The sequence below is a fragment of the Asterias amurensis genome, chromosome 8, assembly GCF_032118995.1.
Source record: "Asterias amurensis chromosome 8, ASM3211899v1".
Lineage (NCBI taxonomy): Eukaryota > Metazoa > Echinodermata > Asteroidea > Forcipulatida > Asteriidae > Asterias > Asterias amurensis.
In genome coordinates this window covers 2,655,778-2,944,135 of record NC_092655.1, presented here as the reverse complement: position 1 = coordinate 2,944,135, position 288,358 = coordinate 2,655,778, and the positions used below count along the sequence as shown (strand labels likewise).

The following is a 288,358-nucleotide window of genomic DNA, read 5'->3' as shown; positions in this document are numbered from 1 at the left end:
AGTCTGGAAGCCGCTCTAAAACTTTGAAATTTGAATTAAGGGACATGGCAGGATGACGCAGTTACAAACTGCGTCTCTCTAGCGTTTTTAGTTCCAGAATGATTCAAAAGCATAGCTGAAAGTTTTTTCAAGTCCGGGCTTTTTTTTAACGCATAAATTTGTTTTCTCCTATAATCACCACATGCCAGGATGACGCAGGTACAAACTGCTACTTTCTATCCTTTTTAGTTCCAGAATGATTCAAGAGCATAGCTGAAAGTACTAATTTTTGTACGAGAGGAAGAAACATGGACAACAACTAAGAAATTGGAAAAGAAACTGAAAGTCACAGAAAGAGCAATGGAAAGGATCATGGTAGGAGTTACAAGAAAGGACAGGATCAGAATGAGGACATACGAAAAAAAATAATGCCAGGGACATCATACAGGAAATGAAAACAAAGAAATGGAGGTGGGCAGACCACCTTGCAAGACGCCATGACAAAAGATGGACACATTGCATTACGGAATGGACCCCGAGAACACATACGAGACGGTGAAGGGCCTGGTGTGGCTGACATCACAGAGTTTGGAACCGTCACATGGATTCGACGCGCACTGGAAAGATCGAGATGGAACAATGATGGAGAGGCCTTCCTCCAGCCTGCAGTGGATGGAGAGACATAGGATGAATAGAATAGCGGCCAAGAGGCAAACGAAACAAAACAATATTGTGTTGCAGTGCTCCACAGTTCCACAGTTCACAACACGATGTTCATGATAAAGGTGGTCAAACGAGACCGGGATTATTGATAATGTGTCCCCCACCCTTCGAAAATGGGGTGGGGTGGGGTGGGATACACGTCCCTTCCATCTTTCAAAGGGGAAGGTGCAAATCTGTCAACGATGGAACATGCGTGTGAGAAGCCTTTACGGCGTGCGGGTGCGGGCCCGATTAAGGGCCCGGGAAAATTTTGCATTCTAGATGCTCTGTGATGCAACCTAGGGCCATTTTTGAGGGGGAATATTGTGTCTTTCTTTGCCCACAGGATTAATGCCCATAATAGGTACACAGGGTTTCGTCTTACACAGTGCAAAACTTGGGCTTCATGATAAAGGTTGTCAAAAAGTGGGGGGGGGGGCACAGTCATTTGATTTTGTGTCCCCCACCCTCCAAAAGGTGGGGGACATGTCCCCCTGTCCCCCCCCCCTCCCGATTGACGCCCATGAAGCGAGCGTGCATGCACTGAACCTACATAGTATGCAGCATGAATATTCACGTATTTATGATTGCAGCGAATACCCAACGGCCAAACATTTCCCATGTCCTTCATGACATGCACCTATACTAAGCTTGTAATAAATGGCGAACGTGTTCCGTCAACCAAGGGCTTTAAATTTACTGCAAGGACGGTTTTGCACGGGGCGGACACGACTGTATATGCAAATGTGTCCGGGCGGACACAATTGCATTATGCAGCAGCGTCCAGGCGGACACGATTGCATATGCCAAACCAACTTTCCGTATGGCGCCACCACTTTTTCACTAATTTTTACAAAAAGGGATATCTCATTGAGGTGAATTAAATACTATCATTTCATATCGAAAAAGTGGTGGCGCCATACGGAAACTTTTTCGCAAAACCGTCCGGCGGACATTATTGCACAGACATTATTGCATAATATGTCCATGTCCTCACGTTTTTTATGGTTTATAAACCATGATTTGTGAGTGCACACTTTAATGGTTTGTTAACCATGATTTCTGAGTGCACATTTGTTATGGTTTGTAAACCATGATTTGTGAGTGCACACTTTTATGGTTTGTAAACCATGATTTCTGAGTGCACATTTTTTATGATTTGTAAACCCTGATTTCTGAGTGCACGTTTTTATGGTTTATAAACCATGATTTGTGAGTGCACACTTTTATGGTTTGTAAACCATGATTTGTGAGTGCACACTTTTTATGGTTTGTAAACCATGATTTGTGAGTGCACATTTTTTATGGTTTATAAACCATTATTTGTGAGTGCACATTTTTTTATGGTTTACAAACAACGTATTTGAGATGTGTAAATTTTTCATGGTTTATAAACCATGGTTTTGAAGAAGTCTCGATTTTCATGGTTTATATACCATGTTTTTTAAGAAGTCTCTATTTTCATGGTTTATAAACCATGATCACAAACCATGATTTTATGGTCCATTTGTTATGGTTTATTATGATTTGTAAACCACGATTTTTATTCTTCAATTTTCATGGTTAATAAACCATGTTTTTTAGATGTCTCAATTTTCATGGTTTATAAACCATGATTTGTAAACCATGAATTTGATGCTTCAGTTTTTATGGTTTATTAACCATACACAAGTCAATGGGAAACTACACAACCATACACAAGTCAATGGGAAACTACACAACCATACACAAGTCAATGGGAAACTACACAACCATACACAAGTCAATGGCAAACTACACAACCATACACAAGTCAATGGCAAACTACACAACCATACACAAGTCAATGGGAAACTACACAGCCATACACAATGCAATGGGAAACTACACAACCATACACAAGTCAATGGGACACTTCACAACCATACACATGTCAATGGGAAACTACACAACCATACACAAGTCAATAGGAAACTACACAACCATACACAATGCAATGGGAAACTACACAACCATACACAAGTCAATGGGAAACTACACAAGCATACACAAGTCAATGGGAAACTACACAACCATACACAAGTCAACGGGAAACTACACAACCATACACAAGTCAATGGGAAACTACACAACCATACACAAGTCAATGGGACACTTCACAACCATACACAAGTTAATGGGAAACTACACAACCATCCACAAGTCAACGGGAAACTACACAACCATACACAAGTCAATGGGAAACTACACAACCATACACAAGTCAATGGGAAACTACACAACCATACACAATGCAATGGGAACTACACAATTCAATTAAAAACCTGAATACATACATTCATAAAAAAGTAGGTTTGTATCATAAAATAGCTTTAAAAGAGAATTACAACTATAAACTAAAACAAAACAAATATTTGCCACAGCCACTCATCTCATAATTTCTACATGATTTTATTAATTTCAACTAAGTATGTATTTCCTTTTTGTATTCTTTCATTGGCCTTCTCCATTGGATACAAACAGATGGGTGTTCAAGATAGAAGGCCAAGTTGCAGAGCAGATGATTTCATCCTTCCAACGCATCAAAGTTCAGCTTTCATTAATGGCTCAAGACAATTTTGTGTGGTATTATCGTTTCTATTTGTGGAAAAAGGGAACAGTTAAAGAAGCTTGGTTGTTTTTAAAGCAGTTTCTGTAGTATTATTTACATGAACCTTTATATATTAAAATAATGTGCAATTTCTTCTAGATTATACAAGTTGGACATGGACAATGTTGTACTGCTATGTATTGTTGTAAAAACGAATTGTACAAATGCATACATTTTCTTCTCATGTTTAGATTAAAGTTCCATACTTTTATGATGTATGTATGTACTTTGAATTGTTGAAATAACCTTTGGTGGAAAAAAATGCGTCTAGGGAGATTGGTACCACTTCCACTTTTTTTAAACTTCTTTTAAAACAACTCTTCATCAAAGATATGTCAGCAATATAGTATGGTTTTATAATCCTCGTTATAATCAAATTTCAACATTACAGAAATAATAGTTAAAATGTCTGCAACCACAACTTTGAAGAGGGATTGTTTCTTTGCATCATTTTAACCTTTTGTACAACGTATTTCCAACTGCAAATTAACAATGTTTTTTATAAACAACAATGGAATAATACGGTATTTGCCTATCATTGAAGAAATAAAGATTGTGCGAATAGACGCACCAAATGCAATAATAGCTTCCTCTGATTTATTTTCAACTTTGTGTGTGAATCTTCATTTCATTCACATTCTAGAGTTAAGTTTTTGAGGCAAAAGTTATTGTCAACGGTGGAGGAAGGGAGACAGTTTGTTACATCAAAGTTTTTAATGAAATTTTTCGATGCAAATTGTCAACCAATGGATCTCCATGTTCAGTGTACTTTTGTTTTTTGTATACAGCACTCATTAAGTTGACTGATATTTGGAAGGGCAAAGGAACTCCGCATAAATGTAACATGGAGGCAGGAAATATTGTATTTTCAATTGCTTCACTGACAACTTTTCAAAAGTTTCCACTAGTCACAAACTTTCAAACCAATATTGATATAAACTCAATTTAATTATGGATTTGAGGTAGCCAGTAAAGTAAAGTTTAATTCATGCCGTGTAATTTTTAATTTGTATAAATTTACCTAAGACGACTCTTCTAACTGAAAAGCGCATCGAGTTGAAAATGCTTTTAAAACATTATCCAGTGTGGTGATTTAAAAGTTGAGTTGATTTATATTATTAAAAACAGGTAAGCCCTATCTATTTCCTTTCATCTATTACACCGAAGCCCTGCTTAAAATCGCAATTGAGTTATTGCTTGACATGACAACACTTTGCTAGAGGTTAAACACTGTACAAACGGTTTTTAATTATCAGGAAAGAAAGAAACTGTAATTCAACGTAACAATAATTACTACCAAAGCCTACATCTTATAAATATTCAAGTAAAAGTCACAATAATGACTTACATTTCATTTGAACTACAGCCCCCCTAATACAACTATCATGACATATCTATCATAGCAGTTATTCGTAAATGAGATATACCGGTTCGTAATAATTATTACGATTAATGCTTACTCGGTAGTGATATTCCTGGTAATCATTATAACTTTGTGTTCCCGTATTCTCCTGTCTTTTCAAAGCCCCTACGTAACTAATTGTCAGTGCTAAAAAAGATTGGTATATTTTTTAAATTGCTCGCGCCCGAACACTAAAACAAATTATTTAGATCTAAAAAGAACACAATTAGAAGGGCGTGGCCGGAACGGACCAAATATTAATAAATGACTTTGTGTCTCGGTTTCTGTTCACAGTATTTGGGCTTATTATTGTTGCTTTCTTCTGAAAAGAAAAAGGATTTTAAAAAGGGGGAATTTATATTATTGTTTATGCTTGTTCGTGTTCTGTTTAAGCTCAATTATCTTTGATGGAATATATTTTTACAATAGCCAAGAGGCGACGAGAGACGAATAATCCCCATTAGTTGCCAGGGTGCCACTATAGGCCAAAAGTCATGCGCAAAACAGGGTTATCATTCCATGCCCTCAAATTCTGTTTAATAATATTGTTTTGGGGTCATGCAATTAATTGTGTCGCTAGGGGCCTTTAACAATTTATCACAACCTGGGTGCTATGTGCTTCAGCTTTTCCGGGGTATGGCCTTATTAGCAAAAATTCCGAAAAGCTGACCTGCCAAAAATTGAAAAGAAATCAGATTGTATTAGTTGTACGAAAATATATTTGATTGGTTTTCAAGAGGTTCAGATACTTAAAATAGTTTTTAAAATAACTTTTGAATATTAATTAGCACAAGCATTGGTTGCGGCTATGAATCTATAGACCTTATCGCAAATACCAATGCGCAAGCGCAAATACCAATGCGCAAGCGCAGACTGTTGAATGAGGTGCATTGTGGGATAGATATGCATCAAACTTTGCTACCAGCTAGACCACAATGCACCTAATTCCAAGCTTTACGCGCGCGCCCCGGTATTTGCGATAAGGTCTATAGACCTTTTCGCAAATACCGGGGCGCGCGCGTAAAGCTTGGAATTAGGTGCATTGTGGTCTAGCTGGTAGCAAAATTTGATGCATATCTATCCCACAATGCACCTCATTCAACAGTCTGCGCTTGCGCATTGGTATTTGCGATAAGGTCTATGAGCACCTTTTAGAGCTTTTTGGCGCCCTCCCGTGTTAACAAACTGAGATGCAAAACACTGGGTTGAACTTCTGCCTAAATGCATATTCATGAATATGCAAATCACACTGTTTATTTGGGAAATAGTGCGAACACAGGGTAAGAAACCTCCATTCATGATCCAACCATTAAAAGGTGTCAGTAGACAGTTTACCCAAAGCAGTTACGTTACAAAATATGACGGGGTTGAACTTTAGCTGGTTTAATACAGAAAATAGTATTGGCTCAAAAATAAACACAACATTACGACTGCAAGAGACTAATCACAACTTGCGCATGCGTATTTGAATCACAACCATCCGTGGTTTATCTTCATACGTCGTGTTGGTTAATTTGCCTCTGTGTACAGTCTCTCACATTCCTCTCCAGCAAATTCAAGGTTTTACCATTTACTGAGTTTCAAGGACACATCTACACCACAACAAGTTCATGGTGAGTTACTAGTTTGTTTTTCACAACGTTCACAACGATGTTTTCGTTGTAAAGGAATTTGAACCTGGAATTTAGGGACTTTTTGGGCTCTACACTCACATGTTTTCGACCCCAACTCAACTGAACTTTGCTTCCCGTTTACCGAGAGACAGACTGTGCAAGCTCCAGCGGTGACAGCAGAAGCTCTGCTGTTTACTCGCGGTCTGTATTTTCGTCAGGCTTAATCATGCTGAGAATAAAGTTTCCTGTCGGAGGTTATGCCCAAAAATTAAACATTTATAAAAATGATGAATTTTTGGTATAATAATAATATTAATTATAGTATAATATCCTCATCCTCGATCCTGGTGTCATATGTTTTCAGTAGGAAAACAGGAAAATTGCTCACAATCAAAAACTAAATTTTGTTTTTTCCAAATCATCTATCCAATTTTTTAACAATAACACTTTCACTTCATGGTGTGTTGAAATTTTTGGTTTTACGTTGCGAGAGACAGTCCGCCATTAACAGTGCTTAAAATGCATGCACGACATGGGAGCAACGTTGTATTGTTTTCACACCTTTCATTGGTTGGTATTTTATTGAATATTCAGAAGCTAGTATGGCGTGCTAAATAAATAAAAAATATTATTCAATTGGTAACAAATTTAATTACATTTTTGTCCTAAGGCATTATGGCTACTATATTAGAATGAGAATCCAGAGATATCATAATAAGGCATGAAAGTAAAACACCCCACCCCCCTTGATGCACTCACAGGAAAAGTTTCCGTATGGCGCCACCACTTTTTCATTCGAAATAAAATAATATAGTATCTAATTTACTTGATTGATATATCCCTTTTTGTAAAAATGAGTGAAAAAGTGGTGGCGCCATACGGAAAGTTATCCCACTCACACTTCATAGCAATCCGTTTTCCCCCATTTCAGACCAGTAATGTTTGGTTTCAGGAGATAAGAAACCAATCTATGATATTTTCTCTTTAATGTAGACTTACAATGTAATAGGGGCCTATTTATTACGCTTATCGGAATTGATAATAGTTATGCAGTAAAACAAAAATTAAAAAAATTGTCATTTTCACTTAAAATATTTTAATATTTTTCCCACATTTGCACACCATAGAATCCCAAATAGTAACCACCTCACGTGATCCATCTAGTGACTAAAGCAGAATGAAACTCAATCTAGCAGATAGTAATTTTGTTTTGAACTTTCGAGGTTGGATGATGTTTCTTTGACTCATTTGAATTTTGGCATTTTAATAATGCACTTCTGATTTGTCCGAAAATCAATCATTTTATAAATGTTCGAGCATCCAACGACAGGAAACTTTATTCTCAGCATGATTAAGCCTGATGAAAATACAGACCGTGAGTAAATTGCATAGCTTCTGTCACCAGTGCAGCTTGCACAATTTTGCGGTAAACGGGAATCAAAGTTGGCATGGTTGGGGACCGAAAACATGAGGGTCGATAACGTATGACGCTACGATAATAATAACTCACTAATAGTAATACGCATTATCGTAGCTAGTTGCGATAATGTAACCCTCCTCCCCACGGCCGTCAGGCTGGAGGGTTACAAGATTCCTTTGAGCAGAACAGTTGATCTGGTCCAACACGTACAATTTCGACAGCTACTTGTACATGTAGTCACCAGATTTGCCCCATTTTTACCACTTTAAAATATCATGACACAAGTTCTGAGGGTACGAACTTTATTAATCCGCAATGTCTGTTACAATGTTGCAGTGCGTCTGTGCGCTTTCCGTTTGCATTGCACGCCGTTTACTCATAATGGCGCGCACACACTGTAGCACTGCAACATTTTAACACCCCTTTTACAGAATGGTTTAGCCCAACAACAAAATAATGCGTTTGCAAAGCGATGCGACAGGTTCAATTGAATTCAGATGCTTGGTTTCGAGACCTTAAATTCTAAACTTGAGGTCTCGAAATCAAATTCGTGGAAAATTACTTCTTTCTCGAATGTCGAAAACTATGTCACTTCAGAGGGAGCTGTTTCTCACAATGTTTTATACTATCAACCTCTACCCATTACTCGTTACCAAGTGAGGTTTGAGTAATTACCAATACTGTCCACTGCCTTTAATTAAGTGAAAATTAAAACAATTTTGTTTTGGGATTAACTGGAGACAGTAATTAATTCTGATAACGTAACAAATAATATGTCTACATTTAGAGGGAAAAAAACGGACTGGTTTCTTACTCCTGAAACCAAACATTGCTGGTCTGAAATGGGGAAAACAGTATTGTTTGAAGTGATTTGCTTCAAGGGGGTTGGGTGTTTTACTGTCATGCCTTGCGAAATCTGCGGATTTTACATAGAATCCTATTGTCTTGTGCCAAAAATGTAATTGGATTTGTTTAATAGGGCCTAGTAATTGAATGAGCTTTTTTATTTATTTTGCATGTTTTTTTATTGTGAACAATTTTTTGTAAATCCTACTGAAAACACATGACACCAGGATACTGCCTGCTGACGTCATTCATGTCAAGTGTAGTCAGACTGTAGTCTAAGGCCTACTCGGCTACTGTCCTGTTTTCAACGTATTATTTTTTTTGGCTTTGAATTGGAAAAAAAATAATGATGCCATGTCAACTGATGCCTAGTTACCTTCATTTATGTGTAGTATGCAAACATTATGTTAAAACTTGCTGGACATTGAATAGGCCACACACACACCGATCTACGATGACTTCAACTTGTCCCATTTGTTTTGAAATTTTCCTGTTTTCGAGGCAAAAGTGAAATTACGGTTTCCTGGTGAAGCCATACTGCATTAACTACAAGTGTTCTGTTAAACTTTGTGTATGACTCTATAGCCAGCAGGTCTTCATTTTATTCAAATTATTTTTTGTGACATTTTAAAAATTACCATAATAATTTACCCCCCCCCCCTAAAAAAATAAATAATAAAAAGTGTGAATAGGCCTAATGATTGGCTTTCAAATCTGATTTTTATTTATAGTTTTTTTTCCTTTTTTTTCTCTTAACATTTATAATAAAGCGATGTTTTCTTTAACTGTCATCATCATTAGACCATGTAAGTTTGATGAAAATCGATGACCTTTTTTATTTTGTTACTAACCAATTCTGTTAAGCTGCTTTAATAAAATGTTATGTGTCTGTCTGTCTGTCTGTCTGTCTGTCTTTATGAGCTTCCCATCAAGGGAACTCAGCAAACTCCCACAAGAGAATATAAACACCAAGCTAGCAAAGTTGAAATCTCAAACAAACATTGATTTATTGTCTATGTTTATGAGTTGCATAAATCAAGATGTTGTGATTCATTAACCAATCAATACAACCAGACAACATTTATTTCCATCAGACGACAGTACTTATACTAGACATTGTGAAATCAGCTTTTGAGTTTGGTAGGATTTGAACCCACAACCTTTTGATAGCAAGTCCTGCAGTAACCACAGGACCATGGTGACAGAATTTTCACCCAGTTCCAAATTGAACTTTCTGGTAATTTTAGAGAGTGTCAGACATTATGCTGGTACACAAATCTATGTCAGAATAGACATGAGCTGTAGTATGTTTCATCATCATTCGGCAAAGACTTGCGTCTGTGGCCACCTTATCCCCAATATTGTAATATTCCCGAGTTTGTATAACTGCTTTTTTTTTGTTGATCATGGAGTTTAAATCCGAGGGCAGAGGTTCATATTGTGTTTGAAAAATCCTTCTAGCATTAGTGAGTTGACAGTCCTGTCAAGCTTTTAAAAGTCACTTTATGCTATCTTATGAAAACATCAGCATCTAGTCATCAGGACACCCTAGATGTTTATTGTAGGACAATCCAATAAATTTTCTTAAATTTTGAAAACTATTCTAGATGTGTTCATGGTGTTAGTAACATGTTTTGGTCTTTTTCCCGTTTTAAACAAACATTTAACATTTTTGTAAATAAGTGCACTATTGTAAGCAGGCACAATTATGCGTTTTTATGCGCTACTTGGCGATCTTAGGGCCTTTGTGGTGCGGCGCTTAAATTGTTTGGAATCCGGAAGTACAAAGCATGGGAAATTCCAAACTTAATTGCGAAAAGGGACTTGGACACATGCACGTGGTATGTGGGGTCTCAGCCCGGCCGGTTGTTTCACAGCTGGTGGTTGATCTTAAAGGTGCATCATCTTCCTCAGCGGGTAGGATGCTCTGGTGTTATCACAATTACATGTATGGTTGACCAAACGGGTTAGTTCCTAGTCTAGGCCATGGGACTAGGGACCGCGTCTCGGGAGTAGGGGGCTGACCCCCTCAGACGGGGGCATGGACCTGGGCGCTCTGTAAAAAGAGTGCGAGGGACCTGATGATCTCCTTGGCCTGTTTTAGGGACGTCTTGTAGTGTCGGGGCTGGTATCCTGGGACCTGCACGTGGTGGCCCTGCTTTTAACTAGCCTTACCAGGATGATATGAGCAAAATTAACAAATTAAATAAATTAAACTGCTTGCAATGGTGCACTTATACAAAACCTTACACTTTACTTTCATGAATTTAATATCCAATGTAATACAGGCACAACTTTTAAGGTCATCATCTTATTTCCACATTGTGTTTTCTCAGCTGTACTGACTAAAAATAAATTAAAGTACATTGTTGTGCCAGGCATTTACTCTTTTGCTTAATAAATTTTGGTTGCAGTGCGATTGCTATGAATAAGATTAGCATATACACCTGTAGTCTTGTTTTGTGTAAACAAATTGCTCAATAAGTTTATATTCATGTGGAGTCTGTGTTTTTTTGTAGCTCTTGGTAAATGGTGTTTATTGACATAAGGGGTTAAAGGCAGTGGACACTATTAGTAATTACTCAAAATAATTATTAGCATAAAATCTCATTTGGTAACGAGTAATGGGGAGAGGTTGAAAGTATAAAAATTGTAAGAAACGGCTCCCTCTGAAGTGACGTAGCTTTCGAGAATTTTCCACAAATTTGATTTCTATGCCTCAGATTTAGAATTTGAGGTCACAAAATCAACCATCTGAAAGCACACAACTTTGTGTGACCAGGGTCACAGGGTGTTTTTTTTTCTTTTTTTATTATGCCAAGTGACTGAAGACTGGTCTTTGACAATAAACCAATAGTGTCCACTGTCTTTAAACTTGTTCTTTTGACTGAATTCGGGCCATTTTATCTTTCGGCCAATTTTTAAAAATGGGCCTTTTCGAGCCAGGATTTTTGGTAAAAAAAACTGCAAGAGGTAAACTTGTTCTTTTGACTGATTTTGGGCCATTTCATTTTTTGGGCAAATTTTTAAAAATGAGTCCTTTTGAGCCAAGATTTTTTGTTAAAAAAAACTGCAAGGGGTTAAAGTTGTTCTTTTGACCGATTTGGGACCAGTTTATTTTTCGGCCAATTTTTTAAAATGGGTCTTTTTGAGCAAGGATTTTTTGTTAAAAAAACTGCAAGGGGTTAAACTTGTTCTTTTGACTGATTTGGGGCCATTTCATTTTTCGGCAAATTTTTAAAAATGGGTCCCTTTGAGCAAAGATTTTTTGCTAAAAAAACTGCAAGGGGTTAAACTTGTTCTTTTGACTGATTTGGGGCCATTTTGTTTTTCGGCCAATTTAAAAAATAGGCCTTTTCGAGCCAGGATTTTTTGTTAAAAAAACTGCAAGGGGTTAAACTTGTTCTTTTGACTGATTTGGGGCCATTTCATTTTTTGGCAAATTTTTAAAAATGGGTCCCTTTGAGCCAAGATTTTTTGTAAAAAAAACTGCAAGGGGTTAAACTTGTTCTTTTGACTGACTTGGGGCCATTTCATTTTTCGGCCAATTTTTAAAAAAAATGGGCCTTTTTGAGCAAGGATTTTTTGTTAAAAAAACTGCAAGGGGTTAAACTTGTTCTTTTGACTGATTTGGGGCCCGTTTCATTTTTCGGCCAATGTTAAAAAAGATGCCTTTTTGAGCCAGGATTTTTTTGTTAAAAAGCTGCAAGGGGTTACCCTTGTTGTTTTGACTGATTTCGGGCCATTTTATCTTTCGGCCATTTTTTAAAAATGGGCCGTTTCGAGCCAGGATTTTTGGTAAATAAAACTGCAAGGGGTAAACTTGTTCTTTTGACTGATTTTGGGCCATTTCATTTTTCGGCCAATTTTAAAAATGGGTCCTTTTGAGCCAAGATTTTTTGTTAAAAAAACTGCAAGGGGTTAGAGTTGTTCTTTTGACTGATTTGGGGCCATTTCATTTTTCGGCCAATTTTTTAAAATGGGCCTTTTTGAGCCAGGATTTTTTGTAAAAAAAACATCAAGGGGTTAAACTTGTTCTTCTGACTGATTTGGGACCATTTTATTTTTCGGCCATGTTTTTTTAATGGGCCTTTTTTAGCCAGAGTTTTTTGTTAAAAAACTGCAAGGGGTTGTTAAACTTGTTCTTTTGACTGATTTGGGGACATTTTTTTTTTCCGCCAATTTTTAAAAAAGGTCCATTTTGAGCCATGATTTTTTGTTATAAAAACCGCAAGGGGTTAAAATTGTTCTTTTGACGGATTTGGGGCCATTTAAATTGTTGGCAAATTTTTAAAAATGGGCCCTTTTGAGCCAGGATCTTTGGTTTAAAAAACTGCAAGGGGTTAAACTTGTTCTTTTGAATGATTTGGGACCATTTTATTTTTTGGTCAATTTTTAAAAATGGGCCTTTTTGAGCCAGGATTTTGGGTTTAAAAAACTGCAAGGGGTTAAACTTGTTCTTTTGAATGATTGGCCAATTTTTAAAAATGGGCCTTTTTGAGCCAGGATTTTTGGTTAAAAAACTGCAAGGGGTTAAACTTGTTCTTTTGACTGATTTGGGGCCAATTTATTTTTCGCCCAATTATTAAAAATGGGCCTTTTTGAGCCATGATTTTTGATTAAAAAACTGCAAGGGGTTAAACTTGTTCTGTTGAATGATTTGGGACCATTTTATTTTTTGGCCAATTTTAAAAAATGGGCCTTTTTGAGCCAGGATTTTTGGTTTAAAAAACTGCAAGGGGTTAAACTTGTTCTTTTTAAAAAAAGGGGCTTTTTTAGCCAGGATTTGTGGTTTAAAAAACTGCAAGGGTTTAAACTTGTTCTTTTGAATGAATTGGGACCATTTTATTTGTTGGTCAATTTTTAAAAATGGGCCTTTTTGAGCCAGGATTTAGGGTTTAAAAAACTGCAAGGGGTTAAACTTGTTCATTTGAATGATTTGGGACCATTAAATTTGTCGGCCAATTTTAAAAAATGGGCCTTTTTGAGCAAGGATTTTTGGTTAAAAAACTGCAAGGGGTTAAACGTGTTCTTTTGACTGATTTGGGGCCAGTTTATTTTTCGCCCAATTATTAAAAATGGGCCTTTTTGAGCCATGATTTTTTGTTAAAAACTGCAAGGGGTTAAACTTGTTCTTTTGACTGTTTTGGGGCCAATTTATTTTTCGCCCAATTTTTAAAAATGGACCCTTTTGAGCCAGGATCTTTGGTTTAAAAAACTGCAAGGGGTTAAACTTGTTTTTTTGAATGATTTTGGACCATTTTATTTTTTGGCCAATTTTTAAAAATGGGCCTTTTTGAGCCAGGATTTTTGGTTTAAAAAACTGCAAGGGGTTTAACTTGTTCTTTTGAATGATTTGGGACCATTTTATTTTTTGGCCAATTTTAAAAAATGGGCCTTTTTGAGCCAGGATTTTTGGTTTAAAAAACTGCAAGGGGTTAAACTTGTTCTTTTGAATGATTTGGGACCATTTTATTTTTTGGCCAATTTTTTTTTATTTTTAAAAATGGGCCTTAATGAGCCAGGATTTTTGGTTTAAAAAACTGCAAGGGGTTAAACTTGTTCTTTTGAATGATTTGGGACCATTTTATTTTTTGGTCAGTTTTTAAAAATGGGCCTTTTTGAGCCAGGATTTTTGATTTGAAAAACTGCAAGGGGTTAAACTTGTTCTTTTGAATGATTTGGGACCATTTTATTTTTTGGCCAATTTTTAAAAATGGGCCTTTTTGAGCCAGGATTTTTGGTTTAAAAAGCTGCAAGGGGTTAAACTTGTTCTTTTGAATGATTTGGGACCATTTTATTTTTTGGCCAATTTTTAAAACTGGCCCTTTTTGAGCCAGGATTTTCAGTTTAAAAAACTGCCAGGGGTTAAACTTGTTCTTTTGAATGACCTTGAATACGGCCAAAGAATTTCAAGCCGGGGAGGGCGCCCTACAAGGTATTTTGGAGACTAAGTTTTTCCGCACTCAAGAGGGCGCTATAGCAAAAACTTTTGAATGCTGAATACTCACGGCCACTAGAGGGCGCTATAACAAAAACTGTTAGGCAATCAAAATGATGAAAAAAATGCACGTTTTTTGTTATAGCGCCCTCGTTTGACTAAACTCTACATGTTTTGCTGTAAAAACTGCCCTAATGAACACCTCTCCGACCCTGCACCCAAATCATCCACTCGGAAAGGCTCATTAAGTTGGCCGAAACTTAAAATCAGTCAAAGGAACAAGTTTAACCCCTTGCAGATTTTTAAACCAAAAATCGTGACCCAAAAAAGGCCCATTTTTGAAAATTGGCTGAAAAATAAAATGGTCCCAAATCAGTCAAAAGAACAAGTTTAACCCCTTGCCTATTTTTAAACCAAAAATACTGACCCCAAAAGGCCCATTTTTAAAATTTGGCTGAAAAATAAAATTGTCCCAAATCAGTCAAAAGAACAAGTTTAACCCCTTGCAGTTTTTTAAACCGAAAATCCTGGCTCAAAACGGCCCATTTATAAAAATTTACCGAAAAATAAAATGGTCCCAAATCAGTTAAAAGAACAGGATTAAATAAAAAGACAAACTCAACATGAATATATAAACTTATTGAGCAATTTGTTTACACAATACAGATGTATTCATGACAATGCACTTATTTTATTTTTTTCTCAAGTTCTCTCAAACGCCCTTTTCCTCTCTTTTTTGTATTCATCGTGAGAGCCAAAGAGTGAACTCAAACATTTTTGTTTCTTTTCTGTTGACTAGTTGCAACAGGCATGCAACCAAAACTTAATGAGCAAAAGAGTGAATGTCTGGCACAGCAATGTACTTTAACCTATTTTCAAACAGTACAGCTGAAAAACCACAATTAGAAAATTGATGACCTAAAAAGTTGTGCCAGTATTACATTGGATATTACACTCATGAGAGTAAAGGGTAAGGTATTGTATAAATGCACCATCGCAAGCGTTTAATTTATTTGGTTCATAATTTTGCCTATATCATCCTGGTAAGGCTAGTTAAAAGCAGGGCCACCACGTGCAGGTCCCAGGATACCAGCCCCGACACGCCCGGGAGATCATAAGGGCCCTCATACTATATTAAATCAGCGCCCAGGTCCATGCCCCCGTCTGAGGGGGGGCACCCCCTACTCCTGAGACGCGGTCCCTAGACCCATGGCCTAGACTAGGAACTAACCCGTTTGGTCAACCATAGTTTGTGATAACACCAGAGATGCACCTTTAAGATCAACCACCAGATGTGAAACAACCGGCCGGGCTGAGACCCCACATGCCACGTGCATGTGTCCAAGTCCCTTTTCGCAATAAGTCTGGAATTTCTCATGCTTTGTACTTCCGGATTCCAAACAATTCGAGTGCCGCACCACCAAGGCCCTAAGATCGCCAAGTAGCGCATAAAAACGCATAATGTGTGCTTGCTTGCAATGGTGCACTTATTTACAGAAATGTTAACTGTTTATTATTGGAAAAACTTAAACATGTTACTGACACATCTAGAATAGTTTTCAAAATTTAAGAACAATTATTGAATTGTTCTTTATTAAGATTTCTACAATAAACATCTAGGGTGTCCTGATGATTAGATGCTGATATTTCATATGCCTTGCTCTCCTTGTACTTTGTAGCCTTCAGTGATGTCAGCAGAGCTGATTCCTACTGCATTTGATTTCGGGGAACAGCTGCATCTCTGGCTCTGAAAGATTTAAGTTTACAGAGAAAATTGTATGGATGCCAAAAAGTATGATTAGCAAAACAGTTTGCAGAGATAATTAAAAACTGGAATGGCCCTGCTCTCAAAGTATCGAAAGGTATCGAATCAAGCTATAACAATTAAAAACAATACACACTGATTATTTGCAATTTGCTTTGCATTTCTTGATTTTGTGTAAAATATACATCAGGTCTAACTAGGAGCCCTTTAAGGTGTTATATTATGACTAATAGAACTTGCTTTTTAGGAATGTACCTTTAACTAAAGAGTTCAGTTCCTTAATCAAAATTGAAAGCAGAAACTCACCAATTCCAGAAGTGACAGACATTTTGCTGTCCCGATGCAGGTCCAAATTGATAACAGGAGTAGAGGCCTTAAGATCGTGGTGAATTTACAAGCGAAAAAGGTAACAGGAGGACTGCTCAAACAAAAGTGAAGTGTTGCAATGTGGAACGTCGAAAGTCGTACTGTAACAAAACAAACAGTTGACTTAAAAGAATTACTTTCAAATGAATTGCTTTCACTTTATACATTTAATTATTAAAGAGTAATGGGATACTTTTGGGACGCTTGGTGGCAGCAGACTTACCAGGTAAAATCCATTGCTCTCGGTAATGTGCGCATGCTCAGAACTACGTAAGCAATGGAAATTTACCTTGTAAGTCTGCTGCCACTTAGCATTCCAAAGTCTCCCATTTGTAGTTAACTGACCACTGTTGTGGGCTACCACATTTTGTTCAGATAATAAAACTTTGTCTTTTGTTTTTCCTCTTAATGATTGACATTCCTGTTATCTTTGAGGGACGAGGGTGCAACCAAACTGATGATATTTTGATTAGTATTTCTTTTGAGTTAGAAACCCAAAGTACATGCTGAAATTTAAAAAATAAAGATGGTCACTGCATATAGTGGTCATTTTGAATTCCCACAATGCATGATAACACTGTCATGTGACAAATCACTTCCATTTTCTTGAGAAAACTAAAAAAGCATGTAGACAGTTTGTTAATTGTAGTTAAAGACCCGAACAAATAACTACAATTGTTTTGTAAATAATTACACCCTAGGTCAAACAAATGGTTGCCATGGTACCAGTCGACTCAATGTATTGTTTACAAGATGACCCTAAATAATTATTGCTTTTAAAGTCATAATATGTGATAGTGGTGAGATGCATTAAATAGTATGGTAGAGGGCACCATGCCCCTCCCCCCATTTCGATAGTGTTTTAATGTAATTTTAGAGTTGTCATACAAGGTGGAAGTGATGCAAAAAGAGCAATTATTAGAAGTTCCTGCCAGCATGTGGCCTCAGTCTTTCCATAACCTCTTCTTATATCACTCTAATCCAAATTGGTTGTACTTTGTAAAGAGGCCCTGTGATATGCAACTGTTAATTTACCCTATATTGGCCCAAGTCCTTCTAAATCCTTCACTTTGGATACTGATGAAGGAATTGGGACTGTAAGGGTTTCAACTCGCCTGTTTACAGAAAAGGTGGTTCTTTATGCCAGGCTGTATGATGATAATTGGGTCTCAGACATTTACTTGTTGACATGTTGAAGTTTTGGACACTGGAGCTGCGCAGGCAGGAAAAAACAAACACACCTTTTTGTTAAAACAAATATTTCTAGTCTATAACGAAAGTCATTTTAAATAGCAACAGCGATTGAATCAAATTCCTACAACAGTTTGCTGGAGGTTTTTGTGTGAACTTTTGAATGAATTCTTCCCTCAATCAAGTTACACAGAACCTAGACTGGGCCCTTTCAGATATACAGGACAGAGAGGGCAGGGGATTCATAGTGTCCCCCTTTGATTTTCAAAAGTTTTAGAGTTACTTTTATGAAATTTGCAACATTTGTACATTTTTACCAAGCTCTGCATGATGACATGGATATAGTTACTTTCTGATTCCTTCACTCAAGATACTGAAGAATGAATTGGGACTGTTAAGCCCGGTTCAAACTTCCTGCGAATGCGAAGTTGACATGAATTTGACGTCACAACCTGTTTTTGCTACGATTTGCGAATTATTCTTTACAAATTTGTGATGTCAATATTTATATCGCATTCGCATAAAAGATGAACTAGGCTTGAAGGTTTCAACTTACCTGTTTACAGAGAAGGTAGTGCTTTTTGCAAAGCTGTATGATGAGCTTGGTCTTATCAGATATTTACTTGTTGACGGGTAGATGTTTTGGAGACTAGAGCTGAAGACGGGCAAACAAAACAAACACACCTTCTGTTAAGAACAATGCCATTCTGTATAAACAAGAAAACATGTATGTATAATTAAAAAATATAGAGTAATATTTTTCTCACTTTTCCTGAAACACTAGAGCTGCATTCCAATCTAAGGAGATTGCAATTGTACACAGTTAGCTTGCCACGTTGTTGGCTCGATTCGGGTCAATGGTTCTTTCCCTCAAGTAAGTTTCAAGGAATCCCATCAGTACTGCACTGGGCCCTTTCAGACTTACAGGGAAAGGGAAACATAGTGACCCCCTTTGGATTTTTCCAAAACTCAAGAGTTATTTCTATGAAATTTGCCACAATTGTACATTTTACCAAGCTCTGCATGATGACATGGATTTAGTTTCAAACTTTAATCACTAAAAGGGTACTTTTCATTGGAGCCTACTGGCCCAAGTCCTTCTGAATCCTTCACTTTGGATACTGAAGAAGGAATTGGGACTGTTAAGCCCTGCTCAAACTTCCTGCGAATGCGAAAGCGATGCAAAGTTGATGAGAATTTGACGTCACAACTCTGTTTTTGCTGCAATATTTGCAAGAGAGTTGAGCAAAACTCCACTGCTTCGAAGTATTCCTTGCAAACTTGTGACGTCAACATTCGTATCGTATTTGCATTTACAGGAAGTATGAACCGGGCTTGAGGCTTTCAACTTACCTGTTTACAGAGAAGGTAGCTCTTTTTGTCAAGCTGTATGATGATATTTTGGTCTCATCAGACATTTACTTGATGTTTTGGAGACTAGAGCTGCAGACAGGTAAACAAAACAAACACACCTTCTGTTAAAAACAAATATTTCAAGCCCAATCAAAGTTATTCTGTATAAACACGAAAACAGGACTTATAACTATAAACAAAAAAAAGTAAAATTTTTCTCACTTTCTTTTCTGAAAATCTAGAGCCGTCATGAAATCTGAGGAGATTGCGCATGTACTCAGTCAGCTTGCCACTTTGTTACAACTTGATATTTGAAATGAAAATTCAAATCCCTTCAAGGTGATCCCCTGGCTGCCACTTCCCAGGTTGTATCATAAACTTGGGTGTGATCACTGGCTTCATGGCAGTTAACGGTTGTATGGCTTTTTACTTTCACCCCAAACAAAGATATTGACAAAATAGGAAGACCCCAGCATCAGGCTACAAATCTCAGCTCTGTCAATTTTGTTTTGTTCAACCCCAAGCTTTTAAAAAACAAAAACAATGCGTTCTGATTATTTGCATCAAGTTAGCTTGCTTCCCATATTGATTTTGTGTAAAGTACACTACACATGAGGCCTAACTAGGATCTCAATTTGGGTTTGAGTATTGCTAAATTGCCTGTTAGCAAACTTACCTTTTACTAAAAAGAGCAGTTCCTTAATCACATGCCAGTTTATTAGACATCTACTTGTTGAAGTGTAGACATCTTTGAAAATGGAAAGCCTTCCTGTAACAAAAACAAACAGTACACTTCAAGTAATTATTTTCAACTGAATTGCTTTCACTTTAGAGTTGTTATCAAAAATACTTTCAGAACACCATGAACAGTTGAAAAACTATTCCGATATTTTCCAATACCTGAATATAAAAAACCTAGTCACAATAGACTCACAAAGCGCAACCAGGGATTTAGTGCTTTAGTGTTTCATTTACCCCATTGGGATGGCGGTGGGAATTCGAAAATTGATGACTGATAAAATTGTCAACTCAACTCAAAGGCTGCTCAGACAAAAGTGATCAAGCCAGCACAGACCGGCTAGCATTTTGTTATGGCTTAGCTCATTGCAGCATAAACAAATAAAAGGCTGCTCAGGCCACTCTGTTGATCAAACCAAAGTGTTTCTGTGTCGTATGTGGTAATAAAACACTATATTGTGACAAATCACTTCCACTTTCTTGAGAGAACTAAAAAGCATACATGGACAGTTTGAAGTGAAAGACCCCCAAAATAACGTCAATTGTTTTTAAGATAATTTCCCCCAAGGTCAAAATGGTAACACAGGACCTTCATATTTTATTTACAAGATGACCCTAAATAGATATTGGTTAAAGTCATAAAATTTGGTGGTGGTCAGATGTAGCAAAAAAAGCTACAGGCACTAAATATAGTAGAGGGTTCCATGCCGCCCCCCCCCCCCCACACACTTATAGGGCTCGAGATGGAAGTGATGCAAAATGAGCAATTGTTTATAAGAATTCTTGCCAGCATGTGGCCTCAATATTTCCATAACCTCTTCTGCTAAATCACTCGACTCCAACTTGGTTGTGCTTTATAAGATCGGAATGAGACCCTGTGATATTAAACATCCATTTGAGCCTTTTGGCCCAAGTCCTTCTGAATCCTTTACTTCGGATACTGAAGAAGGAATTGGGATTGTAAGTATCCAATTTACCTGTTTACAGAGAAGGTAGTTCTTCATGCCAGGCTGTATCATGATAAGTGGATCTCAGAGAGTTACTTGTTGACATGTAGATGTTTTGGAGACTGGAGCTGCAGGTAGGTAAACAAAATAAATACACCTTTTTGTTAAAACAACAGCCCAACGAAAGTCATTTTGACTAGCAACAGTGATTGGATGGGAAGTAAAAATCCTAAAACAGTTTGCTGGAGGTTTTTGTGTAGGTGTGAACTTTGTTATCAGTTATTAGAACAAACCAACATTTTAAATTCAGTGTTGAATTTTGAAGGCTTGATTTTGGTTAAATTGATTCAAGTTAGGCGCCTTGTCAAAACCTCCAAGCCGTTCCATTCCGCGTGAATTCTGCAGGAGTCCGCGAATTTTTGTAACAAAAGAACCCGTAGCAACCGGGCATGTCCACGGCCACCACGGCTCATTTACATGTCAATAAACATGAATATTCCAGGGGCTCCGCAGAGCGACCGGTCGGCCATTATAAGGTCCAGCTTATGAGCTGACCGGCGGAACCGCGGAGGAACGTAGGTGGTTAACAATGGTTTTACCTTTGCAGACTTTAAGTAAGGGTGGATGTGTAAATAAATCCCATTTCCTCCAATGTGTGATTTTTAAGACTTGGTTGGGCCTACATAACCAAAACATGAATTTTAAAAATGGTTGTCTTTATTCCCGGCTTTGACTGACAAAAACTCCAGGCTACGTGCAAACTCCGTTCCAAGTGGGTCAGAGTATCCAAGGGACAATTTTAACTGTTCGTTCTTACTTTCCAAGCGGAAAACATTAGTTTCTTATTTATAAAATCCCAAGTCACCGTCACCAATAAACAAATCTACACACCTGTGCGAGTGTGTCTCCATGTCAAAACAACCAGATAGTCTGGTTTGTCCAATGTCTGAGGGGGAGGAAGCCACAGTTTCAGAGACCGATGTTTCTATTGGCTGTTGAATTTCCATATAGCGCGTAGCGAATGTTTTCATTGGTCGATTTTGCCCTACTGCCAGAGCAGCATACTGTATTCAACATCATGGAAGAAAACGTTTTGTAGTCGCGGCAGTGGTGATTTCTTATTAATTTAGCATCTTTTTTCTTGCGGGAAAATTGATTAAATGTGAATGGTTTCAAGTTAAAAATCTATATTTTTGCATCAAGCATAAATGTTGCAAATTATGCTTCGCCAATTGGCGATGCACTTTTTACAATTGCATAGCAAATCATCAAAATTGCATCACAAATTGCGATGTGATACAGGCGAAATCGTTCCCTGATTATCACATGCGCTGGATGGTGTAATTGTCTTGTCGGTGCGGCCTGTCCGCTTCGAGGAGGATGGTATTCGTGAGTAGAAAATGTATTGTTCTGAAAGAGCACGGCCGGTCCGCGTCAAAGCCGCTGATATTCATGACCTGAAAATACAACTTGTTCATTCAAGAGACTTATTGTTATACTAACAATAGCGCCCGGCAAGGATAGCTCATTAACTTCGCCGCGCTTCAACGCACATGGCCGATCTTCCGCGGACTGTCCGAGGTCCTTAGCAACGGCGGTATTTGCTGTCCAGTCTGCAGACTGTCAGCGGAGGAACGCCCGGGAGGTTTTGACAAGGCGCCTTACACAGAACCTTGACTGGGCCCTTTCAGACTTACATGACAGAGGGGGAAGGGGATACATAGTGGCCCCCTTTGATTTTCCAAAGTTCTAGACTTATTTTTATGAAATTTGCCAAAATTGTACATTTTTTACCAAGCTCTGCATGATGACATTGATATAGTTTCAAGGGTACTTTTCATTTTTAGCCTACTGGCCCAAGTCCTTCTGATTCCTTCACTTTGGATACTGAAGAAGGTTTTGAGACTATTAAGCCTGGCTCAAACCCTCTGCGAATGTGAATGTTGATGTGAATTTGACATCACAACTCTGTTTTTGCTGCAATATTAGCAAGAGAGTTGAGAACAACTCAACTGCTTCAAATTCTGAAGTATTTGTGCCAATTTGTGATGTCAACATTCGTATGGCAAAGCGGCTTCGCAGGAAGTATGAACCGAGCTTGAGGCTTTCAACTTACCTGTTTACAGAGAAGGTAGTTCTTTTTGTCAGGCTGTATGATGATAACTTGGTCTCATCAAACATTACTTGTTGACATGTTGATGTTTTGGAGACTGTAGCTATAGGCAAAGGAAACAAACACACCTTATTAATAAAAAGTAGTATGTGCTTTTGAAAGAGACCTTGTAGGCCTAAATGAGCAACTGTCATTTGAGCCTCCTGGCCCAAATCCTTCTGAATCATTCACTTTGGATACTGAAGACGGAATTGAGACTGTAAGGGTTTCAATTTACCTGTTTATAGAGAAGGTAGTTCCTATATATGGTCAGACTGTTTGATGATTGGGTCTCAGCCTTGTTGACATGTAGATGTTTTGGAGACTGTAGCTATAGGCAAAGGAAACAAACACACCTTATTGTTAAAAAGTAGTATGTGCTTTTGAAAGAGACCTTGTAGGCCTAATGAGCAACTGTCATTTGAACCTACTGGCCCAAATCCTTCTGAATCATTCACTTTGGATACTGAAGAAGGAATTGAGACGGTTAGGGTTTCAATTTACCTGTTTACAGACAAAGTAGTTTCTATGGTCAGACTGTTCGCTGATTGGGTCTCAGCCTTGTTGACATGTAGATGTTTTGGAGACTGGAGCTATAGGCAAAGGAAACAAACACACCTTATTGTTAAAAAGTAGTATGTGCTTTTGAAAGAGACCTTGTAGGCCTAAATGAGCAACTGTCATTTGAGCCTACTGGCCCAAGTCCTTCTGAATCATTCACTTTGGATACTAAAGAAGAAATTGAGACTGTAAGGGTTTCAATTTACCTGTTTACAGAGAAAGTAGTTTCTATGGTCAGACTGTTCGATGATTAGGTCTCAACCTTGTCGACATGTAGATTTTTTGGAGACTGGAGCTATAGGCAAATGAAACAAACACACCTCATTAATAAAAAAAAGTAGTATGTGCTTTTGAAAGAGACCTTGTAGGCCTCAATGAGCAACTGTCATTTGATAATTAAACAAGAATGGTGTAACTTCACTCTGCAATGTTTAACTGTTGGGCACATGGCTCCATGAAATCTCCTATGGGATTATTCTACAAATAAGCCATGATAGACTAAGAAAAACTTGGGAGCTTGAGGCCAACATTATGTGATAGCAAGGGAGCTCATGATACAGCAAACCAGTAAGTTAGTTTGCTTTATTTTAACAATTTTGTTCAAGCATAAAAGTGGAGATCTTAAACCATGCAAATATGTTTAAATTTTATCTCAGTATGTTTATTTAACCCTGTGGTGAACAGATTAATGTTATTGTTTTAACTGTAAATTAAAACGAACAATGCAACTCATTTATGGTTCTTGGTGATGTAGGCCTACCTGGTTAAAGCCATTGGACATTTTCTGATCAGAACAAGAATTAAAAGTTCACAGATTTACAAACAACTTACAGGGTTTACAGAAGGTAATGGTGAACGACTCCTCTTAAAATATTATTCCATGAAATGCATTTCTTTTTGAGAAAATATTAAAACTGTTTCCCAATTATCAAATTCTCGATATATCGAGAATAGCAGATTTATTTTAAAAACATGTCCTGACACAGCGAAACAAGTGGAAACAAGGGTGGGTTTTCCCATTATTTTCTCCCGACTCTGATCCAATTGAGCCTAAATTTTATATATAAATTGTGATACACGAAGTGTGGGCCTTTGGACAATACTGTTTTCCGATGTTGTGCGATTGCTTTAAGATACAGATCTGAACCAGTGAAATTATTTTTAGCCAAGGAGATAACATGTGAGAATATGAATAAAGTATTTATAATTTAATCAACGTTTTTATAATAATAATAACCATGGCAATGGATTATACTGCAGTTTTGTAAACAAATCCATGGTAGCAGGTTCTGGCCGGACTAGAATGCCTCCACTGCGATTCATGTGAGTGTCATTGGTCATATTATAGTAACCATCATTTACCATACCATAGTCACCCATCACTTAATTCGTCTTTTCAATCAGAATCATTTTGTGATAATTTAAAGGTATTCCTGTGCTTCTTCTGGTCCAAAAGGAGGCGTCATGTCGCTTTTCAGTGCAAAATCACACAATTAAACCAAAACACATTCAACCATGTTTTTCTTGAAATTTGTCAATAATGCCCCCGTTTGATTATCACATTAAACAAAATTGATCAATAATGGTTATAAACAACTGAATGAGGGCAGTATATACGTGAGTTGTAGTTTTAACCGATTCTCACAGGCCAATTTGAATGTGTTTTTGGTGGGCCCTAGCGACAGCCTTGTGCACTTAAGAGTTGAGTAATTAACTGTTGAACACTGTCAAACTTTGTGAAAACTGCGCGGGGATTACAAACAAATTCGTAAACGATGAGTGTCTGTTTATTGAAAATTTATCTCTGTCAAACATTTTGTCCCTTTGTTAAAAACTAAAAGGCAGCAAGTAGATGTTTTTGGCCCCATGCCCGCACTTTAATATACCATGTAAAAATTGGGAAATCTCAGTGTTTGTGGCAACGTAAAAGAGGAAATCACAACATGCAGTGTATTTTACCAACATAGGGTGTTGACTGTGGGGATTAAAAGTGTAACAATTTGATTTTTTATTTATTGACACAGACTGACAGAGTATAATCATGACATTTTCCAGGCATCTTCACCTTGTTGACACATGCTTTCCAGCATGGGCTCGAATTGGTGGTAAAAAGAAAAAATATACGGTAATAATTATTGTTTTTTGAAAACGTTGGCAACGTCACATATTTATTTTGATTTGTTTTTATGCATCATGTACATAAATAAAATTTAAAAAAAACTTTTTATGGGAAAACACAATTTTCAATTATACTGGGCAAAGTTTAATAAAGCTGTCTGAACACAGAAAATTGCAGAAACAAACATTTATGGAATGTTGGCTAAAGTAACCAGTTTCTGTCAGGCATGATTTTTCTGTACATAGCAAATTGTTAAGCTTACACTGACAGGCTTTATCAAATTGGGCCCAATTTAATAAAGTTGTCAAGTTGTCAAACAGAAAGTATTACTTGACAAATTTCTTTGCTAAGCAAAATATGATATGGGCACCAGACAAAAAACAATGTTAACTTGTCATGGAGTGGCTGATAACTTGTTTCTGTTTAGCATTACTTTTCTGCGCTAGGCTTTGAAAATGGGCCCACATGGGCGGCACAGGCCACAGCTCCATTGAAATACTTCAACTTCTTCTGGAAATGTGTTTTAAAATATGTTTGTAAGATATAAAGAGCTAAATCCTTATGACAATATTAATGTCCAATTATTTTAACAATTTTCAGCACAATATTGTTCTTATTCAGTGACACCAGGGCCAAATTTAGATAGTCTAAAAGTACAAAAACTTGCTAAGCACAGACAAATCTTGCTTAGCAGGAACAGCCTTACCAGCTACTTTTTCATAAAGTTTGTTGCAAATGGTGCTGCACCAACTTTTTGTTTAGCAAAGAATTTTCTGCTAACCGGCTTTATGAATTTTAGGCTCAGTTTCAGAACAAACTCGCTTCACTTTGCATGCTCTTTTGTTGGGTGGACAGGTTGTCATGGACGATTGTGCAAAAAGTAAGTTTTCAAAACTCAGCCTCACAAAATGTTAAAAACAAAGATTATACAGCAAACTCACACAACCGGAACACAGTTTTTCTTTTCTAAGGGTCCGTAGCACTTGGGCATGCTTTTAAACGAATTTTAGTTGTGCATAATACTTTTCAATTTGGAGAAGTTTCGGACAACATATTCGGTAGATCTCACCTGCACATTTCAACAATGTCGTCTGCGCACCGAATAATTGAGTCAACACGTACATGTGTTTTTTATTTTACTTTTCGGCCTGCGGGTTGTGTTGTAAAATCCAACATTTCTTCAAATTGTGCGAATGAAAATTCTTTGCAGCACTTTTATTATCAAGACAAACAAAATCTCAACTCACAATTGCACTTTTGTAGTAGTTTGAACTCGGAAATCCGGTGAAAAGCTGAGTTTCTTGGAGATAAAAGACACGGAAACTTTCAAAGTCCTCCATTTTTTCTTTGAAATGTGCAAATCATGCAGATTTTCACCTACGACCCCGGCCGGCGTGCTCCGTCAAGCCCCCAGCCAATCAGCAACCAGCTTTGACATTTGCATAACAAAGCCGGACCTTCTAGAATTTTCTTGCCCAACTTTTGTGACCATATTAGGTACTAAATGGGCGGGCCCTGCAAGAGTTCAAACTATTTATTTTAAAAGGGGTGATTGGGTACGTCTTCTTGCATGGGGTAAACTCGTGAAATTATTAAACCAGTGTTTACATGGTGAGATTATTATTGACTGATAATTAAGTGAACAATGATCCTGGAAGAAAATAGAAGACACAGAAAAATAGAACTGAGATTTGTTGTCTTAAGGTAGGGAGAATTTAGAAGTTGATCAATACCACCATCCGCTGAGAAGTAGATATAACACCTGTTTTGATAGAGACGTAGTGAGAAATTAAAAATGTATCAATTGGATTATACTATTTGTATGGTTTCAACATCCCAAATAACTTTTCTTTTTCCAAGACAGTTTTCTTCGCTCTTTACATATAATTACTTTTTTAACAGATCAATCTTTAGTCGCTATCTGCCAATTTCCCAGTTTGTTTTCGGGTAATTTCGTCAGTTTCTTTTCACCCCGTTGAACCCGACTCTTCCCTGCCATTGATCCCCATTATTATTATTATGGAAGATACCCTTCCCCACGTGGGTGACCCAACGCTTCTCTGTCCCTACCAAGTAGTCTGTACACTTTCTGTACAGCCTTTTGTTAAGTTGTATTAGCATCTGAGAAGTCAGGGAAGTGATCAACCAATGTTGTTGTTTTTGTTTTACACGTGTTTGACATACGATCGAAACGTGGGACTGATTTCATAAATCTGATAAGCAGAAAAAATACAAACAAATTAAACAAGTTTATTTGCTAAGCAAAAATTTAGTGGGGCACCAGTCAAAACAGTAACCTTTTCTGTGATTAGCAAGATTTTTTCCTTCGTAAAACAAAAGTTAGCTAAAAACTAGGTCAAAGATCTACTATTAAAGTTCAAGTTACATGACGCCCGACGATAGTTGATTATTTATTTAATACTTTTATTTATTTATGTGAAAACAATATTGTTGAATGCCGGAATAATGAATACTCGAGAGTTCCAAGACTCCTCGAAATTGTTTTTATCGGAAAATACATTCAAATAAACTTTTTTTTTAACAGCCGTGTTGATCCCAAGAGGGCGCAATACCGAGGTATGTGCACTTTCGTACCTAAAAGCACAACCAAATGCTTACCAGAATAAGGTTACCAGTCAAACTATTACGTGAGATGTACAATTTGTTGTGACTGGTACCCTGCTCATTGCTGCCTAGCAGAAGACATGGGCTTTCGCATTGATATTCCTTGCCAAAACAAAAAAGGGTCGATTTTTGCTTAGAATCGATTCCATGTTTTGTTATCTTTATGCTACTTTTGCCTATCGATTAGCGTTATGTTTTCAAAATTTAGCGTTCTTGAAAATATCGACTTTGGTAACCGGCTTGTGTTTCGGTTACTTCTATTATTCGGAAATCGGTATCATTGGGTCTGTTCTTCGCGCGCCAGACTATTTCCAACGACGAGGCGAGTATCGATGCGAAGTGAGCAATTTGAGGCCGAGGTAAATGTCAATTATTTCTTCATTAACCACCACATTTCCTTCTTCTAAAGGAATCGAACATATCTTCAGGTATTTCTCATTTGAAAAATTCAATTGATCTTTGCATAGGTTGTAATACTTCAACAAATTATGAGTTTATTTTTTAGGTAAGCGCGGATTCACTTTTTAAAATGGCGATTTTACCCGCGCCGTATAGCCTACGTTACACACGTTACACTGTAGCCCCATAAATCGGTCCAATCCACTCCGTATCCTTGGCCCCAGCACCACTGATATCAAAACCCAGACGTGTGTCCGTATATTTGTACATGAAGCGCGGATTGGGTATCTTTTCCTTCTAGGACGAACGTGTGCAGATAATTCCACACGTTTGTCCTAGGAAAAATAATCTGCGCACGGTCGGGGTCGGGGTCGGCATATCGCGGCATTAGCGGTAAAAGAGCAGTAGTTGAGTAGTTGATTTTTACTCAAAATCTGTGATACCTATTTGAACGATTCCAAGTGTAGTGCTATCTGCAACTTCTGAAGCATTAGATCGGTAAGTTTCATGATGCAGAACATTGCAGATGTTTTTTCAAGGAAGCGAAAGGTGTTCAAGCTAAAAGGGAATCTGGGATTTGAGGCATTGCATGGTGAGGTATCAACATATTTTGATTAATAGTAAAGGAAATAATTGTTATATTATATATTTTTTGCATGTTACAGGAACCAAGTAGCTGCTGAGACCTGGAGTTGATGAGCTTCCTAACAATGTACAAAGAGTCTGATAAATGAACTGCTCTCTCCTTGATAAAAGGTAAGGGAAACTCCCGAGTCATGAATATAAGAACAGCTGTTAGATCATAAATCTATCATAGTTTCCTTCATTTCTTGGCAAACTTGCCACCTTTCTTCTATTGTACCTTCTACTGGCAACTGAGCTGTAAAATTTAGTGAACTTTATGTTGGGGGGGGGGAAATTAATACTGTTTTGGGGAAAATCAAATATCAAATTTTCCTTGCATCAAAATTTAACACCAAGAGTGATGACTAGTAAACACAACTGGTAGTGTGGGGGTTGTTTTGCTTTGCAAAGTTTGTCATAAAAAAAAACATGAAACCAAACTTTCTATCATTTTCTCCTTTTGGTTGTGTGGCAGCTGGTCAACTTTTTGCAGCTGTTTGCGGCCGCTTTGAGCATTATTTTTGGTACAAGCTGATTCCGGTCGCTATGGTCTCTAAAGTATTCAGACACTTAAACCTGAGCCATTATTCTAGTACACGGAGATTCACCCGAAAAAGAGTGGAATTGTCACCTACTCGATTCCTCTTCAACAAAATAACCCCTAGTGGACATGCAAGAGAAAAAAAAACCACAGAAACATGGGCCATAGTTTCCTTCATTTCTTGGCAAACTTGCCACCTTTCTTAATTATTTGAGTTTATTTGTACCTTCTACTGGCAACCGAACATTGAGTGAACTTAATGTTAGGGGAGGGGGAATTAATACTGTTTTGGGGAAAATCAAATATCAAAATTTAACACTAAGAGTTATAACTAGTAAACACAAATGGTAGTGTGTTTTGCTTTGCAAAGTTTGTCATAAAAAAAACATGAAACCAAATTTCCTATCATTTTCACCTTTTGGTTGTGTGGCAGCTGGTAAACCTTTTGCAGCTGTTTGCAGCTTTGAGCGTTATTTTTTGTACAAGCTGATTCCGGTCGCTATGGTCTCTAAAGTATTCAGACACTTAGTACACGGAGATTCACCCGAAAAAGAGTGGAATTATCACCTACTCGATTCCTCAATCAACAAAATAACCCCCAGTGGAAATACAAACCACAGAAACATGGGCCATCTTTTTTATTATACTTGAATTGTTGAAAGATGTTGAGATGACTTGAATGGGGCCCTTTAGTCAAAGCATTATTAAACGGTTGCTGCAGATGAAGAAAAACCATATATACAATATTACATAATATTGTTTATTCTTGTTAGCTACAGACAGATGCCAATGTCGGATGAAGTCTACCACTCCAAAAGTAGATGCATGATGTCCATGCTGCCCAGTGTCAAAGTACAACGATGTCTTCCCAAGCAAAAGGTAAGAACCAGTTTCAATATGGAGGTTCAATAGTGTTGCTTATTTGGACTATTTAAAATCCTGGCCCAACATAGGCCACTGAAAAAATGGTTTTATAAACATACATGTTAAAGAATCAAGGATATCTTCATCAACAGTTAAATTGAACAAAATCAATCACCACATAATTTGAGATACATCATGAGAAGTGTAAAATTCTTCTCTCTGTGGTTTTTGTTGAAATTCTCTGTAGTTTTTGTTGAAATTTTATAAAAACAAAACCTACCCACCCCCTTCATTTTTTTAACTAGTGTTTTTTCTGCCATTGGTGGCGCTTTTCAAGGTTCCCAGCACTAAAGACCCATAAAATCAAAAAGTGAAATTAACACTGAATTACCACTTCCTCAGACTACTAGTGTAAAAGCAGTCTGTGTTGTGATGTAAAATTTGTCAAATCATGAACTTGAAGATCATTTGAAACTTCCAATGCGTGTATCCAGACCTCACAGCGCTGTTTTCATGAAAACTCTGCATTTTTGCGGAGCTTGACACAGATCAAAACAAGTTTTTTTTTTAAATTGTGAACCCATTTTTAGATATATAGAAAGGAAAAAGAGTGTGTATAATTGTAAATCATTACACACTCAATTTTGTTTTAAAACAAAAGAACAAACATTTAAATCTTGCTTGAGGTGATCTTTATTGAAAAATCTCAAACTACCCTTGTGCTTATTACTTGTTATTATTGTTACTTGCTTAATAAGGCGTTATTGTTTTATTTGTTTGTATGATACAGCGAGGGTTGTCGTCTCCACAGAGATCTACACATCACCCAAGTAGATGTCTGAGACCTGGAGTTGATGAGCTTCCTAACAATGTACCAAGAGACTGATAAATGAACTGCTCTCTCCTTGATAAAAGGTAAGGGAAACTCCCAAGTCGTGAATATTAGAACAGCTGTTAGTTCATAAATCTATCATAGTTTCCTTCATTTCTTGGCAAACTTGCCACCTTTCTTCTATTGTACCGCCCACCAGCCACCAAACTGTAAAATTTAATGGGGGGGGAGACAAAAAACAAGTTTCAACATGTGGGTTCAATAACTAATAGCGCAAGGTGTTGCTTATTTAGACTTTTTATAATCTTGGCTCACAAGGTGCTACGGCCAGAAGCACCGGGGGGAACAACCCCTTCTCTCTTTGATAAGTGCACTGGGTTCTTTTCCATGCGTTACACAACACATGGGACCAACGGCTTTACGTCCCATCCGAAGGACGAAGCATTGGTTAAGAGTCTGGCTTAAGGTCACTGCTGATTCAGGCCACTATGGTCTCTAAAGTATTCTAACACTAAAAACCTGTGCCATTATTCTAGAACATGGACTTTCATAAAAGAAAGAAGAGTATAATCGTCACCTGCTCAAGTCCTCAACCCCCCCCCCCTAAAAAAAAAGAAACATCACAGAAACATGTGCAAACTTTTTCATTTTGCTTGATATGTTGAAATCAAGTCTTTTGAGACGACTTGAATGCCGCCTTATTGAATTGTTGCTGCAGATGAAGACACACAACAACACACCTCTTTTACAAGATATTGTTTGTGTTTGTTTAGCTACAGACGGATGCCATTGTTAGATGAAGTCTACCTCTTCAATATGAAGATGCATGGTGCAGATGCTACCCAGTGTCAAAGTACAGCAAGGTCTTCCCCATCAACAGGTAAGAACTAGTTTCAACATGTGGGTTCAATAACTAATAGTGCAAAGTGTTGCTTTTTTAGACTTTTTATTATCTTGGCTCAACAAAAACCACGGACAAAAAGGTTTTATAATCAGTCAACAGTTAAATTAAATTATATGAACCAACATTAATTTGAGATTTTGGACAGTTGAAAATAATTTGGTTGAAACCAATTTGATTGAGTTTTACTCACATTTATGTAATTATTTCACGTGACACTTTTGTCCTTGAGCAAGACACTTAAATGCGTATCTGTGAGGGCAGAGTTGGTTCTTGTGATTGATTAGCTTAGTATTTGGCAGCACAGGCTGTATACTTCCCAGGGAGCTGAGATGGTTTAAGGAATTATGTAAGGCCTGGTGACCAGGGGTGATAATGTTGAAGCGCCATGAGCATCACTACGTGACTGACCTGAGTGCTGAATAAAAAGCCTTTATTATTATTATTACTATTAAAAATGTTGAAGTTGATCTTTAATGGTAAATGTTCAAACTACCCTTGTACTTCATTACTTGCTCTTACTTCAAAGCTTACTAAAGCGTTATTGTATTTTCTGTTTGCATTGATAGCTGGGGCAGTCATCGGACAGCGAGGGCAGTCATCTCCACAGAGATTTACTCATAAACCAAGAAGATGTCAGAGACCTGCAGTTGATGAGCTTCCTAACCATTTACATTGAATCAGGTAAGTGAACTGCTCTCCCCTTTACAAAAGTTTGCGGAAATTATTCTGCACATTACGAAAGCTGATGGATCAATCATGAATCTATCCCAGCTTTGTTTTCATTACTTTTTTCACTACTTTGTCATGATAGTTAATGCAATAGACCGATCCATTAGGCTCCGCCCTCCCGTGAAAACATTCCGCTCACGTGGCTGTTAAATATATCTACACAAACTGAAATTCTAACAACTTTTCTTGGGGGGGATCTGGGAAGTAAATAATTTGAAAACAAAATTTACACATACCTCAACATAATTAAATGGCTGTTCCTTCAAATGCTTACATCTCATTGTTCGATCTCGATCATCTTTATCTTCTTTTTTTATCACATGAAAAACTAAAATTACATTGTTTAATGTCACAGTCTAAATATACCTTAATAATAAACATTTGTTTGTCTTAATATGTAGATGGTGTCTACCTGTCACACATTTCCGAGACCTGCAACTGCGTGTAGTCAGCCCACTGTCTACATATCACCTGTTAATATGTGTGAGGGTTACGCAAGAGGAAGGTAAAATACCTGTGGTTGTTTTACACTAACATCAAAGGGTGGTCTGTTTTTGCAGCACTCATACCAACAGAATATCTCGTCACATACCACAACATTTTTGGGGATGAAATGCTGGCACCAGCCTAACCCGAAATGAGAGGTCTGTCCCTACAGATTGATTACAGATTTAAAAGATAGGAAACATGTTTTTGATTAACAAAACCCCTTTGACTGTACAAAATTACAATTTTAAATAATTAAAAAGGTTTTTAGTACAAACCATTGATATTTCTTAAGTTAAACCATAAACTAGGAATGAAATTATTTCGCATCGTATGATGATAAGTAAAAGATCTGGAATGTGCTTTACACCATGCCTGACCTAAAACAAATTTACAAAATTTAGTTCAGGCAAATCGGATCCAATTTATTTAAGGTACACTTTGGCAAAATTGATCTGAAAATTTAAATGATGTATAAATGGAGTCATCATTAATGGATCACCATATTTTGATGACAAGGGCAAATTAAACACCCCTAGTTATGTCTAGTTCATTTAATAGTAATAAATTATAATAAAAAGTAGAATAATGTGCCATGTCTGTCTAAATCACACTCCTGGCGCAGGAGAGATGCAGAAGCAAGATTGCAATGAGTTACATTGTTAAGCATAAATAGAAGTGTTTGACTTCCTTGTTTTGTGTCCTGTTACATCTTAGGACACCTCAATGTTTTCATCTCACAGCATAAAAAAAACTGATATCCTAAAACTTAGAGAGTGTAGCCAACAACTCTCATTACAATCTTTAAAGCTTCAGAGTTTGAGAGAAAAAGTAATTTTTATTATTGAAACCTCACGGGTCTTCAAGGCATTATGAAGGAATCATTGTAAAAAGTAAGTGTACCATTTGCAAGCAAGCACACAATGTGTGTATTTTGAACTCACAAAGTTCGAGAAAAATTTACTGTTTCTCGGGGTGGCAAACTTCTCAAAAGAGTGGCTTCAAGATTTCAGAAAGATAGTGGGTCTGGTATAGACTTTTGTTACCAGGAGGAAAAAAACCTTATCCTAAAATCAGACTTCTTGCAAGGTACACTTATTTTACTCCACAATTTAAAGCTTCACAAATTTTTAAAGGTAGCTCATAACTTAATAATTATAAGTAGCCATAATCTTTGCATTTAATGTTGTTGACTTAAAGACACTGGACACTCGTGGTAATTACTTAATTGTTAGCATAAAAACTTACTTGGTTACGAGCATGGGAGTGCTGTTGATAGTATACAACGTTTTGAGAAACGGCTCCCTCTGAAGTGACATAGTTTTTGAGAAGAGGTAATATCTCACTCAAATCTTACGCAAGGTGTACAGTGCCTTTAAGAGGTATTATTTGCATAGTGGACAAAGATCTTAAAAGCAAATTATTATTTGATATTAATGAAAAACTAGACATTTAAATAAAATGTCCTTCACAAGTTTTGCCTAATAATATGTGACAGGCTGACGAGTCATTAAGTATTTTGATATTTTCTTGATAAACTAATTAATTGACCAAGTGAAAAAACATAAGTTAAACCCAAATCCAATACCAGACATTGTAGTTTCTTGACAGGAATACCTGATACGATGACAGAACTGTTGCACCATAATCAATTGGGCAAGAAAACATTCCTCATAGTAAAAAGTGTTACTAGCATACAATCTGTTGCAAACGATTTATCTATGATTTCTGGTATTTGTATTTTAAAACTTGCACAATTTCATAGAGGTGCTTAAAGCCCAAAAGTAGCTAAGCACAAACATAAATATGCTTGCCAAAATCTGGTTACCAGCATAACTACCATGCTATGTGAACAATTTGTGACTGGTATGGTATCCTGCTCATTTCTGCTGAGCTGAAAACTGCTAAGCAATATTTTTAGCTAAAGCAGCTCTGTGAAGATTACTTTGTGTGCTTAGCTACAAGAAGGGTCATGAGAGTGCATAAAACATCACTCTGCAAAAGATTCAAAGTTTTTGCAAAGAAAACTAAATTAAAACTATTAGTATTGTCTTACGCTGATAAAGATTACCTTGTTTACATTATAATATACTCTTTGAAGTTTGAGTTGTCAAATAAAATGATTCTATTAATGAAAAAAGAAATCTCTCTATTTCCCTTACTTAATGTGCTATTGTTTTACATAAAATGTGTTGTGGATTATAAGTATTAAAAGTAACTTAAAAGTATTAAACTAAAAAGTATCATACCATACCTTTAATATGAAAAACCCCTACCGTCAAATTACATCTGAGAACAACCACTTTAATAGAAATAGTTCCACCCCATTAAATACTTTGAATAAAAAGTACTACACTACACCTTTAATGCAAAAAAACCCTTTTCATTAAATTACATCTAAGAATAACCACTTTAATAGAAAAAGCTCCACCCCATTAAATACTTTAAATACAAGGTACCATACCACATCTTTAATACGAAAAACCCCTACCGTTAAATTACACCTGAGATTTACCACTTTAATAGAAATAGTTCCACCTCAATAAATACTTTGAATAAAAAGCACCATACCACACCTTTAATATGAAAAACCCCTACCGTCAAATTACATCTATGAATAACCACTTTAATAGAAAAAGTACACCCCATTAAATACTTTGACTAAAAAGTACCATACCACACCTTTAATACAAAAACCCTTTTCATTAAATTACATCTAAGAATAACCACTTTAATAATACAAGTTCCACCCCATTACATACTTTAAATAAAAGGTACCATACCACATCTTTAACCCCCCTACTGTTAAATTCACCTAAGAATAACCACTTTAATATAAATAGTTCCACCCCATTAAATACATTAACTAAGTAGTATTATACCACACCTTTAATACGAAAAACCCCCACCATCAAATTACATCTAAGAATAACCACTTTAATAGAAATAGTTCCACCCCATTAAATACATTAACTAAAAAGTATCATACCACACCTTTAATACGAAAAACCCCTACCGTCAAATTACATCTAAGAATAACCACTTTAACAGAAATAGTTCCACCCCATTAAATACATTAAGTAAAAAGTATCGAAAAACACCTTTAATACACCACTTCAATGGATACCACCCACCTCCCCCGGATACCAACCATCTCATCCCAACGTACCCCCTAGTCCTCGCAAGCTTTATTATGCCCGTCTCAGCCCAACACAACACTCACCCTCAACCCAAGTCCGCATCTCAAACAGCCCACCCCATTACTCCTACCATCACCCAAACCCCCATCCCAACCGTCCATACCACTCTCCTACCATCACCCCAAGTCCTCATCCTAAACAGTCCAGCCAATTACTCCTACTCCATCACCCAAGCCCTCATCCCAAACAGTCAAGCCCATTACTCCTACACCATCACCCCAAGTCCTCATCCCAAAGAGTCAAAGCCCATCACCCCTTCCATCACCCCAAGTCCTCATCCCAAACAGTCAAGCCCATCATCATTCCTACCATCACCCAAGACCTCATCCCAACCAACCGAGCCCACTGGCTAACCAGCAAACTCCCAGCCCCTTGCCCGGGAGTCTCAGAGCAGAGGCAACCCTTACCCTAGCCCACTGAGCAACCTCCTTGGCCCCTCAGCACTTAGAATTTTTACTCCTCCAGCCAAGCTCCAAGGCCCTTGGTAGGCCCTGGTCAACTCTCAGATCAGCTAGAAATCCAAGGGTTGAGCCAGGGAAAATAAATTCTGAAATATTTTCTAAGTCAGCCATTTTTAACTTCATCACTCCAAAAACCGTTAGATTTTTATAACAGCTCAGTAGCACAGCAGTGAGAGAGAGTGCTTACAGAGTGGAAGGTCCCCGGTTCAAACCCTGCACATTTTTACAAGATTTGTAAAAAAAATCTTTTTTACTGTTAAAAGAGGGTCCCCGAAGGGATTTGAACCCACCCTGCTCACAGCTCCAGGATTCCTGGGGCTGTGAGCTAGCCCGCTGCGCCACGGTGGCTCTTGAAAAAATTTGCTCGGAACTAATATTTAAACCTTAGAATGGAAAGGTCGAATAAAAAAAATAAATGAGACGGACCCTATGACCTTTGACCTTGGCCAGAGTCAAAAGAAGAAAAATAGAATAAAGACATGTCAGTTGGTGTACGTTAAATAAAGGTTTATTTGTAGAACAAAAATAAACGATACAAATAAAGACCATTAAGAATACATTACATATTAAGTAGTTTAACATTTAAAAAGATACAAAAATTACTAAGAATTACAACAAAATTGTTTCTCAAGTAAACACAAAGACTAAAAACAAGTAGTTTTACAATTTCAACTAACAAATAAATACTAGAAAATACTTTACAGAGTAATGGACCTCATGCACCTGACTTCATTTGCGTAAAGCGCAATCAACTACAGGTCAAAAGAAGGTTGCGCATTGGCCCAATCACTACACAGTGCGTATTGCCACCATTTTACCTCTAAAATCTATCAGTGCATTAGTTACATTATATAAACTAAATTTGCATAATACAAATTACTTGTCTTCCTTAAAAATTTAAGAGTAAAATGTAATTTATCCTATTGACAGTTCAAAAACTGTGTTCTCTTATCAAGTTGCCCCCCCCCCCCTCAATTTACTCCGTCAGAGTTGAAAATAATACTAGTTATTTTATTTCATAAGAACTACACAGAGCGTGCACTGCAAGTGTTTATTACATTCTTCAATATTCATGGCATAGTCTTCCTTAATAATTTTACAGTAAAATTAATTTCCCCTATTAACAGTTCAAAAACTGTATTCTCTTATCAAGTTGCCCCCCCCCCCCCAATTTACTCCATCAGAGTTAAAAAATATACTAGTTAACTTAATTCATAATAAGAACTACACAGAGCTTGCACTGCAAGCGTTTTATACATTACTTCCATTACTTCAAAAGTTCATGGCATAGCCTTCCTTAATAATTTTTAAGTAAAATTAATTTCCCCTATTAACAGTTTAAAACTGCATTCTCTTATCAAGTTGCCCCCCCCCCCCCAATTTACTCCACCAGAGTTTAAAAATCTACTAGTTAATTAAATTTATAATAAGAACTACACAGAGCTCGCACTGCAAGCATTTTATACATACTTCAATATGGTATAGTTTTAGATTTAAATTGGTTACTGCATAGAGGGTGTTCCACTATCTTGCTGCCATTTTATTCGTTCTTACTAACAGCACCCTCCTATACATGCCTCATTAATGAAATATTTCTTAAAAGTGGTTTTATAAAATAGAAGCTTACTTAAACTTAATAAACACGTCAATTTAATATTTATAGCATTTTATTACATCATTTCTTCTTTTCATTATCACAGTTTATGAGTTACATGATACCCTTACAGAAAGCGAGGTTGCTTTGTTTTGCCCGGGTTAATAATGCACAGACTGCGTTTAAAATGCACATTAATGTCCGATGTCCGCTATCCGCAGCGCACGTTAACAAAAAACACACAATTTTTTTTTTACCGACGCGACACAAGATTTTTAAGCTCCTCAAAGCCTATCTTACACTAAGGTGTAACTCTATCAGTTTCACTTTCTATTTAGTGAAGTAAATTAGCTCTTCTTAAGTATTTCATATTATTATAGCATTAATTTTTAAATACAATTAAATGTGGTGCATAAATTGGAAAGCATAATGTACACAGACAGCTCAGTTAGATTGTTTTTAGTAACTAGATATCATACACGTATTTTCCTGTTTGTGATGCTCAAAATTGTTGCAGATAATTTTATATGTTTAATTTTCAAATTAAACTGTTTCATAAAAACTGAATTAAAATATTAATGTACATGTAGGCCTGGCATCCCCCACTGATTATAAAGTTCATACGTGTGATAATTTAAATTAACTTGTACTTATTGTTTTTAGTGAAATAATTGTGTCCTTCCCCATTTTGTTAATGTAATTTTTAAGTTGTCATAAAATTGTTATCATAGGATATATATTTATATTTATTTTATTCAAATGACATTGATAAATATTAGTTCTAATTTAGTTGTGGAAAGTTAGTAAAAGAAACTATATAAACTAATAACATGTTGTTATAGAAGTTATTATTAAACTACAAAAGATATTTAATTTTAATATTTAATTAGATAATTTTGTATATTTAATTTCCAAATTAAACTGTTTCATTAAAACTATATCATAATATTCATTTACATGTAGGCCTGGCATCCCCCACTGACTATTATATAAAGTTCATCCTATGATTATTTAATGTTTAAATAAATGACATTGATAAATGTTGGTTCTAATTTAGTTGTGGAATGTTAGTAGAAGAAACTAGCCTTCATTACATATTGTTAAAGTAATTATAATTAAACTATACACAATATTTAATTTATTTTCATGTGTTAGAGGTAAGATCTAATTAAATGTTAAAAAACAATCAAAATAAGTTGTTTTGTGAAAAATTAGTTTATGCTTGTATTTGTTAAATTTGATAATATCTACATTTGTCTGTGAATTATGAAGAAAAACGATAACACATTCCAGTGCATTAAAGTCATTTATACAAACAAGACCTACGATGAAACAAATGTGATATTTCTGCAATATTCAACGCGCGACAACGTTACGTCCGCACGACTCACGCTCAAACCTATCAGCAGCAACCTCTTTCTTATACCAACAAATTTAACCCGTAAATACTTATTTGCCAACAGCACCCTCCTACACATTCTTATTAATAGAACATTTCTTAAAGGTAATATTTCATGTAGCCTAATCATACAATATAAAAGTGGTTTTACATTTATGAAGCTTACTTTAACTTTATAAACACACCGATTTAATATTCAAGCATTTAATTACATAATTTCTTGTTTTTCCTTACGACATGTATTACATGATTTACATGATACCCTTATTACATGATACCCTTACAGAAGCGAGGCTGCTTTTTTTTGCTCAACATATGCACCGACTGCGTATAAAATGCACATTAACGTCCGATATCAGCGCGCACTCCTAAAAAACAAACGTTATGAACTCGTCATAGCCAACCTTACATTTTAGTGTAACTCTTTCAGTGTCCGTTTATATTTATTGAAATTAATAAGTTCTTAATAATGATTTCATATTAAAGCATTAATATTTGAATTTGATTGAATATTGTGCATAAATTAGCAAGAGAAATGTACACATTCAGCTTGGTTAGATTTTTTTTAGTAACGACATACATGTATTTTCCTATTTGTGATGCTAAAAAAATAATGCAGATAATTTTATGTATTTAATTTCCAAATTAAACAGTTTCATTTAAACTAAACCATAAAACTAATTCACATGTAGGCCCGGCATCCCCCCACTGATTATATATAAAGTTCATACCTGTTATAATTTAATGTTATTTTGGTTAATGCAATTTTTAAATTCAAATGACATTGATAAAGGTTAGTTCTAATTTAGTTGTGGAATGTTAGTAGAAGACAACTAGCCTTCGTTACATATTAGGAATTATAATTAAACTATAAAAACCATGTAATTTATTTTGAGATGTTAGTGGTATAAAGATCTAACTCAGTGTTAAAAAAAAAAACAATCAAAATAATTTGTTTTACTTAAACAGACTTTGGTATTTACAAAGCCCAAATCATTAGTAGTTAGTTTCATGATTTATATTTTTATTTGTTAAATTTTATATTATAATTTGTCTGTGAATTATGAAGAAAATACGATAACACGTTCCAGTGCAAGTCATTTATATAAACAAGACCTATATGACGAAATAAGATATTTCAGCAATATTTTCAACGCGCGACAACTTTGTGTTCGCACGACTCACGCTCACACCTATCAGCAGCAACCTCGTTTCTATACCAACAAATTTAACCAGTGAATACTTATTTTGGGTCTAAAAACAACCAGGACAGGTACTGTAAACACCCATGATAAAGTTTAACATCACAATTAAAAAAATAGTACCGGTAATGCATAGTTACATAAAGTACATGTACACCACCACAAGCATTTTGTTTCAGTTTGGCCTTACTTTGGGGGGGATTTCTTCAACATAATAAATTCATGGGTTATCTTTACCTCAGCCTAAGGGAGTTTTACCGTGAAGAAGCAGCACGCACCTCCACACAAGGCAGAAGTGGCACACACCTCCGCATCAATGCAGAAGTGGCACGCACCTTCGCATGATAAGTGCAATCTCACAATGTCACCATAATAGGAGCTGATACTCCCATGATAAGAGACAGACTATAATGGGATACACTGCAAGACATCATACTTGGGTGACACGCCTTCAACGCGATGGATTCTCCCAAAGTTGCTGTATTATTTGTTGCTTAGATTAGGGTAAGGGTTGTTCTATTCTGTTATATATTTAACATTTCTATTTTGGGGGATTGCTTTGACATATAGTTTTAATTGATGGGCTGTCTTTGCCTGAGCCTAAGGGAGTTTGACCGTGAAGAAGCAGCACGCACCTCCGCACAATTAAGGCAGAAGCGGCACACACCTCTGCATAAATGCAGAAGCAGCACGCACCTTCGCATGATAAGTGCAATCTCACAATGTCACCATAATAGGAGCTGATACTCCCATGATAAGAGACAGACTATAATGGGATACACTGCAAGACATCATACTTGGGTGACACGCCTTCAACGCGATGGATTCTCCCAAAGTTGCTGTATTATTTGTTGCTTAGATTAGGGTAAGGGTTGTTCTATTCTGTTATATATTTAACATTTCTATTTTGGGGGATTGCTTTGACATAGTTTTAGTTGATGGGCTGTCTTTGCCTGAGCCTAAGGGAGTTTGACTGTTAAGAAGCAGCACGCACCTCAGCACAAGGCAGAAGCGGCACACACCTCTGCATCAATGCAGAAGTGGCACGCACCTTCGTATGATAAGTGCAATCTCACAATGTCACCATTATAGGAGCTGATACTCCCATGATAGGAGACAGACTATAATGGGATACACTGCAAGACATCATACTGGGGTGACATGACTTCAAAACGCTGTATAGTCTCCAACATTTGTTTCAAATCCTTGTTTGTGATGCACAACATATAATGCAGATATATTCCAGAACTAAACTTCTTTCACATAAAAGCTCATAATTATAAAACTATTTAAGTACAACATTATACATAAGTACACCATCGCAAGTATTTTTTGTCATCAGATTTTGCTGATTGTCATCCTGATTAGCTTAGTTCAATTAGCAGGGCTACCAACGTGCAGGTTTCAGGATACCGGCCCCACGCGCTTTCTGAGATCGTAAGAGCCAATTGCACCGCCCCCTAAGTGGGACGGGTCCGGTCCACTGTCCCAACTTCGGCGCCAGGACAGCCTCCCTACTCTTAGTAACGCGGTCCCTAGTTGAAAGGACTAGGGACTACTTCCGTTGGTCAACCATTTGTGATAACACCGGCACCATCCTGACAGATGAGGAGCCCAAATGCACCTTTAAGATCAACCACCCAGTGGCCCGAGCCGGAAGTAGGACCCCACATGCCACGTGCTTGTGTCCAGGTCCCTTTAATCTAACCGCCGCACCACCAAGATCGCTAAATTTGCTTGCAAGCGCATTATGCAATTTCACAATTTATCGCAATTTCAAAGCGCAAACAAAATCGCGTTTGTGCTTGCTTGCAATGGTGTACTCATTTACAAGATGTCAATTAAAATGATAATAACACATGAAGATGCTTCTTAATGGCACTGGATACCTTTGAAAACATTTTTAAAAGGGGAGAGGTTACCAGCACTTACACCCTTAGCCAAGATCCTCAGCATCTGGCCATAAAAAAACAACACAGAAATGATCCGCTAAAACAAGAATTCAAAGCACAAGAAGTGCACCATTAACTCAAAAACATATTAAAAAAGGGGAGAGGTTACCAGCACTTACACCCTTAGCCAAGATCCTCAGCATCTGGCCATAAATACAATGTAGAATTGATCAGCTTAAAACGAGAATTAAAAGCACAAAAAGTGCATCATTATTTCGAAAACAGCTGGGTTTTCAGACGACTGTTGAAGGAAGTGACCGAAGTAGCTTGGTGAACAATAAGAAGAAAACTGTTCCATAAGGTTGGAGAAGCATTGACCCCCATATTGTGAAGTAGAGACTTGATCTGGGGAGCTTGCAGTAGACACTGTGATGATGAGCGAAGACAACGAGGAGGTGTATACAAGGTTATAAGTTCAGAGACTCTGTGGGGAGCTTGCAGTAGACACTGTGACGATGAGCGAAGACGAGGGGGTTTATACGAGTTTTTAAGTTCGGAGATACATGCAGGAGCGAGATCATGTTGAGACTTGTAAGTGAGCAACCATGGCTTGAACACAATGCAGTCCTTGATTGGCAGCCAGTGGACGAAGACAGCGAAGAATAGGGATGATGTGCTAATATCTTGGAGACTGTACCAAAAGCGGACAGCAGTGTTCTGAATACATTGCAACTTATTCAGTTAATAAAAACACATTTATAATACCTTACTGTTTAAGACAACAAACTAATTGTTACATCGATAATTGCTTGCAGCTTAGATGTCTTGAGGATAGCGATGTTTTAATATGCGTTGCTCTCCTTTATACCCAGTATCCTTGTTGACATCAGTAGTGGTGAATCCATTCTGCACTTCATTTCAGGAAACTATTCCCTTTATCTCCGTCTCTGAAAGGTCAAGTTTGAAGACCAGAAATTAAAATCAGCCAGCAAATGTTAATGCACACTTTAAAACTACACGTACCAACAGCTACTGATTTGTCTTGACATTAAGGTTTAAAATCTAGCTTGCCTAGGTATTTTCCAAAATGTAGAGGGTAGTGATAGGACGAAGGATATCTCACTACCACCTGTGCCGAATTAGCCGACCAAAGGTTTATCGCTCAAAAACAACATCGTCAACCAGTGACATACCAGCACAAGCCTGACAAACAAGAAGCTACAGTGAACCAACTTCAGCAACAAGTGACATAGGAGCTGACGATCAAGAAAGTAAAGTAAAGCAAAATTGGCAACCAGTGGCATACCACCAAAGGTCTGCTGTTCAAGAAAGTAAAGTTGTGCAACATTGGCAACCAGTGGCATACAACCAAAGGTCTGTAGCTCAGGTAAGTAAAGTAAAGCAACATTGGCAACCAGTGGCATTTAACCAAAGGCCTGCTGCTCAAGAAAGTAAAGTAAAGCAACATTGGCAACCAGTGGCATTCAACCAAAGGTCTGTCGCTCAAGAAAGTAAAGTAAAGCAACTATGGCAACCTGTGGCATTCAACCAAAGGTCTGTTGCTCATAACAGTAAAGTAAAGCAACATTGGCAACCAGTGGCATTTAACCAAAGGTCTGTTGCTCATAACAGTAAAGTAAAGCAACATTGGCAACCAGTGGCATTTAACCAAAGGTCTGTTGCTAAAGAAAGTAAAGTAAAGCAACTATGGCAACCAGTGGCATTTAACCAAAGGTCTGTTGCTCATAACAGTACAGTAAAGCAACATTGGCAACCAGTGGCATTCAACCAAAGGTCTGTTGCTCAAGAAAGTAAAGTAAAGCAACATTGGCAACCAGTGGCATTCAACCAAAGGTCTGTCGCTCAAGGAAGTAAAGTAAAGCAACATTGGCAACCAGTGGTATTTAACCAAAGGTCTGTTGCTCAAGAAAGTAAAGTAAAGCAACATTGGCAACCAGTGGCATTCAACCAAAGGTCTGTCGCTCAAGAAAGTAAAGTAAAGCAACATTGGCAACCAGTGGCATTTAACCAAAGGTCTGTTGCTCATGAAAATAAAGTAAAGCAACATTGGCAACCAGTGGCATTCAACCAAAGGTCTGTTGCTCATAACAGTAAAGTAAGCAACATTGGCAACCAGTGGCATTCAACCAAAGGTCTGTCACTGAAGTAAGTAAAGTAAAGCAACATTGGCAACTAGTGGCATTTAACCAAAAACCTGTTGCTCAAGAAAATAAAGTAAAGCAACATTGGCAACCAGTGGCATTCAACCAAAGGTCTGTTGCTCATAACAGTAAAGTAAAGCAACATTGGCAACCAGTGGCATTCAACCAAAGGTCTGTCACTCAAGTAAATAAAGTAAAGCAACATTGGCAACTAGTGGCATTTAACCAAAAACCTGTTGCTCAAGAAAATAAAGTAAAGCAACATTGGCAACCAGTGGCATTCAACCAATTAAGAACCGACATTAGAAACCAATGGAATAGGACAAGAGGTATGCCACTCAAGAAACGACAGTGAACTGACATAGGCAACCAGTGGCATGGCACCAAAGGCTTGTCCCTTAGAAACGACAATGAACCAACATCGGCAATCAGTGACTAGCACCAGAGAAATGGCGCTCAAGGAACGAAAGTAAACCGACATCAGAAACCAATGGCATAGCACCTAGGGCCTGCCAAGAAACGACAGTGAACCAACATCGGCTACCAGTGACTAGCACCAGAGGAATGTCGCTCAAGCAACGAAATAGATCTGACATCGACAACCAGTGACTAGCACCAGAAGAATGTCGCTCAAGTATCGAAAGTGAACCGATATCGGAAACAAATGGCATATAGCATTAAAGGCCTGTCGCTCAAGAAATGACAATGAACCGACATCAGCAACCAGTGACTAGCACCAGAGAAATGTCGCTCAAGGAACGAAAGTAAACCGACATCGGAAACCAATGGCATAGCACCAAAGGCCTGTCGCTCAAGAAACGACAATGAACCGACATCGGCAATCAGTGACTAGCACCAGAGAAATGTTGCTCAAGAAACGAAAGTAAACCGACATCAGAAACCAATGGCATAGCACCAAAGGCCTGTTGCTCAAGAAACGACAATGAACCGACATCGGCAATCAGTGACTAGCACCAGAGAAATGTCGCTCAAGGAACAAAAGTAAACCGACATCGGAAACCAATGGCACAGCACCAAAGGCCTGTCGCTCAAGAAACGACAATGAACCGACATCGGCAACCAGTGACTAGCACCAGAGAAATGTCGCTCAAGGAACAAAGGTAAACCGACATCGGAAACCAATGGCATAGCACCAAAGGCCTGTCGCTCAAGAAACGACAATGAACCGACATCGGCAACCAGTGACTAGCACCAGAGAAATGTCGCTCAAGAAACGAAAGTAAACCGACATCGGAAACCAATGGCAAAGCACCAAAGGTATGTCGCTCAAGAAACGACAATGAACCAACATCGGCAACCAATAACTAGCACCAGAGAAATGTCGCTCAAGGAACGATAGTAAACCGACATCAGAAACCAATGGCATAGCACCAAAGGTATGTCGCTCAAGAAACGACAATGAACCGACATCGGCAACCAGTGACTAGCACCAGAGAAATGTCGCTCAAGAAACGAAAGTAAACCGACATCGGAAACCAATGGCATAGCACCAAAGGTCTGTCGCTCAAGAAACGACAATGAACCGACATCGGCAATCAGTGACTAGCACCAGAGAAATGTCGCTCAAGAAACGAAAGTAAACCGACATCAGTAACCAATGGCATAGCACCAAAGGCCTGTCGCTCAAGAAACGACAATGAACCGACATCGGCAATCAGTGACTAGCACCAGAGAAATGTCGCTCAAGGAACAAAAGTTAACCGACATCGGAAACCAATGGCATAGCACCAAAGGCCTGTCGCTCAAGAAACGACAATGAACCGACATCGGCAACCAGTGACTAGCACCAGAGAATCGCGCTCAAGGAACGAAAGTAAACCAACATCGGAAACCAATGGCATAGCACCAAAGGTATGTCGCTCAAGAAACGACAATGAACCGACATCGGCAACCAGTGACTAGCACCAGACAAATGTCGCTCAAGGAACGAAAGTAAACCGACATCGGAAACCAATGGCATACACCAAATGCCTGTCGCTCAAGAAACGACAATGAACCTACATCGACAACCAGTGACTAACACCAGAGAAGTTTTGCTCAAGAAACAAAAGTAAACCGACATCAGAAACCAATGGCATAGCACCAAAGGCCTGTCGCTCAAGAAACGACAATGAACCGACATCGGCAATCAGTGACTAGCACCAGAGAAATGTCGCTCAAGAAACGAAAGTAAACCGACATCAGTAACCAATGGCATAGCACCAAAGGCCTGTCGCTCAAGAAACGACAATGAACCGACATCGGCAATCAGTGACTAGCACCAGAGAAATGTCGCTCAAGGAACAAAAGTTAACCGACATCGGAAACCAATGGCATAGCACCAAAGGCCTGTCGCTCAAGAAACGACAATGAACCGACATCGGCAACCAGTGACTAGCACCAGAGAAATGTCGCTCAAGGAACAAAAGTTAACCGACATCGGAAACCAATGGCATAGCACCAAAGGCCTGTCGCTCAAGAAACGACAATGAACCGACATCGGCAACCAGTGACTAGCACCAGAGAATCGCGCTCAAGGAACGAAAGTAAACCAACATCGGAAACCAATGGCATAGCACCAAAGGTATGTCGCTCAAGAAACGACAATGAACCGACATCGGCAACCAGTGACTAGCACCAGACAAATGTCGCTCAAGGAACGAAAGTAAACCGACATCGGAAACCAATGGCATAGCACCAAATGCCCATTGCTCAAGAAACGACAATGAACCTACATCGACAACCAGTGACTAGCACCAGAGAAGTTTTGCTCAAGAAACAAAAGTAAACCGACATCAGAAACCAATGGCATAGCACCAAAGGCCTGTCGCTCAAGAAACGACAATGAACTGACATCGGCAATCAGTGACTAGCACCAGAGAAATGTCGCTCAAGAAACGAAAGTAAACCGACATCAGTAACCAATGGCATAGCACCAGAGGCCTGTCGCTCAAGAAACGACAATGAACCGACATCGGCAATCAGTGACTAGCACCAGAGAAATGTCGCTCAAGGAACAAAAGTTAACCGACATCGGAAACCAATGGCATAGCACCAAAGGCCTGTCGCTCAAGAAACGACAATGAACCGACATCGGCAATCAGTGACTAGCACCAGAGAATCGCGCTCAAGGAACGAAAGTAAACCAACATCGGAAACCAATGGCATAGCACCAAAGGTATGTCGCTCAAGAAACGACAATGAACCGACATCGGCAACCAGTGACTAGCACCAGACAAATGTCGCTCAAGGAACAAAAGTAAACCGACATCGGAAACCAATGGCATAGCACCAAATGCCTGTCGCTCAAGAAACGACAATGAACCTACATCGACAACCAGTGACTAGCACCAGAGAAGTTTTGCTCAAGAAACAAAAGTAAACCGACATCAGAAACCAATGGCATAGCACCAAAGGCCTGTCGCTCAAGAAACGACAATGAACTGACATCGGCAACCAGTGACTAGCAACAGAGAAATGTTGCTCAAGGAACGAAAGTAAACCGACATCAGAAACCAATGGCATAGTACCAAAGGCCTGTCGCTCAAGAAACGACAATGAACCGACATCGGCAACCAGTGACTAGCGCAAGAGAAGTCGCTCAAGGAGCAGAGTGAATTCCGACATTGGAAACCAATGGCATAGCACCAAAGGTCTGTCGCTCAAGAAAAAGTCAGTGAACCGACATCAGAAAGCAATGGCATATCACCAAAGGCCTGCCGTTAATAAAACGACAGTGAACCCACATTGGCAACCAGTGACTAGCAACAGAGAAATGTTGCTCAAGGAACGAAAGTAAACCGACATCAGAAACCAATGGCATAGTACCAAAGGCCTGTCGCTCAAGAAACGACAATGAACCGACATCGGCAACCAGTGACTAGCGCAAGAGAAAAGTCGCTCAAGGAGCAGAGTGATTTGACATTGGAAACCAATGGCATAGCACCAAAGGCATGTCACTCAAGAAACGACAATGAACCGACATCTGCAACCAGTGACTAGCACCAGAGAAATATCGCTCAAGGAACGAAAGTGAACCGACATTAGAAACCAATGGCAAAACACCAAAGGTCTGTTGCTCAAGAAATGACAGTGAACCGACATTGGCAACCAGTGACTAGCACCATATAGGCCTGTCACTCAAGAAACAAAAGTGAACCGACATTGGAAACCAATGGCATACCACCAAAGGTCTGTCGCTCTTTGCTGAACAAACGGTAATGAACCGACATTGGCAACAGATGACAAGCACCAGTGAATTGTCGCTCAAGGAAAGAAAGTAAACTGACATCGGAAACCAATGGCATAGCACCAAAGGCGTGTTGCTCAGAAAACGACAATGAAACGACATCGGCAACCAGTGACTATAGCACCAGAGAAATGTCGCTCAAGGAATGAAAGTAAACCGACATTGGAAACCAATGGCAAAGCACCAAAGGCCTGTTGCTCAGAAAATGACAGTGAACCAACATCGGCAACCAGTGACTAGCACCAGAGCATTGTCGCTCAAGGAACGAAAGTAAACCGACATCGGAATCAATGGCAAAGCACCAAAGGCCTGTTGCTCAGAAAACGACAGTGAACCAAATTCGGCAACCAGTGACTAGCACCAGAGCATTGTCGCTCAAGGAACGAAAGTAAACCGACATCGGAATCAATGGCAAAGCACCAAAGGCCTGTTGCTCAGAAAACGACAGTGAACCAACATCGGCAACCAGTGACTAGCATCAGAGCATTGTCGCTCAAGGAACGAAAGTAAACCGACATCGGAAACCAATGGCAAAGCACCAAAGGCCTGTTGTTCAGAAAACGACAGTGAACCGACATCGGCAACCAGTGACTAGCACCAGGAGGCCCACCATTTATGAAAACGACAGTGAACTGTCACAGGCAACAAGTGACTAGCACAAGAGGCCTTGTGAAGAAACCGATAGTACAGTACCGAAGGCCTGTGACTTCGGATAATTGCATCGGATAATTGTCGCTCAAGGACCAAAAGTGAACCGACATCATATCACCAAAGGCTTATCGCTCAAGAAATGACAGTGAACTGAAATCGGCAACCAGTGACTAGAGCACCAGAGGAATGGCACCCAAGAAACTAAAGTGAACGACATCGGAAACCAACGGCATACCACCAGAGGCCTGTCGCTCAACAAATAACAGTTAACCGACATTGGCAATCAGTGACTCTAATTAGCATCGGATAATTGTCGCTCAAGGAACAAAAGTGAACCAACATCATATCACCAAAGGCTTATGGCTCAAGAAACGAAAGTGAACCTACATCGGCAACCAGTTGCATAGCACCAAAGGCATATCGCTCAAGAAATGACAGTGAAGCGACATTGGCAATCAGTGACTTAGCATCGGATAATTGTCGCTCAAGGACCAAAAGTGAACCGACATCATATCACCAAAGGCTTATCGCTCAAGAAATGACAGTGAACTGAAATCGGCAACCAGTGACTAGAGCACCAGAGGAATGGCACCCAAGAAACTAAAGTGAACGACATCGGAAACCAATGGCATACCACCAGAGGCCTGTCGCTTAACAAACAACAGTGAACCGACATTGGCAACTAGCACCAGAAGCCTGTCGCTCAAGAAACGAAAGTGAACCGACATTGGCAACCAGTGACATGCCCCCAAAAGTCAGTTGCTCAAGAAACGACAGTGAACCGACATCGAATAATTACTGGCAAACCACTAAATGCCTGTTGCCCAGAAACAACAGTTATTCGAAATTTGCAAACACAGGGAATACCTATTTGTACTCCTGGTTGGAGAGAAGCAATTAAGGCAAAGTGCCTCGTTCAAGGACACAATTGTTGCGACTAACCAGGATTTAGGATTGGAACCCATATTTCGTAAATTACAAAAATTGAGTCCACTGACGCAGGACGCTAGGCCCAGACATGTAAAGTGCCTTTAAACAAGAATTATAACATGCATTCTGCATAATTATTACAGAGCTCCATTTGTAACTGGGGTTAATATAAGAAGTAATCTTGTTATGAACTCGCCTTTGACTGGAGAGTGTAGCTCCTTCATCATCGGCTGATCTTGGTTGGAGATCTACTTGAAGTCAGAGAGAAGTCTTTGCAGATGTTAAGCCTGACTGCAACACAAACGAACAAAAGACGCAGTTTGTAACAGTTGATGTTTAAGACTACCCATCATCAAAACAGCCAAGTGCAGACAAATTGCTTTGCTCTGGATTTGAAAAAAAAACGTGTAACAAAGTGAAGTGAGTGAAAAAAAAAAACGAAAAAAAAACCACCTCAAATTAATTGTTAGCAACAATGGTTTAAAATAGTGTTGAAACCAAGACTTTTTCCTGAAGTCAAATCAAGTGGCAAGTAATTTTTCTCCAAGTCAAGTTAAGTCAAGTCACAAGTCAAATTCTTGCAAGTCAAGATAAGTCACACGCCAAATAATGTCCCAAAATAAGTCCACTCTCATTAAGTTGTGACAAACTCAAGTAAAATCAAATCTTTTCATCAACTACCTTTGTTTCGCCCCATGGGAACCACTTCCGATGTGTTATTCAACAATGAAAAATAAATGCACGAGTTTAATAAAACAATAACTTTAAAATATACTCGACTATTAATGACCATGCAGAGACACAAGTAGTTTTTATTTTATGTAGCGATGTATCGATCTTCACTGATTATAAGACCAAAGCTTTTGCAATTTTTGCATTTTTGTTTTTTAATTGCCATGAGTAAAGTTGTGAAAAACTAAAAACATCAACAAGTCAGTACACAACAATCTGTGTGCGTGTGTGTGTGTGTGGAAAGTCAGGTGACAGTAGTCTGATTTCAGACTGTCCAGTCCATACTGGAGATATACCTGCATATGGATGTAAAAACCAGACATGGACCAAAGTGTGGCCACAGTCGGTGGAATCAATCTCGTGATAACATGATAACAAACAACATCGTGTGCGGAAGCGACTTGGTTTTTCATGAAAACATTTGGAGATAATTTGCAAACTTTATATTCAAGTCAATTCTAAACTCTCAAGTAATTTTGTGCAAGTCAAGTCAAGTCAAAAGTCATTTTTGTCCAAGTCAACAAAATTGGAGACTTGAGTCCAAGTCACTGACTCGAGTCAACAACAACTGGTTTCTAGGAACTCATGCACACATGTACATACCATTTTGATTGGTGCATTCCAAATATACAACAGTAAAACTTGGAAATGTCAATTGCCTGAAACAGTTCTCTTGGGGATTGCATGTATGAACTGTTTTAATCATTGATCTATATCTCTCTTCCCAAATAAAAGTTATCTTGCAAATAGCATGCAACTTTAAAATAACAAAATCTATGAACTTGTCTTGATCATGATGTTCCAAATAAAGCTTACTATAAAAGCACTTTAAAATCAGACTGAAAAACACAGTCTGTCAACTGCGAAATGGCTGTTTAAGGCTACAGGGAAATGACTGAGAGTTTGTATTTATGCAAGAAAATGACTCACATTTGTTTTTGGTTAACCCAACACGGCAACAACAATTATGCACACTACTAGACTGCTCTGTTTAGGACCAGAAGTAAATATTAAAAGTTTTGTTGTAAGAAATTCACCTTTGACTTGAGAGTGCAGCTCCTCAATTGAAGGCTGGTCTTGTAGATCTTGTAGATTGCTGAGGGGTAGATGTCTTTGAAGATGTTGAGCCTTTCTACAAATAAAAATAGAAAATATTTGCATATTTCCGATGCATGCCACACAGATCTCTTATGAAGTAGTGCTGATATTAACTTTATTGTTATATCTGTGAAATTTCAGATAACTTGCATTTACCTTTGACTTTTGTGTACTCAAACAGAAAACAATACGTGAAGATGAAACTTTGTAAGCAGCAACATAATGGGTTGTTTCAAGGAGCTCTCAGAATGAAACTACATGTATTCCAGCAAATGACAGTATTCCAGCAAATGACATGCACAATTTAGATCACCAATGTCAAGGAGTTTGTCTTGATATTTTGGTTTAACACGGTGCTCATTCAGGTATCTTCCAAAAATCTTTCAAACCCCAAATCTTTCAAACCCAAACCAAACACTGATATAAATGTATGTATAAACCAGAACAACTGAATAGGCATTCTGCAAAGAAAGCTATATAGTCAGAACAGGGCCCAATTTCATGGCTCCTTACCGTAGCACAGAATGAGCGCTTCGCATAAAATGTTTGCTTCTGCGCCTGCGTACTCCACGTTACTAGGCACTCATGCTTTCAAGAATAGCGCAGAAATTCAGCGCTTGCACGTAAGCAGGGAATCATGATCGTAAGCGGGAAATTTGGCGGTAAGCAATCCCATAAAAATGGGCCCTGGTCGGAAGATGTTTTAATATTTATTTCACTGTCTGGAAACTCACGTTTTCTGCAGAGTGCAGCTCCTACGTCTTATTCATTAAGGCGAGCGCCATGCAAAGTAGCTCGAGCCTGCCCAGTGTTTTTCGTCCAGATGTGTTGATCCAGCTTGCAGAAGCGTTTGGCAAAGCTGGTGTCTCGTTTCAGGGTGTCTATGAATGTAAGACATCTTCTCCCACAAGAAGCCTTGCCTTGATGAGTGGTCTCCAAGAGGATGGTTGGGCAAGCAACAAGCTTAAAGGGGATGAACACAGTGCCCAGCAAACTTGAGTCGGTGTTTGCAGATCTCTTCTTCGGCCAGAATACAGGTTGCAGTTTCTCATGGTCCTGCCAGGAGATGTTTAGGGCCATACGCAGCATCCTGGTGTAGCAACCGTCAAGAGACTCTGACGTCTTAGGTTGGTCTTGGACATCTGCTTATTACTGGGTAGATATAATTGGAGATAATCAGCCAGACTGAAACACAAACAAAATCAAGCCATTTACAACATTTTGCGGTTTCAAACTGTGATTCAACATTAAAGCAGAGATTTTGCTTTTATATTGACATTTCATTCATAAACAATTGAAGGGGAAATATTGAAAGCAGCAGCAAGCTCGCAGATTTATATGAATCCAACAAATGAAATGCGCACCTAAAATTACCAACAGCTAGGAAAAAAATTCTGATATTTTGGTTTAGCATGAAGCACAAGGGACCTTCTTAAAATCTTTCAAACTCCAATGAATAAAAAAAAAAAAACCGCCAACAGAAAACCCTTAGACCCTCAGCCCACAACTGAAGCTGTCAACTGTAATGCTTGCCAGAGATATAAACCATCTTTGAATAATTTGGAAAACTGCAATACAAAATGATTCATATTAACTTCTAGTTAACCCAAAACAGCTACCAAAAAATCTGCCAATTACTATTTGCTCTGTTTAGAACAGAACAAAGTAAAACAATTCCTTTGGGGAATTCACCTCAAAGGGTGTAGCTCCTCAATTGAAGCCCGGTCTTGGACATCGACTTGGGTGGATGGATGTCTTTGGAGATGAGTAGACTTTCTGCAACACAAACAAACCACACAATTTGCAGCAACAAAAACATTGAAAACAGCTTTAAGTATTGATAATTGTTTGAAGCTTTTCATAGTGTGGATAAATGGAGGAACAGATGACTGACAGAAATAGCATGTTAAAAATCAAAACAGGCAACACTGATTCGGAGGTGTGGGGGGGCAACTGCCTAAAAACAGTTCTCTCACAGAGTAGCTAGTGCTGATATAAATTTTATTTATTAATCAGGGAGCTTTCAAGAAACTGGTTTTTTATTCTATCAATCAATTAAAACTGAATGAAGACATGAACAGTTCAGAATTTGTCTTTATCTTTTGGCTTAATAAAAAGCTTGCTGAGGTACCTTCCCAAAATCGTTCAAACCCAACAGAAACCCAACTTGTTAACCCTGAAATGACTGTCAAACAATTAAATAATCAAACAAATAATTTGGGAGGCAAATCATCCTTACTCCCAGCTCAGAGCTGATTTGCAAAGGACACGGGCAGAAAGTGTCCGAGAAGTAGGCTGCACTTGGAAGCCAGCCACATTTTCCCCGAGGGAGGAGAACCGGATGGTCTGGAAAATCCTCGCGGCACAGCAGAGAACCAAGAACAACTCACATATTGCCCTGGCCAAGTATCGAACCAGGGTGACCTTGGAAAGAGGCGAGCGCTTTACACACTAGCCATCGATGGCCCCTGTACAACATTTACACATCCTTGAACGAATTGTAAGTTACGATGACACTGGTACAGCTTTATTCTAAACAGGTCTTTATATTTAGTTCACTGTTGGGTAATTCACCTTTTCTGGAGGATGCAGCTCCTACTTCTTAGGTTTGTCTTAGAAATACTTGTTGATGGGTAGATCTCTTTGGAGTTGCTGAGCCTTTCTGCAACAAAACAAATCAAACTATTGAACATTGAACAAAACAACAAAATAGCTGGAGGAGCTCATGCACAACAGGAATACTATCAAACAAGCAAATTAAATTTGGTGGTGGGGGCGGGGGGGGGCTGTTTTAGATAACCTGCTTTTACCTTGAGTTGTTTAATACTTTAAATCTATCAAGAGTAAATTAAGAAAAACATTACAGCAGCAACACAATGGTTTATAAATGGGTTTACGAGCAATATAGAAATCACCTACATGAAACCCCACAACAGAACCAGTCAATATAAGAGATTGATGTTAAATTTGCATCGGGGATAGAGAATATTAACTTTGGTTTTTACCCATACACCATAGCCATATACCCATTTCCCGAGTCCTGTGAAAAATATCACAGGCATAATACTTAGGTGGGATTCGAACCCACGACCCTGGCAATTCTAGAGCAGAGTGTCTTAATATACCAACTAGACTACCGAGATTGCCCGGTAGCTACATGTAGAGGCAGTTCGAACATTCAAAGCTTTATAAGAAAATCAGACTTCCAACTCTGAAATGATTGTGATACATGGAAATATCTTTAGTTGAATTGTTCAAACTAGAGCAGCAGTTATTATTACACAGCGCAATGTTAGACCAGAAGTAATTATTCAAAGTACTTTGGGGGATTCACCTTTAACTGGAGAATGCAGCTCCTCTACATGTATCTAAGGCTGGTCTTGGACCTCTACTTGGTGATGGATAGATGTCTTTGGAGATGCTAAACATTTCTGCAACAAAGACAAAACAAACAATTTGCAACAATAAATGCTTAAAGGCAGTGGACACTATTGGTAAATACTCAAAATAATCATTTGCATCAAAACCTTTATTGATTACAAGGGAGAGGCTGATGGTATAAAACATTGTGAGAAACGGCTCCCTCTGAAGCGACGTAGTTTTCAAGAAAGAAGTAATTTTCCATGAATTTGATTTTGAGACCTCAGATTTAGAATTTAGGTCTCGAAATCAAGAATCTGGAAGCACACAACTTTATGTGACAATGCTGCGACAAGAGTGTTTTTTTTTCTTTTATTAATATCTCGCAACTTCGACAACCGATAATTGAGCACACATTTCCACAGGCTTGTTATTTTATGCACTTTTTGAGATACACCAACTGTGAAGACTAGTGTCTTAAAACTCATTGAAGAGTTTATAAAAAGCAAAGATTTTTTTAAAACCTGTTGAGGGGTCTATCAAGAGAATAAATATTATGACAGCAACAATAAAGGTGAGAAAATTTGCGGTGACAAATCTCTTTTGAGTGAGAGTGGTTCTGAAGATAACCGGATGGCTCAATGTTTCAGACTTTGTCCGTCGTCTGGAGACTGATGAAACAATCTGGAACAATCAGCAACAGTCTCATGCAAACAATGTATTACCCCATTACTTCCCAAACTGACTTTATTCAGGAAATTGTCTTACCTCCTGGGACTGCTCCTGCAAATCCAAACAGGTTCATCGCGAATATCAGGACTCCTCAATGAAGATGTCAAAATTCCTGTCCATGCTCCTGGTGACCAATTCCATCAGAGTGGGAAGACATCTCAACTGCATGGATGGTTCATCTACTACCTCCCCTAGCCAGAACAAGATATGGTGAACATCCTAGGCAGCCATCTGAAAGAGAAAAAATACTATAGAGCAGGAGTTGGTAAAAGTACACTGAACTGTTTGATGGATACCACACTTGCATCTGTCTGAAGGCATGCTGATCTTCTGCAGAAGGGAAGATTGCTCCCACAGCAAAGAACAATCTTGTATTTTGACTTTAAGTAATACTACTCTTTTAGGCAATCGAGAGAATGCATTTATTCAAACCTTGCAAAAAATAGTTTATGGCCCGAGGTTCCGACCCTAGCAGAGTCTTTCTCGAAGCAAAGACTCTGCTAGGGTTGAAACGTCAGGCCATCCACTGTTTTGTGCATATGCCATTGGTCCTTCTAGTTAGTAAGATGTTAACAACAGGTAATTCTCTTTTCTCATTTAATTCAAACCTTCAAATTACTTCTGTGTCATGGGATGGTTGGAACAGGGGAGAGGTACATCTTTTGCTGAGACGACAGCTCCAGCGTTGCATTCACCACACCATGACTACACACTGAGAGATGACAGCCTGCAAGGTAACTAACAAAACAAAGTCTTTAAAATACTGAAAATAAATCATTTTCCAACCTCATCATACTTGGAACAAAACAAAGTACATTTTATATAGGATTCGAGGCATTGCATGGTGAGGTCTCTTGACGATGACTAGAGCAAGCTAGTCGAAACGGTAGTACAGTTTATCCTGATCTTATAAGCTAAAGTAGTGGTCCCAGCCTATTTTCTATACTATCCGCCCAGGTAATAGTTAAATAGCAGGACAGTTCTTTTCAGAACTAAGAGTTCGCCCGAATACCAGAAATCTACTCTGCGGTAGTAGAATAAAGCAAGACAGTTCTCTAAGAACAAACTCTCCCTGGAAAGTACATTTTGTTAACAAAATTCCTGAAAAAGATACTGTAAAAGCATGTCAACTTAAAAATGTAAACCAATTCATGGCTTTGCTTACTGTAGAATGTTGTGTTTCCCATCTTCATTCGCTGCTTAAAGGCAGTGGACACTATTGGTAATTGTCAAGACTAGCCTTCACAGTTGGTGTATCTCAACATATGTATAAAATAACAAACCTGTGAAAATTTGAGCTCAATCGGTCATCGAACTTAGGAGATAATAATGAAAGAAAAAACCACCCTTGTCACATGAAGTTGTGTACGTTTAGATGGTTGATTTCGAGACCTCAAATTCTAAACTTGAGGTCTCGAAATCAAATTCGTGGAAAATTACTTCTTTCTCGAAAACTATGTCACTTCAGAGGGAGCCGTTTCTCACAATGTTTTATACCATCAACCTCTCCCCATTACTTGTCACAAAGAAAGGTTTTATGATAATAATTGTTTTGTGAAATTACCAATAGTGTCCACTGCCTTTAAAGTGTCAATAAACTGCACTTGTTGTGTCTTGCAAAAACTCAAAGCAGTGTTCACATGCACAACAAAAACTACTTTCTGGAAAATTATGCTTACATGAAGTCTAGTCTTGCTTCCATATATGGGTGCTGTTTTCCCCAAAAAAATAAACAGCAAGTAGAGGCATGAAGTTGGACCCTCTCTGAAAACTATAAGGTCACAAATTCAGTGCATATCACACATCAAGAACCCAGTGCAATGGCAAAATGGTTGGAGGAACACCACACAACACGATCAATTTTCAAGACTTGAAAACAACCAGCTATTAAATGCAAAAAAATACAGGTTTAAAAAAAGCCAGCATAAATTTGGACTAACCCATTGATTCTTGTGTAATAACAACAAGGTTCCATAAATTTTTTTCATAGATGTTAATTTTAGCACCAGGGATAACGAGTATAATTTTGTTTTTAACCCTTACAGCGACATCTGCTCTAGCAATGCAAAGGTCTTGGGTTTTCAATCCCAGCGGAGAGATTCACCGATGACTTTTGTTCACAAAACTTGGGAAAGTACTGAGTATTCAGAACTTACTTAAAACACATTGTTGTAAGGGTAATTAAAAAAAAAGTTTTATTATAGCTTATCACGTTTTATGGTTGTAAGAAGCCAGTTTTACTGGTGTCAAGATAGCAACACCAAGCTATTGGACAAAACTTAACCATTGCCCTACGGGCATGTTCCCCCACTGTGGCGGATCTTTAGCTCCTTTCACACAAAAGCAATTTAGCAAGTGTCAGCATTATGGTTGTAACATTATACAAAATGTACCTAGAGCGAGTGAGAACAACGATATTGTAGTGCTGTCAAGGGTCTCTTTTAAAGTTGTCAAACTGTATTTTACAACCAAGCTAAATTTAAGCAAGGGACCTCAGTTAAACTGCTGTCGTGTGAATAGCACTTTTGTCTTTTAAAGACAAGTTGAAAATGATTAGCCAAAAATGAGCAAACAATATTAATGTTTTAACTCACCATGATCTGCATTGTACAGTGTATCTCATCAGCATACTCTCAGAGGAATGTTCTTCAACACTATGTCTCAGATTCAAGTGGAAGACAGTCATCAGAATATCAGCACTCCACTAAAGAAGAAGTCAAGATTCCTGTCCATATTTCTGGTGACTATATCCTTCTACGACATCTCAACTGTATGAATAGTTCGTCTACTTCACCTTGCCAGAACTAGATATGGGCAGACATCTGAAGGAGAAAAATTACTAAAGAGCATGATAAAAGTACACTGAACTGTTGGATGAATGCCATCTAGCCAAAGGCATGCCCATCTTTCGAAGAAGGTAATATTTCTTGCCCAGCAAAGCACAACCCTGTATTTTGACTTAAGCAGGATGGTTCCCGCTTAGGTGATACAAAGAATGCATTAATTCAAACCTTCATATTACTTCTCTGTCATGGGATGGTGGGATCAGGGGAGGGTTACATCTGTTGCTGAGACAACAGCTCCAGCGTTGCAATCACCACACCATGACTACACTGAGGGATGACAGCCTGCAAGGTAACTAAAAAAACAATGTCTTTCAAAAATACTGAAAATAAATCATGTTTTTAACCTCATCATACTTGGAATAAAATTAAGTTCATTTTTGGTAACAACCTTCTTGAAACAGGAGACGTCCTGCAAGCATGTCAACTAAGAAATGTGGACCAATTAATGGCTTTGCATGCTGTGGCATTTTGTACTTCTTGTCTTTATTTACTTAGGCCTACATGAAGTCAATACCTCTTTGCTTTCCTAAGTGCTTTTTTTTTTTTTTACTAAATAGTAAAAATAAAGTAGAGCCATGAAGTTATGCCCTTTATAAACAGCACAAGGTCGAAAATTCAGTGGATACTACACATCAGTGTTTGAAAAAAGCACAACATAAAACAACCTTAAAGGGACACACCGGCCGAATTGGGCTATTTGGGCTACAAAATAGACTAAGATATGACTTCAACGGTCTTCCAGGAATGAAGAAGAACAGTCCTTAAAAAAAATCATCAAATTTAGCCGTTTTTAAGCATTTTAAGACAAAAACGCAGGTCGCGTGATTGTTCTAACCAAAAAGTGGTACAAACAATCATGTGACCTTCCGGGCTAGTTTTACTTTCAGCCGTCTAAAAGTAACTTACTTAACCAAATTTAAATATTTTTTTTACAAAATTATTTACGAATAATTGACGAAAAAGATCATGTATTCAAATTATCGCTACAAAATGTAAATAATGGTGAAAAATCTAATGTAAGATTCACATTCAAAGAGTCCGTGTAACGGAAGCTTGTTATATGGCCGCTTTTTTTTTTTTTACATTTTTCGCTAAATACGTGACATTTTGATGATTTTTTTTTTTAATGTATAAAAACATTATTTATGATTCTACACCCCTAAATTGCGTAAACGATGAGCCGGTGTGTCCCTTTAATTCTTAAATGATCTCAAACCTGCAACTAGCTTGCTCTAGTCATCATTTAAAGGCAGTGGACACTATTGGTAATTATTAGCATAAAACATTCTTAGTGACGAGTAACGGGGAGAGGTTGATGGTATAAAACATGGTGAGAAACGGCTCCCTCTACAGTGCCATAGATTTCGAGAAAGAAGTAAAATTTTCAACGAATTTGATGTCGAGACCTCAGATTTAGAACTTGAGGTCTCGAAATCAACCATCTAAACGCACACAACTTCGTGTGACAAGGGTGGTTTTTCTTTCATTATTATCTTGCAACTTCAACGACCAATTGAGCTCAAATTTTCTTAGGTTTTATATTTTATGCATATATGTTGAGATACACAAAGTGAGAAGACTGGTCTTCGACAATTACCATTAGTGTCCACTGTCTTTAAGTAGAATAAAAAGCAAGTTTTCAAAGAGCAAAATCTACACTCAAATATATTGTACACATGGTGTTACCGCAAACCGAATATACATTGATACCTCGCCATGCAATGACTCAAAAACTTGAACACTAAACTTCCTTCCCCTTAAAAACAGCTGTTCATTTTGGCATCCAGGACAAGAATCAGACATCACATCTTGCTCTCTATCTTACAATGTCAGAATGTCCTTAGATTGTCCTTGATGTGCAAGTCGCTCAAACAAAACATGTCAGGACTTCTTCAACTTGAGTAGCCTCATATCTCTGCAGAGCTCGCTCCCAGGGAGCTGGATGTGTTTCTTTATGGTTGGATCTCACATCCTGTGGCTGTGAAAGACCCAACCTCAAAGAGGTCTGGTGAGTGTTTCCATCCTGTTCCGTATCTTCAGGTCCTGCTGATGATAGCGCCTTTGGCTGTGGCTGCGTTCCTTTCTGGAGAGTGACTGTGTTCATACATGTTGTCATTAGATAGTCCTTCAGATCTCATCCAGGTCTGAACAGTTGTACTTCAGCCCTCTCTGGTGGGATCATCATCATTTCCATCCACCCCTTGCATCACTCTCAGCATTATCAGTGGCTTAGGTTCACTCCAGGTGAATGCTTGAACACACCTCAGCATGGCTGGCTCACTAGCAGTCCTATACATCTAAGCATGGCTGGCTCACTAGCAGTCCTATACCTTCTCGTTCTAAAACTTCCACCCTTCTTCCACCAGCTGCAGTTGGTGGCTAAGGAATTGCTCCCTCAATTAACAGTCAAACACAGTGATTCAATTTAAATAATTATAACATTTATTTCCATAATGACCACTGCAGTACAGACAAATCAAGACAAACAATGAGCACTGCCGGAGTCTCTTTAAAGTAAAATGAATTTATAACAAGAAGCAGTTTTCTTTCTTTAGAAGACAATCAGAGCATACTGTTTGAAACGACGAGTTGAAACCAACAGTTCTTTTCAGAACCACCCCAACTCATTTAGAGATAGTCATTACATGGTGTTACCGCAAACTTTTCCATATAAGAATCAATTTGTTAAAAAACTAACAATGTCATATGGAACCCAATATCATAGAGCTGTTTCAAATAAGCATAAATATGCTTAGCACAACAACATTATGCTTACCATAGGTTACCAACAAAATTACTGCATCACAGGTGTACCATTTGCAACCGGTTGGTTTAATGCTCATCTCTAGCAGAAAATTGTTAAGCAATATTAAGCATGTAACTCTGCAACTATGGGAATGGATTCTAGTTTAATTCCTTTTAAGACATTCTCTTGACTATAAAAACACAATTCAGGCCAAAAAAAATCAATTGAAACTGAATAAAAACTGACTTCATCTTCAGGCAAATGAGTCCACTCTTCAAATTGTCTTGTCTGGTTGCTTGGTTTGAAAAAGAATATTGGAAACTCAAAGTCAGTGTTACAAATACATGTAACGTCAGTCCTTCATACAAGAGCACATGGCTGCAATTTTGTCGAGCTGCTAAGCGCAAAAATATGCTTAGCATGAAAATTCTTGCTGGATAAAAACAGGATTACCAACCCAATTTGTTACTGATATTCAGCTGTTTGCTTTTCCTGAAAATCACATGGAAATTTGTTTGGAAATCTTGTTTTGATCAAGAAAGAAATTTCATGCTTAGCAAATTTGATGCATCGACTCCTAAATGGCTCTTCAGACACACGCTTTTGGTGAAGCGATCGGGGTAAATAAAGGGAACTAGGATTTTTGAATTCAATCTTGGCCTAACATAAGCGATAAAAGGCACTGGACACCTTTGATGATTGTCATATTTATAATGACCTGCATTCTCACTTGGTATATTCAAACATTTTATATGCATAAAATCAATCACAAATCTGTGAACATTTGGACTCAATTAGTCATCAAAGCTGCAAGAGAATATGAAAGAAAAACACATTTGTACAAATGTGTGTGCTTTCATCAGATGCATAATAAATGGCTTCATCAAGTCTTTTATTATTTGAGTGAAAACTTTACCTATCAAAAACTCACAATGGTCTCTACTATCAACAACTCTCCATTTGCTCGTGAGTAAATACCAATAGTTGTGCCTTTTTAACAAACTGCTTTATTATTTGTACTGAGAACATTGGGAGACTGTGGCTCTTATGGTGCTGTGATCTCAACTACAGTTCCTTGGGTAGGCCCCCTACTACCCCATCCATAAAACTTGAGCTGGGACCAGTCATTGGGGCGATGGTCAAATTAGGGCGGAACATGGGAACTAATGGGATGTCTCAACTCATTGATTGACTCGACTCATTGACAAAGAATAAAAACACTACTTGGGGTCAGTTACTTTCAAGGGAAAGTTTATTTCCTTACTCTGACAAAACAAGGATTCACAGTTTTAAAACAAAACAAACAGTTAGCACAACAAATAATGAAAAGTCCCTTGAACTTCAAGACCCTCCTAATCTTCCAAAATACTTCAATCATTAACAATTGAATGTTTGGACTTTAAAAAACTGAAATTGTTTTTTTCAATAACAAGCAATGATGACATGGACTTGGACCTAGAATCCTAAATTATACAGAGTCGAGCAATGAGTTGGAGCTAGACAAGTTGAATCATAACAAATAGTGCAGTCTCAATCACGTATAGCGCATCGCACGTCGATCACATCCGAACCTTAAGTGTTGTGCACAACATACATTGTATACAGGGTCAAACTTTACAGGCAATTGGCGAAGTGGTTGTACATTTATACAATTATTTAAACTCAGTTTCTGTTCAAGGCATGATCAGTCAAATATTTTGTGGTATTTTAATATTCTATCTTAAAATCAAATCAAAATTCATGTCACTACGTGACTCGTGCTACGTTGTAAGTAATGCGAGCGCGCAAGTATGCGTGCTCTAATCGCGATTTGCTGAACACCACAGCCATTTATTTGGGATGGGTCCACTTTTACCATTAGACATTTCTAAGAATCAACCGCAAGTTCAATAAAAAATGTTTTGCATGTGACTCACCCGGGCAGATACAGGTTGTAGCTGTAACCCTCCGTTGCTTCTCTATGTGCTTGGATGCTTCACACTGCAGGGGAGGGCCACATGAGCATGTACAGTTGTACTTCTATCAGTTCAGCAAACACTTGTATGGTACCAAGCACCATCCATACTGAAGCTGGTTTAAACTGTGTGAGAAATAAGAACCACACTGTTAAAACATGTAGGGCCTACATAATGTAAATAAAACAGTCAGGATTCAAATTGCGTAGTTAAAATGTACATGTAAAGCCTCGGTCACAACCCACCGTGCGTGTTTTTTGTCCGTACGTTTTGGGGGGAGGCCACGGCTGCCACGTTTTTCTGAAAACATGGGGAGGGAGTGGCAAGAGCAGGGAGGAAATATGTCAACGCACGTCACTCGCACGGTTTGTGCAAGGTGTAAGTACGTGGCCCGCATGCCACGCCTGGCCGTGAGTGGTTGCGTGCATAGTACGTTGCGCACGTGGTATGTGAGTACTACATGCTTACAACGTGCTTACAACGTATGATCATCTTGCGAGTGCCACGTTGTCGTACGGAGGCCGTACTTACACATGCTGATTACGTACGGTGTACTCACTCGCATGTTGTAAGTGCATGCAGGTGCAGTTAGCATGCGCTAACTTATGGTAAAAAGTGGCCTTATTTGTCCTGGGAAAAAAATACGCTTCCAGCACGTGGAGTCTTGGCACAAGACGTCGCAAAGTTCTGCAGTTTGTGTAAATTGCTCCCTGACTATTATCAATCTGCCTAGTGTTTCGTTGACGCAAGTTGAAGGCAATTTGGCTGCAATTAGTAGGCCGCCAGTGATCAGTGCAAGAAAGTGTTTACACGGGAATGGAAATGCAATTTCAATTTTCTTTTCACAAAATATTAACACCAAAGGAGACAATTCATCAATTTTAAATAATGCGGGCTTGGAGTTCCAACTACAAGGAACATCATATGAGTAAAAGTTCAGACTCCCGAGTTAGGTAGAAATATTTTAACAGATTTTTGAACTTTTTTTGCAATGATACGGGACCTTCATACCCTGCACTCCTTCGTGTTGCCTGCAACGGAGGAGTCCAACCTGGGCTCCTCATTGGCTAGATTAGTTTGCCCAAATTAATTCTAGTGCGAACACCGCTTAACAATTGTCGGAAAGAGACGATGGATAACTTTCTGTGTATGGGGATAATGGCGCCACCACCTTTTCACTCATATTTACAAAAAGGGATAACTCATTGAGGAAAATTAGATACTGTATTATTTCATATCGAATGAAAAAGTGGTGGCGCCATACGGAAACTTTTCCGAGACGAATTTCAGGCATTATCAACACGTGCGCTTCGAAGATTGCCGCCACACTGCACAGTTAAGCATACCGCACATTGCACACACAATGACTTAAGCCCACCCGCCACACCGACAATTTAAGATATGTGTTTGCACCATTTTTGCCGTTTTGAAACCTCATATAAACCTCAAAAACACTCCTAAAAGATTCTATAACTAATATTCAACTCACCTTATTCATTTTGCAGTAGTTTTGTCAACCGAATTGGCTATAAAATACAGAATAACTGGAGAGAAAAATTTGAGTCTTTCGCGGTCAGCCATTTTGTCTTCAAGGAAAGGTCAACGCCCCGCCGAAAAATGTGCTCATCAAAGTAGCCCCGACGTCACACTACGAGGATCATGAATATAAAGACAGGGGACCAGTCTAATATCGAAGGAGCGAGCCAACGTGACTAATTTGCATATCTCCATTGAATAGGGCAAAGCACATTTTTTAAAGGGAAATACTTTTCTTGCGATAGAGGAGGGGACGATCCCAAATAAATTATAGTATTGTGATAAAACATGTCGTTGCTTTGAAGACTTTTGGAAAAATGTGTGGAATGTACGATGAAGAATTAGCTGTAAGGAAAAACCAACCCTTCGTGAACACCTCCATAAAGAATGGAGACAAGTCCCCTTATTGTCTAGATAACTATCGATAAATCTTTGGGCAAAAAGAATTTCCCTTGTTTGACAACCAGCCCACCCCAGGCCCTGTTTTGCTTCTGCTAGAGCAAAATAAAGCAGGATGGGGATGTACCAGTCAATTCGTACTTGTGAGATGGTATTTTGGCTGGTAACGCAACAAATATAGGTGCTTTTGATTAGCTCGATCCCTGACGGGATCCCAACAAATATAGGTGCGTTCGATTAGCTCGATCCCTGACGGGATCGCAACAAATATAGGTGCGTTCGATTAGCTCGATCCCTGCCGTAATGCGGTGCGCATTCGGGTGAAGAGCCCCTGAGAAGAGCTCCCGAACGATCACTCGCCATCGATCTCGTGGTGACGTCATGCACCTCGGGCCAGTCCCAAGTGATCCAAGTGATCTCGAAGAAGGGCACTCGGAGCCGACCCGGGCCCAATTTGCTTAGCATGAAAAATTTGCACTGATACAAATAGGATTTCCCAACCAAACTTTTGTTTCATTGTCAAGATAGACAAACAACAGTAAAAAAGCAAATGCAACAAATAGAAATTTGGTTGGTAATCCTGTTTTAATCAAGGAAGAAATTTCATGCTACGCAAACTTTCATGCTTAGCATCTCTATGAAATTGGAAATTGGGTGAGCCCCTGGAATGACGTCAAAGCTATTCGAACGTACCTGGGGCAGACCGGGGTCGACCCGGGGAAGCTAATCGAACGCACTCATTGCTTATAAAAGTTTGAGAAATTAGTAAGCTGCAAACTGTTTAACAACCGAAAGGACCTGTTACAAATGAAAAGCATATTTAGTGACCTGACATTTCGATCCATCAGAATCTTTCTCGAAGGCTAAATGACAACAAAACAAATAGTGACATGTTCATATTTGTTGCTACGGTCTAAACGTCCGGCAACTTACTATTTTTTGGCGCTTACAAGTTAGTTGTGCTTAGTTGTGCACTGATGGACACTTTTACATCATGCATCGATTTTTACTCGAACACTTTATTTAAAGACACTGGACACTATTGGTAATTGTCAAAGACCAGTCTTCTCACTTGGTGTATCGCAACATATGCATAAAATAACAAACCTGTGAAAATTTGAGCTCGATTGGTCGTCGGAGTTGCGAGATAATAATTAAAGAGAAAACACCCTTGTCACACAGAGATGTGTGCTTTGATCCTTGATTTCGAGACCTCAAGTTCAAAATCAAATTTTGAGGTCTCTTAAAGGGAAGGTACACGTTTGGTAATTACTCAAAACAAATATTAACCTAAAAAACTGACTTGGTAACGAGCATTGGAGAGCTGCTGATAGTGTAAAACATTGTGGGCTACGACTTCCTCTGAAATAACGTAGTTTTTGAGAAAGAGGTAATTTCTCAATAAAATAATAAAAGACTTCTAGCTAGAAGTATTTTATTCCTCTCTGAAAGCACAACAATTCGTCCAACAAGGGTGTTTTTTCTTTCATCATTTTCTCGCAACTTCGATGACCGATTGAGCCCAAATTTTCACAGGCTTGTTATTGTATGCTTATGATGGGATACACCAAGTGAGAACACGGGTCTTTGACAATATTACCAAACGTGTACAGTGCCTTTAATCAAATTCGTGAAAAAATAATTCTTTTTTGAAAACTGCGTTACTTCTGAGGGAGCTGTTTCTCACATTATGTTATACTATCAACATCTCCCCATAACTCATTACCAAGAAAGGTTTTATGCTAATTAATTATTTAGATGCCTTGGATCGGTCGAGTTGGTCTTTGAAAAGCGTGTGTAACAGTTTGTTATAAAATGCAAATGGTTTAAAAAGATGTTTTAAAAGTAGAATACAATGATCCACACACATTTGCGTGGTTTTTCTATTACTTGACGAACTAACACGGTCGGCCATTTATGGAAGCAAAATATTTTGACTCCCAAAAAATATGGCAGACCATGTTTGTCGACAAGTTATAAAAGGAAAACCACGCAATGAGTGGTTATTTAGAGTGACACTTGTGTGGATCATTATGTTCTACTTTTAAAATATATTTCTAATCATATGTATTTTATAAAAAAAACGCTTACAAACGCTTTTCAAAGACCAACTCGACTGATCCAAGGCAACGTGTTCCTTTAACTAAAAACATACATTGGTAAAGCCTTGTTTACACAATTTGATTTTTTTAAACGGTAAATAAAAAGACTTAAAAAACTTACATCTATCTTCCCTACCAAGAATTTAAAAGTCTTTGTATTTATTAATAACATAAACCAACATAATATTCATAAGGTCGTTGTTTAATGGGCAATTTAAAGCAAAAAATGAATTTCTGTTTCAACATCGAGATGACAATGCGGGCAAATTCTTTGGATAACTTTCTATATGGCGCCACCACTTTTTCACTCATTTTTACAAAAAGGGATCTCATTGAGGTAAATTAGATACTATATCATTTCATTTCGAATTAATAAGCGGTGGCGCCGTACGGAAACTTTTTGCCAATTCTTTGGCTTGACTCTACCCCAATAAACCTCCCTATAGTTCAATAAGTAGCTTGTGTGAAGAGCATCTGAATTGGGCCAAAGAACGGCGATATTATAATTAACACAACGTAAATATAACCAAACTCAAACTGGGTTTGAAGATACGGTATGTACTGAGCTTATTCTTTTGGCCAGAATTAGTTCTATAGCCATTATGCAACCCATTGTACAAGTTAGAGTTAAACACTTAACGTTTCACATTCCTTTGGCTATATAGATGGTACAGTACCTTTTAAGCATGGGAAATACTTTTATTAGACAGCTCTGTGCACAAAAATCCCTTTTGGAAGGCTGTTGAGCACAGTTCTGATTCCCACTTACTTGTTTTTTTTTCCGCTATCAAGAAATTGTCCAAGCCGCCCTAAAACTTTTAAAATTCGGATGCAGGGATATGCCAGGTAGAGTCGGGTACCTTTTTGCAAATACTGGGGCGCGCGCGTAAAGCTTGGAATTAGGTGCATTGTGGTCTAGCTGATTACAAATTTGATTCATATATATCCCATAATGCACATCATTCAACAGTCTGCGCTTGCGCATTGGTATTTGCGATAAGGTCTATGCACTGGCTGTGATGAGCATGCAGCGCCCTCTGTAGCCAGCTCCAAAATTTGTTACGCCCACTATATTAGTCTTGAAAGTTCTGGATTACAAATTAAATGTTTTGTTTTAACGAAGGGAAGGGTATAAATTCTTCTCAAGTTATGGTTATGATATACACAAAAAGCAGACGAATTGTTTTGTTGAATGGTTTTAAAATAAATCTGAGCCGAACTCTTCAATAACTCTGAAAACTAAACATGCTAGAGACACGGAGTCATTGTACCCGACTCTACCTGGCATATCCCTGCATCCGAATTTTAAAAGTTTTAGGGCGGCTTGGACAATTGACATTGTATTTCGCGAAAGACTAAAATGACAACACATGAGACACTTCTAGCATCAAAACGTCAGGCCATGCACACAATCCTACGCGAACTAGCCTACTTCAAGAGAGAGCAAAGGGCAATTTTAAAGGGCAATTCACCGCCCTCCACGGCGAGACACTCCCGGAACAATTTGTGAAGGAGAAGAAGAAGTCCGACCACTAGGATGATGATGAAGATGATGAGAAGTCCGATGGATGTTGACGAGTTGATACCGACACAGGCCTGCTCTAAAGGCACCCAATTGGTGGCATTTATCGTGAACCCCAACAGCCAGCCCAGATCGACATCGTTAACCTATAGGCAATGAAAACACAGAGGTGATTATAAACCCACCCGTCGCCTGTCGCCAATCGCCGGTGTCAGATGCAATTGTGTCCACCATGCAATACTGTCCGCTCCGGTAATTTTTCCATGTGCAATCGTGTCCGGGGCTATGCAAAAACCGTCCGGCGGAAATGTACATGACTGTATGAATGTGCGCGCGTAAGCGAGCGTCCATGCACTGAACCTACGTTTATGCAGCATAAATATTCACGTATTTATTGCAGCGAATACCCAACGACCGAACATTTCCTCTGTCATTCATGACATGCACTTAGCTTGTTAAAAAAATGGCGAACGTGTCCCGTCGACCAAGGGCGTTAATTTACTGCAAGGACGGTTTTGCACGGGAGCGGACACAACTGCATATGCAAATGTGTCCGGGCGGTTACAATTGCATTTTGTAGCAGCGTCCGGGCGGTGACGAAGTGTTGTTGCATCCCAAGCCGTGGCACTTGTGTCCTTAAAACAATTGCTTCGCCTCCGGGTCGGACGCGAAGACGTTTGCCTCGTGTGTTGTGTAACGCATGTAAAAGAACCCAGTGCACTTATCAAACAGAGATGGGTTTCGCCCCGGTGTTCCTAGCGGTAGCACCTTGTTAATCCCGATAGGGTGCTACATAATTGGGTCTCAGAATTTATAACTTTCAATAACCTCTCTTTCTGTGTTGGTAGAAATTTGCGCTAAAGGCCTAGAAGACTTCGATGTTATTATTATTGATATCATCTTTGAAAGTAGTCCACCCATGTCTCGTAAGTAATACGAAGTAATCCTTACTCTGTTTTCGTGCATGCAACACCTTGACCAGCAATACTGGAAGGTGCTTTAAACGAGAGATAATTATTCACTTGGGTTTTCTTCATCTGTCTTTAGCTTGTTTAGGGAGCCACTTCGTGCTTCGTGGCCCCCGGGGCTGGACGCATCTCGGAGATGTTTTCATCCGCAGATTTATTTTTACGGGCCTTGTCGAAATTTGGCAAGGGGGTATTTTGGGTAAGTCGTTGAAGTCATGGTGGGCAAGAATGAAATCAGACGTGAACTAAACGTTTAAAAATAATTATTCACTTTATGCAGATTTGCCCCAAAATATGCACAATCTTGCGACTAAAGATTTGCATAAAGTGAATAATTACTCTAAAACGTTTACTGCACGCCCGATTTTGGCAAACTACTTTCGCACCATGACTTCAACTATGTCCCCAAAATACCCCTTGCCAAATTTCGGCACTGATCGAATATAATGCGACAGAAATCATACGGTGGATGGAAACATCTCCAAGATACCCCCAGCCCCGGGGGCCACGAAGCACAAAGTGGCCCTCTAAACAAGCTAAAGACAGGTGAAAAGTTGTTGTCTGAATCAAACATATGTTAGTTTCGGATACCTCACTCTTTGACATTATTTCACCCTAAAACTTGGTTCATAGATCCGCACTTGAAGATGCTGTCAACCCAAAAGGTTCTACTGTTGCTCACATTTTACAAATCTTCTGTTCCGTTCTGTATGCCGCTTATTGCACCACAGAGCATCTAGAATGCAAAGTTTTCCCGGCCCCTTAAGCAGGCCCGGAACCATGCCGTAAAGGTTTTACACTCTCGAGTATTTCCTCCTAAAACTTGGTTCATACTGCTGCTCACATTTTACAGATGTTCTGTTCCATTCTGACAGATTTGCCTCATAAAACTTGTGTCTTAGGTCTGCCTGGTGATGATAGGGACGAAACGCCGTCTGAGCATTATATTGCAGAAACATATGGATATAACGAAGCTATAATTGAGTTGCTTTTTAGGTACAATAACCATGATAGCAAGAATAGGCATTAAATTCCAACATCTGAAAGGGGGGAACATCACCCCTCACATTCACTAGATTGCACCAGAGAGCATCTACAGGCTAAACAAATTCCTGGGGTCCTAAAGCGGGCCCCGGACCCCACGCCGTAAATGTGATGTCCCCCCACCTTTCAAGACGGATTGACGCCCCTGTATGTAGCTGGCCAAAAATTACACAACTAGAGAAAGTAACTTTTGCAACTGGTAAAGGGTCTATATTCTACACAAACAGTATGTGTTGTCTTTTCGATTGAATCGGTAACACTTACTTAGTGTAAGGAGCATGGACGAAAAAGTGTAGATTCGTGGATAGGAATTGTTTGAGCCGAAGGCGAGATTGAAATTACGAATACACTTTAGTCTATTTTCAGACTTTTACCATTTCCCCCTATCTTTTTACTTTGTCAAAAGACGTTTGCTCACATTAATAACCATTTTGAAAAAAGAAAAAAAAAAACATACTACATAGTGCGTGCAACATTATCGAGTTTTTAATGTCTTTATTAAAATTGCCCTACTTACTAAAGTAAATTGTTTAACTGGTTGGGACAATACATTACTTACGATTTCGGGGTGGATGGACCGTTCGCTGGGACCCTTCCATAATAGCTTCACAAACGCAGAGTTTGGTCTCAACGTTTCGACTATCTGGTTATTTAATCGTTAGGATACTGATTTATGGTTGTCAACTTAGACGGGCTTTCATTTTTACATACAATGCAGTATTTAGGAAACCTGCAAAATAATTGCTTAAGAAAGCTGAAGGGAAGCGATGAAATGGGTTTCACCGTGAAATGTTTCCTGCGTGGATACGTTGGGAAAACTTCCGGGCGAAACGTAGGTTTTCCAGGTCAATTTCGGAAAATAAGCAGCCAATTGTGCCTCTCCTGTTTTTACATCTTTTCAAATTCAAAATTCGGTCATTCAATTTCGTTTTGAGGCATTCAAGTTCCTAGCACACTTATTCTTTTTCATGACATACACTCATCATACAGTTTGGCAAAGCTGGTTCGACCATATTAAATTGCCCGGGCGATTTAATGGCCCGGGAGTTTCGACTGTGATGTCCTTAAAAATAGTATGCTTATATCTCCTTAACCACACATCCTTAAACCTATAAATCAGAGGATCAAGTGCGGACTTGATACCGCCTTGCAGAGTTATTCCAATTATTTCGTTTAAACAGTTCTATTTCAATGGTTTTCTATAGAAGTGCCTCATCAATGCTTCAGAAGCTTTACTGTGGAATGCTGCCACCTATTATAAGATCTTCGTTGTTATGCAAATACGGAGATATGCAAATTAAGAGTTTTGCGTTTTTGCACAAAGAAGTTAATATTACTGGACGGCAAGCACACACTGTACATCATAGGATAAGGAGTCAACAATGTGGAAGACTACAAGGCGGTATACAACTCGGCTCAACGTGGGTTTTTTGGACGTCGCCTTTCCTTACGAACTTCGCGTTTTCTTACGAACTTTTCTTGCGAATTTATCAGCAATTACTTCACTTTTAAACCATATACCATGAGCTCTACCAAGTTCTATTATTCCGACGACAGACTTTAAAATCGAATGCTTACTTCGGTGTTGAGCTTGCGAGTGCCTGTAGTGTAAACTTCACCCCGCCCAAAGCCGAACTCAAGGACATCATTGAGGTAAGGCGAGGCTTGGGGACATGCCATTGGCTACTTTAAGATTATGGTGGGCATGTGAGTGCAGATTGTTACATGTGTGCCTTTCACTTAGAATACACACTAATTTACCACATTAATGTGTCCACTGTATCTCAAAATGCAACCTTCTGACCAACACCAGCCCCTCCCCCTTGACTTTATTGTAGCAATGTGTTCGATCATTTCGCAAATAATTGCATTGTTTGGACTTGAGTGAATTGAATTGTTCTGATGGGTTATGATCTTGTTTTCCTTATTTCATAGGCGGTGAACTACTGAAGCACCTTTGAGCGATGTACCAAGACCGGGAGCATCTTAAGCATCTGTCCAGCCCAGCTTCAAGAGACATTGATGGTACTCTCTTTCAGAGAGATGCATCTTTGCGTCTCTCAAGAGACTGTGAGCAAATGGGAGTTGAAGATCTATGGATATGTGGTGTGTGGACGAACATTGGAGTCCTCGCCGGATTCAGGTAAGGAAAACTTGGCAACATCCGACCTCCACTTTCTAAGTTCGTTAAAAAGCAATTCATAGCTTGCATCATGTTTGGACTGTTGTAGAAGTCACGGTCCATGCATTGCCCCAAAAATGAATGACTTTCTTTGTGTTTTTATTACAAAGTCGAAACATATCTTCTCTAAAATAATTTAACTCCGTGAGCTAAAATATGGAAATGAAGAACGTTGGCATATTATCAGAAGTCGAATGAAAGGAACATAAAACGAATAGAACCGGCAAATCGTTATTTTCCAGTAGTAAACAAAAATGTAGAAGGGGAACGTTAGATAATTGATAGCGGGAACTAGTGGAGGTCGGATAACGCAAGTTGACCTATCAAGATCAAGATCAAGACAAGACGAAGACTGCGAAGTGTAAGAGAAGATCTAACCCGTTCTCTTGCAGAGTCCCTCCCCTTGTACCGCCCCTTCCCCCAAGATGCTGTGCGATCTTGTTGATGTTGTCCTTGCTTGTGCAGATTTCAAGGTGGCTTCTGAGTTTCTTGGCATTTCTTGATTTGCATATTGGTCGAAGCCAATGATGCTTTTTAGTTAGGAGACTGGTCTTACTGGACATTTCTGTCGGGGTTGATACTTCAAATCGTCAGTTGTCATGTTTATTTGTAATTGTCATGATTTTTATATGCAGGTAGTGTCATGTTTATAAAGAAATTGTACACAATTAAACTAAAACTTTAATTGTAAAAAAAATTCAATTTTCTTCTAAAAGAATTAGTACTTGTTGATGAAATAATTATAGCAAAACAACATACAAAAGAAAAAGTTCAAAGTAATCTATAGGCCTACCCACTCCTCTGTCGTGCTTTGTACCATAGTACAAACACTGAGCCATAAGTGAAAAAAATCACCCATCTAAGATCCTAGCCCAATCCCTATTCTTCATTTGATGATTAATGTTTGATTTAGGAGTATAGTAAATATATTATTTAGACCAGCTAAATGAATATTTACATATTCCAAGCATCAGCATTACATCATTTATGAAAGTAGTTATTTTCATAATCAAATCTAAATGAAGTCATTTTCATCTGAGCATGAACAAAATCACGCAGTGTAATATTCCACTAGAATCACTATTCATTTGATGATTAATGTCTGATTTAGGAGTAGTAAATAATTATCATTTAGACCAGCTAAATGAATATTTACATACTCCAAACATCAGCATTACATCATTTATGAATGTAGTTGTATTCATCTGATGAGTATGGAAAACATTAATGAGCGCTGCGAAAAAGGAAAAAAATATGTTTATGAGAAAGGTGAAAAGAAGAAAAAAACGAGGAAGACAAGATTGGAGACAGGATGATGAAGAAAAGAGCAGTTCGTCCATGGGAAATGAAAGATCAGTGATGCGTAGGTTTGTATGGGTGGTAAGATCACAGCTTAGGCTTAGACTATTCATAGTGTAGGCCTAGACATAAGACTAACTCTCTACTCTTTCAGCAGGTTTATTGGCTATGGGTAAAGTATAAGTTATGACTGGTGTAGTTCTTAGTCTTGGTTCTAAGATACTCAATCTTGAAACAAAATTAAGAGCTACCAGTCATCAGTAAAGCCATATCTTGAGTAGACGATGAAGACTCTCCCTTTGATGTCCCTGATGAGTGGCTGGAGGCAAGTGAGGTCAGCTTTGCAGCAATGGTTAAGTATAACATGTGAAGTATCGGGTGAAAGTATAGGAAAGAAACCTAACCCTTTTATCCATAGCCTTTAACATTTGTATCCACAGTCTAATCTTTTATCTATAAGCGTAACCTTTTAACATTGGTATTTTTTTTTTCCACAGATCTTGGACACCTCAGGTGACATTGGTTATAGGTAAAGTATTAGGGTTACCTCATGTAATGTACATGGTGAACCTGACTTTGGCTTACTGAAGTGACCCAACAATAAAACATTTCTTGCTATTTTTGTGTTCCAAAAAACAGATCATGTTTGCTCTTGGAGATGAAGTAGCGTATGTGCTGAAATCTTCTCTGAGCTGTGGCGATGTCTACCAGCAGGGACTTGGGTTGTGTAATATAGGTTTGGTAATGTATCGATTTTGTTACAAGATACTGATGAAGAAACTTAATGGGACAACAAAGCAATCAAGAAATCTGCAGGATCATGAATAAACTCTATATGTCAGTTTATCAATAACTTTGGAGGGAAAAACAAAAACAAGCACAATCAGATTTAAACAAATTTCAAGAAATCTTGTAAGTAGTAAAGATCAGAAGTAAACTAGCAGATATCAGCAAGCAAGGACTAGCTATAGAACCGCCAACGGAACACATCTTGAGAACCAGTAAACTTGCTTGAACATAAAAACATATAAAACAAATGAATGAGCCAGATCCCAATTCCACAGAGCTTCTTAAGCACATAAAGTAGCTAAGCACAACCAGAATGAGGTTTCCAGTCAAAGTTAGATGTCGCATGTACAATGTGTGACTGGTCTCATGCTTGTATTTGCTTAGCAGGAGGTGTTTAAGCAATCTCTTCTTAAGCAGCTCTATGAAATTGTGCCAAGGTCTTCGCACAGCGATTGTAATAATGTATGCTGAGATAAATTTGTGGTGCTTTATGTTGTCTTCAGTTGAGCAGTCCCTTTTGGAGTGGCGACTACAACCGGACCAGTTGGATTGAGCATCGCTCGAGGATATGGGTGCAAAGAATCAACTACAGGCTGCTTGGTAAGTTTGAAAAACTCGTGCTAAATTTTGTTTTAAAAGAGAAGTTTCTTCCCACAATGTAACTTGGAAAAAGGAGTTATTTTTCTTTGATTTGAAATCTTTTGATTTAAAAAGAAAGAGTATGCCTACAATCATTTCTACTCTGGTGCTTTCATGCAAAGCTAGGGTAACATTTGAGGGGCACAAGGGGGTGAACTCTTTTCTAGGGGAGCAAAATTAGTCTTTCAAATTTGTTTATTTTCAACCACAGATTGAGATGATGACCTTGGAGATGACACACACCGTATCTTGAGGCAATACGCTCTTTGGACTGTGGAGGGCATGCAACCATGCAACTCATGGAGAACATCCACATACTGGAGCAGAGGGTGCGATCTCAAGACGCAAGACAATCCTACAGTGGCATCATGTTGACTGATGACCGACTTAGCACATGAATCACTTTGCCAAGGGGCGACTTCCCACTGGGATGAGTAGCACTTCATCTTGGAGGTTATGCACACCTGCGAACCCTGGGCTCGCTGGCTTTACGCCTTAAACTGCGAGCTGACGGTGTGACCTCGCTCGACCCTATACTCATCTGGGAGATGCTGCCTGCCTCCATCATCTTCATGCAATTGGAGTCCCCCTATGCTTATGTTGGGATACACCAAGTGAGAACACTGGTCTTCAACAATTACCAATATTGTACCTTCCCTTTAAGCAGCTTTATGAAATTTAGACCTGACATGATAGTTGTGGAGAGCAAATAGCCATGCCTACATCGCTGACGTATGCATCATCTTCAAGGTTCAGAGATACCCTCATAAGGATATGGAATACAGGTGTGTCACCACAAATGACTATGCCAAGTCTAGCCTGATGACTCGTCACTACACGTACAACTCTTGAAGTGATAGGAATTTTGACGCTAACCAACGCTCCTCGGACTGCTTAGCACCAGCAGCTGAAGGATTATGTCAAGTTTAGTTACAAGTACATCTGTTGATGTGATGGGACTGTTGAGAAGAAAAAAACAATGCTCCCGGGACTGTAACCAGCAGCAGCTAAAGGACTATGTCAAGTTTAGCTAGATACCTTTCTGCTTAACTGTTTAAGTGATATATGTTGATGCTTTTGGACTGTGAACAATTATAGTAGAAAATTATAATTTTTTGTAATTTTTGTTGTGTTAATTTGAAGTTTGGTTTAATAAAACGACTCTTATTTAAAGCATTGTTTATATATTTTAATAATTGTCTGATTTTTGTTGTCTTAAAGGCACTGGACAATTTTGGTAATTACTCAAACAAATGTTATGAAGTGAGAATACTAGTCGTTGATAATTACCAAAGATGTCCAGTGCCTTTAAGTTGTCTAATGTTTATTTTTCCACTGTTATTTGATTACTGGTGCTCAGCTTGTATGGGCCTAATTTCAAAGGGCTGCTTAAGCAACAAACATTGCTTAGAAATAAGCAGGACATGTGGGATGCAATTCTGGCTAGTAACCTTATTCTGGTAAGCACATTTTTGTTGGGCTTAGCTACTTTCTGTGCTTAAGCTGCTCTGTGAAATTGGGACCAGGTCAAAGGCCTCCCAGTGGCTGTGCATAGAATTATGAAACTTAAAAGTGGGTTAGATCTAAACATTCCATGCACAGCAACAGTCCTGCTAAGATTATGACAACAGTTTCCCTTTTGAAGGGAATGTATACCTTTGGTAATCACTTTTAAAACGAATGGCAAAACAAACTTTTGGTCAGAAGCCTAAAACAGCTTTCGATAGTATAAAGCTATTTGAGAAATATCACTTTGAAGTAATGTGTTTTTGGAAAATGATTCAAATTTGAATCTGAGAAGGGTTACTGTCAGTAATGTTTCTCAGATTGTATGTTCTTGACACATTGGCTTCAGATGTTTTTTAAATGCTGCCACCATATAAAATTAAATTTTCACAGGTTAGTTTTTTGTATAGTCTACGGTTCAAAAACCAAAAAATAATCTTTGCCTTTAAGGAATCTGGGGTGGATTTCACAAAGGTAGTCCTAACTTAGGGCTAGTCCTATGCAATGCTAAGAGATAGGACTGGTCCTAAGTTAGGATGAGTTACTGATCCTAACTTAGGACCAGTCCTATCTCTTAGCATTGCATAGGACTAGCCCTAAGTTAGGACTTATAAAACTTTTATGAAATCCACCCCTGGGAATCAATCAATTAAAACACATCCATCTTTTTAAAAATGACTGACACTTTATTACTGGAATAACTATTTACACCATATTTAACATGATTTAAATTCCAAAGAATAACTTCTAAGAGAGGGGGCTAAACCTTATGAGTTTATCCATAACGGCCCAATTTCACGCAACGGTGAACCGTAGAACTTTGCAACAACGGTACCATGGCAAGCAGTTTCCTGAATTTGAGATCTGATGATATTATGAATGGTTGTCAACTACTTACACATTAAAGGAACACGTTGCCTTGGATTGGTCGAGTTGGTTGTTATTAAATCGATATAGTTAGAAAAATGTTTTCAAAGTAGAATACATTGATCCACACACATTTGCCTTAAAATTTTTTCCTTTTGCTTTGCGAACAAACATGGTCGGCCATTTATGGGAGTCAAAAATTTGACTCCCATGAATGGACGACCGTGTTTGTCGATGAGGTAAAAGAAAAAAACATGCAATTTCGAGTGATACTTAATTGTGTAGATCATTATATTCTACTTTTAAAATATCTTTCTAATCATATGCATTCTATAACAAACGGTTACATACGCTTTTCAAAGACCAACTCGACCGATCCAAGGCAACGTGTTCCTTCAAATGAAATTAAATTACTTTTTTAAAGAAGTTTTGGGTGTTGTTTGAGTGGTTAACATCTCTAATGTGGAATAAAGGATGATAAAAGGAAGCCAAATAAAATTGCTCAGCGCAGAAAGATCAAGCTAAACATATAAATGAAGCACCTTGTATAAATTATTGTAAACAAAATGCATTTAAAATGCATTTAATCCATTATACAAATATTGAATGCATGTGACTGCACTGTCGCAGAATATATTTAATGAAATCTGAACTATTTCATTTCACAAGGCAAAGCCCAAGGTAAACACACTGTCAGACAAGGCGATGAGAAAGAGAATTTTAAGCAACTGGAGCAGAGTTTGACCCTATTTTTAGGGACTAGCCAGTCGGGCCTGGTAGCTTTCATTTCAATAGTCCTCTAATGATTTCACTAGTTTCTATTTCATATTAAATTTGGATGCTTTTCAAAATTGAACTAGCCAGCCGGACCACTTGTAAAGAATTTGACATGTCCTTGGGGTGTTTTAACTAGCTTTAGGTCATTGTTAAGGAATGGGAGACGACTATTGATTGGAACTTAGCTTGGAGCACATTCCATATCGCCATCTCTTGTAGCTTTTATCTTCAACAATTCCTGCTGGACTTGTCTCTCCATCTTCAAGATCTCTGCTGGCTTCTTGTACTGCAAGAGAAGACAATAATCAGGGAGGTAATTTAACTTGGGGCTGGTAGAAAATACAAACAAGTCAAAATCTTACTATCAGTGGTTTAATTTGAGCAGCGGGTATTACATTGGGGATAAAGATTGCTATTCCTGATGCAAACCTAACATCTATTTAACTGTTTCCGTACCCACTGCTGAAATATAGACGATGTGACATCTGACGAAACTCAAAAACCATAACATGATTCGCTCGGATACCGCCGGGCAAAACCTTTGTGTTTTGGCAGCCAGCTAGAAAGTGTATGCAATCTTACCATGACTACACGTCTTTTTGCTCGGCGAAACATGACGTATACAGTGTTTTGTCAACAGAGGGCGAATTGAATGTAAACATGGGTCACATCGTCTATAGAAATCAAATTGCCTCAAGCTAAAAAATAATCACTGAGGTACAGTGGTAAGCCATCTGCTCTACAATAGTAAAGGTTGTGTGTTCTGAGTATACAGTGCTTCACACACATTATAAGTGTAAGGTAAAAGCCTCAATTTCAACGATCCTCATGTCAGTGACACAACTTACCGTCACAATTAAAGTATTGTTTGCGTGTGCTACTGTCAGTGCTTGTGGGTCCAGTGGAAGACCAGCTCTATCCATATCAGTCAATGTGAATTTCTTGTAATACCTTTAAGCAAAGAAAACATAAAGCATCAATTATCAATTAGGACCCAATATCATCTGTAAACAGACATGTTAAGCTTAAGGAGCAAACCTAACAAAGTTTCTGTTTCATAAAGACTGTAAGCAGATATTTGTTTAAGCCCTTAAGCAGACATTTTAAAGCCTACAAGCCAACATTTTGGAATAATGGAATAAAGCTGTTGGAAGGGCTCTTTACTCTACATCTCACCAAAGCAAAGAGCGTATGGCTGAGAAGAAACAGAAAGCCTGGTTTCATGCTCAGACATCCTGATAGAAGGAACCAGGTCAGGAACACTGATGGAACATTTACCATGAAAATATCTGTAGAATAGACACAGGTTTTGACTCTTAGATACAGAATTATCAACTCACTTTTTATTTGAAGTTCTGATAATGCAACATCTGTTGTCTTTGTCTATTGTGACATCATACACACTGACTGGGTAAGGCAGGTTACGAATCCTCCATTGGAAATTCTGTTTGGTGTCTTTCCTTGTGAAGATAGGCTGTGGGATGAATTGATCAGAAAATATAAGTGGGTAGGTTTTCATCAATCAAAATCACACAGCAAGTTCTCTTTGTTTAAGGTTTTCCATAAAAGGAGTTCATTGTTAGAGCATACGTTTATATTGGGGTCGTACAAAGACAAACTGAATAGAGTAGGACTTAAATCTGAGATCTCCCAATAAAGGTTGCAATGCTCTACCAACTGAGCTATCTAGCCCTATGTTGGCAGTCTCCCAATTTTGTCAATATCTTTGAACACATGTGTCAATAGGAAGCCCTAACCTGCAACTTCCATACAGCCAGGGATCACACAAGGTATCCAAATAAACAAGGAAAGCGGAGGGGGTTCACCCTAAGAGAATGCAACTTTATATTAAAATCTTAAGCGATAATCCACAAGGGAAACTGGGTTCATTCTAAGATAATACTTACATTTAAGTTGCTTTCCCGGAAAAGTTCAGCTTCCAGATTACCGGCTGGGCTGAATTGTTCACCGATCTCAAAATCCCACTTTCCCTCTCTGCCTAATGTTGTCTTTGTTCTCCATTTTCTGACTAAATGAAAGATGAGAGTAACATTCCATTCTTATTATATTATAGATGGGAAGGAGGTTTTCTCTATTCGAGTTGTACCCAGGAGAGGAAGTCCATACGCCTCTCTTAATATTTATGCATGAGGTACGTCACAAGGCTAATTCAAAACAAGGCGATGGGCGCAGCCACTGCAAGTGATGGGGAACTTGTGCCCATAGCCTCATTTTGGGTAAGAATTATGACACCATGCATAAATATTAAGAGAGGCGTAGTGAAAAGGGAGTGAAATATTTAGCAACATTTGAAGGACTCCACAAAACACATGACAACTTACAGGGTACCTTGTCTTTATACACAAAAGAACAATGCTATTGGTTGCTCTGAAACAATGTGGGTCTTTAATATTGCAAAACTGACTACTACATGTTCAGAGACAGGGGATGAATTCTTAGATGTTAATAAAGTAAAAAGTAAATAATGAGGAATAGAGTTATAGTGTAATTTACCGAGTAATTCATTTGTTTTGATGTCGTACTCCTCTACCATTTCAGTGCCTGTCTTAAATATGAAGTGGATCTTCTTACGATCTGCAATTGAACCACAAAAAAAATAAGCAAGTAGTCATAATAAATGTAGAATGTATACCTGGCTGTACTAAAAAATTCCTTCAAATGTTATTGGTTTTGTTTAGGAAGCTAATAATATAGATTAAGAAGATATATATTTTGCTGACACTGTTTTCTTTTGCTTACATTTTGTTTTCTTTTCACCAGGGTTGGTTGACATTGGTTTTGGCCACTGTAAGAAGGTAGCCTTTTTTAGGGTAAGTACCGCTAGCGGTACCACCTGAGTCAACTCATCAAATCTGGTGAACAAGGTCTTTATTTTCTAAATAAAGCATTGATTTTGTTTTTGAACATATATATTCATATTAAAATGTCCGAGCTTAAGATGTGACACAACAACAGCCAGGATTGAGTTAACAATTTGATTAAAATAAAGAGAATTGTGCATATACTGTTATTTGGAAAGAATACATTCAGTGCACTGTGTACCAGGCCGGGTATGTATCCAGTGTGATGTGTTGAATAAGATTTTATTTAGAGGACGCCATTTTGTTTTCGGCAACGGTAATGAGTTAACCCAGTCAATAGAGAGTGGTATTTCAGTTTAATGGTTTCCGTTATTTTTATATTTTTTTATTAAGTCAGCATTGACATGATTGACGAGTAGGCAAGAGATGGAGTTCTTGCTGACTTTCTTGTTGGACGGTAAGTTAGAATGAAGTTCAACAATAGCGGGTGCCATTGAGGAGAAAACTCTTCTTTGGGAATGAGGTGTCGGTACCCTTTTCATTCATTCCATCGGCATCATAAAATCACATTGACATTGATTCATTGCCCATCTATGGCGTGTCAAACGTTGCATTATTCGATAATGTACAATATATGTGCGATGTTTCTCATATATATGCGATAATTGTCACATATGTGCGATATTCATTTGATGTATGCAATAAATGTAATATATATGCAATAAATGTAATATATATGCAATAAATATAATATATTTGCAATAAATTGTAATATATGTGCGATAAATTGTAATATATGTTCGATAAATTGTAATATATGTGCGATAAATTGTAATATATGTGCGATAAATTGTAATATATGTGCGATAAATTGTAATATATGTGCGATAAATTGTAATATATGTGCAATAATTTGCAATATATGTGCGATAATTTGCAATAGATATGTGATATTTTTTAATATCTGTTTGATAATTTTGTAGTATATTATATGCGATCATTTGTATGCGATGTTTTGTGACGGTATACATATGCGATAATTTAATATACATGTGCGATGTTCGTTCTTATATATGTGCGAAAACGGAATTGTGGGTTATAATATGGCTTCCTGTCCCTTTGATCCCCGTATCCGTAATGTTTTAGATCGGGCCAGACTATACTCTGGACGGTATAGTATGGTTCCTATGGTTCAATGAGATTGGCGTAGGGTTTATAGTGATGGTCAGGGTACGAGACTCGAGCAGCGTATTTCCGAAACAGCCAGCCAGCCGCGTATTCGGATAATAGAACACATACAGTACAGGGAGGTGACAAAATGTTGCATTTTGCTCAAATCTGAAGGTGAAGATCTGTTTTACTCGAACGAATTCTGCAATATTAGCATAATTTAGAATTTTTAATTGATAATATGTCAATTTCATAGCTTCACATGACTAAAAAATAATTTATAAAATGTGAAAAACATTAACAAAACGTCAAAAAATGACCCGCAAACGAAAAGGCAAACATTTTTATTTTGTATTTTTTGCATTTTTTAATATGTCAAAAAAACATCACTGTGAAATACAAAACCATAACTTGAAAAGAATTTATACCCTTCGTTAAAACAAAACATTTAATTTGTAATCCAGAACTTTCAAGACTAATATAGTGGGCGTGTCAAATTTTGGAGCTGGGTAAATTTGGTTCACTATCTAGTGGTTAATTAACCACAGTTATTCTGACGCCATTGTCAATGTACATTCCGCCCAATTACATAGACGGTGGACTTAAACACAATTTGAAAAGAATTTGAACCCTTCGTTAAGACAAAAAGTTGCTTTCTTGTTCCAGAATCTTGAAGGAAGATAGACTGGACGTATCAAATTTTGAGCTGGCTAAATTGGTCAACTATTATTGATTCTGCAATAAAAAGAAAATGTTTGTCTTATCAATTACTAAATAAATTGTTTTATTGTTCGTAAGCATATACTCTTATGTTTGAAAGAAAAACACTTCTATTTCCAGGTGACTTTAAATTGTAGAACAGTTAAAGTTAGTAAATTACCGAGCTATATCTGAAACACTCATGATTGATTATTTTTAATTGTTGTCAATAAAATTTAAAGTTCTTGTGCTATAAAAATTCAACTGTGTCTTGTTTGCAAAATCATTTTTCCAATTTTTTGAATCTTAGTCACCACATTTATAGTTATGTCAGCCGCGAGCAAAAGGTGGTGACACCCTTCGATAAGACAAACATTTTCTTTAAACATTTTCTTTAAACATTTTCTTTAAACATTTTCTTTTTATTGCAGAATCAATAATAGTTGACCAATTTAGCCAGCTCAAAATTTGATACGTCCAGTCTATCTTCCTTCAAGATTCTGGAACAAGAAAGCAACTTTTTGTCTTAACGAAGGGTTCAAATTCTTTTCAAATTTTGTTTAAGTCCACCGTCTATGTAATTGGGCGGAATGTACATTGACAATGGCGTCAGAATAACTGTGGTTAATTAACCACTAGATAGTGAACCAAATTTACCCAGCTCCAAAATTTGATACGCCCACTATATTAGTCTTGAAAGTTCTGGATTACAAATTAAATGTTTTGTTTTAACGAAGGGTATAAATTCTTTTCAAGTTATGGTTTTGTATTTCACAGTGATGTTTTTTTGACATTAAAAAATGCAAAAAATACAAAATAAAAATTTTTGCCTTTTTGTTTGCGGGTCATTTTTTGACGTTTTGTTAATGTTTTTCACTTTTTATAAATTATTTTGTAATCATGTGATGCTATGAAATTGACATATTATCAATTAAAAATTCTAAATTATGCTAATATTGCAGAATTCGTTCGAGTAAAACAGATCTTCACCTTCAGATTTGAGCAAAATGCAACATTTTGTCACCTCCCTGTACTGTATGTGTTCTATTATACGAATACGCGGCTGGCTGGCTATTTCGGAAATACGCTGCTCGAGTCTCGTACCCTGACCATCACTATAAACCCTACGCCAATCTCATTGAACCATAGGAACCATACTATACCGTCCAGAGTATAGTCTGGCCCGATCTAAAACATTACGGATACGGGGATCAAGTGGACAGGAAGCCATACTATATCCCACAATTCCGTTTTCGCACATTTATATAAGAACGAACATTGCACATGTATATTAAATTATCGCATATGTATACCGTCACAAAACATCGCATACAAATGATCGCATATAATATACTACAAAATTATCAAACATATATTAAAAATTATCGCATATATATTGCAAATTATCGCACATATATTGCAAGTTATTGCACATATATTACAATTTATCGCACATATATTACAATTTATCGCACATATATTACAATTTATCGCACATATATTACAATTTATCGCACATATATTACTATTTATCGCACATATATTACAATTTATCGCACATATATTACAATTTATCGCACATATATTACAATTTATTGCATATATATTACATTTATTGCATATATATTACATTTATTGCATATATATTACATTTATTGCATACATCAAATGAATATCGCACATATGTGACAATTATCGCATATATATGAGAAACATCGCACATATATTGTACATTATCGAATAATGCAACGTTTGACACGCCATACCCATCGGGATTGGGCATTATTGCTGGCTGAAGTGAAGACCAGGTTGAACTCATCTACTCATGAACTCAGTCATTCCTAATCAATGACTAGGTTTTCTTCATAAACCTACCATCTTGTACCAAGGCTGTCTTCTTGGCTGATTGTAACTCTTGCAGCCAGTTTTCAATTGAAGAAACTTGGCTCGTGGAGGACGCCATTTTGTTTTTGGCAACTACGGCAACAAATTAATCCACTCAATAGAGGGCGGTATTTCAATAGCGGTCTCCATTATTAATTTATTTGTTCCAGGTCAGTAGAGGGCGGTATTTCAGTTTAATGATCTCCAATATTTATTTATTATTGCATGTTCCAGTCAATAGAGGGCGGTAGTACAAATTTAATGGTCTCCAATTTTCGTACACGAAATTAGACCATGGCTCTCTTTTTAAAAATCGGTCGTATCACAGTCGCCATACTCTGATGATGCGACCAATTTTCAACAAGGTGGGCTGGCTATCTCTCTGCTAGTGGTGCATGGGCGGGCTAGACTGTGTGATCATGGAGGTAGAATTTTTACCTCCTCGGTGGTCACGATCACGATGGTGGTCACGGTGTGAGATGAGACCGGTGTTAAAAAAGAAAGAGAGCTCAACAATGTGGGCTAAAGACAGGTAGGCGCATAAACTATGTGTTCAAAGTATATAATATGGGGCGAAAATGTTAGACAAAATAACGATACTTAGGACTTTTTTACTCGGTACACGTTCGTGTCGTTTTCGTGTGTGACATTTTTACAACCGATTTATTAATAATAATTAATTTAATTAATACATTCGATTGTTTTTTTTTTCACACACGAACACGACATGAATGCTTGGCAATCAAGTGAAAGTCCTTATAAATAAAGCCAATTTGTCTACAATTTTTCTCTCCAAACCTTACTTTGTACATAAACTAGGCGTCTGGGTATGTCAAAATAATTGATCGCAAGTATCAACAAACATGACAGCGCCCTTCCTCCTTGTAGATATTATTGTTCCCTCTTGTTTCTGAAAATCTATAATTCGTCACCGTTAAAGTTTGATAGCGCCCTCAATCAACAATGGGCCGTTCAAATAAATCTGAATAATTATTTCGGACCTTCGGCACCGTTAAAGTTGAACAGCGCTCTCAGTGGACATTGAAGTTGTGAATGTGTCGGTTTACACTACAGCGAGTGCTTTGTTTTGAGATGAGACTAAGTTTCCAATAACGCCGTTATATGAATGCACAAAGCGTCGCAACGTAGTCTTTGATCAAGCCAAAATTTTGCAGTAAACACGCAGTACAAAACCCTCGCTGCGATGTAAAACAGAAATACAGCGGAGACCGTTAAAGTTGAATAGCGCCCTCAATTGAACAATGGGCACAGAGACTTATTGAAGGTTCATTTTGGTCACACACACGACGCGAAAAAGCTTGAATAGTGAGAGTCTCTTAAAATCGTTGTAATTATTAACAAATTTAGCCCCCAAACTGTACTTTGTTTAAAAATTTGGCGATGCCTAGTTTTGCCAAAGTAAACTATTGTGCAAATTAACACACTGACAGCTGGTTTCAGAAAATCTGAATAATTTCGGCACCGTTATAGTTGAATAGCGCCCTCAGTAGGCATTGCAGTTGTGACTGTATATGGTTTACACTACAGCGAGTGGTATGTACTGTTTTGAGATGAGACTATGTTTCCGATAACGACGGTATATGAATGCACAAAGCGTCGCAACGTAGTCTTTTGGTCAAGCCAAAATTGTGCAGTTTACACACAGCAGTACAAAACCCTCGCTGCGGTGTAAAATAAACATACAGCGGCTGAACAAGAACAAATTAATTAAAAGTTCACAGATTTACAAATACTTTACAGGGTTTACAGAAGGTAATGGTGAAAGATTTCGCGTGAAATATTAATCCATGAAATGCTTTACTTTTGTAGAAAACTTTAAAGGAACATTACAGAATTTGTTTTGCTAGCAAAAAGTTGCTGGCAGAATAGCACTTGATGTAATCCACATATACCTGAAGAAGTTCCAGATCGATCGACCATCTGGGTCACACGAGAGAATAGTGAAAAACAGATTACACATTTTGCATTGCATCGATCGATGCCTAAACAAAAATGAATAAAACGCTCACTGAGCGATAAACTCCAAACGCGTAATTAGATTATTATTTCTCATCAAATATGAAATTTCAGACAAATATATTTCATGGGTTGTTTTTGCTATCATCATTAGACCGTGTAAGTTTTATGTAAATCTGTGTTCTTCACGATTTTTGTTTCTTACTAGTTCTGTACGTTCTAGATCCTTTAACCAGTTCTCGATATCGAGAATAACAAATTTATTTTAAACACATGTCATGACACGGCGAAATGTGCGGAAACAAGGGTGGGTTTTCCTGTTATTTACTCCCGACTCCGATGACCAATTGAGCCTAAATTTTCACAAGTTTGTACATTTTATTTTTAAGTTGTGATACACGAAGCGTTAGCCTTTGGCCAATACTGTTTACCGATGTTGTATGGCTGCTTTAAAATTGAATAGCGCCCTTTATATAACACCCAAGCAGATCCTTGCCATTTGATTGGAGGATTATCCGTCACGTGATAGCAAATAAAAGTACTATTGAAGGCTATGTTACTCACCAGGCATTTTTCGTTCCATCCAAAAAGTACTATTGCACACGGAGTAAAAAAATCTGCCCTTACGATCACGATTCCCCGCTTATGTGCAAGTGCTGAATTTCTGCGCTAGCCTTGTTAGCATAGAATGCCTAGTAATGTGAAGCTCTCACACGCAGAAGCCAAAAATTTCCGCTAGCCTGTGAAATATGCTTGCTGTAAGCACGTAACTGCCGATTCTATGCTTACAGTAAGCAGAGCGACGAAATTTCGCCCAGGCCATCCAAAAGAAACGGTTGTAATTTCACAATAAAAAATTGTAGGCCTATGCTTTGTTTTGAAAGTTGTATCTTCCAATCAAAATAACAAAAAAACTACTTGGATTTTTATTTAATAAAACAAATAATGAATGTTTTTCATTCATGCAATAGTGCAAATATTTTAATTTGTCAAAAGCTGGGATATGTTCCATTCAACCTGGCTCCGCCTTATTGAATAGATCATTCCATCTTTCAACTCATGAATATATTCGCATTATTGCATTTATTATTTGTATATTACTGAATTGGCACAGAGGTTGTGTGTGAGGCAATTATGGAAGGGTTGTTCACACACGACCATGACACTGAAGCTTTCATACTGTGATAGTTAACAGATTATTAACAAATTTATCCCCTAAACTGTACTTTATACAGTTAATTATTGTGCAAATTAAAAGTATGAACACGCCTTTATTCATCTATTGGATTCAGCATGGAGGTAGCTAATAATTTTTCCTCGATGGTTTCTGAAAATCTAAATAGTTTCGGCACCGTTAAAGTTAACTAGCGCCCTCAGTAGGCATTGGAGAGCCAGTTGTGAATGTATTCGGTTTACACTACAGCGAGTGTTATGTACTGTTTTGAGATGAGACTAATCTTCCAAAAACGCCAGTATATGAATGCACAAAGTGTCGCAACGTAGTCTTTTTGACAAGCCAAAATTGTGCAGTTTACACACAGCAGTACAAAACCCTCGCTGCGGTGTAAAACAAAACTATGGGCAGTGTGAGTGTGATGATGGGTACGTTGTGTTTATTTAACATTGCAAAAAGTGTACAATACCGAGTAACATGGTCAAAGCATGGAGGTAGTGGTTAAGATGACAAGGGTCAACGAATTTTAACAGTTTTAAATTATCAAAGAGAGGCCTAGAGTGCATAGTCAGCTTGGGAAATGACCCGAACTGGCACACGTTATGGAAGTTTCATTAAATTCGTTAATTCACACACGACGACGGCACGAAAGCTTGAATAGTGAAAGTTCCTAAAAATGGTTGTAATTATTAACAAATTATTTATCCCCTAAACTGTACTTTATACACAAACTTTGCATTGCAGTTTTGCCTATCAATGCGAATTTTATTTATTTATTTGTTTCTAAAAATCTAAATAAGTTCGGCACCGTTAAAGTTGAATAGCGCCCTCAGTAGGCATTGCAGTTGTGATGTATTAGGTTTACGCTACAGCGAGTGGTATGTACTGTTTTGAGATAAGACTATTGTTTCCGATAACTCGTATATATGTATGCACATAACGTCGCTTTGTAGTCTTTTTACCAAGCCAAAATTGTGCAGTTTACACGCAGTATAAAGCCCTTGCTGCGGTGTAAAACAAAACTATGGGCATGCACTGTGGGTGTGATGATGGATACGTTTGTGTTTATTTAACATTGCAAAAAGTGTACAATACCGACTAACATGGTCAAAGCATGGAGGTAGTGGTTAAGATGACTAAGGTCAACGAATTTTTAACAGTTTTAAATTATCAAAGAGAGGCCCAGAGTGCATAGTCAGCTTGGGAAATGACCCGAACTGCCACACGTTATGGAAGTTTCATTAAATTCGTTAATTCACACACGACGACGGCACGAAAGCTTGAATAGTGAAAGTTCCTAAAAATGGTTGTAATTATTAACAAATTTATCCCCATAACTGTACTTTGTACACAAACTTGGCATATCAGTTTTGCCTATCAACGCGCCTTCATTCCTTTCATTTTGTCTAAAAATATAAATAAGTTCGGCACCGTTAAAGTTGAATAGCGCCCTCAGTAGGCATTGTAGTTGTGATGTGTTAGGTTTTAGCTACAGCGAGTGGTATGTGCTGTTTTGAGATGAGACTATGTTTCCGATAACTCCGGTATATGAATGCACAAAGCGTCGCAACGTAGTCTTTTGATCAAGCCAAAGTTGTGCAGTTTACACACAGCAGTACAAAACCCTCGCTGCGGTGTAAAACAATTTTTCCTGAACAGAACAAAAATTTAAAGTTCACAGTTTTACAAATAACTTACAGGGTTTACAGAAGGTAATGTTGAAAGACTTCCCGTGAAATATTATTCCACGAAATGCTTTACTTTTTGAGAAAACTTTAAATCAATTCTCTATTATAGAGAATTGATTATACACACGGCGAAACACACGGAAACAAGGTGGGTTTCCCGTTGTTTTCTCCCGACTCCCATGACCAATTAAGCCTAAATTTTCACAGGATTGTAATTTTATATATAAGTTGTGATACATGAAGTGTGGGCCTTTGGACAATTACTGTTAACCGATCGGTGAATGGAACGAAAAATGCATGGTGAGTGATGTAGTCTGCAATAATACTTATTTGCTATCACGTGACGGACAATCCTCCAATCAAATGGCAAGGATCTGCTTGGGTGTTATATAAAGGGCGCTATTCAATTTTGAAGCAATCGCACAACTTGAACTGAATAGCGCCCTTTATTTAACACCCAAGCAGATCCTTGCCATTTCATTGGAGGATTGTCCGTCACGTGTTATAAAATATAAATGAGTTTGCAGACTAAGTCATTCACCATGCATTTTTCCAATAACGCTGGTATTTGATCGAAACGTCGAGTTAAACCAATGGTTCTTTTCAGAACCTCCCCAACTCATTTAGAGAATAGTCATTACATGGTGTTACCGCAAAGTCTTCTATATCATGCATTTTTCGTTCCATGGCACCGTGCATTTTTCATTCCATCCAAAAAGTACCATATTGCACGCTGAGTAAAAAGAAAAACTGTGTGCGCATGTCTTTGGTAACGCAGCAGTGTTACTGCATAGAGCAAGGAATACATTCTGCGTCTGTTTTTAAAAAGCTGTACAGAACGCACATTGAATCCAACAGGGCTTAATTTCATGGCTCTGCTTACCGCCGAGTTCTGCCCTTACGATCATGATTCCCCGCTTACGTGCAAGTGCTGAATTTCTAGTAACGTTGGTTCGAATCCCACTCTAGTCAATTCTTTGTTTAACCCCAAAAATCATTTCAAAATTTACCCAGTCAGTTTCCCTTGTGGTTTATATTGATAACAACCATTTTGCTATTATTAAAAAAATTATCGCCTAAACTGTACTTTGTACAAAAACTAGGCAAAGCCTACGTTTGCCTGAGTAAATTATTGTGCAAATTAAAAGTACCAACGCGCCTTTATTCCTTTTCAGTTTCTGAGGAGTTTCTTCACCGTTAAAGTTTAATAACGCCCTCAGTGGGCGTTGCAGTTGTGAACGTTTTTGGTTTCAGTGCAGTGAGTGGTTTGTACTGTTTTGAGATGAGACTACGTTTCCAATAACGCCGGTATTTGAGTGCACAAAGCGTCGCGACTTAGTCTTTTGATCAAGCCAAAATGTTGCAGTTTACACACAGGAAAAACCCCTCACTGCGGTGTAAAACAAAATACGGCAGAAACCGTTACAGTTTAATGGCGCCCTCAGTCGGTTTACAATTAAAGGACAGCGAGTTACACGTGAGTGAAAACTCTGGACGTGGAAAACATTTTAATTCTGTATTTGTCATTCCGTGTGAAGAAAGAACAATTTATTTGTTTGTAACTCATCTTCTTACAATGCAGCACGACGAGGTAAGTTTCTTATTTGATTGCTTTGTGTGGTCTTCACAAAACCAACGATTTAAATAAATTGTCCAGATTCCGGACGTGTTGAACTTGAAATGAAAATTGAAGGTTGGACTTTTGAGTCGAGACTCTGCCTCTGTTTTGAAATATAAAGTTTACATTAGTCTGGTCTCGTAAAATAAGTTTTGGTTTGGTAATAATGTTGATTTTGTAAAAAAAGGGAAAGGTTTCTGAATCCCAACCAATCCCAACTCGACGGTTCGGACAACTCAACTGAGTTGATTTGAATTGAAGTCAAGATACTTCTAATCCTAGAACTATTTCGGTTTCATCCGGCTATTGTCTCTCGTAACCTCTTAGGTTAAGGCCTATAATGGTTCAATGAATTTTTGTGTTTTTTTTAATCTTGCCAAAATTAGGCTCTATGTCTTGTGTGTCCTTTGATATCTCAATGTCCAAGGGGACGAACAGAGAATCCACCCCGCAAGCTCAAAAATTGTTAAAAATTATAAATTCTTACCGTAATTCAGTCCCCAACTTCTCCGTTTTACCACTACACTACAAATGCTGATTGTCCCCGAACCCTGCTGAACGCATCACGAAGGCACAACACATGACGATCGTGCGCATATTATTTTTTCAAGGACAAACGTGGAGAATTATCTGCACACGTTTGTCCTAGAATAAAAAACACTTGATCCGTGCTTTGTGTACAAAACATATGGACACGCGTCTAGGAATCAGACGCCTGTCCATATGTTTTTGTACACAAAGCACTGTTGAACGAAACCGAAATAGTTCTAGGAGTAGGGTCAAGACAAGTCGACGGATGGCCGTGACGGGGGCTCAGCGCGGGGTGAATAGCAGTCTGGTGGGCGTGTACTGACTTGGCACATGCACGGGCATTCCCCGGGGTTGCAGGTATATTATGATGTGTGGGTTTAATATTCTGGTGAACGGATATTAATTTTTATTTTATTTTTAACATTACCATTTCCAAATATTGTTTTTACCATGTCACATGATCGAGTTGTTATTGATGTAGAGTCATACAAGTCTCACAGGACATTGTCACTGACATATGTTTCTTCCACGTAGGGACACCACCTTTTCTAGACTTTGGATAAATAATAATTGTTAAATAATAATGATAAATTATAGAATCACAGGATTTAGGCTATACAGGAAAATTCTCATTGTCTCAAAGTCAAGTTGTTTGAACTGTCGAGTTGTCCGAACTGTCGAGCTGTCTGAACCGTTGAGTTGTCCGACATTCTTAACAATTTATCATTTTATTACCAGGTTTTATTACCATTTCCCTTCTCTAATCTAGATTAAAAACAGATTGTTTTCAAAGTAAATTGTAATAATTTTTTTGTTTGCAGGTAATTTGGAGTATTATCAAAACAACATTTTGCTCCTACAAAGTCAATGCAAAGACACATCAATTCTGTCGCAATGAATACAACTTGACAGGTCTCTGCAATAGATCGTCCTGCCCTCTAGCCAACAGCCAGTATGCAACGATCAGAGAAGAAAAAGGTACACACTTAACCTCAGGTCACCATGGTCAAGTGGTTAGACTGCAGGACTTGCAATCACAAGGTTGTGGGTTCGAATTCCCCAGCTAATCGCTGATTTCATTATGATTAGAATAAATATTGTCATCTATTTACTGAATCACAATTTCTTGATTTTGTGCAACTCATAATCCCAGATGTTTGTATGAGAGAGATTGGCTGTTGCCAGCTCAGTGGTTATATCCCCTTGTGGGAGTTTGCCGAGTTCCCTGGATGGGAAGATCATCTAAACAAACAAACAAACAAACAAACTTCCCTGTGGCTAGAAGTGGTAGAATGTGGTGTGTCGTGGCCGAACGGATAAGATCACAGGACATAAGCTCTGGTGTTGCTGATCAGCAGAGTGTGGGTTCGTGTCCTAGTCGAGACACTTGTGTCCTTAAGCAAGACATTTTATACAATCATTGCTGCATCCGTTGGATGGGACATAAAGCAGCCAATCCGATGTGTTGTGGGGGGGGGGGGATAAAAATCTGCATATTTTTATATAACCACATTCTCAAAATGCTTTTGAAAACTTCTGTACTTCTAAACATGTAACTTTGTATTGCCATTAATTATAAGAGTGATTACCAAGCAATACCTTTTCTTTTTGAATTGTTCCTTCATGCAATCTCAGGTGTGTGCTACCTGTACATGAAGGTCATTGAAAGAGCAGCCTTCCCCGACAGGATGTGGGAGAAGGTGAAACTTTCCAGGAATTATGAGAAAGCGCTCCAACAGATCAACTCTCACCTTATCTACTGGCCGGGCTTCATCCAACACAAATGTAAACAGCGCTTCACTAAGATCACTCAGTATCTTATTCGCATGAGGAAACTCACCCTGAAGAGACAGTGAGTAATATTTACCAAGTGTCTCAAAAGTGTCAGACCTGATACTTCATGAAGGTAGCATAGGTGATTACCTCCTCGGGTGCACGCCCACAGTCCATTGGACCACCAGAACTTTCAGGAGCAATTCTACACAAATGAATGCGCGCACAAGTATTTTTACTGATAAAAATACGCATGGGTATTTTGAACATTTCAAGAGATTCTTCGACGGTTAATTATACCAGTCTATGTAGTAAGAATATATAACCAATCCATTGGATAAATATTAGACCAAGCTTGTTTTGGTCAATCTTTAATACCTAATAGATGCTTTTTACTTTTTGATTTCTAGGAAGAAGCTAGTTCCTCTAAACAGGAAAGTAGAACGCCGTGAGAAGCGAAGGGAAGACAAGGCTTTGATAGCAGCAAGACTTGATAACGCCATCGAGAAGGAACTTCTGGAACGACTGAAGAAAGGAACTGTAAGATTTGCAAACAGTAGTATTATTATCAAGTAAAAGTTACATCACCTAAGGTGATCCCTCTGCTGCAGCTTCCCAGGTTGTGTGAAGCACAGCAACATTATGCTAATCAGATTAAGATTATTAGCCAAAATACCATGCCAAATATACAATTTGTTACTGTTATCCTGTTCATTTCTGCTGAACAGGAAACCTCTCAGCAAAGCAGCTCTATGAAATAGATTTATCTGAAGATAAGCTGTCAGTTGTCAATATCTTGTTATTCAGTTGTCAATATCGCCAGTAGTGCTTTATATTGTGACATCATACTTGGCTAAGTGACTTAGTTTGATACACAGTCTTCGCTCTTTGTGAAATCAGCCCCTGCTCCAAAAAATCGGTCACAACTCGGATTACAGTTGGGTTTTTGTTCATATGTTTGTGTTTTTCCTGCAGTATGGTGACATCTACAACTTCCCAGTGACTGCTTTTGACAGAGCTTTAGAAGAAGAAGATGGAGAGAAAGAGGATGATGAAGAAAGAGAAGACGAAGAAGAGGAAGAGGTTAGCAACAAATATTTACTTTATTGTTTAAAGACATGTTTACCAATTGAGGCCAAGCCCGGATTCAAGGATGGTCTTTCAGTCCGCTCACAGTACCTCCATTGAGCCAAAATACAGCAAAATACATCAGTGGAAGCCTCTCGATGCCAAAGAGACAAACACCTGCAGTAGAGGATAATACAATAACCCAATACAAAGCATTACCCTTTTTTCTACTGCCAGCTTGCTGTCCTCATTGTGTGGTTGAAATGAAGCATTATACAGGCATGTGTGCTCTGTCCACACTCCTTGGTGGACGAAATATGGCATGACAATACAAAATGCCAGCCCCCCCAAATTCTAGCAGTGAAAAATATAGGCGCGTCAACACGACATCTGGCATCAACTTTGCCAACTGAACGCTGAATGTATGTATTTGTATACAACTATTTTTTTTTTTTCTTTCAGGAGGAGGGAGAGGACGAGATTGAATATGTGGCAGATGAAGATTTTGAAGAGAGTGATCTAAGTGATTTTGAGGTGAGGACTGTCGCTAGGATAATAATAACAATAATAGTGTAAATTTACAATACGCAGTGGTAACGCTGGGATTATGAACTGGCCTTTAGGCAGCCTGTTTTTTGCTTGCAATGATTGATCGAATATCAGATGATGGCACCTGGGGCCAGAGCCCAAGCCTAGGTCTTAGAAAGGCCCCTCTAGTAACTTAAAATTTGTTATTTTTTTGCTCTCAGGATATGGACAGACTTGGGGCAGAGGGAGGTGACAGCGATGACGACAGCTCCTCCTCTGATGATGATGATGCAACAACAAAGAAGGCACTCCGAAGAAAGAGAGGCCACGTCGAGATTGAATATGAGCAGGAGACAGACCAACCATCAACGTCAAAACAGAAAGTCACGACGGGCTAAAAGTGGATTTTCAAATGTTCTTCTTTTTATTGTTAAACAACTGAAGGGACATGTTGCCTTGGATTGTGCGATTTTGGGCTACGTTTTAAAGGCAACATGTCCCTTTAAACAACAAAATAAAAAACTATTGATGGAGAAGAGAATTGCAAAGAATTGCAATCTAGAAATTGTTTCCAGTGGGTTCGCTGTGTGCATTGGCTTGGTGATAGTCCTTACACATACTTTCAGCACAATAAGCATCTAAATTTGGAAGTTTTCAAGACATTGACAAAACTCAGATCTCTGATAGTTATTTAAAATAAATTTACAAACAAGAATGACTGTTTTTAATCACCTAGGAGTATGGGCACCATCAAGGGCAGGGAGTTTTCAGTGGCGTAACCATGTCTTTTTTAGGGGTGGGTGCAAGCGAGGTGCAGAGATGTAATTTTGGGGCCATGGAAAGATCATTTTGTTTCTTTATTCTTTTCTTTTTTTCGGGGGGGGGGGCAATGGTTCTGTGTTGGGAGGGGGGTTACGACTCATTCTTGTTCTTAATTGGGAACACAGATTTGTAAATAACACTCCATGTTATCAATAAATACAACGTGTATTTACCAGAATTTTTTGTTTTGAGTGAAATGGTTTGTTACTGATTAGTCCCAACAATTCTGTTGTTTATATTACTCGGTAAAATTTTAGTTTTTGACATATTATTTTGTTCTGCTCTAGAGCAAAGATGGACAAGATTGAATCCCATTAAAATTCAAAATTAACCATTTAAAATAATTTAGGTTTGGACAAAGGCAAATTTACAAGAGCAGGACTAGAACCTCGACCTCTATATTAATAGGCTGACACTCTACCAACTGAGCTATCTAGGTATCTATTTTGGTAGTCTCCCTTTTTGTGGTCAACCCTAATTTATTGTTAAATTTACCCAGTCCTTTTCTCTTGTGGTTATTTGTGATATGAATCATTTTCCCAACCATAGGGTAGATAAAAATCGTAGCGCTGGAATGTTAATCTGGAGGTCATTGGTTAAAATCCTACTCTGGTCAGTTCTTATTTTTGTCCAACCCCAAGTTGCTTTTAATATGTGTAATAATAATCATAACAAGTGGCTTCATATAAAGCATGCATATCCGTCACTCGGTGATGCCCATGGCGCCGTAACATACAGTATTTCCTGCAAGATGTGGGACTGTGTTACGAGACCTAATCCTTTAACAGCATGTGCTGTTGGCAATTTGCTGCCGATCAGACCAGGAACACTGGGGTGAACCCCGTCTTTATCATAGGTGCACTGGGTTATTTTACATGTGTTGAACAGCACACGGGACCGACAGCGTTACATCCCATCCAAAGGATGAAGCCTGAAGGGTCTCGAACCCACACTCTGCTGAACAGCAGAGCTTGAGTCCGGAGCTCTTTTTGTGTCTTAACTGCTAGGCCATAAAAGGCCACATGTATGAATGTATTGTGAATTAACCAGAAGACACTCCAAACATTTCTAGATATCGAAAAAACAATTGAACAAAAAATTATTTACTGGATGGGGAAAGTTTGCGCCATTATTTCAACAGAGGGCGCTTTCTCTGCGTCCACTAAACAAGGCAGAAAACGGGAAGTTCTCTGGACGTCACTTTCCTAAATTGCACCTGTAAATGAATTGGGTACCAGTCTCGACTTGCTGGTTGTTGTTGATGTCAATGATGTGTGCAGCGCGAAGGTGAGTTGAGAGTCGACTGCTGGAGGTTCAACTAAGTGTAAGCAGTAACTTTTGTACAGCTCTTTTGCCGGCTTTTTTTAACTCGGAAAGATAGCTTCACTGCCTTTTATTTGAGAATAATTTGTTTAATTCAACGAAACTAGTGAACCTCGTCGAAGAACAACAACTTGCATTTGGCTACCTACCTCCAGAGAGCTCGATAGAAACTTTGTGTTTTGGGGGGTAAGCGCAATATTTGTGATTTACTGAATACTGGATCACCACCTACCAACGTCCAACGATGGCTGCAGCTGAGTGTTCAACATTGGCTGCCCCTTCCCTGACAGCAGACCCTGTTGTAGACATGGAGACGGATACTACTCCCAGTGCTAAAGTCGTGGTGGAAGCTACAGTGGTTGAAGAAGACGAAGATGGTGAATAAGAGTTTTATTTGTTGATGGTTTTAAAATTTATTTAGGACAAATACAGGCTCAGCAGATTGGCAAAATTAATTAAATGTACAGTGATGACGACTACAGTCGTTTGACCAGTTCTGGATCACTTTTTGAATTCACATTGTTTTTTGTTGCAATCTCTTTGATATTTTAAACAAAAAAGTTTATCAGTTTACCTAAACATGACATAAAACTCACCAAGTATTCACTGACACAAAAAGATTAGTTCTTTTGAAGAGGCTTTAAGAAAAGTATTGTCACCTGTTTGACCAGTTCAGGATCAGTTGAATCTATTCTGAATCAGTAGAGTGCCCTTTGTTGCAAACCCATACTCCCATTCATAAAACTGTCTCTCAAGGACACGAAACTTCAGAGGTGTGTTGGCATGGACTTGGACTTCATTTGTTTAGTGAATGTCATGCAAGTGTCTTCAATAGCAGCGCAAAAACCCAGTGACAAAACCACAAAACAACAGCAAAGGCAAATGAAAAAGTGAAGCGAACCTAAAAAGCATTATCGACCCCTCCAAGTTTAAATTTCTCAAAAAAAAAAAAAATCTAAAAGAATTTGTTGAAGTAATGTTTCTCAAAATCATCTGAATAAACTTTCTACTGCAGTAGTATGATTTTACCATACTTAGTAAGTTAGTGCGGCACCATTTGACGCAATGAGATGTTGAGTGATCCCGAACTGGTCAAGGGTAAGTTGCCCCCCTAAAGAAGATTTTGGTAACTTCGTCTCCTCAAAAAAACAAGATGTCTGCACAGTATTTACAGGAATGTTTTTTTACACATTTTTATCATTTTACATAAATATTTTTTGCCCCGGCACTCCAATTCTAAAGGTAAGAAGTTTTAACAGTGTTTTTCAACCAACATTTTTAAACAAAAAAATGATAAATTTCGCAGACAACCTTCAGGAAAACAGTCATAATTTATTTGCTGATGATGTTTGGCACCTTATTTTGGGTTTGTTGGTTTAATGGGTGTTAATCTTCACATTTATCAACAGAAATTGGTAATAATGAGAAGTGATATAACTATTTGGTTATTGCAAAGTTGAAGTGATCCCGAACTGGTCAATGATCCCGAACTGGTCAAATGACTGTACCAAAACATTAACATTGGCCATCGACATCGTCGTCATATGATTATCATCTTAAAACTATCATACTATTATGGAGACTTTGTTTCAAATAATTGTTAAGCTGATAAATACCTAGGCAATACCTAAAAAGGGATAACTTTCCGTATGGCGCCACCACTTTTTCACTCATTTTTACAAAAAGGGAATCTCATTGAGGTAAATTAGATACTATATTATTTCATATATTATTTCATATCGAATGAAAAAGTGGTGGCGCGGCGCCATACGGAAATTTGTCCCTAAAAAGTGCTAGATCCAGATTGTGTTATTTGAAAGCTAGTCTTATTTAATCTCCTCTCTTCGATGTGCAAATTCTAAAAGCTCAATTTAATTATACTTGCAGTTAAGAATAATTTGCATTCAAAATAAGGACAGGTGATGATTGATTGAACGTGTACTGATAAAGTTCATAACACTCATACCAGGTCTGCCCAGGCTTTCAGTGTAGTGCAACAGCGACAGAAAGTACTTTACAGCTACTCCACAAACAAAAATTCTGACAAAAATTTAATTTTGTGTTGTATAATTTATGCATTTGGTCTACCTTTAACAAACCTAGTTAGGAAAAGAGTTTCTAGATAAATCAAGTGTCCACTCACCTCGGAGGGATGCCTCTACACGCTGGCGAATTTAGTTGTAATATAGGCCATGAAGACGTGACAAAGTTCAGGTCTTTGGAGACTAGTAAAAGATGGGATTAAACTCACTGCGTGTGGTGTTTTTTTTAGGTTTTTGTTTAGATGACGAATTCATTATTTGCCATGGCTTGCCTTTGTTGTAGTCTCCTAGTCTCTATTTCACATGGAAAATAGGATCATTACTTAGTGTGTTGTGACCGAGGAGGGTAGTTCATTGGACCCAAGCTCTGGTGTTGTCAGCGGTAGAGTGAGGGTTCGAATCCCGGTCATGATAAGTGTGCCATTCAGCAAGGCACTTTAAAACCATTATTGCTTTGTAAACAAATGAGAAGGTTGTGCACTCTGCTCTGCCAGCCAGGCTCCTAGTGGATGTGATTGATACCCATACCTATGTCATGGACTGTGAAGGGGGTTACCCTGTTTCAGCCATTCCCAGGAGTAGGCGACAACGTGCCCCTTGTGACAGTTGATTTGGTTCGGCAACCCAAATCGTTTAAGTGTAGCCCTCACCTTGAAAGTGGCCATCCGGCCTTGTAAAGTGAAGGTTATCTCATACAAATTTTCAAAATTAGATAAAAAGGACTGCTTTAGTGACATAATCTGTTAATGATACATTACTTTAACATTAAATTAAGTCATTTTAGTGTGAGTTCTGTAAGTGTCCTGACTCCCCTTCAAAATAAACAGGTGAACCCAGGCTACCCAGCCACTGTACAGCTTCCCTGATGTTGCAATCTAAGATTCATTTCATCTTGATGGCCTCCCTGTTATAAAACAAGAAGTGATACACACATGTAGCTTTTTGATCTTAGCAACCTGTCGCAAGCTAATCAATCTAGGAGTAACCTTTTGTCTGGAGTCGGAGTCCATTTTCGAGTTGGATCTTTCTACTTCACTCTTCCATGATATTTAGACAGATCCCTTCAAAAACATCCAAGCCGACTTGTATCCCATAGGGGATTTAGGTCCCCCAGGCCCCCTTCACCCCCCCCCCCCCCCATGAACCATCGTCCTTTACATATGATACAGAAACAATGTATTGATTGCCACTGTTCAATTTCCGAATATTCTTGAGAGAATTTTCCTATTTTTAATGCCTTATTATTCTGCCTCTGGCAGTTTCCTGTATTGTGTTACGTACATATTCATTTCATCTTGCAGGATTATCTGGATAGGATAATCTCGTCTCACATCGTCTTAAAGGTATTATGCAGGATTTGTAGAGCTGATAGAAAAGTCCAAGATGTGTTCATGTTGTGTCTGATGAACCTTCTACAGGTGCATGAAATAACAAACCTGTAAACATTTGGGCTTCATAAAGTACATTGTAATATCCATTGTTGGAGTCAGGAGAAATTAGTCGATAACCATGCACTTTTTGTACTTAACTTTGGTTGGTACAGTTTTCTTGAATATGACTTTATTTTCCTATGGAAAGTTTTCACAAAATATAAAGGTTCTCACACTGTATGAACTCCATAATCAGTAAGCTTTATATATTCATACTTTAAAACTAAACAGAGATGTTTTTAACCCTTTTCAAACTGTCTTTAACTTTGAACTTTCTGGCCTCGCAGATACTTTGGTTCAAAAAAATTAATCCTTGGAAAAAAATAACTTTGTAAGAAGCACTGCAACTCTTGATTATGTTGTAAAACAATACCCTTCAAAGAAATGCAGTTTTAGAATAAGAAACTCAAAACCATTTCAATCAGAGAAACCCTTCTCAGGTTGTGTATTCCAATTATGGATTAAATTATTTCTACATGGACACGATTACTCCAGATTATCTGCAATATCTATAACAAAAATGCTACCACCTTTTGAAATGAAGTTTTAACAGGTTAGTTTTGTTGTAATCAACATTTATTTAGGGTTAAAACAATCAAACATTTCCAAAAAACATAGATTATATACTTTGGCAATATCAACTTTGAGGAGGAATTGAGGGCGAGTAAGAATTATTGACAAAAGAGAGGGAGCTGAGTATCCATGGATACGTCTGATAAGAATAAGAACCTGATACAATGTCACCAGCTTCTTAGATGTTTGTTATCTTTTGAGGTCTTGGGTTGTGTTCTAGAGTACTCTTGCCATTTAGTAACAATATTTTCAGATGTATTTAGTTTCATTCCCCTGCTGTTGGATGTATGAATGACGGAGTTGAAAAGCAGATTGTGACAATCTCTCGGCATACCCTTGTTGATACAAAGGACTGTCAAAATAAAAAGTCTTAAAAAGTCTGCCATTTGGATTGTTTTTAAAACAGGATGTTTTAAAAAAAAACTGAAAATTGTTGAATAAACAATGTGTTCAAGCATAGAGAAAGTGGTTGAAGGAGCAACTTGAAATACACAGTATGCAAGTGTTGACTTTGTGTAACATTTATATTGTGCAATGAAGTTTACAATTTTTATAGTATGTTTTTGTTTTGAAGGGGGATACTCGGATACGGTATGTGGCAGTTGTGCTGATCACCTAAAAACAAGAACAGGCCTTCAATTTCGCTCTTTTCCTGTGGTTACGGGGCACTTCTATCACTATCAGGAAAATTTCAGTTGGTATTTAGAACTTTGCAAAGGGCATCACAGCAAAAGCACAGGGAACCAAGGCAACTGCTGTGGGTGCCATGGGTAATTTTGAGGCCGCAAAATTCAACAAATTAAATATATCACAATTGCATTTTGTTGAATGTCTTTTCGTAGATTTTGTGAGATTTGTGGCCTTAATTTTGTTTAATGTATCTGACATCAAGCTGCTTGTACAACTATTGACACACCAAATATGACAATCCCTAGGAAATGTTACCGTTGTACACCATCCATCCTTGGACCTGCAGTGCTAGGAGGATTATTATGTCGTTCCAAACGAAACAGGTAAACAGCCATCTGAGCTCATAATTCCAACAAGAGTTTGAATAGAATCCATGGGTAAAGTGAACTCTCAGCTTGATTAGTGCTGCGATGGCAGATAAACGTGCAACCCCCCTTCTTTTCACAATGTACTATATGGCGTCTCCATTATAGGGGAAATTGAACCGTCTTTGTAACCAGAGCCGGGTTTTGCCAATCTCTGCTGATTGGAACGAGATTGTAGATGTTATTATTGGCCGTACACTTAGTCCCTTTGGGGATTGTATCATTTGGACCGAGTACATGTTGAAGACAGCCTAATCTGAGTCGTATTTTTCAGGCCGGTCCGTTGAGATGTACGCTTGCGTTAGAGTCCAGATTGAACTTGTACTTTCTCTACAGGGTGTTTTTTTGTAGATCTAGGTTTTTAGGATTGTAGGCTGCGGTGTCAAAACACATACCGTAATGTCAAGTGCTTTTATCCAAACAACAGGCTTAACTGTTAATCATAGATTGCCTAGAATTGTTTCCTAATATAGTACAGAATGAAATTAAGTGATCTATGCTTACATTGCAGGGGATTCATGCACACATTGCCCGTAGCCATGCAAGTAAAATCCATAAAGGAATTTTCCTACAAACGATCACGTAAGTTCGGTCTGAACTGTACAGTATGTATTACGGGCCTGTAATTTTTAAGATTTTCTGATTTAAAACAAATATTTAAAAACAATATTGGTGTTTGACATAAATTGCCCTTGAAGGGTATTAATGAAAACAGTTGCCATTTTAAACCATTTTAATGTGAGGTTAGAAACTTTTATTTATTTATTTTTGCTCATGTTATGTCTTTTTTCAGAAAAATAAGTGGATCTCACTTTAAAGCCTCTTTAAAAAAGTGCTTGACCCGAATTCTGGCAGCTCACTGATTATTACAGCTTATCAGTTATGTTAAATGCACAAAGCTATAAACCATGAAATTTTCAACCACTGAAAAGGTCATTCTTTTTAATTGAATAAAGAAACATTGTTATCTAGTAATATAAACATTGCACTTAGGGTAAAGTTTGCACCTTTGCTTCTCATGGAAAACGATACAGACTTCAAAATCAACATGATCATGATATGATTGGTCATTGTCACCATGCACTGTAAGTACATTAACTAACATTAACATAAACGTATCATTGATCACTTATTTGAGTTATTCTATAACTATGGGGGCCATGAAGACCATTGCCTGTTGCCCGGTTTTGGCCTTGGTGCACCTATAAAATGTTTTAAGAGTTTCAAGTGTTTGCTAATGTAGGCTTGTCTGAAGGAAATCATACTTGTTGGCCTTATCACACAAAGGTATTTTAATGGAGTTTGAGTGTCAAATTTTTTACATTTATTTCACACTGTATAGATATAGACATCAATGCAAACACTCAGTATGCGTGCATTAGGCGTGGAATGAGGTGCATGCTGGTCTAGCTAGCGATCAAGTTTGATCCCTACATGTAGCTAGACCAGAATGCACCTTGTTCAAAGTTTGCGCAATGGGTATAGTTATGTACAACCTGTACAAGGTATACATTACAGTTTATCAGAATAATAATATTAATTTGATTTTATATTGTACAGATAAAAATGTATGCAACATGCCAGTTTGTGTGGGGGAAAAAAGAACCTCATACTCATAGCCTATGAGTTTTCCCTATTCATGCTTTAAGACGGACGGAACTTAAAACACTGGACAGACAAAACTAGGGTACAAAGTACAAAACTAGGGTACAAAATACAAAACATACACAAATAATTGGCCGTTCAGTAAACGTTCCCGTGAGTCCATGTCTCAACAACTTTCAGTTCATATCATGTTAGACTAGTCTGAGTAATGGTCTATATTTTACAGAAGTGCTTCTTGAATCATGTATTTACTTCACCAAACACCAAGTATTTTGTTCAAGATTGAAAGGTCGCAGACCAGGTGCTATGGTGAACCCAGCCCATCTTTTATGCTGTCAGCATCTTAGGAAATGAAGAAGTGACTCGTTGCTTTGCCAGTGTTCAATCCAATACTACTGTTTTGTATGGATGATGGCCTGTGTGGAAATCTATACCATTCGGACACAAGATATAACGTTAAGTCAATGGCTTTGCCTCGTGGTTCAGGCCTAAGTTTCATTGATCGAAACTCAGACGGGAATCTATGCAGTCACTTACAGTAACAGTGCAAGGATATATGTTTTTACAAAAACTTATTCACTGACTAGCCAGTGTGGTTTTATTATTCAATTTAAAACGCAAGACCCCTGTACTTGTCAAGTCATAAGTTTGCAAGCCTGACACCTAATCACTGGCCTTTAGGCATGTTGTCCAAGTGTTTCAAGCCCTGTACAGGTCTTAAAACTGGCTGGTCTCATTTCAACTTGTAACTTTTACAAAATCCCCTTTGTTTGATCATGGTTTAATATACATCTGTAGTAAGGCATACTTGCAGTCACTTGAACTTGATGTTATGTTTCTCTAATCCTATAGGCTGAAAGGAAGCCTTCCTGTGGCCGGCTGTATGTTGCCCTGTCCATAAATTGACCTTCAGCCTTTTGTCATGTCATTTTGGCTTATTTCCGGTTTTTATTCACTAAACAAAGAGTCCAAGGACTAACTTTTATTTGTTTTACAATGATAAATATTTATGAAAAAACTCTTTAAATGCATTGTATACGATTGTACCTTGAACCATGTCAAGCCATGAACTGTACTATTGACTTTAATATTGACCTTAGAAATTTTCTTAAAGCCATTGGGCCCTTTCGGTACAGGAAAAAAAAAAAAACATTTCACAAATTCACAAATAATTTACAGGGTTTACAGAAGGTAATGGTGAAAGACTTCTCTTGAAATATTAGTCCATGAAATGCTTTACTTTTTGAGAAAACGGTAAAACAATATAAATTCTCATTAGCGAGAATTATGGATTTATTTTAAACACATGTCATGACACAGCGAAACGCGCGGAAACAAGAGTGGGTTTTCCCGTTATTTTCTCCTGACTCCGATGACTGATTGAGGCTAAATTTTCACAGGTTTGTTATTTTATATATAAGTTGTGATACACGAAGTGTGGGACTTGGACAATACTGTTTACCGAAAGTGTATAATGGCTTTAAGCGGATTGCATTTGTATCTAGGTAAGCAGAAAATGCAAAATAAATACAGCCCTGGGTAAGTTGTGTACATATTATGTACAAAATTATGTCATTAGTGGCTTTAAAACCATTCCATAAAACGTATACATTGCTATAAAGTAAGGTATTATAATAAAATACGAGGCTCCTTTTAGTCCTTGTAGTAAAACCTACCTAGGCTACTTTGTGTCAAACACAGATCAAGACATTTGCATCACAAAATAATCCCGAAGTACATGTCGTCTGAAAACAAGATGTAGTACACATTTTCTAAAGTCGTATTGTAGAGTTTACTTGCTTCGTAAAAAAGTAATTAAAAGAGGCATGGTTTTTATCAGCCTTACATTTCCTGTAATTAGATCCACATTACACTAATCCATCTGTGCAAGCTGTTTTTAATTATAAGAGAAAATACTTCCTCCGTTACACGGTGAATCGTCAGCATTGTGATATGAGCCTTCAATGTGGAGAGCGTCCTATAATTATTTGAACACCATCCTGTATTTTTTAATGACTTACATTGTACCCCTTGTTTGCATGCATTCAGTGCAAAATCAATTGGGGCTATTGATATGGGAAGCACAGGCAAACCTGATGGTTCACAGTAAATACAATTTAAAGTGTGCTGTGAGCTAGCATCAGGTCATCTACAGGTAGCCCTACAAGTTGCATCATCGTATTTTATTCTAAGTATCACTAATGCGGTGCTTGCTAGTGAGTTAGTTTTGGAATGTTTGCCAGACAAACAGATAACTTGAGCCAGAGCGACAATCATCAGAGCAGAGTGGTCAAATACTAAATACCAGTTTTTCCTTTCGTTTAAGGGCTCTACATGTACAGACTATATATATATATATATGGTATATATTATTTTTTTTTTTTTTGGGGGGGAGGGGGGGGGGGTTGCCATACCCCAGGCTTCCCGGGCAACACCCCTATACCATACCGTATGTAACTGTGTCTGATTTTTGTTTACAGCTTACTAATGGGAGACTTTTAGACGGTCCTTTTCACAGTAGTGTGCGTGCTCAGACTATGCTCAGACCTACGCATGCTCAGAGCTGCAAAAAAGACCAATTTATGTCTGCTGCCGTCAGCGTCTCAAAAGTCACCTATTCTACAGTAGTTGGGTACATTTAAGTTCATTTTTAAATTCAATAACACCAATATTATTGGTAAACTATTGTTATTAATATGTGATCACCATGTCATGCTGTCGCTAGGCAGTGCGATGATATGTGATGCTGTTTGTCCATATCAGGTTGTTACATCAAGAGTGCAGTGAGAGTTCGCAACCCTGGCCAAAAATATAGGTCATACAAGGATATGTACACATACGATCTACAGTATTTATAACTTACTTGTAAACTACTAGGTTGCTTGCTTACTTTTTTCCTGGTGGTATTAGAGAGAGATTATCACCGTGTAATCTTCTTATTTCGTTCCTTTTCTGAAGATAAACCAGTCCGGATGACAAGACCTCGAGGCAGCTCTCGCGTCCACTTCCCAGAAGATGTCCACGATCCGGAGATCCACGTATCCCGAGAGATCAACTCTACAATTGACGTCAACCTGGGCTTCCTGCAGTCCAGCCACCGCTACAGGGCGAGCTTCAGCGTTGCGGACACGCTCAAGGGGGACATTGAGATACCGCTACCGGTGCAGACTACGGGAGTGGTTAACGCAGAGGCACATCCAACGCAGAATGGTGAGTTTTTGTGGGTTTTAACTGTATCATTGGAAATCAAAGGGATTATGGTGCAGACATCTTGATTTTTCTCCCACTCAAGTCAATGTAACCGAACCAAGTATTACTGCAGTTGGATACATGGAACGTGCCCGAGGTGGTGGCAGGAAGATAACGGTCTTTTTTTTGGCAGGACGACTGGTCAGTCATCTTCTAGGAAACCATCAAGCCCCCCCCCCCTGATTTCCTTATTATTGACAGCAATCTTGAATTGGGAAGTTTTGATAGATTAATTTCAAATGTCGATTCCAGCGCCTTTTGTCCCTGTCTGTACCGAGGCAATGAAGCAAGACACCATGTTCATTTATGGCCAAGACAGTAAATTTTATGAGTGAGTCACACGGAGAAAGTTCTGGGCATGTTATCATATCAACCGCTTCATCGGGCCTCAAATTACAGTACAAGGAGGTCATCGCCGCTGTTGCCCTGGTCTTGGCCTTGGTGTCCCTTCTGAAGTTTCCCGGAAGTGCCCTTTGCAAACTGTATGTTCAAAGATGAAATTCCAGGCTAATACGTGTATACAAAAAGAGTCTACAATGTATTCTTTAATATCAAGCCTCCACTCTTGTTTTAATGAAAATCTAGCATCACATAAACACGTAAACCAGCGTAAAGTGGGCCTTCAAAGTGTACTGAACTCAACCACAACTTTTATCTCACCAATTTTCTGCACACCGATTTTCTCATTACATCACCAGCTGTTTTTGTGTATGCCTTTAACTGGAGATGAATGTGTTGGGGGGGACACCTCAGGAGTGAAAAGTCCCTCAATTTCCTCTCCCCCATCTCTCTGTCTTTTCATTTGAACCTCTTTACCAAAGAATCGTTGCAATTGCTTTCCAGCTTCTGAGTCGCCTGTGGGCCTATACGATCCGAATCGTGTGAGCCTGTACTCTGTTGGGGTGTGCTGGGTTGTTGTTTGTGTAATACGTGAATCAAGTGTACACGCTCTGAGTGCACGAACACATGGCCATGCTCATGTTTTATATAATTTATTGGGCCGGTTAAAAAGTGACATGATGGTTAGGGTCGTTATGAAATGTTTGTTGACTTCTGTTTGTTATGATGGTAGAAAAACATTGCTTATTCTGGAGCGCAAAAACATCACTGCATACATTTATGTCATAACTTTGTGCACAGATTGAATATTTTAGTTCCCGGGGTCTTTAAACAGTATCTTTAAAATGTCTATACGTAAACAAATTGATTATTTGAAGTTGCTCTTTTACAAATGTGCAAATGATTGCCGATGAAAACACAAGGTGGCAATAAACATGTCTAAAGTTAAACAGGAAGGTACGTTTACGTATATTTGAGCTTAAATCATTAGTTTTAGTGAGAACTTTTAAATTGTTATCAATGCATGCTACGTTGTGAAGTAAGGTAGTTTTAGAGAGAGGAAATTGTTCATGTAAATTGTTGAATATGAGAAAGATTGATGTGAGGCATCTGAAGATCTTGTGAGGCATCTGAAAGCACACAATTCTATGTGACAAGGTTTTTTTCCCATCACTTTCTTAAGAACTTGAGCCCGAATGTTCACAGTCATGCACACATGTATGTTTAAATTGGAATTTTACCAAGTGAGGATCTTGGTCTTTGCCAATTACCAAAATCATACCCTCCCTTTAAGGGGGAGATACATGTTACCATGTAAATTTCTCACTCAGTACCGAAAAACAATTTCCTCACTCTTCGAACGTGCTCATCGTTTCCATTCGTACCCTAAGCTCCAGCAGAAATCTAGGTTGCCCTTCGATTTCTAGAAAGTCTAATTCCAGCCTCTCTACTTCCTTGTTTCCCTCCCATCTATCCACGCTTCATCATCTCTCATCGTTCCTTCAAGGCAATCAATCCACACCATTTCATGAACTGAAACTTACTCAAAGTAATCAAATTAATTAACTCTCCTATATATGCCATGCCAAGATACCTCAAAATCCCCCGTTGTATACTCAATTCAATTCAATTCAAGAATACATTTATTTCCATACTCTCATAAAAGAATAACAACAGTTACATGTATTACGGAGTAAAGCTAAACCGTAAGTAAGAGTAAACATGAATAAATGAATAGAGTACGGGGCCGTTTGGTAGCATAAGTGTACTACGCGCCTACATAAATGGTGAAGTAACTCATACCACACTTTCCTGTGTTTTGTACACGGATCATCAATCATTGTCACAGATTGCCAGAATTAGACTTCGCAAGTCTCGCTGGTATTCAATCTTTAAGGATTTGGTCCCAACTCCAATTTCGAGTTGTATGTGTGCCTGATCTATTTCTTCAAATACGTTGGTTTTTACGTGCTTAATGGCTTTTCGAATTAATATTGATTGAAAAGTAAAATTTAGTCATGAAATATAGGAAAGTAAAATAGAAAAGGTGAATACAAATTTCATATTGCTTAGCTTTTTTTTCGTTCTGTTTAGCAAATAATTGTCAGAAGACCAGTCATGCACAATACCCAAGACATTCAACTTTGGCTGTTAATCTGTTTCTGTAATATTAAGCAACAGTGCCTAGCAAGTACGTGGACCGAACTATTTTTATAAATATTGACCATGGGCAACGGAGGCCTCTTTATGTTGCCGCTGAGAATTTCCATGGAGCTGTGAACCACAAACAGGAAAACATAAGGAAAGAATCGTTGAGAGCTTTAGTTGGGTCTGACACAAGCTGTGGCTGTTTTCCTGGCCGTTGGCATCAGCTGCAATGTTGAAAGTTTGCGGGAAGATGCGGTAAAAATGTGAGCGGGACTCACTCAATCTATAAATGATCTTAACGAGTAGTTTTAAAATAGTGCCACATGTGAGTGCTTGAAGTATCCGTGAAGCAAATTAAGAAGTCTCTTGGGGAAAGAATTAACAATTTAAGGCATCAGCAGAGCTGCCAATCTCTCCCTGATTCTGCGGAAAGCTCCATAAAAAAAAAAAAACAATCTTTTCACTGTTCTGATGAACATTTGAAAATCTCTGTGATTTTGGAAAAGTTTTCATTTTATGTTGAATGTACTTAAATATATCCCTGATTGTTTTTACAAGATCTCCCTGATTGCAAGTCAGCTCTACACTGGTACAATGGAATTGCGTTCCATCAAAATCGGAGATGAAAAACCAATCTCGTATGAATGTTTGTATTTCAGGAGAATTTGTAGACTGAAGTGTTGTTGAAACATGTACAAGTACGTCGTCGGTGCAAAGCAGTTTGCAGAAAATAACAAGCCTTGTTCAAACATTTTACGAATCAATAAGCCGATATGGTGTGGCCAGCGCGCTTGATGACCTTTTAGAGTCGGCGCGTATTGCCATCTCCATGGGGTTTGGTAAGTGCGCACTAAATGCTTTTCCTGTAGGCAAGTTTTAGCGAGTTCTATACACAATTGGAACAGACTTGAAGTAAAAAATGCGTATTGGATTATGCTGCAGGGCGAGAGAATTGTGGATTTTTTTTCGCGTGTAATTTCCAGGGAAACAGGTTTTTAATTTAATCAGGGAGGATGGATGTTGGTACATGCATTGGCCATTAAATAATTATGTTGATACATGGTATGGGTGTATGTAACCCTAATAAATATTACATCCTTTGGTATAGGCTACTTGTGTTTTTGTTGGGTTTTTTCTTCACATTTTGTTAAGGTTTCTTGGGGTTTGAAATGTTAAAAGCTGATTCAAACCATCTGAGGTTTTATGTTGCCTGAGAGAAAAAAAACTAGTTCATTTTATCAGATTTTGTCATGTAATTGCCTGAGAAAAAAAAACTAGTTAATTTTATCAGATTTTATCATGTAATTTCTAATACAGGCCTGATGCTACATTTTTGAGGGCAAAAGCGCCAAGGCGTTTTCTCCTTGGTACAGGCATGGAGGAAGATTCTTCCTCCTTGGTACAATGCATCTCTACATGAGGAAATGCAAAATTTTCTTGTGGAATATTTCAAGAGACACTAAGCCAATGACCTGGGGCAATTGCCTAATTTGGAGACAACGCCTTGGTGCCCTTCCCAGAACGCAGCCAGTACGTGCGTATGTCAGCTCCAGATACAGTTTACCAGTCCCTGACGCAAATACAGTGGTTTTCTGAGATTGACGTTTTGAGTAATTTACATTCAGGGAATTGGAGCATGCCACCATAAAGTAGGGCTCTGAAATGTGCTCTCATGCGCCTAAGTGGCATTTCGTCTTTCCATGCATGCACACACATATAATTGGCAAACCATCCATGAGGCTGGAGATGGAATATCAAGCTGGATGTTTATAGTTTTTCGGTTTATTTTACATACATTTTATGTAACAATTACATGCGTACAGTGTTCCTTCTTTATAGACCTTTATCACGGTGTGGTCATCTTGATTTTACTCCATTCCAACTCATTGTGACCAAACTGAGGCTGGACGAAATAATAGTCTGGTGCCATGCGCAATGAATTACTGTTATTGGAAACAGGGAACCTGACCAAGATGGTGACAGCGTGATAACGGTCTATAGTGTCCTCTGGCAAGGACGTTCTTAAAGGATGCATTTTAGTTCTTGGAGAACTCTTTTAAATGTGCCTACTATTCATTGCTACAATTTGATATTCTACTATGCTTCCTTACACAGGTTTAATAACCAACTATTCAATATCAAACCTTCATTTACACGGTCGGTCACAGCTATCAACCTAGGGCCTACGGTACATGCTCATAATGTGTGACACGTTGTCATGACATTACTTGATTTTGATAGAGATCGATAAGCTGACAATTGAGACATCAGCATGTAACTGTGGATATGAGCATGCTAATCCAAAATCAGGAAAAAATATATCCATACACAATATGCACGTCATTACGATAAAGGTATACCCGTGCAATGCAAGTTCAATATTTGTACTTGGTAAGTGTATTTTTTTGCTTTGCTGAAAATTGTCAAGTAATATTTTTGGTTAAACCGTCCAATGAAATTGTGCCCATGCAATAGCCTGAGTCTTGAAGCAGTTATCCTTAAAGTCTCAAATATCATCTGTGGATATGAACATATGATAATTCAGTTGTTTTGGTTAGATTCTAATTAACCTATCATAACTTCAGTCACTGTCAATCAAACAGTAATTTTTCACCATTGATTTTTCCTTCTTCACAACTCGAAGCATTGTTAGTATTGACAATAGTGAAGTATTATTTTTTATCTTTTTTTAGACTGTTGTGTTGAACTGATCAATCTACATTTGTATGTATATGTTCACGTTTCATGGAAGTGTCCCAACCCTGGGGAAAAGGCAAAGAGTTGCTTTATTTTTAGTGTACATGTAAAGTTTGGTTCAGAGATCTGGATGTCGGCAAGTGAACGTAGACCAGTCAATATGCACAAGTGTTGCAGGCAACACCACCGTTGCTTGTGTGCTGGCTGCGCAAGGTTTTGTCTTTTTAGTTTTACATGATGTGAATTAAGTGTCTTACTTTATTCCCAACTCAGGCTCATATGTAAGAAACATGGTGTCTAGGAGGGATTTTGAGTAAGACTCTGCTAGTGTCGAACCCTCAGGCCAATACTATATTTTTTGCACGATAGTTTCTTCTCACTTTGAAACCATCAAGTTGCCTGTCAATAAATGTTGTGCCGTTATTATAAGCCAAGCTGTGACCATAAAGGCAAAGATTGTTCATCTGGTGTAGACACTCAGCCTCATGCAGTCCCCACCCCCCCCCCCAAATCCTAACAGTAGTTTCCCCACACCATTCTTCCACATCAATTGAATTCTGCACATTCTAATAGTCCGGAGATGACAATTCTACAAAGTGACGCCCTCCATTATTTGTTCAGCGTCTCGTCTGGCGTCAGAATATGTCATAGTACTTTGAACCACCCCTGCTCTCTCCTTACAGATGTTAATTATTTGTATGACAGCTATGAAGAACGTACGCTCAGAGATAAAGAAATATTTATAGGAGGCACTGGCGGTGGATAGAATGGACGGGAAGGGTTTTCAAAACTATGCTAGATGCTGTGTTGACATGTTGATCATTTGAGTGGTCAATTTTATATCTTAGATGGAATGTATTTTTTTTTTTTGACCTTCAAGACAGTGTTACATGTGGGACTGAAATTTCATTCAGTTTGAGTCTAAACCAATTCCATGTACTGTCTTTATTCTAAAACCTGGACGTATAAATGCATTGCTCATATGTTCTGCCCCAATACGAAGTCGCTTCATGTTTATAATTTTCATTTCAATAAAAACAGCCGTTGCTCAGATAATCCATTTATGATTCAATATTGTGATGTCTGCGTGCGTAGCGATCCAGTTTAATCAAAAAGTGTCTTGCACAATTGTACATGAGCCTAAAGGCAAAAACAGTATCCTTTTACCAACTGCCAAAAACCCAATCAATTTCAACCAACACAAGTCTTTGATTTGCATGGCGTGCACAGGTATTTTTTGTTCGAGAGTGAATGGCCATTGAAGAGAGAAAAAGATAAAAAATGAAATTGAATTCAGACACGCTTCTGTGCAGAACAGGATCACGACAACTTCTTGTTAATGCAGAAGGTCTAGAAAGGGTGATCAAGTTAGTAGGCTTAGGGTCGCCAAACCTCCAATCTCGACGTCCAACTAAAAGCTCTGAAATTTTGCAACTGTTCAGTTGTCCCTCAGAGTGGAGTGAGCTAGGAAAAAAGAAAATCAATATTTACAGCGAAAACGCGGCGGATATCAAATCTGGAAACTGGTGAATGTATACAAAATTGGTATTGATGAGGGTGGTTACGAGGACTGTGATACTGAAGTTATTGACTGAATTAGTAAAACTAAGTAACCAAGTTTGGTGTGCTCAGTACACTGTACAGCACTCCATCACTCGCAGTGAAGCTGTTAAAGTGGAGATGGTTTAAACATGACGCTTCATCTTCGGTACTACTTGGCACATATTGAGCATCACGGCTGTGTGCTTGGAATCTTAGGAATTGTTTGAGGATTTTTAGTTGTTTTCCGAAGGCAATGTTCAGGCCTTTATGCTTAGTTTTTGAAAGGGCAACAGTGGTAAGGCAGTTGCTCCTTGGTAAAGTGCACCCTTTGAGAAAAATGTAAATTTCCATTAGAGCATTTCAAGGCCACCAAGGCAGTGGCAAGGGGGCATGGAGGCAATCGACTTCATCTCCTTCGTTAAGTATCTGGGCTGAATGTTCACCCTCTAATAGCATTATCATTGTTACTACGCCAGGAAACATGCACCGACATGGAACAAACAGAGTTCGCTTTAATGGGGTCTCCTTACTAGACTCTATCCATCACGCTGATGAAGAAGTGTGTAAACTGATGATAAAGTATTTTCTAGTTTGGTTCGTTGGGGAATTCATGTCGAACACATACATCAGGGGAAACCAATTTCAAATGGAATGTGACAGACAGGATAAGGTACATACTATACGTTGAGATTCATCATGCGGTCGTGACTGTCACTGTGTACCGGTTATATCCCCATGCATTCTCTTGACACTGATGGATTACCGTGCGATGGTGTGCATAGATCTCGGGCTGAGTTTGCTGGGACACATTAATTTTGAGATAATGAACACCACACTAAATGTCCTGAATCAATTTTATGAAGTCATTGATTAATTTATGACTATCTTTCAGCATAATTTAGTGCAACCCAAAATGCATGATTTGACAGCTTCTTTCATATACTTGTGTTCATGTTATTGAATCACAAACTGGGTTTCAAATGTGAGTTTTCAAATGGAAATGTCATGCTCTTTTCCATTAAATAAATATCAAACCTTTAGGTGATTTGATTTTGTCCCTGCTATTATTGACTTATTTTTGTGCACCATCTTTTTTCCCATGGTTGTTTTTGTCGATAATGGGTTCTTTTTTACTGTATTTTCTTGGAAGTGTGAGGGAGCTATTAATATTTATGACTATTATTGTAATGGGAAAAATACGTTTTATTTATTCCCTCTTCCTTTAAGTATACTACCTGCTCTACTCATGTTTCACTGGAACTGCAGTTTCTGCTTTTCCATTTTCTATTTTTTGTGTAAATACTGCTGGACCGAAAGCTTAGTGCAAGGATTTGTCTACCGTCTACATGGCTTAACTGCTTTAGGAGAAATCCTTGTGACATTAAGTTGTCTCCATTCGTTGTGGCCATGCCAATAAAAACGATCGGTGAGTTGCTTTCCAACTGCCCCCTCCCCACCCCTTCCAGCTGTAATTTTGGCCATCTTGGTTTTGTTTTCTCTTTTTAAGGAATCTTATTCAAACTTATGCTGATTGTCAGGTAGACAACAGAGCCCAATTTCGTAGAGCTGTTCGAGCATAAAATATGTTCTTATAATGTTCTTGTTAAAGAGTCATTGCCTGTAGGCCTGTGTTTAAATGCAAAGAATTCAACTTGTGTTTGGTCGGTGCAATGTCTTAAAGCAATTTGTATTCAAGTGCAACAATGTTTTCTAGTGGACCAACAGTGGAGATTTCAAGAAATTTGGTTTTAATGACACAAGACCCGAACATCGCCCAAAATGACTCCTGTGGTCACTAAAGACCCATAAATGGCTGAGAGTTTTGGTTGCTACCTCAGCAATAGCAACCAATGCAAGTAGTCTGCATTATAAGACTTTAAGATCATATGGTAATCCAAATGCCGACTGCTGCTTCAATTATGTTGTATTTGACGTACAATTCACATAAATCATCTTTCGAGTGCAAGGCCGAACCCTAACCTACAAGAGATTGTGTTTTCAGCGAGGCAGAATGTTTAAGATATGAGCCGATAAGAATTCTGCCAGGGTCCAATTTCATGGAGATGCTTAGAAAAAAGTAGTAGAGCATATATGCCTGTCGATTTTGTTCACCGGACTTTGGAAAGAACAGAGTATAGAGTGCTACACGATGCAAGGGCAAAAGCAAAACACCAATTAATTTCAGTTAATTAGGCCCTGCAGGATTGAATTTGAGGCACTGGCTCTCTGGTCATTTGCACCCAGCTATAAATTTGCTGATAACTTTGCTGAACAGCTCAATGAAATTTGGGCCATGTTATTTTATTTAAATGGGGTAATCACCAGCAATTTATTTTACATGAACTCGTTTGCACCTGCTCTTCCAACCCTGGATCAATTTTTTGTATCTGTATAATATGTTAAGACCATTTTACATCCATGTCAGATTACCACGTCTAGTCGATGGTAGATGGTTGCCAACTTTTTTCTGTCGTTCGTTCCCCACTCCAAACTACTTCTTCTTTATCCGTGTTACAGTCGCCCTAAGCACATCTGCCCGCAGAAAAGAGAAAAAGAATTATGAATTTGGAGTGTTAAGAAATCGGCAAAGTAATATTATCTCATATTCATGGTGGTTTTGTAATCATTGACACAGGGAAAGCCACTACAAAATAATTAATAATACTGCTGACTCGTCAATTTATCTCATGAAGGGAGAGACAACTGTCCAAGGGCTGGCTTGTTCTAATAAAAGTATAGGTTTTTCCTGCAATTTCAGAAAATTTAATTCAATGTCATCGAAGGATATTCAAATTCTCGCCTTTCTCCTTAATTTTTTATTAAACTAGGGTTTTTCTTTATCTACTTTACTACACTCATTTTTGTTTAATGCACACATGATTGCTTACTTTATTCTTACTCAGGTTCATTTTAGTCATTCATTTTAAAAAGACATTCAAGACTACAACATCCTTCACTTGATTTTCTACTGCCTTTTGATGAAATTGAATGGTCGAACAGCCTCTTGCTGCTGGCTTTTTCCTCGACATTGAATGATTGTGCGACCTGATGAATTTGAATTATCTTATTTGAATAGCGAATTCTACACTAATGAAATTGAATTAGTCCTTTTTACTATTGAATCCTGATGCGACGATGGAGCAGTCATTTCCAAATGAAACTGATTGAGCCAGGTGTTAAATTGGATGAGTTTTGTTGAAACTGGCGGTAAAATTGGCAATACAATTTATCACTAAATAATTATTACTACTTCGTGGTTTCCACAAAGTGACAAATCTACCCAAACACTCAGCTACTATTTTATAGAAAAGAAAGGAATTAGATCATAGTTTTGAGAATATTACATTTCAAATTCAACCTTCTTCAGAGACTGTTTTGACCCACATAAACTGCAAAACAACAATTATGAGGTTTGGAGACACTTGGAAAATAAGAGCTGCAGTGAATGCATCAGAATGTGTGCATAAACTCAGGGTTCTCCGTGGTCCGTCAAAATTCTCTGCAAATGGTGCAGCTGGCTCCATGTAGTTCAGTGTTGGGAAGCATCTCTTTTTTTTATATGAAATATGGATCGGTGTAAATAATTAGCTGACTCGAGAAATGACAAGCTGGGCCCACTTGCTGGTCAATAAATGATTCAAGGAAACCGGGTTCACTTAAATTTATGGTATCTGCTCAATTCATCACAGTGTGCTGGAAGGAGCGGTTTGCCAAGTATTTAAATTAGTCATGGCATACTGTTCAAGGGAAGATATATGTTTAGCCTACAGCAGCTTTCAATGGGTAGAAGCATTTTGAGGAACATGTCACTTCGAAGTAATGTGGTTATTTAGTTTTTTTTTGTTTTTATGCCCCAAAATTATGATCTGAGAAGCGTAACTGTCAGTTTTGTTCTCAGATCGTTTATTCCTAAAAGAGGTTATTCTTCCTGCATGGACATATTCATTCCGAATTTTTTGGCGATATCTCAAAAACACAACCACCTTTTGAAATGAAATTTTTAAGTTTGATTTTATGTGTCTACATTTATATAGGATTAAAACAAAAGAGTGGTTCAAAAAACCAGTGGTGTACTTTGCCTTTAATCGTCTTGTGATGACCACCTGGCAGTCAGGTGATATTGATTGTTGGACTTCCACTTATCAGGCAAGCAGCTGTCACCTGACGACGCCGCAGGTTTTCTGTTTTTCTTTACGCTGAATACAAATGAAGATAACCTCCTTTAAAGGCTCACTGTTAACAGGAAGATAAGACGTAGCAATTAGTACGCAACATATGGTTGTATTTCAATGTAGTCTGTTATTCATTCTTTGCATTTTATGGTTGATGTAGAGATTGACAATCGCGGTTGACAACCATATTTGTTTCAAGTTGATTGATGACTTCTCTGAGACTTAAGTCAAAATAGAGTGAGCATATAAATTACGAAAGAATAGAATTGGCCATTCCCTGGCATCTGAAAGCATTCAATTCTATGCAACAAGGTTTTTATACCCTTTCATTATTTTCTTGCAACTTTGATGACCAATTGAGCCCAAATGTTATTTTGTGCATAACTATGTCGGGATAGAGCAAGTGAGGATATCGGCACCTTGCCTTTAAACCCAGTGGTTTCAGCACACCTGCCATGCAATATTATAATGCCTGTTTATTTGTTTGTTTAGATGATCTTCCTGTCATGGTATCGCGCTAGACTCCCACAAGGAGATATGAACACCAAGCTGGTAACAGCCAGTCTCTCTCATACCATAGAGCTAGGCATTGCTCTAAACTCATACACACATTGATTGAACATCTATGATTATGAATTGCACAAATCAACCAATTACAACCAGTAACTAAACACGATACTTTTGCTCAGTCATTATTAATCAGGATCAGTGCATTGGAACAGACATCTTTGCTATTTGGAAAAGACCTTTCTCTTGCTAGAAAAAGAAAGGTTTGTCAGGTCTGAAGGGATTGTAATTAATGATAAATGTTATGGAAATTCCAGATTGGTTTTTTTTTTCCAACTTGGCATATGGTACAAGCCTTGAAGAGATTCTGATTGCCTATATATGTCCTCGTTACATGCACATCTTGAGAAATTAAATTGCTGTTAATTGTATTTGCTTGACTGCAACATATGCTGGCACAACACCCCGGCAAGCGTGCACATATCAGTAAATGTTAATCATTATCAGAAAGATTTATAATGGTGGTCATTTCCTTATTTTTTTATTTATTTTTTATTAAAACTCTTTTTTTTTTATGTAAATATTTTTTATAATAGCCAAGGAACAGTGTTGATAATATCGTTAAATTTTGCATCAGGAAATTCAGGCCTGAAATCTCATCTTTGAGAAGCAAAGGCCATTTCCATTTTTTGAAAACTTTTGGAGGGGCACCAAGGCCAAGACCTACGGACTATTCCAGGCCTGGATACTTGTTCTTATCACTGTGTTAAATGAGAAAAGTCACGTTGTGAAAGTTCCAGCTTTATCTGAGAAAAATGATAAAGATTACATATCATTCAACTTGTTCAAAGGAGTACTTCTAGTTTTATAAATCCCAAGTACCCCCAAAGTGCTTTGCACTCTAATATCGCACACCTGGAAAAATCGGTTTAAGCACTGGAGAGTTATCTCAAATTAATAGGAAAAAACACCTGTAATTAGTAGTTACCCAGTAGAGTGGCATGGCTTCCTGTAGTCATGTCCTATCTGATCTGAACTGGAGTCTTGAACTGTGAAACACGCGAAGATAACAAAAAACTACATTGACCTTATCCCACTCTCCTCAATTCAAAGTGGACCTTTGCTATTTGATGTTTGTTGTTAAAAAAAACGCTTTAAAAAAGGTAGCAGGTTCTCTTCTTCTCTGGTTTATTAATGATCATTTTTGCCGTCAAAATTGAACATCAACATTTAAACAAAAATCTTCAGCAGATTAATGCATGCAGCTTATTATCCCTTTCCAATACTTTGACTTCTTAATTGAGGCAATAAAAAGATGGAACTTATTATCAATTCTCTCTCTAGCTCATATTCGGTTATTGCAGGTAATGCGTGAAGGCTTTATAGCATTGCAATATCTCCTTTGGGTGTTATTTATTCTCATTCCATGCAAACGACATCAATGATTGACGACGCAGCTGAGTGGAATTACATACATGTCTCTTCCCATAAGTCCATTAGGGCATTAGCGGTCCTGTCCCAGGGTGGTCCTAGAAATGAACTCCCTTCAAGCCTCCCTGTCCAGTACAGTCGTTGTTAGATCATGCAGGCCTATGTGCCTCGTTTTTGAAAGGGCAACTGCACCAAGATAAACATTTTTTTTACGTGGTAAAGGACACCCTGTGAGGAAATTGTAAATCTTGACTGGAGCATTTCAAGGGCACCAAGGCAATGAGCAAGGGGCATGGAGGCAATCGCCTTCTTAACCTCTGTGAAGTATCAGGCCTTGATCACACATGCTACAAAGGCAGGGTACACGTTTGGTATAAAGGTCAGTATTCTCACTTGGTGTATCTCAACATGCATAACAAACCTGTGAAAATTTGGGCTCAATTGGCCATTGAAGTTGCAAGAAAACAATGAAATGAAAATATCCTTGGCTCCTGGTTTGATTGGCTGTATATTGGTCCACAGCACCTTGAACAATCTTCCACAGCAATCTTCAAGAACGGCCTGTAAAAGAAACCACTAGTTCTGTAGCATAATTATTATTACGATTTTATTTATTGCGTGATAAATACACATGTGGTGTACTAATGGGAAATCTTTGCTTTGGTGAGGAGAAAAACCAGAACGCAAATGATGCGAAGCAATTGTAGAACGGCCGTGAAATTACACAATGCAATCAGTTGAAAAAGGATATATCATTCCATAAAAGAGATTGGGAGAAATTCAATTACATGAATGAATGAATCCAACGTCACATCACTCACAAATTGTGCAGGCCTGTACATATTTGCTTCGTTTTTGAAAGGGCAAGTGCACCACGGCATTTTCTCCTTGGTAAAGTGCACCCTATGAGGAAAATGTAAATTTCTACTGGAGCATTTCAAGGGCACCAAAGCAATGACCAGGGCAAAGTATCAGGCCTGCCCAAGTTCATGGCGAAATGTGACTACAAATTTATCTGCTAACTAGCACAAACTATAACTAGGTATTTCATGTCCGTTGGTTGACAAGCAAAACTTACTTGTTCTCATCACATTTGAAAGCTTAAAGAAAGACTGTTGCCTGTTGCTGCACATAGAATTATGAACTGTAACCCAGTTACTGCACACCTACGCTAGCTTGCCGTCACATCACAAAGGGTGCTGTAATTTGGATATTGTGAAGTCATGGCCAGCGTGCACATTTACAGTAACTAGGTTAGAGTTTACAATTTCGTGAACAGCCATTACATGTAGGCCTGCTATGATCATGACGACTGTCCCTCTTTAAGTTTACAACTTGTTGGCGCCATAATTATTTTAAGAGATTCTTCTGAGACCCATTTGATACATTGCTTTTAAAATAAGTAAAATAATTAAATAAAAAGACTGCCATCTGCCATTTACAGTGATAACACACATAATAACAAATATAATTAAGGCATTAAAAATAAGCAGTCAATTTATCTAGGGATGCGTAAAGGGTTAAACTAGGACATTAGCTTAACCCTTAATGGACAATAGTGGCCACAAACGGCTTTTACCAAAATGCCAATGGCGGCCGCAAACGGCTTCGTATCAAAATGAGCAGCTGTGAACGGCTTGTACAAAAAAGCTGCCAACCATAGCAAATTTTGACCTACTTTGGCTTAAAGAACAGGTATCGGACCGAATTTACTTTTTCCATTTACCGGAATGTACAATTCTAAACCATGTATTTCTGTTACATACATTGTATTAATTTTTTCCTGAGTATAATGGAGCAAAATATTTCTAAGATTAGCAATGTGTAGGTGATGGTTATCAGAAATTAACAGTCTCTTTAAAGGGTTAAACATCACAGCTATAAATAAGAAGCAGAATTGTCCTACTTATTTGATTGAAACTCAAACTTTAATAAGGAAATGTGAGAAGAGACTGAAAAGCAACAATCAGTATTATGGAATTCCTTTTCTGTCATCCAACCTTCCATATCTATGTTTGGTCTCGTTAACACATTCCCTAATCTCCTACAAATGTCCCAGTCGGCAATACAACACCTCACCATGAAATGCAATTTGTATCTTGCCCTTCCCTAGCAATAATCAGAATCCTGTAAGTTTTATGGTTTAACAACTTATCATCCAACTCCTTATTCATATCAGAAGAAGGGAATAAAAAATGATCCCAACATCAGATAGAGTGGATTTTTATTTTTCCGAGAAGTGTTGTTATTGTTGCACCTTGATGATGCGGAGAGAGTATCAGGAGCTTGTTACTGAGTTACAAGCTACCCCTGGATGCAGGGATACAAAGGAGACGAGGGGGGAGGAGAGAAAAAAATAGGCCAAGATGAGAACGGGGAATATGAAATGAAGATTGTCCTCACTGCCGAGTGTGTTTTACATGCTTCACCAGAGGCTAGAAGCAAGAGTGTTGGGGAGGAGGATAAAAGGATGTTGCTAGGGTGGGTATCCAGTTCTGTTTGTCTGTCTCGAGCAAGAGTGCCAGCGAAGCTTTGTCTACACACTGTGTGGATCCTTTCGCCCTGCCTGATGGCAATCGACGATGGGGAAGGCAGCAATTAATGGTCAGGCAATGGCACGCTTGCTTTGCAGGTTGCCTAGCGTTTGCATCTATTTATTGGCTCGTTTCACCTGTGTGGCATCGATAATTTCTAGTCTTGTTAAATGCAAACAAGCATAAATTATGATTTAATTAATTTGTTCATTATGTTGATAATGTGAAATTAACCAAGCAAATTTGATGCACATTTCACATTGTTTGCATTGGCTCGTTTCCCCCTGTGTGGCACCGTCAATTCCTAGTGTTGTTGAGTGTAAACAAATTATGCATATCATGTGAAATCGTCGATGACGGGTTGTTCATTGTTCTTATTTGACTGAACAGAATTAAGGCTCTGTTTAAATTGGCGGCTACAGCTAACTTTCCACGCCATTTTTGCGTTGATGTGCTGAGCATTACCCTTAGCAACAGTCATAGCCGTAGTTGTAGCCGCCAATTTGGATACTATCTCACTAAGATTTTGTTAACGTTGAGTTCCCTGTATGCATCAACAGGAAAGAAACCTGATGAGAGATGTATGCATATGTTGCCTGGTTATTCCCCTTTAACATAAATTTTGAGATAATAAGATGGATTTGAATATAACAGCAAAATTATTTGAGTCTGAGCCTTCACTTGTGCACGGATGAAGATGTCAGCTTTTACATACAAATTTTGTGATATTTTTCTAATTGGTAACACATCCTGAGCCTTTAGAAGGGAAGGTATACATTTCGTTATCACTCCTAAAATAAATGGCAATAAATTTTAAAAATATCAGTTTGTGTCCCCCCCAAAATAAATCTAAGAAGCGTTACTGTCAGATATGTTTATTGCATTTATGGATTATTCTTCCTGTGTGGATATAACCGCTCCGGGTTTTTGACAATATCTCTAAAATGCTACCACCTTTTGAACTAAAATTTGCAAAAGCTGGTTGAAGTACTCAGAAAATGTATGTGTGCAAAGAGCTGAATAAATAAGAATGCAAAAGATGAAATGTCACAGTGTAAAGATGATACTTGCCAATTCTTTTAATGTAAACACCTCATCAACTTTGAGCGATGAATGTTTCATTCATTTCAAACCAGACACACTGGCTCTCTCTTGAAAAAAAAAACCTCTCTCATAAAAACGAACAAAAAACACACTGACAGCGGAAATGTAGAGACTTCCTCGTCGGGCATTCCAGATCTCGGGAAATGATAAATGAAATGCTGTATTTTAAGATGTCTATGGAATCCCTCCCTCGATAACTAATTAAAATAATTGTAGATATCAATCTTGGTAGGCGTTGTGGTTTCTTGTTTGTTATTGATGGTGGCGTTGCAGACGGCAGGTAACAGGAGGATGGTTCTTTTTGTTTGTTTTCTTGATGGCATAGTACTGTACTTTTAGTTTGTAAATCACATTTTATTTGAAGATGTGTTGTTTCAACAGTAATGGTTTTCCCGTTCTACAATAACCAGAATTTATAGAGGGGCTTGTGAAATGAGTCTCTGTTTTTGGGTAGTGTTTGTTCTGACGGAAAAAAAAACACTGCTCAAAAAGAGATATTCACATGGTGTTACCACAAACCTCCCTTAGTTAATCTTTAAGCTTATACCATCAGGTTTCATCATTTCTTCTCTGCACTTTCATGGCTTACTGTTTGTGGGAGGAGTGATGAGGCTTTTCCCAGGAGAGGTAATGAAGAGGATTAGTGTGCTGAACTCTGTAATTGCTTATGGAATTACCTACTTTAAACTATTCATTACAGTCATGGGATTTGGCGCAGTCTGCTTCTCAGACATTTTAGTTTTGAGTTGTCGCTAGAAGTAGAAAATAAGTAATGTCTTGTTTCCCCAGCATAATGAAACATTTGGGATTTGGTTATTAAAATGGAACTGTACTCAAAAGAGCTGTAATTAAATTGTACCCTGTTTTCGCTATTACAATTCACGTTATAAATTGGCAGCTAGAGCTCTTGCTTCGGCTTGTCATGGGTTGATGTATAGGACATCCTTACGGACATGAGATAGCAACAGTCGTAGTCGGAGTCAGATATGACCTAATTCAAGATGACCAGACATCAACCTGATTTCATGCATTCGAGGAGGAATTAACATAGACTAAGTCAGAATTTACGGCTAGAGCTATGGTTAAATTTCCAAGTCATCGTTCATTGAAGTATTGAATATTCTCAGCAACACCCTTAGCAACAGTCGTAGCCGTAGCTGTAGCCGCCAATTTGATATAGCCTATCCCTTGTTGACAGACAGACTCTTGCCACTTCAAGAGTGAAGTATCAAGCCTGTCCATGTATGAAGTAATGAATTAAAGACAGTGGACACTATTGGTAATTGTCAAAGATTAGTCTTCACAGTTGGTGTATCTCAACATATGCATAAAATAACAAACCTGTGAAAATTTGAGCTCAATCGGTCGTCGAAGTTGCGAGATAATAATGAAAGAAAAAACACCATTGTCACACGAAGTTGTGTGCTTTCTGACGCTTGATTTCGAGACCTCAAATTCTAAACTTGAGGTCGAAATCAAATTCGCGGAAAATTACTTCTTTCTCTAAAACTATGGCACTTCGGAGAGAGCTGTTTCTCACAATGTTTTATACTATCAACCTCTCCCCATTACTTGTAATCAAGAAAGGTTTTATGATGATTATTATTTTGAGTAATTACCAATAGTGTCCACTGCCTTTAAGTAATAACAATATTTCTCAACTTGAGGTTTGTAACTCCTGTTCAGAAGGCCATGGAGGTTCTGCACATATGTCGATCGTTCAACTGTTTTCGTTGGCGAACGAGCCTGTTTATAATCAAATGACGATTGCCATCTCTCTAGCATTGAGTGGGTTTTAATCTGATCATTTTTGTGAATGTTTCTGAGAAAGCCTCCGTCACACGACGGGCCGGATTGTTTTTCTGTCCTAATCATATTCATCTTACCGTAGCGGCAGCTGAAATATTGAGCTTTTCGTTTAATTTGCATTTCATCTTTTGTAGAAGGTGTGTTCCATCGGATGAAAATGAGATCCTCTTAAAAATGTTTTTTTCGTCTGTTGAGATAACAGAAATGCAGACACAGAGCTTTGGGGTGTTATGGCTGAGCAGTGGTTTAGTCATTGGAGTGTGGGTTCGAATCCAACTTGGATTTACTGTGCGGTGCTTTACTATAATTGCTTCTCGGACACGCCCCCATTGCCACAAAGCCGGGTTATCCCAAATACCAAAAATCAAAACTAAAGAAAACTGTTCCTCCAAGCACACCACAAAATTACAAATAAACACTGACTTTTGAATTAATGCGTTTTACGCTAACTTATTTATTTACAATTGAATATTTACACTTGGACCAACTTACCAAAGGAAAATAAAGTACGAATATATTATTAAATTACGATGTCGCAAATCAGTTCAACAATAATCTGTCAAAGTCTTGACGACTACTGCGTCCAAAAATTACTCTTCTGGCTTCCACCGCCCACTGCCTACAATATAAGTTCGTTTCAAGTTTACATCACCAATCCTTCTCGTCATTAGGTTCCGGGAGTCTCTCCCCGTCAGCCGGGTGTTCCGGGCGTAGCGACGTGTCTCCCCACGCACCCACCTCCACGGTACCCTCTCAAGGCCTATGTATCGTAATCTCTACTCCATACTGGGAGCCCTGAAATAAACCCAGAGGGTATGGGTACATGCAAGAGTTGATGTTGATATTTTGTTTGAAAAAGCATTTAGAGCGTCACGGCAGCTCCGACTGTATACAGAGTCTGTTTATCTCCTGGCATGTCACATCTGAGGCACGGTTAAACAAAAACTTAAAAGTGAGGTTTGCAATGACAGCATCATAAGAAATTTCTTTTGTCGGTAGTGGTGGTTCTGAGAAGAGCCGGTTGGCTGCTTAACATTTCCATCATTATTCTTTGACTGGAGAATGCTGGACACTGCTGTATAATATATCAACAATTGAAGAAGTAAAACAAGGAAAAAGAAAAGATTCATTTGGGAGCCACAGTGCTGACTGCTGACAGTGTAACAAGCTTTGATTTCCAGTTCCACTTGCGCAACTGTGTTTCTCCTGGGGTATTTGTACATGTACGGACATGGACATACAGCCTGTAATAAATGGATGTAAATGCCGTGGGAAAAAAACAATTGCCAAGATTGATCTTTTGAAATCAGTTGACAGCGACGAGAGAAGTGAAACGTGATAACTCTGAAGGAATCAAAATTGGATTGAGTTCATTTTTTGGTCAACTTGGAATTGGCAATTCCTCATTCAATCAAGTGCTCTCCACTATACTGCAGTACCTTAAAAAGGCTAAATATAAATTGAGCCATCATCAAGCAAAATGCTAGTGTTTTATTAGACTCTTGTAGTTCCCTGTGTGTAGCTGTGACTTGGCATTAAGGGAAGGCAATTTGTGCCCGACATTGTAGCATCAGTTAGGAATCTGAAGATGCACACAGAATAAGTACTTGTACAGAAATTGGATGCATCAAGTTAGTTTTACCAAGGGAAGCTGCATTAATGTTACATCATTTGTATTTTTATTATTATTGTTAAACAAAGGTGCTTGCTAAGTGAACCATAAAATAGTATGAAAGGGCAAGATCAACAGCTTCGGATTATAAAAGAAACATTGCATAGTAAAATATTTTGACATCAAAGTTTTGTGCACAATGAATGCAAATATTGAGCAGCAAATGATGATTTTTGAGTAGCAACTGTTACATTTTGTGGAGCATATTTTGCGGGGCTATGCAAAGTAAAAAAATTTGCTGTCTTTTTCCTTTTATCAGTCCTGTATAATATCTTTAACTACAATTAAGTTTATTAACAATGACTGTAATTCCTTTCTTGTTTTTCTATAGGTGAAGGACATGATATCATCCTAACGCTTATTCACCACAGGGATGGGGTCCTGTCCGAAGACTTGGAACTCGTCAGCCAGAGCGAACCTAGCAAAAAAGTCAAACTCGTCCTCCACTGCCGATTGATAAGTAAGTAGGACCATAGTCCATCAGGTCACTCATTTATCATTGTTCTTTGAGATTTATTTGATGACTTTTGTGCTCATCAGCCCAAATCCCAAACCTACTGCCGCAGAAATGTTGTTGTGGGTGCGCATTTGCAAGATATTGCTGCCATGGTTCATCAGAGCCCAATTTAATAGCTTTTCTTATTGCCGAATTCTACGCCTACGATCACCAACCACTTACCATAATCTTTGGCATACATGTATAAGCAGTGGCTTATATTTTGGTTTTGGCCCTAAGAAAAACTTCTGCGACCTAAACGCTATAGTGTTATAGACTCAGAACCAGCGTTTTACTTTTTGTTTAAAGAAAGATCTTTTTAAAAACCTCCAATCAAAGCAACACTCTTGCTCTTAAACAAAACAAAAAATTGGCAAAACATGGCCTGTTTGATGTGATCATTTTTATAAAAATTTTGTTGAAAATCCCAGCACATCTTTCAAGTGGAGGTGTCATGAAACTTGTCGCCCCATACCATGCTCGTCTCAATTGAGACTTTTGCTGGTGACCGCTTGTACCAATCTTCATGCAAGCTTTTCTTGGGCTTCACTGATGCTTTTCATCAAATCTAAGGATGTGCTGAAAAAGACTGGTGTATGTAACAAACATTTACACAGCAGTTGGTCACACTGTTGCTTCAGCGTTATTCAAACTTGACTCTTGATGCCTAGGATGAGGACACCCGCTTTTATTCATGCAGATATTTGATCCTGGGCTTCAACGGGTGTTTCAGTGGCTCAAGTGTCTGTGAGAGGTGGTCTTGAATGCTCAACATTCCCAATGTTGCTTCCTGGCTGTGGCTTGTGCATTCACCTCACGACTTTGGATCTAATAATGCCTTCATGCCAAATTTAAAACTTTCCCACAGTACAACTTGAAGTTCCACATTGCAAATAATTTGTAGCAAAATACAGGTACAAAAACATTTGTAGACTAAAAATCCAGAAAAGAGAAATGGGGTTCAAACAAATGTATATCTGAGAAACGTGTATTCCAATTACGGATTGTTCTTCCTACTGTGGACATACACACTCAAGATTTCGTTGAAATCTCAAAAATGCTAACACGCTTTGAATTGAAATTTTTACTGGTAAAGTTTCAGTAATTAGTTTTAGATTTATATAGGATTAAAACAATCAAATGGTTCCAATAACCAAAGGTACAATGTATACTTCACCATAAGACTGTCAGAGACTTGAAATTCTACAAACTCAATGTTTCAGTACAGAGCTCAGTGTACCTTTCAATTGAAAATTCTATTTTCCTTTCCAAGTTCACAGTGTACATGTTTTGAGCTTGTTCATAAATGTACAAAACAAATCAGAGCTTCCTGTTCCCTCTCCCCTTAAGGGGATACAAATCACACAAATATCACAACAGGATTTGCACCCTATGGTGCATTAGACATGTCTCACATTCATGCAGGCTGACACAACATTTGGCAAGAAATTGCGCATTATGGTATGCCGGAATCCTCCATGGGGATCTGCGGAAGCTACGAACATGAAAGTTACCCCTGCTTTATCGGGGGAGAAGGAGAGCGTTGTGTTGCCAATAAAAACACTCATCCAGTGTCACTGTGGCATGTAACGCAGCTCGGCGTCGAACATGACAAGGGGACCCTCTTAGATGGTGTTCGGGGATTCTTAAGTGATATGCAGCCATGGCAGCCTGTCGGTTGTTATTCTGAAAACTACTCCACAAAAGTAAAAAAATATATATATATATTCTTACTGTAGAAATATATCTGGGCTATGCAAGCGATTGGTCTGGAATTATTCACGCTTACAACTATTCAAGCAAAATTTCCCCAAATCTATGGGAAACATTTGAAGGGGTACTATGGCCAAGATCATGGGAAGCAGTAGCCGAGGCGTCCGTGGCCGCCGTTTAATTCCATGGCATGTAAAACAGACAACAAAACCATTGCATTCAATCAAATCCAATTAATTTTTTTCAGAGTCTGTAAACCTCCTGAATCGTTTTATCTGGGAGCTGAAGGGTCTAGAATAAAGGGAACCCAGACCTGCAAACCATTTTCAGGAATTCCCGCATCTGTACATTCTCATCCTTGGTGGTTGTGTTCTCTTTACTAGTATCGTCAGGCCATTGTGGACGATTCCTTGCCTTCAACGACTGAAAGGCTCAAACATATATCAGCGTGGAACATAATTTATAAACACAGAAAGCAAAGTCATTGGCTATTAACTAGAATGATGGAAGAGGCGTACAAACAGTCTCCTTAAAACAACAGAAAGATTTACCCCAAACTCCTCTCCATACAAAATGTCACTTGTGATTTGTTTACCACAGATTTAACTCCCCCACAGTCAAATACAAACTGACTGTGATGGGAACCGGTTTTCAAGCATCCTGGAATTATGACTGAAGTGTACCGACCAGACAAATTGTGGCTTATATCGCAGGTGTTCAAGTACAAACATGTTCAATGTAGCTTTGCTACAAGATCAATGTTTGCTGATTAAATTTCAGGAAACATTCCCCCCCCCTCCAAAAAAAGAAATAACAAAAATAAAAAAATAAAATGAAAAAATTGTGACACGAAACGCACTTAAAAGATCCAAAGCCAACAGACACTTTTTATAGACGCATGTTTTCTTTTTAAGCTGACAACTATGACAAGCCTTAATTACTGTTCACAGTCCATTCCCTTTCCGGGTTCCTGACATTTTGAGAAAAGAACCAGGGGGCTACGGGCTATCTATAGTTTTTTAACTTTCCTTCTCGAGTGTTTTCTGCTCAAACTGTCCCGGGGAATGTTTTTGTCTTCAGCTTGACATTTACAAAGCCGTTTGGTGTTTTTGTCATCTCTCTCTCTCCCACCACCCCCCCCCCCCCCCCAACAGTCTGAGGCAGTATTTGGAATGCGGGGGTGTAAAATCCATTGCAACAATACAATATGTACATGTGTTTGTTATTTTAAGATGGTGTTGATCTTTAAGGGGAGGGGTGCATTTGATAATAAATGTTATCCTCTTTTTATGAAATCCGATAACAAATTGTGCAGCAAAGAATCGCCAACAAAAGTTTTTAATTGTTTTTGTTTTAATTATTGCTGATGAAAAATCTCTAGTTTTGATTTTTTGAAAAAATTACCTGGTGCTGTGTTGGCGAAGCAGTCAAGTGTACTGGACTCAAACTCTGATGTTTCTTATTAAGCCATTAGCCCCTTGTGTTAGTGTAATGCACATATCGCTACGAGAAGGCGTTGCTAATATCATTATCATGGTAATATGTACTCTGCACCATCTGTGTTTGCTGAACCAGCTGGTTAGAAAAATACTCATTGCAGTTATTTGGAACCTAAATTTGGACTGATTATATTTTAAAATTAACATAACATGGATCTACCCTTTGTTATACAGCGCTTTGCACCATTAAGTCATGATAGGTTAATTAGACTATCATGCAAGAGATGAGATTTAGGCTGTGATTGCATGCAGCACATTCAAACAGCTGTTTTAATGTCGACTAGTTTCATCATTCGCAATCTTATGTACTCTCTCTCCGTGGGTTTCTCGTGTGGGGCACAGTCTACTCTATGCCAACAGTGCTTGAACCCAATAATGCCTTGAAACATGGAGCCTGGTCGACTGTCGACTCCCAGGAGAAAGGCCTGCACTGTGGTGAATCAATTCTGTGCCAGACATTGAAGTTTGCGTCAGTACTGCGAACTAAATTAGATCAACAATTCAGAGCATATTACTATAATCAGTGCGATTAATGAAAAAATCATTGAAACCTTTGATCTAGAAGAAATATATACACCCATTTATTCCATTATTCCACTTGTGTATTGCCTTACAGGTTAAGGCAGGGGTACGTACTAATCAAAGGAAGAAGCAATTAAAATCAAGGTCTGGTAACCTGACACTCACACCATACTCATACAGAAGTGACCACAGGAAATCACAAGTCTGGATTTCTGGATGATTCATATGACTTTATTATTTGGGATTGTTTCTCAAAGGGAACGTGTACCTTTGGTGTTCGGACAGTTTGATTGTTTTAATCCCATACAATAAAACTAGAGGTATCACTGAAAATTTTGAGCAGTTTATTCCGCGTAGGAGGAAAGATTTTTAGTAAGAATATTCAATCCGACAGATTTGGGGGGATAAAAACTGTTATCTTTTTCCATAACCACATTACTTCTAAGTGAAATGATTCCCAAAATGCTTTACTTCTCAATTGCAATTAATTTTCAGGAGTGGTTACCAAAAATATACCTTCCCTTGATAATTTCCAAGTACTTGTAAAGAAACAAATTGCAACATGGCATTGAATCACCAGTGACGAAGCTGTAGACTTTATCACGTTGCGCAGCCATATATATTTCTCTCCAATCTGGCCCAATGTAACTAAACTGAGGTTGGAAGACAAAATAGTCTGGGTTTTGGGGGTTTTTGTTTTGTTTTTTGTTTTTTATACTACAGCGCAATGAATATAAGCATTCATAATTGGTATTGGATAAAGGAAACATGACCAAGGTGTCACAAATTTGCAATGAATAATTTGCAACAGTTGGTTCAACTCCTGCAAAACATTTGCTGCACAAACAGCCATGTGACGTCAAAATTCGCTTTGATTTCTTATTCATAGGAAGTATGACCCGGGCTTAATCCCTGCGGTAGTGTGAGTAATGACAAGATTTGATGCAAAGTGCAAGGGTAGATTAAACCTGTACTGTTCAAATTCAAGAAGGTCACCCTGAAGTAAAAGGGAATCTCTCCTCAAGTTCTGTCAGATTGTATTTTCTTCCCCGTCTTTAAAAGCCCAAAGTACACGTATATCCCTTGCTCTATATGGTGTATCAAGGCACAGCCGCAATATCACTTTAATGTAAGAAAAAAGATTATTACGTGAACCTTAATTATGTGTATCAACGTCGTTGATATTGCATTATCACCAGGCGCCATTAAGTGAATTGGTCATGCTTGCATGGGCAGCAGACAAGTAAGTGAAACTGTATCCACATTAGCCATGGTGTAATGTGTTAACCCGATGTGGACTTCATTGCCTCTGATTTGATTTATGAAAACTTCTTTAAGCAAACAGGAGTTTCAGCAGATGTGGTTTGATTATCAAGACAATTTATTAAAAGCCTCATTTGGTTTTTATGCGGACACCAGCGTGTACTACTTTAGAAGGTTGAATGTGTTTTACTTTTTTATTTGATTAGACCCCCTTGCATCACTATAACCCAAACAGCGCCCTCACTGAGGTTAATGAAGACCTATCATTGGCTGAGGGTTGTGCGCGGCGCAAAGCTCATACATAAATCTGGGAACATGGTTGCCAACACTTTTGAGGAGACTTTTTGAGTTGAAAAACTTCAAGAAATAAATTGATATAGTGTGCTCTTTATTTCTGGCTATGGAAATTCTTTTTGTACTATATATCTCTGCACTGTAGTTTTAACATAGATTTATTACCAAGTACCTGTAGACAACCTAGACTAAAAACACAATTCTTTTGCAAATTGTTTGTAAAATCTCTCTTTCTTTTTCTTCCTTTCTAACACATTTTTTGTATCCCCTTTATCTATGTACTTTTGCTCAAGCCTTTTTCTGTCTTTTTGTTATTTTTGTGGCTTATTTTGGAGTTTTTCCCAGGTCGGTGTTTGAACTCTCAGCAAATTCTTTCCTGTTTTAGACCCAGGTAGGTTGTACGTTGATGTGTGTAGAATCTAGGTGTAGGTTCTTTATTGCTTATGCGTGTGGCATGCACTCTTGAATCTGCGACTAGAAATTTCTTGCAATTGGAGAAATTTAGGAGAAGAGTGACAAGCTATTAGTGTTCTTATTTTCAAGAAGTTTGTTCTTTTTGTCTTTTATATTCTTTTTTGTGTGTTTTAAGATAAAGATAAAGGACAACCTATTTTATGTGTAAATTCTTCTTTCCCTCTTTTTTTTTTTTTTTCTTTTCTTCCCGATAGCTTTCACCATGAAGCTACTTTGAAATTGGGCCCAAATTATTTTAAATGTTGCTGAGAATAACAAAAGTTGCACTTGTTTCTGTGGGAGGTGGCACAAATTTGCTCTTTGAAGCAGATGTTGTGTATGATTTTTTTTTATTTGATTACCCAGTGTTTTCGGCTATCTTTTTATTTTATTAATTTATAAATTTTTCAAATTGGTTTTGACAGAGCATATTTAAAGGGGAAAATGTTAAGTGTGTAGACTGTTTTTTTTTAACGTTATTGCACGGCTAGCTTAATCCATGTACTCTTACAGGGTATCTTAGGAGAACAGCCCGTACCTGAATTGTCTGTGCATATGCTTAAATGTAAAAATAAGAATATGCACTCTTTACAATTTGGTGTGCTTTTTCTTTCTACTTTGCATTGAAGTAAGCTTGCTGGTTTGGCTAGAGTTTGTAGTATTTCATAAAGTAATTTAGTCTACATGTACATTGTAACTGCAGCAATTTTGTTATAGAATTAAACTTGGCTGACGACATTACTATAATGTGAATGCTTTGTTGTTCAATTTTGTCATGAAATACGTCTGGTTGTTGAGACAGATGAGTTTACAATGATCATGACCTGTTTTGTTTTCTTTCCATAAAGCGCATGGCATCTGTTTTGTATATTTTAACTATTGTTGTATACTTTGTAAACATATTTACTAGAATTAAAACTGTTTGTGTTTGATCATGGAGCTACCCATGCTTTTATTTATCATAATTGATTTCGGAAATGTTCATTTATCCCATTCAACATTTCTATTTAAAAGCATGGTGTACTTTTAGTAACTTCCTTTTTTTAGATCTTTTAAAGTAAACACTATCAGGTTGCAGACAATGAATACAAATTACATACACTTTTAATGCGCTACCACTGGTAATGCATCATGCATTTCAAACAGTGTTCCTGCTTTTAGAATCACCATGGTGCCATAAAACAAAACAGCAGCTCCATTTAAGCAACCAGCATGCAACATACATTCCGTAAGATTGAACAGTCCAGAAAGGTTAGCTAAGGGCCCCTTCCTGATAGTGTGTGTGTTTCTAACCCATGCATCAGATTGAATCTGAAATTTGCTGTGTGGTTGTCCATTTTAACATGAAAGTTTAGAGTAATGTCGATGAAGGGTCATAATTGCCTTAGTTTTTAACACCAGCATTCAAAGTAAGGATAGTTTCACATTTTCCGAAGCCATGGTCAAGGTGTTGGAGAGTTGTTTTCATTACTTTCTAAGGCATAAGCTGTGCTGTTGTTTTTATTTATTATTTGCTTTTTAGGCTCGCAACCTGCCCGAGCTTTACAAGGCTGTACCTGAGAATAAAAGAAGTCCACATAATGTAGGGACTTGAATTACTACATGTAGGTGGACTTAAACATTTGAATTTGTGTGATTTAGAAACAGTACATGGTTTCATTTTGGTGAAAGGTTTACATCCACAGCAACAGCTGTCAAAGGGCGCCCTCAACTGATAATAAATGGAGAGGCATTCTGGCACTAGATAGATTATTTCAAATACTTGCTGCTGATTATAGATTTCCGTTCTTTGTGTGCAGCAGTATTGACTTATAACAGCAAACTTGCTGGAAAGGAGATGGGGCAAACAAGATGAATGTTGTGTTTGTAACTCAATCATCCACCAATCTGGAGATTTTTTCCGCAATCTCAAAGATTATGGCAGATATTCCTCCCAGGGGAGATTAGATGCAAATGGAGATTTATTCGATCTCTTCAAGGTATTTGTCAGTAGTTTCAGGTTGGATGGCTTCTGACTGGCAGCCCCCAACCATGATTATCACAAAATAGGGAGAGCGCCAATAAAGGGCCAGAAAGCTCAGTTGGTAGTGCTCTGGCACAGTAGTCTGGAGGTTGCCGGTTCAAGTCCCGCACTAGTCATTATTTCTTTATTTAAGCAAAAAAGAAATTCTTAAAAAAATTATTTTTGAAAAACATTATTGAGCATTTAAACAGCTCCCTGGGCTTTCTTGAAAGATTTGTGTGAAGAAAAAAAACAGAACACGTAATTTCCCCAGGTAAAAAAAATCCAGACCTCCCATCATTGACTGGCCATTACTTCTCACCTTCACACGTCGTTTCCCGGAGCGCTCTTGTTAAACAGTGGTCAACCAGAAAACAGCACGTATGGCTATTTCTGCAAAAAAGAAAGAAAAAAAAGTAGAGGATGCTTTTCCGTTTCCAACATCCGTCCTCGCAAGAGGAAGCTTGCTCGAGGGATATTCACTTCAATCATTCAGAAATTAAACACGGCTCGTAAATTGCATCCAATTCCCCTACATTCAGTTGTTTTTCTCCTCAAACATCTGTCACCTCGTGGCCGGCCTAAAGATTAATTCCTGCCAGGGCTGTGGTCCAGCGATAAAAAGCTTTTCAACAGCTTTTTTTCTTCTTCTTTCTTCCTCTGCTGCAAAGGGTTTGGCACTACTATTATACACTAAGGAGTTTGAAGAGAGCGGAATGCCTGATTAATGATAATGTCATCATTAAGTACATGTTTTGGATCTAAATTTAGCCTAAAACTGGCACATTAAGAATTCATGAATACACCCTTGCTCAGTATCGAGTACAGTTGTGAGATGTCAATGTACACCACATGTACATTACGTCGTCTAGAAAATTCAAAATGCAATCAAAACGATTGGGTGTGCCAGGTGTGCCGGGCATTAGGGTGCGATGGAAATAATCCCTGTATGCTATTGTAATAAAGATTACAGATTCTCATTATAGGAAAAAGGGGCCAGACTATTTTCCAGTCAAACTGCCACAAAAAAATGAAATGTCACGATCGAAAAGTTCTCACTCTAAGCCAAGAAAACTGGGGGATATTTGTCCCATGAGTTCAAAGCTTTAGACAGAGAGAGAGAAACCAATTTTGAGAGAAGGTAGGGTGAAGTGAAAAGCGGGGCTGGGGTCAAAAAAGAGAAGGTCTCCGGATGCTAATCAAAGTATCTGGCTGAAGTAACTGAGGGGGCAGCGTGACACGCATTGCCGAGGGCTGGAATAATTGAATAGCCATCAAATGAAATCAGTGAGCTCTTTGGCCCTCCACAGGCAGGGCGCTGAATTAGCCGCATGGCTCTGTAAATCCCCCCTTTAAAGAGTAAGCAGATAGACGGGTTTGTAATTTCAGGCCAGTTCTGCACTGGATTATCACTCTGGATACTCTAAATCTGATGTTGATTTAACAGGATTATTCTTTGAAAGAGGGGGGGGGGCTTCTTTTTCCCCTTTCCTTTTTTCACCCTTGTGTTTTTTACTTGGACAATCATAGATACAAAGCCAGCCATCCCACATTATGGATATATTATTTGTGAACACTGTGGATTTATGAACTCGTCTTAACCGAACTTAATTGAGGGCAGAGGAAGCCCACTGATTGGCTTAAAGTTTTAATGAGAGGCGACATCCATGTTTGGACTGGTTTGACCTCACAAAGCAGGTGCCCTTAGCAAGAGATCTTTTCATGTATTGTATATCATCAAGTATTTTGCATGGCTTCATATTGCTTGCATTATAAAAATGTTATGCCATTTAATTAAGTGTTTCTTTCTTTTTTCAGATTTCAATTGCATTTCATCTGCTTTCATTTTGGTGTGTGTATGTTTCATTGTATGATAAAAATAGAATGTTAAACAGTGTGTTTGCTTTGTTCATGATGTTACTCTCTCAATAGTAGACTTTTGTGTGCCTAAAGTGACAGCAGCCTAAGACCAAAAAGTAGCTAAGCACAAAATCCTGCCCAGCAGAATAAGTTTACCAGCTAAACTAGCATGTCACATGTATAATTTGTGACTGGTTTCCTGCTTATTTCTGCTCAGCAGACAACTGTTAAAAATTTGTTTTCCTTAAGTAGCTCTATCCAAGCTTTTCAAAAATTTATTTTTCTTTACTTAATTCCATATTTTTGAGAACAATAGTGTTATCTGGTTCAACTGCTAGCACCTTGTGTCCCTGAATGTCTCCCATTGGTTGCCAAGGGCTAGTATCATGCAGCTTCTAAGCATGCACAATCTTCTAGGCACTTACAAATTTGTCTGGTTGACCAGTTGTTAAAACCGAGGACCTTAACGGCAATTTGGCAGGGTAGTATGGGTTAACAAACCCAAGTCCTTGATTTACAGGCTTAACAATTATGTGTGAATATTTGTTCGCTTTAAATGACCATTCCTATGGAAATACACAGGATTCAAAGGAAAAGAGATGTACGTAGGCCTTTAGTTAGGCTTAAGAATACAAACTGATATTTATTTTGATTTTATCAAGCTCTCTTTTAAAGGCAGGGTATACTTTTTGACAATTTACTCGGGCACTGAAAAAGTTAAGTGCAGCATTCAGTAGGAGTATTCGGTTAGCTGAATTTGAGTAGGAGTACTATCACAACGGTGCTTGGGTAGTTCTCAGGTAGTACACGAGTAGTACTCAAGTACCGGTACCGATTACGAATACCACAACAATACTTTATAGGAGTCATGCACTTCAACGAGTCATGATTATGGAGCAAACGGGAGACTTCCACAATCTAATTTAACTTCTCTTGTTGTTTATTTGTATTTTTAACTTTAGGTAAGGACCAAGGCACACCTCAAGTCAAGGAAGGAATCCAAACTCTAGGAATTGAGTCTGACCCAGCAGCCGAGGAATCAGAAGGCAGTGATTGGACGCCGTTTGAGTGATGACCCCTCCTGTCTCCCAGACCTCTAATGCCTCTTTCAAGAACTTTTTTACAATCAGGAATAAAACATCTCTTTAAACTACTTTTTGTTGGGTCATGGCTATAAGGTCCTATTCTGGGATGAATAGAGGGTGATAAAGTGATGATCTTATTATTGTATATCATGAGAACAGAATGAAATCACAAGTTGCAATCCAGAGTGTTATAGATTTTAGTTATATAGACAACTAAGCCACAACCCAAACAGTTAAGTAATTTCAACATATATAATAAAGTGCACACTATCTAGTAGGAAAAATGCAAATGATAAAAGATTTCTGAAACGAACAAATATCCCCATTTATAGATAACTCAAAACACAGTTAGAGTATACCCCAGGGCACAATTTCATTGAGCTGCTTAAGCACAAAAAGTCCAATCTGTGACTGATATCCTGCTTGTTGTTGCTAAGCAGAAAGTTGCTAAGCATGATTCCCTGCTCAAGCAGCTCTATGAAATTTGGCCCAGGTGGAATAGTGGGTAGACAATAAGCACCAAGCAGTTTTACTAAACGTATTTCCTGATCGAGTACAGTCAATACCCACATCGGAAGACGATTTTTCCAGAGTATATCCCAGTTAGTTCGTTTTGTTGGCACAATCCCTGTGCGGGGTAACTATGCAGTTACAGTTACCCTTACCAAATTTGTTTAAACTTGTAGTACCCAAAGCAGTCATAAGTATGGCGTTGTCTTGTAGCATTCAAACCATAACGGCTATTTAGTTAATGTGCTCATGGAGAGGGTTTTGCTTTTTGTGATTTTGTAGTTGCTATCAATTCTTTTGAGTGTTTGCAGCAAGTATTGATGTTAGATTCGGTTGATATTGTTAGAAAGCAACTTATTATTGTCATATTGATGGTGGTCAGTCAGTCACACCTTGCACGTTGTCAATGGCATACACAGATCTTGCACTTACTAGTCCCTCCGCAATCTGGCCTACATTTCAGTTTTCTTTAACCTTTATTTCATAAGTTTTGGTTCTAAAAAGGCACTATAGACAGGCAGAGACAATTGATTTTAGCCGTTGTAAAACACATGTCAGGACTCTACAGCAAGGTGTAATTCCATAAGTTATCAACACGTCAATGCAGAAATGGCTTAATATATTGCATGGCTGCGTTCCATACAGAATGCAAAAGTGTCTTGCTTGATTTAGGACACAGACAGGCTATTTGTGTCCCTAATTCACTCATGCTTGTGTGACATCTGATATATGCTTCTATACATATGGTATTTCACCAACAAACCCATGTTTTGAATCATGAAGAAAAAACATGTATACATCATTTGATTTTCAAGATGGCAACTTGTTTTCAAAGAGTACTCTGAAACCCACAATGATAGAAGCATTCAATGCAAGCCCATCATGTTTAAATGGTTAGGGACAATCCTGTTTACTATGCCAGGCTCTTAGTATCAACTTACTAGACTCTATCATTATATTCTAACCCTTTTGAGATTGGCTTTTTGGCTGTCCCCAATGAGAAACAAGATGTTATTCTCCTAGATGCCCTTAAGCCAAGATCACCTTCTTTTTCTGTTTGCCATTAAAGTCATAAAGTCATTGGAAGGTGGACTCCATGGCCCCTTGGTTCAATTCACTCCATCTTTGAGTACCTGTTAGCCTCGTTCAAAGTGAATTTACATAAAACAACTGGTTTTTCCTCTCCTTTATGCGCTGTACAGTAAAACCCTTATCGTTAAAATGTATTACAGTACAATAATCTGCTTCACAAGGAGGACAAATTCATGACCATGGGGACAAACAGTTTTATTATTATCTTTACGGTGGATGAGGATGAGTTGTTAAGTAGCGATAAGTGAAAGATGGACCCTTATTGTCTGCCGCCATCAAATTGGCTCCTTACTAATTGAATAGTAGCATTCTTTAGCCAACCTTGATTTTGTTGTAACCATTTAAATGTATATTATGTGCGACAATTCTACAGTAAATATTGTTCATTTTTGGGGACATTCAGCATACATTTTGGATCGTTGCTTTATTTTGTAAACCATGTTCTTTTCCTGATTTAGAAACAAACTTTATGATAGGTACATTAGTCATGTGTGTTCAACTGTTCTGTTACGTTTTATAAAATGAAAATCAATGTGCTGGATGTAATGGAACAAGAATAAGAAAATAATATTTTTGTGTTTGTTCGATATTTTAAAATCTAGCCAATATATACTGAAGATTTCTATTGTATATACTGAATATTCTAAATTGATGTGTATGAAGTAGCGATAGCTATTTAGGGAAAAAGGAAAGAAAATGCTTGAGTCTGAGAAGTATTGAAAGAAATTTAAAAGAAGAATAGATTTTTGTAAAGAATATTCACTGTGTATTAAAGTGGGGCAAAGCCACGGCTTGCCCACCTGCCTTGGTAGTGGTTTGCAACGGTTGCGGATAGAGTAGAGTTTTCACCGGCGTTCACGCATGATTTAGGATTGAGAGATATGCTAGATAGATGCACTTAGAGGGGAACCACTTAGGGAACCACGGAATGGCTTCAACACCTGGAAAAGACACTGCATGACATGTTACTGTACATCTAGGATTCAAAAGAAATACACATGTACATGTAACCTTTTTGTTTTTCAGTTTGTTTTTCTGTTTGTGTATTCTGTGCCAACCTCAAGCTGTCACACTGGAAGTACTTTTAATAGATGACTTGATATGAACATGGAGGTAGAACAAAAATTTGTTATCTGATGACACTTTGTCAAGTAAAAGTGGATTGTTATTTATTTAGGCATCTAGGATTTTGTACTAAGTCGGTTTCTTAACTGTACTGATGTCTTAAATGTAATATCTTGTTTGCTTGCGGTTGGTTCAAAGATTATCATTCCGTTGCCCAAACATTTCAAGTCGATACATTTTCCATGGTCGTGCATTTGATATCAACGAAAATCTGGGCATGTTGTGAAGAATAATCTGCCATTGGAGTACACACTCGGAGAACCTTTTCTGACAGATAGCATTTCTCAGATTCAAAATTTTGGATATAAAAACTGAACAATTTTTACTTAACCACATTTCTTTGAAGTGAAATTGTTCTCAAAGCTGTGTACTTCTAACCAAGTAAGAATTATCATTGCCATTACTTTTAAAAGTCATAACCAAATCATTTTAAAAGTCATATACCGTCCCTTTAAGCGTTGTCAGTCGTATACGACTGGCACTCACTGACAAAAATATCTGCAGGCAGTCATTCGGAAAGCTTGGATTAAATACGGCAGGCGGTCAGCCATGAATTGGTCAGTACTTGCTGATCACGTAGCCCAGGAAATGCAGTCAGCATCTTCCTTGGGCGAGTTAATCGTTTTGCCCTGCATAGGGCACTACTGGTACTTGTTAAATGTTACTGGTCGATACCGAATTTTGTAATTACAGCATTGCCAATGGGTATGAAGGGAAGTCTTTTTAGGAAGTCAAACTTCTGGTTGCTCTCCTGTTATTACATCATTGCTAATGGGTGGGAAGGGAGGTCTTTTAATAAAATCCAAATGCTGGTTTCTCTTCTGTGTTAAAAAAAATCAAAATCATTTATTCTGTTGCCATCTTCAGATACAAGGGCGGATGTCATTGGTTTTTTTTTTTTTTGTGCCACAGAGTTTTTGGGCACCTTGATCCACAAACAAGATTTCTGTGTTTAATGCTAGGCTAAATTTCTTGTTTAATAACTTGAATTGTATTGAGTGTGTAATTCAATTGAATTCTTTTGAGTGAGTTTACCTGTTGTTTTTCTTAGGAGTCACTATTATTTGTCCATCTGTTTTGTACTACATGTACGTGTTCATGTAATTTGTTGAACGAACTGTTGTGGTCTGTAAAAAGGTTTGAAAACCACTTTTTATCGTGAATATAAATGTTTGGTCATTTCCTCGATGTGGTTAAATTTTTCTGTTTCGTCAGTTGATAGTCAAATTATTTCATTAGTTATATTTTACAGATTTCTGAAAGAAATTTTATAGTGTGTTATATGGGGACACAACTCTGGCTCCTTGAGCTTTTTTTTTTTTTTTCAGGCTTTCTCTCATGCTGTTTCTGCAAAGGGTATTGAAATACTATTCTTGAAAGGTAATAATGTGAGAGTCTAGGGCAAGACTTTTAATCCACACACAGGGAGATTAACTTGTTGGGGTAGAATTAGACTGGTCCCCTGTCTTGATCTGCAAGGATAAAGAGAGGCACGTACTGGTCTTACAAGGGCAATGATTTAATTGGACACAATTATTTCATTGGATAATTGTGCAGTGAAGCTTTCTATATCTGTGTTTCGATTGGTCCGAGGTGATGTTTGTCAGCTGCACTTATGGTCATATGCATGCAGCGTGCATGATGGTTGTATCATGTACATTTACACGCGCGTGTTATGTTTTTTTTTTATGTATACATGGATTTGAATCTAAATTTCCATGTGAAATGGGTGCGAGGTCAAAGGTACATTCGTACGGATCAAAAACTAAGCAAAAATTACTCTTGATAACTCATTATATCAACCCATGCCAAGCCAAGAAAATAAGAGGTTGTTTGTTTTGTTTTTAATTAGCTATAAAAAAGTAAACTATTTTCTGAAATAATTCATAGTTTTTATCAAGTAAATGAAAACATTCTGTGTAATGTACCTTTTTTTCTTCTGTTTGAAACAGGCTGTTTTTAAGTATAAATTATTCCTTACTTTTTTCTGATTTTAAATTCTTTACGTAGCTAGCTGAATATTTGTCAGACTGGGGCTGCAGGGAACTTGGACTGTCCTTGTTTTAAGATATTGTGTATACAAGGAACCAGACATGGTAGCCGCAGTATGGTCAGACTTAACTTTAGAAAGCTTGCCCAATTATCCAGCTTTTAATTAGACATAAAACTGTTCGATGAAGCCAAATAAAAACGTCAAAATATTTGAAATGAAAACAGTTTGTGGTGAAGTGTAAATTTGTTTAAACAAATTGTGTATATTTTTTTAATTCTTTAATAAAAATGAAAGTACCTGCGATCGACAACAACTACCTTACTTCTAAATCATATACTCATTTCAGTATTTATTCATTTTAAACCTTTTGGTAGAATCTATATTGTTAACACAAAATAATAAAATAAAATCCTGCAATAAAAACAAACTTTAAGTTGCATTACAAAGCTTCACACTGTTGAGTACAATTTCAAAAACTTAATTGGCTGTTGCTTGTATATATAAAAAAAATGGTTGCATATTGCTTTTTTTCTCAAGCATATTTGAAGAGAAACTGAATAATTGATTGAAAAAGTTGTAGGCCTATGCCAATTTGTATTTATAAGATAATTGAATTATTCCACAATATGTATGACTATTTTTTGTGTTTTTTTACCTTGACACTGATGTATATGAAGCACTGTGGTATACTCGGTATTCATACAATGCTAGTACACATCAGTGTTAGGGTACAAAATAAGGTCGTGTCCGAATTGGCGACTTTGGCTTCAGCTACGTCTAGATCAGCGCGTCTGCCAGTGTTGAAAAATAGCAGACGCGCGCGCCCAAGCCGTAGCTGTAGCCGAAGTCGCCAATTCGGACACGGCCTAATCAATATTCTTTATCCCAAATGCAAAATTTAAACCTACCAAATCTTTGCGATACCTACTCCTAAAGCATAGGTTTGAAACTGCCTCTAGCCACCGGGCCAGCTCGGTGGTCTAGCAATGCAAAAGTGGTGGGTTCAAATCCCAACCAAATTATTTGAGGCATCTGATCCAAACGCACATATCTATGCAACGAGGGTGGTGTTAGTTTTTTTAATTTTTACACACCAAGTGAGGACACTGGTCTGTGATAATTACCAAAAGTATACCTTGCCTTTAAACATTCCAAACAAATTTTGTCTTCTTTCTTTTTACATTGTGATTGGCACAATGTTCATATACTCGTAACTCAAGTAGTCTGAGATCTGAGTACAAACTGAGTATGCCAATAACCACTACTCAAACACTGCATCACCCATTCCTTAAATTCTGACTAAAGTTTTCTTTGAACTCTATTGACTTTGTACAGCGCATGTGTAATAAGAACTGTTTATTACTATTATAAAAAGAAAATACCAAAACACTTTTAAGTCAACACTGATTTTGCTATACTCTTGACCTCATCTATTTTCTATATCTGTTATGTAACCACCACCCCTTTATAAACGACCATTCCTTTGCTCGATTCCAATAATGCGGGCCATAAATGTTCCTTAATTTTTGTGCTTCGTCGGCTGGAGCTGGATGTCCTCTGGTGGACCGATGGATCAAAGGATCGTAGCTCAAAGTCGATGACATATGGAGAGCTCTGAATTGAAAGCTTCCAGGCGATGCTGACGCAGCTCGTTACAAATTTCTTCAAAGGAGTTGAGCCCTCTAGAGTGGCGTTGTCCTCAGACAAGTCGTACACCTGGTCCAGAACATCCTGTTGATATGACAAAAATGTTATTCTCAACACAACATTAAAAGTAACATAGGTAATGAAAAGGAAATTATTTTTGGGATGAATAATGACAAATTTACTGGTGCAGTTGAACCTGCGACCTGGACTAACTTGGCGGTGCTTTACCAACTGGGCCATCTATAGCCCTAGTGTAGCCAGTCTCCCTATGTTGTAGATCTTGCTACGAAAGCTTATGCAGTTTTGTATGTAATTGGTTAGTCTTCCAGTGCTAACACTACCCTCCTTGTTTTATCTATCAGACTATAACAAGGATATATCTATAATGATTTTGTATACTTTCCAGAGTTCTTTGTGTACTCGGTACTTTCCGGAGTTCTGTGATTTTTATTTTATTTTATTTTTACTCGGGTGAAGTATTGACATTAGTGTGCATGGTGAAAGGGTAAAACCAAATAATATTCTTTATCCCTTTTGCAAATTTAACTCAAGGGGGCTAATAGCTCAACACAATAGAGTATTTGCTGACACACATTTATTCTGTCACTGCATAAATGAAGTAATTGTGTAACAATTTTTCAAAGGTGGATCACTTACGGCTATCATTGGGGAGAGGTCAAAAGTGTTTGCCATCTTGCGGAGGTGTTGAAGTAATTCCACTTGTGACTTGTTGTCCGGTGGGATGTCAATGGTGTAGCTACTCACACTCTCTTCATCATCCGTGGGTAGCTGCTGCATCCGAGCCTTGGCCATATGTAGCTCATGTATGGTGATCTGGGCACTGCGGAAAGCAAACTGCAAAATAAAGATGACAAGAAAGAAAAGCTTCATGTAAATCGGGACATTCAGGAGGATGACTACATGACGAATAACAAAATAATATCTATAGCAACTTTTAAGTAGCACCTTTTCTGAGGGGTGCAAAGCACTCTTACAAATAATATCATGAAACACAGTTGAAAATCCACTGCCAGGCAGAGTCTAGCCCTATATAGGACTCTTTCTCTGTACACAGGAACAGAGTCCTAACTTTAGAGGCCCGTTTCTGGGGCGGAAAAATTTCACAGCTTCATAACTTAAATCTTACCTGCAACAAGCCACTAATTTCAACAGATTCACATTCCATGTCGGCATACATTTTTCTGCGGTGGGTTTTGGTCCTCATATTTTCCTCACAAATCCGTCATTTTCGTGAAATAATGCAGCTTCCAACGTTAAAAAATTCCCGTTTCGATCGTTTTCTCACAATGTTGTCTGTTGTAGTCATGCGTACGCGTATACATTCGCGTGCAAGACGCATGATGCAAGCTTAGACGCATGAATTCTTGGTCACCGTATCTTGACTGCACAGCGTTAACAACACAATTCAAAATTTGCGCGTCGTGCGTCTTGCGTACACACGGCAGACTGTGAGAGTACGAACAAAAATGGGAATTCCTTAGCGTTGGGAGCTGCATTATTTCATGAAAATGACGGATTTGTGAAGAATATATGACGATCAAAACCCACCGCAGAAAAACATATGCTGCCATGGAATGTTAATCTGTTGAAATTGGTGCATTCTTGCAGGTAAGATTTGAGTTATGAAGCTGTATAAATTTTCCGCCCCAGAAATGTACCCTGATGTCCAGGACGTCTCTGTAGTACAAAACGAAAGTGTAAGGCCGCCAGGGCTAGGCAGAGTCCAGCTTGTATATTTTTTCTTATTTTATAAGCTCATACAAGATTTATTTCTGTGAATGTAAATGTGCATATTTTTATGCAGAGACCTTTGCTTACAGTTTGAGATTCAGTTGTCTGTCTTTGGCGAGTATTTTTATGTTTTTCACAAAACTGAGGGGAAAAAAGAACAATAACCATACCACAATAACTGAGAAAAGTACAGCATCCTTCTTCTGTGGATCGATGCTCAGACCAGTCCATGCTATAGCTCTCTGCTCCGAGTAAAGTTTATCATACGCATACAGCAAGTCCCCTGTAATGTGTCTGATGTGGTGCTTGGGTAAATGTCGATTGATAGGAGTGGACTTGTTGGCTGTTTGCTGGGAGCGCTGGTGGGACCCTGTTGCCTTCTGTTTGATGAGACTGGCTGACTTGGGCTGGAGCACTGGGGAGGAAGCCTGTTCAACAGCAGCAGGTTGAAGCCCATTTGGAATGGCAGAGGATTCTACTTCCTCAGCTGGGGGATTCTTTACTTGTACTTTTTTAGTGACCTCCAACTTGATGTTGTTGTTAACAGGAGCCTCCTGTTTTAGAACAGTCTTTATGGATCCATTAGTTTTTGTTGGTCCATTTTTGGGAGATGTATTGCCCAGAGAGGGATTTGTTTGACTCTCGGCGGGAGGGATCACTGCTTGCTGCTTTTCCTTGGAGGGTTCCACGTGTTGGACAACAACTTTAGCTGCAGATTCTTGTTGAGCAACAGGGACTGGCTTTTCATCTTGTACAGGCTCCCTGTCTTCCAGCTCTGTTGCTTCTATCTGTCGTGGATTGGCTGAACCCACAGTTTTCACAGACTTTTCCTCCGCAGGTTTGGAGCCCTTTGCCACCCTGTCTTTTAGCTCTGCATCTTCTTTCTGTGGCGTCTCGGCTAAATCAACAGTTTTCACATACCTAGTCTCTGCAAGTTTCTCCACGATTTTCACAGACTTAATCTCTGCAGGTTTCTCCTCGCCTTCTTTTAAGGACTGTAAGTTGGCTTTTTCTGGAGAAGCCTCTTCTGACATCGACACTAACTGCTTTTCAAAGGACTCCCTCCGCTCTTGGAAAATAGGCTCCTCCAGCAGTTTCCAGAGAGATTTCTTTGGGACAGATGGGCTCACACTTTCAGCTTTCTGCTTCTCCAGGACAGCCACTTGCTGTTCCACAAATGATGGGAATGACGATCTTCTGTCTGTAAATTCATCAGGCGGACGTAGAGTTGGAGATGTTTCACTGAGCTTGCCTTCCTCCGAGGACGGCTCTCCTTGATCTGTAGGAAACAGCTCTGTGTTTGATGATTCTCTTTGTGGGATAATTACAGGTGATTTGTCTTCCTTGAGAGCAGGGGTAGGATGAGCCCTGTAGGAAAGAAGATCATGAAATTAGTATAAAATCATACAAATTAAATCAAAGCATCTGGCTGTCTTTGATACAAAAACTCCAACAAGTTTTATGGCTCTACTTATCTGTAAGCAACGAATCTGTGCTTACGTAAGCATTACATGAAGCATATTTCATGGGCTAGCAGGGAATATTGGCTCTAGCGCGTATGTACTCCACATCACTAGGAATTCTTCTATAGTTACCATAGCTACGATAGTAACCATTGTAAGCAGAGAATGGCCATCTTAAAAGTTTGACTTAGTTTTGGCAGGACAGGAGATTAATTCATCTATTGCACCGCCAAAACTCTGCTTCTGGAGATGCTTAAGGGTTTCTCCCTTGTAGTCATAGAATTACACAGAAGTCCTTTTTCAAATGATGTTTTACTTTAAAAACTGACCCTTTTGAAACAGCTTTCTCTTGTGCATCTTTTAGTTTCTGCATCTCAATGGAGTTCCTTTGAAGCCGCTTAATGAGTCGCTCGTTCTCCAGGTTCAATTCCGCTTCAATCTTTGCCAACTGAGTAGAATCAAGCTGCTCCAGGTCGGGCGGAAGGTTGAACAAAGTGTCGTCATCTTTGGCCTTTGACCCCTTACCTTTGACCTTGATTTTAGCATACAGTGGATCTGGATTGGTTGCCTCTGATGATGATTCAGCTTTAGTTGAGTCTTTGTCTTTGCTGCTGCTTTGAGGCGGGGTCTTGAATTTGAGAGTTGCATAGGTCGGGTCGGCATCATTATCAATTGCATCATCCACTTGAAAAACAAGAATAATATTTTTACTTTAACTCATTGATATTACTTTGAGTCAGAGAGAATAGGGGAGAATCATTGTTTTGTTCCAGGTAAATTAAAATGGAGGTTGGAGGTTCCAGTCCCACTCTCTGCCTTTGTTCAACCCAAAATTATTTAAAAGTTAAACCATCAGTCAATTTCTTTTGTGGCTTATGACTTAAATTTACACTGTCTTATTTCAGCATAAAGTCACAATGCATGTTTGTCAGTGCTATTTTCTACACTTTGTTACTAATCTTACTTACTTTGGGAACTGATAGATGGTGTCTTTTCTCCGCCGCCAAAGTAGTGTTTCCTCAAGACAGAAGGCGAGACTGAAGAATCTCTGCTCCTTGGCTGACTTATCCCTCGTTTCTCCAGCTGACGTCTTCCAACAGCTATTCAAATACAAGAGTTGGAGTTTGTCTAAGAACACGTTTTACGAATTGATGAGTTAGCCCCTCCAAATGGATTGTATTATTACTTTTGAATGTTTACAGTCTGAAAGCAAGGCCACTGATGAGCAATGGATTCAGATGTATGTATTCTGTGAAGTTGAACTATAACATTAATTTTGTTGTTATTTTTTGTATTTTCTGGTAAAGAAACCAAAGATGCCTCTTAAGTTATAAGTCACTGTAGATCGCAAGCAACAGTGAAAACAAGGTTGCTTGCTATTTGAACGAGAAACACGGGGTTTAACCCCTACTCTTTGACCCCAAGTTTTCTGGGTTTTTTTTTTGTACGCTACAAATCCAGGTACACAGGACCTACATGAAGCAATTACGGTAAAGCATATTGATCAAGTGTCATGACCAGGACTCGAACCCACACTCTGCTAATCAAAAACACCAGAGCAGTCCTAGCCTTCTCCATATTTTGTTTTCTTCTCTTTTTGTGTGTTATTTTTATTGAACTTTTGGAGAGAATTTTGTTTTAAAAGATCACCTGGGGATGAAGCAGACATTTTGCGGATCCTTGTGAGCATCTGCTGTAGTTCTGCACTCTCCTCTACACTTTCCCTCCTGGGTCTGGAGATGACAATGGGGTCCATGGAGCTGCTACGTGAGGGCTTCGTCTGCTCTGCTTCATTGCTGCTGTTCGACACGGCGGCTTGAGTGGATTGAGACGATTCCAATGAGTGACTGCGTTTGTGGTGTTTCCACCAGCGAGATCGCTTCTCTGTGGGCTGCTCACCGGGCATAGCGGACTTCTCATGGTGGTTGGTGGTTGGTGCAAAGATTTGCTCAATCGATGGGCCTTCTTTCTTGGCAACTGTCACTGCTGAGAATATTTCCAAATGAAAGAATCAGTTAATTTATTTATTCATTATTTATTTTATGTACCCTTTTTATGTTAATCAATTGTCTATTATTATCTGCAATCAAATCAAAGTTGTGGAAACAAATCAAATCAATTGAACGGAACCAAGGGATCAGAGGTGGATCACAAAGAGTTAAGACTATCTCAAGTTATGACTAGTTACTCATCCTAACTTAGGACTAGCCCTAAGATGGGAGGCTATCTTTGAGAAATCAATCCCAGGTTGGCTCAGTGTTTTTTTTCCCTGCCTTTTACCTCAGTCTGTGAACACCAGTTCCAATCCCACCTCAGACCAGAGCCTTGCATATTGTGGTTCGGGTTTTGCAGTCCAAACCTGATTGTGTGGGTTTTCCCCCATTTGGGGTTTTCCTCCCACATAAAAAAAAATGAATATTTCTTTTCATTTCCTGGTCACCATCCTGTATAATGTTGGACGTTGTGTAATGAAATAAGTCAATAGTGGACATTTCTTATCCTTTGAAAGTTAGCCAATATTTATAGATTTATTAAGTTTCTTAGACTCAAAAGCTTTGCTTCTTGTATTGTTGTTTCAATACTTGTTTTCAAACGGCAAGAAATAAAGAGGGTGGTAACATGGTTTGAACAAATAGTAAGTTCAAGTTCTTTTTTATAACCAATTAAAAACAATTACACATAAACAATTCAAGCTTATTCAAAAATCCTTTCTCAGAATCTCATTCAAGCCCCTAATCATTCCAATCAATTGCAACAACAGCTATTGCACACCAGCAAAACTAATTCCCACGGTGGCTGCAACACTAAAAAATATTGTTGGTGTCTCATCAAACACATGACATGAGATCAAGCCAAAATAAGTTTCGCAATTGTAGAATTGCAAAACAAATTTGACGTACACAACAAAATACTCAGTAGCTCAACAATCAAGGACATTCACCGATCCATCAAATATGGATGTTGAGTTTTGTTGACTGGTGAGGCATTTGACTGCGGCGAGCATGACCAAAAGAAAGGGTATGCAACAATGCAGATTGACAATGGACAACCTTTACAATGCATCTACCTTCCTAAATGCACCACAATTGCGTGAGAAACTTGTTCGACAAGTTGGAATTTGTTCACGCATCAGTTGCATGGAAGCACACACAATGCTGGAGTAGGCCTACACACATGTATGTTTATTAAAAATGGAATTTCAAATATTTGCAAAGTCACTTTTATGTTAACTTAATACCTGGATAAAGGTTTTTGCAAAAAAAAAACCTGAATGAACATAATAAAGCATGGAAAAAATACTACATAAAAATAATAATAATAAGATAATAATAAGTATTTGTAAAGCGCCACATCTGTCAGAAAGACTCCTGGCGCAGAAAAAGAACTCTGATAATGACTGAATCTATTATATGACTGAACAAGTGACTTTTTAGTTTGGTTGAAGCATGGAGGTAGGATTATTGAAGAGAATGTCTACTTGTCCAGCATGTGAACAAGCACAGTCTCCCCAAGCAAGCATACATATAGACAAGATTTACTGACATCACATTCAATGATCTGTCAATTTGTGTACAGAGAAACTTTTAGCATTGCATTTTATCTTTTGAATTTTACCTTCTGAATAATATGACCTTTTGACTGGTGCAAAAGTCCTCTTAGACTAATTTGTTTTTGATTTCTGATAACTTTATGTTTAAAATTTCGCTCTGAAAGGTTATCAAACAAGGTGACACTTAACACCCACTTAAGAGTGTAAGGTTAGAGATCTTCTCCCCCAATTTCCATCTAATGGAATTTAAATGCGTCACCTAACTGAAACTGACCTTAGAGCTTCTCTTTTAAACAGTTCACCAAACTTAAACCCCTGGGCCATATCAGAGGCATTATTTAACGCTTTTATTTATGTTCATTGATTGAACTTGTTTGAAAGTCACGGATTAACAACACCTCAAATATAGAGCACAAAGGTCAGTCCAGTGTTTTTAATATTTACTAAGAAAATAACCCAGTGGTATTTTCCCAGTACCATAAAGGCAAAGTGGTTGAATAGTGTGGAAAGTTTATTATTTGGCACTATAAGCCGATTAACAGACTTCTGGACTAAGGGGTCACAAGATTTATTTCACAGTTGAACTAAAATTGGGGGAAACTCTCAAAAACTCTTTTAAATTTTTTTAGGACAATAACACAAAACCTTTGAATCCTCTGGTAGTTGTCTGTGATTTGTGTTTTCATCAGACATCTTACACATACAAGTGCGTAATGCTTAAAATATGTGTTTCAATAAAATACTTGTTAGCCTTGAGAAAGACTTTGTTTGATAATCATTTAAGTATTTCTTTACATTTATATCATACAAGTAGGTCCTTTTGGTTGGTAAGCAGTTTGCATTCAGCTAACTCTATTTTCTCAATAAAAGTACAACTAGAAAATTAACTTTCTAGTCTGTAATCATTATAGGTTTTAAAATATAGGAACCTTAACAAGATGGTGGCAGTATGATAAAGACTGGATTTCATTTTCACAAATTGATCTATTATAAAATGTCCATTTACAAAATACTGTACACACACAGTGCCAGTATTCTTTGATTCCAGCCAATACAATACAAAGTGTTCAGCAACAAAACTACCTCTTCAATATTTATTCTATACACCACTCAAGGTTAAATATGGCTGGAACTTGATTGTTGTGATTATTACTGTAAGGTTATATTGTATCTTACAACCCACGTATAACCTTGCAGGATTTTAAACAGTATTTTTTGTTTGGCAGTAGAACCCTTTTGATTAATTCTGTTGTTTGGATAAAATTGTGTCTGTGGTAAATCTGACTCAAGGTTTGTGACTCATTAAAAGTTTAAAAGATGGACAGAGAGGTTCAAAGTAGTATTGAAGACCTATTAAAATAAATAAAACATAATACAGCTCAGAGTGCCAGCACATTAATTTGTTCACCCCCAAATTATTTCAAATTTACCCAGTTAGTTTCCTGTGTGGTTTAGGCCCTAGTCACTTGATATTGGAAATTTAAAAAAAGTTGTATCCCTTTAGGTGATCCCTCTGCTGCCTGGCTTGTATCATTGGGTGCAATTGATCCCTGGCTACACCGCAGGTACAGGTAATGGCTTCTGACTAAAAAAAACCAACAAAGATACTGACAAAGAAGGGAGACTGTGGGCAGCGTAAAATAGAGCTAGAAAGTGGAGTGCTTAGACGTTAAGCCGGAGGTCACTGGTTCGAATCCCACTCCCTTGAATAAAAGGAATTACAGGGATTGGTGGGGTAACTTTTTATATTAGAAATGGCTTCTGAAAAAGTTGAATGACATTGGACTTTGACATTTGACAACTGACACCTTCGAGGAAAAACATTACAATTACTGTTAAATTTGAAATGCTTTGGCATAATGGCAAGCCTTCAGAAAACTTCTCTGAAGCTTTTGTGCATCTATGGATGACTTGTCAAGGCAAAATTAAACTTAGCTAAATACAAAGTAACAAATAATGAGAGGAGGTTGTAGAAAAACCATTGTGCAATCCCAAATCTTTAAGTCCTTCAAATCCTTTCTCAAAAGATGCATTACCGGAAAGTAACCCCTCAAATAAGACTTCAAGGGCTTATCTTGTTTTGATGATCTCACCTATGTTTTGTTAGAGTGTTACTGTAACAGTAACACTAAATGTTTCTGTGAATATCTTTACATGGTGTGTTATGGCCGAGTGGTACAAAGCGCACTCAAGCTCTGGTGTTTCTGATCAGCAGAGTGTGGGTTCAAGTCCTGGGCCCAATTTCATAAAGCCTGTAAACACAAAAACCTGCGAAGCTCAGAAGAAATTTGTGTAGAGGTAGGTTCTGCTTTCTACTACTTTATGAAATTGGGCCCTTATATTATGAGCGGCACCATAAAGTATGCTGCCAACAACAAAAACACCTGCTTCCAGCAAGTGCACCAAAGATTCTGAAATTGCCAGGATGAGCAACTTTTCTTTTTTGCTGACAACAAAGTGCCAACTGATGCTCATTACAAAAAGAGATAAACATCAAAAGTAGAGTGACATGCACTTTTCCCAAAGTGACAGGCGCATTCACAGTTCACCAGTCACTGAACTACAACCACAATAAACTGACAATCACAAAATCATGACAATGCATCCTTGGATACACCCTAAAAGTATCAGTCAATTAGGCCCCAATAGAATGATTTTTTTTGTGAAACAGTATTTGAATGAAATAAGATAACCTTCATGCTTTTTGGTTTGTATTTATAGACAACGGAAAACTAGTAAACAACTTTTTTTGTTCAGGCCTTAACAAAATTAGAAACTTAAAAATAAAAAAAATGTCAAAAGGTTAAAAACCAAAACATCAACAACAGTAATCATTTAAACATGTGTTTAATCTTCTTTAATGAAATAATAAACAAAAAATAAAACAAAATAAATAAATACAAGTTTTAAGAAATTAACCACTCTTATGACATTTCGTATGACATTTTTTAAAGGGTAAGAAATACTTACCCATTTCTTGATGGACTTCAATCTCAACGACAACCACCTCCTCCTTGGTCGGTTCTTCTTCCGTATCTTCATCCTCTCTATGTAAACTTATGATGTCTTCTTCATCACTATGGTAACCAAGTGTTGAATAAGAGCTCTGGTCTGAACTGCAGTGCTCATCCAAAAGCTCTTTGAATATGTCAAGAACAGTCTGAAGACTCTTTGAGTACTGGGCGATGAGGGGAACAACCTTAGCATTGGACGAAAAAGTCTTGATTTCTGTCTTAAGCTTTCCGAAAGCAAGGAGCGCACTTTTGTCATACTCGATGCGGTCTTTGAGGGTCTTAATCAGGGATGGCAGTTGTGAGTTTATTCGGACCTCAATGGCATTCAGAAGAGACTTGTTTTTGTAGAGACGGTTTTTGATTTGGTTCTCGTTGAGCTTTGTGAGAGCCTGGTGGTTTCCTTGCCTAGACTTCTTATCACTGTTGATCTTGAACTTGACCGGCTTACTGTGAGACAGGTTAAGGTGATCAAGGGTGTTCACAGCAGCTTTGAAGGCCTGGATGTTCTCATTAATTTCAAATTTAAGGCCGTCATGGAGGTCGATGAGAGACCCGTTCATTGAAATGAATCCGTGCTCGCCTATGCCTTGTAAAGCCGTGTCCATCAGCTTCTTGCGTTTGAAGAGAGTCCGGACAAGATCGGGGTTGATGTGCAAGACGATTCTAAGGATGTTGTGGATGGACTTCCTGGCCTCCTCAGGTTTGGGATATTTAAATTCTATTGCGCTCTGGACCATTGAGATGTACCGTACAATATGGAACACCATTGCCTCGACTTGAAACTGCTCGACGGGGAAGCTCTCCACATCGCCGAGGAAGAGTCTAGAGTACAAACTCTCAAGGAAAACTAAGGACTGTGGGACACTATCGATGACAGGATCAACAGGAATGTCGAGGACAATCTCCTTTAAGGACTCGATGGAGATCTTGTTCAGGAGTTGAGAGGCATCAACAAATTTCCCCTTCTCAATCAAGAGGAGAAGCTGTCGAAGAAGAAAGCTTGGGCTTACCTCTTGGTACTTAATAGGACTGGCCCCTTTCCCCCCGAAGCTGCTAACCCATGATGAGTTTCGCCAGGGACCAGGTAGAGGGACCGAAGTCTTTCTCTTTCTAGGTCGACTCTTCCTCCCTGTTGCTGCTGGTTTAGTTTGGTCACTCATACTGGTATCAACTCTCACTCATACTAGTATCAACTCAACTGAAAATAAATAAGTAACAAATTAACAATTTATTCTACTCCTTCAGCCTCATTCTATAGACCACTCTTTCAAAAAGAAACTGTTTTCATTAAATTAAAGATTAAAAAATCCTCGAAAACTTTTCCATATAACCTTGTTAAAGGTGCAAAGTTACAAATTAAAATTTTTCTTCTACTCATGCAGCCTCTTTCTTTAAACCACTCTTTCAAACGAAAACTTGTGAAGACATTTTCTATCAGATTAAAGAATTATAAATCCATGTAACTTTTGGTATAATTTGAACTAAATTTTAAAAAAGAGCACTCAAAGTGAATTTGCTGCAAGTAAACAAGTGTGTGTAAGTTTGTTGACAGAAGTCCTATTGTCAGCTGAAAAGAGGAAGTCTCACATGCCTGTTTTTGTCAATATAGTTTATAGTATTATTGTTGAGCTAAATGGTTTAGTCAAAAAATTAAAAAGTAAGATTGTTTAGACTCCAAAAGTTATGAGAACAGAAATCACACCAACATATACTTTGGCAGGCATTTTAGAATCAACCTTTTTAAAAAGTTGAGCAAAGCCATAAAAACACTTCATTCGTGCAAAGACAAATTCTAAAGTCCCCCTGAATTTAGCAATTGGTTTGTAAAAATGTGTACAAAATACAAGTTTCAAACACTAAAAACACGTCAAACACAAATATAAGTCTGATTATTTACAACAAAAGAACAAAATCTCGAGTATATTACCTTTGAGAAAGCAAGGCCAACGCTAACCATTTCCTTCATTCAGCAAACTGCCATGAACTGTACTTCATCCACCAACCGAAGTTTTTATCAACAACGCATGTTATTGTTGGGACAAACCTCCACATAGCATGTTCTTATATGGAAAGACTGCTAGTCCCTGCATGGACCCCCTCAGTGGCTGGTATTGTGAATTACTTTGATTCACTTCAATAGTTTTGCTTTCTGTCTGAAGCCTATTAATAAAACCGTGGTGGCGCTATTCAATATCCATGACCAAATTTCATTGAGCTGCTTATGAGTACCAACATTTATTAAGCGCCAAACAATTTTTCTTACAGGACAAATTGTTTGTGTTTGGCTACTTTTTGTGCTTAAAGCAGCTCTATGAAATTAAGCCTAAATTGTAATAATTTGCCTGCTATAGACCAAAGTTGATTCAACACTTGTTTACTTTGGTAAAACATTTGCAACTTCATGCACTCAATTGAACTACAATAATGTGAGTTTATCATATCCCGAAGTGTCTATGAAACTGAGTAAACTTGCGGGTACAAATATCAAATAAAATATATGTTGGGAGAAGTGTTGGTTCTGAGAAGAACCATTTTGGTCTCTCATAACCCATACCTCTCCCATCAGAGATTTTATGCATGCCTTTACATCTGCAAGTTACCTATTTATAGTCAAATGTTTTACCAAAGCAACAGTTTTTTTACAATGAGAAACTGAGATTTGAAAAAGATGTAATTGACAAATTGAAAAGCATCACATTGTATCTCATAGTTGGTCCCGGGCTGACCATAAATTTTAATATCACTCTTGAAATATCTGGCACACGCTTTAGCTATAACTATTTCATACTAAGTATTTTTCTTTCATTATAATAAATTATCTATATCACTCGCACACAACACAAGTACCTCTACTCATAAAAAGGTTTAGAAATCTTCAATGTAAGGTTTGTACTCTTTAAGACAACTCATAACATGGAAGTTGACAAAGCACCTTTTGGATTCCTTTAGTTTCTGATCATTGCACCATTTTGATTGTTCAATGCCTTAAAATATTATCATGAATCCAAACATTTCTGAATTGCTAAAAAACTAAAAATAATCAACAGATAAAAATCAGATTTACCAAACTATGTGAATGATGGCATAAATTTGCTTCGACAGGCTTTCCCAGACAGATTTATAATTGCCTGTAACTCCCCCACGTTTTATAGCAGCATTGATTTTTCTTCTTCTTTGGCATTTTAGGTTTCCTTAATTTGTTTGCTTCAAATCACTGTACTAAATATGTATGTGTTGAACTGGTTACAATTTGCATTTTTTGTGTTTTGGCTTATTTTGTAACATCTATTGTTTTCACATTATGCAACATGAAACTTATTCAGAAAATACTATGGATATATTTTGGATGATCCAAAAAGAAATGTTTTAGAAAAGTGTTCATTGTAACTGGACTCAAGGCATAAAATAAATACAAGACATTCAATGTGAATGGTATGTTTCTTTAGAAGGCTATCTCGCGAAAGCCAAATTATAAACCTTGCATAATATTCCATATAGAAGACGAGATACCTCTCTAATGCAACCTTATACTAAGCTACCTTTACCTCTAATACTAAATAATGTTTGCTCTGTTTAAACAAAACTAATAATGCCTCTTTCTGCCCTTAATGAAAGGTTCATAGATTATTTTGTTTTTTTAAAGTTTATCCCTTGAGTATCTTTGATCTACATGAACATTTTCTGTGTTGCTATCACATAATGTATACCTGGATCTCCTCTTGACCAATCTGAACAGATAAACTGTCCCAGGTAATTTTGAATTATCTTTTAAAGGGAAATAAACAACTTAAAAATTGTATACCTTGTTGGTTTTTTAATACTATATCACACATTCAAAACATATTTCTAACATAAAAAAAAACAAACTCAGACTTAATTACATGCAAAGGCTAATTCCTTCTCGGAAAGCATTTAACAAAAAGAACAATGTCATGAATGTTTTAACACAAGAAATAATGTACAAATAAAAAACAGAACCTTGGAAGTTTGGACTGGGCCGGCCCAATTTTATAGAGCTGCTCAAGCAGAAAATAGTGCTCAAAACTTATCTGCTTAGCATAAATGAACAAAATACCAGTCACAAATATTGTAATGTGACATCATTGTATTTCAGCTGGTAACCCTTCCTTGGTAAGCATATTATTTTAATGTGCATAGCTATTTTGTGCTTAAGCAGCTCCGGTTGAAATTGGGCCCCGGTTCTTGGTGGAATGAGACAGCCAGCTACCTCTTGGAAACATGGTGGGGAAGTTGAAGAAAGCATCAAGAGACTTTAGCTTAGGATATGAGTAATGTGACCCTGTCAGAGATGGAGAGAAAGTTTGTAAAAATTTGCTACTTTTTTAATTGTAACTACTGAGTAAGCACACAATCTTGCTTACTGTTGAGCAACGATATGAAATTGGTCCCTGGTGTTCCTGATCGATCCCCATTCATGGTTTATGTCCTTGACCTTAAGCAAGATAGGGCTTATACTTTACCATAACTGCTTTGTCCTTCAAATGGGACATTAAGACGTAGGTCCTGTATACTAGGATTGGTAGTGTGAGTAAAAGAACCCATACCCTTATTGTGGAAGAGTAGGAGTTTCTGGTTCTTTGCAAGGGCTTCCTCAGCTTGCGAGCTACACTAATTAAGTGCACTTATGATGCATCTTTGGTTTCTTGACCAAAAATATATGTAATGATGTAATGAGTTTCAATCATGGCTTGCATATTTTTATTCCTAAGGTCTCAGAAATCCTTGATTATACAGTACTCATCACACATTGGTGTATTGGTACAGTACAGGTTCACTGGTGATACATAGATTTAACCTTTGACCCTTTACTTTAACCATTGACCCCTACCAACCCACCCACTACCCCACCATTATCTACTTACCGACTCTCCTGAACGGCATCTTTGACAAACTTTTCTCTGTTGACTCTTCTGTACAAAGAAAAAAACAAAAACAAATATTAGAAGCTTGTTGATTGTAGGTGAAAGAAGAAGTCAGGTGCTCTCACCTCCTTCATCTTGATAACGTTTTTTATTTAAGGTACTTGACCTTTATTTATTAACATACTTTCTCTCTCATTTAAAAAAAAAATGAAACATAGAAAATTTCAAATAAATACCTCCAAACGCTGTGATAATGCTGCAGATGTTGCATCTCCTCCTGCAGTCATAACGTAACAAGAACTTTGCATAGCATCGGCTGGAATGTGTGGATGGCAAGATGTGGCATGTATGGTTTCCATGGCAACAGGGTCATTCTTCATTGACGAGAAAGCATTTCCGCCGAGTGAGATGCCTGTACACTCCGATGTTGTGCCCACTTGTTGTAATAAAAAGCTTGAAACTCCATTGCACATACGCTTCTGTCCCTTCAAAGAGAAAACATAATCAGATGATTACTACATGAAGCTATTTAATAAAATATATACACCAAATGTTTTGTAATTGAAAAAGGTTACTAGCAAGCAAACATCTGATGATCTGATTCTGAAACAATGAAGATCAATATTGCAAGCATTGTTTTAGTTGTGATTTGAATCGTAACCCTCCACCTCCATCCTCCTAGCACAGTCTCAGATGGGAAGGTAAAAGGAAATCATAACAAAAGGTAACAAATCACTGAATTAATGGGCAATTTCAATGATTTCTGCTAGGACTAGTCTATAGTCACCAGGGCCTAGTTTTATGTCATGGCTCTGCAAACTACCAAATTCTGCGCTTACGATCACCAATCTCTCTCTGCTTGCTTGCACGGTTTGAAGGGTGAATTTCTGCACTAGCTCAGTTCATCAGCTGTGTAAGCGAAGAATGCCTTTGTCCTATCACTTGAGCAATCATGCCTAGTACCCGTACACTGTACTACTAGTACTACTAAGTACTAGTTGTCGTACGTAGTCGTAGATAGAAACGTTATGACATGAAGGTGGAGTATGCACACGCAGCAGAAGCCAAAGTTCCCGCTAACCCTATTCCCCGCTTTTGAAAAAAAGGAGTACAGCACCCCAATATTAATTATTATTGTTGTAGCCAGGTAACCATGGGAACGTGGCAACTTGGTCTAGATTCGCCCATTTTTTACCACATCCACAATCATTCACCTCAGAAATCAAGAACATTCTTGTTCTCTGAACACCGTACACGGATTCAATCTTAATTGTGTAACTGTGCAAATTACTATTAGTATTAGCAGTTAACATGGTTAACAATAACAATAACATGGTTAATTTAAACTGGTTAAATCAAATCAGATTAAATCAAATCATGGCACTCAAATTTGTCATCGAAATAAATGTATTGAAATCAATCAAGTTAGTCACTCAGTCACTGACACTGATAATTATTCTACCTCCGTATATTATTAAAACTTACAGGCATGAGGTTCAACTCCACGTGTCTTTTGTTGTTGTGCGCTGCACTAGCACTACCGTCATCACGATCGTAAACATTTTGGTCACAAAGATGGTAGCTTCTTTTCCGCATAATTTCCATCGAAAGCAAACTTTGGAGATTGATTCAAAAGTGTTAGTTAGGAGCTATGGGATATATGGAATCACACTGCATAAAAACAATTAGTCAAAATCCTGTCCAAGTCTGTCTAGACGGAAGATTAAGCACGTGTTGTTGTTGATGTTTACTTCCTTCTGCGACTCACCGGCGGACAGTTCTATTCAAATTTTGAGCTCGATGAATAAAGTGAGCACATTTATTTCCTTACGAGAAATTTGATTGGCTAATAGAATTTTATTTATTACCATCTAATGTCAACTAAAACATGTAATTCGTAGCGATTTAATGTTCAAAAGTATCAATTAACACTTTATATTGTATTTTGGCACATTTGTAAATAATGTTAGTTTAATCTACGGTGAATATTTGGTGTGTTGTACTCGGATTATTTTATGTTTGTCATTAAGTTGACCAATCAGAACGCGTTTATACTAGTTCGCGTTGTTCCGGCCAAACTTGAGTATTGTCCCAACTGAAGTTGGGGCCGGTCCCCACTTGATTCTGACTAGTCTTGATGAGAGACCATTGGTGTGTTCTTTTTTTACAAATAATCCAACGTTGGTGGCGCTATCCTCCCAGAGCCGCTCTTATCTCCGTTGAGCGGTGCGTAGTCGTGAGACCGTTTCGTGGGAAAAGTTGTGACAAATCACCCCGATGAGGTCTTGTGCCAAGACTAGTTGGTGACCTATCTTTGGATCCCAGTTATAGTTGGGCTGTCCCAACTGAAACACTCCCGTTGGGACCAATACGGAACAGCATTTTTTTGTATTCAGCAGACAGCCAGAGATTCAGCAGCCATTGACAACCAGAACGGAGTACAAAATATCTTCATAAAATAGAAATTAACGGGTGACACATTTGGAGATTCGCCTCAATTTTGATGTGAACTTGAACTCACTGGAACAGCCACCTTTGTAAGTCATTTCGTTGTTAGAATAAATTATTAATCATCTTTATTTTGTACTTGTTTGTATTGTTGTAGAACTTGTAGCTCTTTCTGAAATTGACTTATTTTTATTTTGTATGTCCGCATTGTTGGTTACATAGTTTCCCAGATTGCAACCCAAGTCTGTAGGTAGGCTACTTCTAGAAACTATATAAGGCTCCCCTGTAGGTTCTAGGGAAAAGTTTCCGTATGGCGCCACCACTTTTTCATTCGATATGAAATAATATAGTATCTAATTTACCTCAATGAGTGAGATATCCCTTTGTAAAAATGAGTGAAAAGCTGGTGGCGCCATACGGAAAGTTATCCTGAATAATTTATAAACAAAAAGTTATCATTCATTCCATTTTAAAAGTGCATTGTAATGACGCAGACTACAGCTGTGTTGTAGTCTGTGTTTTGTCATTGCCATAATAAGGTTTATCGCGATTCAGAAACACAATGCATTGTGGGAAGGAATGGGGGCGGTTTCTATGCAGTTTCTACGATTTGCGCACGCAACGCCTATACCTTTGTGTGGGTTCAACAGCGCCCTCTCTTGATATTTTGCTATTCGCGATAAACCTTATTGTTGTGTTATATTTATTATACACTGCAGCACTACATCGAGTTGCTATTATGAATATGAGTACATGATGTATATGACAGCTTAGCCCTGGTTACTGGTAGGACGTCAGTCGTCACAGTGCCACTGCACTGACGTCCTCGACCTCGGTATAAAGCTTCTTTATACAATACAATGCCAACACTGACTCAAACTTTCTTTACTTTTTTTCCTGATTTGAGAAGTTGAAATTCCGTTCATATATTTTCTTAAGTGTCCCTTGCTACATTTTCAATGAGTTCACAACTAAACTAACAAATGAGTGTGAGCTCATGGTCGCATGGCTTTGAGTTTAGTCTCCCAATTGGCATTTATCCGTCTGTTGCAATATGACCCTTTTTTAATTTGCGCAAGCCAGTCGTGTGTACAAAAAAAGGCAAGAGGAAAACGAAGTTTGCGTTGTGAAAAAATTTCAGCTTGCGCAAATTATAAAAGGCTGTCACATCTCCAGCCGCCACGAGAGGGCAGTAATGATCAATGCAAGATCACGCTATGCCTATGGGAAACGTCAATTTCAATTTTCTTTTCACAAAATATTAACACCAAAGAAGGAAATTCAACAATTAAAAAAAATGCCCTCTTGGAGTTCCGGCTACAAGGAACATGTGACTGAAAGTTCAGATCACCAACTGCTAGGTCACCGGGCAAGCAGCGGCTGATTGGAGCAACTCTGTAGGTTTGGATCTGCTGAGTGAGAATTGCAATCACCAACTGCTGCACTTGAAGTGACTGCTAGGTCACTGAGCAAGCAGCACCTGAGTGTAGCAACTCTGCAGGTTTAGATCTAGCTGCAGAGAAGGAGAATTGCAATCACCAACTGCTGCGCTTAAAATGACTGCATACATGTAGGTCACCGAGCAAGCAGCAGCTGAGTGTATCAACTTTGTAGGTTTTGGATTACTGCAGAGAATTGCAATCAACAACTGCTGTGCTTGAAGTGACTGCTAGGTCACTGAGCAAGCAGCTGCTGATTGTAACAACTCTGTAGGTTTGGATCTGCAGAGAATTGCAATCAACAACTGCTGTGCTTGAAGTGACTGCTAGGTCACTGAGCAAGCAGCGGCTGAGTGTAGCAACTCTGTAGGTTTTGGATTACTGCAGAGAATTGCAATCAACAACTGCTGCGCTTGAAGTGACTGCTAGGTCACTGAGCAAGCAGCGGCTGAGTGTAGCAACTCTGTAGGTTTTGGATTACTGCAGAGAATTGCAATCAACAATGCTGCGCTTGAAGTGACTGCTAGGTCACTGAGCAAGCAGCGGCTGAGTGTAGCAACTCTGTAGGTTTGGATCTGCAGAGAATTGCAATCAACAACTGCTGTGCTTGAAGTGATCTCTTAGGTCATTGAGCAAGCAGCGGCTGAGTGTAGCAACTCTGTAGGTTTGGATCTGCAGAGAATTGCCATCACCAACTGCTGCGCTCGAAGTGATCTCTTAGGTCATCGCGCAAGCAGCGGCTGAGTGTAGCAACTCTGTAGCTTTGTAGATCTACAGAGCATTGCAATCACCAACTGCTGCGCTTGAAGTGACTGCATAGGTTGATAAAAAGACCATATTTTGACATTCTGCAAGAAACTTGAAGTTGCCATTAATGGGATGCTGCAAGGTTGCCAGAAGGTGAGAGGCTTGTGTCATGATACTTCTGGATGTATTTCAAATTTGATGGAATCGACAAGGTGTGTCTTCTGTCTACCTTGGATTTGTCCTGCAGTGAGTGTGACTTGAAGGAGCCTGAAATAGTTCCCAAGTCAGGGAAGGTTTATAGCTCTTGTGAATTGAGGATCTGTGTCTATTTTCTTAGCGGAACAAGGTGTTGCGAAACCGAGTAAACAAAATGTGAATCCTCTTCTTGGCAATGAAGTGATACAGAATGCTCTTATAAAAGAGGTGACAATTGAAGGTTGAAAGTTTCTTCCAGAATTGGTCCATGTGGTGGAGTGTGCAAACACAGAAGGAACTGAGTAGAAGTTAGAAGCTCAGTCAAGTCTGCTGGAAGTCATTGACAAGACCCAGCTGTGGCAGTACCCAAGATGGAAGTGATCACAATTATCATTTAGGATTCATATGTATGGAAAGGAAATTTCTCCAAGTTGGCCTCGTACATTCTGGTTGCCAAGAGTTAATTGATGGGTTTCCTGTGGTTTTGTTTAATTCCAGATTCAAGTGAAACAGGGCTGTGTTTAAAATCTTGAAATGGCTGTCAACTATGGTAGGGCAGGTGTGCCAGTGACCGGCAATGACCACCCAACGGTGACAGAAACCGCAGCCTTCCAGCCAATGGAAGCAACCACTCCTGTCCAATCCCGCTGTGCATCCTCTGCCCCCTGGCAGCCCCATGAAGGACCACATGGAGCGGAAGCCCCTGAAGATAAACAACCCTTTCCCCCTCCCAAACGAATGAGGACGGCTGTAGTTAAAAAACACTTGGTAAGGACCATCATCCTTCATGGAGAAATCATCAAGACTGAGGAAGAATGGACTGAGTATACTGAGCAGATTGAGGTAGACGAGGCTGGAGAGCCGATTAATCTATCCCAAGAGAAAAAGACACGGGTACTGAGTTAACGATGATCATCTGAACGAATCAAGTTTCAAGCTGATCTTGCCGAAAAATTATCTGTTTATAAAATATGTATTATTAGTGGAAGATTTAAAGAGAAAAAGAATTCTCACAAATTTATTTTCTAAATCCTTGTTGATTTTTGTACAAAGAAATCTCTCATAAAAAAAGTAAGTAGAAACAGTGAATCAAAGTTTAGTTGGTACTAATCAAAGTACATGTATAATTACTTAATAAAAGTAATCAAAAGTACATTGTACAGACATGTAGTTGTAGATCATTTTCAAAGTTCACCACGTTATGATCTTAGAAATTTTCTGTTTTAAAAGTACCTTGTGTGCACATGATCAAGCAGAATGCATTTGAAGGTCGATGAGAGTTAATTAAAGTTGATGAAAACAGTAACTGAAAATCTGTGTAAAGTCTTTGTCTTAAATATACAGTTGGGTCAGTCAGGTTGGTGTAGTGGTATCTTTCCTTGCCTTATTCCTCTAGTACCAGGTTCGAATCCTGCTGGGTGCACTACTATAATTTGGTTTTCAGTGCCTACCTGATTGCATGAATTTTCCCAGGAATAATTTGTCTATGGTTTTCCTCCCACATCTAAAACTGAACTTCCTTCTCGTGTCTATTCTCAATGGTTCTTTGCTATTAGAGTGATTAAGTTTGCTTTTCTGAGAGTGTTTGTATTCACAATCAAAATGAAAATCAAAAGTACAATGCACTGACGGAGAGTTTAGCCCTTTACAATCGACCGTGCAAGTCTCACGCATATTTGAGCAATAGCGCCCGTTAAAGTTCGCAAGTTAGTTTCCGTTAGCAATGTATGTGGGACCAAAAATGTTCCATTACGCCCAAGACTTGCATGGTGTATAGCAAGGTTGGTGGAACATGTTTTTTTCCCCTGAAATATCTCGTCCACCGACCTTCAGATCTGCAATTTCTATTATGAGGAAAAAAGGCTGAGGTTCCAGAATTCTGCCAACTATTCTAATTCTTTATCGATCATCTTATTAAAGGTAAAGTATTGGTTTTTTGACCGGAATGTTTAATTAGCTCTAACTGTTTTTCCTTTTTCCTCTAAAAATTAAAAAATAATTTTAATAATTAAGAATTGTATAATTTGATACAGATAAATATACATGTGTAGCAACACCACCCTGTGAGATGAGCATTTTAACAGCTGAGAAGACGTCAGATTTGACTTTCGAATTTTGAAATTGAGGAGCAGTTTGCCAAAATGCCGATTAAAGGTATGTTCAATAAAGTTTTTTATGTTCTAACTGTAGATGTTTGTTTCCAGGAGAAACATGTAAACTCAGTGTACATGACAAAATAATTTTTGTGAAATTGTTTTTACTCATTTCTCAAAACACAGCACATCAGCAACTAATATTTTAAGGGAAGCTTTCTACCACCATTATCTTTAAACCGTGTAAGTTTAATATGAATCTGCACGTTTTTGTTTTGTGTCGTACATAAAGTACCCAAACCCTTTAAGAAAGTGTTAAGGGGCATTTAGCAAACTTCTTCTCATAGTGACAAGTGTAATTTGGCTCTGTTCAGAACACACAGGACCAAAGGATTAATGTCCCATCTCTGAAGGACTAAACATTAATGGTTTTACATCAACACCAGGGCCCAATTTCATAGAGCTGCTTAACGGTAAGCAAATTTTTTCGCTTAACGTAGCAAAAATAATTGCTTAAAACCATTAGGATTCCATGCTAAACGTACACGAGCTTAAGCATGTAAACAATCTGTGCGCGGAGATTTTAGATCGTTTGCTTAAGCAAACCAGAAGAAGGCAGTGTATTTTGCACTGTGTGCATGGCCTAGGGCTGCTTAACGGTAAGCAAATATGTTGGCTTAACGTAGCAACAAAAATTGCTTAAGCGTAAACCTACTTCACCAGCGGTTGCTAGCTTAAAAGCACGTAAACAAACTGCGCACGCAAAATTTTAGATCGTTTGCTTAAGCGAAAAAGAAGAAGGTGCTGACAAAATGGCGGGCAAAATAAATGCGGAGTGCACTCGAGTGGCGATAAAAAAATTCATCACCTTTGTGTCTGATATGTATTATTTGTAATGGTTCAAAGTGCCCCTCAAAAGGTTTACACACTAACTTGAAAGTAAACAAGAAGATAATACATTGTACAGCATGATTCCGAAGCATTTTAGACACTTGTTTATTCGCTACACCTACCATACAAACGCACGTTCAATCACCGCTGTGCCGGCACAATAACATTGTTTGCAATGAGTGTTGCACTATGCGCTGTGTGAATAGGGTGCTTAAGCAAAATAGAGGCTTTACGGACCCTTTTTGTTTGCTTACCTATGTAAGCAAAAAACCTTGCTTAAGCAAGGGTATGAAATGAAAAATTTGCTAGGTGCGCCCGTTAAGCACAAAATCAACCGTTACGGGATGCAGCTCTTTGAAACTAGGCCCGGCGCTTAAACAGGGTGCTTAAGCAATGGGGCTTTAAGGACCCTTTTTGCTTGCTTGCCTCGCCGTTTTAAGCAAAAAACCTTGCTTAAGCAAGGCTATAAAATGAAAAACTTGCTAGGTGCACCCGTTAAGCACAAAATCGACCGTTAAGCAGCTCTATGAACCAGGTCCCAATTTCATGTAGCTGTTTCTGCTAAGCAGAAAATACTGCTGAGCAAATTTCTATGCAAAGCACAAAAAATGGGTGGGTCACCAGTCACATCATTGTAAACGTTATGGTCTTTTGACTGGTAATCAGTTTCTGCTAAGCAATATGTGCATAGCAAGCTTTTGTGGTTACAGGCTCTATGCAATTGGGCCCAGGAGTCAAACTGATGAAGTTCATCTACTGGTACAATCCAAACTTTGATGTACTTGAGTGTAACTGTAAATTTCAAGGTTATATATTGCATGTGCGTATTTTGTAATAAGCAATAAGTTATAAAAAAACAATTGTTCGTATGTGAGGTGCTTGTCATTGTATAATTTGCATGGTACTCAATCCAAAAGCCAGTGATCAAACTATATTTTAAATTATATTCTCCAGGTGGCCCAACCGACCCTCAACGGAAATCTAAAAACTTTGACGAAGAACTCAGGATGAAGCTCAAAGATCGAAAGAAGAGAGGGCTGACCACTGGGCTGAGTGACACAGCAGAAGAGAGTAACAGCGATGTGAGCTCAGATGACATTGGTGGAGGGGATGGTAAGTTAAAGCTCTGCCATCAGATTTGTATAAAGCAGTTGAGCAGAAAATACTACTTAGCCAATTTCTAGGCTCAGCACAAAAAGTAGCAGGGCTTCTGTCGCCAAAATTTTATATTTATGGAATGTTGGCTGGTAGCCTGTTTTTGCTAGGCAAGATCTTCTTGTGCTTCCGGGTTTTTATTAAATAAGACCCAAGTCCTAATTTCATAAAGCTGTTAACTAGAAAATACTTCTTAGCAAAATTCTAGTCGAGCAAAAATCAAGTGGGGTACCAGTTGCAATGGATTTTCGGCTGGTAACTCCCCCTTGATTTGCTTTTCATAAACCCTTTTGATTTGCTTTTCTTTTTTGTTCAGATTTCTTATCACAGTTCACTGCAAGTGCTGCCCCGAAAAGCCAAACATCATCCTTCAGTGGATCCTCCAAACCTTGGGCACCCCCAGTCGCAACCCCTCGTCAGCAGGCCAAGGGGAATGCCTCACCGTCCCCCTCACCAAGGGGCCTACCACCATCGCCTAAGGGTATTCCCTCCCCAAGAGGTCTCCCCTCACCAATACCTCGTGCTAGAACAAGATCTATCGACAAACCTGAGGAAGCTTCCAAGAGAAGATTGTCATCCTCCTCTGAGGCCGTCTCACCAAGGAATGGTGTGCACCCAAAGGATCTGGCAAGCACTCCACTTCCGAAGCCTCGGACAAGGACAAGTACCGTGGACTTGGATTCTCCAGGAAGGAAATCTTCAGTAGACTCTCCAAGAATGAAGTCCGATCAGTCCGAAGTTGATAAACTTCTCGGACTGGCTCCACTGAAGACAACCCCAAGGAGAAAGGACTCCCGAGGGGATGACCCGTTTGGAACAAAACCAAGCTCAAAGTTTCACAACGAGTCCCCAGAGTCTAGAAGGAAAACCACATCACCGTCAATTACTGACGATTTACTTGGCGATGACCCAAAACCAAAAGCATGCAGTAAATCGCCAGAACCAAAATCTCGCAATAAATCTCCAGAGCCAAAAGTCAGATCAAGACTTGAAGCTGAGGAGTCGCCGGTCAGCAGCAGGAAAATTAAACCAAGGAGTGGGTCAATGAGCAGGGGATCCAAATCCCCTGAGTTGACATCTAAAAATAACTCTGTACTGGATGACCTTCTTAATGGCGACGGGAAAAAAACAAAATCACGCGGCAGTTCCCCAGAGCCTAAAGGACGAAACAGATCTCCCTTGATCTTAGATGATCTCCTAAATGGGAGTTCAAACAAAAAGCCAGAAAAAGGGAAACCAAAAGCTGAGACGGACAATGTCTTAGATGATCTACTTGGTATGACCAAGAAGCCTAAATCAAGAAGTGGCTCACCAGAACCCAAACCCAAACCAAGATCTCGTGGCGGTTCACCTCCACCTCTCGATAGATCCCGTCAAAGAAAGTCAATTCTTGATTCGGATGGGAGTGAAGATGATAACAAAGTGAAGAGGAGAAATAAAACAAAATCTCCATCACCCTCGAGAAAAGGAAGCCCCAAAGTGGCCCACCCACCTCCCAGACGCCAGAAAGGTCTCTTGAATTCCTCTGATGAAGATGATGATTTCAATCGAAGAGGGAAACCTAGATTGCCATCGGCCAAGACCACAGGCAGTGGAAAGTCTCAAACTCGAAGAGGCATTTCGGGTTCTTCCGATGATGATACTGATGATAAGAGAGTCTCAAAATCGAAGCCTCTCGGAAGATCAAGATCTCCTTCTCCGAAAGGGTTCAAGACGTCCGCTCCATCACCTAAACCTCGATCTCGACCTGGAACTGCTGACACTAAAACACCCTCCAAACCTGAGCCCAAGAAACAGGGCTTCAAAGTGGATGATTTCCTTGATTCCGGCTCTGATTTTGATTTTGATGGAAAGCCAGCCAATGGTAAGCCCTCTTTGCTGGATGTTATTGAGAATCAGCAGAGTCCCAAGAGCAGAAAGAAGAAGAAGAAAATGGGGAGGAATGCTTCAGAGGACAGCGATGATTCAGATGATGGAGATGTTTTCCACAGACCATCTTCTAAGAAAAAGCCTCCAGTCATATCAGGGAGGAGACCTAAGGTAAATTAATTATTGTACACTTATTCACGGTTAAACCCATACGCTGGTAATGAGCAAAAACATTTGCAAATGCTTTTTCAATGTCAGTTCTTACTTTTTTAATAATTATTGTGAACATTTGTTTTCATCTGCAAACTGTGATGTTTCAGAAAGTCAATGTCCAAACACCTAAATTCTTCAATTTCATCAAAGATTTGATTTTTCAAATGAAAATAAATAATTTTGAAATGAGTAAAACGGTTGGACAAAATGTCCCTTTCTGCAGTTTCCCTATTTGTATCGTAAAATCATATTTACGTAGGGAGAATAACATGCATAAACATTTGTCTTGTGCAATCAACATTTGTATGAAACATTTTGATTGCTTTTTGCTGCTTTCATAGGAGGGTTATCAAAGTGCTGATGAAGAAGATGGTGGAAAAGATAAGACACAGTAAGTACAACTTAATATCAAATTACAGAGAAATTGTTGGAATCACAAAAGCAATTATTTTGTGGCGTGTCGTGGCTGAGCAGTCTAGCTCCCCTTACCCAAGCTCCATTGTTGTCAGCAGCAGAGTGTGGGTTCGAATTTCAGTCGTGACGCTTGTGCCCTTGAGCAAGGCACTTGGCCATAATTGCTTCGTAAAAGTTGGAGAGGAAGTCCATTCTGCTCTGCTTGCCAGGCTGGTAGTGGATGAAACACATGCCTACATCCTTACAGGCTGTGAATGGGGTAACTCTGTTTCAGCCCCAGGATTCCACGGCAACGTGCCCCAGGGGGAGTTGATTTGGGTTGATGGTCAAGTAAAGTGTAGCCCTCACCTTGAAGTGGCCACCCATGGCTTTGTGGTGTTAGACGATCTCTCATGTACAAAAAAAATGTAACAAGTAAAAATCCTTCTTAAAACAGGTCAAAGGTTGTCAAGCCAACACCCAAGCGCCCAGGTTCCACTGCCAGTAGCACTGGAGGCAACTCTCTTAACTCAAGCCTAAACAGCAGCATCAATATCCAAGACTCCTCCAGTATTCGGCAGGCTATCTATGATGAGTGGAGGGCCCAGAAGCAGGTAGTCTTAGTCAAACAAGCCAAGGAAAAGAGGAAGAAAGAAAAGGAAGAGATCAAGAAGAAGGAACTGGTGAGACAAAAACTTGTCAAGGCGTGGAAATATGATTATTAGATTTCTGAACAGTACTATAAATGTTGCCTCTGTAGTGTTTTATTTTTTATTTGGGGGAATTTGCAATTTGAATGTACATTTATTGTGAACTTTAGTAGTGTTCTTTTTTTTTGGTTTAGATTCTTAATATCTATGGGGTTCTTTGCAAGAACAGTGATTAGATTTGCTTTTATGAAAGGCCTTGGCTTGACAACCAGAATAAATTAAATGAAATGACAGTTTAAAGTGTTATCTTTGCAGGCGGTGCTTGAGAAACGAGCAGAGTCGGCTGCCTCTTTCAATGCCTGGAAGGAGAACAAGAAAGGAACCCTGACAAACAAGGCCAAGGAAGAGGAAAAGAAGAAGAAGAAACTACAAGAAGAAAAGGAGAAGAAAATGATGCAGACGATTCACGCCAAAAAGGTTGGATTAAGATCATCAGATAATAATTCCTTTGCAAAAGTCTCCCTGTGCATATTTGGCAGGCCAGAACTTTACAATCTTTTTAAGTCTCTGTTAAAAACTTTGTTTGAAGCTGCTTATTTGTAATTGTATCGTTCACTCTTTGTATATTTTATTGTTCTCTTTATGCGCCTAAGGCATTTTGCATTAGGCGCTTTTCTTTATTATTATTATTATTATTATTATTATTATTATTATTGTTATTGTTATTGTTATTGTTATTGTTATTGTTATTGTTATTGTTATTGTTATTGTTATTGTTATTGTTATTGTTATTGTTATTGTTATTGTTATTGTTATTGTTATTGTTATTGTTATTGTTATTGTTATTGTTATTGTTATTGTTATTGTTATTGTTATTGTTATTGTTATTGTTATTGTTATTGTTATTGTTATTGTTATTGTTATTGTTATTGTTATTGTTATTGTTATTGTTATTGTTATTGTTATTGTTATTGTTATTGTTATTGTTATTGTTATTGTTATTGTTATTGTTATTGTTATTGTTATTGTTATTGTTATTGTTATTGTTATTGTTATTGTTATTGTTATTGTTATTGTTATTATCATGTTGATTGTGCTTAGGCATTTGAGGCATGGAAAGGAGACAAGGATGAACATCTGAAGGAGCAGCATCGGGAGAAAGTCAGAAGCGAACTTGAGAAGACGCGAAGCTTGGAAGATGAGAAGGAGATGAAGCAGAAAGATTCACAGTCTGCTTTCAGAAAATGGTAAGATACTCAAACCCACTTTCACTCCTTCCTCATTCGACCACACCCTCCATCCTCATTTATTTTAGGCATTTATTACCATTGTTTCTAACCATTTTGCCTTTGTTTGATGTATAATTGTGTAATTTATTTGAAAAATACTACATACTGAATTACAATGTGTGTTATGTGTGCTAAAAACAGTTTGATGGTTATTTTGGAGTGAGTTTAATTAAGCTTCTTGATGATTTAAACTGTTTGACTCTCAGGATTTTTTCCTGTTAAGTTTCATTTATCCATTGTGTTATGTCTGTTGGATATGGTGAAGTCATTCATGTCCATTTATGTTAACGTTTTGCCTTGATGTTTATTATGTAAATCATTTGAAGAAAACACTGCATGCTGAGTGTGTGGAATGTGTGTATAATTATAATGCCACCCTTAGAACTGTATGGTTCACTTTGGCTGTAGGAATATGTGATGTTTTATAATAATAATAATACATTGCTTTATCACTCCTTAGTGCATCTCAAAGCTCTTGTTATTCTTTCTACATTGTTAAGCAGAGCTATGTAATATATTTTGAAGCACCATGTTTTTTAGTGCCAAAGCAGACCTTCAACTCTCTCGCTCTCTCTGATTCTAAACCAGTATTTCCATATTCCTAACAATCCCTGATTATGGTATTTCCCCCCTACCATATTGAATGTAATTCTTTTTCTATTATTCTCTTCTTTTTTCTATAGTTCTCTCTGGTAGAAAACTGAAAAACACATTGTATAAAGTGGAACTTTCGTTTGTCTGTCTTTTTGTTCTAATAATGAAAAATTAGTTGCAGGTCTAATCATAAGTATGAAACAAAATTATTAAACTAGTGAACAATGTTATTTAATGTTAAATGTTTTAATGTACTGTACACCAAGTGAAATGTAATTAAAACAAAAGTGCCAACAAATTAAAAATTAACAATTATTTTTACCAAAATCATAGGAAGAGCACCAAAGATGAAAAGATCAGTCACCAGACGAAGGAGAAGAGAATGGCAGAAGATAAGAAGAAACAAAGGGAAGAAGAGGCAAGGAAGGCTAAGGAGGAAGAAAGCATCCGGGCCTACGAGGACTGGGAGAGGAAAACCGAACGTAGGAAAGAGAGAGATGCTAAGAAAATGGCAAGAACACAACCAATATCCACCATGCCGTTCAGACCTAGTAGCAAAACTATACCATATGTGAGGTAGTTTATATTGGGGAGGAGGGGGGGGGGGGGGTCCAGCATTTTGATGCTTTATTTAAAAACTCATAATAATAAAAGTGGCAATTTATAATTGGTTTGTTCTGTCTAAAGGACACTCCTGGCGAGAGAAGCCGAAGAAAGTTGGCCTACAGTGAGTTACATAGATGAACTTTTAAGCACGTACATGACTTATAGGCTGAAGATTACTGGAGCGGGGAAGAAGATTCTATATTATTCAGAAAATGTGTGCAATAAAGCTAAACACCTTAACTTTAAAAGTATGTTACAACCGTCCATAGCTGGGTTTTTGGGAGGCAGTAAAAGGGGGTGTATTATATGTTGTACTACATACTAGAAATATACATGTATGTTGCTCCATGGTATAAGTGATTTTGTGCGACTATGAAAGTTGTCAAACTTTGGGTTGAAATCCAGACTGTTTACAATTTAACCTGGACCAGAATTTCATTCACAAGACCAGATTCAAAATGTTAAAAAAACCTTGAGAAGACGAGAATCTTTCTGTACACAAATACTGTTTGACAGTATGTGATATTGGCTGCAGTTTATATTTGAATACTGTTTATTATTGTAATATAGATTTTAATAGATTGTGAATATTTTGATCAAATTGTGAATAGTGTGCGTTATTGATGGTATTAATATAATGAAATGATATTGTGTTTGCTTAATTTAACTGTTGTTTTAGCTAAACTCCCTGCCCGTCTTTTGTCTTATATATGGCATAGGCTGCAGTATGTTTATATTTAAATAAAATCTATTGTACTTCAGTGTTGTGAATAATTTAGATAAACTGTGAATATTGTGTGTTGTTGATGGTATTAAAAAATTACTATCATATGATGCTGTGTTCTCACATTTTGTTTGTTTTCCATAACTATTTGAAAACTCCCCTGCCCTTCTTTGTAAACATTCGAATGATGTAATATCACCGGTAACGTAAATGTTGTGAGGCAGAGATTGATAGGGTTTGATAGGCTATTTTGGCTGCTAACTGGTTTACTGTTCTCTGGTTAACTGGTTATTTGATTACCTGGTTCTCTGCTTAACTGCAGGGTTCTTTTATTACCTGGTTCTCTGGTTAACTGGTTCTTTGATTACCTGGTTCTCTGGTTAACTGGTTCTTTGATTACCTGGTTCTCTGGTTAACTGGTTTTTGATTACCTGGTTCTCTGGTTAACTGGTTCTTTGATTACCTGGTTCTCTGGTTAACTGGTTTTTGATTACCTGGTTCTCTGGTTAACTGGTTTTTGATTACCTGGTTCTCTGGTTAACTGGTTCTTTGATTTATCCAAACAACAATATTTATTTTTAATAGTCGTTAATTTCTTCTAATTTAGTTTAAGAAGTACAACGGCAGCCATGGCCCAATTTCATAGAGCTGCTTTAAGGAAACTAATTATGCCTATTGGTTAGTACTCAAAATAGTTGTTAGCATTAAAAAAAACTTACTTGGTATAAAACAATGTGAGAAACAGCTCCCTCTGAAGTAATGTGTCTTTTGAAGAAGAAAAAAAAGTTAATTTCTCACCAAAATATTTGGTCTTGAGCTGAGGTCTCAAATTCAAGCATCTGAAAGTACACAACTTGTGCGTTGAGGGTTTTTTTTTTTCTTCCATTACTCTCACACAACTTTGACAACCAATTGAGGTCAAATTTTCACATGTTTGTTAATTTATGCATTGTGAGAATACTAGTATTTTGCAATTACCAAAGGTATCAAGTGCCTCTAAGCAGAAAATATTACTTATGTACTTTCTTTATAATGATATTTAACAAGGGTGGCCAGCACATTGAATCATTTGGGGCCCTTACATAACAATTTTCTGCTGAGCAGAATACGAGTCGACAATTGTACTTTGGCTTGTAACCATGTTCTGGCAAACAAGGTTTGTTGTGCTTAGCTACTTTATGAAATATAATTAAATTTGCATTTAGCACAACTAGAAGAGCCCCTCCCCCTCCCCCCCAAGAAATAATGACATAGATTCCATCAAAACATCCTACTTTCACTCGTATATTGATGATTAAATCAAAATTATGCCCATGCAAAGTATTCAGTCATTTTTACTTCATAGCAGTATGTTTAAAAAAGGGTATCACAATCGAACAAAACCAGAAGGAAATACAGAAAGGCTTATTAGGCTTAACAAGATTTTTTATTTGAAAATTCACAAATTTACAAGTTAATGGAAATATTTAACAAATGAATTGTGGTAATCTTTCTCCACTTTGGATAGTTCTTAATTTTCACAGTCTGAGAAACCATTTATTTCTGACACCTGGGGTAGACATTAACACGATTGTGTATCTAATGGCCTATAATAATTGGTTGATTGTGTGATCAAAATATTTTCTTTCAGTCAGAAACCATTTGTTTATGACACTTGCAGCCCCCCCCCCCCTGTATACTCAAAGGCGTTCAAGCATTTCATTCATAAGTTTGTTATTCTCTTAGTTCTTATTTTTCACAATCTGAGAAACCATTTGGTTCCGACACCTGCATAAGCATTAATATACTTGGAAATCCCAAATGATCAAAACCAGTGAAATTATCTATTTTGATATCCAGCCGAGTCCTTGAATGTTCCACAATCTAAGAAACCCCTTGTTTATGACATTTGCAGCCCCCCATACCTCACAGCCCATCAAGCTTTTCATTCATAACTGTTTCCTTCCTCACTTAAGAAAGTTCTTTAATTTTCACAATCTGAGAAACTATTTGTTTCTGACTCATTGCCTTCAAGTGATCAAAACCAATGAAATTAACATTTCTTTTATCAAATTTTACCAATTCCTTGAATGTTTTACAATCTTATAAACCATTTGTTTATGACACTTTCAGGTTACACCTTTGTGTTTACTCCAAAACCTTAAAGCATATCCAATGCTTGAAGTAGTCTGTACCATAAGAGATGCCTCGAAACTATGATTTCTTTCATCCAATTTGGCAGTCCTTCAATGCTTCACAATCTTATAAACCATTGGTTTATGACTCATACAGCCCCCCCCCCCCTTTTTACTTCAAAGCCATCAATCATTTCATTTTTAACTTTTTTGTTTCCTACTTTAGAAAGTTCTCAAATTTTCACAATCTGAGAAACCATTTGTTTCTGATACCTGCATCAGCATTAACCAATATACTTTCAAACCCTTGAAGCACTCTGTTGCTTGCTCCATGCTTGAAGTAGTTTGAACCTTTGGAGAGGTCATTTGGGTAATTGTTCGTGATTTTTACAATCTGAGAAACCATTTGTTTAGGACACCGTGCAAATACCTCATTGCATTTGTTATAATTGTGTGCAAATTTGATTGATAAGCTTGGGACTTGAGATATTTGACTGGCAGAGGGATTGCCCCCTTGCAGCCATAACACTTGCTGTGCCCTGCTTATCATTATCAGAGTAAATAGGTACAGGTTTGAAATGATGCCACATCGACTTAAGTCCGCGCAACACTTAAAAACACACAGGAACAAAATGGCACAACCAAGAATGATTGGGAAAACGGCATCAGCTGACTTGGGTCAATGGGGAAAGAGAAGAAATACTAGAAGCTCATGAGAAGTACATAAATACACAAATTTTAAGGGGGTACACAAACCCTTTGGCTTATAGTAGAGTTGTTTGTTAAGAAGAACTCTGGCTATTTTAGGGAGCATTAGAGGATAAATTTGGGGGGAACTATTGAAAACGATGAGGATCAAATCAAACAACTGGCTCACTGGGGTGTCTTGCTAGCGCTTCTGTGACAGTCTGGCCTGCTGGACCATGAAAGTGGTACCTGAAGGGAAAAGATTTGAGAAAATATTTTAAACTTTCGCAAAGAAAATCATGTTATGTCATTTTTTTGTCACTTAATGACTAGATGCCAACTTTAGTGAAAGGCTGTTGGTTGTGTGATCGGTTTTATTGAAATCTAGGGGATGAGAATTAATTTACTTTTCCAAGAAACCACTGATGTACAAATCATTTACACACATCTTAAAGAATTGATATCACTCTGCAAATGATTGACTTACTTAAGTGCCCCTGTTGCTGGTGTTTCTTCTGTATTGAACTCGGCTACACTCACTCCACGACTAGCGATCATAGGCGCATACATAGCAGCGGGATAAACAACAGACGATGTGCCAATCTGATGAATGAAACAAAATTGATAAACAAATATGGGTGGTTTATTTTAACGAAAATGTTTTAAATAAAGCATCTGATAGGCTGTTTCAAATTTACAAAGGTTCAAGAGGCTATATAACAAAACCACCATATAATTAAAGTGAGGGTCAGAAATTGTACAATACAAACAAAGGTTAAACAATAAAAACAAATAAGGAGGCACTAACATTATCAAACAAAAAAGTGAAGGAATAGTAGATCTTGATACAAAAGTTTTACACACAAACATTTCAAGAAAGTCAGTTCATTTTTTGTTATTAAGAAGTTGTTAAGAGTTTTCTTACCACCAGACATAAGTCACACTTGTCACATTCGTCATCGATGACCTCCAAGTTTTTGGAATCAAGTCCCTCTCCAAACCATACTACATGCGGTCGTACAAGGGAATCACAACCGGGTTCACTGCACCTGTCCAAATATCAAGTCAGTAACAAATAGATATCAAATAATAACTAACTGGTTTGTGCAAAGAAAAGTTGACCTGAGCAGGATCGCTGTATTGTTGAATGATATATAAGGGTAACAGTCTAGGGCTCCATTTCACCATGATTTCACAAAGAGCTCCAACTCAGTCATAATTATTAAGTAGAGTGTGCACACAAAACAGTCCCTTGAGGAATATTGTAAAAAGGACTGGCCAACCTGTCCAGCCAATTACATTTAGCAAGGCCAATGCCCTCCAGAGTGTGGTTTGTTTTGGCTGGGGTATTCATTCATATAGGCCTACACAGTATGATGTATGCAAGATAACTAAGGCCATGTATTTACAGGCACAGAGAGTTGTGCATAAGCAGCTGATTGTAGCCCATAATATCTCCTTACCAAAATGCTCTTGTACAAGAATTGGTTTCGGTAACAATACACTTTGTTGACTCTGGCTTTGTGATGTTGCCTTTGTGAAAGTTAAGTCCTCCTGCTGACGGCGCCGTCGGCAGGAGGGTTATGTTATCGCAACTACTGTACTATGATACTACCATGGAGGTAGCACTTATTTCTACCTCCATGGTACTACCATTAAGGAAGTAGCACTAGTTAGCTAGTCCAGCCACTGGTCCTTGCTCTATGGTGCAGCGTATTATTGTCACCATTATGCGGCTGCAACAACATTCAAAAAGCAGAATCATTACATTTACTTATTCCATGGAGGTAGAATTCCATTTTCTTCTCATCTCTATAATTTCATTTACATAATTATTTAACTTTTTTGTGATTTACTTTCTTTAGAATAATTGTTCCATAGAGCAAGGCGTAAACCTAAATAGCCTATCTATACAGAAACATCATACATTGTACCTTGAAAACCACAGAAAAATAACCACTCAGCCTTGGCTCAATCGCATCGGTTGTGTTACATCAGCAGCATGGGCTTATTTTACCCCATGCAATTGCAAGGTGACCTTTTATCTTCAATGTAAGGCAAACTAGTGGGCTACTCCAAATGAAAGATAGGGGTGGTTTATGTCTAAAGTTCATGAAGGGGGGAATCAAAAAGCTTATGGACAAACCCTTTGAAACATTTGTTCTTGTTCCATGACCAAACCATGCAGGAAAACTTTTACATTTTAAAAACTTCTTTCTTTTGAACCACAAAGAACAAATTGTTTTACCCCATGCAATTGCAAGGTGACCTTTTATCTTCAATGTAAGGCAAACTAGTGGGCTACTCCAAATGAAAAATAGGGGTAGTTTATGTCTAAAGTTCATGAAGGGGGGAATCAAAAAGCTTATGGACAAACCCTTTGAAACATTTGTTCTTGTTCCATGACCAAACCATGCAGGAAAACTTTTACATTTTAAAAACTTCTTTCTTTTGAACCACAAAGAACAAATTGTTAAACTTACATAAAGAATAATTAATTTGCATCCTACTCCAGACAAGCTATAAGGGTGGTCTACTGTTCAAGCATGGGTCAAGTGCAAGGGCTAACCCTGAAGCAGGTTTTTAGTAATAAGCTCCAATCATGTTTTGTTTTTGGGTTGGGTTTTTTTGACAATGAGGAATGGTTTTATTGGAGTAATACTCTGCACCAATTTTCCAAGCCAGTTATCTTTCAGATATATTTGTTTAAGGTTGAACTTTTAGTCTGTCCAGCTCCTATCAGTGACTTACCTTGGCAGATCTTTCTCTGGAATTCTAGCATCTTCAGTTGATGGATCAGGGGCTCTGTTGAAAATGAGCGCTGTGTTAGTATTTTCCAAACTATTCAACTTTTTCTTTTCACCAAACCCCCATCATGAACAATTACTTGAGACAGGCAATCAGGTTAAGTTTCATTAAAGTCATGTGATTAAAATTTAATCACATGACTTTATTAAATCACCTTCCACAGTACGTATTACCTGAAATTCAAAATTAAATTAAAGAACTTACCCTCTGTCTTTCAGAGCTGAAACAATGGGGCTGTTTCGGTCCTCTTTAATCGTCCCGCACTTGACACACCGAGTCTTGAACAAGGTTCCTATAAAAGAAGAAAGTTATGAGATATTTAGACTCAATTAAACTGCATAGAATGAAGCGCTAAGCAGCACAATATAACTTTATAAACCAATTTATAGAGCTGATAGATATCTCATATTTTAAACTTTATTATTTTTTTAACTTTATAAAAGGTCACAAGGTAATTTAGAGCGGGATTTGAACCAGCAACCTCCGGATTTCATTGATGCCCTCTAATTTCAGCTAAGCTCTAAGAATGTTTTAGTACTCATAAGGAACTGTATCCTACCATGCATTTCAATGATATTTTGTGTTCCTGCTCGAATGTGAAGCTCATCAATGTTCTGTGTGACGACCGTTACTCTCCGTCCCTGACCAGCAAGGCGCTTCTCACACTCAGCAATCGCCTTAAAAAATAGTAATTAATTGATTTTTATCAATGGGTTTGAAAGACTCATTCAACTCATTGCTTTTAAACCCCTTGACCCTAACACCCTTGTCCCAAAAGTTGAGTCATTTCCCAATCTTTCAAAGCTACCCCCCCCCCACCCCCCAACCACCAAAATGGTAAATGCCAACAAAAGGTTTTTGATGAGGTACCGATACTACAGTTTAAAAGTTCAGCAATACCATACATTAACCTCACCAGATGGGCCTTATTTGGACTTTTGGTTGCCATGACTTCCCTCCTGTAATGGTAGAACTCCCAAACCAGAGAGGGGTTGTCTGCAAAGGCTTCTGGTGTAGCCAAATCCTAAGGGGGAAGAACAAAGATTAATTCCAAGGTAATATTTCACTAGGCTGCATGTTGCGAGTCACAATCTGCCACAAGAGGACTTGACTATAAAGTAACAAATATGGTTGAAACTACAATACAATAGGAAAAGTTCACCAAGGCTAGAGCAAAATTTCTTGCTAAAACAATAACAAGTTAATCCCTGAAGCAGATGGTGACTAAACTGGGATGATTGTAAACTTTCTTGTGTTTGGATTCGGAAATAAAATTCAGTAAACACACCTGAGCCTGCCATCGCCTCCAATACCCACCAGCTCCTCTGAATGTTGGTACCCCACTCTCAGCACTGACCCCAGCTCCTGTCAATATCACAACATGCTTAGCCTTGGCAAACTCCTCACGGAATGCTGCCATGTCAGAATTCCATCTGGGTTGACTAGCCATCCCGTTGACTAGTGTGAGTAGACGAATTCCTTTGGTCGTAGCTCTGGACAAGAAAATGAGGATACATAAATAAAATCCAATACATGATCAATGGCAATTGTGAGTTTACTCCATTGTTTTATGGAAAACATTGCCGTATCCTACCAACACTTTTTCATTCGTTATGAAATCTTATATTTATAGTATCCAATTTACTTTAAAAGATTGATTCATTTTGCCTATGAAGGATAAAGTAGCGTGGCAGTATACGGCATTATAACACACCTCTTGCTCGTTCTGTAGTCTGGTTGGCTGAAACACAGTCACGTGGAATGAACTAATATAGGCTAGTGATCGCGCGCGCGTGTTTTGAGAGAATAGTACCAGAGCGGGCACTAGTCTTTGCAAATAGTGCCCGCGGTAACAGCGCCCTCTCTTGACTTGAACAGTGAACAAACTACAAAATTCCTTTTTCTGTTCTTATTTGACTATATTATAAGACCGAACTGTGTTATAAAACACATATTGACTGGCATAATTCGGTAACTAGTGTACGTCTATTCCCCCTCGGGCCTGTGAGTGACCAGAAGAGGGGCCTATATCCCTCGCTCTTCTGGTCACTCAAAGTCCCTCGGGGGAATAGACGTATACTAGTTACCTTGTGCCAGTCAATATGTGTATAATATTTCTCTTTTGGAAAGTCTGGCCTGCTGACTAGTCATGCTAGTGTTGGCTAGCTAGCCCCGTGAAATAGCATAAGTTTCATAAAAGGACACAGCACCCCATTACCAACAAATCGTTTTAGAATTGTGTAGGGTGCCTGTTTTCACTATTTAGACTTCAGGACTTAAAGGCAGTGGACACTATTGGTAATTACTCAAAATAATTATTAGCGTAAAACCTTTCTTGGAGGAGGAGTAATGGGGAGAGGTTGATGGTATAAAACATTGTGAGAAATGGCTCCCTCTGAGTGCCATAGTTTTCGAGAAAGAAGTAATTTCCCACGAATTTGATTTCGAGACCTCAAGTTTAGAACTTGAGGTCTCGAAATCATCTAAACGCACACAAGTTCGTGTGACAAGGGTATTTTTTCTTTTATTATTATCTCGCAAGTTTGATGACCGATTGAGCTCAAATTTTCACAGGTTCGTTATTTTACGCATTTGTTGAGATACACCAACTGTGAAGGCTAGTCTTTGACAATTAATTACCAATAGTGTCCACTGCCTTTAAGGCTTAGAGCATAGAGCAAGGAAGAGATGCTTGCAAAGTAGCAACTGTACACAGCGTGCACGACTGACAACTGGTGCATTGCCATATGTCAGTGCCATGTGTTGTGTGTGAAGTGATGTGATGTGATGGTCTGTGTGTGTGCCCATCATCAGTGTCAGATTAGTTCAACATTTTCCCTGTTCTTGTATCAACCCACAAGACCATTCGGCCAACCCTAGTGTGTTTCCCTCATTCAATTTTGTTATCTTAACCAAGACCAGTAAACAAACAAGTATTACGATTACATACCGTCTTAAGCCCAAAGCAACACAAGGCATAGCTAGCTGTGTGTAAGGAGAAAAATGGGGAAAGTACCTTTTCTCTAAAAACACACAGCCTACTTCTGTTTAGTCTAGCGCCCTCTCGAGTTCTCTCAACTTTCAACTACTTCTGTATTTCTCTCTCAGAAGTTTTGGCCATTCAGGGGAATTTCCTACAACTCAACAGTCCTCACTAGCTCTTGTAGAAAATAAACCCCACCCCCCTCATCCCATAACCATAGCTTCCTATAGCTATGATTGTCTTGAGCGCCTTTGAACAAATTTGGTTGATTTTGGCTCTATATAAATTCCCTCTGATTGATTGACCAGGATGACCAGTTACTCAGTAATAACCCCCTTTGTTGACCTCAATGTAACACTTTTACAAATTATTTTCTAATGCAAGATTTATTTTAAGTGTTTAGTTAACATAATAGTTGACTGTTGTATAATTTACCATACCACTGAGAGAAATGTACACACTGTGGCAGCTGTGTATGGTCTAGATAAGTCTATATTGTAGGGGATATCCCCTTGATTGTCCAAATAACTGTTTTGGGAAGGCGCATTGTAAGTTTTTATCATCCCTCAACCCACTGTCCAGTATTTTGATTTTGGCTCAAACATGGAGCTATAATGAACTGTTTCAATTAGCTCACCCCACCATCTCAATCCACCTGTCTCCCCTTCTCCCACCCCCAGCCTTATTACCCCCCCCCCCCCCCAAAAAAAAAAAAAAAAAGTTTTGGTCTTGGAAAAGATAAATCCAGCTCCATCTTTAAAAAAATAAAAAATTACAGTCAAAACACACTGATCACTGGAGTCAACACAGCCACTATTTATTTCATAGTCTTCCTTTTATTTATACAAAAGACATAGCTCTGTCATCCCTTAAAATACAGGAGATAAACAAAAACACTTGATGTGCCACTCCCCTTTTGCATGAGAAACTTAATCCACAACAGTTTTCCAGATTTGTAAAAAAAATTGGATGATTATTAACAAACTACAATGATTTTGAATAGGCTTTGATTTTTCGAAGCCATTCCCACCATGAAACTGCTCACAACAATGTGTGCATTTCAACAAATTATATATATATATATGTACATTTTCACAACTACAAAATACAGACAGACCTAGCATTCTCTCATTCCAACTTTTCGCCAAGAAAAAGAAAGACAAGAAAACACATGGTCGAAGGCATCTCTACTAGAATTAGAGGTATAAGGGTTTTCTCAATATCTTTATAAATTAATGGACGGGTGTACATTTTGAATTTTTAAGAAAAATATAAAAGGCATTATCAGAACCATTAAATCGTATGGGTTTTTCTTTATTAAAGCGGCAAAGAACAGTACCAAAAGATACAGTAACACCACAGCTGCCAAGTTTTGTTTGTTTGTTGTTGTTTTGGTGTTTGTCTGATCTTAATTAAATCTGCAATGGCAGACAGCATAAGTAAGATACATAATTGGACTCTTGTGCATTGATGACAATCATGATAATGCAAACAAAAATGGCAATAAGTATTCTCTACCAAGATATGACAGGGCCGGCAGAGAGCTGTCGACTTCTACTGAAGGAGTTTAGTTTCTGTCCAGCTACGTCAGTCATGATACCCTTTGCCTGTAGGGATGCCTGCTTCTCTCTCCTCTGCTCCAGTTCTTTCCATCGACTCTCCTCTATTGTCCGCTGTTCATGTAAAGGAAAATTAGATTGTGTTCTCAGTTAATACATGAAGGTGCAGTTTGTTTTTACAAATTATATTCACATTGGATGGAGACAGGGCAATTTCAGAAAAGAAACCGCGCTTAAGAAGCGTATTTCACGAGATAGCATGAAGTTTTTGCTTGTGTGAGAGCATACTCCATGTTACTAGGCATTCTTCGCTTGCACAACTAATGCAGAAATTCAAAATGACAGCATGGAAAACATGCAGACAATGGCATGACCTTTTACTTTGTGCTTCTTGGTTGAGTGGTAATTAGTCTTCTTGCAGCTTTTTGTGGTCGTTATTAACAATTTGGTACGAGCCGCTTGTGACTACTACAGTCTACAAAGGAATTTAAAGAGTCAGGTTTACCTTTTGTTTATTCAGAGTTCTGATCTTGGAAGCAGAATGCTTGGACTGTTTCATCTTCATCTCCTCGTTGGCTTTTAATCGTTCTTGCCTCCGTTGTTCAAGCTTCTGCTGGAGATCGGCCAGCTTGGGATCTTTAATCTCTGGTTTCTTGGCAGAGTTTTTCATCTCTTGCCTGGAAGACAAGTTGAACAAAAGAATCTTTAATGAATTAATAATAATGAACATAAACCAATAGCTCCTTTCAAATACTCAATTCACAGAGCTCGAATAATCCTACAGATAAAAAGTGATTAAACCTACACTGCAAATTTCTTTGCTAAGCATCGACTCCACAAATAGAGAATCGCTGCTAATCTTAATCCACACGAAAAGGCATGCTCAACTTCCAGGTAGTACTGTAGTTAATAAGCAGGATAGTTCTTTTCAGTCTCTCAAATTTTGAAAAATCTACTCCGCAGCAGTAGAAGTTCTCAATAGAATATAATCTACACAGCAAAGTAAAAATATATGGTATTACCGCAAACCAAATATGTATTGATACCTCACCATGCAATGCCTGAAAAAAAACCCTGATATATCTACCTGACAGCTGCATTTTGTCCTTCCACCACTCTGTGTTTTGATATCTGCTGTAAAGTATCCATCAGTTTCCGATCCTTGGCTGCCTTCGATTCCAAGATTTCATCTCGCTTGTTCTCTTCTTTCGCCTGTTGTTCTGTCGCCATAAGAGCGAGGCGCTCTTTCAACTAGACAAGACAAAAACAAAATAATATTGATGTGGGTTGTGCTCTACAGTTTCAAACAAAAGACCATAGACACCTGTGTGGAGAGTGTGATTGTGAAAATATTGTTTTTGAAATCATAATCAAAATCACAATTCCAGTGTGTGTTTGATCCAAATTGATTATTCTCACCAGCATGTGGAATTCTAGCACTAGAGTAGCTAAAAAATTAACTATAAACACGTCATGCAAAATTATTACATTAACAAATCACGTAACTGGTTACTATGGTTGATCCGATTGCTGCATTTAAAATAATCATGCCAACAAGTTTTTATTGATAGTCTAAAATCTATAATCAGTCACCCATCTAATGAATTCCCAACAAATCCGACCCAAAGACAGTGAACAATTTCAAAATTGTCCAATTTGTGTTTATACTATTTTTGTCAAGATTTCCTACCTCCGCCACTGACATCTCAGAGAGGAGGGAGTGGCCAGCGGTGGCCGTCCAATCAACGAGTTTGTTGCGGCTCTTGGGCGTGGCCTCCATGGCTCGGATCTGCTGGATCAGCTCCATCTTGCGTTTCATCTCAGCCTCAGCCTCTTCAAATGCTTGCCTCAGAAGCTCTCTGCTTTCCTCACTGACTTCCTCCACTGCAAAGAAATAAACATTATACGATATTAGACAGAAATAATTCTGAAAAATACTAACGAAATAGGAAAAGCTTGAATATGAGGACCTATCCATATATTGACCCCCTTTCACCAATTATTAAGTAACTCAAGCTTCTTCTTCTGCTGCACAAAAGCTATGGAATAACATCCCCTTTTTTTGCAATGCTACCTCAATAACTGAAATTAAGCATCTCCTCAAAACGCACACTTTTAAACACCAAACTGTCCAATAATCAACAATTTTCTTGTCCATTTCTTCTTTCATAAAACATGAATGAAACTCTCACCTATCTTGCGTTTGTAATCTTGTATTTTGTTCTTGGCCTCCTTGGCATTCTTATGTCCCGAGATGACATCTTCCACCATCTGTTTCAGAACCTCTTCTTCTTTTAATCTTCGTGCAACATACTCTTGCATCATCTTTTCCGCCTAGAAGAAAAACAAAACCCCAAATAATGGTAAAAATGTTTTAAAAAGTGTCACAATGGGCAGATTTTAACAAAGCATTTTGATAGTACATAGCATATACACCACATCAAGAAGTTATTCCTGGGTGGAGAGGAGCAACTAAGATTTGTTCATCTCACAAAATGCACAAGCACCATGGTAATTGCAAAGATTTTTCACCAACAAATTTATCTTCAAAACCTTTGCCATTGGCATAGTTGGGACACTGGAATTTGGAACAACATCGAGTAAGCAGTTAATTTTTCGGAATCCATTCTAATTTTTGTTTATTACATTTTGTTGGCTTTCTGTTCAAGGCTGTTGGTGCTCATTATTGAGTTTCAATGTGTGCTTGGAATCTCAGGAATTCTTTAAGAGGATTTCAGAGGGGTACTCTGCACAATAGGAAATCAGTGTGTTAAAGTATGCCAACATTGGGGAGATACCCTCTGCCCTGTATTGGGCATAGCATACCAATGGGAGCTTCTGGATTTAGTCTGGTTCCCAACCTACCTCCTCCTTCATCTCCTGCACTTTCTGCCTGTTGTCTTTTATCAGTGACTGTCTGGCCAAAATGGCCTCCTCGTGGCTGATTTTGCCCTCGAGCCGACGCCGTTCAATGTCAGCGAGCTGCTCATCCATGTCCTTCTGTTTCATCCCCCGTTGCCACTCTAGGAATTGAGAGGCATCCTTAGCACCAGCTTCAAGAAGCTCAAGCCTAAACAAAAAATAAACAATAAACAAATTTAAAAAGAAAAACAATGCTCAAGGACACAAGTGCAGGGACCCAGATTTGAACCCACATTGTGATGACTTAAATTTGGTGGGGGTTAGCCATATCAACCATTTCTTATAAATGTTCTGAGCTCCTTTAAGGTTCATTTGGTTTTTTTTTTCCAAGGATGTAACTCACTTCTTCATCTCCTCTTCCTCCCGCTTTTGATAGAGGGCGCCCTCCCTAAGGATGGTAGCAGCATTCAGCTTGATCGGGATGTTCTCTGTGATGGCAAGTGGTATATCTTTGGTCTTCTTCTTGTTGAATTGCAGCTTGCCATCTTCCATGGCCAGGATTTCGTTTCGTCGCCGCTGTGTCTTGTCTGATTTCTCTGCATTCGCGCAGGAAAACTGCCTCTTGGTAGCATCGTAGAGTTGTTCCTGTGTTTGTAATGAGTGCAATACAGTCATTAATAATCTAAGTGGATACAAAATGGATGTAGTACAGTTTAAGAAACATTTCAGTGCAAAGAACACAATTATAATCTCTAACTCGGGTTCCTTCCCCAAGCTAAAATCTGCCCAAGAAGAGTCATGTTTGCAGGTCACTGCTATCGTCACCCTGAGCTTCCAGCAAGCAAGCTTATCCTCTGAGAGCCCAAGCTAGGTTGAACCCAAAGAGGTCGAGGTCACCTGACTTATGCTGATCAACTAAGAAGAGACAGTGGGTTTGTGCAGATGAAATATTTACGTGCATGATGGACAGGGAGGGAGATCTAGGGACAACTCGAACCGGACAACTCTGTCCTTACATCTTTGACCGAGGACACTACTCAAAATAAAATGAAAAGAGATGACTCACCTCAACTCTTCTCCTATTTCGTTCCTTGGCTTCTACAATCAGCTTGTCTTCCCTTGGTATGTCATAGGTGCTCTTGGGTACAGGTTTATGTCTATGAACAGTTGGTATCTTATCCGGCATAGGAACACTCCTAGGTCTTGGCTGTGTTAAACTGAAGGGCTTTACCTCTTCAAATAAAAACATTACAATTATCGTTAGGCTCAGTTATTTTCCAAATTATCATTCCAACCACCAGGGTTTCAAATCAATGCTCGACTGATACTTTAATTTTCATAAAAAATTGTTGAGAAAGTGATGATAAATCATGTTATTCTGGCAGGGATTGCACTTGTGTGTGCGATTATGCTCAATGCTGGATTATAAAACCCACACTCTGCTGCTGACAACACCAGAGCTTGGGTCCAATGTACTGGACCACTCGGCCATGCCACGCGTATATGCTGGGCACTTGATAAAGGTAGATAGGAGTATGCTGAAAAAGGGCTTTGGGAAATGTTGTTTTTCTTACCAGTTGCTGTTTTTACTGTCCTCTTGGCTTGGACTTTGTTGGCGATTTTATCTGCAAGCTGATTTACTAGTTCATTTAACTCAGGAAGCCACCTTTAGCAAGTTGTAAAAGTACAAAAGAAAAAAGGATGCTTTATGAAGCTTGGTTTTCAGCAAGAAACTTAATGTTTAGTAGAGTTGCATACTATGTTCCTTTTTATTTGTAAACAAATATATATCGTTGTACAAGTGCAAAAACAATGTAAAGGAAATTTACCTCAGGATTGGTGACATGAGTTGGACCTGAACGTAACTGTTTTCGTAAATCTTACACCATTCATCTTTTATCCACTTCTTTAGGTTGGACTCATCCAGGAAAAATGCTAGAAACTGATGAATAACAAGGGGGAAAACCTATAATGTCATTTATGTTTAATTTAGCAGCAATCATACACGATCTGTTCACCATTTATGAAATACATTTTTTTGCGCTTTATAAGGGTTGTGCATATAAGCTTATTGAACTAAATGGTGAAACAGTTTTTAAATTAGATCTTTGAGTCAGCCTGTGAAAGAACAAACATGTCAAAGGTTTTTTTATTGTCAAAAAGAAACAGTTAGCTAATTAAAACTCCCACTCCTGCGCTTTATGCACATTTCTCTGCTATTAAAAAAAGCGCAAAATTCCGGTTATGGTTGAACTTATAGGAAATTGGAATAGGGGTTCAATAAACACACTGCGAACCAGCTCAAAAAATCTTTGACCTTACCCTGAACATCTTGTTAACATCCTGTGATCGCACAAACTTCCTAAAGTTGGTCATCTCCAGCTCATCAAGTCGATACAACGCCAAGTAGCATAAAACTAGGAAGAAAAATTGCATATATTATTGTAAAATTGTATATATTTATCTACATTTGTATGGGGTTGAAACAATCAAACAGTGTTAAAACCCAAAGGTATATTTCAAGTCTGTATGGCTTTAAGTCCCCTTCCACTCACCTGTATATAGATTGATGTCTGTGCGGAGGCAGCTCTTGCCTGCCCGCACGTAAAATCCGCTGACAACCACGCCCATGATGCGGGTGTGGCGGACACACCCAGAAAAGACCTCGGTGAGGAAGACTTGTTCCTCGTCATCGAGATTCTGTGAATAAAATGTCAGCAGACGAGAATACAGGTTTTAATACTACCACTTTTTGAAATGAAAGTTTCACAGATTTAGTTTGATGGTATGTAAATCTGTGACTAAGATTGAAACGAACAGTGGGCTCCAATTACCTATACAACCCCTTTAATATTAGACTTGTTTGTGTCCCGCTAATTACCGTGTTTTCACCGAGATATGTCTTCAGATGTTGTTCCACTCCATAAGCATTGGGATCATAGCCATCTAGTATGGCTATACAATGATGCAGCAGTGATGCATGATTCATCGTTAAAGTCAAGACCTGTGTGAAGGGAAAATTATATATAATTAATATTCAAGTTCAACTTTCAAGGTTTACACTAATAAAATAATACAGCAGTTCATGAGTTTGAAGTTAATTAATAATAATAAATATGCAATAACTCGAGTACTATGATTATGATTTAATTAACAGGAAAGATATTTCATAAGTAGGACCCCCTATGCAATGTATAATAACCTCTCAAAAATTATCTTTTAAATAGGTTTCATGATTAAGAATGACACTGATCGAAAACTTCAGGAAATTGCATTTGACAATACACAACCGCCAACGTTGTTCCGCACACACCAACCCATCATGACAACGGTGGTTCATAAACTCTACGGAATCGTCTACAAAAACGTCATCAAAATTACAATTTGAAACAATCATGAAGTAATTTGATAAATGAATATATGATTGATAAAAGGGTACTCACTTTATACACATCAATTACTCTTAATAAGACCAAAATTAAGGCCAAATTCCGGTAAGATTTTTGTGAAGTTTACTGATTTGTTGACCTAAACAACGGAAGTGCGCCACCAACGATGACTCAGTCATACTTTGGCTGTCACGGCATTTCATTTGTCGAAATTCCCCCATTCATTCTCTATTAGAACTTTTGATTGGCTGATCAATTGTTCGGCAGAAACAACATGGCGGCGTCCATGAGCCGTGGGATTATGTAACCAGAGAAAAGAACACAGAATTTGTTATTATAAAGTTCTTGAGAAAAAAGTAAGTAGAAATTTATTATATTTATATCTAGAAACTAAATAATGTTTGACTGGCATAGGACAATTTTTACGATGTCAGTGCTAGATATTAGATGGTTATTAACATGAAATTAGATTTTAAAATTTAAAAAACGAAATAAAGTAAACCCTAAAAAAAGGAGCAGGCGGCATCAAAAATATGCAGTGCCTGGGGGGGGGGGGGTCATCTCGCCTCCAGCCAGCTCGCCCCCTGACAATGTCCGCCCCGGATAACTTTCCGTATGGCGCCACCACTTTTTCACCTTTTTTTACAAAAAGGGATTTCTCATTAGTCATTATTGAGGTAAATTAGATACCCTGGTGTCATGTGTTTTCAGTAGGATAACAGGAAAATTGTTCTCAATCAAAAACTAAATGTGTTTTTTTTCAAATCATCTATCCAATTTTTTAACAATAACACTTACACTTCATCGTGTGTTGAAATTTTTTAAGTTTTAGTTTTACGTTGCGAGAGACAGTCCGCCATTAACAGTGCTTGCGCTTGCACGACGTTGGAGCAACGTCATATGTTTTCACACCTTTCATTGGTTGGTATTTTATTGAATATTCAGAAGCTAGTATGGCGTGCAAAATAAATCAAAAATATTATTCAGTTACTACTAAACAAATTTAATTACATTTTTGTCCTAAGGCATTATGGCTACTACATTAGAATCCAGAGCTATCATAAGGCATGAAAGTAAAACACCCCACCCCCCTTAAAGCACACACACTTCATAACAATCCGTTTTCCCCCATTTCAAACCAGTAATGTTTGGTTTCAGGAGATAAGAAACCAATCTATGATAATTTCTCTTTAATGTAGATATAATATTTATGACGCGTGTCGGAATTTATTACAGTATGCAGTTAATAAAAATTAAAAAATTTTTCCCCATATTGGCACACCATAAAATCCCAAATAGCAACCACCTCACATGATCTATCTAGTGACTAAAGCAGAATGAAACTCAATCTAGCAGATAATAATTTTGTTTTGAACTTTCGAGGTTGGATGATGTTTCTTCGACTCATTTGAATGTTAGCATAATAATGCACTAGTGATTTGTACCAAAAATCAATCATTTTATAAATGTTTGAGCATAACCAACGACAGGAAACTTTAGTCTCAGCATGATTAAGCCTGATAAAAATACAGACCGTGAGTAAACTGCATAGCTTCTGTCACCGGTGCAGCTTGCACAATTTCGCGGTAAACGGGAATCAAAGTTGGGGACCGAAAACATATGAGGGTCGATAACGTATGACGCTACGATACTATATTATTTCATATCGAATGAAAAAGTGGTGGCAACCATATGGAAACTTTTCCATTGAGGAAAAGTAGATACTGTTTACATATCTAATGAAAAAGTGGTGGCGCCATACGGAACCTTTCCAAATACTTGAACTTTCCACTACAAAAAAGAATAGAAAAAATTTCAAACTCTCATTCAATTTAAAATGCTTGTTTTAATTAAATATTTATTTCGGCCTGTTTTGTTATTTTAGAAAAAAATGTATACTATTTGTTAGTATAAATATATCATGTAAAATTTAGGGGAATGATGTTTATTTCTTGATGACTATTTTTACCCAAAACTAAACACACTGCTGCTGGGGGCAACTTTGCCAGGGGACGACATAGTCTTGGGCAACATTCTCAGGGGGAGGGGCGACTTCGCTAGAGGGTGACATTGTCAGGCCAAGGGGCGCCTTTGCAGGGGCAACTTTGCTGGAGGCGAGCTGGCTAGGGGGCGAGATGACCAGCATCCAGTACAAGTTTGCTTATTTGGAATTTTTGTGACAAACAAGATCAAAGACAAAAGGCCACCAGACTTAACTAAGTGTGGGCGTGCCTTTTAGCGACCAAAGGCTACAATAAACCGTAGCCTTGGGCCTGCAGCCAGTGTTAATTTTAAACCCTGCTCTCTGAACTAAATCAAATATATCTGGAAAAGTCAAAATTAATACCACACTCTATTTTTATGTCTAACAGTTGACAGTTTCATAGAGAATGGTCGATGAATCGTCTGAATGTTTGGCATGGTAATCGGTAGAAACTTCTGCATCAACAGAACCCCGAAGGAGGCAACACTGACAAGATGGGCTTGGGTGAAGAGTGGAAAAGTAAAAGCAGCAGCATTAGCTGGTGTAATGATTGGGTCAGTTTGATTCTTCAGCCACACAATTACCGACCCTTTTGATAATCTAAATATTTAAAGGGAATGTATTTTATACGGTTGGTTTTTTTGATACTATGTATTATATGTAGATAAAAAGCTGTAAAGTCGGGAGTTGCGATGATGGAAGTAAGCCTCCATCCTCTGTGACTGTCTGGAGGATGGAGGGTTACGATCAACACAACTAGCAAGTCTGGTGAATCAGGATAGAAAAAACATTCAAAAAGAAAACCCAGAAACTTTTCTTTGCAGAGAAGACGAGATTATTTATGTTCACTTTGAAAATATATCTCATGTATCCAACATGCAATTTAATTTTTTTATTATAAATTACATTTTTTGAAATAAATGAAAAACAATCAGACCTACATATTTTCTCCATGCAACCGCTTATGATATGTGATGTTGATATTTGTTTTACAGAGGAGGATTATTCTTATACAGAGAATGGGTTAGCTTGGATCGGGCTGTCCACTACAAATCAGACGCTGCTATCCGTGATCGACCAAACCCTTACATCTATGTCACCCCTGCACCCAATGGAGGTAAGTCATTCCACTTTTCTTGTGTAGGTAACACTAGGGGCCCAGTTTCATAGAGCTGCTTAACTGCTGATTTAATGGCATTGTTTTTAACTAATAATTGTTTTATTCCTATGTTCCAATTGAAACTAAATTTCTGTATAGTTATGATGCAGACAATAAAACATTCTAATTCTAATTTTAAAAAAACAAAAATTTTACTGGAAAAACCCAAGCCAACTACGCAAAACCAGCCAACAGTTACTTGGATAGAACCATTGAACGGACGTCTCATCATTGGTTTTTGAAGAATAGATTCATTCCAGTCTTGTAGTTCTCAATCAAATTCCAACCAGCCCAGGCCTGATTCATTGACATGGCACTGCCCTTGAAATGCTCCAGTAGAAGTTTACAGTTTCCTCATAGGGTGCCCTTTACAAAGGAGAAAATGTCTTGGTGCCCTTGCCCATTAAAGAAACGAAGCATACCTGTTCTAATAACATTGGTTTTCTCTGTTCATTTAGAAGACCTCGTGACCCAGATGAGGAGTAATTTGAAACTGAGATTATCCCTCCTGGAACATTTCCTTGAAGATAATCATCCGGAAGGTATTTTTAGGCACCATCTTGAAAATATTCCAAGTTAACTTGATAGACTTGTCCACAGTGTTATTCATTCACCTGCAATATATCTCCAAGCGGTCCGATTACATTGTAGATTAGTTTGAGGGAACAGTATTGCAACAAGCCCATAAAAATGTGTGTTTTCTGGTATGGTTGTCTGCAGATTGTGACACAGCACTTTGTAAAACATGACATTGTGCTGTGTAAATTAAAATGAGTCTATACTAGGAACAGAGCTCTGCATACCTTATAAAAAATAATGAGCACTTTGAGATGCCTTTTGGTGTGATAAAATAATAAATAAAAACTGTGTATTATCATCATTAGCATTATAACAACCACAAGAAAAGAAGTACCGTACATTATCAAACAATGTTATTTTATGCACAAAATTTTGAAGCAAATTTAATCAAATTTTGCCCTTGCTTTTCAGTGCTTTCCAAGCTACCCCTTGATCGGACGAGTGAGGACCCATGGCGTCTCTTGAAGAAGGCCCAGTCTGACAACCCTCAACGCCGGCGAGCTGCTGTGGCTAAACTAGCTAAGAAACACCACTGGCACGGTAATTAACACTGGCTTGGTACTTGCCACACTCAACACCTTGAAGACAAATTTAACCTTTTGGATTTTTGAACCGTTCGATTGTTTTAATCCTTTATAAATGTAGATAGACATACAAAAGAACTAACTTGTGAAAATTAGCTCCTCGACAAAAAATGTAAAAAATTATAGTATTGTGGTACCGGCCAAAACTATTTAATTTACTTGGAATTTTGGCTGGTATTTTATTTCTGACTCGGGACCTATCCCTCTTTCTCTTCCAGATGCTGAATACAGAGCTATTGCCCAAGCCTGTGATCAGAGAACTCTGATTGGTCTAGCCAGGTCAGCTGATGTGGATATGCGCTTCTTTCTGGATCCACCTTCTCTTGATGAGTCAAAGGTAGTAACAAATCTCCTTGTCAACTAACCATTTTCATTTTTTGTGCTGTGTAAATTTGTTCTTAAGAAGTTGACTCACTACTTTTTTTGATCTGAAAGAACTGTCCAGCTTAGTAAGTTCTACCTGGGGATGTACAGTAGGAAATCGGTGGGGACTACTACTTTTGCTTAGAGGATCAAGGGGCGGAGTGTTTTGTTTAATTGATTTTGTTTGTCTTTACAAGGAGAACACAGAGGAAGGGTTCAAGCGACTGCTAGGAGCTCTGCCGAGGGACAACATTGACAGATGTACTGAATTCTTCACCTTGAGAGCCGTGGCCGAGAGCAAGGCAGTCCAGGCCAGTGATCATGTGAGTCTTTAGAATTTACCCTGAGTCTTTACAGTGACTAGCAAGCAGGACCAGTTATCTTGTCATTGGTCGGAACATGTCTGATGTCCAACCGTAATTTCACACTCTGCAGCTCTCTTCCCCCTTAAGACTATTATTGCTTAAGACTATTATTGTAACTGTACAATTTGTTTATGACTATTAAACTTTACTATGATCTTGTAATCTGAGGTTTCAGACCTTTGTTTCTTTTATAATATGTGTTTTCTTCAGAGTGGAACGTTGTGCTTTGGGGGCAACACTCTGTCGTTTGTAACGGGTCTGAGTAAGATCCCAGAGGAGGCCAGAGAGACTGTAAACCTACAGGCCCTCGTCAGTCACTCTGAGGTAAGTAACAGGGGACACCAGACATTGGGAAGAGCTGACTTCATAGCCTTGCTACCACGAGCAGCACGCCAAATTGATACCTCTCGTCACTAATCCCTGGTAGGGATGTACTGAAAAACAATGCCGATTTACATACACTCTTTTTCCTACACAAAAGATTTCCAGATTTTTCTTCAACATTCATTCTCATGGCTGAATAACACAAAGTTTGCTTTGTTTTTGAAGGTACCCACCCACTGTGAAGAGATAGTAAACCACGGTGGACTCCAACTCTTAATGAAGCTGCGATCCTCCAAGGCAGCAGTCAGCCTCAAGATTCAGTGTTACATCGCTCGTATCCTTGCCAACATGGCACTAAATGAACATCTTCATGCTAAGATAGTGCAGGCAGGTAAGATACACACTACACAGAGCTTGAGGATTCTCAATTTCGTATAAATACCACAGTGGCGTTTGTGATGTGATGCATGTGAGTGCCTTGTTGCAGAATATGGGTGGTCAGGTTGTTGTTGAGCTATCTTTCCTCACCTTCCTCCACTAGGACCTTGGTTTGAATCATGCCAGGGGCACTATTGTGGATTGGGTTTTCAGTCCCTACCTAGATAACTCAGTTGGTAGAGCCCCGGTGTATCAGTAAATGTTTTCCCTCCCTCTGAGATTCTGTCCCCCTTTTCCATAAAAGGGGGACAGAATCTACAGAGGACAGATTGGCTCGTTAATCCGAATGCATTGGTTCATATCCTGCCTGATATCAAGCATTGTATTCAGTGCTGACCAATCTATTACCCTGCCATGAACTGAAACAATTCTTTCCTCTAGGTTGGGTCAGCGTTCTAGCATCCTGGATGAAGTCAGACTGTATCCCACTGGCAGCTCAGGCTGCGAGGGCACTAATCAACATGGACAGGGACACCTTGACGGAGAAGCTACATGATGGCATCTTTCTTCTTCACCCACAAGTCAGAATGAGGTCAGAGGTCAATTCCACAGAGAGCTAAGATTGATCTCAACTCTAGGGCCTAATTTCATAAAGATGTTAAGCAGAAAATACTGAAAAAATTAGTGGGGCACCAGTTGAAACAATGTTAACCTGATGGATTTTTTGGCTGTAACTAGTTTGTTAAGTAAGTTTTTTCTTTGTGATGTCACAATACAAATTACAAATCCAGTTAGCAAAATTGTTTTTGGCTTAGTAAATATTTGTGCTTAAGCAGCTCTAATTTGCCCTGCACTAGGCAATCTTTGGAAGCAGACGTTGTCTTTGTCCATGGTCTGCTTGGAGGTGCCTTCAAAACGTGGCGCCAGAAGGACCCGGAAGCGAAGACGTCAAAAGCACCCCTTAAGGAGGAGGAAGAGGAAGTTGAAGTCCATAATGATGAGGCGACAGAATGCTGGCCAAAGGTGAGGTTGGGAGGGGTTAATATTTTAAGAGTTTAGAGTTACCCAAGCACCTTTTTCAAAATGTTGTCCTTAAAAGGGACTGTGTCGTTATAATCAAAGCAGGTCTATTGCTCTGCATGGAATAGCTCTTACTCAGTTGCTGCATGCGCAAGCATGCTCTCCACAATAAAATAACCCTGCTTAATACGGATGCCATGAGAAAGGCAAGTGTAACATTCTTTTAAATGTTGCTTTACAGACATGGTTGGCTAAAGACTGCCCCCACATGCGCATCATTACGATATCCTATGACACTCACATGTCGGAATGGTCAGCCAAGTGTCCCTTCCAGAGTGAAAAGTAAGTAAAACAATTTACAAATGGGCTGGTCCTCCTTTAGAACTGTCTTTATATCCCATCCCCCGATAAATAGCTACTTGTTTGAATTTCGCTTCTCACTGGGCTTTCATTTCTCAAATTTAATAAGTTCAGAACGCTGCTGCTTGCCTCTCTCCACAATCTTATTTTAACATCAAGAACTCCACTGGCTCCTTATCAAACTGCATACCGCGTATAAGTTCTTCAAAGCTCTTGGTGACCAATCTCCTGTCTATATAACTGATCTTCTGCATATGTTTGGTCATCAGACGCTCCTTGGCAAACCGTTCAGCTGAGATAGCCAATAAATTACATGAAGCTGGAGTAGGTCAACGACCTATCATCTGGGTGTCTCACTCTATGGGAGGTAAGACTATTTATTCCCCTACAAGCTAGTATCCTCGCCTCAGATTTGTCTAAAACCATGACATATATGTTGGTACATAGAGCAAATGCACGTCAAAACATTGCGGAAAGTCTAAATTGTAGCCTCGGTTTTTAATGCAATAAAATTCCTGATTGATTATTTGAATTGAGTAATTGATGTGTTGTGTTGGAATATTAATATGTAACTTGTTTGTCTGGCACCATGAGTGACAAAACTTGTTGATACCGGCAATTTATAACTGCTCTTATTATATTATTATTAATAATCTTTGTGATTTGTTCATCCTATCTTTTTAATATTGTGTTTTTACCCATTCATGTGTCTGGATTTGTTTTTACACCAGACTATGTACCTTGTATATTTTTGTCTTTTGTGATAGTTTTTAATCTATCTAGCATTCAAGATTTTTGAAAGTATGTGTGTAACAATTTATGTAACAAATGACAATGTATATTCTGTCTTTTAAACCTTTTATGTCATTGGTGTATTGTTGTTCTTCTTCTCTGTGATAACTTTAACTTTTGCTAGTTATATTTTGATCAGAGTAACATTGTGTTATTTCTTCATCACGCTGATCCATGTTTTTGATTTTTGATTACGGTCTTTGTAATACTTAATATTTTATTTTGTAAGCATGACATTTTCGGCATAACCGTTTAATAATGCCGATCATGTTTAGTGTTTTGAAACTAAAATAAATTAGTTGGTAGAAACAGGTAAAACAGTATTTTTACAGGATATTACAGGTTAACATAGATGGGCAACTACACTGGTTTCTCAGATCCACCCAGATTAGATATATGCCACTGTATATAAACTATTTCTTTTATTTCTTTTAAATACATACTTACATTGATAATAAACTCTATTTTGCTGATCTTTTTATCATGTATAAAGATTAATAAAGATTTTGCAATAAATAAATAAATTAATAAATTATATCAATTGTCGTGTAGGTTTACTGGTGAAGCAGATGCTACTTGATGCCTGTGAGAATCCCGAGCTGGAGAACATAGCGGAAAAAACTCAGGGTGTTATCTTCTTCAGCACACCACACCATGGTTCCTCTCTAGCAGCTGCATCGCAGCAGGCTAAAATGCTACTTTATCCATCTGTAGAAGTCAAGGAACTAGTCCAAGGTAAGAGTCATGTTGTTGAATGCGATTGTCTGTTTAGCCTGAACATGCCTCTTTGTTTTCATCTTCCGGACAAGGTATTTGTTGACAATTTTTTGAGAACTTTGTATAGGTGCTGGTCACCTGTGTCTCCTTGCCACTCACTGGATAGGCATTTTATTAAAATTTGAGTTTTTGTAGTCTCTGTCAATAATTTTGAAGACAGGCACTTTCCTTACTTGGCTTCAATCAGGTGGACAGACCTCAAGCCCAAGGCCTTGTTTCGAAAAGGGACCTAGAAGAAAATTTGTTTTTCAGATTCACTTATTTGGTCAACCTTTGCAAGCTTGTGCAATCAAATTTGGGATAGTTGTTAAATTCAGCGCATCATAATGGATGTGTCCGTATATTTTGTTTCCCTTTGTAGCTTCCCCATCTCTAAAGAATCTTCATGGTCGCTTCAGAGCCTTTGTGCAGACACGCCATCTACCGGTGCTGAGCTTTGGAGAAACCAAACCACTAAACATTGGACTTGGAGTCAAGACAGTCGTGGTACCCATTGAGTCTTCACGTAAGTTGCTTGACAATCATTGTTGTTAATTGTGTATATGCCCAAACTTTTTCACGGATGCAGAGAAGGCTCGTTTGTATCTTTTCAAAATGTTTGTGTGATGCGGTAGGTTTATGTGCCAACACGCCAAGAACATGCTGCATGCATAAATTTATGATGCACCCAGACACTTCATTGTGCAGCTTGCACCGCTTTTTGTTTACTTGCCCCAGTCAAAGAGGGACAAAAGGTACTGGAATTCATGTTGGAAATCTCGCTTTTCTAGGCCATCGTCCTGTTGGACAAGTGAAGACCACAACAGTCTCTACTGCATTTAGTCATGTGTTCTGAAAAGTTGTCTCGCTGTGAGACTTGGACAAACTATGGGAATACCAGATTGTCTTTTTAGGACTGCTTGGTGTGTGTTAGTGTTTGCCGCCAGCACCTCTGGTGTCTCTAAATACACTTTATAAAGTGTATTTTACCTCCTGCACTTTGTCATGTTAGATCCCGGTTATGGCGAGTTCCACTCCTTGAAAGTAAACCACCTTGACATATGCAAGCCAGCGAGTCCCCGCTCACAACTCTACCACCTCACCTTGAGATTCATTAACCACTCAGTGCCGAGGTCGTTGCCCAATCTGCTGTCAGAGAAGCTCAGAGAAGACATGGACGCCGAGGACTCGGCCGAGGTCTTCTACCCGCTCGGAATGAGTTTTGGTGAATAGAAAAACAACTCCAAAGAATATCCTGTAAATATATTAAGTGGACCTCTCCACATCAAGCAGAAAATTTTATAAATTTTAACAAAATCTCTTTTCCCCTGTACATATTTACAGTTTTCAAATGATAGTGATGCAGCTGTAAAAAAAACTATGAGGCATTAAAATACATAAATGGCAATGTTACACATCTCTATATCGGTGGCCAAATTAAGGGGCGCAGATAAATTAAACTATAAATGGCTAGAAGAAAAATTTTCCTTTCTGCACGGGTAATTGAAAAGTAATTGTTTTTTTTCTGAGGTAAACTGCTTACCAAATGTATATACACGTGTACATGTATGTGGGGCAATGCTTGATTTATAGCTGTATTTATAATTCTAGTGTTTACAGCTGTGAATAAAATACCAACTCTGTGCTTTTATTCCATCTATGTTGTTTTACCCTTTCAAGTAAAAACATTTTATTTGTATTCATCAACTAAGTATATTTAATTATTTTGATTAATAACATAAATGAAAAACAAAGGAAATTTAATTTATAAATTTGTGCGCTTCATTCATTTGTTGTTCTTGGTATCTGAAGCCATTTTGGAATCACACTTCCTGTATGTGTAGTGACCCACTACCTTTAATAACCCAAGTGTATTAGTTTTACTCATACTCAGTTCTGCACGCGAGTACTATTTTGATGGTACTCGTACTATAGTATACTAAAGTACTTGAGTACTCAAGTCCCATTTGATGGTACTTGTACTGTACTCAGTACTATAGTACTCGAGTAGTACTCAAGTACTATTTTGATGGTACTTGTACTCATTCTCGAGTAGTACTCACATTTTGATGGTAGATGTACTTCTACAAGGTAGTAGTACTTGAGTACAAAGTAGATGTTATGCCTAAGATTTCTCAGGTTTGCAATACAATGTGCTGCCCTTTGACAAGAATTTGAATACTTTTCCTTGTATAAAAAAATATTGGTGTGCATTAGGGGACACAGTGGAGTTATTTTTGATGATTTCAGCTGTTGGTTCTGGGGAGGGACAGTAAAAAACTGGAAGCAGTCAAACTGTCAAGCGGATAAGAGAAGACAAAAATGACATATTAATGTGAATGTAAAACTTTAACTTCCTTTACAATTTTAAGGGGTCAAAACAAACTCAAACTTCATGCCACGACTTTGTCTTTATATTATATTCTAAAATTAAAAGAAAACTTAGATCAAATTCAAGAATCAAATCTTTTAATTTCTAAAATCCAAGGACTTTGACGCATGGATTTGCCTCTAATTTGATACCTTTATGACATGTACAAGTTTAATTACTCAATACCTTCAACACAAGTGTTAAGTGTTCTATCAGAAACAAATTTATTCCCGACCAGTCCCCAGAGACAATTTTCTCACACAATTCCTACAAAGCCAACTATAAGATTTAAATATAAATGTGTATAGCATTGGCGTTGGCTAGATGCAATTTGTTGGTTGTTGTATCATGTAAGTGCAGGCAGCATTCCCATGGGCAAAGCTGTATATTTATCCATATCCACCCCCCTTGTTACTTGCCCTTTGATTCAATAAGACATTTAATTCATATTGACATTTAAAGAGAGAGACTGACATACAATGCTGACTGGCTCCCTAAATTTATTACTCGTTTTTAGCGCACTTTCCTTGTAAACTTTCACGCCCTTTTAGGTTGCTTAGCTTAGCAACAAAATTGCAAAAAATCTTTCAAGCCAATAACACATGGTAACTTTAAACAGCTTGCATTAATACATGATGCAGGGTCGAGGATCAAAGACCAACTTGTCAGTCATGCCACAAACTGACAAGTGTTCAAAATCACAATATTTTGCAAATAAGATTTTGAACAAGTTCTTGATTTATTCATTGCTAAAGGTTTTTAGCAAGTTTCGACACTTCATGCCTGATACTTCACAAAGGCAACAAAGGCGATTACCTCCATGCCCCCTGGTTACTGCCTTGGTGCCTTTGAAATATGCCAATACTCCATAAGACGTCCTTTACACATGAGAAAATGCCTCTCTGCCCTTGCCCTTTCAAAGCGAAAACATTGGGACTGAACACAAAATAGTTATGTAAGTACACTATTAAATTAGCATGATCAACGTATTACTAGATTTGTCATTCTGTGTTTTCAAATGTTTTTTATTTATTTCTGATCACAGGGGCATTTATAAGATGGAGTAATTTTACAGGATGCTTATTATTTCCATAACCATCTTTATCATTAGAAAGCTTTCGGATAGAAATTACACCATGCTTTTTCAGGGTCATTCCCTACAAATCAACAACATATAGGTTTCTCAGCCAAAGAAACACTAAATTAAACCAATACAGATTTATAAGTAGTAAGTACTATTACATTTTAAAGTTACAATTTTAAACACAATTCTAATATCTTTAAATTAATACAATGTTTTTTTATGTCCCAACTTTTTTTCAATAGAACATAAAAATTATGAAATAAATAACTATCCACAGTTTTTACATTACGTAGTTAGGAGATACATACGTCTTATCTTTAATTTTAAAATAATCTTACATTTAATAATAATAATAGTTTGCGTTATCTAATTTAGTTAATAACAAAAAAATATATATAATTAAGTATATACTTTTACGAGGGTATACCTTTGATAATTACTCCACAAATTAAAGATCATAAACACTTACTTAGTAAGAATCACTACAGCTGTTGATACTGTTAAACATTTTGAGAATAACTCCTTTCTAAGGAATATGGTTTTACACATGATTAGTACTTGGGTTTTAAAGTAAAGGATTCTATACAATGTCCATGTGAGAAACGTTGCATGCATGAAACCTTTCTCAGATTGTGTATTTCAATTACAGATTATTCTTCTTGCGTGGACATAACCATTCAAAAAAAATTGAAAATATCTCAAAAAAGGTTAACTAATTGTACGATTGACCTTTAAAATGTTATATTAACCAATGAATCACTCAATGTCATCAACAAGAATACAAATTTCAAAATAAAGCTTATTACAAAAATAGTTTGAGATACAGTGGCCCAGTTCAATAATCTTGGCATGACATTTTCACACATCCAATTTACAATATAGGAGTACTGGATTTAAAATCAAATACTAGTTATTATTTACAGTATAGTCGGACTCAAAAGAAGCCCCCCTGCCCCGCCCCATGGTCCAGAATACCGTCCTTTTTAATCGTTATCTTTGTACTGGGCTGCCAGTTCAAAGCCTAAGCCATATAACCGTTAACTGTTGTATACATTGTAGCTAGGGATCACACCCAAGTTTTAAGACAACCTGGAAGCGGCAGACAGTCAGTTTTCCTTGTTTATTCCCTGTTAGTTTCTTGATAAATAAATAAACGACATCTTTACATCCGATTTCCAACGGTCAAAGTTTTGCAAACACAAACCAAAATTGTGTTTTCTTTCTTATATTATTGTACAATAGTGACTGACAAACAATTGTACATGTACGTATAATAAATAATTTAAAACATGCATTTACACGTGGGATTTACAGCAAATATACAAACAAAATAACTGTGCATAGTACTATAATTCTTTAACTTTAAACTTTAAAACCGAGTAACTTGATTTGAGAAAACCCTCCCACTGTCTGCATGTCCATGATAAAGTTTTTAACTGGAAATGTGAAACTTACTTTCAAAATGCTTTCATTTGTCAGTGCCAGTCTGAGTGGTGTTGATATATTATACAACTGTTGTGTGAAAAAAAAGACCTAGCTTTTCTTTCTTAAAAAGGTTTTTCACAGGAAATTAAGGGCAACAGTTTTATGCATAGGAAGAAATGTAGGTGGGATAGTCCTTCTATTTTTATGAGAAACAAAACTGTGAATTAAATTATTTATGGTCACGATTTATTGATAGTTTAAAACATACCTTTGAAAACTTTCATGGTCACAATTTGACTTGGCTGCTCAGCTCAAGAAGCTCAAAAATAATGTTTTACAAAATTTGTTGCAGGGTACCAGTGACAAACATTAGTACTTCATGGTATTCAGAATTTGCTTTTAACTTTTAAGTGACAAGCAAAATTGTCCAAACTTATTTTTTATCGGCAAATAGTTTTCATCATTTCACACATGGCAAACATTTTGGTGGCTATAGCAGAAGTGACAACCGAAGTTCACATTGAAAGTCCTAGTAGTAGCTTATGAACAGGCATGAACAGGCATGCACACAGCAGCAGGGACTTTTTTCGCAATGGAACAAAGGTCCTCAACATGTTTTTCTTTGCTCAAATTGGTCACAACAAGGGTCCCAACATGAGAATTCTTCAGAAAACTGAGAAGGGAATAACATAACAATAATAATGTATTTATATAGCGCGTGTTCAAATGCGCTTTACAGTTTTTTGACAGGTTATTGACAGATTGTTGATTATGAAGAGGTATCAGTAGTTTATTACACAGAAGAAAGTCCACACAACTGTGTGTCCGAAAGACTGTGTACTAACGAAAGTTTCACTCTGTGGTTTACAACCAGAGCAAAGGGTCTTCTTCCTTCCCTTGAGTTGTCCGGAACAAAATCTAATCCTTTAAAACTTTTCAGCTGAATTACACTCTTCAAAATTTGTCCTCGTCGCACTGATCCTCTTCTGTGAAATCTGAAGATTGGTTGATTGGTTTACCCAGGGCCAGTTTTTGTCTCTTGGGCCACATCTCATGAGGGAACGGCAGCAGTATTATCACAGAGTTTTCCTTGGGCAGAATCACCTTGATGTTCTCAAATGGCGCAAAGTCCCTCAGCCGGAAGATCAGGCCCAGCCCGATGAACACCATCAACTCGGGGAGTTCGTACGCTATCGTCTGGGCCCACGCATACTCCGTCAGGAACGTGGACATGGTGATCACCATGGCAAAGACAATCGTGTAGAAGGTGCAGATGAACCTGAGCCGGATGAAAATGTTGCGCTTCTCGGTGAGTTGCTTCGTGATGCTGACGTTGTTGAAGCGCAGATGCTTCTCCTGAATGTAGCGCGAGTTGCGCAAAATCTGACGCGTCAGGTAGAGCATATTGTAGGTGCTCCATTTCACAGTTCGGTAAATAACAAAAACAATGCTACAAACGGCAAATGCCTGTAACAGAGAGATACACACACAAAATGATATGAGAATACATTGCACTTGCATGTTAACAAGCATACATTGCTAACAAGCATTTGGTCAGTGCACTAACAATATGAAACAATCAACCTCTTCACATCAGCGGGAATCCTTCAAAAGCCATGTTATAAACTCAGTACTTTTTACAGCAATTTTGAACCTTTGAAAAGGGTGGTTTTATATTAATAATAAAAAATACTCAATTGACATTGACCTTTATTGAGCAGTCAGAGATCAATGCAAGAACGGTTTTAATTACCATCAGTGTACCATCCTTATACTATGATTGATTAGGATCAAGATATTATCTCAACTTACCATGAAATAATTATGCACCCAGATGGCACATATTGATGAGCCTAAAAACACCAGAAAAAGAACTGTGGAGAAAAATAAGACCATGCAATATTTGAATCATAAAAGTTACATCGTTCTCATGGTTGTGGGTTCAATTCCTAACAAGCTAACCGCTGATTTCACAATGACTAGAATAAGTATTGATACTGAATCACAATTTCTTGATTTATGCAATTCATAATCATAGTTAAACATATGTTTGTATGACAGAGATTGGCTGTTGCCAGATTAACATTCATATCTCCTTGTGGGAGTTTGTAGAGTCCCTTGACAGGAAGATCATCTAAACAGACGCCTGGAAACAAGGTTGATAAATGACCTACCTGGTATGAGTAAACAGCGAATATTTCTGATGCGAGGTCTGAGGACACACCAGCCTTCAGCTGCAAGCATCATGGTCATAAACAGCATGACGACCTCGGTGCTTTGAATGATGTCTCGGTACATCTCCAGAGTGGTGTTCTCATAACCTAGAAAATCATAGCAAACCTTCATCAATTTATAAATCTCTCATAAAAACCCTGTAGGGAGACTATGCTTACCATAAAATTCTGCACTTAGATCACCATTCTTTGCTTACTGCGCAAGCGCTTAATTTCTGCACCAGATGTGTAAGTGAAGAATGCCTACATTGAGTAGGCACAGGCAAAAACAAAAATGCCTTGTTTTGCAGTAATTCTAACTACATGTAAAAGCACTACATATAAAACAACACAAGTACATCAACTGCACTGTGTATTGTTTACAGACATAATGTTTTACGACCCATGACAGCTATTTATATAACTCATGACTCAAAATTTGCAAGTGCCTGTAATAATCATCAAGGTCATGTATTGTTTACAATCAAATTGTGTATCCACAGTTGCGGCTGTGCACATTTCTAATCATTCCCAAACCACATTACTGCAATTTACCTCTGGTAAGGGGCACTTGTATGAGGGTAATTTGTACAGGAACCTTGCAAAGGGCACCACAGGGTATAACAAAATTGCTGTGGGTGTTGTGGCTTATTTTGAGGCCTGTGTTAATTGAGAAAGCTTTTACTCACCAGTAGCGGCAATAATCTCCCACCACACCAGAGATAATGTGAGCAACAGAAACTTGAAGGATGGAGCTACAAACATCAATTTGTGTAGATGGTTGGAGAACTGAATTGAAAAAGCAAAAATGTCACCTTATTTTGTATAACATTTAAATTGTTCAGCTCACCAAAAAAAATAGCGTATCTTTTAAAAGAAATTAACTTATTTTTTTGAAGAAAAAAAAAGACATCACTACCTCTCGGAATTTGATCCAATTAGCGATCCATAGTGCTTGGAGTACAACCCAAACCATGACCAGAATCTTGTACATCGGTAGGAGAGCGCCCTCGTCTATGCTCAGATGACTCTTCTTGTTGTTGTTCATAACCACGAGCCTGCCCTGCAATGTGGATGCAAAGTTTCTCCGAAATTTATAGATCAGTACAAGATTGTGTTTTTGCAAGTCATTACAAAGCACAATATTCTTTACAATACAATAAAATATACAATGCATATGTTGAAGTAATAATGGTTAAAAGAGTCTTGCTCAAGAACACAAATGCCACAACTATGACTTAGACCCACACTCTGACAACATCACGACTCAAGTCCAGTGTTCAAGATCATGCTGCCATGATGATCCACAATGGTATTACTGAGTTCAACCTACATTACATTTGAAACTGATGCAATGAAATAACATCGAATGACAAGTGATGACACTTGTTTGTTCGATGACTGCTCTATATTCTGACACCCCCTTTTTCAAGAAAAACACTGATGATTTACACACTAGGATTAGGATTAAGACCAGGAAACTACACTAGGTGTGTCGGAACATAGGGTTGTCAAAACAGATGGATGTAACCACTTTTGTCTCTACCTTGCACCGAACTTCTTCAATTCTCATCCGTGTCTTATTAGGGACCTCTCTCGGACACTGCAGCAGCATGAAACTCAAGAAGGCATTCCGGCTGAATTTGTGATGGGCCTCCCAGTAGTTACCACTCTGAGACTTGCCGATGGGATTCACAGGTATTGCCTGGCAAATAATGCTGAAGTTCTTCTCGACATCATCTGGAAATTGCAGCTTCTGACAAGCCTGGTTGAGACGAGTGTGACCAATCTCTTCAAGCTTTTATGAACAGAAAACACCTTTATTTAGTATAATCATAAAGAAACTTATTAAATGAATTGAACAGTTGGGTATGTCATCATGATGACATACCTTGATCATGATGTATATTGTGAACATACTCCTGCTCATGTGAGGTAACATGCAAAAATGAGTTTGAAGTTTTTCAAAGTAATAAACTAGACATTTCTAGAAGCAATCTCAGGCCTTGAACTTTGCTGTTGAAGGGGCCTGGCAGTTTTCCATTATAAGGGACTTTACAAATATCCTCAAGTTTCTATCTGGCATTGTGGCACTGCTTATCCACACAAGTCCGCGGTAAGCAGAGCCATGTAATTTGGGAAAAGGTGATTACCTCTTTCTTCTCTAATGCTGTACATCCCAGAAGCCAAAGGTTTGGAGCGCTGTTCTCTGAATTTTTCTGAAGGGAGAGTTAAGGACACAAACATTCATCAAATTTTAATTAACAGTTTTTGATACATAAAACCAAAACTTTCCAAAAAACACAGGGCACTTCCATGGTAAGTTGCGATAACAAAACTCTCCTGAAGTTTATTATGGCTCCAAGAAATAATAAACAAAATAAGGGAAACTGAAATGTCACAGATATTTATAATATTTTAATATTTGTGACAGAAACCACTGTTTTCTAGACCAGATAAAACTAAGAATAGATCATTAGATGACTCTCAGTCTGTAATAAAAATAAAGATCAACTTAAGTCTTAATCTCATTAAACAATTAAAATTAAACTTAGTCTTTAAAAAATTAAAAATTAAACAATACAAACAAACATGATTTAATTTTAATAAATTAAATTTTTTTAAACTAATTCATCGTATCTCAATTATTCAATTATACATCTCGAAGATTTACTTACATAAACAGTCGGCTTACATTCAAGATTCCCATCCAATGATCCATGTGTTCCAAACCCAAATTCTTTGTTTTGCAATATGCCGCCATTCCCTGGCACCAACACAGCATCAGCCTGTCCATAATAAAGGCTAACGTTTGGTTCATAGACCCGACAGTTTGCCACAAGAACACCGCAGTTTACCACAAAAATGACGAGCAAAACCTGCAGAAGTGTCGCCATGGTGTATCTTCAACTCAAGCAGATTACATATTTCTTAAAGAATAGCATATCAACTGACGAGTTTTTCGTCATTTCCGAGATTTATGATATAATTTACCCCTGAGTTGGCCATCATATGACATACGGCATCTAGATATGACTGGTGATCTGACACAAAATATGCAAAACGCCATTTAATCAAGACACGCATGCCATTATGTCACGCACTGGTCTGTTATGGACTGGTCCATATTTCTAGAGTAGTATTCCAACACAAATACTAAGTTGTTTTTTCTATCTGTGTGCTTAAATTGACAGTTTAGTAATTATAATATCCCAATTATTGAAAATGATATCACTCAATATTGTTTAGAAATAATTTTTTTATAAATTTCTTATTTTAAGGCACAATATTTACTATACGCTCATTGTTTACCTCCCCGCTGAATGTTGGTACAGTCCATTAAGTAGGTCACTTTTGTTATTGATCATGTTGTTTTCATTGTTATGTACGTGATCTTTCTGAAATCCAGGGTTTCGGTAAGCTTTTATCCACCGCCCGCATTGTTGATGTTATTGTTCAACCCTAAAGTTAAGTTAATTTGCAAACAGTTATGTTTGGAAATATTCAGGCGTATCTAGGGATACATTCAACTTTTGCAAACATTATCAAATATGAGACTTTGTTGTCAGCGCTCGGGTCGGTCGGCGGGCCGGACGCACGTATCTCAACACCGACCCTTCGTAACCTTCCCAGAAACTCAAAAACTGATACATCGAAGCATGGATCGAAGAAACAAAATGTCAGAGAAACAATGCACACTATATTACATCGGACACTTATTTTGAAATCAATAGGTTTGATTTATTAGCATCAAAAGTACTTTACAACAAAATAATATCGAGCATGGAGCTATAAGAAAAAGCGACAGTAGGCCGATTTATAAAAGTTTTTTCTTATTTTGTAAGCAACGAAAGTATTTATTTACCTATTTTATTTTACTTAATATTTATTTTCCCTTTTTAAATTAATGTCAATGGAATAAGTTGTGTTTATATTGGTGAAGAAATATTGATAATTTCAATTTGAGCTGAGTTATTTCATGGACCTCCATGGTTATTTGCAGTGTTTTCCAGGGCGGGATGATAGATTATACGGGCATGGGCATTATACACACACAAAATGAGGCCCAATTGAAATTGACGTCAGAAATGTAAAGCTGCATGTGATGTAAATAGACCAATCAGAGAGTCCGTTTTTACCGCTGTCGTCGCGCTATTTCTTACCAACATGGCGTCCGTTCTGTACTGGAATTGAAAACAGCAGACGATTTGCAGTTGGAAAATGTCTTTTTTGTAAGTACATTCAAGTAGAAAATAGCAAACACAGATTCCGTGAGAACTCTAGAAGAGTGTGTAGTGTTCGCATACATTTTGCAATGTTAGTTTTCTGTTAGGGTAAATTAAACTGTATTATTTGCAGTGTGTGCCATTATTTTTGTTCGTGCGAACTGCACGGCGTTAGGTCGTCTGCTGGGGCAGGAATTGTTCCCTTCCGTCCCAACTGTTGTATTGTATTGTAATGTAGCAATATCTGGCGGGTATTTCTACATTCATGGTCGTGCACGTAAAGGAGAAAAAAAGGTCAGAGGTGGCATCAAAATTTCGTAAAATGTTTATTAAAATCGATAGGGCCTAGGCCTATGTGCAATTTTCAATTTTTTTCATAAATTTTTATTTAAACTTAAATAATATTTCGCTTCAATTCAAGCCCCACTGAAAAAATTGTACTACTCTCATACATAAGTAGTAGGACTAGCCCTGGTAGGACGTCAGTATTTTGTTAACGATGTTGTTTAATTTCACTCAACAAAAAGGAAATACAAGTATTATGATTATGAATGTATATTGAGTAGGTTGGGGAAAGCTTTAGGTGTACATTACACGGGGAACTTCAGTTCTGGCTGGCTAACAGTCGTAAAACTTTCACCCATCAACGCTGATTTGAAAAACGTATAGCGTTAAGGAGGCCCTAAATATGAGACCCCTTATAAGGCTCACAGGGGAGCCTTAAAGTTTCTAGAAGTAGAGTGCGGCCATTTTGGAATTATCCCAATCATGCTAATCGAATCACGCCCTCATCAGCTGGCCGGAGTAGGTGGAGTGGATAATTAACCATTAAAATGTTCAGCCAGTCTTTATTTGTAAATAAATTTATTGAAAACTTGTGTCAAACATAATTTAATATGGAGTGTATTTTAACAATTGTGTATAGGTAGGGTAGATTGAGAAGTGGACCTCCCCTTCAAATTCCAGCCATGGCAGCCAAAGATAAATCCTCCACCACCAAAGTAAAGGAGTTGCTGAAGGATCTTGGCAAACCAACCCTGCGTGGTGTTAAGAAATGTCCCAGCTGTGGATTCTACAACGGTATCAGAGGACTGAGCTGCAAGAACAAAGCCTGCAACATGGTCCTCCGTGGGGCAGGGCGGAAAAAAGGGCACAGTGCAGATGCTGTCAAGATCATGACAGGCTCTACTGTTCAGGTCTTCTCAGTGAGACTCCGCGATCGGGGACCAGATTATAGGGGTTTTGTAGAGTTACCCTTACACCCGTTGATGGATTTACAGGGACAAGTGTTACAGGGGACCCGCTGCTACGTTGACCTTTGCCAGAAACCAACAGACCCCATCGCTGCCACAACTGAAATTGTACATTGCAACCACCTCAGACTGGCCCTTGAGAGTGAGACAGAAGCCACCCCCTTAACTCTGAAAAACTACGTCCTGAACTCTCTGCCGGTGTCGAATGAGATCAAGCAGGCTATATGGCTACTGGCGACAGAGACCACAGGCCCCGTCGTCCAGAGAGTCAGTAAGAATGTCATGGTCGTCAAGTGTAAGATCCAGCCCAAGAACCTGCTGGGCTTCCTCCACTTCTCGTTTTCGGAGAGCCAGCGTAAGAACGGCACTGTTGAGCACAAGTTCCAATGCACCTGTCGACAATTTAGAAACTTTCGAGCAGCCCCTGGAGAGGAGTTGAAACGGCGCTGTGTACATTTCTACGCATGCATCTGTGCGTTTGCAAGTGATGAGGCACTGGCTAAAGAATTTGACTTTTTCATCAACTTGGATTCAGTTGGTGAGTCAGTGACGTTAACTTTCATTGTCTAATCTGTATTACAGGAGTTCAGCAATTTGTTTTCTGAAAAGTTTAACTAAATAGCATGAGTGAACTTAAGTCAAATAGTATTGTTTTCAACACTCTAAAAATCTGATCGCATAAAGGGTGTCATCATTTTTACATTTTTATATACAATGGGATTATGGGAAACTTTTTGGGACACCAGGTGTCAGCAGACATACATGTACCAGGTAAATTTTGCACCTTATATTCAGGCATTGAAATTCATCTTTTAGAGGCCAAGGCCACTTTTATTTTGCAAAGGACCAATTCTATTGGAAACTTTTAAAGAGGCACCAATGTCAAGACCAGGGCAACAATGGCCACTGATCTTAGCATAATGCCTGTCACTCAGTACATAACAAGTCCAGTCCAGAAATGTTGACTTTCAGATAAATATCTTATAAATATCCTTACTAATCAAGTATAAGTACTTAACGTTCTTTTTATTCTTTGTTTGCCCCAACTCAGAATCAATAACTGTAATTAGTGAACCACTCCAACTGGACCAGGTTGTAGCAGAGGAAAACAATCCAAACCTGCTCATCAAGATTCAACGCAAGGATGACATGTTAGGTGGGTAAAACAGCACATCATTGGTGGTTGAATAATTACTAGCCTGGAATTAACATTATTGCAGGGCAATGTTATTTTCCAGTATACATTTTGAGATATGGTGGACACTATAGTATCAGAGTGCACTGTTTGGTTTGGGTGTTTACAGACACATTTACCAAAACCTAATGGCATTGAAGTCTGTGACAGCCATATGTCAGAATGGCTGATGAAGAAATTTAGCATATATCCCAACCTCGTTCCAAGTGTTGTAGGATCTCTATCCGCAATTTTTGGCTTGATCATAACCCCTTGAAGTGTGACCTTGATAACTAAATATATTTGATATTTTGATTAGTCCTTAAGTTGATCCATTGTCATTTGTATTAACGATAGTCGACTGCACTTATTGTAATGCTCCATGTTTGTTTCTTATTTATAATGTTGCTAAAAGAAGTATCTGTTTTTATTGTACATTGTCATGAGCTTTTGAATAGCCTACGCTAGAACTGGAGCATTATTAACAAAAAGGTTATTATTATTATTCCATTTTATCACAACATTCAAAATGAAGATCATATTTTCCTTTGAGCCGGTATATATTATTATTATTATTGTTATTATTATGTGTGATATGGGATTTGAGGCATTGATGTTGAGATATCAATATTTTGTTTGCTGTAACATCATGTTTGTGTCTACTTGCTGAGTATATTTTGTTCCTTGGAGAACTGTCTGGCTTTATAATCCACTACCGCGAAGTATATCTTCGGAATTCGGAAGACTTCTCTGTTCTGAAAAGAACTACTACTACCTGTGTGATGCTACAAACATGTGGGAGATACTTTCCCTCAACTGTACAGTATTTTAGATAAATACTTGTTAAACTCTTTCACTTTGCAGCCCAAGCAAGCAGTGCACTCCTTACCCTCCAGGAGAGTGCAGCCTCTCCTACTAAGAAGCAGGCCACAAAGAGGGGGCAGTTTATGCCCCCAACGACACCAAGTAAGGTTCAGGTTACACCACCGGACGGTGAGAACTCCTCCATCGGTTTCACCCGGTGGCTGGCGAGTGTCACGGAACGGATCAACCAAACAATGCATTACCAGTTTGATGGTAAGTTCTGGCTTTTTGTAGTAGCTTACAAAGATTGAAAAGCATATTACAGGGATAGTAATACAGGGCTTGCACCACGGCACCCACCGCAATTGTCGGGGTGTCCAGTGCTTTTGCTGTATCGTCTTTTGCAATGTTCCTGTAGAAATTTTTCTCAAAAAGGTACCCCTTACCAGAGGGAAATTACTGTGCCCCGTTAAGAGCGAAGGTCTGGTCATAATTAATATTGGACATTAAGTAGAGGGGCACATTGTCTGTTTGTTAAAATTGTTCACACCAAGTTTTGTGTATTTTGCTAACCTGACTCTTGATATTTTGACGAATTCAATTTTAATGTGTGTACATGTATTTGTCAACCAAACTGATTTACATTTTTAAGATTACTGGCTTCTGTTATATTTACTTGTTTTCAAATTATCTCAACTCTCACATATTTGCCCGTTCTTTTGCATAATTGCTCAGTAGATCATATTATCATGTACCTTGTTTTGTGATGTGTTTTACATGTTGTTACTTTTCTCCTTTATCCATGTAAACAAAGTGTTTCACACTAAATTTTCTGTTTTGATTCATGGCTTGTTCTTTAAATTGTTTATATTTTATATTTTTACTGTTTGTCTACAGGTCCCTTAGGGACAGAAGTTGTAAATAAATTATGAAATGAATAAAAATATTATAAACAAATAAATAGATTAAATCCCTCCCATCAGTTGATAATCAATTATGTAGTAATATTATAACATGAAGGAAAACAAATTATGCTATTCATAATTCCACTTCTTTATATATAAATCATTGTTTCAAATTTGCTACATTTATCAAATGAATGCCGACTGAGAGCTGAAACTCTCAAATTTTTCACTTTTAATGACTTACAAGTTCTTCTGCCCTTTTCATGTAGGTCGGCCAGAACCGTTGGTTTTCCACGTACCCCAAGTGTTCTTTGAGCTCCTGCAGCAGCGTATTTCCAGTGGCAGCAAGAAGAAGCGACTGCCTAACGCAACGACGGCATTCATCAGAAAGGACGCCCTCCCACTAGGAACCTTCTCCAAGTATATGTGGCACCTCACAAATGTCTTACAAGTCAAGCAGATATTTGATACGGAAGAGGTACGTTAGAAAAACACAAAAATCCTCTTAAAATTGGTTCCCTGTAACTACAATGTAGATGCAATAATTTGTATTTCTGACCTTGACAAATAATTTTTCAGTCCTTACCCGACTATGCGGGTTTTCCCTGGAGTAAGTGAATAAACAATAATATAAATTCTTTAAATTTCTGTTGCAGATGTTACTGGAGATAACCCGTAGTTTTGTTGAGAACAGTGATGGTACCTACACCCTGAGTCCCACCCCGTCACGACTTGACCAAGACCCCTCAGCCTACAGAAAGGTCAATGGCCAAGTACCCATCAAACCGTTTGAACTGAAGACCTATCTAAAAGTTGGTGAGTAAAAAACAAATATCGGAACTTACATTGTACTTTGTTCTTGGGAAGGGCTCAGAGTTTGTTTTATTTGGACCAAATTTCATACAGTTGCTTAGGCAGCAACTAGTGTTTAACAATTTTCTGTTAAGCAAAAATTAGCAGGATACGATGACACATTTGGAATGGTATTTTGTCCAGTAGCCTTAATTTGGTAAACGTAATTTTGTTATGCTTAAGCAGCTATGAAATTGGACTCAGCTTAGAAAAGTGGAAATATTCTTTGGAAATATAGGATTGTCAAATAAAGATAAAATAAACAATTGCTGTTCTGTTTCAATTTGTTAAATCTTAAAATAAATCATAATAATTATTTACCAAGTTTACGCTCTTTTGGAGAATAAACCAGAAGTACTAGTTCACTTTTCCGAGTTATTTAAAGCAATTAAAGATTGCAAATTCAAATAAATTGTCCTTCTGTTCCGTTTGACCGATTGCACAGGTCACACCTCACCAGACATGACTGAGCCTACACCTTTCATCATAGAGTGGATTCCAGAGATTCTACCCGTCACCCATATAGGTGAGCTCCGTATCAAATTTGAGTACGGCCACCAACGTAACGGACATGTGGAGAAACGACTCCCTGGTACCAAGACGAGTTTGGGACAGCAGACAACGATAACAATATTATGAGGAAGAACTTGGGCGTGCATCATGGTGGTCAGTAGCCAGGATCAAAACTGATTGGTATTTTTACGCCTTTACTTTGATTTTTTTGCGTGTTAATCATTTCCTGAAGGTCTTCAACAAAATCTTTACCTTGCCTTTGCATGGTATTTTTTAAGTGTTTGAGCTGAAGCCGGAATTACCTCTTGTTTTTGTTAAATTTTGTGTTGCTTTTGTCTGATACCCTACCTTTACCCTGGATAGCTTCAGGAGAAGCTATTCGAATGCACCCAATGTGATGCTGGTCATTACAAGAAAGTAAGAGTCGTTAAGTGCAGCTTTTCGTTAAGTACAGCTCTAGTAACGAAAACTTCAAAATTCTTAAATGGGAAGTGACTCAAAGTATGTAAGGTTGACATTCACGCACAGACAAATTAATAGAACATTTTCTGTTTCATCTTTGGTTTAATGGTGTGGTATTGATAAATTAGTGGAGAAATTTGTATGACTTCTTGGACAATTACACCTGGTGTTGGAGGCCTTTTTATCTTTATTGCGTGTGCTAATTAAAAGATATTTATCTCTGTAAAATGAAATATACCGTCATTAACAAAAGGTTGGGCCAGCCTGAATCCAAGTATACAATTATGTATTATTTTTAAAGAGATATCGCCCAACATTAGTTGTGAGGCTGAAAGGCCACTTTAAGGTGAGGGCTACACTTAGCTGATTTGGTTTGAGTAGGCATGGATATCATTCCCTAGCTGGTATAGCAGAACTTCCCAAAATTAATGCTGGTGGGCACAAGTGTCATGAGCAGGATTCGAACCCTCACTCTGCTGCTGCTGCCAACACTGTGCATTGGTCAAAAACATCCTGTCATGTTGTCATTTTGAACGTCTATTTATCAAATCTGACCCCTTGTGAACTCTCATTTTTAGTCCCTTTTCAAACTTTTTATTTGTTAGTTGAACCTAGACTCAAACATTTTCAATACTGAAATTATAAGCCAATATGTATTTTTTCCACAACTAGACAGAGACGGCAGATTGGATGATAAAGGACTGACTGAGTTATGTCAATCCTTATTGTAAAAAGTGTACATAATGATAAAATATTGTTCTGCATATACTGTATAGAAAGAAAGTACATGTAAAAACTTGAGAGCATTTGCACTTGCGTTGGCAGGTATTGAATAAATCTTGTATTGAAAACTACTGAAGTATCTGTAAAGCCTTTGTGTGGGTATTTTTGTTCTACTTCACTATCCTTTAAACCCCGAAGGGTTATGCCAGGCATCACAATAATCATCACCATTCGGAAAAGACTTTTCGACCGTGGCCGCCTCATCCTCTGATTGTAACAGGGATCCATCCGTAGAGTCGCTGCCATCACCTGCATTCCTTCAATCACTGCTATTCTCAGCTCTTGCACACTTCTACTACTCCACTTTGTCACATTGTCTATCAAGCACAGCTTAGGGCAATGTCTGCCATGACTTGTACCCATAGGCAGACTATAGATGCAACAGCCCATGCATGCGTGTGGGTTGGTTTACACTCGTCATTCTGGGGACCTATAACATAAACCTCCTTAGTTAGAAAGTGTGTACACAACCAACGGGAGATGTTGCTCAAAATTCAGTGTACAAATAAAAGAGACACAATATTAATCAATTTTGGCAAGAATTAAAATGATGTTTTATTAAAAAACTTTTCCAAATATACACACAATTAGATCTGAATTCACAATCTTAAATAAATGTCTCTATTGATATTAACTATTACTGTGTAAAAACTATTTCTGTCAAACAATTTTTTTTCTAAAGGGGGTTTGTTGGTTATGAACCCTCAAATTATAACGAACCAACTTTACTGAAATAGTATTCCATGAAGTTGTGTGGCTTGTATTTGAACCCTTTTTAAAGTATAATAAACTGTGTTGATTTTTCATTATCATTTCGATTCTGTCCTGTAAAAAATTTTTTGGTCCAGTACATACTTTTGAGTTGTGGTCTTGTGGTGTTTCCCAAATATTTGAGCCAAGTGAACAATCAATGCTCAGAGTTTTTCATTTTAAAAATTTGTCTTTATATTTTAAGAATAAAATCATTATTTGTTAATTATTTCATACATTTTTGGCAAAAGTTTTTAGCAATAAATCAAATGGTTTATTTACTTCAGCTACATGGATTGTGCTGTGCTACACTATTCCTTAAGACAATGGGTTTGCCCTGGATTTTTTGGTATTGGCTGCTGTCTTTATCGCATTACACCTCGTGTAAGGTCTTACAAGGTGCTACATGTACATAAATTGGTCTCATAATTCATAGACATAAAAACCTTTCTTAAAAAGTCTCTCTCTTTGTTCATGCGCTATAAAAGACTCTTCTTTACCATTAAAACTATTACTATTGATTACACTGCCAATCAACAGGAATCATTTCATGGTAATTCACATAATTGTTAAAAATTATTTTTTAAAAGAAAAATCATATCAATGAAGAAGAATCTCAAAGGATTATGTTTAGTTTACTATAAGCATTTTGCAGCTTTCATAGTGGAATATAACACGCTAGATAAGAATTGCTATTAATACTGCATCTTCTGCATCATTCAAACCTGTTTCTCTCTCATTTTATGTAATTTCCGTTACCAGAAATATGCATTAATTTCACTCTCAGTTAAAACAATTATTTAAAATCATCCATCATAATATTGCTTAGATCAGAAAATTGCAGCTGAAGTCGAAAGAGTTGAACATAATTCTCATATATGGAACAACCAAATGTATACAAGACCACCCCAATGAAATCTAATCTTCAAAGCTTTTATGTACATTTGTAAAACTTAAGGGATGTGTATAGACAAAATACTGGACCTTTTTGGTTATTAAGCCACTAGCTATGTGCTAACCAAAGATTACAGAGTGCTTAGGGCTCGAAATGGGAAACTCCAGCTCCGGACGCCATTTCAGTAAGCAACTCTTTAGATTCAACAATAACCAGTGCAGAAAATGACCATTGCTACCAATGAGGTAACAAAACAGTTACTTGCTGAAGTGGCGCCAATTTTGCTCACTTTGGTTTGCCTACTTTATGATCGATGAACCGTAGAGCCATCAAACGGATCCATATTTATTTGAGTCAGTGGGGGTGCCCAATTCTTCGTAAGGGATTTTCCTTTTACGCCAAGTATATCGGTATACAGCTGCAACCAGTAAAATCACTCCCACCAAGAAACAGACTGCAACGACTGATATCCCGATGTAGAACCCAGACACTGAAAACTTGGAGCATGAAGCCTCTGTTGGAATCAGGTTAGATGCGTTGATCATGAAACCAAGGGACCAGCCTAACTCTTGACCTTTGACCTGGATAATAAGGCAGATTTGTACATTGTTACCCATTAAAACTGAATGAAATTTCTTTAAATGATACTGCAGTAAAATGTTTTGCTTGACAAATAGTAATGGTTGAAAAGAACCCAGTGCACTTATAGTAGAGAGAAGGGGTTGACTCAGGTGTTCCTGGTTGGATGGCTGCATGTTGCGCCACAGCACCTTGTAAAACCTTTACATAAGGTCTCATACTTCAAAATGTAGCTCTGCATACCTTGCAGTAAAAAATACTGAGCGCTTTGATCTGCCCCCGGGGTGTGACAAAGCTCTTTAAAAAACTCAGTGTGTTAATTTTGGCTGGTACTAACCTACACTTCCATATGTGCTGAGCATTTTTGTGAAATTGTACCACGACCACAAGTTTGGTTTCTAATCCTTTAAATATAACAACAAAAATTCAAAGATGTACAAATACTTGCCTCGTCGGTGAAGGTAACTTTCCATGTTTGAGGATCAAACCCATATCCTTTGAATAATAGCGTGGAGAGGTAGTTGATTTCAAAGCAGTAAAGTACTAGAAGATGTGGGTCACCAGGCAAGTTTTTAACCTGCAAAATTTCAAATAAAAAGTTGCTTAATAATGCGACCCCAGGGCTTGAAATTAACACTGGACATTTTGTGGTGCTCTTTAGCAGTGCATTAATTGTATCTTTCGAAAATCCGCTGTGTATTGTTATACTACAAACATATTCTACACCAAGCTTTACCTGATCATAAGTTTCTGCACAGAAGGACTGAGTCTTGTTCTGAATCTCTTCGATGGTTGCATTTCTGGGTAATCCCAGACCCACAATTATCTTTTCAAAAGTACTAAATGCCTGCAAGAAGAGAAATCAAATTAAAATTAAAAACAAAAATGTACGCCTTGGTACCCTTCCCCTTTCAACCACGAATCATATGAACTGGCTTTAAACAAAAACAGGAAAAATCACAAGATTGACTCGGAAAAAAATACTTGAACCAAAAACTTACCATGAACTTCCCATTTGGCTTGGGCTGGTAGACCCCATTGAAAGAGCAGGGTGGATAGCTACAACTTGCGTTGACATCAATCAAACTCTCCACAGCAGCAGCGCAGGCAGCTGCATCGCTCGTACCAGTGAAGTTATAGGTGGATGGGGTGTCAGTGTCGTGAGGGGGCATGACCTCTGTACCCCAGCCAGCTAACGCTTGTGGACCTTTGCTACAAGGGGCTTTCCATAGATACTCGTCGTCAATCACTTCAGAATAACCCTCAGGAGCGCAGGGGTTGATGGTTAATTCCTTGTACCCCCCATCCTGGTGAAAAAAACGTAAATTGTGATAAAGTTAACCAGTTTCCAACATCAAGAATTTTCAATGCAGGATTACAGACAAAATACTACTACGATAGCACAAATATCTATCAATAAGTTACTCAAACATCTTGAGTTTCCTGGAAAGACATATTTTAAGAAGCTAAGGACTGTTTGTTCAAATCACCTTAACCAAATACGCTCTGAATCTGCGTAATGCTTCATTGATCCCGTAGCAAAGATAGCTATGTGTGTAGAGTGTGTAATCCACGCCATACAACCTCAGATGGGCCGTGTAGTTCTCAGGCATTGAAGATATGTCCTCGGGAATAAAGGTGATTTGAGTCGATGCCCCACCTAAGTCTAGAGCTCCGTATGTGGGTGGTGGGTTCGTGAAGAAGGTCGCTGCAAAACTTCCGAAAAGTGAGGGGCTCTTAAAGAAAAATTGATAGATGAATATAAATTAACCTGGGTCATTGTACTTAGAAACATACGGAAACAAAATGTTAATGGCCAAACGTATTGAACCTAATTCTTTCTCAAAGCCTAAATGACAAACATAATTAAATTTTCAATTAAGTTAATAAATTGAAATTGTAATAAGAAAATGATGGTTAACTAGTGACTTTGAGTCTGGTACCAGTAAATATCATTCAATTATGTTGAGTATCAAAGTATAAGGGAACCTTCTCCAGTGCTTGTTCAAATTAAAACAGTTTACATGATAAACTTTGTAGAAAGTTCTTTCTCATGTTGATTTTCGTATTGTAAAATAAATTCTGGTTCGGTAAACATTTTGAGCTACAATCCCTGTAGTCTTGTGGACTTCAACAAAAATATGAGCTCAGATTGTACGTCCAAAAGGTCTTCACAAGAACTCAACATCAAAATACCATCCAAGAAGAACCCAGAACTCACATTGAGTGTTCCAGCCAGGAAGTTTGTTGAGACCCATCCATACGTCCCCTCCTCTGACCCGCTGATAATAGTAGCCTGATTTGCAGTGAAGTTGTAGGGGTATGAAGCCATAGTTGTCCGCACTGAGGTCATAATGGAGTCACTAGTAGCCTTTTGAGTCTCCCTAAATCGAAACAAGTAAAAGAAAAGCAGGCCATAAACTTCACTCTTGAAGGGGCACAGAAATTTTCCTCCAGAGGGGCACTTCTATGGGGAAAATGTAAATTTGTATTGGAACCTTGCAGAAGGCACCATAGCAAAGCACAGGGCACCATGACTGTGGTGCAATAAGGAGCCGAAGTGAACTTCTTTTCTTTTCGGTAAGAACATTGTTTTTTTTTTTTTTGGTTAATGTGTTTGAGTGTTGGAATCGACAGTGTTCTGAGATATTGTTTTAGGTGGGAGGCACAAAACCAAGAAAAAAAGGACAGCATCTAATTAATAAATACATAAAAATCACCTTAACAATCTCATCCCGGCGGTTGCACCAAGATACAATGAGGTGTACTCATAATACTGCTCTGATATGACGTCTTTCACAGCATCAAGACAGCTCCTAAGTGAGTCACCAGCAGCTTGAGGTGTATCGGTATAACTAGAGATGCCTCCACCTTCAGGGAAAATAACCATCACAATTCAATTAGAAACTGCAGTCCGCTACATGTCTAATTTTTAACTTGAAAGAGAGTACAATCAGTAAATACAAAAAGTAAAGTCTGTCCCAAGCAAATACGGCTCATTAAACTGTATAGTTTATATCTGGATTCATTGGCATTAAATGACTGAGAATATTATTCCTATTCTCCAGGATGCCAAGCCATCACAATTTACTCCTCAGCTCTTGCCATTTTTACTCCAAAAGAACCTTCAGAAAAGATCATGATCTTTAAATTTATTGATCTTTGGCCTACAGTTAATTTTCAAGCAAGTTTCAATATTTTGTTTACAGACAGACCAACCAACAGAAAAAAAACAAACAAGGGTAACAAATATAACCTCTTTGGTCGAGGTAAAAATAATAAAGAAATCCAATTAATTATGTAACGGTAGTATCGATATAATATCTTGGTGTGTTTTTACCTAGTGCCCTGCAGGTTGCCTTTTGTGTCACAAAGCCAGTCTCATCAACTCTTGTATCATTAGGCCAGCTGTACACAGTCATATTAGTATGTGATGAACCTGCATCAAAAACAGCCCCATACTGTACAAACAAAATAATAATAATATTAATATGATACTTTTCATGTTTTCTTTGATGTTTCAGTCATTTTCCATTATCCAGTAAATACATTGTTACAATGTTTATTTTTGAAATTTTAGTTTGGCAATTTGAAGTTTATAATGTATTTTCAATTTCAAAACTGAAAGGTGTCTCAATTAAAAAAATTGAAATCCTGTGTGCACGGAACTGGAATAGAATGCATTAGTAGCTAAAAAGAAACTCTAGTTTGAGTGGATTAGGGGAAAATGCTTGATTAGGAAATTGAATTAATTTTTAATAAAATTGATCCGGAAAACCTATATTATAATCACAAGTATTAGTTACTTTTTTACATTGATCAACCTACCCCTTGATTGGTGCAGATCTCACTAGTGAACTTCATCACCAAGACAATGATGCCCAATATTGATCCAGTTACAAGAACAAATCCAACTGCAAGAAGAACAGCCGAGCAAGCCCCTTCTTTGTCCTGGGCAGGTTTCACTCTGACATGATGGTGGTCACCATCAGCTACGATCACACACATGGTGTAAACAAATAGTATGAGCACACACCACGATGAGTTATATAATGCCCAAGTAGATCCTTGTCATTTGATTGGAGGGTTGGAGTTCACACGATACTCATTAGTCATACTATTACCTGGGCAACACAATTAAATGTCTTTTTGGTACTATTCAGCGTTTGTCTTTTTTAGTCGGTCCCTTTTGCACTTTTGCTTGCTAGAATGCGAGAACAGGGTAGGCTATACTAGTTAGTTACGTGGCTGAAAACTTGATGTGCAATAAGTTACCACCGATTATCTGATTCACTCAAGACAGTGGTGCTCTTCAGCGATCAATGATTGTCATCTCATAACTGACTACAAACCAGCCTTTCACACAAGCTCTACAAAATGCCCTTGTAGCGGAAGCCAGAATACAATATTGAACTCCTTGGTGATTGGATTTTCCTCCAAATGACAAAAATCTACTCACATGTATAAAACAATAATAAATGCTTGTACATTGAAGAGCCAATTTCATTCGTTGAAAGATGGACTGTTCCATTCAATTCATTGAATGGAACAGTCCAGCTTTCAACTAATGAAAATGTTTGCACCATTGTGCTCATAAATATTCATTTATTTGTATTTAGATACTTCTACGAAGGTAACTACAGCTGGACCCAACCTGCATGAGTTGCCTGTCCACTGTAGATGTAACAAAGCTGTTATGGATAAAAACATTCACAACCAATCATCAAAAAATGTACCAGCGTAAATCTAGACACTTGGGCGAAAGCATCTAATTAGGAAATATTTTGACATTGATTATTACAAAAGGAAAGGTACAGCAGGTACATGCTTAAAGCTTTCAATACATCAAATATATTTATCCAACATAGCAAATGTGAAATACTAAAAAAACTTTCTAAGGGTGCTGCCAGGGTTTTTGTTTGTTTCTAAACCAACAACACAAGGCTGTAAGAAAAAATGGTCCGGTCCATAATTTGTATGATGAGAAAGAGTATTCATTTCCACCATAGCACATAGGGAACATGACAAACAAAATAATCAAGCGTTTTGCAGAGAGCGTTATGCGCAATGCTTAAAATAAAAGTACACAACGAGCAAAGCTCGGCTTGAAGTCATTTTGAAGGATTTCACTTTATGTACAACACAGGATCCACATACATGAGTTCTGATATTATATAATTATATGGATTTGGATAGAAAATAAAAGCAGATCCTAAGTAAACAAAAACTGCAAGGTGTCAGTTTACCAAAAGGCCAAGAATTTATTTTCTGTGTTTAGGAAATAACCTCCTCTCCAGAACACGACTTTACAAGCTTACCAACCATACATTGACATACCATTAGAGTCAGTCTGTAGAATGTATAGTGTGTCCCCATTGTGGACTCCTGCCTCAGCCAGGGTGCTGTCTTTGTCAAGTATTACTCCGCTATCGTTCTTCATTTGGATACTTTCAGGAGCTGGAATATCTGCCAAGAAAAGTTGATGAAAGAAAACACAAAATTAGAAACACAACTGATGTTACAGATTGTTCTCGTGGAGTGGCATTTTTTGTGCTAAAAGGTAAAACAATAGATTGATGATAAAGTTCATTCTTTTTTTTCCTGATTTTGCTCTTGCACACAAATTTCTGGTTTATAAATTGCTGTCCCTTTGAGCCTCATGAAACTGGAAACAGGTCCTTCAGACAGTAGTGGCACATCTCCAATTACCCATCATTGAAAATCTTATTATGGTTAGGTGTTTACTCAGTTTCTCAAACGAGATTGTGAGACTCTTAATAACCAAACAGTGGATACGTTATTGATTAAATCAATATTGGACCAGAAAATCCAGCCCCTGGGTGTGGAAGCTGCATCCAGGAAGATTTCATTTAATAATAAAAGAATAGTAAAACCAATGATCTTTAACTGAGGACAGAATAACCTTGGAAAATAATTTCAAAATGCATCATTAATTAAAATGTATCATCGTTGTTGTTTCTTTGGAAGACTTAATTAACCCACATCCTCCAATATTCAGTAATCGCCCAATCAATGATGACATTAAAACACTGAAAACCTTTTCAATTTTTAATTAAATGTTGTGCGGATTTACAATGGACATGATTCAAATGAACAAAATAATAATTCAGTAAAACAACTGGAAAATGAATAGACAAAATTCAGTTAAAGGCAGTGGACACTATTGGTAATTACCCATAATAATTACTAGCACAAAACCTTTCTTGATTACAGGTAATGGGGAGAGGTTGATAGTATAAACATTGTGACAAACAGCTCCCTCTGAAGTGACATAGTTTTCAAGAAACAACAATTTAAACAAATTCAGTAAATGAACAAAATTTATTTTTTGTTTTACATATATAAATGATCAAACTTTAAACAAACTTTGTTCCTTAATTTTTGGTTTTTAATATTATATAAACAATTTAAAATATTTCAGTAAACAAATAACTGCTCTTCCTGAACAAGTTTTCTTCAACCTTAAAGACTCACCAGTCCTGATGCAGAATGCAGCGATGAGACTCCGTACCATGTCCCCTCGATCGATCTCAATGATCACACTCCTTACGTCTCCGTCGACGATTGATTTCACTGTGATCTGCATTGGTGCAGCCTCTTTCATCTACCACCTCGATAAAACAAATTTGGCCATACGAGTAAAGAAAATTGTTACCAGTCTACAATAGACCTTGAACTTCACTCTTGAGGGGCACTGCATTTTCCTATGGTAAGGGGCCCTCTATGGGGAAAATGTAAATCTGTAATTCGCTTTTCATCATTGTACCCTTCACATCAGACCCATCATTTAGGACCCCCCCCCCCATGCATTGGCCAATCACATACCTGACCAAAAGTAAAACAAAAGACCGACACAATAACAATCCCATTTTAAATTCACCAAACTCAAGCTCTGGAGTTTATGGACAGCAGAGAGTGTTGGTTCGAGTCGTGACATAAGACAGCAAGACACTTCTATTGTTATTGCTGTACTGAGTTCTTCGGATGGGAAAAAGTTCCCTGCTAACCCGTGAGGTACGCTTTATGTAAGCACAGAAGGATGCGGAATTCCCTGCTAAAGCTACCTTAACCGTGGCGTAAGCACCAATTGCTTGCTTTCAAAGTTTTGTCTACCAAGATAGATTTTAAATGAAAATACTCGGTCTATTTACTGCTTATAGTTTCTGCCTACATGGTTAGTGCACAGAGGTTTTTCCTCAATGGTAGTGTCAAAGCATGAAGGAAGAAATAGTCAAAGTCACTCAAACTCAAAGCATAGTTACACATGATCGTAGTACCATGGTAGTACACACATACAACTATATACAACCACATATCATAACTGGTTAATGCTGGAAATGTGTACCAATTCACTTGGCAAGAAGAACAAAAATGATCGCAATTTACTCCTTACCTGGGATACGATTTCGGCAATCAGAACAAAATCCAATAATTTCAAACACCTGAGACCATCATTGTAAGCCAAGATCTTCACATCGACACAAAAACTGAGGGTGGACTGCGCTGTAAATATTGTTCTTTTTCTACAATCAATGTTTACTTCTATTCGACTGAGTGAACTAGTTTTGTATAGCGTGTATTGTACAACCAGGAAGTATTAACTTCGCATCAGTCCTCCGAGAAGAACATCCCGCGAGCACATTCCCTTTACTGGTATTATTTTGCATTTTATGATAGTTTTGCTCAGGGTTTTAAAATAATTTTGGTCGTTAATCTATTGTTCAATTATTTTAATCCAGAAAAATTGCAGCCACTAACAAACTTTATAAGTTTTATTAGTTTTTCACTAGAGCTATATTTATTTAGTAAATAAAGGACAATGCCAAGTTTATGACAATGGGTGAGAGGTTATCGTGTGTACTTGCACGTGACTTTTTATTGTGATGAAAACAATTTGTGCATGTACTGTACAAATCCTCATATTAAATATTCATACAATATTGCTAAAGTAATAACTTTCTGAATACAATGATGGAAAACTCAGAAATGTTGAAATATTTTCAGGCTTCTTATACTAATTATATGTTACTTACAATTAAATACATTGTTTAAGAAGAAAAAATTAAATATAACTTTTTGCTTTGCAAGATTGCACTATTTAGCAACATAATAGTACCTTGAGTATAGCAGAACAGTTCAAATGAAAAGTATATCTTGCCAGTGTTTCTACTGTCAAACATTTATTTTTAATCTTTTATTATCAAAATTTATTTTATTCATACATATAAGTCGATTTATATTTGTTTTCTTTCATTTGCCTGTTATTGTCTTTTGTTGAACACGAGAACATCATCAATAATTATTTTTGTTGTGTTCATTTTTGTTTGTTTTAATTCAAATGAAATCATGTCTTTGTTTTAGAATTTAACACTTGAACCGTAAGCGCTGAAAGATATTTTGTCTGTTTACTGATATAATTTGCATAAAATAATGAAACAATGATTTTCAATCTGTATTGAATAAATAACTTTATGCAAATTTTCACCAAGTGAGATTACGGCGCCAAAAGCTAAATAGGTAATAAATTATGCAAATTGGTATTCTTGACGTGACGTCACACAGCCAACAACAAGTAGTTTACAAACGAGAGAAGACAGTGGGCACACCACACCGACGAAAATATACTGCGACGTTAAATAATGGACAAATGTCGGCCCCAGGTAAGAAATTCACTCTTTATATTATTGGTGTAGTTGGTTGGTTTCATTAGCAATAATTTAGTGATAATTTACGGAATTGTTAAGGTAGTTTGAGTACTTTTAGGGACGATTTTTATTGCTTGTCCCGTCGTGTCGAAGTTGGAAATGATGCGCCGCTTGACCTTTGCTATAGTGGTATTTCAATGCTATTGCTGTATAGCGTGTGTGTGTGTATTGTGTGCACAGTGAATGGGGACCCATAAGAATGTAATTATTGCGCACAACTTGGCAGCCAAAAATATATTATTTTAATTTACATGTCTCGTAATTATGACTTTGTTACAGTGGGTCGGCACTCCATGTGGCCAGCATGGGCCCAACACGTTTTATAAAGGCTGTAAATTTTATAAAAACGGTAAATGGAGAGTTTTGTCGAGGGGTGAATTTTTCTTCTTGAAAACTTCCGAGACGGAGCCACTTTGCATAGCTGAGCTGCAATTACTGTGGCAAGATGACAAGGCCGTGAGTGGCGGTTTGATGCTATCGAGTTCCAAATTATATTTTCTTCCCGAAGACACTCCAGGGGGCCGAACAATCCGCCATGGTGAGGTAAGTCAGAAAAAAAATAAGCATTTTTTTTTCAATGATTTTGGTGTAAACAATCTTTGTTTTGAATTTGAAATGTATGTTGCCCTTTTAAATCGAGTTGCATTTAAAAAACTTTTGACAAAGTTTCACTACACACTGGGATGTGTGATGCCACCACACAACCTTCGTGAATACAAATTTGCATAGAGAAAAAAAGCAAACATCAATTGGGGCAGGAAAAGTCTTGTTTGTGGTGCTGGAAAATCAATGAATTTTGAGTTTTTAACAATACTTGACACTTATAAACTGATGTTAGGTAAACTTCAATTTATTAATAATTTACATAATTTAAACTCATAAGTTTTGTTGTTTGATAATAATATACAAACTTTGTTTTATTTTCATTTGGTGAATGCTCCGATATGCTAAGCGTTTAGGGAAGTGACACCAGTATGGTTAGTTTATGAGGGGATTGTAATGCAGGTAATTCCTATGCACTCATGGTTGAATGCTCTTGGTGAATACGAATCAACTGTTTGTGTGGTGTTCAGTTAAAAGTGGCTGAATGCCAGGGAATCAATACACCCTAGTACACTGACTGTGTATGTAAATAGATTTACTGGGAAATACTTTGCATTTATTTTTGTAGCTTGTAGTAATCAATTACTATTTAATCAAACTAAATGAGGCCTTCATATTATTTTTTCAGCAAACTCTAACATGAGAAACTGCTGGTTATGTTACTTTAAAGTTCAAACTTATGAAGTACCACGTAGGCCTACAGCTATCAAATATCCTGTGAAGTTATTATAAGAAAAGAAGTCTTAAAAAGAAAGTAAAAACTTGAATTAAAAATATATAGTAATGTAACAGTTAGTAATGTCGTAGTTCCTTCAACTTTCTCAAATTAAAGAATGATAACAAAGTTTACGTTTTTCATATGTATCACATTTGTTGTAATTGTATGCCATGATTTATTGAAATTTTGAAAAGTGTACCTTCTGCTGCTTTTTGCATACCATAATTAAGATAAACAATATTTTATAATTAGTTCCCTCCCTGACCATAGTCTAAATGCTACCTCTATATTCGCTCTGACAGAAGTTTATTTTTGTGATAACGATAGATGTAATTGTTGGTTCTCCACCAAATATTCGCAAACAAATAGTTAATGGACTGAGTTATTTCGACCCTAGCAGAGTTTTTCTCGAAGGCTAAAAATATCAAAACTATTTGTCAGTTTTACACCAAATACATATTACTAAAAAATTTGTATTTACACCAAATACATGTTGAAAAAAATAGTACTTAATTGATAGAAACTAATGTTAAAAATTGCCTGTTATGCTTTCAAGGACATGATTTTTGTTAAATGTTTATCTGTGCATTTACTAATAGCCTGCCCATTCCACAGCCATGTCTTTAAAATCTTCGGGAAGTTGTACTCAAATGCAGGAAGTTTGATGTCAATTTGTACAATAGAAAGTTCTTAGAACTGAATTAGTCATTGTATAATTGAAAAGGCTATTGTTGTTGTGTCGCAAGCGTTACTATTGAAATTAAGCTATTGGTTTTTTATCAAGTCAAATCCATCAACGTTCTCATTTGTTTACCGTTTTTTAAGTCCCCCAATATTTCTTTTGCCAGAAAGAATAACCGAACCTTTTTATTTCTATCAGACGTGTATATGGATAACACAATTTTAAATAAGCATGGCCCTGAATTCAGATTACACAGTATGCATAGAAGCTTGTAACCTGTGCTACATGGAGTCATGTGTTAGTGCTTGGTTGGTGTGTTTTTTAATAGATTGCCCGGAACTCAATAATACATCTCTGCTTGGGGTCTTTGTAGAAGTTTGATGTTTTTCATATGAATAGAAAGTTTCAACCAGAATGATTTCACTAGAAAAAAATGTTGACCGTAAAACATTTGTTAAAACTCATTATTGGGATTGTTGTTTTTTGGATTTAAGATTAATCGAAAAGTGATTTAAGTTGCTTTAAGAAATTTTAAACTGTCTCCGTAGCACAAAAAATAGTTTCAATATTGTGAGAAACAAACGCAGTTTCAATACGGTGAGAAACAAGTTCTTTCAGTCAAACTTTGATTTTAAAAAATATGCTGAGTTAAAATCCTTATACGAATAATTCTTCAATTTAACTTTTCAAAACTATTTCCTATATTGTGAAAAAACAAACATTTCACTGAATATCCATTCAATACAATTTCTCCTTCTTGATATAGATCCATACTGTCTAGTAGTAGTAGTTGATAGATAGTGCATCTCCTATAGCTGATATTCCACCCAATGAATAGGCCATTGTTTGTGCAGCAAGGGCCAAGCTGGTCCCCATTGTATAGCCCTTATTACACAGATTAGGCGGCCCACTGGTTCAGCCATGGTTTAGGCTATGGGACACTTTTTTTTCTCCTGCTGAAGGTAATGAATGATGTGTCATTATGCTGAACTCTAAATGTTTCCTGTGGAGTGGTGGAGGTAGTTATAAACTGCACCATAGGTACTTTAGTTTACGCTGCATTTTTTTCTGGAATTCTTCTAAAGAGTCTGTGTGGGATTTTATACTGGCCTAATTTGAAAATACTTTCTTAGTTTAGTGAATAATTATGAAGAGTGTGAAGTTTTTAGTTGTTTGTTAGATATTTATTCAAGTTGTGTGGTTTTATTTTTTTAAAGCAATATTAATTCTTCAATCTTGTCTAGGAACGGATAGAGCAATGACCAGATTGGTAATAAACATCTGATGTAATTCATAAAGCTGATGCAAAAAGGACAGGAAGTCGTACTTCCTGATGAATCAATTTTTTCCTCTTTGATTTAATTCGCTAACCGTTGTTTAGAGTGATCTATGTGTATGATTTGTTCACTCTATTACACAAAACACACGAGGGGGATTGTGTATAATTTTTTTAATTAAAATTACAATTTGTGATTTGCCGCTTTGATTTCTCTACCTTTTTTGAAGGTATGATAATCTTCAATTCAGTAGAAGAAAATGAATTGTTTAGAAAGTTGTAGTCTTGCAAATATTTGGATTTTAGACTAAAAATTACAAGCTGATATAGTTGAAAAACATTAAGATAGAGGAAATCCAAAGTATGGAAATGAATCTTCCAAAACATTAAAACAAGATGAATCAATACTTCTCAAAAGTTATTTAAAGTAAGATGATCCAAAATTGTTATAAAAGATCACATTGCACTGTAGATAAGTTAAATTAAATAAATCTTTGGCAAACATTAATTCTAAACGACTGTTATCCAACAATATAAATAGAATCTGGAAGAATAGTCTGTTTTTATCTTTTGGACTGGCCGTCGTATCAGAAGGGGGGGTAGGGAAGTGTGTTCTCATATACCAGACCATGGATTTGGAGTGGTGCGTTAAGAGTAGTGTACATAATACATAACTGGGTCCTTTAATAAGCTGTTGATAAACACCCGTCATGAATATTGAAAAGATCAGAGTCTGTGCTGTATGGAAAACAGCATAATGACAATTTACATGGCAGGGTGAACAGTATGTTGATGAAATAACCAGCGTCTCCCCCAGTGATAATATGATTCTAGTGTGTTTATACAATAGATATTGAATACCTAGCATGTGATAAATTCTCAACTAAGTCTGCATAAACGTACTGATCACTTTGGACTGTAATCGTGTCAATTGTTTAATCACATGTGTGATATTTTACAGGATGTGCTGTCCTTATGTTAGCTACATCAATAACGATTTCAAATTTCCTATTATAGTAAATTTCTCAGGTTTAATAACTAAAACTTCAGTTGGGAGATTTGTGTAAGTCTATTTACATATTTTTATTGGGGGGGGGGTGTCATTAATGTTTGTATTAGTAGGCCTACACTAATGAATTTCCCCCTTTTCTTTGTACATGTTGAGATCATTTTGAGAGCAAGTATGTTTCTGAAAAAATATTGAAGAAACAATAAACAATTAGTCAGTATATCTGCTAACCAAAAATACTACACTTTTTTATTTCAAATACCTCATACCCACAAGTTTGAAAACCAAAAAATATATAAAGCAGTAATGAACAAACAATTAGGCCTATCTGCTGTTGATTTCTGATCATCAGTTAATTTGTGATTGATTAGTCCATGGAGGTAGAAATGTTATTTAGAAAAGTCTATCCGAAAATCCCTCTGGGTGCTCAGATTTGTTGTTATCAAATTTTCTGTTTTTGACAAATCTTGTGACTCATTTTACAAGAGTTTCCTGATTGGACCTGTGCGGCGACAAAATTATTTTTAAACAACAACAAAACGCACAATTTATATAGCCCCCCCCCCCCCCCTGTTGATAGGATACCTAGGGATTTTAAATTCCGAATTGTACTTTTTATTACTTTTGGAATGGAGTGTACACCTGTTACCTCTCAACATAGGCATTCCCATACACCCAAGGTACTCAGAGGTGTTTGTTATTCATTGTTGCCTTGTGACATCAGAGTATTCAAATGCTAATTAGTTTGGGGGCTACAGGATAACTAAGCGCTTGTTACTTTCTATTTCATTTAGGTACATGTATGCTCACTGTGGCATGCCTGATCTACTTCATGGAAGCATTGATGGAGACAATCAATTTTACAGTTTTTATGAGGCTATGAATTTAGATTATAAATTATAAATTATACCTTATTTTCGAGTAGCGAATCAGTGAAAGTTGGTAAAAATTATAAATATTTTATTGGCTTTCAAATGTACATAAACCAATTTGAATACAGACATTAAAAACTAAGTCAAACAAGTTACAACTCATAAAATCAGAAAGTTTTTCCTTCCGATAAACCTTACAGATCTTCATCAAAAGTTTAAGAAGTTTTGTTTAAACATGATTGTCTTTATAATAGATTGTCTTTGTTTCTAAATTTTTCTCACAAGATTGATTTACAACAAAATGGTCAAATTGATTCTATTTGAATATCAGTGGGTACAGTATAATGCAATGATATTATGTTCAATCCTTAAATTATACTGCTCTCTGCAATTGAAGGTCACCTATCAGGCTGTTCCATTATCTTCAGAGGGGGAAACGAATAATCATTATTCCACTGCTCTAGACAACAATTTTGTTCTCCATGACCTCTTTACTGTTAAGGAAAGCCATTTTGAATTAACTGATAATGGTTCAAGCAGCCAGTCGATAATATGTTATGTTTGTCCTTACTTTTTGTTCTTTTTTCTCTTGGCTTATATACTTTTATATTTTAAAGGGATGGTATACCTTTTGTAATTACTCCAAAACTGAATGACCATGCAAACTGACTCCGTAAGAAGCTCTGCAGCTGTTGATAATGTGTTACATTCTGAGAAACGACTCCCTTCTAAGGAAATTTGTTTAAGAGCTAAAGGGATTTAAAAACATTTCAACCTGAGAATTTGTTCTGCATGAAAAGTTTCTCTGATTGTGTAACATTCCAAATACGGATTGTTCTTCCTACGTTGACACAATAGCTCCAGATTAGCAGCGGTATCTCAAAAAAGCTATCGCCTTTTGAAATGGAATGTTCACAGATTAGTTTCATTATGTAAACCTACATTTCATATAGGACGAAAACAATCGAACGGTTACAAAAACCAAAAGGATACTTTTCCTTTAAAACAAAGTTTAGCATTGTGAGAGGAAAGATGATTAACTCACCATATAAGTAATTGTCGGTTTCCTAATTCTGGGATCGTGTGTACGTACCGGTGAGGCAAAGGAAGTCAATATTTTAATGCATGTTAAGTTCAACTCATTTCCGTAATGTCTGTCTGGAAGAAGAATCTTATTGCCCATCGACTATATGTTTTCTTTTTGAGAAAAAAAATCAAGAGTACATTTGTCTTTGCAAAAACACAATGTGAATTGTAAAATTTATAACCGTTTGTCTTAGTTGTCTATATTTTTATAGAAACTCAAGATATCCTTTAGACATCACTGTACTATAAAGAAATGTTTTGTTGCAACTTGAAGCAAGTCCCAAAAATTCGAAATAAATATTCCAGCATTTTTTTGTTTAAAAACAAATCAAAGCCATAACCTGTTTACCATCAGATTGGTTTTTGCCAATTTAACACTCAAATCACCCCTTTCAAATTTGACTCAATCAGAAGCGCATATCAGTCTTAATTGTTGGGTTTTTTTTTCTTCTAATCTGTGAGATTTGCAACAATCCTGTTGTAAGTTATATATCGACATCCATGTGAAATGCCTCTGTTAATTAAAATCAACGTTTCTGCAAGATTTTTCTTTGTTCAACCCCAAATCAAGAATTCATTTTGCAAGACCAAAACCTTAGTGAGAAAGAACTTCCTAGGCTATTATTATTTGAACAAGCACTATGAGAAGATTCATCTCATTTATCTCATGGGTCTTTCCTATTCTTGAAACTTTTTCCCAATATGTATTCACTAGACTTAAAGCCATTGGACACTTTCTGAACAGAACAAAAATTAAAAGTTCAAAGGTTTGCAAATAACTTCACTATATATTCACTAGACTTAACTCAAAGCCATTATTTGAACATTCTTTTCTTTGTCATTAATTATATTACAATGAGTTATTGTTAATATTCAACAAGTAAATAACAAGACAAGTGAGCTTATCCAGTCATGAGTTTACTGGCCCGGGGGCGAACTTTTTCCCCAAACGACATTGCAATATTTTTTCCCCTTTCCGTCAAAATTGGCTCTTTCCGTCAAAATTACGTCATAATGAAATTAGCCTGCTCTTTTTCCAAATCATTGGCAATGTCGTTTGGGGAAACTAAATTAGCAGTCCAGGGCTAAAATCGATGGCCTCAGAGCCTGATACACACAGACTTGTGTACATTTTGTTTAAAAAATGGTATTTCGTTGCCAACAAAATACTTGTTGGTCTAGCTGGCTCTTTTGATGTAATGAGTCACTTTTGTCTAGTTTTACTTTAGCACAACTTATCTTAGCAGGGGTAGTGACACATCTTTTGATTAAGGGACTATGCACTGCACTATATTGGTACCTAATTACTTTCTTGTTTAAAGCTCAGGGTCAAACAAAGGTAAGGCCTTTTTAATGAAGTATTCTCAGGAGAGTTGTAAACCCATATGGTTTCATTTCACACAAGGCTTGAAATGTGGCTGGCATATAAATACTTTTATCAGTATATTTTTTTTAAATTAGTATCAGATTATCAATTATCTTCTTGAGCATTTGCTGTGATGAAACACTCAATAAAAAAGTTAAAAAGCAGGGTTAAAATTTTCCTGTTTAGTTTCTCCCCTTTTTGGAAAAAAACCCCTGTAATATAATAGCATCATTGATGAAAAAAAACATATTCACTCATCAGACAAAACAGTAGCAAAGCTTTTCACAATTCTGCCAGAGCCTTCTTCACCAGTCCTCAATAATTGTCTTCAAAGGTTATTGAAATAATCAATATCATAATTTATAAGATACACTCCATTGATGCTCTTTTCAATTGTCCAAGGAGTAGGTCTACTGTTTAGCACACAGTGATGTGGAAGTAATTTAACCACCATTTGGACAGGGCTCAAATTTCAAGAGAATCTCTGCATAGACCACTGGGTCCAATTTTTATAGTAAAGTAATGGAGGTAGCTAACCACAGAATTAGTTGCTTCGCTATGGATGGCCTGTAAAGCATGTGGTTCTATCATGGAGCAATATGGACTGTAAGCAGAGTACCACAATAAGCAGTGCCATTAAATTGGGTCCAGGTTTTGTAGCTTATAACTTTCCACTGGACCAGAATAATTATTTACCAGACCTCAAATATTTCTTTGGTTTTTGTTAGTATCTGCTGTTAAACGTTTAAGAAGTTTTGGGATCGGAAAGCTGACTAACAATTGGTGAATCTTCTTAAACATGTGAAGTAAATACAGTGGTTGTTTTTTTTTCCCATGGTTACTGGCCAAATTGCCAAAATAACATGACTCTGGGGAGAGTCTTCAGACCTTTATACATTAAATACAATTGGTGAATCTTTTTGAATATGTGTATTAAAACACTGGGCCAAGTGCTAAAATTACTGGACTCTGGGTAGTGGTCCAGTGAGCCCCATGTGCCAAACAAAATGAGAGTCCCTTCAGACCTTCAACTTCACAATATATTTTTGTCATATCTATCAGTGCGAAGGAACCACCCATAAAACAGTGAAACCGGAGCCATAATGGATTTAATTACCCACTATGATGATGTGCTGAGACCTTCAATGAGTCAATATCCTGAGAAGCGTTTTCCAAGTTCGGAATGACAAAATACCAACACATGCTCCCTGCAATCACACACTACACGCATTACAAATATTATTAGTGCACTGACGTTGCAGACAGTTAAAGAATACCATACTGCTGTATTTTGCATGTTAGAAGTTGACTCAATTGGGTTCAATTTCAATAGTTGCCAGTAACTTTTACACTTCTGTTGTTGTTCTCTCTTTACACACAGAATCAATCCATAAATAAAGATGAAGAAAGACAAAATTACATAAACATAATCAAAAAGTTGAAATTTTTTGTTTCATTGTAAGGGCTTGAAATGTTTATACATGCGTGAGGCCAGTGATCATAGCACCAGGCCAGTAAACTCATTATACTGAAACTAAAAGAACACATATTAGTTTAATTTTCTAATTAGTCATCGGATAGGATCAGGCAATGAATGAGGCAGTCATGTTTATTAATTGGTTTACTTTAGATAATAATCACAATATTCATAAAGATAATACTGCTTAGAGTGAACCAAAGTGCATAGTAGAGCTTTTCAAACCAAATATACACACCAAGTACTTTTCAAAGACCTCACTTCAGTCCAGTGTGCTGAGGCCAATCTTCCAAAATTTGGGTCCAGAGTGCTTCCTTTCAACATACAAAATAAAATGAGCCCTAAATACGGATTCTTAAAACCTTCAAATATGAGAACTGGCCATTTGGACTCCCCAGTCTCTCTCTGGTGAGAATATTCAGAATATTCAGCCAGACATTTACACACATCTGTGGAGGACTGGGATTGGTGAACTTGATAACTAATTTGTGAGTTTTCAGACTTAACTACTTCTATTATTACCTTTCCTGTACAGTATACTTTTTGTTCAAGTAAAATTGCCATACAAAATAGGGTTAAGGGAATTTTAACAATGGATTTGACATATTTTTTTCCATTAAAAACATGCTTCTTAATGGGTTGTCAATGCTTTCATCTTTAGAATGTTTGTTTTCCTTTTGAGAAGGAAACTGGGTCTACCAATCTGAATAAAACAAATGCTGCTTCGTCTTTGAAACAAACAGACTGCATCTATTTTTGAATAATTAAATTACTTGACCCATGCAATTATGGGTCTCTGCTCGGCCTGTGTAGAGATGATGCCTCTGTATGTCTATAAAAAATGACTCATCATTCATACATGAAACTTCAATAAATAAACGTCTCACAAAAAAAATATTTGTTCATACAATATTGTTCAGCCTTATTTGCTTTTAAGCTTTGTTATTTTTCAATTGAACTAATCTCGTTATTTGCATGACAAAATTATTTTTGATTAATGATCATTGAAAATTAATTTTCGAGGATGAATTGGCGTCTGTATAATCCAAAATGAGACTGCTTGCTGAGTTCCTAATAATATTAATTATAATAGAAATATGATTAGGGAAGGTACAGTTGGTCATCTCTCTTAAAATGATTGGCAATAAAAACTTAGCCTCTACTTGCTAAGAAATACAGCAGTTTTTGATAGTATTATTTCCCGTTCAAGTAAAGTCGTTATAGAAAAATAGTTGAGTTTTTTCCTGGAAACTTTGAATCTGAGAACAATTCGGTCAGAAAACATTTCTCAGATTGTGTACTTAAATTATTGACTATTCTTCCCTCTTGAACATAACCACCCCTGATTTTCGACAATATCTCAAAAACCCTATCACCTTTCTAAAATAAATTTACCCATGGTAGTTTTATTGTATGCATGTATTTCTACATTTTTATAGGATTAAAACAATCGAACGGTTCTAAAAATAGGTTTACTTTGCCTTTAAGTTTAGAAATCACTATATGCCTTAAGATTGAGTGATCGCCACCTAGTCATTTTGGAAAGTATGTAAACCTAAATATACAGAATTTCCTGTGGCTGTCCATTTACAAGGAAATGGAGCTGTGAAAGAAGGTCAAGGTATGTCTACAATAAAACATACAGGAAAAACAGTCCTTATGCAGGACGCAATCATAAATGCAAGAAGGGTCAAACACTGACGTTATGTCTGCTTGTGTTATTATTTCAAAATAATTGAAATCCAAAAGAGCTCAGTTTAAATCAGACTTTAAAAAACAGCAGAAATGCATTAATTCCTAATTATTATTTTATTATTAAATAAAATATTAATGATGGAAAGGTCTTCGTTAATTATTACATTTATCCATTAAAATTTATTGATATATTTTTGTTTATGTTTTATGTCGTCCTGTGGTGGTGAAATTGCAATTGAATTATTTGATATTTTACTAATTTTTTTAATATTTTTTTTTGAAAGGCTATACAATTGTTTTCATTTGAATCAACTCTCCATGTAGCTGCCTGCAATGACCAAAGAAATTTCTTACAAAGACTAACAAACAGTTGATCTCAAATTAATTTTCGCCAGGTTAAAAAAAATTAAATAAAAACCCTAGAATGCCAGTACATGATGAGTTACACATAAGGAGGAAGAGAAAAAGATACAAAGAAAAAAATAAAAGGTGCAGGTCGAGATAAGACAAGCATCTGCCTGGAATTTACGTCTAGTAGTAAATACCATCCCCTCGGATCAGTTTACCAACCGCCAGAGCGGGTCACCTAGTAATTCTTAATTTAATGAGAGTGTACATTTAATCAGATGTTCCTTGTAACTGTAGTATGGTCGCTGTATCATCACATCTTGCCCCTTCCTCTTTGATTTAAACTCAGATATTTTGAGAAACTCCTCATCTGTGTTTCTTGAACTCTTAAAGTTGATGAGAAGATGTAACATTTTGTTTTGAAGTAGTTAACCATCTGCGCTAGGTTTTGATCAAATTGACTATAAAAGAAAATATGCCTTCAGAAATTCCTTTGAAATGACTAATTTCTACGATGAAAGAGCAGTTTTAAAGTTGAAGAATTAATTTCATTTTGTGAACGGAACCTAGGTTTGTCCATGGCACATCTTTTTCTCTTAAGAAATGAAGAAGAAAGTTAAAACGTGTGAAAGTTTCTCCATTAAATATTCTTACATATTCTTGCCAATATTTTAAAAGCACAAAAAGTAGCTAAGCACACCACAATTATGCTTACTAGAAGAAAGGTAACCAGCCAAACTAACACGACTCATGTTTAAAGATTTCTGCTTAGCATAAAACTGTCAAGCAATTCATACTGCCTAAAAGCAACTCTATGAAATTGGTCCCACAGCATCAAGCTGTTTAGCAGATAAATGTGCTTAGCAAATGTCTTTGCTGAAACATTGTAAACTTTATTTGTTTTTGAGCTGGTAACCTGTTTCTGATGAACAATATATTTGTCTGTGCTTAGCAAGCTTAATAAAAATTAAGCCCTGCATTCAGTTCCAGACTATAATGACAAGTTATCAATATTCATTACAAATGAGACGTAAATCCTTGGGCTGTGTTATTTCAACATCAATAATCTTATTTGTAACACAGACATTTCTTTCCTGTGCTGTGGTCCAAGGCTCATTTGTTTGCCCCATCAAGAGCCAAGCCAGTCAGAGGGTAATTCATAATATTTTTACCACCTGCAAAGCTATAAACACACCACCTTAAACCAACTCAACAGATTAGCCAGTATCGAGATTCAAACACTCACTTCTGGCCGCACCCCTGTTTTAATTTAGGCAAAGTTTTCTTTATGGAAGTACAGCAACATTACTCTTGTTTTCACCGTTTGACCCATGACAATATCAAGATTAACGTCTCCGGAATAACTGCTAATATTTAACACCATAATTTAGACAGTGAGTCACTGTCCCATGAATCCCCCCTATGTGTCAGCTATCAGCACTTTACTTGGGCTGCCTGACAGCTGGGTCTGTTTTGCCACTTTACAACAAATTTCTGAGTGGAGGGGAAAAGGAAACATTTACTGGGGTGATCATCTATAACTGAATGCTGGTAATTAGATGTACTGTTTGTGCATGATGGTTTGTGTGATCTAGCCTTTTACAGCTTTGCCATTAACATTTTTAAAATAAAGTTTAGTACGCACAGAAAATTACAAAAAATACCAATTCGAAAAGTTTGTTTTGTTTATAACTTGTAAATACAGGATAATTACAGTCCTGATACTTCATGGAGGCACTAAAGGTGATTGCCTCCCATGCCCTCTTGTCGTTACGCCTTCTAATGCTGCAGTAAAAATTTACAATTTCCTCATAGAGTGCCCTTCACCCAGGAAAAAACGCGTTGGTGCCCTTTGCCTTTCTAAAACAAAGCATACAGGCCTGGAATTACAAAAGAGATTAGGAAAACAACTAAATTATTCCATTAATTTAAATTTTGACTTTTATTGTTTGTTCAGGAATCATTGATTTAATTATGTAAACAGTCAAACTGGAATCAGTTGCATCTTAATAAAATAACTGAAGTCAACCAAAACAATGACAGCTTCCTACATATATTCCGTAACTTATTAACAGACTTTGGAATGGGAATAAATAAGTTCTAATTAAATAATTTTGCTATTTGATACGTTACTTAGAATAATAAGAGGACAGTAAAACAAAGAAACACAAAGCAGAAATGAGATTTTGGACTTCAGAATGTACTCTTTATTTATAAGCAGAACCTCTTTGAAACAGTGCTCTTTATAACGAGAGCCAACTGTGTTTATGAACGATTACGATGGAGAAAAGAATGTTGTAGTTTATTGTTTAAAATAATGATTGAGTAACAAGTTTTAGTTTTGAGGCGTCCCAACTTTGACATGGTGGAGAGTTGGTTTTTAAAACATGCATTATACACGGAAGATCAACAGATACAGTATGAACAATCAGTCTCTGATTGATTCACAGACCCTCGACTTGTACTAGTCTGCATATTGTTTATCATTCGCCACCCATCAGGAATGAGCACCAATGTTAAAGGGACTGTATGGTTTCGTTTTAATAAAGATACCAACAAATCAAATGTACATACAATGTTGAAGCTTTTTTGTTATAAGCAGGCATGGTATTCTTTCTGCTATAACAACATTCTTGATTTGTCTTGCTGTAAAAAAACACAATTGTTATCAAATCCATTAAAAGTCTATAAAAGCCTACGCTTAATGCAGGTATGTAGGCCTTAATAAAGATTAACTGTTGTTTTCCAATGTGTCAACTGTCGTTCAGCTAAGTACCAGTGCAAAATGTCCTGACAAAAATATTTCTGTCTACAGTGGATGTGCGTGTTTGAAACAATAGTTCCCCAAAACTTGTTCTTAGTCTTTCTTGTGCAAATAGTTTGATTTGACAAGTAACAGAAGCTTGTATTGTAAGCTTTTTAGGTGTTTAACATTTTAAAACACAGTTTTTTAAGACCGGTTCAGGAAGTGTGACAATTAATCTGATGAAATTTCATGCAGGTTAATTTCGGGTTAATGAATCATAAATCCTCCTCAAGTAAATAAATGTGTTTTGATGTATGTGATTAAACAAGTCAAGGTCGTATACTACAGTGTTATTTGGTCCTGTGTGGATTGGGAACACTCAACAGTAGAGCAGTCCTTGCTCTATGATAAAACCATAAAGGTACGTGTATGTAGAAACCTATCACCAGCAATAGGACCAGCACACCACATGCACCAAGGAACACAGTCATGACAGTCTAGTGGTTTGGTTTGACTGAGAGTAAAAGCAATGGCAATAAGATTCCACAGTTAATTATTACCATAGGAGTTTATGACCACTGAAGGGTGCAGTCTATAATCAATATTCACTGAATATCAAGTGTCAATGTTTTGATGAACTTTGAGTTTCTTCAGTACCTTTTTTTTAGCATGACAAGTTTATTTTTAAAATATAAGAGGTTTATCAGATTGTGTCAATACTTAGAGTTATAATTTTATGTTAGAAAAGGCAACTGTTTAAAAAAAAAATCTTTGAACTTAAATTAATCATAACCCGTTAGCTCATTGAACACAAAAATAAAGTTTTGTAATTTAGAATGAGAAAATACTTCAGAAGAAAGTTATCAAAGTTGGCAACTAATCCTTAATATTTCCTTGAAATCTGTATTATGCAGGGGTCAGGGTTGTTTACATTTACAAGCACTGCACACATTTTATGAGCCAGAGCAAGTGCAAAGCACAACAGGAAATTGTTAAGTGATTTTCTCCTTTAGGATCTCTAAATCTCAAAACAATTTAGCTATGTTTTGATAATCACAGTCTACTTAACTTTCATTGTTGTATATGGTGAGCATTGAATGTCACTTCTGCCTCCTAATTAATTGTTATCACAACCTTTTTCTGCTAGAAACATTGATCTATGCTTACAGGATCAAGCAAGTACATTTTTTTTGTAATAATGCGCCAAATGATTAAATCCTTAAAGCTGATTGGGCCCAATTTCAAGGCTCAATCTGATATAAAATTTGCATTTTAACTTGACTGCAATTCAGCCTTTGGCTGTTTTTTTTTTTTTTTTTTTTTTTTTTTTTACTATAAACCATATCAAATGTCAAATTATAAGCAAAAAAGAAGAATTGGTGCTTACGGAAGCAGGGAATTAGACAGGTTAGCAAAGAATTTCTGCATTTTCACATTATTTTTAAGGCATTCTTCACTTCTTCATTCTTCAAATTCAGTGCTCCCCTTTAATTTAAGCAGAGAATAGTGATCACAGGCGCAGAATTCAATGGTAAGCAGGGCAATGAAATTGGGCCCTGCTCACTCACAAGATTACTTTAATATTTTAATTGCTTTATGAAAAATACCAAGGGAATTAGTCATGAACAACAAAGCACATTAAGTGTTATTTAAGCTGGTAACTGTTAAGCAAGGTTTTTTTTGCCTGGACTTCATGACTATGTGCATACCCCTTGCATCATGTCTGTGCGTTTTTGCACAGGTACACTGTAGAGTCTATTAAATAGAGACAGACATACAGAAACATGTCATTTTGAGGACTCCAACATAATTACTTTGGCAACAGTACACCATACATTGCTGAAGCCCTCACTGCATGTAGTAGACTTCATTGAAGAGTTTTTATTCTCCAGGTATTACGGACCCTGTGTGAAGTGTGCAGAAGATTGTGTTGCCTAAATGACTGCCTTCCGATTGGTGGACAGGTGGTCCCACAATGGTTAGCGGGGTCCATGGGTCAGGCATTATAAATTAAACTCCCCACTACTACCTGTACTCTCTCATAATGTGATCAGAATGCTGTGTAATGTTGCATGGTGGCATAATAATAAGAGTCCATGATGGAGTCAGAGGGATCATTAATAAGCAATAGACAATTGAAATCTGTGGATCTGGAGAATGTCATGATAGGGGTTTGTTTTGAAATCAAAGAGTCAGTTGTAAACATAGAGTGTGTAAACATAGAGGAACACAATAGAATGGCCAATAAAAAATAACCATTGTTTTGGGGTTCGTTTGTTTGTTTGTTTGTTTGTTTGTTTCTTTCTTTCTTTATTTATTTCTTTATTTCTTTGTTTCTTTATTTCTGTCTTTCTTTCTTTCTTTTGTTTGTTTTGGTTTCAATTTTTTATTCTTTTATTAGTCTAATGTATAAATTTGTATACTCTGCAGATCACATTTAAACTAGTAATGTTATTCAAAGTTGTCTTTTTAGGAAAGAGAGAAATTAAGGTCGAATCAATTATACTGACATTTGATAGACTTACATGCTTATTGCCGAAAATCTTGTTTTTTCCTGTTGTTGTGACTGTGTTATTTATTGCAGGTTTAAAAAACAAATCATTTCCTTGATCTCCAATTTGTTAATTACATTTTTTAATTTAGTTTCATTTTTGCTCCTACATGACTGATGAATCGGAGTTACGCGACTGAATAACTTTCATTAAATATGATCTTTGAACTAGTTTTGGGTCACACGATGAACTTTGTGAGTTATTGTGAACGGTAAATGTCATTGTTCAGAAACACTCTTTCAAGAGTGAAGGCCAGTGAACCCCCAAAGTGTGATATATGATATGTTTTATTACCATTTCTTTAACAGAAAGCAATTTGGATTGTGCATTTTAGGCTGTGACAATTTGAAAAAGGAATGTCATTGGAAAGAAAATTTAACAGTAGAACATAATGATTCATATTTAACTTTCCTTTGAAAGTGTGGGTTTTAGGTAATTTCATGTCAGAACACTGTCTGCTATGTTGTGCCTAAGAACAACATGTTTTACTTCACTAAATGGTGTAGCTTTAAGTTTGTTTGGCTGGTTTTATTTCAAGAGGCAAATTTATTTTATCATTTCTCAGTGGTAGGTATTTTTGTCCATGAACAACTCTTGAAAAGGATAAGGAGCAATGGGAGCAATTCCAGACATTATTTTAGATTTGAAGGAAATTATGTGCCCCTTCATATCAGTCCCCCGACTTTTGTGCGCACTTGTGTTTTATTGGGTTTTTTCTTGTTTTTTTTTCTCCTTTTAATTTGTGTGTGCATAAGAAGCAAACAAGGAATTGAGACTCAGTGAGCGTGTTTCTAGTTCATCACCAGGCAATGTTGCTTGGCAAAAAGATGCATGTTTAAGTAGAAGTAACAACAAATGCTTGTTTTGTTCTTGATCTTACAGAATGAGCTGGTATCAGTCAGTGGTAAAGCCATTGTCCGATTGGACGATCTCATCGACTGGGTTTGCACCGATGTCAGGTGGACAAGGGGTTGTAATGCAATTTGCGAGAAAGACATCAAGAGGGATGCGCAATCCACCGCAAGTGATCAACAACAGATGGCGCTCTTTGCACAGAACAGTGGGATGAACATCAGCGATATAAGCAAGGAGAAACAGATTATGGGTGAGAACAATAAAACAATATGCTTTGGTGTTTTCTTTCTGAGAAATGTTACTGTCAGATCCTGTGTTGACATAGCCTCTCTGGATTTTTGGCAATATCTTAACGCTGGCCGGCCACCTTACAAAATTAAATTTGCACAGTTTTGTTGTAGTACGCTATGATTAAAACAACCAAAGGGATTAAAAAATCAAAGGTGCAAGTTCCCTTTAACTATAACCTTGGAGAGGATGTGTTTCTTTGCATGTTTTAATTCTGTGAATTACTCTTTGTGAAATTTCATTTAAACAAAAATAATGATAACGGTAATTGAAAAAGTACCAATCACTGATGGGGAAAAACACCACTTATTCACAAAACAAATAAACACTCCAGCTTGTGAGTACAACCGGAAGCTAATGATTGTAAGATTTTGGGATTATTTTCGCTTTGTTAAAAATATGTGTACAGGGCATTCAATGTTCAACGGACACATGGCCAGGAAACGGTTATAAAGCAAAGGAAATAGTGTTGGGTACTGGTGGTAATTTTATGCTTCCTTCATGATTGTTGTGAAAGGATTAGAAACTACAGATTCTTTGGTGTTTAAAGGCTTTGGACACTAATGCTATTTACTTAAAATATATGTTAACATAAAACTTACTTGGTAATGAGAAAACAAGAGCTATTGATAGTAAAAAATATAAAAAAATAAAAAAAACACTCTGAGAAACGGCACCCGGTAACGTTTTTGAGAGAACAGGTATATTTGAGAGAAGGGGTAATAAAAGACTTCAGGCCTGAAGCTTTTTTGTGAGACATCTTAAAGCACCTTTTTTCTTTCATTATTTAATTTATGAACCAGGCTTTGGGGTTTACATGCTACATACAAATAATAAAAACAAAGAATAAACAAAAGTTTTTGTTTGACGATTAAATTAAAAAACGCTGAGGTACAATGGTGAGGTGTGAATTGTGTTTTTGATTAGCCAATTGTTTTAAAGAAAAAAATGGTTCTTGGCTGAGGAAATTTAAGGATTCGATACAGTGCCCTTTATTTCTAATGTTAACTTGAGTCCAGATTAAAAACTGATACTCGGTAAGTATGCCTGAATGCTGCTGCAAAACAAAATAGTAACAGTAACAGATAAGTTTGATTTTTTTAATGGGCAATTACTGCTCACATTTACCTTATGTCTTTGAGAAGTATGTTTTATGGCTTCTTCAGTGTAACTAAGGCTTTGCTGACTGGAAGAAGTAAGTAAGAATTTTCAAATGAAATAATTGGGCAACTAAGCTCATTAATTTTTGCTTTTATGATAATGAAAATGAACAAACTGACCTATAGTAAAACGCATATGCTTTCTAAAGTGCACTCAGCCTAGGAACATGCAACTTTGAGAACAATAATGAAATTAGCATAAGGTTATTTTTTGAATGTTTAAACCACAAGAAGTACTTAGAAAACAATTTACTTAGGAAGGAAGTGAAACTGATTGATCATTGGTGATGTTGAAATGCAAGCATTCTGGGGTGTGTTTGAATAGCTTCCCTGACTCAACTTAACACACAATTTTATTTTGAACAATCAGTTTTTTTCCCTTTAATTTGACCTTTGGTCCGAATGGAATCCTAAATGTACACAATGTACACAATTACAGAGAAGTGTGCATGCTGATATCATAATAAATAAGTTTTAGTATTTAATTGGTATGGTATCAGAGATTTATGGACTGCATATTTATTTTATATTACCCTTACACCGTTGAGTCTTCTTTCAAGTTATTCACAAAAAATACACAAGCTCAGCGCCGTAAAGCCCGGTTCATACTTCCTGCAAATGCGAATGCAATACAAATTTTGACATCACAATTTCGCAATGAATTTCGCAAAAGTTGAAATGTGCTTTTACTCCTCTGAAACATACCCTGCAAAAACAGACCCATGACATCAAAATTTGGTTCGCATTTGCTGGAAGTATCTACCAGGCTTTACTGGGAAACTTACTGGGAAATCTTTCCCTTTTACTGTGGATTTAATTTTTATAATGCATTAACTCTTTCGCTCCCTCACTCTCTGGATTTCAAAATAGGTTACAATGATGACGAACAAGACAAAGTCATCGTTCTAAATTACGCCAACTACTGCCGGTTCTGTGCTGCATTGAAGCGCGTTGAGCTTGTGCAGGATTCATGGGCCAGCAATCCCTTCATGAGAACGTTAGGCATATTCACCGTGCCGCATCGGAACACCAGAATCATGTTCGTCAAGGATGAGTTTGACCATCCGACACTTGGGGAGAACGAAAAATTGTGTGACCATTTAGGTGAGTACCAGTCTCTGGGTTTAATAAAAGTGTTTGTTTTTAGGGGTGCAGCAAGTCAGAAGAAACAGTGTCTTATTCATAGGCTTGATGCTTCATGGAGGCAAAAGAAGCAATTGCCTCCATTCAACCTTTGGTGCCTTTTGAAACATCCCATTAGTTATTTACAAGTTTCTCATTATAAATGAGAAAATGCCTTGGTGCCCTGGTGTTTTCAGGAACAAAGCATCATGTCTTCGCTCATTTTGCTACAGGCATTTATTCCCATTTGAAAATATTGACACAGGCAAATTGGGTTCTGGCTTTGGGCTAAGTCAAGCACTCTAACTTTTCTAAGCAACCAACTGGTTCAAGAAAAGATTACATAATGCACCAAGGGTTTAACATGTTCTTCTTTTTCTGTTCTTACAATAAACTATCGTAGCTCCAAACATGAAGGGTAGACCAAGGAAGAAGAAGCTGAGCGTGCAAAGTAACAGCAATGAAGACTTGATGGGTGACTCCAGCAATGATGGCACGGAACATGCACAGGTAGGAATGTTTCATCTACACAGAATAAGGGGTGTCATGGCCGTGCGGTTTACAGCAGTAAATTTGATTTCTGGTGGTTATTTCATCGGAGTGTGGGTTCAAATCCCACACTTGTGTCTTTGAGCCAGATGCTTTACTATAATTGCTTCTCTTCACCCAGGTGTATAAATAGGTACCGGGAAGGGTTAATATTGATGCAACAGAACACTATCTAGCCCTCTCATTTATATACCTTGGTTAAGAGAAGAAGTTATGTTTAAGTGCGATGGACACGGGTGTCATGACCGGGACTCAAACCCACACTCTGATGATTCAATTATCAGAACTCAAGTCCGATTCATTCAGTAGACCACTCAGCAACGACACACCAGATTCCACAAAGGATGTATGATCAATAGAGGGGGCTATTTTCATCGAGCTTCTAGCAATATCAAGTTGAACACTAAAATCCTCATTGTTTCTTTCTCTTCATCAAGGTCAAACATGAGCTTCTTAGTGCCCACCACCTTAAGAAGCTGGAGCACAAGAAACTCCAGGGCAAGTACCGCACCAAGATAGTCAATGGCAAAGTGAAAACGGAGATCAAGCGCGTCCGTCCGAAAGACGAAGCAAGCTTCTTGGCTGGGTTGTTTAAGTTCATGAAGGATCGCAACAGCCCTATTGAGAGAGTACCAAATCTCGGCTTTAAGCAGAGTAAGTTCTGGGACAGAGGTTGCTAAGCTGCTAAGCAAGCAAAGTTGCTTTGCAGAAAACCCATAGATTTTAGTATAGAGTGTATTACTTACCAAAGTCCTGTAAAAGTACCAAGTATACAGAGCTTGTCATGAACCAAAGTTAACACAAAGAATAAACAGTAGGTTCATATGAGTTTGTGTTTTTCATAAATAGGTTGTTCTTTTTCTTTTCCCATAGTTGATCTGTTCTTGTTCTACTCCATGGGTCAGAAGTTTGGTGGCTATGAGGCCATCACGGCCAGGAGGCTCTGGAAGAAACTTTACGATGTCCTCGGTGGCAGTGTGGGAAGCACTAGTGCGGCAACTTGCACTAGGAGACACTACGAGAGGTAAGGACATTTTGTATCCGGACATGACATTTTGTATCCGGACATTACTTTGACCTGTGAATTGAAGTAGGTCAAACCTTGCGAACATTTGCGGCCGCTACGGGTTCTTTGGTATGAGCTGCTTGGAGCCGTTATGGTCTCTATTGGGTTAAAGTGTTATATGTTGATTGTAACAAGCCACTTGGTTTTCACACCTCAGTGGAGTTTCAGTAGCGGAGCAGAAAATCTTCCCCCATTTCATCTTTAGAACGCTTGTTATCTTTAGAACCCTATCTTTTTCACAAATTTTTGATGCACCAGTGAACTTATAAAATTGAATTTAACTGGAATTTGATATTGATGTTTTTATGTTAGGCTGATTCTACCATACGAGCGATACCTCCATCAGGCAGACTTCAAGTCCCATCACATCAGCCATCAATCCAAAAGTAAAGACTCTTCCGAAGTCAAGTCAAGCAAATCCCACCATTCCGACAAGGAGCACCACTCCAGCAAACACAAGAAGAAGGACAAACAGGCGTCGGAAAGACCGAAAGGGATGACCAAAGCAGCGGAGACGTGGATACGGGATCACCAGAAGAAAGTGGCTGCTGGTGTCTTCCAGCAGAAAATTATGATGCCGTTGATGTCTCAAATAAAACAATCTTTTGAAGTGGTGCCCACTACCCATAGTGCCTCAATGATACCTGGAATGACCCACGGAATCCAGCCACCACCACCACCTCCGCAAACAACATCAAGCTCCTCACAGCTCCTGCCAGCTCCACTTTCCAATGAGCTTGTTGTGCCCAAGGAAGAACCCTCCTTGATGCCTAATTTGAAAATGAAACTGAAGTTGAAGAAGTCAAAGCACAAAGACGGGAAACGGCCCAAGGCGCTCAGGGAGCAACTACAAGAGCTGGAGAAACAACGAGCATTAAGATACATTGAGGAGAGAAGTCAGGTTGGTACTATTGTTATTAATATATACATCTCTCTTGGCAGTTAAACTTCACTTTTGAAGGGGCACAGCAATTTAACTCTCTGGTAAGGGGCACCACTATGAGGACAATTTAAAAATGGATTGGAAATTTGCAAAGGGCATCGCAGCAAAAGCACAGGGCACCATGGCAATTGCTGTTGGTGCAGTGGGTTATTTTGAGGCCTGATCTCTGTTAATGAACCAAGGATGCCTTACGAGTAAACTTAGGGTGATATCAGCCCTGATACTTCACGACGGCAACGATGACAACTGCCGTCGATGCCCCTACCAATTGCCGCAGTGCCCTTCAAAAAACCCATTTTTCGTGCCAATTTTTGATGTTCCCTTTTCTCATCATTGCCGCTGCGCCCTTCCTCCAGAAAACAATTTATATTCAAAAAATGTCAAGTTCGACCTTTTTTTAAAATGACGCAGAATAAAAAAGAAAAAAAAACGCACATGTCCTGATGTCTCTGCAAAATTAAAACCCAATTTTACGCACGTAATTCATATTCACAACAGCAGATTTCAGCCCGCTAGTATCTTGCTCAAGGATGTACACCTTGCTGATATGATCAGAAACAACCAAGCTTGAGTCCGGTGCTCTGAACCAATCGGCCCTGACATGCCATTTAATAAAAGATGAAATTTAAGTCATTTGTAAAATCTGTACATTTTTATAACTAAAAGAGAAAATCTTTTACAGACGTGAGCAATGTTGGTGTCGATGACAAACTATGTAATTTTTACATAAAAAAATGTGGCACAAATGAAATATTCAGTTTATGTTTTTTCTGCACAAATCAATAAAGACGCTGATCATGTACCTATATTTTAGTTTTTAATTAATTGTTTGTTTGGTTTACCCCCTCGATAGTCGAATCCACCACCTGTTTCCAGAAAGAAGACGAGGTCAATCGCTGACATCCTAGACCACCAAGCTAAAATGCAGGCCAAACAGCAAGCCAACCATCCCATCACAACGGCCGCTGAACAGACTGTACCAAGTACGAGTAGCAGCACTCACGGAAACCTGGCTCCGTCATCCTCTGCAATGTCTGTACCCTACACTGGACAGTCCATTTATGTGAATACAGATTCTGGTATGCCTCTGTTCCTGACGTTACCCCAGATGCTGCCAGGAAACAACCAAGTCGTCACCACGATGCCTAACCCAGTGAAGACCGAGGCAGAGGTTGCAAAGGGGGCTCAGTCCGTAGGCCCGTATCCCCTGAACTCTAACATGGCGACGGTGGTCCATGTCGGCCAGCCTTTACAAGTCATGCAGATGCCCACAATGTCATCATCATCATCCCAAGTGAAATGCCCCGATATTTCAACCTCGATACAGTGTCTACCGAGGATGGAGTCACTGGCTTCAACAGCCAGCATGGCAAACACTAGCGCAGCATATTCCTACGCATACAACATGGACATTCCACAGAGTATACCTACCTCCATGACTGCAGGTATGCAGCCTGTCATGACGACGGCACCTCAGTCACCTTGTAGCTCAGTTACTGGTATGGATTCTTCATCCGGGAGGCCATCAGTGATCCAACACACTCAGCAAGTTCAGCCACAGACATCAAGTCAAGCCTCGCCACCCTTTAGAAACGCTATCCAGCCAAGTGACTTAATCCTCAGAAACCTTTCCCATGAGAAGGGAACGTCTGTTGCAACCTCCTCCTCGGCCCATTCCACCGTTGTCGGTCAAAAACTCTCAGATCTACCCAAAGATGCAGTGGTGGTCACACCACGAATGGTCAGCCCGTACATGGCCTACATTCCAATGCCGTCATCAATGTCGTGCGGGGAAGGGTCAAAAACAGATGCCAGCAAGGATCAGTTAAATAAGAGAAAACGAACAGAATCGGGCAAGGAGAACTTGAGCAGACCGCTAAGCCCACACGGATTCAGTGTGGATAGAACTGGGAAGGTGACATCCCTTCCCTTTGCGCATCCTGTCTTCCCTCCCCCAGTACCTGTGCAAGAAGAACCCTGTGATCTCAGTATGCCTAAGAGGAGACGCAGCCCGGTCGATCCCATTGGGTTTAGAATTGAGGCTGGTCCTCACGTTAAGCACCGATCCTCCTCGAAGAGACACGGTGAATCAAGCAAAGAAAGAACTCGAAAGCACGAGGAGCCAGGCTCCAAGTACCACTTGTTAAATCACATGGAGGAAGCCTTCCCCTCATTGGCTTCATTACCAAAAGTGAAGATGACTCCCAACCCACGAGGTTCCATAATGCAAGGAGTGATCAATCCAAGTACACTCAGCCCTTCCTCTAAACCCTCAGACCACAGGGACTCACCCTCAAGACAAAGTACAAGCTCTAACGAGACGGCCCCTTCGCCGCATCCACCACCCTTCCCGTACTTCCCTCATCCCGGTATGCAAGGCGTGCCCTCTGACAAACAGCCAAAGAATCATTTTGTCTTTCCAGAGTTCAACCCCCACCACCTCTCCCAAATGATGGGGTACCCACCAAGACTCTTTCACCCTTCGTTCATGCAAGGGCCGCTGCTAACCCGCCCGGAACTCCTCCCTACAAGCCTACCTCCAAGTATGCAGCTGACCCCAGAGCAGATGATGAGGCGAGAGATGTTCTTCCCTCCGCATCTTCCATTCCCAATGAGACCATCTTTTCTTAGCTCCCAACCTCTTAATATGAGAGATGGCCAGCAGCCTTACATGCATCAAAGTTGAGACCTTCACGACAGAAATGCCTCAAAGCTTTGTGAATGTAACCGATTGCAACAGCAGTTTTTATCTGTTTCAGATTTGCCTGAAACACCCTGTGCAAGTACTGTGTTTAAAGTTAAAGAAGGGATGTACATGTAGTGTGTACATCTGGTAAGAATGTGTAAAACTAGTTTGAGACTGTTTTTCCCAAACAGCAGATAGTCCAGGCCGATCTCAAGAACTTATATTCTAGAGTCTATGGGTTGGCGCAGATTTGTGCTTCACTGCAGCAGTGGCTAGTTGGCTTAAACAGCAAAGACTGATGAATTGACATCTAGTCATAGACTCATTCCTAAAAGTGTCATCGTTTGGAGGGCAAGGCCTTTTCATTTAGCCAAGGGCAGTTACAATGGAGAACATTTTGAAGGAGCACCAAGGCCAAAACTCAGGGCAGTAGAGGCTGTGTAATTCCAAGCCTATAGTCACAGTGAAAACTGTTCATTTTCAGACAAGACTACATTATCAAGGTGATTTTTAAATGCATCTGGTGCTTATATTATAGGATGGCTTAAATCATTAATATGTCAAGTATACAATCAGCGAGCAATGGTGTTAGCCGAATTTGTCCATGATGTATAAGAAATGTCCCAAAACTGCCATCAGAAACAGAAATTGTTGATTTGACCATAGAAAAAATCAGTGTAGCGCCCCAGAGGTAAATCAGAATTATTTATAAGCCACTGAACATTCCGTAGAGCAGGCCTCAAAGTAATTTTAGGACAACTTTTTAAAAGATTAAAAAAAAAAGTTAAATCAAGTATACAAACAATATGCATATCATATCTTGTGTTGAATATGGTAGAGCCAGATGCTCCTGTTAACAACTAGTCTTGATTGGGAATGCTGTTTTTGTATTAGTCAGTTGAGGGCACCACATTGACTGCCTAGGAGGCTGACTCAGAGAGACTTGGCAAGTCTATGAATCTGTATCGAAATTTGTGTGATACAGATATCTCGATACAGATATCAGATCTCTTCTCCGGTATAAGCACCCTGCACTAATGACATCACTTTTGTTAAAATAGCCGGCTGTCAGACAAACATGGCAAGCCACATACGTGATCACTGAGTCATCGATGCGCCAAACTGCACTAGTATTGTAGTAAGTCGCGAGTAAACATACAATTTGAACGTACGCACATTATGTAGTTAAATTGACACTTTTGTCTGAGAGTCGGGTAATGAGCTTCTATTTTTAGAATTGGTGCAGATTGCTATAGGTTTGTCTTGCGATATCGGCAATTACATTAACAAATTGATCGTCACCAATCAAGACTATGTTTTAATTGCAACAGTCCCCATTTCCAGTTGCAATTTTTTTTATATCTTCTTGTTCCAGAGTGGTACACCGTTTCACAATTACAAAGTCAGTATTATCAAATGTGACCTGGGCCCAATTTCATAGCTCTGAATTCTGCATAAATCAAGAGTTATCGGACAAATTTTATACAACAGTGTGTGAGATTCTTAAAAGCTTAATCTGCGATCAATGGTTGCTAAGTAACATCAAAATGGAACTTTGGTTTCCACATGGTGTCTCCATTTTAAATACTTCCAAACTAAATCACACTTTTCATTGTGTATGTTACAAATTTTCAGATAAGATGTTTTGAGAGGAATGGTAATTTTAACCAGAGAGATCATTAACAATTTTTTGAGATTCCAATATTTTTTTTACAATGTTGATCTCTTTCAAAACCTCCAATATTATTTTTGTATTTTGTTGTAAATGTCAAATTATTATTATTTTGTTAGTCACAGAGTCGGTTAGGTCAGTTTAGTAGTGTAGAAAGTAAATGTTTGATATTATAAATATATAAATGTGTTTGTAGAGTTTATTATTGGTTATAATCTTGGCCAGGTGCTTAGTGGTTGTGTAATATATATTTGTACAGGATATAAACTAAATTTCATTATCTATGCAAACAAAAAATAGGTCTAGCTTTATTTTGGTTTATAACTTTGATTAAACGACCATTGTTAATATCTATAGTGTACAAGAACAGATGGTTTATAATGTTAATTTACTGTTTAATTTGTTGTGAAATGTACAGGAAAGCAGTCCGAAATGCACACTGTGAAGATAACATTTTGTCAAACCACATGATTTCACAATCAAATTTCTGCTCGAAGTCTCTCCTGCTGTTCAGTGGAAGTTGGAAAAGATAGCACCTTTAACTTGTCCAGATTTATTTAACCATAAAGTGCACTTATTCAATTCCAGGTATATATAAACTGTGACGATGCATTGGTTTTGTTTCCTTAAAGGTACTTGCTGGTAATTTTTTTAATTTGAAAATAATTTGTGGAATTTTCGTTGTACAACACATGGAAAGAAACAATGAATCGGGTGTTATTATTTGTAAGGCGCTTAACCATGTTACCAAACCATGTCTTCTTAGCCTTCGGCTCCAAGACACTATCCGAGTGTTCAAGGTCCGTGCCGGTGCTGAAAGTTTCAAAATATTGATGGGGCTTATATTCTAAAGCTTAAGCCAGAGCCATGACAAGCCATAGCATGTCAGGGCTAAGTGGTTTAGTGCATTGGACTCATGTTCTGGTTGCTGGGTCATCAGGTTCGGGTTCAAATCCCAGTCAAGACACTTGTGCCCTCGAGAGAGACACTTAACTCTTCTTCTCGTCACCTTGCAGTAAATGGGCACCTGTGAGGGATGAGATTGTTCTTGTGAATGATTTAGTTTGGTGCGTTACATATTTTGGAGCACAGGCTTTATACTCCCAAGGGAGTTGAGATGGTTCAAGGAATGATATGTATTGCCCAGTGACCAGAGGAAATAATTTCAAAGCCCACAGATCATTATTTACAATTTCGTTATATAAGAGTCTGTATTATGGTTATAAAAAAGGGCCCAAGACTAATGATGATGTTTTATCAGTACCAATACTATTTAATACTCTGAGTCATGCAGCGACCTCTTTAATTGACGTTGGTGACCTCTGTCAAACATTGTACGTGTTAATTTCCATTGACATATAAATTCAGTGTTCAAAAATTCCAATGGGTTGTAATCATGAGTTTGATAATTAGGTCGTTTCCTTCAGGTTTGAAAACGTCAGGCATGTTACAGTATGAGGTTTTGTTGCAGCTGTTGAATGGTGAGGTGTTGATATTATCTGCCTTATCCAAAGCCAATCATTTTATTTAAATGAAACGAAAAGCATTAAGTTAGCATCATTAGATTGTCATTTCCTTTTTAAAACTCAAATTATATATTTTGATAAGTGAACCTAAAATTATGGATATTTTTCAAATTGAATTATTCATTCGTTTAGGTTTTCTACCAAATATCAAATTCTTTATAGGGACAATTTGTATGAATAATATCAATAGATTTTGATTTTCTTTCAAGCTTCAACTATATTCCTTGGTAAATGAACCTGACACTTGGGATGACTCTGGAAGTGATTTTCAAACAGAAATAATTGTTTTTATTAAAGTTTTTATTCTATGTTGTATATTGTATTGTACTGTATTTTTTTCTGAAACTTGAACAAACCCCATAACCTTGGGGAGGGTAAAATCTGTATAATAATAAATAAGATATAGTAAGAAGTCGTAACAAACATTTTAAATATAAAACTACCTTTAAATTTGTGTGAACAAGTTCGTTTGGTGCTGGTTTAAAATGTTGAATTACAGTTATTTCATACAAATAATGGGTTGCAAAGATTGTCTGAGACTCTTGTGGCATTTTTTTCCCAAAGAAATTATGCCAGAGATTGTTTGTTTTAAAGAAACACATCATGAAACTGATTTGTACATTTCCTCCCTCTCAAGTTACTCTCTGACCAAACATTTCAGTTATCCTTTGACCAGAAGGTGGTTCTTTTTGTAAAATTCCAACTCTTGTTGGTCTTTTGTTTGTTAAATCATCACTCGCACCTTCAAAATCGGTAACAATTCTGTTAAATAAAATATATTGTGGCAGTTTATTTTTGAAAACGTAAGTTGCACACAACTTGTGTCATGATGAATCAAAGGGTTGAAATTTATTCCTTAATATATATACACCTGTCCATTAGATACCACCAACTGGAACAAAAGACATTCCATACACTTTAATTGTTTATAATGTTATTTTTTTGTTAGTGGAGACCTACTTGTTATCAAATTCAAAGCTTTACAAAACTTTCATCTTCAAGTTTCCAAAGGACCAGGATTGTACAATACAATGGTGAACACAACACCTCTTAACTTGTGCAAATAGTTCAATCTGAATCTCTGCGCTGCCATCTCGATTCACTACACTTACGTTGAAAATGAAAAAATGTATGCTAAACTGTACACAGAGCTAATCTAGTTTTATGCGGTGCTTTTTTTTCTATGCAAAACAGTAAGCAATTAAATGTATATTGTCCTATAATTATTTGTATCTGTCTTTGTTATTGTCAGTTCACAGTATACTTTGCTGTCTAGCAAACAATTACATGGGAAACTGTCAACAAGCAATGCACACATTACACGGTTGGTGGTCTGGTTCTCTGCTTAGCACTGAGACTCATTTTGTTGGGTTCTGGTAAGCAAGGATTTGTATCACCAGGGGCCAATTTCATAGAGCTGCTTAGCAAAAAAATTGCTTAAGCACGAAAATAGCTTGCTTATTTTACACAAGTTACTGGCCGAAATTTCATTCCATGTACATAGCTTTTGACTGGTATTAAGCTGTTGTTTACTTAGCATAACAATTGAGTGGAGTCTTGGCCTGTAATCTGATTTTACTAAGAAAGGATTTTTTTGCTTAAAAAGCAAATATTTTTGCTTAAGCAGCTCTATGAAATTGGGCCCAGGGGGCACTGTTTTAGGTTAAGGGGGAACTTTTAGGAATGAGAATTTTTTTACTGCAGTTCGTTTTGGAATTGATGTTAAGCCAAATTCTTTTCCACTGAGAGATGTGAGATGATGATGATCATTTGTAACACATTCCATGCTAAACCCAGGCACTTCTCGCCAAAAGATTAAACTGGCTTTAATTTGCTCACCAAAAAGATCAGAATATGAGCTTTCAAATAAAACGTAAATAGGACTTTCGATGTAAGCGTATCTTAGTATGTGGAATGTTTAAAACATCACATCAAATATCACAAACAATTAATAGCATTTAACTCCATAAAAACATACTTGGAAGAAGCAATATCCTTGAAAGGAATGTGGTTTAAGAGAGGGGGATTCAAAACCATTTCAGTCTGAGAAACATTTCTGCATGAAACATTCTCAGAGTGTGCGTTCCAATTACTTATTATTATTCCTGCGTGGTCATAAACAATCCACAGAGTTTTGGGTGACATCTCAAAAACACTATATAAACTTTGGACTAAAACTCTTACATGTAAGTTTTATTGTATATCTACATTTATATAGTATAAAATAATTAACTGGCAAGTATACTTTGCCTTCAAATACCATGTCACTTATTTGAGAACCGCCCGATTTGGTGTTTGATTGAGCGTACATTTGTTGTTTATCATTCAAGTGTGATAATTATTTTATTTCTCTCTTATGCTGTCAAGTTCGAGGTTTTTTGATTTATAACATTTAAGTCTGTGTTTAATTTAAAATATCCTCCTCTGGAATCCAAAAGGCTCATCAGACAATGTGTTTCATTGTTATTACTCTTACTAAATAAAGAACTTGTACACATATATATTACAATTTATTATTTTACAGATTTGTAAGGAACTGTAATACGACTCCAATATCTATGATTATTAAACTATTTCAACTGTTTATGAAATCAGGGTTGTGACTGCTGAGTTTCTTTTTTATTCTATTTTTGACAAAGGAAGGCTTCAGAAACTAGGTTGGATATTTCGGATTTTTGAAAGACAACATTTTGAAAGTAGAGAAATACATAAAAACAGATTGGCGCTCATGTTAAAAAAATTCTGGTTCTGTTGTGTATCATAAGTTGCCCTTGCATTGCAGATTGCTTAGAGAGGGAACCAGACTAAGATGGTCACACTGTGATGGCGCTGATTGCGTTTCATAAACTGCTTTTGAAGTTTGACTCTTCCTCTTGGCTACTACTTGAAACGAACTTTCTTTGCATTTTCTGGTACCCTACACAAACAAAACCATGAACAACTTAGAATATTTTGAGAAAAGAAGATTGTTAAAGAAATAAAAATAATAGTAATAATAATGAGGACATTTATAAAACGGATGCAAATCGCTGGAAAAGGAAGGTAGATAATGCCAGAGAGACGAATGGAGGGGGACAGAAACCCAGATTACATGTGAGTTGAGGGGAAAATGGAAAAAGTTAGATAGTAATTGGTAATTACTCAAAATAAATGTTAATTTAAAAACTGACGTGGTAATGAGCATTGGAGAGCTGTTGGTAGTATAAAACATTGTGGGGAAACGACTCCCTCTGAAGTAGTGCAGTTTTTGAGAAAGAGGTAATTTCTCTCTAAAATATTAAAAGACTTCTAGCTTGAAGTCTTTTTATTTCTATCTGAAAGCACACAAATTTGCCAACAAGGGTGTTTTTTCTCTTCATCATTTCTCCCAACTTCGATGACCAATTGAGCCAAAATTTTCACAGGCTTGTTATTTTATGGTTATGATGGAATACGCCAAGTGAGAACACTGGTCTTTAACAATTACCAAACGTGTACAGTGCCTTTAATTAGCTTTTTGAATTTGGGCCCTTGTTTGAATGTTAACATACCACAAAGACCCAAAGGATGAAGCATTGATGCCATCTTGAGGTTTATCATGCAGAGGTATCTCTTCTGATTGTCTTGAACCTGAGGCAGATGACTGGAGTGGTCGTCCCCTGACTGAAGGCTCCTTGGTCCATGGATGGGACGCTTGGCGGAAGTTGAACTGCTTGTTGGTGCTGCTGTTGGAACTTACTGCCTGGATGAATACAAGAGTTTACACTGTATAAGATTTATTTATGATTTACAATTCTTTTAACTGACTATCTGGGCTCAATTCCAAAAAGCTGTTAAGCAGAAAATACTGCTCATCAAATTGATTTGCTGTTAAGCAAAGTATGAGCGGGGATTTTGGCAGGTGCCTTATTCTCTGCTTTTGGAAGAAATGAAACTGTGCCCTACTCTTTAAGGCCTGGTGTAGATTTCTCTCTCAGACGCTAATTATTTATAAGTTTACCTTGATCTTTGATTCATCTTTTCTGTTGATCTCGATCTCTCTCCTGAGCTTGGCTAAATTTGGCCGCTCGATTCCTCCCATTTGTAAAGGTTCCTTTTTCACAACCACAGCTGGGATGGCATGGTGGGGATTCGAGCCTCCCCTCGCAAGAGGGGCGTGTGAATCAGGGCTCTTACTGCTGGAAGCTTGGTCAACTTCAGCAATGAATGGTGTTGGTTGCGCCGAGTGTGTAATGCGGAAACTACTCCATGAGTTACTTGTCTCTGATGTGGAGTTTGTGGTTGTTTTGAGCTACAGGGTTATAACATAGCTAAGTTTAATCATTATTAATCAACGCTAGAATGGATGTTCAAAACTTTGTTTTGAACATGTCTGTTTTAATTTGAAGATGTCAAATTTGCACCAGGGTTCAAATCCCATCCAAGTAGTATGGGTATGTCTTACCTGTTTTTTTCTTGGGCCGCTTTTTTTTCTCTGTGGTTGGGCAGCACAACTGGAAGAGCTAGCCTGGTTTGTTTGAATGGATGAAGAGTTAGCCTGGTTTGTTTGGATGAAGGAAGCGTTAGCCTGGTTTGTTTGTCTCTGTAGTTGTCGCTGCCAGTGTTCTCTCTGGAGTCGGTCAACCTCCTGTTGTAGGGCATGGCACATTCCTTCCAGCCCCTCGTCATGACACGCCTCCAATTCTTTCCGCATTCTGATTATAATTTTGAAAACAAATATGGGGAAAAGGTTTTGATGCAATGGTTAGACTCTGGATTAGGATAAATAGACTGTAAAAAAATCGTTCCTATACAAAACCCGAGCTAGTCCGGTTTGGTTTACATACAGTCAAAACTGTACCAAAGTAATATTACAAATCTTGTATTGAGTCAACCCTTTTGCTCACCTCAAGTACTCCGGATCAACCTGAGGCTGACCTGCCACTTTACTCTTGACCTCAATTAGCTTCTTGGTAACGACTCTTTGTTCTTCAAGATCCATGTGCAATTCTGATCAAAAGGAATTGAATAATCATCAGTTTGAGACTTTGCATAGTCACGAACGACTAATATTGTAATTTGTTTTGACGTAAGCTATGTTGCTGTCTTGAGTAGTTTGGTTCTCATACACAACCCAAATTAATATTCTCACCATGTCAGCTGACCTACTTCAGTGTTTGTCAGAGACATACAACATGTGACTTGCTTCTTTATAAAACTCAAAACAGAATTTTGTCTCCCAAGATTCGATTGTCAGTTGACATCCACTAATTCCAAAATAGGTAAGCAGTTCAACAACAATTGGTTTTAGGGATACTTTTTGGTACTTGAACCAATTTCAGATGCTACAGTCCTGGAGAGGAGAGGGCTTGCAAAGAGTGCCTTTTCATTGAAAACTCAAATTGCGTGGGAAACATTTGAAGGGGCGCAAAGGCCTAGACCATGAAAACTAAGGCCTCCATGTCATTCCAGGCCTGATACTAAATTAATGCTATTTTTACTCTCCAGTCATTGACCAACCTTCTGATGTGTTTTGTAGTTTTTTCCTCAAAGCCAAGAGCTTCATTTTCTGAGACGTTTGCGAATTCCTCCTGATTTCTGCGTCTCGATGGTCAGATAGTTCTAAAAGAAAACACCAAAAGTGTCAAAAAACAAACAAAACGTAAACATAACTGTTACAAACAATCGACTTATCCATCATGCCCGACAACTCAAAGCAAGGACCAGTGGTGGATTTCACAAAGAGTTAGGACTAGTCTTATCTTGAGTTAGGACCAGTTACTCGTCCTAACTTAGGACTATCCATGCAATTTGTATATCTCCTAGGACTAGTCCTAACTCTTTGTGAAATCGACCCCAGGACAACAAAGTCCCAAAACCAGGGCAACACAGTCCCAAAACCAGGGCAACAGAGTCCAAAGACCAGACCAACAGCAGCCCTTAATTCCTGGTGTGTTACATTTTGTAATACCTGCAAGCAGACAGCTCTCCTGCTGTTTTAATTCACAGAGTCTTTGTCTGGCTTTGGTCTCCCTGTGTTCTGTACCCTGTCCACACAGATCATGAGTCTGGTTGAAGTCTGATATCTCTTGGATGAAATTCTCATACTTCTTGGTCTGAACTGCTTCCAGAGATTCCTACAAAAAGAAAGCAACAAAATAATATTATACAGTAACTGTTTAGGAAAACTATGAGGCACTCTTCCAGGTTTAAAACGGTTAGGTAGAGAAAAAAAAACAAATTAAATTCAAACTAAAGCCTGAGCCAATTTAGGGTAGCCACACAACCTCAAGTTTGTGCCAGATCAATGGGAAAATCGAAACAATTATTTTTGAAAAGCTGGTCATACACAATCTGTTCCACTTTCAGTGTGATTTTTTTCAGCTTTCTCTCCAGCATGTGTTTTTTGTCTCAATTTATCAAATCAATAAACACTTTTACGATCATTTGAGTGAACAGGCTAGGGGTCTATTACACAAAAATATTCCTAATTTAGAACTAGACTGTAGCACTGTGTAGTTATTAAAAACTTAACGCTAGTCCTAAGTTAGGATGAGTAACTCTTTATAACTCCTCCTAACTCCAGATGAGACTAGTTGTAAATCTTTATGAAATAAAATAATTTGCCCTTACCAGTTTGACAGCAGAAGCATCCCTATTCTCCGTGACCTGTGTCAACTGATCTTTAAGGATGTTCTCTCTGTGTTGTAACCATGACAACGATAGCTCTGCTTCTGTCTGATGATGGATCTTTAGAATTCAAAGAATGATGGGAAACTATAAAGTGCACTATAGACGGTCACATCTTGTTTTTGGTGAATATAGTACAAAAATTGGAAATTGTTTGTTGGGACAGAAGTGAAAATAAAGTCTGTCCTGAGTTAAAGCCATTGGACCCTTTCGGTAAACAGAATTGTCCAAGGCCCACACTTCATGTATCAAAACTTATATATAAAATAACAAACCTGTGAAAATTTAGGCTCAATTGGTCATCGGAGTTGGGAGAAAATAACTGGAAAACCCACCCTTGTATCCGCGTGTTTCGCCGTGGCATGACATGCGTTTAAAATAAATCCGTAGTTCTCGTTAACGAGAATTGATATTGTTTTACTGTTTTCTCAAAAAGTAAAGCATTTCATGGACTAATATTTCAAGAGAAGTATTTCACCACTACCTTCTGTAAACCCTGTAAGTTATTTGTAAATCTGTTTTGTTTTGTTTTGGGTTTTTTTACCAAAGGGTCCAATGGCTTTAATACGGCTCATCCGGCTTGTGATCCGATTTCATTGGCAATAGTTAGACGACTGAGAACACTTTCTACTCCACCTGCCATGAACAGGATGCCAGTCCAGCACAGATTATTCCTCAGCTCTCCCAGTACCCATTTGTACTTCTGGGTGGAGGGGAATTGTGATATAAAGTGCCTTGCTCAACGATGACACTGACACAAGTGACATGACTAGGCCTGGATTTGAACCCACATTCGGGGATTGAGGAAGCAAGCTGACTGACTACACCAGTAAATGATTACTTACCTTCACAACCAGTTGACCCTGTGATGTGGTACATTCTTCCTGTAGTTCTTTTATCCGCTCATGAAATTCATTTATTTCATTTTTAACTGGGAAGAAAAAAGCCACAATGTCTTATTCTTAGTTTCTAGACTTAGAAAAAAAGGTTAATACTTCTCACCTCATCATCAACAATTGGCATTTTAAAAAAATAAATGGAATTTGCTCCCAAAAATGGACCCCTGTGGTCTCAATTCCTATTTTAGTATTCGTGACAACTTCTGTCATTGTAAACCATTTCTGATAAGAAAATACAAAAGACAAAATTAAAAAATTATACAGACAGAGGCAGATACAACTATGAGTACATGACTCTAGTCTAGAGTGTGACTGTCATCAATCGCCATACATAATGCCAGTTACTGCATGGTAGGTAGGGTATACTCCTAGAACTATTTCGGTTTCGTTCCGCTATCGTCTCCCATTACAGGAGACGATACAGGAGCAATAGTGGAACAAAACCGAAATTGTTCTAAATATAGGGAGTAGAGCTATCACAAGCAAAAAGAGATTGAAGAACTTCCCAATGAAGTTGATTACTATTCCTTCCTCTAGCCCATCTTGTTGTGCTGTTATGGCTCTCTCAACCTTCGTTTTTTCAAGCCATTGTTATGTTTCATTTTCAGGCAAAGAAAAAGCTAAATTATTATTAAATTAATTAATGGAATGCCATTGCATTATTATACTAAAGTATAGCCGCATAAATAAGACTAAGAGGAATTTAAAAAAAAATCACACACACAAACCTTCGTTTAGGAGTGTTTTCCTTTCCTTCGCTTTCTGCTCCGAATGTAAAATTTGAACAAAGAGATCATTTAAGCTCATCCTAATTTTATTTCTACAACCAATACGTGATAAATAGCTTTATAAATCGTAAAAGTAGAACACATCAATCTGGATTATCGATCTTTCAATGTCGGTGTAAACTTTCTTTTAAGAAACACTTGAGGGCGCCTACCCAGTGTGGGGGTGGGGCCACTGTACTGGTAGGGGGTTCAAAACATTCTACTCTATCGGTGCGCAAATTTTTTTGCACATAAGAATTGCCATTCTAAAAAAAGTGCCTGATGGTTTTTTTTATGGACTCTCATATTTTGAATCGATTTGGAAGAAATAAACATTCTAAATTGAAAAGCAAAATAAAACTTGTCCCACCACGTACGCGTTATGAGACTTGCGCACGCGCACACTACTGGATTTCCAACGAGGCGGCAAGCATGGGATGAAAAGTGAGAAGCTGAGGCCGAGGTAAATGTCAATTTTTTCTTCATTTACCACAATTTTTTCTTTATTAAAAGAACACAGTATATCTTCAGGTATTTTTTGTTTGAAAATTCAAAACTGATAATGTTGTATAGCGTCTCAGAGTTCCAACAAATTTTAGTTTACTGTTTGGCTCATCAGCGGAATTTTATTTCAAAATGGCGATTTTACCCGCCGTATATATCGTACAGTGATGTTACAATATGTAGACAATTTTGTATCCGACCCATCCCACACTTTCAAAGCGTTTTTTTTCTTCTTCTATAAATCCATTCTGATCAGAACAAACACCTAAGTATTCAACATCAAACAAAAATCATGAAAAATAATTGTTAGGCATTTCTGCATTGGTCTGAAAACATTTGTTAATTTAATAAAAACTTGCTTGTGTATTTCAAAAATGTGCAGGGTACCAGTCACATGGGGATGGCACATGTCACATGGTAGTTTGGTTTATACTCTGGTTTCAAACTTTGTCGAATACTATTTTGCTGTGCCTATACTTTTTGAGGATAACTTTCTGTATGGCGCCACCACTTTCTCACTCATTTTTACAAAAAGGGATATCTCATTGCGGGTAGGTAGATTCACTACCAATAGAGGGCGCCCTCGCGCCGCATCACTCATTTTGGCTATGGTTTTTGCGTCAAGGTCGAGTTGGTCACACAAGGAACATGTGAGTAAAAGTTCAGACTCTTGAGTTCGGTAGAAATATTTTTAACAGATTTTTGAATTATTTTTGCAATGGTACGGGTCCTTTGATACCCTGGACTGTTGTGTTGCATGCAACGGAGGCGTCCAACCTGGGCTAACTTCATAACAATCCGTTTCCCCCATTTCAGACCAGTAATGTTTGGTTTCCGGAGATAAGAAACCAATCTATGATATTTTCTCTTTAATGTAGACTTTATATTTATTACGCTTATCGGAATTTATTACATTAGGCCTATGCAGTTAATAAATAAAAAATCTTTTTGTCATTTTCACTTAAAATATTTTAATATTTTTCCCCATATTGGCACACCATAGAATCCCAAATAGTAACCACCTCACGTGATCCATCTAGTGACTAAGGCAGAATGAAACTCAATCTAGCAGATTTTTGTAATTTTGTTTTGAGCTTTCGAGGTTGGATGATGTTTCTTTGACTCATTTGAATGTTGGCATAATAACGCACTAGTGATTTGTACCAAAAATCAATCATTTTATAAATGTTTGAGCATAACCAACGACTAAAACTTTATTCTCAGCATGATTAAGCCTGATGAAAATACAGACCGTGAGTAAACTGCATAGCTTATGTCACCGGTGCAGCTTGCACAGTTTCGCGGTAAACGGGAATCAAAGTTGGGTTTCGAAAACATAAGAGGGTCGATAACGTATGACGCTACGATATATAGGGATATATAGATAGATACTAGATAGGGACGGTCACTACCAATAGACGGCGCCCTTTGTGCCACATCTCTCACAATAGTCTGCTTTTTTTCTGGTTCTTTTATAAAGTTTAAATTTTGTGAACGCAATTTTTATTTTTTTTCTCTCTCTCTAGCCAAAATTAGGCTTTATGTGTCCTTCGAACTCTCGTTGGCCCTGTGGATAGGGAGGTCGACAGGTTTTCTGATTTTTTTACGGAAAAAGAAAGTTTGGTACCATGAGCTTATGTCAATTGTAATCTAATGGTAGTAAAATCAATCGTTTATCTTTAAAGGTTGCAGAGATATTATATATTAATGTATTTTTGTGCTTTGTTTTTGTCTGTCGGACCATTCTAAAAATTAGGCCTGGGCGAATAATTTGAATATCCGGTTAATGGCGAATAGGTTTTCCTAAAAAATACCTGATCCGTGCTTTGTGTACAAACATATGGACGCGCACGTCCATGATAAATTCTTTCCGTAATTCAGTCCCCAACTACTCCGTTTTACCACTACACTACTTTTGCGTGTATTTTTTTCCAAGGACAGACGTGGAGAATTATCTGCACACGTTTGTCCTGGAAAGAAAAAATACCTGATCCGTGCTTTGTGTACAAACACAAGGCAGACGTCTGGGAACTATTCTTCGTAGTTTAAAAATGTGTTTATTTAAGAAAGGACAAACCTCACCCAGCCCCCCTCCCCCAAACATCCCAACCCAGACCTTCGTTTTTGAGGAGCGCGATCGCGCTCGCGCTCCTACCGTGCTCCTGGGGCTGTTTTCAGGTGCGCGATCGACAGCGCTCCTCCTCGATCATTATTTATAACACAAAAGCAGATTTCACGCCAGTCGTTGTTACTTTGCGTGCGACAATAAATAAAAGAAACATTGAACGTTAGAGGTCGCTTTGGAACGACAGTAGCGTGATATTAAACGCCCTCTATTGGTAAAATCTACGCGAACCAGCAATAAACGCATTGAGACAAGACTCGACGTGTCACGTGGGAGTTTTCGCGCATTTCCAGGCGGCGCAAATTTGAGGGCGAAGCGCATACCGTTGGCGTATGTAGCTAAATCAACATCTGTTGTGCAATCTCGAGATTGAGCAGCACAATTAACAGATTGATAGCTTTACGAACTCGCAGCCGGGTACATTAATACAGTACGTACACATACACGCTACTGTATACGTCGTCCGTGCAATACTACTAGAACTACTACTAGATCAACCATGGATCAACGACGTATTTTCACGTAAGAAAATGTGTATTTTCTAATGCTTTATATCAAATGTGAAAACATTTTAGGAAAAAAGGAAACATTAAACATAAAACCTTAAAATTGTGCGGTATTTTGTCACACGGGAGTGGGATCGGGGTTGTTTTATTTTATTTTGTCTGTAAATTTTATTTGTGTACGTCCGTGTCCGATTCGACCTGACCATTTTTTTATTTTTAGTAATCATAAACTGAGTATGCTATCAAACAAATTGAGCTCCTGGACAATCTAAGAAGAGTGATTTTTTAGGAGCTCAAATTGAGCTCCTGAGTATTCTCAGGAGAGCGATTAAAAGAGCTCCTATTTCTATAAACGAAGGTCTGCCAACCCCCTTAAACAAACACTGAAGGCCCCAATGGAGAGCACAAACCCCTGTGAGACTCCCTCTTTTGTGTGACTATAGTACTCCCTTTGGGTGCATTATGGCTTTTTGTTTTAAGATTTGATTTTACAATTAATTATTTTTAAGCTCTACTTAAGAAAAGGGCATATAAAAAACACAAATCATTTCCCCATTTTATTTTTCATTCAATCACAACCTTGTTCCCTTTTTCTTTTCTAAAAACAAACCAAAATGTGTCGACCTGAATGATTGTTTTATTTCCTTTTCTTTTTTTGACATTTTTGGGGGACAAAATTTCAACTGAACACTTATACCTACTCAGCACAATTTAAATTCTGACAGTTTTATTATGTCTTAACTGTATGTATATTATTCCTTATACAGAGTCTACCAGCTTCAGTATGAATGGTGCTTATACCTTGCAAGTGTTTGCTGCACTGAAAGAACAACTGTACATGTTCATCCCTCCCTGCAGTATGAAGCATGCAAGCGCAAAGACAATGAGCAGCGTGTTGTACAGCCTCAAGTTGCGCAGGTGAGTCCATAAAACCTTCTTCAGTTTACTGTCAGTTGGTGCTATCAGTTGTGTTTGTCTAGGGCAACATGGAGGCACCAATAACAAAGATGTTTCGTGAGATATCGGCTAACAAAACGAGGCTAGGCAGCCACTTCCAATCAACTCTCACTATACTCCTTGGGCTGAAACAGCTACCCCCTTCACATTACAAAGGGATGTAGATAGGCATCATTCACTGGGAGCCTGACTGGTAGTGGTAGAGAAGAATACACTATTCCAACCTTTCTATGAAGCAATTATGGGTTAAGTGGCTTGCTCAAGTGCACAAGTTTCATGACCGGGATTCAAACTAACACTCGGCTGCTTCTAACACCAGGAGCTTGGTTCCGGTGAACTAGACCGCTTTGCCACAACACGCCTGAAGCACAGGAGGCATTAGAAATTAGTATTTTATTCAGGAACTTCTTAAAACATAACATTTTGCTCGACAAATTACTTTCCTAAGTAATATAGTAGGGCACCAGTCACAACAATGTAAACAACATATTATTTTGGCTGGAAACCTTTAGGGTAAAAAAATTTCTGGGATGCAAACCAATCCTGCTTGATCTTTAAACTGCGCAAACCATTTCCAAATGATCGTCGAATTGCGCAAATTATTCCTTTATCAGGCATGAGAATCTTCCGGTTTAAACCGGAATTCCGGTTTTTTTCCTTTCAAAATTGTGGTCTCCGAGTTCGATGTGAATTTGCTATAAAATTCGGGGGGTAGGTTTTTTGGGGTATACATTTGGATTTCTCTAATCCCTCTTCTCTAGTCGGACAATGTCAGTTTACCTTTGTAATTGTTATTATCGTGGATCCACACGTACGGCGTTCATGAAAAAACTAAACAATAAATTGCCGTCCAGCAACTGGCCCAATTTACGGCTTGTGGTCTTCCTGGCATCGCGCATGCATGCAGCAGGAGCGACAGATGTATAAACTTGCCTCATTCCTTGCTTCGTTTATAGTGGTACGGTTCAATAATGTTTGCGTGTAATGCGCTTGCTGCTGCAGCAAAGATAACACGTGTGGAGACTTTTGAAAGTCTACTGAAAAAACAATGCACGTGTTTGCACCATGTGTACTGTGACTGTGTACGTGCAGGTTTGTACACGAACCAATGAGCGGCGCGGCACGAATTTGAGATCGCCGGCAGGCCATGGAAAACTGGTACCTGTTATTGCCTCACAACTAGCGAAAGATATATTGGGAACCAGCGAACACACTGTACGTCCGGACGACGTGCTTTCTTCATTGGTTCTATTTCTATGTTGGGGTCTAATCTCAACCTCGTTCCAGTTATACCCTATGCTGAATAACAACCTCTTTCTCAAAAACACATCGCTCTCGCCAGATGTATAGGCCTATATATATTTTAAAATGCGCGTCGCCGACGGATCGTTAAAATCACAAACATTTAATTGCAAAAGAATTTCTTTTACACAACCAAATTTCAAATCAAGAACCTATAAAAATGGTTGTTGGTGAGATAAAAAGCATTTTCAAGGGCAGAAATAAGGGATAAGATCGTCAGAAAAATTAAAATATTATTACTATTATTTTTTTTTTCTTTCTTTTTCCGGAATTGTTACAAAATCGCAGGCGAACCCAAAATTGTTTGAATTGTTTGAGCTTTACATTCCTTATTTTCCCTTAAACCTATTATTAAAAATTAAAATAAGGAAAAATCACACAAAAGTAGCTCACTTCTACCTGGAAAAATAGGTGTCAGAAATGCATCAGAGACCACCACAGAGCTTCTAAAATACCCAGAGCTCCCAGGGCCCTTAGCGGGCCCTGGACCCCGGCCGTAGGGGACTTCGCGCTGCCAAAAATGATGGAATATTGACATTTCCGATCAACTGAATTTTTTTCCTGTTTTTTTATCATCACCCATTCTCATGCCTGCTTTATGATAAGCCGATTGCACAAACCATTCTGGCACCATCGCGGCGATTGCGCAAAACATTCTTGCAAGATTGAACCATTTGTGAAAGAACAACACCACTCTGTGCACGTGTGCCCAACAGCTTCTACTGGAAATGAAGGTTTCAGATTTTTTTCTTGCTCTCCAATCGGAAGTCTTGCCTTCTTCGGTATGCCGTTTTTTTAAATATCCAGGTACAATGTTCATTACAATAAATGGTTCGACAAATTTAGTGAAAATTTTTTTCCCTTTTGCCCCCCCCCCCCACTACTTTATATTGAGCTTTTAACCAATTTAAAGGAACGATACAGAATTGGTAACAAAAATTGTGAAAATCACAGATTTACATAAAACTTACACAGTCTAATGATGATCATAGTAGAAAACATCCCTTGAAATATTTCTGTCTGAAATGTCATATTTGATGAGAAATAAATAATCTAACCTCGCGTTTGGAGTTTATCGCCCAGTGAGCGTTTTATTCATTTTTATTTTGGCATCGATGCAATGCAAAACACAACAGTTAGTTCCATTTTTGAGGTCATCAACCGACTCCGGTCTCTACGTACACATCACGAATAAAGGTGAGCGATCGGGCAGCTGAACACAGCTGCTTTTATACTATTATTTCGCTACGGTCTTTTCGCAATCAATCTCATTATGGCATCAACATGTAGGCCTCTGAAACAATGGTCCCTCAGCAAGAATAAGACAGCTAATTCCTTTGAGAATTGGAAGGATAATCTCCAGTACACTCTCTCCCTCGATTTAAACTGCGCCCAATTTCTTACCGAAGACATGAAGTGGGAGAAAATGTCCAAGTCTTCCCCACTACGTGGATTCACAGACGCTGGTCCAGACTATGAGGCCGCAAACCGCAGCACCGCTCAACAAAAGTTCACCAGAAATTGTTGGAACTCATGCTCGGGCAAATTGCAGACTACTGCCCAGTTATATCCTGTAATACCATTGTTTGCAACTAGACCTTCATTTCAAACATTTGGCAGGCAGTACACTTGCATTTCGGGTTTCAGTCATCAGGGGTCACACTTCATTGACCTCGCCTCAATTCAGCTCAAACCAGATGAGCACCCAGAGGATCTGTATCAACCTCGCTCACAAAGCCGGAACCTCAACAGACGACACCGACCCCAAAGCAGTAATCAGTTCAAGTCATGTCCACTGTGTAAGCAAGTTGGCCGATCAGACTCTCTCCACTTCCTTAGCGAGTGCCCACACTCATCCGAGCGAGACCGCCTTCCTGCTTATTTTTGCATCTTTTGTGGGATGGGATGCTGATTAATCAATAATGAACTTGATGGAGTATGATGATTTCCAAAATTAGGGCTCCGGTCGGGAGAGTTCATTAAGGTTCAACTTCTCGCGACGTTTTCAAAAACTACAACCTATTTGCACTGGAGCCCCGCACCAACACAAGCGCCAAATCACAGTCGTCAAGAGCATGGCCCCCTCCAAGCCTCGTACATAGTGTCACTGGCAAAGTGCGGATCCCAAATCTCACTTCTGAGCCCCACGTTCTACGAAGACGGGAACAATTCTGCCAAAGCTGGTGTTCGTTCATACTTCAAACGCCTGACAAAAAAACTGTCGCCCCAACAGACACCAAACCGCTTCCCCGCCTTACACCCCACTTACACCAAACGTGGCCCCTCGCTTCTCCATCTGTTTGTTTGTTTGTTTGTTTTATTTCCATTTGTACAACAAAAAATACAACAATGATGATTTCAAGTATATAAATACTGTTATAAATTTAAATTAAGTACAAATGGGGGTTGCAGCCAGAGGAGGTAAGACCCTCCTGTAGTGGAGCACCCGAACTGTTATAAAAAATAAAAAATAAAATGCTGCACTGGTTTCACAAATGACAAGTGTAATATGAAAGTAAATTATAGTAACCCTAAAATAAAATAAAGCACATCTTTGAAGACCCAGATAACATCGACCCAGATAACATTTTGACGCCATCTATTCAGTTGCGCTCTCTACTCGAGGAGTATGACAAAGTATTTGATCCCGCTTTCCCAGCTACAGTGGCTATGCAGGCCAGTTTCAAGCAGTCGTAAACATGGGTCCAGTTCAACCCCCACAGCGCAAAGGCCGACTCCCCCAGTACACTCAAGACAAATTCCTAGAACTTCACGCAACTTTAATGAACTTAAAAAAATTGGAGTCTTTGACCGCCCTGAAAATATCGGCAAACCTATTGAATACCTGAACAGCCAAATGGAGGGTTTCCTCTAGTCACAGCTTTCGCTGATGTAGGCTGCTACAGCAAACCCAAACCGTCACTATGCCTGAAATTGACTCAACTCTTGCACGATGGTGTTACCTCATAGCAACTGACCTTACCAGCACATTCTCCTCTCTCTACAGTCAATGAAATACTATGGTGAGGCAACCCCTTTCAAAGTTGTACGAGTGTATACCAGATTTTCAATGGGCATGTCAGGTTCAGAAACCGCACTTGAAGAACTTATGTGCCGTGTCCTAGGAGACCTACTTGAAAGAGGCATCGTGGCAAAGCTCGCAGACGATCTTTTACTGCGGAGGTGGCACTATTGAAGAAATCCTTCTCAACTGGACGCAGGTTTTACATGCCCTGTACAGCAACGCCCTCGGTCTCTCACAAGACCATCATCTGTCAGAAGAGCACCACTATTATTTGGATGGATTTGGACCAATGGTTCCATCCAGGCAAGCCCCCACCGTGTAGCGGCACTCTTCACTTGTGCTACACCAGTAAAGGTTTGATGCCTGCGATACTTCATTGGGGCCTTCAAAGTCCCTGCCTGTGTTATTCCCAACTACTCATCCCTCCGTTCCCCCTTAGAGGAAGCAGTAGCCGGTCGTCCAATGACCAATTGTGGATTGTGACCGTTGGTTCCGTCAAGAAACACAGCATTGGCTCAACCTTTTACATCACTCGCAACAGCAAAACTTGTTTCGCAGGTTTTTTCAGCACAAAATTATAAGGACAACAGCTGACCTGGATACCCTGCATCGCAGTCTCCGTCAAGCATTTTGGTCCAAGCATCATGCGAGTGTCTGCCTAGGAGGTCCTCTCCGGTGACGCTAAGCTCCTGTTTACAAGCAAAGCAGCGTGGTAAGCAGTTCAGTCGGAGTGCACGGATCTGCGCAGCACTCACGCTCACCTGGTCCAGGGCACCCATCCTCCCAAAAAAGCCACAAAGTCGCATCAGATAGTTCACAGAGAAGAGCCACTGTTCCCTACTGAGAATGCATCATCGTTCCCCGTCATAGTGCTCCGTGGCCTTCTTACTACACTCCACATTCAACTTGACCACCCAATACGCCACCAACTCAATTCTGTGACTCATCGCTGCTTCTGTGCCCTCGATTAAAACAAGTCTGTTACAGAGAGTTACTTCCAGCTGTCACTTTTGCGCATCACTACTCAACACGCACCACTCTGTTGTTAAGCAGTCTACAGGCGAGCTTCCAGATTTGGTCGGAATCTCTTTTGCATCAGACGTGATCAAGCGCAATTACTGTCAATTTATCCTCCTATACAACATCATGCATCATTGGCGATGAACACCAAGACACACTCCCCACAGCCCTTATACGCCTTTGTATCGAGCTCCGCCCAATAGACAGCCCCCCTCTCTGTGATCCGCACTGACCCACCACCAAGCTTTACTCGGCTGGTCTTGGACAAGCTCTTCCAACAATATTGCGTTTGTATTGAAATTGGTGTACCTCTAAAGCGGTCTAAAGCGATCGCAACAAGTCAAGTCTCATATTGTCTCATCTGTCGATGGTATGTGGTGTCACATCTGCAACTTTGATGACTCCCAACCGTGTCAAGAACTCAGAGTTCAACAAAGTTCCCTGCAATTTGGATCATACCCTCCCATACTCCAGCGATAATGCACACGATGATGATGCTGACTCCGAACCTATGCATCAGCTCCCTGAACTAGGGTCAAAAATTGAACAAAAACGTTGAGGCATTTTGTCAAACTTGGGCCAATATTTGAGTTTTGAATTTATGCTCTAAAATGATGTAGTATGCTCTTCTCATGCCTTTTTATGCAACTTGGGCCGAGATACAAGCTTTATTTAGTGAATTATTAAAACTTGGAAAAAGGGTCAAAAATTGAAAATATGAAAAGGGGTAAGTCCAGGCATTTTGTCAAATTTGGACCAATATTTGAGTTTGGAATTTATGCTCTAAAATGATGCAGTAGGCTCTACTGATGCCTTTTTATACAACTTGGACCGAGATACAAGCTTTATTTAGTGAATAATTGAAACTTGAAAAAAGGGTCAAAAATTGAAAAAAATTCAAGGGGTAAGTCCAGGCATTTTGTCACATTTGGGCCAATATTTGAGTTTTGAATTTATGCTCTAAAATGATGCAGTAGGCTCTACTGATGCCTTTTATGCAATTTGGACCGAGATATATTTTTATAAGCTTTATTTAATGAATTATTGAAACTTGAAAAAAGGGTCAACAAGTGGGAAAAAACGTCAAGGGTAAGTCCAGGCATTTTGTTGTAAATTCACTTCCGCCCATGGTTTGAGACAGTACAAAATTACAGTTGGCGCCCCCTACTGTCCGTCTATGGGTTCTTTATGTCTGTGCCCATCAGTTCAGCAACCAGCAGACGATGTTTGCTGACCTCAACATGATCCAGGCCCAACACCAATATCACTCTACTCACAACTCCACAGGGAAAAATGCAAGGCCCCTCTGAAGTTTCTTCCACCCGATACACTGGTCAAAGTGGGCGACTTGGTGTACCTATGACAGTGACAGCAACAAGTCTTGCGCACGAAATCGCTATCGTCTCGTCTGTCAACGGTCTGTGGTGCAGTACATCTGCAAATTTGTTGGCTCCCAACTCAGGAGCACCTCGACATACTGTGTCAAGAACTCGGAGTGCTACAAAGTTTCCTGCAATTTGGATTGTACCTCATTTGTTGCCTCAGCCCCTGAACCGCCGGACATTCCCCATGAACTATCCACGCCAGCCAATTGTGTGACCAACGCTGTTCCCGTCAGTGCCCATCCAGCTCCAGATTCCAGTCCCGACTTACCCATGGCTTATGACTCTGTGGCAGACCAGCCCAACACCACCACAAGTGTAACACTGGATTTGCCTAACGCGTCACATACTCAACCCAGACGCTCCAGTCATCAGCACCCAATCACTTGAAAGACTTTATCGTTGACCTGTAACTTTCCAGTTAGTGTTTTTTTTTCCTTCATTTGGGGCAGCAATGGACAAATGGTAAATAGAAGGAGTCATTGAAAGCCAGTTCAGTCTAGCGCCCTCTTGACGAGGTCGCTCTTTTTTCACTTCTCTGACCTATTGGCAGTATTAAAAGCCGTAGTTTCTCATGAAAACAAGTTCTATTATGATGGTGTATGTTTGGACATCCAACTACTACTCCTGTAGTTGCCAGTGCCTTTAAAACCCAACCCTATATCAAAGTCTTTATGTAGTGCAGGTATCTATCAACAAGGTATGCAAGGTGCTTAATTAGTGTATACATTATTACAGAAAGGTTGGTTCTTGAAGTTATTAATTGTGAGACCCAATTATGTAGCACTTTATAAGCAGCCACAGCCAAGAGCACCGGGGCGAACCCCTTCTCTTTTCCAAAAGTGCACTGGGTTCTTTTACATGTGTTACTCAACCTTCCTAAGTCCTTCAAACTATCAAAAAGATGAATGGGATGATTTTAGGGCAATTTCAGTCCTGTAAACTCAAACTGGTTGGTTTAAAAAGGTGGGGGATGCTATCAGCATGGTGTCAGGATTAGGCTTTACACATTGTGAACGTATGATACTCACACACATAATGTCTTTGATAACCAACGAATTACTTGTTATAAGCATTTAAGTTAAAAATGGTGACCATGAGGAATTATAATTTAACTGTTAAAAAAAATTGCTGGACACTGAGTGTAGATCTTGCAGAGGCACGTTGTGGCCAAGCAGTCAAATTCACCAGACCCAAGCTGCGGATGGTGTTGTCAGGAGCAAAGTGTGGATTGGAAACCCGGTCATGACACTTGTGCTCTTGAGCAAGGCACTTAACCATAATTCTTTGTTGGGAAGGTAGTAAGCATATTTCATACAAGGAATTTCATCTTGTTTGTAAAACATGCATCATGTTTCTAGGCCGCCTTCAATTCAATTCAGCTAGCACAGAAATGTGGCTCTTACCCTGCAAAATGATACTGATGCTGGAAGCAAATCCATAAAATTGGCTCAAGATTTCTGAAACACTAGACCAAGAAGCATTTGACCAAGTGCTATTGTTTGTATAATTTCATGATGTTTTATGAGATTAAATAAGGGAATCAATGTGTGGTGAAGAGGTTTTCAACTAGTGGTTTAATCCCAACGGGGCCTGGTTCTTGATAATTTTACCGAGACAAAGTCAGGGTAAATTATAAAGAACCAGGCCTCGGCCGGTTTAAACCATTAGTTGAAAACCGATTCAACACACTTTGATTCCCATACATAAATATCTTTTCGGTCAAAAACATCATCACTTTTGGTCAAAAAGTAAAATAAATGCAAAAATTATAATTGTTAAATGATTTCTTTCAACATAACACCCCTCCAGCTATGAAATGGTAAAGCCCTCCGCCGCCCTCGGGTAAACAACTCCTTATAAGGAAATCCTGTACGCGTATCGCCTGATGTGGCACAACTGTTTCAGCCGTTGCTCTCGACCAATAGGAATGAAGAAACATGTCTTATAAGAACAGGTGCAAGGTCGCGTGTCACGCCCATGAATTAACACTTTTTACTGGTCATAAACAAAGGTTTATTGCACACCCACATTACACGCTCTCCACCAATAGGAATAGCGAAACTGTCTGAGGTATTTATGAATAAGTTTATTTATTTTTCTTCAGTAATTTTAAAAGACATTGTGTAGTTAGTTACCTTGCAGGCTGTCTTCCATTAGTGTAGTCATGGTGTGATGAATGCAATGCTGGAGCCGGCTACTCAGCAAAAGATGATCCTGATCCTTCAATCCAATGACAGAGTTCTAAGTCTTAAGGTTTGATAGAATGCATTATTTCAATAACACGTATATTTTACCATTCACTTAAAGGCATTTAACACTGGTGGAAATTACTCAAAATAAAACACAGATGCAAGTGCGGCATCCATCAAACAGTTCAGTGTAACTCTTATTCACAGTCATTTTTCTCTTTCAGATGGTTGCCCAGGAACCATCCATACAGTTGGGAAGTCCTATCAGGATGGAAATGACCACCAACTTTACTACCTTTTTCTGCCTTAAGAAAAACCAATTGTTACATCCATCAAACAGTTCAGCGTACCTACATTAACACTTGCTCTATAGTAATTTTCTCTTTCAGATGGCTGCCCAGGATATCCACCACGTTTTGTTCTGGCAAGGTGAAGTAGACGAACCATTCAGACAGTTGAGATGTCCACCCACCAGGATGGAAATGACCACCAGATGCAATGACCAGGGATCTGAACTTCTCCAGACATTCACAATGACTGCCTTCCACTTGAAACCGAGACATAATTTTTTGGAGGAACAACATGAACTGGTAAGGTAGTTTACTGAATTAAGTCAGTGAATGGATCATAGGATTGTTGTTTTTACTCTCTATTCTCAAAGTAATAATACTCAACATGTTTTTTTATCATGGGGTTTCAGCACAAGTGATGAGGGCTTCTAATGTAGCCCTACAGACTAATCAAACCTCTAAGTTACTTCTTATTTGAAGATTCAATTTCTCATGAGATTATTACATAAGAGATCTTTAAAGTGCGCAGGCCTAACTAAAGGCAAATCATGAGAACAAAATTGTGCAAGGTCTGCCCCCAAATGTTGTTAAGTGGACACAAAGACAAAATAGCAATGCTCCACTGGGCTGCTCAGCCAAAATTTGTTGTGCCTGTAATGTCTTTTCTTATTTATTAGCATAAAAACTTACTTGGTAACCAGCAATGGAGAGCTGTAATATAAAATATTGCGAGAAACGGCTCACTTTGAAATAAATTGTGGATTTTTTTTGAGAAAGGGTTTCTCACTGAAATATGTTAAGACTTCACGCCTGAAGCCTTTTATTATGCATCTGAAGGCATAAGTTTGTCCAAAAAGGGTGTTTTTTCATTCATAGTTCTCTTGCAACTTCCATGAACAATTGAGTCAAATTTTTTTACAGATTTGTTACTTTATGCATACATGTGTTGGGTTACACCAAGTTAGAATACGTGGTCTTTGACAATTACCAAAGGTGTCCAGTGCCCTTGAACCAAAACTGCTGAATTGTTCTTTGCTGGGAGAGAAATCTTTCCATCTGCTGAAGATCAGCGTGCCTTCAGACAGATACAAGTGTGGCATCCGTCAAACAGTTCAGTGTACCTTTACTGACTCCTGCTCTAGAGTAATTTTTCTCTTTCAGATGGTTGCCCAGGATATTGACCATTCTCTAGTTCTGACAAGGAACCATCTTTTGGATATCCTACTAGGATGGAAAAAACCACCAGATGCATAGGCCATGGATCTTAACTTCTCCAGACATTCACAATGACTGTCTTCCACTTGAAACTGAGACATATTTTGCAGGAACAATCTTTACAGGTAAGGTAGTTTACTTAATTAAGTCAGTAAGTGAACAACATAATTGTTGTTGTTACTCTCTATTCTCATGCTTTCAATAGTAAGTCCAACATGGTTTGTTTTTTATCATGGAGTTTCATCACAGGTGCTGAGGGCTAGTCAAACTTGCTTCTTAGGTAGCCCTACAGACTAATCAAACCTCTAGGGTACCTCTTATTTGAAGATTCAATTTCTCATGAAATTATTACATTAGTGTCGCTCATAATAAATGCAGGCCTTTAAAATTGTACAGCTAACTAAAAGCAAATCAGCAAACCAAAATTGTGCAAGGTCTGCCCCCGAATGTTGATAACTCGGACACAAAAACAAAACACGCTGTAGCTGTTGTGTCTGCATTTTTGTTTTAAATCTTTTCTTATTTATTGTGTCATTGCTGTATGATTTTTACATCTTGTTGAGATTAAAGAAGTTTTTATTTTCAGTAATTTTAAAAGACATTGTTTTGATAGTTACCTTGCAGGCTGTCATCCCTCAGTGTAGTCATGGTGTGGTGAATGCAATGCTGGAGCTGTTCTCTCAGCAAAAGACGTACCTGATCCCCTGATTCTACAATCCCATGACAGATAAGTGTTATGAAGGTTTGATATAATGCATTATTTCAATAACCAATAGAGTACCAATTGAAAATTACTCAAAATATTTTTTTACATACAAACGTACTTGGTATTAACGAGCAATGGAGAGCTGTCGATAGTTTACAATATTGTAAGAAACGGCTCCCTCTAAAGTAAACTATTTTTTGAGAAATGGGCAGTTTCTCACTCATATAACAACGCTTCAGGCCTGAAGACATTTCTCCCCAACTTTACTTGCTTTGTCTGCCTTAAGACAAACCAATTGTTGCATCCATCAAGCAGTTCAGCGTACTTTATTAACTCTTGCTCTATATAATTTCCTCTTTCAGATGCCTGCCTAGGATATCCACCGCGTGTAGTTCCGGCAAGGTGAAGAAGATGAACCATTCGTACAGTTGAGATGTCCACCTTCTAGGATGGAAATGACCACCAGATGCAATGGCCAGGGATCTAAACTTCTCCAGACATTCACAATGACTGCCTTCCACTTGAAACTGAGACATACGTCTTCGGAGGAAGAGTCTTTACAGGTAAGGTAGTTTACCGAATTAAGTCACCGAGTGAATAATTTAATTGTCGCTGTTACTCTCTATTCTCATAGTATTAATTCCCAACAAGGTTTGTTTTTTATCATGGAGTTTCATCACGGTTGCTGAGTGCCAGTCAAACCTGCTTCTTAAGTAGCACTGAAATATTACAAGACTTGAGGCCTGTGGCCTTTTATTATGCATCTGAAAGCATACAAGTTTCAGCAACAAGGGTGTTTTTTCATTCATTTTTCATTTGCAACTCTGAGAGTTTATGTTGAGCTACTTTGCTGCTGCTTTCAAGAAAATCCATAGGTGAAAGCAAGGCAGCTGAACTAAACTATTTTACCAATGGCTAATGGTCTAAAACACTAAATTTTGCAAGTTTTATGATTTGTTTGTATTGTAGTCGAACTTGGGCACTGTTGCAGGATCGGAAGACCAAAACTTTGCTGGATCGACTGACTCACCAGATGGAGTGGCCTCAGCGTGGCTAAAGTTACTAAGGGGACCCTACAGCGGCGCCCCTGCACCAGCCACACAACCCAGGAGAGGTGAACGACTATTGTTGATGATGATGTAGTGGAACTGAGCATCCTCAAAAACATGTACTCTTCAACAATAAGATGTCCAAGACTAGCCAAGATGTAGGAGCTGCATTCTACAGTAAAAGGTAAATTAAAAACATAAACTTTCACCATTTACCCCTGGTCCAAATTGGAGCTCTGTAATAAAGTGCAAAATTTCTGTTGTTAGTCTGGTTTAAACAAAAGTTAAAAACAGTTATTTCTTGTGGCATTACAATTCTTTTAAAGTGGTTTGAATGATTGGAAATCATCTTTGAGTTGAAACAATCTAGCTTGGTTGTGTTGTTGCTGTAGGTATGCTTGGATATTGCGTTGTAGCTTGGGTTTAAGTCATTAAAATCTTAGTGTGTCTTTTAACAGATAAATTTCAATTTGCAATCTGATAGTAAAGTTCATACCAATTGCCACCCTTACGAACACTGTTATAGGCACCCCCCCCCCCTTCAAATTCACTGTTTTGTTTTGATTGCAATCTTCAAAATATCCCTGGTGCCCATGAATTCCTCAAAACCTTAGAAACTTTTTTTTTTTTTTTTTTTTGTCTGTCTGTCAGTATCAACACATCTTAAAATTAAAGATTTGGGGAAGGATGTTTCAAGTTGATCACACAATTTGACGCAAAATTTGATTCATTTAATTTTTTCAATTTAAATTGTTGATATACCATTTGTTAGATAAGATTTGTTATGAGAGATCACGTTTCGGTAAAATTATCAAGAACCAGGCCTCGGCGGGTACAAACCACTTGTTGAAAACCTCTTCAGTAAAGTTAAACCCAGCCACATTTTTCAAGAGAACTGTTTCAGGCCTTTAATGTCCCCCTAAGTTTGATGCTTATTCTGATTGCAACAAACAAAATTTCTTCTTGTACTTGAGTTCCTCCAACATTGTTTTCTGTTGTCTTATTTATTTATTTATTATGTTTTTTAAATATTGACAAATGTTAAGAAAGTAATCATTATTTTACTGATGGTTATTGTTTATTGTTCCAAGCTGTGTGTTGAATCACATTTATCAAGGCAACGCTTTTTGGGGGGTTTTCTGTTTTTAATATTGGCATGCCATGTACATGCCAGTTTCATTCTGAGTGATCACTGATATTTGCATTCATACCAGCACCAATCCTCAAGAGCGTTTCAAGCATCATTGCTTGTGTATTTGATTCCAACAGAATCTTGACATTATACTTGAGGTCCTTTGAATTTCTTTTCAGCTTCCTTTCATATTGACTTCCTGTATTTAATTGTTATTGGTAAGGTAAAATCAATTTGTCGTAAACTGTTTTACTTATGGTAATGTTTATGGTCACTGATATTGTAAGTTCTATACATTTTGTTTTTATTGCAGAAACGCTTTCTTTCTCTTAAGAGATCTACCAATCAAGAAGTAGAGGTCTAGACTGGCTTTAGATAGAGGAGCTGTACACTCCAGTGAAAGGCGAGTTCCCCCAAATTATACTTTAAATATTTACCTCTGGTCTCAAATGGACTAATATGATTTTTGCTCTTGTTTAAACAGAGGTTAATAACAATCCTCTTCTTATAGGAAGAAAACTCATGCAAAGAAATTTGAATTTGTTTGGCAATCATTTTCCTGTTTTTTGCAAAGTCAACCAGGACTCGACCCTCTCTTCCAAGATCCACACCTGCCTGGTCTTTGGCAAATGATAACGTGAGCCTAAATGGGTGTTAGTATAGCAACTGACAGCCCCTTTGCAGTCGTTGCATCCTTGCTGACTCTGGGCGAATTCTGGCTGTCATAAGTGTTTCTTCTTCAAGCAGCACCCCTTGCTCCTGGCTAGCCTCCATGGCAGTCATTATAGTTGGGCAGACTTTGGGTGAATGTACTGGCTGTAATGAGAGCTAGTAGCACTATAGTTGTAGTGTTTATTCTTCAAGCAGTACCCCTTGCTCCTGGCTAGCCTCCATGGCAGTCATTATAGTTGGGCAGACTTTGGGTGAATGTACTGGCTGTAATGAGAGCTAGCAGCACTATAGTTGTAGTGTTTCTTCTTCAAGCAGTACCCCTTGCTCCTGGCTAGCCTCCATGGCAGTCATTATAGTTGGGCAGACTTTGGGGAATGTACTGGCTGTAATGAGAGCTAACAGCACTGTAGTTGTAGTGTTTCTTCTTCAAGCAGTACCCTCCGTTCTCCTGCCTAGTTTTTAATTTCTTGCAGCCTAGCTAACTCTTCGGGAATGTACTGACTGTTTTCAGAGGCATCACAGCTATAGTTCTAATGTGTCTTCTTCAGGCAGTTCCTCTTGCTCCTGGCTAGCCTCCATGGCATTTTTTACAGCTGGGAGGACCCTGGGGGAATGTACTGGCTGTTGTAAGACGAACACTGCTATATTTCTAATGTGTCTTCTTCAGGCAGTACCCCCGTTTCTCCTGGCTAGCCTCCATGGCATTTTTTACAGCTGGGAGGACACCGGATGAATATACTGACTGTTGTAAGATGACCCACTGCTATATTTCTAATGTTACTTCTTCAGAAAGTAGTACCCCCTTTGCTCCTGGCTAGCCTCCATGGCGTTCTTTACAGCTGGAAGGTCTCTGGGGGAATACACTGGCTGTTGTAAGATGCAACTCTGCTATATTTCTAATGTGCCTTTTTCAGGCAGTACCCTCGTCGCTTATGGTTATCCTGTATAGCATTCTTTACAGCTGGGAGGACTCTTGGGGAATGTACTGGCTGTCGTAAGATGCTACATTGTGTCTTCTTAAGGCAGTACCCCCTTGCTCCTGGCTGGCCTCTATGGCATTCTTTAGCCTCCGTGGCATTCTTTACAGCTGGGAGGACTCTTGGGGAATGTACTGGCTGTCGTAAGATGCAACACTGCTATATTTTAATGTGTCTTCTTCAGGCAGTACCCCCCTTGCTCCTGGCTAGCCTCCATGGCATCCTTTATAGCTGGGAGGACTCTGGGGGAATACACTGGCTGTCGTAAGATGCAACACTGCTATATTTCTAATGTGTCTACTTCAGGCAGTGGCATTCTTTACAGCTGGGAGGACTCTTTGGGAATGTACTGGCTGTCGTAAGATGCAACAGTGCTATATTTCTAATGTGTCTTATTTAGGCAGTACCCCCTTTGCTCCTGGCTAACTGCCATGGTAGTCATTACTGCCTGGTCGACTCTGGGGGAATGTACTGGCTGTCGTAAGATGCAACACTGCTATATTTCTAATGTGTCTTCTTCAGGCAGTACCCCCATTGCTCCTGGCTAGCCTCCATGGCATTCTTTACAGCCTGGACGACTCTGGGGGGAATATACTGACTGTTGTAAGATGCAACACTGCTATATTTCTAGTGTGTGTTCTTCAGGCTTTACCCCCTTGCTCCTGGCTAGCCTCCATGGCATTCTTTACAGCCTGGTCGACTCTGGGGGGAATATACTGACTGTTGTAAGATGCAACACTGCTATATTTCTAATGTGTCTTATTTAGGCAGTACTCCCTTTGCTCTTGGCTAGCCTTCATGGCATTCTTTACAGCTGGAAAGGATTCTGGGGGAATGTACTGACTGTTGTAAGATGCAACACTGCTATATTTCTAAAGTGTCTTCTTCAGGCAGTACCCCCTTTGCTCCTGGCTAACTGCCATGGTGGTCATTACAGCCTGGTCGACTCTGGGGGGAATGTACTGGCTGTCGTAAGATGCAACACTGCTATATTTCTAATGTGTCTTCTTCAGGCAGTACCCCCATTGCTCCTGGCTAGCCTCCATGGCATTCTTTACAGCCTGGTCGACTCTGGGGGGAATATACTGACTGTTGTAAGATGCAACACTGCTATATTTCTAATGTGTGTTCTTCAGGCTGTACCCCCTTGCTCCTGGCTAGCCTCCATGGCATTCATTACAGCCTGGTCGACTCTGGGGGAAATATACTGACTGTTGTATGATGCAACACTGCAATATTTCTAATGTGTCTTCTTCAGGCAGTACCCCTATTGCTCCTGGCTAGCCTCCATGGCATTCTTTACAGCCTGGTCGACTCTGGGGGAATATACTGACTGTTGTATGATGCAACACTGCTATATTTCTAATGTGTCTTCTTCAGGCAGTACCCCCATTGCTCCTGGCTAGCCTCCATGGCATTCTTTACAGCCTGGACGACTCTGGGGGGAATATACTGACTGTTGTAAGATGCAACACTGCTATATTTCTAATGTGTGTTCTTCAGGCAGTACCCCCTTGCTCCTGGCTAGCCTCCATGG

The 288,358-nt window shown here is 38.0% G+C and overlaps 14 protein-coding genes, 2 long non-coding RNA genes and 1 pseudogene across 22 annotated transcripts; 7 read left to right on the top strand and 10 right to left on the bottom strand.

The window, feature by feature from the left end:
* Window positions 1-17,777: 17,777 nt before the first annotated feature.
* LOC139940956 (uncharacterized) lies at window positions 17,778-27,067 on the bottom strand. Of its 2 annotated transcripts, none has more exons than XR_011786511.1 (9): window positions 26,972-27,067; window positions 23,812-23,900; window positions 23,283-23,375; window positions 23,009-23,108; window positions 20,923-21,020; window positions 19,884-19,976; window positions 19,208-19,297; window positions 18,411-18,561; window positions 17,778-17,876 (listed from the first exon to the last, which is right to left on the bottom strand). It is a non-coding gene; the product is annotated as an uncharacterized lncRNA (long non-coding RNA). The 2 variants fall into 2 exon arrangements; XR_011786510.1 differs by having other exon boundaries at window positions 18,411-18,509.
* Window positions 20,947-35,872, top strand: LOC139940954 (uncharacterized; annotated as a pseudogene).
* A 15,775-nt stretch (window positions 35,873-51,647) lies between these two features.
* On the bottom strand, window positions 51,648-54,379 carry LOC139941021 (uncharacterized). The gene is made up of 3 exons (XR_011786521.1): window positions 54,033-54,379; window positions 53,238-53,332; window positions 51,648-51,759 (listed from the first exon to the last, which is right to left on the bottom strand). It is a non-coding gene; the product is annotated as an uncharacterized lncRNA (long non-coding RNA).
* A 25,198-nt stretch (window positions 54,380-79,577) lies between these two features.
* LOC139941071 (protein DPCD-like) lies at window positions 79,578-87,229 on the bottom strand. The gene is made up of 6 exons (XM_071937494.1): window positions 87,134-87,229; window positions 83,082-83,162; window positions 82,475-82,596; window positions 81,908-82,041; window positions 81,416-81,518; window positions 79,578-80,853 (listed from the first exon to the last, which is right to left on the bottom strand). Exons 1-6 carry the CDS (start codon window positions 87,219-87,221, stop codon window positions 80,749-80,751), a joined length of 633 nt encoding a protein of 210 aa, XP_071793595.1. The 5' UTR covers window positions 87,222-87,229; the 3' UTR covers window positions 79,578-80,748.
* Window positions 87,230-93,416: 6,187 nt separating this feature from the next.
* Window positions 93,417-98,371, top strand: LOC139941069 (protein MAK16 homolog). Its single transcript, XM_071937492.1, has 7 exons — window positions 93,417-93,572; window positions 94,952-95,108; window positions 95,766-95,982; window positions 96,314-96,443; window positions 96,879-96,986; window positions 97,434-97,505; window positions 97,721-98,371. Exons 1-7 carry the CDS (start codon window positions 93,558-93,560, stop codon window positions 97,895-97,897), a joined length of 876 nt encoding a protein of 291 aa, XP_071793593.1. The 5' UTR covers window positions 93,417-93,557; the 3' UTR covers window positions 97,898-98,371.
* A 1,222-nt stretch (window positions 98,372-99,593) lies between these two features.
* On the top strand, window positions 99,594-145,678 carry LOC139941073 (adipose-secreted signaling protein-like). Its single transcript, XM_071937495.1, has 4 exons — window positions 99,594-100,021; window positions 109,308-109,559; window positions 129,885-130,013; window positions 140,618-145,678. Exons 1-4 carry the CDS (start codon window positions 99,889-99,891, stop codon window positions 140,725-140,727), a joined length of 624 nt encoding a protein of 207 aa, XP_071793596.1. The 5' UTR covers window positions 99,594-99,888; the 3' UTR covers window positions 140,728-145,678.
* Window positions 145,679-145,881: 203 nt separating this feature from the next.
* Window positions 145,882-158,951, bottom strand: LOC139941062 (uncharacterized). Its single transcript, XM_071937480.1, has 8 exons — window positions 158,814-158,951; window positions 156,843-158,084; window positions 151,973-152,308; window positions 151,291-151,422; window positions 150,652-151,006; window positions 149,030-150,227; window positions 147,765-147,962; window positions 145,882-147,191 (listed from the first exon to the last, which is right to left on the bottom strand). Exons 2-8 carry the CDS (start codon window positions 158,044-158,046, stop codon window positions 146,907-146,909), a joined length of 3,708 nt encoding a protein of 1,235 aa, XP_071793581.1. The 5' UTR covers window positions 158,047-158,084; window positions 158,814-158,951; the 3' UTR covers window positions 145,882-146,906.
* Window positions 158,952-159,583: 632 nt separating this feature from the next.
* On the bottom strand, window positions 159,584-163,537 carry LOC139941074 (uncharacterized). Its single transcript, XM_071937496.1, has 4 exons — window positions 163,255-163,537; window positions 162,006-162,254; window positions 161,770-161,817; window positions 159,584-161,186 (listed from the first exon to the last, which is right to left on the bottom strand). The coding sequence occupies exons 1-4, from the start codon at window positions 163,372-163,374 to the stop codon at window positions 161,160-161,162; spliced, it is 444 nt and encodes a 147-aa protein (XP_071793597.1). The 5' UTR covers window positions 163,375-163,537; the 3' UTR covers window positions 159,584-161,159.
* Window positions 163,538-164,150: 613 nt separating this feature from the next.
* On the top strand, window positions 164,151-177,180 carry LOC139941063 (uncharacterized). Of its 3 annotated transcripts, XM_071937482.1 has the most exons (10): window positions 164,151-164,306; window positions 168,632-168,752; window positions 169,066-169,164; window positions 170,537-170,695; window positions 171,054-172,777; window positions 173,161-173,210; window positions 173,670-173,895; window positions 174,178-174,339; window positions 174,964-175,109; window positions 176,079-177,180. In XM_071937482.1, exons 4-10 carry the CDS (start codon window positions 170,590-170,592, stop codon window positions 176,323-176,325), a joined length of 2,661 nt encoding a protein of 886 aa, XP_071793583.1. In that variant the 5' UTR covers window positions 164,151-164,306; window positions 168,632-168,752; window positions 169,066-169,164; window positions 170,537-170,589; the 3' UTR covers window positions 176,326-177,180. The 3 variants fall into 3 exon arrangements, with proteins under 3 accessions (XP_071793583.1, XP_071793582.1, XP_071793584.1); XM_071937481.1 differs by lacking the exon at window positions 169,066-169,164; XM_071937483.1 differs by lacking the exons at window positions 164,151-164,306; window positions 169,066-169,164 and adding an exon at window positions 168,878-168,934 and having other exon boundaries at window positions 168,638-168,752.
* A 1,310-nt stretch (window positions 177,181-178,490) lies between these two features.
* LOC139941070 (NAD-dependent protein deacylase sirtuin-5, mitochondrial-like) lies at window positions 178,491-185,720 on the bottom strand. The gene is made up of 9 exons (XM_071937493.1): window positions 185,635-185,720; window positions 183,973-184,177; window positions 183,601-183,708; window positions 183,244-183,361; window positions 182,889-182,976; window positions 182,628-182,681; window positions 180,802-180,925; window positions 180,364-180,479; window positions 178,491-180,125 (listed from the first exon to the last, which is right to left on the bottom strand). Exons 1-9 carry the CDS (start codon window positions 185,661-185,663, stop codon window positions 180,050-180,052), a joined length of 918 nt encoding a protein of 305 aa, XP_071793594.1. The 5' UTR covers window positions 185,664-185,720; the 3' UTR covers window positions 178,491-180,049.
* Window positions 185,721-186,496: 776 nt separating this feature from the next.
* On the bottom strand, window positions 186,497-193,634 carry LOC139941065 (cilia- and flagella-associated protein 99-like). Its single transcript, XM_071937485.1, has 14 exons — window positions 193,532-193,634; window positions 192,970-193,092; window positions 192,644-192,788; window positions 192,411-192,505; window positions 191,918-192,030; window positions 191,663-191,754; window positions 191,155-191,321; window positions 190,492-190,733; window positions 190,092-190,296; window positions 189,419-189,560; window positions 188,917-189,110; window positions 188,314-188,477; window positions 187,732-187,903; window positions 186,497-187,340 (listed from the first exon to the last, which is right to left on the bottom strand). Exons 2-14 carry the CDS (start codon window positions 193,075-193,077, stop codon window positions 187,182-187,184), a joined length of 1,998 nt encoding a protein of 665 aa, XP_071793586.1. The 5' UTR covers window positions 193,078-193,092; window positions 193,532-193,634; the 3' UTR covers window positions 186,497-187,181.
* Window positions 193,635-193,731: 97 nt separating this feature from the next.
* LOC139941064 (protein SERAC1-like) lies at window positions 193,732-203,801 on the top strand. The gene is made up of 16 exons (XM_071937484.1): window positions 193,732-193,833; window positions 195,850-196,015; window positions 196,457-196,578; window positions 197,079-197,162; window positions 197,611-197,739; window positions 198,002-198,120; window positions 198,344-198,469; window positions 198,722-198,835; window positions 199,061-199,226; window positions 199,655-199,805; window positions 200,071-200,236; window positions 200,475-200,575; window positions 200,863-200,960; window positions 201,938-202,120; window positions 202,524-202,667; window positions 203,154-203,801. Exons 2-16 carry the CDS (start codon window positions 195,888-195,890, stop codon window positions 203,372-203,374), a joined length of 2,052 nt encoding a protein of 683 aa, XP_071793585.1. The 5' UTR covers window positions 193,732-193,833; window positions 195,850-195,887; the 3' UTR covers window positions 203,375-203,801.
* LOC139941068 (uncharacterized) lies at window positions 203,461-212,261 on the bottom strand. Its single transcript, XM_071937491.1, has 8 exons — window positions 211,913-212,261; window positions 211,388-211,453; window positions 210,781-211,032; window positions 210,154-210,297; window positions 209,924-210,023; window positions 209,196-209,342; window positions 208,834-208,895; window positions 203,461-208,488 (listed from the first exon to the last, which is right to left on the bottom strand). The coding sequence occupies exons 1-8, from the start codon at window positions 212,129-212,131 to the stop codon at window positions 207,976-207,978; spliced, it is 1,503 nt and encodes a 500-aa protein (XP_071793592.1). The 5' UTR covers window positions 212,132-212,261; the 3' UTR covers window positions 203,461-207,975.
* A 1,103-nt stretch (window positions 212,262-213,364) lies between these two features.
* LOC139941067 (uncharacterized protein C2orf42-like) lies at window positions 213,365-220,243 on the top strand. Of its 2 annotated transcripts, none has more exons than XM_071937489.1 (7): window positions 213,365-213,466; window positions 214,386-215,251; window positions 215,765-215,869; window positions 216,752-216,964; window positions 217,866-218,074; window positions 218,253-218,412; window positions 218,894-220,242. In XM_071937489.1, the coding sequence occupies exons 2-7, from the start codon at window positions 214,429-214,431 to the stop codon at window positions 219,085-219,087; spliced, it is 1,704 nt and encodes a 567-aa protein (XP_071793590.1). In that variant the 5' UTR covers window positions 213,365-213,466; window positions 214,386-214,428; the 3' UTR covers window positions 219,088-220,242. The 2 variants fall into 2 exon arrangements, with proteins under 2 accessions (XP_071793590.1, XP_071793591.1); XM_071937490.1 differs by having other exon boundaries at window positions 213,375-213,466; window positions 214,390-215,251; window positions 218,894-220,243.
* Window positions 220,244-220,781: 538 nt separating this feature from the next.
* LOC139941066 (ectonucleoside triphosphate diphosphohydrolase 8-like) lies at window positions 220,782-230,000 on the bottom strand. Of its 2 annotated transcripts, none has more exons than XM_071937488.1 (12): window positions 229,845-230,000; window positions 228,926-229,055; window positions 227,768-227,896; window positions 226,259-226,422; window positions 225,771-225,891; window positions 225,151-225,301; window positions 224,652-224,814; window positions 223,921-224,166; window positions 223,432-223,737; window positions 223,167-223,277; window positions 222,879-223,007; window positions 220,782-222,432 (listed from the first exon to the last, which is right to left on the bottom strand). In XM_071937488.1, the coding sequence occupies exons 2-12, from the start codon at window positions 229,053-229,055 to the stop codon at window positions 222,181-222,183; spliced, it is 1,902 nt and encodes a 633-aa protein (XP_071793589.1). In that variant the 5' UTR covers window positions 229,845-230,000; the 3' UTR covers window positions 220,782-222,180. The 2 variants fall into 2 exon arrangements, with proteins under 2 accessions (XP_071793589.1, XP_071793588.1); XM_071937487.1 differs by having other exon boundaries at window positions 220,784-222,432; window positions 228,926-229,062.
* A 1,031-nt stretch (window positions 230,001-231,031) lies between these two features.
* Window positions 231,032-258,433, top strand: LOC139941060 (uncharacterized). Its single transcript, XM_071937476.1, has 9 exons — window positions 231,032-231,111; window positions 231,436-231,699; window positions 248,469-248,691; window positions 250,760-250,993; window positions 251,415-251,521; window positions 251,998-252,214; window positions 252,434-252,584; window positions 252,939-253,527; window positions 254,423-258,433. Exons 1-9 carry the CDS (start codon window positions 231,091-231,093, stop codon window positions 256,253-256,255), a joined length of 3,639 nt encoding a protein of 1,212 aa, XP_071793577.1. The 5' UTR covers window positions 231,032-231,090; the 3' UTR covers window positions 256,256-258,433.
* A 3,038-nt stretch (window positions 258,434-261,471) lies between these two features.
* On the bottom strand, window positions 261,472-267,902 carry LOC139941061 (coiled-coil domain-containing protein 172-like). Of its 2 annotated transcripts, XM_071937477.1 has the most exons (10): window positions 267,729-267,902; window positions 266,947-267,032; window positions 266,045-266,161; window positions 265,383-265,548; window positions 264,932-265,033; window positions 264,319-264,421; window positions 263,877-264,126; window positions 263,433-263,723; window positions 262,984-263,174; window positions 261,472-262,370 (listed from the first exon to the last, which is right to left on the bottom strand). In XM_071937477.1, the coding sequence occupies exons 1-10, from the start codon at window positions 267,805-267,807 to the stop codon at window positions 262,334-262,336; spliced, it is 1,422 nt and encodes a 473-aa protein (XP_071793578.1). In that variant the 5' UTR covers window positions 267,808-267,902; the 3' UTR covers window positions 261,472-262,333. The 2 variants fall into 2 exon arrangements, with proteins under 2 accessions (XP_071793578.1, XP_071793580.1); XM_071937479.1 differs by lacking the exon at window positions 263,433-263,723.
* Between the last annotated feature and the right edge of the window lie 20,456 nt (window positions 267,903-288,358).

Excerpts from the sequence above, each read along its gene's own strand:
- LOC139941067 (XM_071937490.1), top strand. The coding sequence starts at position 214,429 with ATGGCAGCCAAAGATAAATCCTCCACCACCAAAGTAAAGGAGTTGCTG. Across the intron at positions 215,252-215,764 it reads CATCAACTTGGATTCAGTTG|AATCAATAACTGTAATTAGT; the intron begins GTGAGTCAGTGA and ends GCCCCAACTCAG. Across the intron at positions 218,413-218,893 it reads GAAGACCTATCTAAAAGTTG|GTCACACCTCACCAGACATG; the intron begins GTGAGTAAAAAA and ends CCGATTGCACAG.
- LOC139941071 (XM_071937494.1), bottom strand. The coding sequence starts at position 87,221 with ATGGCGTCCTCCACGAGCCAAGTTTCTTCAATTGAAAACTGGCTGCAA. Across the intron at positions 83,163-87,133 it reads GACAGCCTTGGTACAAGATG|ATCGTAAGAAGATCCACTTC; the intron begins GTAGGTTTATGA and ends GTTCAATTGCAG. Across the intron at positions 82,042-82,474 it reads TCCGGGAAAGCAACTTAAAT|CCTATCTTCACAAGGAAAGA; the intron begins GTAAGTATTATC and ends TTCATCCCACAG.
- LOC139941070 (XM_071937493.1), bottom strand. The coding sequence starts at position 185,663 with ATGCCTTGTGTTGCTTTGGGCTTAAGACG. Across the intron at positions 183,709-183,972 it reads GGAGGCGATGGCAGGCTCAG|GATTTGGCTACACCAGAAGC; the intron begins GTGTGTTTACTG and ends CTTCCCCCTTAG. Across the intron at positions 182,977-183,243 it reads AAATATCATTGAAATGCATG|GAACCTTGTTCAAGACTCGG; the intron begins GTAGGATACAGT and ends CTTCTTTTATAG.
- LOC139941062 (XM_071937480.1), bottom strand. The coding sequence starts at position 158,046 with ATGAGTGACCAAACTAAACCAGCAGCAACAGGGAGGAAGAGTCGACCT. Across the intron at positions 152,309-156,842 it reads TGAAGTCCATCAAGAAATGG|CAGTGACAGTTGCCAAGAAA; the intron begins GTAAGTATTTCT and ends AAATATTCTCAG. Across the intron at positions 151,423-151,972 it reads AATGTCTGCTTCATCCCCAG|CTGTTGGAAGACGTCAGCTG; the intron begins GTGATCTTTTAA and ends GTATTTGAATAG.
- LOC139941063 (XM_071937481.1), top strand. Across the intron at positions 170,696-171,053 it reads TGACATTGGTGGAGGGGATG|ATTTCTTATCACAGTTCACT; the intron begins GTAAGTTAAAGC and ends TTTTTTGTTCAG. Across the intron at positions 173,896-174,177 it reads AGATCAAGAAGAAGGAACTG|GCGGTGCTTGAGAAACGAGC; the intron begins GTGAGACAAAAA and ends TTATCTTTGCAG.
- LOC139941061 (XM_071937477.1), bottom strand. The coding sequence starts at position 267,807 with ATGAGCTTAAATGATCTCTTTGTTCAAATTTTACATTCGGAGCAGAAA. Across the intron at positions 265,034-265,382 it reads GGAGAGCTGTCTGCTTGCAG|AACTATCTGACCATCGAGAC; the intron begins GTATTACAAAAT and ends GTTTTCTTTTAG. Across the intron at positions 264,422-264,931 it reads ACTACAAAACACATCAGAAG|AATTGCACATGGATCTTGAA; the intron begins GTTGGTCAATGA and ends CCTTTTGATCAG.
- LOC139941074 (XM_071937496.1), bottom strand. The coding sequence starts at position 163,374 with ATGGAAATTATGCGGAAAAGAAGCTACCATCTTTGTGACCAAAATGTT. Across the intron at positions 162,255-163,254 it reads TGGAGTTGAACCTCATGCCT|GGACAGAAGCGTATGTGCAA; the intron begins GTAAGTTTTAAT and ends TTCTCTTTGAAG. Across the intron at positions 161,818-162,005 it reads CATTATCACAGCGTTTGGAG|AAGAGTCAACAGAGAAAAGT; the intron begins GTATTTATTTGA and ends TTCTTTGTACAG.
- LOC139941064 (XM_071937484.1), top strand. The coding sequence starts at position 195,888 with ATGTTTGGCATGGTAATCGGTAGAAACTTCTGCATCAACAGAACCCCG. Across the intron at positions 200,961-201,937 it reads GGTGTCTCACTCTATGGGAG|GTTTACTGGTGAAGCAGATG; the intron begins GTAAGACTATTT and ends ATTGTCGTGTAG. Across the intron at positions 202,121-202,523 it reads AGTCAAGGAACTAGTCCAAG|CTTCCCCATCTCTAAAGAAT; the intron begins GTAAGAGTCATG and ends TTCCCTTTGTAG.
- LOC139941069 (XM_071937492.1), top strand. Across the intron at positions 95,983-96,313 it reads AAACTCACCCTGAAGAGACA|GAAGAAGCTAGTTCCTCTAA; the intron begins GTGAGTAATATT and ends TTTGATTTCTAG. Across the intron at positions 96,444-96,878 it reads AACGACTGAAGAAAGGAACT|TATGGTGACATCTACAACTT; the intron begins GTAAGATTTGCA and ends TTTTTCCTGCAG.
- LOC139941065 (XM_071937485.1), bottom strand. The coding sequence starts at position 193,077 with ATGAATCATGCATCACTGCTGCATCATTGTATAGCCATACTAGATGGC. Across the intron at positions 192,506-192,643 it reads AGACATCAATCTATATACAG|TTTTATGCTACTTGGCGTTG; the intron begins GTGAGTGGAAGG and ends TTTTCTTCCTAG. Across the intron at positions 191,755-191,917 it reads CTCATGTCACCAATCCTGAG|GTGGCTTCCTGAGTTAAATG; the intron begins GTAAATTTCCTT and ends AACTTGCTAAAG.
- LOC139941073 (XM_071937495.1), top strand. The coding sequence starts at position 99,889 with ATGGCTGCAGCTGAGTGTTCAACATTGGCTGCCCCTTCCCTGACAGCA. Across the intron at positions 109,560-129,884 it reads GGCACATCCAACGCAGAATG|GTGAAGGACATGATATCATC; the intron begins GTGAGTTTTTGT and ends GTTTTTCTATAG. Across the intron at positions 130,014-140,617 it reads CCTCCACTGCCGATTGATAA|GTAAGGACCAAGGCACACCT; the intron begins GTAAGTAGGACC and ends TTTTAACTTTAG.
- LOC139941066 (XM_071937488.1), bottom strand. The coding sequence starts at position 229,055 with ATGAAAGAGGCTGCACCAATGCAGATCACAGTGAAATCAATCGTCGAC. Across the intron at positions 223,278-223,431 it reads AGCCAAATGGGAAGTTCATG|GCATTTAGTACTTTTGAAAA; the intron begins GTAAGTTTTTGG and ends CTCTTCTTGCAG. Across the intron at positions 222,433-222,878 it reads AAGTTACCTTCACCGACGAG|GTCAAAGGTCAAGAGTTAGG; the intron begins GCAAGTATTTGT and ends CTTATTATCCAG.
- LOC139941068 (XM_071937491.1), bottom strand. The coding sequence starts at position 212,131 with ATGGCGACACTTCTGCAGGTTTTGCTCGTCATTTTTGTGGTAAACTGC. Across the intron at positions 211,033-211,387 it reads CAGCATTAGAGAAGAAAGAG|CTTGAAGAGATTGGTCACAC; the intron begins GTAATCACCTTT and ends TGTTCATAAAAG. Across the intron at positions 208,489-208,833 it reads GGGTGCATAATTATTTCATG|GCATTTGCCGTTTGTAGCAT; the intron begins GTAAGTTGAGAT and ends TCTCTGTTACAG.
- LOC139941060 (XM_071937476.1), top strand. The coding sequence starts at position 231,091 with ATGGACAAATGTCGGCCCCAG. Across the intron at positions 251,522-251,997 it reads ATGGCACGGAACATGCACAG|GTCAAACATGAGCTTCTTAG; the intron begins GTAGGAATGTTT and ends CTCTTCATCAAG. Across the intron at positions 252,215-252,433 it reads AAATCTCGGCTTTAAGCAGA|TTGATCTGTTCTTGTTCTAC; the intron begins GTAAGTTCTGGG and ends CTTTTCCCATAG.